The sequence below is a fragment of the Cyrtonyx montezumae genome, unplaced genomic scaffold (genome assembly GCF_038088225.1).
Source record: "Cyrtonyx montezumae isolate F1298 unplaced genomic scaffold, pur_monq_1.0 scaffold_63, whole genome shotgun sequence".
NCBI classification, from domain to species: Eukaryota; Metazoa; Chordata; class Aves; order Galliformes; family Odontophoridae; genus Cyrtonyx; species Cyrtonyx montezumae.
The window spans coordinates 189,014-450,131 of NW_027072071.1; the positions used below are offsets into that span (position 1 = coordinate 189,014).

A 261,118-nucleotide genomic window follows, 5' to 3' on the forward strand; every position below is an offset into this window, starting at 1 on the left:
AATATATTTGCATATAAATGCCAAAGTAAGCCAGGTAGTTGAAAAGCATGCATTTCCTCAAGTGAAAGTTATTGTGTGCTCTGTTCTCTCCATTTTATGTCTCTACAAACAAGCTGAGCTGTTTAGCATCCTCTGCCTCGCTAATTGCATGTAAGCAGTTGCAGCATGCATTATGTGGGCAGCTCGTTTTGCATGCCTCCTTCTCTCCGCCTGTTCTCAGGGCTGTCCGCCCGTCTGTCCGCACTTCCCGTGGTAGCAGCTGACTTGCTGAGGTTTTCCCTGACTCTTCTCATGGTCAGTCACTTCCTGAAGCCTTTGGAGAGCCCTAAGGAGATTTCCCATTGGCATTTCTCCACGGATGCAGAGGCAGTCTTGGCACGAAGACTGCAGCACTCATGTTCAGTGAGAGCTTGGTCCAGCAGCAGGAGAATTTCCAGCTCCAGCCATTGCCATGGCATCTCGACACCGGTAGGATTTTATTTATCAAAAAGATGCAAAGCCTCATCAAAATGCAATTTGCTGAGCCCTGGGTCTGGATTGAGAAACCACTTCTCGAAGCCAAAGGCAATTTTCCACGTAAAAAGAAGGCTAAGGGTGTAACATAGGTGTGTTTTGGGAATTGTGTAAGCTGTGCTACGATTTGGCATGAGCCGCAGTGCTTGCCTGCCATAGGGCTTTGGAGTGAAAGATCAAAATAAAGATAAACGTAAGCAGGGAAACAACCACAATAGAGGAAAGGTGAAAAAAAAAAGACATCTGTCACAGCGGGACTGTTACTGTGCCGCAGAACTACACGGCTTCTTAGTCAGAGTGCTGCCCTTTGGTAGACATGGTTGTATCTTTTTTAATTTTCTTCTGCATTATAGGGTGTGTTTCTGGGTAGGGTCAATGTTTGGCAAATTGAAGATGAAAATCTGTAAACCACGCCAAGCTGATGAAGACAGCAACTGTCTCCTCCTTCACGCCCATGCAAACCCAGCCCACCTCCAGAAACAGATAAAAGAGTGCATCAACTGCCCTCGAGTCAGAGGGACTTCCTTCCCTTCTCCTTGCACGCACCTTCTCGCCGCCCAGCTCCGTTCATCCTCCTCCTCCTCTTGAATTTGTCTCCACTCAGAAGAAGCAGCAATGTCTCGGCAGTCTGTCTGCAGAAGCTTTGGGGGGGGAAGCAGAAGGGGCTACAGCTCTTGCTCCGCCATTGGTGGTGGCTTTGGAGGAGGTGGTAGCAGAAGCAGGAGCAGCTACAGCTCGTTCTCTATGTCCAGGGGATATGGAAGTGGTGGACGTTGTGGAGGCTTTGGCAGCAGGAGCCTCCATAACATGGGGAGCAGCGGAAGGATTGCCATGGGTGGATGCTATAGTGGTGGAGGTTTTGGAGGCAGAATGGGTGGCTTTGGTGGAGGCTACGGAGGACTAGGCAGCTACGGAGGAGGAATGGGTGGAGGAGGAATGGGCGGCTTTGGTGGTGGAATGGGTGGCGGTGGTGGAATGGGAGGCTTTGGTGGAGGCATGGGTGGCTATGGTGGAGGAATGGGTGGTGGAGGAATGGGAGGCTACGGCGGCCCAGGCTTTGGCTTTGGTGGCCCTGGGAGAGGTGGCCCTGGCATCCAGCCCGTGCAGGTAGACCCAACCCTGCTGCAGCCAGTCCATGTTGAGATCGACCCCCAGATCCAGCAAGTGAAAAACCAGGAGAAGGAGCAGATCAAGACTCTTAACAATCAGTTTGCCTCTTTCATTGACAAGGTGAGGGACTGGGACTAATTAAGGGCAAAAATTCAGAGGAGCTGCCAAGCTCTGTAGAAACATCCTTTTTGAGTTAAATATGGGCAGGCTAAGGAGCTCTAGGAGAACCTTTTCTGAAGTACTGTTATGGAAAAGATGAAAATCTCTCTTCCATATGAGATCAAAGCTGTGTCTTCAGGGCTTTAATCTAGCCTGTTGCACCAGGTTCACCTAATAGGTTATTCCTGCGAGGCTAAACGCCTCCAAACTTCTTTAGATTTCACTTCTGCACTCTTCCCTTTCCAAACGCTCTCCTATTTAACTGCTAGCAAATGCAGGGTTGTTTTTCTTATTTTTCCCTCTCTTGGTTTTCAAATATCCAATATTTTTATTTTGTACTACAGATCTAATGTTCCTAGGCTACCTGCTATGGGAATGTATTGGAGTTGATGCTGCACCCTTGACTTGAACATGACTTGGAAATTCCCTCCTTTCCCTCATCTTGCAATTGAGTCAACAACAGATTATTTTTTACTAACAAAACCATGTAACATCACAAAGAGTGGACCACTCTTTGTACACTGTGGAAGAGTTGCCTTCATGACTGGCTGTGCATTCTCCACGTGTTGGCTTTCAGGTGCGCTTCCTGGAGCAGCAGAACAAGGTTCTCTCCACCAAGTGGGAGCTCCTGCAGCAGCAAGGGCCCTCGGGCCCCAGGAAAAACCTGGATGTCATCTTTGAGAGCTACATCCAGGGACTGAGGCGGCAGCTGGACTCCATTCTGGCACAGAGGGGACAGCTGGAATCTGAACTGCAGAACATGCAGCAATACGTTGAGGATTACAAAAACAAGTAAGTGCAGAGACAGTGAAACCGAGAGCAATGCAAGCAGTTGGCAGCAATCGTATTCTGTATCTTGCTGGTTTTTTTCCTTCACATTTGTTCATTTTGTGGTAATTATGGCTGTAGATTTGTCAGTCTAAATATTTTATGCTTTCTCATTTTGCATTTCTTTTTGGTTTAGTGTGGCCTTAGGCAAGAAAATTCAGGAAACTCAGCTTGTATTTTAACTTTCCATAGGTATGAGGAAGAGATCAACAGGCGCACAACAGCTGAGAATGAGTTTGTGGTGCTGAAGAAGGTGAGTCACGGGCACAGTGAAGTGATTGCTTGAATGCTAAGCTTTGTTGGGCTTTGAGGGGATTCATTCTTGGGTTGGAAATTCAACGGAGTCTGTAGGGTCTGTGGGCTGCTCTTGGAAGTTTCTTGTCCTTTCTGATATGGCTGAGTAGCACTACCAGAGCTCTTACCCTCAGCACTGAGCAGGTGCTGTGGTCCTGAAGGATTTTCAAGAGGAAATGTGATCTTTCCTGTAGGACGTGGACACTGCCTACATGACCAAGGTGGAGTTGGAAGCCAGGGTGGGAGCTCTGACTGATGAAATTAACTTCCTGAGGGCCATCTATGAGGAGGTAGGAGCCTTTCCTGGGCTGGGCTGGATCGAGGGCAAGGAGGGGAGCTGTGGCTTAGAATGCTGCAGGTGGATGTGTGCCCACAGGGGTGTGTGTGGAACATCCCTCGGGCTCCTCTGCTGCTGAGCTCAGGCTCATTCCCATATTGGTTGCAGGAGCTGTCTCAGATGCAGACAATCAGTCGGGACTTGTCTGTGGTGGTGTCGATGGACAACAACCGACACCTGGACCTGGACAGCATCATTGAGGAAGTCAGACGCCAGTACGAGCAGATTGCCCAGAACAGCCGGGCTGAAGCTGAGGCTTGGTACCAGAGCCAGGTGAGCTTAGAAGCCCCTGAGGAAGCCTGGGAGGTGGCTGGAGATTGCAGATAAATCAGGCAATGTCTGTAAGCCAACGGTACTGAAGCTCATACAAGGAAGTCTCAGAGAAAGGGTGCTCCATTAAAGGGATCTGACTCACTCTTTAAAATAAGTCCAGAATTTCACTCTGGTGGACTGTGGAAGCCTTTCAATACAGATGACCACCACCATAAGGTAGCTAGGAAATGCCAAGACAAAGTAGCTTTCTAAAATACAAGAATACTTGTTAGTGTAACTAAAATCTACATCAGAGTTCAGATATGAGGGAAACCATAGTAAATGAATCTTAGATACGTCCTCTACATTGCGATGGGCATCAAAGTTGTATTGACTACTGAGATGGGTTCTTTTAGCAGAACATGAATTAGAAAAGGAGAAAAGTCTTGGCGAGGCATCGGGAATGTTTCACTGAAGGTTTGCTTTGTGTCTGTGCCATCAGTATGAACAACTGCAGAGCACAGCTGGGATGCATGGGGACAGCCTGCGCAACACCAAGATCGAGATCCAGGAGCTGACCAGGAATGTCCAACGGCTGCGGGCTGAGATTGAGAGCGTGAAGAAGCAGGTAGGGATGTGTGGAATCTCCCTAGGTACCAGCATCAGGCTCAAATGTAGATTTTAGGTTGTGGGGCAAAAATGTATTCTTCAAGTCTACCACTGTTGACTTTGTAGAGCACTGTCTTCTATCCTTGATCCCTTCAGTTTTGGTTTGAGGACCAGTGGTAGAGGAGAAAACGTGATCTGAGGGAGTATTCTTCTTCCTCAGAATCAGCAGCTGCAGGCAGCTATTGCTGAGGCTGAGGAGCGGGGTGAGATGGCTCTGAAGGATGCCAGGGCAAAATTGGAAGAGCTGGAAAGTTCTCTGAGCAAGGACAAAGAGGAACTGGCTCGCCTGCTGAAGGAGTACCAAGAGATGCTGAACATCAAGATTGCCCTGGATGTGGAGATTGCCATGTACAGGAAGCTGCTGGAGGGAGAGGAGAACAGGTACCTTTCATTCTTTGTTCACTCAACCTTTCTTGACGGATCATATTAAGTGCAGGTCAGGTCTTCTCATTTCCCTCTGGAGATAAACCTCATATTTGATATAATTCTTACAAAGTAACATAAAAGTTTTCCGCTTCTCTTACAATGGCATAAAGTTCATTGTTCCTAATGTTGTTTTTGAATTGTTGGGAAAATCAAAATGAGTAGGAACCTGTATCTAGAGAAAATAGGTAGTAATATTCTCAATAATTTAGATAGCATGTCCCCTAAGATTACCTCTTTCTGTTTCACAGGCTGTGCAACGATGGAATGTCCAATGTCAATGTCTGTAAGTATCTGCAAAGCAGTGGTGGGCTGTGTCTCAACTGAGAAAACCTGCCACTGGCCCACATGTAACCCCTATGTCTCTTTCAGCTGTGGTAGGCAGGACCACCATCACTGGAGGCAGAGGAGGCATGGGAGGAGGATTCGGTGGCAGCGGCATGGGAGGAGGATTTGGAGGCAGCAGCATGGGAGGAGGATTTGGAGGCAGTGGCATGGGAGGAGGATTTGGCTCAGGAGGAGGCTTTGGAGGTGGAAGCTCTGGCGGCAGCTGTGGAATGGGAGGAGGAATGTACAGCGGAGGCTTCTCCTCTGGAAGTGGAAGGGTGTGCGGCTCTGGAGGTGGCAACTTCAGCTCTGGTGGGGGATCCTCCTCCATGCGGAGATGCGTCACAACCACCTCCGTCAAGTCTTCAGGAGTGAGGTTCTGAGCCCTGAAGGCCGACTGAGAAAGAAACAAAGCATCTCCTCCCTTCCCCCAGCAGCAGCCCAGCCTCCTTAAATCCATCTCCTGTACCTCACCATGAAACAAACTCTGTCCCTCGCGGCCAGCGTGAGCCAGCTGGTCTACCTGGCTCGTCCCCAGCATGGGAACCTGGTGGCCGTGACACAGTGCTCAACAGCCTCATACTCAGCAAAGAAATAGCAGTCTGAGCAGGGTCTCACGCGTGGATACCTCGTACGGAGAGCTGATTTCAAGGAGGAACCGCTCTGCCTTCCTTGCTGCGTTGTACATTTCTGGCTGCCTTGTTGGCAAATGTGTATAAAACCACTCTTTTCTTCTGTCCTGATGGCCATATCCCTGGGGTGCTTCTGCATGCAGTACATCCTGCTGCTTCCATTCACTTGTGTCATGGGTCATGGTACATGAGGGGCAAACGGGACTCCTCCCGTGGCTGCAGATGCCCAGAGAATATTTTTTAAAGAGAACTGAGCTTGATCTTCTGTGCTAGGCCCCCAGTGTTATGGAACAAGGTGTACTGTCCTCACTTCCCTCCCTCTTCTGTTTGTGATATGTCCTTGGGATGTTGCCATTCTCAATAAATTGCAGAGAACATTCATGATGTCTTGTCATTGTTTTAAAAATCCCTTCCCAGCAGAATGAGTATTGACATGAGAGATGTGAGTTGGTGGTACCTTTGGCTGTTGCTCAGCTCGTCATGGCATGGTTCTGCCTGTTGTCATGTCACCTGGTGAACCGTGTGAGTTTGTGCACCAGAATGTCTGAATGACATGAAGTTGTCAGAGAGGATCCAAAGGAAGGCCACAGAGATGGGGAAGTGCCTGGTGAGCAAGGGATGTTAGGAGTGACTGAGGTCCTTTGGTTTGGTCAATCCCTCCAATGAAGCAAGGAGTCCTCATGGTCTACAACCCAACATGGTGTTCAACCTCTAATGGCCTACAGCAACTTCATGGCCCCACAAAGATATTTTATCTCTATGATTTGATTCTTCTTGACTTTTATGAGTCATAGCATTCCCTGACAGCATGATCCAGAAAATGGTAGGGGCTGTGGGAGCTCTGGTCTGATAATGAGCTGCCAGTAGGCTCAGGCACTATCTTAACATTCATGGCTCGGCTATGGATACAACCAAGGTGTTTGAAAGACCCTTTGACAACATCCCTGTCAGGTCTACCTGTGGATAGGACAGGTAAACAAAATCAGGGGGGGAGAGTTGTGGTGGCCCTGTGGTCAGTGATGAGAGGCCAGATTGGAGATGTCTGTGAGAATGGAAGTGGACAATGGCCATGCAGTGAGCCGAAGGAACTTGAGGTGGTGGCTGTGAACACCAGTCGTGTTTGAGACCAGCAGTTCCTCCTGACCTCCAATGATCAGAAATGGAAAGATGACGGGCTGGGGAGGGATTGTTTCCCGTGATCCATGAGCATCTTGTCCCAATGGGATGTCTGAAAAGTTGGCTCAGTCTCTCAGTGTATCTGCTTTATAGTGAGAGTGAGTGGGAGAGTTGGGTCTGGCCGGAGGGCATGGGGAGCAGGGTGGGCAGAATGCTGATGTGTTTGATCTGAGCTGAGCTTCAGCGCCTGCACCACAAGCAGAGATCAAAGAGACAGAAACCGCTCTCAGTAGTGGTTTGGGAGTCCCTGAGCAACTCACTGGGAGCTGCTGTGTCCCCATAGAAAGTCAGCAAGGGGCAGCTCTTGGACAAGTCCTACTCCAGGCCAAGGGAAATGGCTGTGGGGTCTCTGGAGAGGGCTTCTCCTCCCTTGGGAACAGCAGAGCAGTGGTGGAGGTGGGAAGGCAGCTCTGTTTGTCCCCAGAAGAAGAGGATGGGAAGGCAACACCTCTGAGCAGCTGGGACTTTGCCAAGAGTGCTTTGGGTTTGGCTTGGGGGAGAGTCAGTGGCTTTGGTGCCTAATTTTAGCTCTGTTTTCTTTCAGCCTTGCGATCAGAACAGAGCAAGTGAGGAATCCTGATGGCATTCCTGCCCGTGCTGCCTCTGGAGCTTTGTGCCAGGACCTCCAGGCTGTGCAGGAACCAAAGCTGCCTCTTGGTGAGGTTTGCAGCCGGGTTCAGCATCAGCTTCTCAGCTGAGTCAAGGCTTTGGCTCGTGTGGACAATTGTGCTGTGCACGGCTCCTTGTGTAAGAGATCTGAAGGGATTGCTGGAGCCCAGGATGCCTATCGAGTTTCACCTGGAGGAGGCTGATGCGACTCCAGCTCTGCTATAATCTTCCTATCTTGTCTGGAGACGTCAGAGTGACTCAATCTGGGCGTCTTATCTGTATGAGCGGAGCGTGGTCAGCACGCAGGTATTTGGCTGACTGAGCACATTTCCCCCAGCTGTGGAGCTGCAGTGTGGGATGTTACAAGCAGTTCATGCTGCCTCCCCAGAAAAGCATCTCCAATGGCATTTGGCAACGTGGACGGAGGCCATGAGCAGATACAACCTGCTTTTCTTTTTTTCCCAACAAAACTTCCTGTTCCCCTTCCTTTCTGGGATTATCCTTGTGTATTCTGGGGACACCAACCAAGCAAGAAGACCATTCTCTTGGAAAGCAGTGTTCGTGTCCCAGTGTAGGGATGTTGCCTGTTCTCCAGGTGCAGCCTGTGGCACTGGGTGAGTTGCAGACACCTTGGCCAACACTGCTGGAGTCCCTTGGGTATGACATTCCCCACTTCCCCATATCCCGCTGAGTGAAGAGATTGGTGCCAAGCATCCTCCCTCCCAGTGACGTTCAGAAGCATTTCTGTTATTCCGTGTGCTGGTTTTCCCAAGGCATTGAAGTATCTGTGTCTGAAGGCTGATACCTGTGATATTTTCAAATAGCATTTCTTTTCACAGCACTTAAGGGAAATTCTGAATGTAAAAGTTCATACTCAGATCACTTGAACAGCGTTAAATTCATGCTCATTGCAGTTTTAAATCTTTGGAAGTTCTGTAATGTATATTTTCTGTCATTTTTTAATTACTTGTGCTGGTTGTATAGCAGGGGCAATTAAATGTTAGTACTAATTTCACACATTAACTGAAATACGTATTCTCCTTCCAATAGCCAGGCAGACAATGCATACAGGACGTGTTTCAAATGCTATTTACAGATCTCTGCCTCCTTCTATCCACTGTCTGTAACCTAGGATCTTTGAAATACTTGTACATTAGTCTCATTTAATATTTTCTACCCTTCATTTGGGACTTCATGAACAATTGCTTCAAACTTCATTTACACGCAAATAAAAAATCAGCTTCTTTATTTCAAAGATGTCCTATAGAATACACTCCTTACCTTCCCCATTGAAAAACTTGAAAATAAGAGTACATACTACATCTTAGGAGTTGAAATACTTCCATTCCTTAACTTTTTTCCTCATTAGTTGTCTCATCTTCAGAAATAACCGAGTAAAGAAGAGATCAGCATCATTCCCCTAAGCAGGAGGAACACCTCGCCATCTTGAATTATTAATCTGCTTTTCCTCTTTTGAAGTGCTCGTCTCTCTGTCCTCAGTCACAATCAGCTGTGTGAAGTGTCCCATCCTTCTCCCAGGATTGTCCTTCCCCATCAGTGCCAGATGAGTGCGGAGAAGGAGCAGGACAAGCCACGCTGTGCTGTCTGCTCCACTCCAGCCTTCTCTAAGCTCCCAGCTCATGTTCTCAGATTCGAGGAGATGCAATTGGAGGGCATTTAACCTGCAGGGTGAAGACACTCCCATCCAAAGCGACATCACGCATGCTCCAAGATGCCATACCTTCCTAGCAGGAGAATATGCTGAGTCCCTTTAAATGCTGGTGTCATGAATTCCCATTGAGGATTTGGAAACTAATACGCCAAAGGCAATTCAACCTATAAAATGGAGATTTAGGGTGTGTGTGAGGAGTTGTGAAAGCTATATTAGAGCTGTTATTTCATCAAAACTTCTCCTTTCCGTGAAGCTTTGATTGGAAAGATCTATATCTGCAATTATTAGGAGCTATTAAAGAAGGCTGGGAGTCCAATGAGGGGCTGCAGAAAAGTGCGTTACCGTGTAACGTGGTTTCCAGCAGGTCATAAAGCTGTGAGAGTCCACTTAGTCACTGGGACCTATTTCAATGTTCTTGTTCTTTTATTCACTTCTATATTGCAGGGTGTGTTTCTAGGCAGGCCCAAATAAGGTAAAGCTACACTGGGAATCTGTCAACAGCACCATGCTGATGAAAATAATAAACTGGTTTCCACCTTCACACCCAAGCAGCTTCAGCCCACCTCCAGGAGCGGATAAAAGGGAATGCCCAAAGCTGAGGAGCCAGAGAAGGCTGTGCACACTTCTCTCCACATCTGTCCTCAGCAGCACAGCTCCGTTGGTCTTCCAACTCTTCCTGACTTTGACTCTGCTTGGAAGAAGTGGCCATGTCTCGGCAGTCTGCCTGTAGAAGCTATGGAGGAGGGAGTAGAAGGGGCTACAGCTCTTGCTCTGCCGTTGGTGGTGGCTTTGGAGGAGGTGGTGGCAGCAGAAGCAGGATCAGCTACAGCTCGTATTCCTCATCGAGGGGAGGTGGAGGTGGTGGACAGTGCGGAGGCTTCAGCAGCAGGAGCCTCCATAACATGGGTGGCAGCAGAGGAATTGTTGCGGGTGGGTGTTACGGGAGTGGAGGCTATGGAGGCAGAATGGGTGGCTATGGAGGAGGAATAGGTGGCTATAGCAGAGGAATGAGTTGCGGAGGAATGGGCGGCTTTGGTGGAGGAATGGGTGGTGGAGGAATGGGTGGCTTTGGTGGAGGAATGGGTGGTGGAGGAATGGGTGGTGGAGGAATGGGTGGTGGAGGAATGGGAGGAGGAGGAATGGGAGGCTTCGGTGGTCCTGGCTTCCCTGGAGGCATCCAACCGGTGCACGTTGACTCGAGCCTCCTGCGGCCGGTCCACGTTGAGATCGATCCTCAGATCCAGCAAGTGAAAAACCAGGAGAAGGAGCAGATCAAGACACTTAACAACCAGTTTGCCTCCTTCATTGACAAGGTGAGAACTTAGGACCATTCTTACGTGGAGATGGACATTCTGAACGAATTCCTGTAGTGTAGAAATGGATATTCTTCTTACACTCAAGTTTAATGTTACTCGATAAAGACCGCAAGACAGATGCCTTTGTAGGAATTTGGTATTCAAGTCTTGTTAAGTAATACTGAACAGTGAAACTGGTTTTCATGCTAATGGAGGATTAAAGACAGAATCATCAGGACATGATGTTGATTCTATTGCCCAATGATTTCTTCAGATTAATTTCTAGTGATTCAGGGTGAAGTCATCATCTTGTATTTAACTGTCCTGAAGAGTTCTCATTACTGTAATTCTATTTGATGTCACCTACATATCAAGGAAACAATCCTATAAATGTCATAGTGTTAAATAGTTTTCCAGTGATCTTGTATAAATTTAATTTCAAATAGAAGCCAAAGAAAGACAGAATGTTTGGAGAAGAATAGATGAACAGTAAATAAGACAGTAATTGCTTTCTTGACTTAACTTCAGCTGAGATTTATAGTAATGTCCAAAATTGACATTGTGGAGTAAAAGGAAGTTCTTTTTCCAATTAGCAAAGAGTTTATGCATAACTGAAAATTCCAGAATAGCCCCCAAAGCAGTAATACTTATGAATCACTAAGCACTTCAGAAGCATGAAAGTTTGACTTAGCCACAGTGGATAATTCCTTCGGCCTCCAGAAAGCGCAGGAGGAGTTTTGAGGAGAGTGATGTCTGCCATGGTGCTAAGGTAAAGGTCTCATACTCTCTCTGTGGGCTTTCAGGTGCGCTTCTTGGAGCAGCAGAACAAGGTTCTCTCCACCAAGTGGGAGCTCCTGCAGCAGCAAGGGCCCTCAGGACCCAGGAAGAATCTGGATGTCATCTTTGAGAATTACATCCAGAACCTGAGGAGGAGGTTGGAGTCTCTCTTGGGCCAGAGGGGAGAGCTGGAATCTGAACTGCAGAACATGCGCCAATATGTTGAGGAGTACAAAACCAAGTAAGTGCAGAGATGGAGTGAGCAGAAATGCAGGAGAGCTGGGGCAGTGCACATGTCTCCGGTGTCTGCCCATTGCTCCAAGAGCTCTCTGGGAGTGCGAGAGGGGTTCTGTAGAGGAAGAGGGGGTTCCACCACTGCCCGATGAGCAGTGCAGGAGACTCATGTGTCCCATCTGCTTCCACAGGTATGAGGAAGAGATCAACAGGCGCACTGCTGCTGAGAATGAGTTTGTGGTGCTGAAGAAGGTGAGTGCAGGACACAGGCTGGTAGGAGGTTGGGAAGAGGCAGCTGAGAGATGAGCAGCTTCTGGCAGGAGATACTGCCTGCTAGATGCTCACAGAGTGGGAAGAAACAGTGGTCTAGAATGTCATGTCTCATATAGGACGTGGACACTGCCTACATGACCAAGGTGGAGTTGGAAGCCAGGGTGGGAGCTCTGACTGATGAAATTAACTTCCTGAGGGCCATCTATGAGGAGGTAGGAGCCTTTCCTGGGCTGGGCTGGATCGAGGGCAAGGAGGGAAGCTGTGAATGGGTGCCCATGGGGATGTGTGTAGAGCATCTCTCAGGCTCCTCTGTTCCTGAGCTCAGGCTCATTCCCACGTTGGTTGCAGGAGCTGTCTCAGATGCAGACAATCAGCCGGGACTTGTCTGTGGTGGTGTCGATGGACAACAACCGACACCTGGACATGGACAGCATCATTGAGGAGGTCAGACGCCAGTACGAGCAGATTGCCCAGAACAGCCGGGCTGAAGCTGAGGCTTGGTACCAGAGCCGGGTGAGCTGAAGAGAGCCAGGGCAATTGTGACAGCCCTTTGCTGCAGATTGTCAATGTTTCATGGGGCAAGGGGAGTTTTTTGTTCTGGTCAGTTGTCTCATGGTGGGTTTGCTATGTCTGTGCCACCAGTATGAGGAGCTGCAGAGCACAGCTGGAAGGCACGGGGACAGCCTGCGTAACACCAAGATCGAGATCCAGGAGCTGACCAGGAATGTCCAGCGGCTGCGGGCTGAGATTGAGAGCGTGAAGAAGCAGGTAGGGATGTGTGGAATCTCCCTAGATACCAGCATCAGGCTGGGTCACAAGTGATGCTATCAGATTCTGGGGTACAAATGTGCTTTTTGACTCCACTACCACTGACTTTGTAGAGTGTAGACTTTTATCCTTGACCCCTTCAATTTGGGTTTGAGGACCAGTGGTAGAGGAGAAAACGTGATCTGAGGGTGAGTCCTCCTTCTTCCTCAGATCCAGCAGCTGCAGGCAGCTATTGCTGAGGCTGAGGAGCGGGGTGAGATGGCTCTGAAGGATGCCAGGGCAAAATTGGAAGAGCTGGAAAGTTCTCTGAGCAAGGACAAAGAGGAACTGGCTCGCCTGCTGAAGGAGTACCAAGAGATGCTGAACATCAAGATTGCCCTGGATGTGGAGATTGCCATGTACAGGAAGCTGCTGGAGGGAGAGGAGAACAGGTACCTTTCATTCTTTGTGTTTACTCAACCTTTCTTGACGGATCATGTTAAGTGCAGGTCAGGTCTTCTCATTTCCCTCTGGAGATAAACCTCATATTTGATATAATTCTTACAAAGTAACATAAAAGTTTTCCGCTTCTCTTACAATGGCATAAAGTTCATTGTTCCTAATGTTGTTTTTGAATTGCTGGGAAAATCAAAATGAATAGGAACCTGTATCTAGAGAAAATAGGTAGTAATATTCTCAATAATTTAGATAGCATGTCCCCTAAGATTACCTCTTTCTGTTTCACAGGCTGTGCAACGATGGAATGTCCAATGTCAACGTCTGTAAGTATCTGCAAAGCAGTGGTGGGCTGTGTCTCAACTGAGAAAACCTGCCACTGGCCCACATGTAACCCCTATGTCTCTTTCAGCTGTGGTAGGCAGGACCACCATCACTGGAGGCAGAGGAGGCATGGGAGGAGGATTCGGTGGCAGCGGCATGGGAGGAGGATTCGGTGGCAGCGGCATGGGAGGAGGATTTGGAGGCAGCGGCATGGGAGGAGGAATGGGAGGAGGTGTATGTGGCTCAGGCTTTGGAGGTGGAAGCTCTGGCGGCAGCTGTGGAATGGGAGGAGGAATGTACAGCGGAGGCTTCTCCTCTGGAAGTGGAAGGGTGTGCGGCTCTGGAGGTGGCAACTTCAGCTCTGGTGGGGGATCCTCCTCCATGCGGAGATGCGTCACAACCACCTCCGTCAAGTCTTCAGGAGTGAGGTTCTGAGCCCTGAAGGCCGACTGAGAAAGAAACAAAGCATCTCCTCCCTTCCCCCAGCAGCAGCCCAGCCTCCTTAAATCCATCTCCTGTACCTCACCATGAAACAAACTCTGTCCCTCGCGGCCAGCGTGAGCCAGCTGGTCTACCTGGCTCGTCCCCAGCATGGGAATCTGGTGGCCGTGACACAGTGCTCAACAGCCTCATACTCAGCAAAGAAATAGCAGTCTGAGCAGGGTCTCACGCGTGGATACCTCGTACAGAGAGCTGATTTCAAGGAGGAACCGCTCTGCCTTCCTTGCTGCGTTGTACATTTCTGGCTGCCTTGTTGGCAAATGTGTATAAAACCACTCTCTTCTTCTGTCCTGATGGCCATATCTCTGGGGTGCTTCTGCATGCAGTACATCCTGCTGCTTCCATTCACTTGTGTCATGGGTCATGGTACATGAGGGGTAAGTGGGACTCCTCCCGTGGCTGCAGGTGCCCAGAGAACATTTTCTAAAGAGAACCGAGCTTGCTCTTCTGTGCTAGGCCCCTGGTGACATGGAACAAGATGTACTGTCCCCACCTTCCTCCCTCTTCTGTTTTTGGTATGTCCTTGGGATGTTGCCATTCTCAATAAATTGCAGAGAACATTCGTGATGTCTTCTTGTCATTGTTTTAAAAGTCATTTCCCAGTACAGTGACTATTGCCATAGTGGAAGCTAAGCTGCCAGAGCTCTCAGATTCTGGGTTTGAGTTTGTGTGGTGGCAGTAGTTTGGGTTTCTTCTAACCTGAGATATTATCATTCTGTGATTCAGTTCCCCTTGACTTTTATGAGTCACAGCAGTGCCTGAAATAGTGAGGCCACATCTACAGTCAGAGGAGCTATGGATGCTCCGTCCTGGGATGAGCAGTAGATGGGTGCAGTCAGAGAGTCCAGAACGGAGGATTTCAGGAGTCTGGGGAAGTGTGGGTAGATCCAGATATAGTCCTACCTTGAGAATCACAATTTCCAGAGCAGATCTCATCACTTATTATGTCTTTAAACTATTCAGAGACAATGGATTTGCCCATGCCATTATTTAGGGCTCAGTCTTTATGCAGAGTAATGCACTCATTACCATTCTTCTCATGTCACAGCTCATCACAGCGTTCTGGTGATGCAGAAACAGAAACTGACCTAAGAAGGGAGTGTATTTGTCTCTTTGCCATCATAATCTTCAAGAAGAAGCTATGTGGATCGTAAGCAGAAATCAAAAACAGAAAGCTGTGCAACTGGTGTACGAACTCTGGCGTTAAGTAGTGGCTAAACCTGCAGGGACACAAACACAGTGATTATGATGGAAAAAATAGAGTCGGTGAGAGTGCAGACATCAGATCATCCTGTTATTGTGGTTGCATCTAAAGGTGCTGCCCCAAAGTGGACTCTGTTCTGTGGTAGTGAAAGGCAGCAGTGGGAGGAGTCCTGTAGACAGCAGGTGGATGTGAGTGTGGATGTGAATGTAGACCACGCAGCAATGCAGTGAGCAAGGTCGTCAACCATGAGCACCAGTAGTGTTTGAGATCAGCAGCTCCTCCTGCCCTCCAATGATCAGAAATGGAAAGATGACGGGCTGGGGAGGGATTGTTTCCCCTGATCCATGAGCATCTTGTCCCAATGGGATGTCTGAAAAGTTGGCTCAGTCTCTCAGTGTATCTGCTTTATAGTGAGAGTGAGTGGGAGAGGTTGGGTCTGGCCGGAGGGCATGGGGAGCAGGGTGGGCAGAATGCTGATGTGTTTGATTTGAGCTGAGCTTCAGCACCTGCACCACAAGCAGAGATCAAAGAGACAGAAACCGCTCTCAGTAGTGGTTTGGGAGTCCCAGAGCAACTCACTGGGAGCTGCTGTGTCCCCATAGAAAGTCAGCAAGGGGCAGCTCTTGGACAAGTCCTACTCCAGGCCAAGGGAAATGGCTGTGGGGTCTCTGGAGAGGGCTTCTCCTCCCTTGGGAACAGCAGAGCAGTGGTGGAGGTGGGAAGGCAGCTCTGTTTGTCCCCAGAAGAAGAGGATGGGAAGGCAACACCTCTGAGCAGCCAAGAGTGCTTTGGGTTTGGCTTGGGGGAGAGTCAGTGGCTTTGGTGCCTAATTTTAGCTCTGTTTTCTTTCAGCCTCGCGAACAGAACAGAGCCAAGTGAGGAATCCTGATGGCATTCCTGCCTGTGCTGCCTCTGGAGCTTTGTGCCAGGACCTCCAGGCTGTGCAGGAACCAAAGCTGCCTCTTGGTGAGGTTTGCAGCCGGGTTCAGCATCAGCTTCTCAGCTGAGTCGAGGCTTTGGCTCGTGTGGACAATTGTGCTGTGCACGGCTCCTTGTGTAAGAGATCTGAAGGGATTGCTGGAGCCCAGGATGCCTATCGAGTTTCACCTGGAGGAGGCTGATGCGACTCCAGCTCTGCTATAATCTTCCCATCTTGTCTGGAGACGTCAGAGTGACTCAATCTGGGCGTCTTATCTGTATGAGCGGAGCGTGGTCAGCACGCAGGTATTTGGCTGACTGAGCACATTTCCCCCAGCTGTGGAGCTGCAGTGTGGGATGTTACAAGCAGTTCATGCTGCCTCCCCAGAAAAGCATCTCCAATGGCATTTGGCAACGTGGACGGAGGCCATGAGCAGATACAACCTGCTTTTCTTTTTTTCCCAACAAAACTTCCTGTTCCCCTTCCTTTCTGGGATTATCCTTGTGTATTCTGGGGACACCAACCAAGCAAGAAGACCGTTCTCTTGGAAAGCAGTGTTCGTGTCCCAGTGTAGGGATGTTGCCTGTTCTCCAGGTGCAGCCTGTGGCACTGGGTGAGTTGCAGACACCTTGGCCAACACTGCTGGAGTCCCTTGGGTATGACATTCCCCACTTCCCCATATCCCGCTGAGTGAAGAGATTGGTGCCAAGCATCCTCCCTCCCAGTGACGTTCAAAGGCATTTATTGCTCTGATTCCTGTAGCTGCTCTGTGGTCTGGTTTTCCCAGGGCTTTGAAGTGCTTGTGGCTTAATGCTGATACTTGTGATATTTTCAAACAGCACTCTGTTGCTCAAGTCTTATGAGAGATCCTGAAATTTCAAACATAAAATGTTTATTCCACATTGGAAGCTTATATTTAGTACATTAGTGGACAATTGAAATGCTCAGATACTGCATAATGTATTATCTTTGACTTTTATTGATTATTTTTGGAGTTATGCATTAGGAATTTCATTTTTCTTGAAGTTTGTACTAATTGTTAAAATGATATCTGAACAGCATCTGAACTACGTTTATCAGATAGATTTCCTATTTCAAAGCCAGATACTTTGAAGCAGATGCTTGTGTCCAAGAAATATATTTCTCTATGTTCATTCTCGTGTTCCTACAAAGATTCACATATTCTTAAGTGTCTTTGCTGTAGCTCTTAAAACATACATCATATATGTTGTGATAGAATAAATCTACTTCTGAAGGCATCAGAGATTCTTCAGCCTTCTACTTGCCCTTTAGGAATGGTCATATTTGACCATCTCAGCCTGATCCTTTGTCTACATATTTAAGTTAAAAATACTACTTTCTCAAGTCATAGTTTTCCCTGCCTGCTTTTTTTTCTGCTGTATTTCCCCCTTGGTCATCATTACCACTCATAGCATTTGAAGGGTCCATCCATTCCTCCACAGGTTCAGCAGTCCTTGTGCCCATCAGAAAAGCAGAAGGAAGGAGCTTGGCCATCCCCACTCTCTTCTTTCTTCTGCTGTGGTTCTTGGACTCTCAGTACTCAGCTACCTCAAGTGCAGGGAGAAATGTTCTACGGGAGTTTTCCCCTGGAGAAGGCACTCCCATCCCCAAGGATGAGGATAAGCCTACTCTCTGGAGTGGAACTTAGCACCTCCTTTTTGGGATAATAAAGAAATGCTGACTGTTGTTAAATGTTAATGTGTGGTATTTATGCTTTACACCACGAAACTGCTTCTCGGAAATCCATCAGCAGTTTTCCACATAAGTAGAAGATTCGGGGTGTGCTTGGGGGAATTGTGAAAGTCTCAGTCTTGCTGATTTCCACCAAAATGCTTGTCTGACACTGAGCCTCAACGCAAGAGATCCGAATCCAGATAAACTGAGAAATTGTTAAGAATGGATGGAAAGGTGGGAGGAGGGAAAAACATGACTACATCGCTGTAAAACATATATTTTCAGATGACACAAAGATATGAGAGTCCACTTACTCACTGAGTCTTGTTCCAATGCTCTTGCTCTTTTATTCTCTTCTGCATCGCAAAGCGTATTTCTGGGTGGAGTCAACAATTTGGCAAAAATCTGTTAACCGCACCAAGCTGATGAAGACAGTAAATTTGTTTCCTCTTCACACCCATGTAGACCCAGCCCACCTCCAGAAACAGATAAAAGGGAATGCCTGGAGCTGTGGAGCCAGAGAAGACTGTGCACGCTTCTCTCGGCATCCATCCCCAACAGCACAGCTCCGTTGGTCTTCCTACTTTGCTCAGCTCCACTCGGAAGAAGCAGCCATGTCTCGGCAGTCCGTCTGCAGAAGCTTTGGAGGTGGCAGCAGAAGGGGCTACAGCTCTTGCTCTGCCATTGGTGGTGGCTTTGGAGGAAGCGGGGGAAGAAGCAGGATCAGCTACAGCTCCTTCTCCACATCCCGAGCAACTGGAGGCGGCGGACGCTGTGGAGGTTTTAGCAGCAGGAGCCTCCATAACATGGGTGGCAGCGGAAGGATTTCCATGGGTGGCTCTTATGGCGGTGGATACGGATGCAGAATTGTTGGCCTTGGTGGAGGCTATGGAGGAGGATTTGGCGGCATTGGAGGAGGTGTAATTGGTGGAGGAGTAGGCAGCTTTGGTGGCCCTGTGAGAGGTGGCCCTGGGTTCCCTGGAGGTATCCAACCGGTGCAGGTTGACCCAACCCTCCTACGGCCAGTCCACGTTGACATTGACCCTCAGATCCAACAAGTGAAGTGCCAGGAGAAGGAGCAGATCAAGACCCTTAACAACCAGTTTGCCTCCTTCATTGACAAGGTGAGTGGCTGAAACCATGCCTCCTTGGGAATGCGGACTCTGGGGAACTCTCCTGGGCTGGGAAGAGGGAAGTATGCTTCTCAGCTGTGTATTGGAAGGTCTGGAAAGCAAGCATTGCTCTTCTCATTGAGTCCTCCTATGGAAATGTGGACATTTTACATCTGCAAGGAGAGCAAAGGTCTTTCTTTAGTTCTGTTTGATCCAAATCCTGTCTTACTTTTCATCTCTATCCTCCTCTGGGGAAAAAGGCCAAAGTGATTGTGGTGTACTCCGTTATCCTGTGCTATCCCAAGTCAGTCCTCTCTCTTCTCAGTGAATGAAATTTCAGTTAATCACTGGCATTTCCTTATTTTGACTCACAAACAGATAAATGTTTATTGGGTTCTCTGCACTGGGAGAATATTGACTGGAAATGCTACATGTATTTTCTAGGATGAATATTCTCCCACATAGAGGAAGTTGAGAGTTCATTCACTAGGGTGCAAAAAATAGAAGATCTAATACTTCAGCAAATTAACCCTTGTCAAAATGCACAGTTGGAAATAGAAGTAGTCTTTTAACTTGGAATCTAAATATTCCTATAGGTATTTAAAAAAGGAGAAAAAATGTACTAGAAAAAAGTCCAAGTAATGTATAATTAAGGAAAAGAGGAGAAAGGAGGGAGGAAACAGTCTCTCAGAAAACAGGCTTTAAAAGTCATTATTCTGTTGGTCATTTGGGAAATGATTCCCTTGGCCCCCAAAAGAATGAGGAGTTTTGAGGGGAGTGATGCCTGCCATGGTGCTAAGGTAAAGGTCTCATACTCAGGTACGCTTCTTGGAGCAGCAGAACAAGGTTCTCTCCACCAAGTGGGAGCTCCTGCAGCAGCAAGGGCCCTCAGGACCCAGGAAGAATCTGGATGTCATCTTTGAGAATTACATCCAGAACCTGAGGAGGAGGTTGGAGTCTCTCTTGGGCCAGAGGGGAGAGCTGGAATCTGAACTGCAGAACATGCGCCAATATGTTGAGGAGTACAAAACCAAGTAAGTGCAGAGATGGAGTGAGCAGAAATGCAGGAGAGCTGGGGCAGTGCACATGTCTCCGGTGTCTGCCCATTGCTCCAAGAGCTCTCTGGGAGTGCGAGAGGGGTTCTGTAGAGGAAGAGGGGGTTCCACCACTGCCTGATGAGCAGGGTAGGAGATTCATCTGGCTTGTCCTCTTCCACAGGTATGAGGAAGAGATCAACAGGCGCACTGCTGCTGAGAATGAGTTTGTGGTGCTGAAGAAGGTGAGTGCAGGACACAGGCTGGCAGGAGGTTGGGCAGTTTCTGGCAGGAAGCATTGCCTGTTGGCTGCTCATAGAGTGGGAAGAAGCTGGGGTCTAGAGTGTGATCTTTCCTGTAGGATGTGGACTGTGCCTACATGACCAAGGTGGAGTTGGAAGCCAAGGTGGGAGCTCTGACTGATGAAATTAACTTCCTGAGGGCCATCTATGAGGAGGTAGGAGCCTTTCCTGGGCTGGGCTGGATCGAGGGCAAGGAGGGGAGCTGTGAATGGGTGCCCATGGGGATGTGTGTAGAGCATCTCTCAGGCTCCTCTGCTCCTGAGCTCAGGCTCATTCCCATGTTGGTTGCAGGAGCTGTCTCAGATGCAGACAATCAGTCGGGACTTGTCTGTGGTGGTGTCAATGGACAACAACCGACACCTGGACATGGACAGCATCATTGAGGAGGTCAGACGCCAGTACGAGCAGATTGCCCAGAACAGCCGGGCTGAAGCTGAGGCTTGGTACCAGAGCCGGGTGAGCTGAAGAGAGCCAGGGCAATTGTGACAGCCCTTTGCTGCAGATTGTCAATGTTTCATGGGACAAGGGGAGTTTTTTGTTCTGGGTCAGTTGTCTCATGGTGGGTTTGCTATGTCTGTGCCACCAGTATGAGGAGCTGCAGAGCACAGCTGGAAGGCACGGGGACAGCCTGCGTAACACCAAGATCGAGATCCAGGAGCTGACCAGGAATGTCCAGCGGCTGCGGGCTGAGATTGAGAGCGTGAAGAAGCAGGTAGGGATTTGTGATGTTTCATTGGATGCCAGCATCAGGCTCAAATGTTAAACCCTTCAGTCTGGGTTTGAGGACTGGTGGTTGGGTATAAAATATAATCTGAGGAAGTGTTCTTCTCTTTCCTCAGAACCAGCAGCTGCAGGCAGCTATTGCTGAGGCTGAAGAACGGGGTGAAATTGCCCTGAAGGATGCTAGGAGGAAACTGGAAGAGCTGGAATGTGCCTTGAGCAAGGACAAGGAGGAGCTGGCTCGCCTGCTGAAGGAATACCAGGAGATGCTGAACATCAAGATTGCCCTGGATGTGGAGATTGCCATGTACAGGAAGCTGCTGGAGGGAGAGGAGAACAGGTGAGGCCTGAAGCTGTCCTAGGCTGGTGAAAGTTGTTCCTCTTCTTGGGGTGAGCTGAGTTTTCTTCATCTCTCTGTCCATAGAATTGCAGTCAGATTTACTCTCATTTTTCCCCAAGTGCTCTGTGTGGCATTGCATTACATCTTGCATTCCTTTCCCTGTATAGGCTCTGTGGAGACAACCCGTCCAACGTCAATGTCTGTAAGTAGCCGTGCGTCCCCTTTGCACAACGATTTATCCCATGCTTTGCTGGAATTCCCAGGCTGCTCCTTGGCACACAGTGATCCTGTCTTTCTCTTGCAGCTGTGGTTGGCAGAACCACCATTGCTGGAGGCAGAGCTGGAGGCTTTGTTGCCGGCACTGGCATGGGAGGAGGAGTGTGCACAGTTGGAGGAGGAAGCATCATCGGGGGCAGCTGTGGAGTGGGAGGAGGAGCGTACAATGGAGGCTTCTCCTCTGGGAGTGGGAGAATGTGTGCCTCTGGAGGTGGCACCTTCATTCCCACAGGAGCATCCTCTGTCCGGAGATGTGTCACCACCACAACGGTGAAATCTTCAGGCGTGAAGTACTGAGCCTCAACCTCAGTACTGCCAAGGAAAGAAGCATCACCCGCCTCCAGCCTGCAGCACATCCCCTTGCACCCAGAACCAGAATCCCACAAAGAAATGAAGCATCCCGCCTCCTCCTTGGAGGCAGACAGCAGCGGAACACCACCCTCTTGGCACAGCTGCTGCTATCCCCACTCCATCAGTCTCCAGGGATGAAACATTTATGGCCCCACTAGGAAATCTCCCTCGGGGTTACCTGTCACCGGAGAGTTCATCCAAGAGCCCTCCCTTTCTTGTGCAGGGCTGGCTGAGCAGAAGATCTGCTCTTTCCTTTCCCCTCTGAGGTCTCTTTTTTTAATGGCCGTGTTCTCCTTGCGCCTCCTGCGCATCCTGCATGTTGCCCACATGCTTGTTCCAGCTGTATTCATGGAAGTAGAAGAAATGTGGCGATGCCCCATAGTCAGGCTTAGGAGTGAGAAGCAGCTCTCCAGAGAATTTGGCAGCTTTCATATTTTATAGATCTGTTTCGCTCTTCTCCTTCACAGCTGACATGTGCATGGCCCTATTGCAATCCTTCTGCTACCAGAATTTTACTGCCTTGCTGCTTTCTACCAACACCCCTTCCCCTGAATTCTTTCATTACCAATAAACTGCAAACAGGTGAAAAGATTTCTCTGTGTTGTGTTGTCATTAAATGTTCCCTGGGGGAGGGACCCTAGGGGACATGGATGTTGCTCCTTGCTTTAGAAATGGCAACACAGGAGTACAGAGCAGGGTCTGTCCTGCAGTACAAATCACATCAAATGGGGACATGGTTGGGATGTGCAACAGGTGGTCTGCATCCAGGAGCACCCAGTGTTCCCCAGGAGCTGCTTGGCTGAAGGGAGGATGAGGATGGGCCTTCCTCTTCCACATGGCACCACCCTGCTCCTCCCCAGTAGGACCCTTGTGTCTACAGGGAAGAAGAGCAAGAAGCATGGTATGGGGGAAGGGACAGGGTCTGAACATGACTGTGGGGATGTGGCAGCTGTAATGTGGCAGTCTGAGTGTGGTAGCTGGGACGTGGCAATTGGATTGGGGTGGGGTGAACATGTCCATTGGGATGAGAGAAGTTTGGGATTTGGAATTTCGAATGCAGTGTCTGGGATGTGGTGGTTGGACTGGGGTTGTTTGAACATGACCTTCAGGATATGGCAGCTGGGCTGGGATGCTTTGAACAGGGACACTGGTATATGGCAGTTGGATTTGGATGTTTTGAATGTGGCCTTTGGAATATGGGAGCTGGGTTGGGATGTCTTGAACTAGGACATGGCAGTTGGGAAGTGGCAGTCTGAATGCAGACTTTGGGTTGTGGCCGTTAGCCAGTGGTGGTTTGAAGATGGTCGTTGGCACATGGCCATTGGAACCATCTCAGGGCACACACACATCCACCCCACAGGCACCACATTGCATCCCTGCTGTGGTGACACCTGGAATTCCAACCACATGAGCTGGAGACCTCAGTAAGGGATGTCTTCCATGAGTGGCTGTCCTCCACTTTCATGGCTGGTTTTCTTCCACTTCCTTAGTTGGTTGTCCTCCACTTTCACAGGTGATTGTCAACTACTTCCATGGTTAGTTACCCTCTACTTCCACAGCTGTTTGCCCCCCATTTTCACAGTTGGTTGTCCTCTACTTTCATTACTGTTTGCCCTCTCCTTCCACAGCTGGTTGTCCTCCACTTCCAGAACTGGATGTCCTTCTTGTCCATGGAAAGATCCTTGGTCTAGATGTGGTGTGAGGGCGAGCAGCACCATCTACCTGATGCACAGAGCTCTTACACAGCCACCAGCACTTCCAGTATGAGTGATAGCAATGCCCAAGATGCTGCGTGGACAGAAATTACTCACAAAGAAATGCAGCGTGAAAGGATGAAACATGGCCTCAAACCTGCTATTATAACTCCAGATCGTCCAGCCACGTTAGTCATTAGCCCTCTGTAAATTGCATCCCATCGCATCTCAATTAATTTGATTAATGCTTGGGAGGAGCGAGAGCTGGATGAGTGAATCAACATTGGCTGCACTGGTGAATGTGCATGATCCTGCTGCAGGCACAGTGTCTGGCAGATGAAAGCATGGAAACAGAATTGGTTTTTACTCCAGAGTCTTTGACATCCAAATCACAGAATCACCAGATCACACAGTGTCCTGAGTTGGAAGGGACCCACACAGCACCACAAAAAACACAAACTCAAGTGTCCAAGGGTGGCATCCAACAGACCCCTGAGGGACTTCTCTGGGGAGCTGTGTCATGCCCACCATCCTCTGGGGAACAGCCTTTCCCTCACCCCACTTCCTGACACAGCTCCATTCTCTCAGGTCAAACAAACAAAGCCAATGAGGAGGAAATAATAGCTCTAATTTGAAGCTGTTTTAATTTCTTTTTTTTCCTCCAAAATATTCTTTCTGTTGACTCACCTGACTGAATTATCCCAGGCCATAAAATACCTTATCCTCTTGTTTGTAGAATCAGTGACAATTTTTATTCCAAAATATGCAGGTTGGGATGGGAAAGCTGAAGCCATCATCACCTATTTCCTTGTCCCAGAAAAGTCCAACAATGGCTACAAACCGAGACAGCGCAAAGCTCTGGAACATTCTTGGGGACATCTTTAAAAGAAAGTGAACTTCTTGGGTGTGTTAAAAGCAGGAAGCTGAAAGTCCTGCGGTGCCTCATGAACGACACCCCTTCCCAGTGCCATCTGACACCACCCAACCCAATAGCTCCGGATTCAGGCTTGGTCCCGTGGTAGCTGCCAGCACCTCCGGGTTCCCTGAGTTCCTCCGGAGAGTGGCCAGGCTGTAACACATATCTGACAGAGTTTACCTTTCCTGTCAGCTGGGGCTGTGTAGAAGTGAGCTGAACTTGTTGCCCAAGCCCAGTGGCTGCGCTCCATGGGGAACGTTGAAAGCTGTGAGCTCCGTTTTAAGTGCAGATTTGTATTTGAAGCAAAAGGAGTGGTTTCGTTTTAAAATCAGTGAACTCATTTGTGAAACTCTCGGTCTCACCAAGCAATGATTACGCTTTAATTGCTAACATTTTTGATAGGGCCAAATTGCTGCAATTGGGGACATAGAGGATGAAAAATATTACAGTTTTTGTTTGTTTGTTTTCACTGTTCGCAAGACCCCTGCTGGTCAGATACCTGGTGGCTCTGGGTCAGACACAAGCGGGTGGGATCTGGAGCTGTTTTCCTTCTGTGCCGTGTGCTCAGCTCCAGATGAGCACTGCTGAGGTGGAGCAGAGTGGAGACCTCACCCTCCGCAATACCAAAAGCAAAGTGGAGGAACTCTGCAGAGCCCCCAGAGAGGAGCTGGGCCATGTGTTGGAGTATTAGGAGTGTTGGGTGGGACGTGGAGATGGCCACGTGCAGGACAATGCCAGAAGCTGAGTGAGAAGGTGGGTGTCCACCATTATAACCCAGATCCGGGTGTGAGTGCTGCAATGCTCTTTACATTGAAGCTCAGAAAGAAATATCACCATTGCCTTATTTTTATGAGCTACAGGGGAATGAATCCAGGTGGCATGATATTGGTTATAATTAAAGCTGTAATGAATTTTTAATTGTTACTAATCAAGTTTATTATGGGAGGGCCTCCGGAGCCACTGAGATTGCTTCCCTTGGGTTGGTCACTGAGCAAATATGGAGAGGACTCACCCTCTTTGCAGCCGTATTGAATAGGGCAGCAAACAGCTGGTGTTCAGGAAACATTTGTCTTTATGAGGGACACTGTTTTGTGGGAAGGACGGGAAGATCATTTCCTGGGAGGTGATCCATGGTGCTGTGTTTACATGGCACAACTCCTGAGCAGCTAAGTCCTCTTAATGGGTGAGATGTACAGGGCAATGGAGCTGAAATACTGGGAGGTAATGTGAGGCTGAAAGCAGAAATCAGCTTCCCTTGGTCCCTTATCTCCTCTTCAAATAGCAATGGCCCCCCCAGCTTGCTTGACTTCAGGTCTACTTGTCCAAGCTCAAAAACAGCTCAGCTGGTCAAGAAAACACTGACATTTGCAAGTTTCTAAACAACCATCAGATATCACAGAAACACAGAACCATAGGATTATTGGATTGGAAAGGACCTTAAATATCATAAAACTATAGGATGGTTGGGTTGGGAGAGTCCTTAAAGGTCACAGAATAAAGATCACAAAACCATAGTATGGTTTGGTTGGAAGGGTCCTGAAAAATCATAGAACCATAGGATGGTTGGCTTAGAAGGGACCCCAAAGACCCCCTGCCCCACTCCCTGCCCTGGGCTAGTCCCACCCCCCATCAACTTCCCTGGTCTCCATCCATGGCCTTGAGCACCTTCAGGGATGGGGTACTCACACTTCTCCAGGCAGCACTGCCAGGGTCTCAGGGCCATCTGAGTAGAAAATTTCTTCTCCGGATCTTACCCAAATCCCTTCAATCTTAAAGCCATTCCCCCTTGTTCTGTCTGGCTCTGGATGGAGGCAGGAGGGAATTCTGCTGCCTGCCAAGGTGGAAGTCCAAACCCTCCATGTCATGGAGCGTCCTGAAGAGGTTGGCAGGAGTCTCCATGCTCTTATCTCAGTTTTTATTCACCTCAATTCCATTGTGAAAATTGTGCCACCAGTCAGGCACAGGCTTTTTCCCTCTTTTTTTTTTGATGTCAGACCTATTCCTCTTTGCCTCCATAAAATGCTTCTCTCACCCAGCCCAGCCTGTGGACATGTTGTGCTTCCTGCTCTTTCCTGGCCCTATTTCATCCCCTCTCAGCTAAAGCTGGGGCGGGTAGAGCAGGATTTGCTGAATTCTGGCAACCACAACACCCGTGCCTAGTGCTGACAGCAACACTTCCAACTCCTCTTCCTCACGCCCACTCTGGCTTGGAATCTGATGCTTCTCCACCCTCCATCCTGCTCCCACGCTCACCTGCTCTAATCCAAGAGCTGGGGGATATACCCTTAGGTTCACACTCAATCACACACAATCCTTGTTTTCTGACCTGCTCTGCTGCTACTTGAAAATCCTGGCATGACACGGTGTGATGACCCACTCTGAGCTACAAGCACAACTGGAAACAGCTGTATCTCCCATGGCCTGGAGACCTGATGTCAAACCTTCAGACATGGTCACCAAATGCCACTAGAGGGCTTGTGCAAGGTACACTACCCTGCTGTCATACGCTTGCTCTTGTCCTTCAGGTTGATGACAAATTGACTTTCCCGTAAATTATGGGATGTGGACTTCAGGTTGTCCAGAAAAACACTACCTAGAGGGAAAACTTGCTTCAAACTCATGGCTGATAGACCGGTGAAATATGAAAAGACAAATGAGGGATTGCATCTGTCAATAGTCCCACTTGCAATAACTCTGTCTGAGCTGTAGGTCTTCTGCTTTAAGGCTCCAGAATCAACTGGAGCCACAAGGTCTCTCCTAAGCCTCCTCTGCTGCAGAATCTCCCATCCCTGTTTCCTCAGCTGCTCTCTGTAGAATCTGTACTCCTTCACACCTTTGTTACCCTTCTCCGGACAATTCTCCAGTGCCTTGATGTCTTTCTGTAGTGGAGGACACCAAGCCATGCAGACATGGAAGGGAAAGGAGAGATCCTTTGCAGCAGGAGCTTTTCCAGTGATGGAAGCATTGCAGTCTGGCAGCTCACAGATGGGAGGGTGCATTGGTTCAGCTGAATGCTGCTCAGGTTGGATGAAAAATCCCTTCGGTGAAGACTGGTTGTTTGCTGGAAAAAGAGCCACTGTTCCCCTCCATCACACTACTCCCCTGCAGTAAGTCCTCATGGCCCCAGACCTCCCAATATCCTTCCCATCCAGGCTTTGATATCAAGGTTCAGGAGGTGCAAACACTGGAGAAGGAGCAAACCAATATCCTCAGCAAAAGCATTGCTCACTTCATTGACAAGGCAGGAGTTGTGGCAGAGGTGTAATTTTTTCCTCCTGCTGCATATGTAAAGACTCATAGCACTCAGGGTTGGTAGATCTGTACAGGTGGAGTTTGTTTGGGGGTTGGATTTGAGGATTGAGGCCACAGAGGTGTGCCAGGACATCCGTACTGAGTGCAGTGGGCTATCTCGGACTCTGGACCCTCTTTGGCTGCACTGAGGACTCAACAGTTCGTACTGAGCTGCACTGCACTCGGTGAACTTCAAAGCTGAGCACCACTAGAGGGCTCAGAGAAGACTTTGTGTGTTTGAAATGTATATAGATGCACGCCTACACCTCAGTGACTCCTTGCTGCATCCCATCCTCTGTCCATAGGAACATAGAATCACTAAGATTGGAAAAGACCTCTAAGAACATCCAGTCCAACTTTTGACCCACCACCACATCACTAAATCATGCACCTTGATGCAACAACTACGTGTTTCCTGAACACCTCCATTTCCCTGCAAGGTGCAGCAGGAGGGAGGTTACTGCTGATTACTGCATTACTGCTGATGAATTCTGGCATAGGAAAAAGCGAATGCAGTGTGGTATGGGGGAGATTGTGACCTGGATGCCAGGGCTGCTTCAGAGACACGTGGTTTCCTCTTGGGATTTCTACAAGCATGGACTGAAACATCCCATCCCTCTTCCACAGCATCAGCAGGACCTGCAGGGTAGGCATGACCAAGCTGGCTGACATGACATTATGGCACTCTTCCACCTAAAGCAAATCACAGCAAGTGTTGCCCCAGGTCCCACAGAGAAAGAAAGAGCAACCTCCATGCCACTGCTGCGACCCACACTTCTGCTGTGCATCCTGCCTCTGGGTATGATGGGATGGATCTCTCAGGCACAGCACCATTTTTGATTCTGGAAGAAGAGCTTCTCTTGAAACAGAGGTCTCTGTGGAGAGGATGAATGCATAGTGATGCTGTGGGAAGATCTGGGCTGGCTGTTGCCACAGCTGACACCACTCAGACAATTGCAGGGGAGACCAGCAGAGAACTCCCCAAATTCCAGTGCTTTTTGTGCTGCTTTACCTTTTCTCCACCTGTTTTGTTGTCCTGTTGATGCTGTTATTGCTCTGTTGAAGCTAATGATAGCAATTGAGGCTCCAATAACTTAAAAGAGCGATTTACTCAATCGATCAAGCACTGACCTTGATTGGGCTAATTATCATCTCTATGCCAATTGGAAGGCCAACCCAGGCGATACGTAGGCATGATTGCCAGGGTGCGGCGATCTTCCCAGTTGTGATGACACTGCTCAATGGAGGCAGCACTGGGACCCACTTCTTTCATAGGCTGCTAATCACGTTGTTTACTGGATTCTAAATATCTGCCAGAATTAATTCTAGCTGCTTCAACTTCCTATTGGGGTGGGAAGGATGTTATTAACGTTGTTCTCTGTCATGAATGGAGTCTGTGGGTGCTGCCTTTACCCTCTTTGCACATCTTCATCCCCATCCAGTGAGGAAGGGAAGATGCGCTGCTCATGAATGGCATTTCTTGGGTTTCCTTGCATCTTGTAGAAGCAGTAAGAATTACAGGGATGTTTAATAACTTTGCCTTCTAAAGAAGAGACCTTGGCTTGAGAATGGGGCCATGGCTCAGCTGCAGGGGTTGAGACCCCTCAGGGGATTTTGCCTTCTTCTTTATTCACACTGAAGTCCTGGATCAGGAATTGCCCCAACCTTTCCCCTTTGTATGTATTGCAGATGCCTTTAGCATCAACTATTTTTGTGCAGAAGGAGCAGCTTCACATAGAAAGAAGCTGTGATTTCACATGATACCTGGCACATTTAAACTGGAGTTCAACCCAGTTTCCTCCCCATGCTTATTTTTCTTTTTTCTTTTTTTTTTTTCCCTATGTCTCAGATCTCTGCTTCTCTTGAAACCCTTTTGAGATTCCATCTCTGCATTGCTCCAGCACCACACGCCCCAGCTGCAGGGCATCAGCTATCCTCATAATGCAGCTGCTTAAAGTAAAGCAAAGAATGCAGCAAAGCTCTGCTTCAGCCATTCACAGCAGTGATTAATGACAGTGATAGAAGAATTACTTCACCATTTTCACACATTATTTTGAATTGGTACTTTCACATTCTTGTAGGGGAAATAAGGGATTAACAGATATTGTAATCATGATTAGTATTTTCTGAACAGATAACTTAATTAACAATATAGGTGGTTAAAAGTAAGTTATAGACTTGTTTACCTTCTTGCTAGCATAGAATAATTAGCCATTAGTCATTTGTTAACGGGATTGCAATGCAAAGCAATACTGTGTTTTCTATCAGAATAATCACTGCTGGTCAGGACCTGGGGATAAAATCAAGCCCTATCCAAAGCATCCCAAATGAATGAGTAAGGGTGGACTTGCCTGGAGCCACATTAGGGAGAACACATTCTGATAAGCTTTGGCTGTCTTATTTAACCTTAGGCCAGCCAGGGGGACTTCGGTCACTCCCCACCAGTTCTGCTTGCTTCTCAGGTTGGATATTTGGAGAAATTTCACCTCTGAAAGAGCGGTGATGCATTGGCTCTGGCTGCCTGGGGAAGTGAGAGAGTCACTCTCGCTGCAGTGCTCAGAAACTGTGGGGATGTGGCACTTAGGGACACGGTCAATGGGCATGGAAGGATGAGCTGGGGCTGGACTGGGTGAGCATAGCTCTATTTTGCAGCCTTAATGATGATATGATTCTTGCTGGTCTTCCACCCCCTTGGTGCTGTATCAGAGCACTCTGTTACAGCCACTTATGGGCTGTTCTGCACTGCTCTTCATGTTTCAACTTCCACCTTCTTCTACTTGCTTTCATTCCACCAAAAACCAATCACTCACCAGCAGAGCTGCTTCTTACCATCCAAAATACTGTGATCTACCACCATACATCCACAATACAGGGCAGCTCCCAAAGGAGAGGCTGATGGCACCTGCTCACCCACCAACACAGCCATTCCCACCCCAGCCTGCACCCTGCTTCTGTGCGATGCAACCAATGTTTTCCCACAGAACCCTCCTCTTTACTAAAGACAAAGAGACATTTGCCCCCCCCAGACTATTCCCAGTCAGCACTCAGTACTAATGTGTATTATCCCTTCCCTTCTGTCTCAGGGAGACAACCCTGGATTGTAGGTTTTTCTACAAAATAATGAGGGAAAATGAAAGTTTGTGGTGTGTGGGCATTTCTCTGTGGGTGTCTGCATGACCTCAGTCCCATTTCCTAGGTGACTGAGGCCCTACTTACGCAGGCATTTGGGCAATTACTGATCAAGATCTAATTCAATTCTCTATGTCCACACCTATCTCTTCCATCTGGGCAGCTCTTATGTTTAAGTACCATATTTATGTCCTGCTGCATTTGTGTCCTACTGTACCACACTGTTGGATGTCCGCTGTGCCGCCCATTTCTTTATCCTCTGTTGGTCTGACATGTAAAAGCCATTGGTTTCTGCCCCAAGGTTAGAAGTAGATCTCACACATCTGACCTATTTTAGTTATGTTTTGGCTTTCAATTACAAATGGCTTAAGACGGTCCTTCCAAAATGTGGAATCCTTGAGATAAGCCTAAGTACCAGTTCTAATTTTTCCCATTTATTACTTAGGTTGACTGGAGGTGGAATGAGAGACGGAGCTGGTGGGTTCCTCCATCAGCTGTTCCCAAGAAAACCAAGGTGTGACTCAGTTTGTGAATTGTATCAATGGCCTGAAAATTCTAATATTTGGTGTAGTCCCTTGGTAACATGGATCTTCTGGAGGAGTGCTTGATTTGCACCACTTTTGCCACCCAAACTCAGGAGCTGATGAGTTCTTCAGGTCCCATTCCAGACCATAGAGGAAAATGAGAAAGGCAAACTCATGTCTCCTGCGTAGGAAACTTCTCTAAGTGGGAGGAATCACACATGGAGGTTATGTGCTCTCTGTAGAAGAAGCCTAGGCAGTGAATTGTGCCTCCATGACTTAGTGAATACTATTTCAATTTGCTTATTAAAAAACATTACCAGTAATGACCCAGACATTTGTGGGCATCTAAAGCCCCTAAAGGACTCCACTCTCTGCTGGAATCCATGCTGGTCCATGGTAAGGATATGTTGAACTGGGAGTCTTGTTGTCTACGCACATTGGGAACTCTTCCAATAGGAAGGATGCAAAGGCACTTGGACACATCTGAGAGCAATGCCATGTCCTTTCAGGGGGCAGGAATTTGTGACATCTTCCACTCCATCCGCAGGATGCGCAGCCAGGATCCAGCTCAACAGGTCCAGGTGTGGCCTGGTCTGCTGTGCCAAGGTTGAGCTGTGCCAGTGATGGTCACAACAGCAGTTGTGATGCTCCAGTTACATGGCACGTGAGGCAGGGTGGCTGCTCCATGTGTAGCTCCTGTGTAGGGGTTACTGGAAGCCTGCTCCAGCAGGAGAGAGATGCTTTGGGAGTTGATGCAGAGCTTCTCTATGTCTGAATGGTTTGCTTCAAGCAGTGAATTGATGTGTTTAGGGCAGTGGTTTATATAGGCACCTGCAGCCTTTGTTCTACATGGAGATGGCTTCTTTGACCCATGGGTGTTTCCTCCCCTGGCTCGTGGCACTTCCTTCCCAACCCATGTGGGTGATCCATCTGCTGTTGTTCATGATATGTGGGGATGAGCCACTCTCATCAGGAAAAGAGCAAGGATGAGGATGAGCAGACCTCAAAGCTCAGCAGATAGGTGGAGGGGCAGCACATCTCTAGTAGCTGCTGTACATGTTGCCAAGAAGTCGAGGAAAATGGATGTTTTAGCTCAAAATCAGTAAGGAAATGATGAGTCATGGCTGAGACTCAGCTCCTCCTGATAGGAAATCTGATATTGTCTTAATCTTCACCTGAGCATAATAATGGATCCAAGGTCACATGGGATCTTCAGGCTCTGCAGTGCTCATGCACAGTATTTCCTAAATAAAATTATCCAGGGTGTAGACACAGCTCAGTGCTTGATAATATGGAAAAAGAGAACTTACATTATGTTCTTTTGAGATGGAACAGCATCTGGAAAGTATTGAGCTGTGAGCCAAAGCAGAAGAGGAAAAGTTTTGTGTAAAATTCAAAGTGTTATTTTGCAAATGCACTGTAATGGATCTCTTTTCTACCTCTCAATTTTAAATCATGATAGTCTCACTTTTTTTTTCTTGTCTGTTTACCATAATTATTCTTCTCATCAGGACACACAATTCCCAACCCAAGTCATGTTTTTATTTAGGTATATTAAAAGAGGGTAAATTCAACCAGAGAATTTGTTAAAATTCTCAGTATAATGTATGTAACTGGTCAAGTTTAATTACAAAAACATAACACAAGTGGATTACTTGGGCTGCTATTGGCCATTCCTGGGGTAAGGCTGTAAAAGACCAAGTTTTGTAGGAAAACAACAGTACTTAGCAGTTAGAGTTATTGTTTTCAGGGTTGGAACTGGATCATCTTTGAGGACCCTTCCAACCCAACCATCCCTTGGTTCTGTGATGTTTAAGGGCTCTTCCAATTCAACCATCCCATGGTTCTATGGTTCTGTGGCTGTCTGGAGAACACTGTGTCTACTTCCAGGAAAAGGCTCTCATTTCGTTACTGAGCACCCAAAAACTTCTATTTGTAGCAACTGATCTAATGTCAGCTCTTAGCTCTCCCCACAAAGCCTTCATTTAGGGGATCAACAAGTCATTTCCCAGGGGAAAATCACAAAGCCCTGATCACATAACAACTGTACAAAGGAAGGGCGTCCAGTGTGACTTCTTCCATCACCTTTGGAAGGAAGAACATCATTCTGGAGACACAAATCAAAGCTGAAGTCTCAGTGACACTCTCAGTGGCAGGACTTGGCTGCCAAATGCTTTTTGACATTTCCATGGCCATTACATCAGCATTAGGATGTACTGGTGCTGGAAAGGTAGAGCCCTGCACAGAGATGGAGAGAAGATGGAGGAGGGGGAGGAGGTCTCAGAGTGATGCTCTGTGGGAGAATATGGGCAGAACATCTTCATTTACTTGATGGGTGTTTACACATCTCTCAGAGCTTCTTTTCTTTTTACAATGCTGCATTCATTTATTTAAAACTAAGATCAAGACATGCTTTTTTTTTCCCTATTTTCAAGACAAAATCTCAGCTTTGTGAACCAATGGCAGATTTTTTTTTCCTATGCTGTTAGCAAGACATGACCTCACCACCCTCCCTGTCCATGCAGCCCTTCAGAAACAATACTTACTTATGGGAATAAGAAAAAAGGGAGACAAGAAAACTAAGGCAGGAAAGTCTTTGCCCTATGCAGTGTGTGCTTGGTACGTGCAAAGCAAGGTGAGCCACCCCCAGACCAAGTCAACAGAAGGACAACATCAAGACCTCATGTCTCATGAAATGAGATGCCAAAGGAGGCTGGGAAATTCAAGAGAGATCTAACCATGGTGAGGTGCACGGATAACTGTGCGAACTGTAATTAATGATGGAGGGGTGAACTAATGAGATAAGGAAATCTCCTCTGAGCAAAGCTGATGAGTCAAGCAGGATTGGGGGAGTTTCACAACTCCTCCTTTGGTGTGTGGTGTTTACTCTATCGACTGCTCAAGTGACCAATAATTGTTACCTAATGAGACAAACCATTAATAACATTAACAGACCATAATTACCACGGAATGGAGATGAACTTCTCTGAACATATAAAGGAGAACTTCTGTCACCCTCAGCAAAGGAGCTGAGGATCCTACACTCTCATTTCTCCTCCCGTTTTACAACGTTCCGTATCTGCTCTCAACACTCTCAAGCGACACGATGAGCCACCACTTCTTCAGATTTGGCGATGGGAATTTCAGTTCCTCTTCTGCTCACTGTGGCACACTGGGGAGTGGAAGAGGCTCCTCTGCCATGAGCCATTGGGATGATGATAGAGGACAAAGATTTGGTGGTTACGGCTATGGGTATGGGTACGGCAGCAGAAGCCTCCACAACCTCAGTGGGTTTAGGAACTTTTCTACTGGTGGAGGCTACGGAGGAGAAGGAGGAGGATATGGCAGGCACTGGGGTTACTATGGTGGGAGATACCTGGACAGGGACATTGGTAGAAGAGGGTATCTTGTGGGGGATTTTCAAGGTGGGGAAGGTAGGATATATGTAAGAAGCTCAGGCAGGGGGACTCTTGGTGGAGGCCTTCGTGAGCAAGGGGCTGGGCAGGGCTTGGGGCACACTGCTGCTGGTGGAGGCATTGAGGAGGTCCATGTCAACACCAACCTGCTGAGTCCAATACAAGTGCAAGTTGACCCCGAGTTCCAGAGAATGCGGTCAGATGAGAAAGAGCAGATTAAGACGCTCAACAACAAATTTGCATCATTCATTGATAAGGTGAGTGCCTGTTCTTTCTTTGCTTATCATAGAGTGGGAAACACCAGGGGTGCTTCTTACAGATCCAACCAACTCATCTGATCCTCCTCTACATCTCATCCTCTGCTCCAAAATCACAGCACTGGCTGGATTCCCTTAATGGCTTGCTATAAATGCCACTGTGTGATTCACTTTTAACCACGGGATAAGAATCACTGCACCATGTCTTATGGCAGGACAGTAAAAAAATATTGGCTTGTCATCGATGTATTAACTCATTTCGCTTTTAAGGAAATGGGTTTGTGCATGGTTAGTAATACTCTCGGGCACGAGAACTGTTAGTGCTAGCAATAGAAACAGGTGGTGGAGTTGGACATATTTGAGGTGAGCTGTTTCTTTTTGCTAAAGGCAAGCAAGATGTTGCATTTCTCCCAACCATAAAAGGTGACTTCTTTGCTTGAAAATCTTCCAGATAGACTCCACATCATTCTTTACCTTTTTCTTTGGTCCATATACAATACTCCTACAGAGAGTTTTGCCTTCTCAGTCATCCCTACAAATAGACATGGGAGAAAAACAGCCTGAGAAACACTTCCACCCACACAGACTTGGCGTGTGCCTTTGTTTGGGTGTTCACATGTGTCTGCATAGGGTGGAAGCTGTTGGAAGCTGCCTCTTGTAATACCATACACAAAAGATGTCAGTTACACCCAGCTGCATTAACCATGCTTAATCCTAAAAAAATGGGGTCACCTTCAAATTTTTCCTCTTTATTTTAAACCTTCTGCATGCCATCTGCTGGTGTACAGCCTTGTTTGTTGTCCCTGCTGGAGAGATGCTACCCTTCTAGCTTTCCAAAAAAGTTAAAGGTCTTTCTGGTTGCTTTCTCTAAGGCAAGATATGTTTATCAAGAGAGTGGTCTCGTGCAATCTGCTGAGGAGGGTTATAGCACACCAAGCAGCATGACATGCTGCTGTCAATGCTTCCTAGTGGCTCAGGTGCTCCTCTGCTTTACCTTTCAGGTTCAATGCCTGGAGCGGCAGAACCAGGCTCTGATGACCAAATGGGAACTGCTGCAGCAGCAAAGCTCTCATCCGGAGGAAAGAAGAAGTATCACTTCCTTCTTTCAGTCCTATATCAATAACCTGCAGAGGCAGCTGGACACACTCCAGAGTCAGAAGGACCAGCTGGATCCAGAAGCCTATGAGATGCTTCAGCTTGTGGAAGATTATAAAAAGAGGTGAATAGTCACTAAAGCAGGATGAGGCATATTGTAGAGCTGGAATTTTCCGAGGCAGTGGTATCATGCTTTGGGATGGCATGGCTTTCTGGTCTTCGCACATGCTGTAGACTTGACAGCACTGCTTTGTGGTAGGCCTGTTAGGGGCCTTTGGAGCTGAAGTTAAAAGAAAGCTCGACAAGTCCGCTGTTCGGATTATTCCCTTTGGTTTCTGATCCACTTGACTGAAGAAGTCAGATAGACAATGAGCTACCTGTTTCTTCTCTTTGCTACAGATTTGAGGATGAAATCAACAAGCGTGCATCTAAAGAAGAGGAATTTGTGGAGCTTAAAAAGGTGAAGTAGCACAAAGCACTGGGCTAAACCAAAGCCTTGGAAATAAAACAGTAACTGGTTGATTGTTGAGGTTTTCAGAAATAGGGTGTTTGATTAACCTAATTTCCTCTGACTGAAACCATCTAAAATCTGAACCGTTTGCTGACATAAGGGAGAGAAATCACTTCTTCCAGAGAATGTCGGTGTTCTGTGTAAGATGTGTATCTGAAAGTCGCTGTCTGACTCCATTCATTTAAGCCTAAACGAAAGATTGTTGTTAGGGTCTGAAGTTGGGGAAAAAAAATCCAGCCCAAAGATCTGTGTGCTAAGAAAATGGTTGTGAATGGAGTCTTCCTTTTGTATGTGGATTTGTGTACTTTCATCCACCTGTATGGGAGTGCCCACAGGATGATGGATTTGGGTCACCAAGACAGGGACATTTCAGTTAACACATTAGAAAAAAAAGAATGACATTTATGTTTTTACGTTTCACATTTTCGCTCAGAACATGTTTCTTGCTACAGCTTTTTCTTATTTCTGATCTGTTTAAAAAGTCCTCCTTTGCACCAATTGCATTTTGAATGAAGGCTGAGGTTGTTGAGCCATTATTTGACTCCAGAAATGAAAGACTGAAATCAAGCCTTGTATGATGCAATTCAGTAGGGAGATAGTCATCAAAGGAGCACAAATATGTGTTGGTTTCTTTTACAGGAGCTGGACAGTGCCTACATGAGAAAAATGGAGTTTGATGTCCGGGTGGAAATACTGAAGCAGGAGCTTGAGTTCCTCAGATGCTTATATGAGGCAGTGAGTACACTTCTTGGGTCAGAAACACACACGCCTTATGGAGGCTGCTGGAAAATTCCCCTGAGCAGGACTTGGTTTGCAGAGTGGTGATATAGATGGGATCATCTCTGAATTTAATAAATATGTGTGGGTTTTTTTTTTGTTTTTTTTTAATCTGTAAGTGAAAAAGAGAGCTGGAAGAGAGACTGGAAATCTTTTTTTCCATGCAGGAGCTATCTCAGCTGCAAACAGTAGTTGACAACACCAATGTCATTCTGTCCATGGACAACGGCAGAGAAGTGAACATGGACGGCATCATTGAAGAAGTTAGGCAGGAGTATGAGAAGATTGCTCAGAGGGGCAAAGATGAAGTCAATGCCATGTATCAAGGCAGGGTAAGTAGAAATGAAGTAGAAATGGTATGAAGTTGAGGGAGGGAAGATTTAGGTTGGATGCCATGGGGAAGTTCTTTATAATGAGAGTGGTGAGGTGCTGGAACGGGCTGCCTGTAGAGGTAGTGGATGCCCTGTCCCTAGAGGTGTTCAAGGCCAGATTGGATGGGGCCCTGGGCAGCCTGGTCTGGTATGAAATGGGAAAGTTGGTGGTCCTGCCTGTGGCAGGGGGGTTGGCGATTCATGATTCTTGAAGTCCCTTCTATCCCAGGCCATTCTGTGATTCTATGATTCTGTGACATATTGACAAGTCTGCCTGGCTTAGGTTTAATTGACCCAGAAACCAATATGTCTGTTCTCTTCTTTCCACTCATCAGTACCAGGACCTTCAGAACACGTGGGTAAATCAGCGAGAGCAACTGAGGAACAGTTACCAGGAAATCCAAGAACTTACCAGGCAGATCCAAAGACTGCAGCCAGAAATTGAAATAGTCAAAAGAGAGGTAAAGCTGATACTTCCCAATGAGACTAAACTATTCCGGCCACTCTTAAATTGGGACAAAGTGGAGAATAATGTACTCTGCACTGTGTAGGCAAAGCTAAAGGTGAAATTTTCTCTTCAAAATGAAGAACATTTGAATGTTGAGTTTCTACTGGGATTTAATTTCAGTTAATTAACCCAGTTTAATGCTGTATCTTTTGAGCTTTGTCATTGAGGTCTTCTAAATTCCAAGAACAACCAGGAGGGCTGGAAAATTCCAGTACCTCTGGAAGGAAAGGGACACATTCTATTTATGCCCCCTGCAGAATGCCAACCACCAAGAGGCCATCAGGAATGCCGAGCAGCGTGGAAGCTCTGCAGTCAAAGATGGACAGAAAAAGCTGCAGGAACTGGAGAACGCTGTGCAGCAGGCTAGAGATGACCTGGCTCGAATTCTGCATGATTACCAGGAGCTTCTGAATGCAAAATTGGCCCTGGATATTGAAATTGCCATGTACAGGTCACTGCTTGAGGAGGAGGAGACCAGGTAGGCACAAACTACTCATCATAAATAGAAGTAGTTGTACAGCACAACCTTTCCCATCCAATGCTCCATCACTTGGATCTTAGATGAGTTCCTATCTGGAAGGGTGGAGATCTTTGTTTGCCTATTGATAGTGCTGAGCATTACTTTCATGTTTGTTGGTTCCACCCTCTCAGTGTCGCTTTTTGTTCACAGGATGCAGGAAGGTGCACCAACCACTGTGTGTAAGTATATCGAGGTTTTGGAGTCCTAGAGAGCAATGTTTCAATTTTCCTTGCAGTATACCACCTACCACTAGAACAAAGCCATGTGCTTCTATATTAGTTTCCTAGGAAAAAGAAGATAGTGGCACTCCTCAATGAGTTGGTGTATGCATGTATATATGCATTTATATGTCAATCTATGTCAATTTTGATCCTCAACATTTTGAATATATTGGTTAAATTCAACCAAATTCAACCAAATTTCACCAAATACAGTGGAAGTGGGAGATAGCTCACTTAATCAGCCCATGTGGTTAATGTAAAAAGTAAAGTATAAAATGAAATAGTCCTAAAACTTCTGCAAGTAGGAAGTCAACTAAAGGAGAGACAGACCAGGGCTCACTCATGTTCTTTTCAGAAGGGCCAGATATATCCACACAACGTAATATCTCTCTTAGATTTACAGAAGATACTGTGTGATGAATAAGTCTGATATACCTTTATTTCTTGCAGGCATTGTTACACACAGTGTGAGCACTGCTGGTGGCTTTGGAAGAGAATATGGAGACTTCAACAGAGAAAAAGAAGAGATGAGCTCTAATGATAAAAGCAGGACAATATGGACAGAGGGAATACCAGAAGGGGGAGGAGAAGGTGGTAGAAGAAGTGATAGAGGATCAAGGGAAGGAAACAGGGGAGGTGAAGCAGAACAATATACTACAGTAAGGAGCACAGTGTCAGGCTCTGGGACACGGTATACATCAGGCAGAATTAACACGGGTGGTTCCTCATCAGGAGAAGGCCGCAGCACTGGTCACTTTGGCTCGACCTTGAGTAGTGGTGGATCCAGTCCTCATGGTGGAGGGCTGAGCTATGGAGGAAGCAGTGGCTCTGGCAGGAGGGAGTCAGGTTATGATAGAGGAGGAAGGTCAGGGCATGGCGGATTGAGCTATGGAAGTGAAAGTAGAGGTACTACCTGTGGAGAAGGAAGCTCTAGTTCTGGCTCAGGTTCTGGAGGACACTTTGGCAGTGGTGGTTCCTCATCTGGAGGAGGTCACAGCTCAGGAGGCTTTGGATCGACATCTGGCAGAGGATATGAGAACAGACGGTCAGATAGTGGTGGAAGTGGGAGCTCTAGTCATGGGGGATCGAGCTATGGCAGTGGAAGTGGAGGCTCTAGCTGTGGAGGAGGGGGCTCTAGTTCTGGCACAAGTTCTGGAGGACACAGTGGCAGTGGTGGTTCCTCATCTGGTGGAGGTCACAGCTCAGGAGGGTATGGCTCAAGCTCTGGCAGTGGCCGATGCAGTCCTCATGGTGGAGGGCTGAGCTCTGGAGGGAGCAGTGGCTCTGGCAGGAGAGGATCCATTTCCGGTGGAGGTGGAAGCTCAGGGCATGGAGGATCGAGCTATGGCAGTGGAAGCGGTGGCTCTATTTGTGGAGAAGGCAGCTCCAGTTCTGGCTCAGGTTCTGGAGGACAGAGTGGCAGTGGTGGTTCCTCATCTGGTGGAGGTCACAGCTCAGGAGGGTATGGCTCAAGCTCGGGTAGTGGACGATGCAGTCCTCATGGTGGAGGGCTGAGCTCTGGAGGGAGCAGTGGCTCTGGCAGGAGAGGATCCATTTCCAGTGGAGGTGGAAGCTCAGGGCATGGAGGATCGAGTTATGGCGGTGGAAGCGGTGGCTCTATTTGTGGAGGAGGAAGCTCTAGTTCTGGCTCAGGTTCGGGAGGACACAGTGGCAGTGGAGGATCCTCATCTGGTGGAGGTCACAGCTCTGGAGGCATTGGTTCAGGCTCTGGTGGAGGATCTGGAAGGAGAGGGTCCATTTCTGGTGGAAGTGGGAGCTCTGGTCATGGGGGATCGAGCTATGGCAGTGGAAGTGGAGGCTCCATCTGTGGAGGAGGGGGCTCTAGTTCTGGCTCAAGTTCTGGAGGATACAGTGGCAGTGGTGGATCCACATCTAGTGGAGGTCACAGCTCAGGAGGGTATGGCTCAAGCTCTGGCAGTGGCCGATGCAGTCCTCATAGTGGAGGGCTGAGCTCTGGAGGGAGCAGTGGCTCTGGCAGGAGAGGATCCATTTCCAGTGGAGGTGGAAGCTCAGGGCATGGAGGATCGAGCTATGGCAGTGGAAGTGGAGGCTCCATTTGTGGAGGAGGGGGCTCTAGTTCTGGCTCAGGTTCTGGAGGACACAGTGGCAGTGGAGGATCCTCAACTGGAGGAGGTCACAGCTCAGGAGGGTATGGCTCAAGCTCGGGCAGTGGCCGATGCAGTCCTCATAGTGGAGGGCTGAGCTCTGGAGGGAGCAGTGGCTCTGGCAGGAGAGGATCCATTTCTGGTGGAGGTGGAAGCTCAGGGCATGGAGGATCGAGCTATGGCAGTGGAAGTGGAGGCTCGATTTGTGGAGGAGGAAGCTCTAGTTCTGGCTCAGGTTCTGGAGGACACAGTGGCAGTTGTGGTTCCTCATGTGGAGGAGGTCACAGCTCTGGAGGCATTGGGTCAGGCTCTGGTGGTGGATCTGGCAGGAGAGGGTCCATTTCTGGTGGAAGTGGGAGCTCTGGTCATGGGGGATCGAGCTATGGCAGTGGAAGTGGAGGCTCGATTTGTGGAGGAGGAAGCTCTAGTTCTGGCTCAGGTTCTGGAGGACACTATGGAGGAGGTGGATCCTCATCTGGAGGAGGTCACAGCTCAGGAGGGTATGGCTCAAGCTCTGGCAGTGGCCGATGCAGTCCTCATGGTGGAGGGCTGAGCTCTGGAGGGAGCAGTGGCTCTGGCAGGAGAGGATCCATTTCCAGTGGAGGTGGAAGCTCAGGGCATGGAGGATCGAGTTATGGCGGTGGAAGCGGTGGCTCTATTTGTGGAGGAGGAAGCTCTAGTTCTGGCTCAGGTTCGGGAGGACATAGTGGCAGTGGAGGATCCTCATCTGGTGGAGGTCACAGCTCTGGAGGCATTGGTTCAGGCTCTGGTGGAGGATCTGGAAGGAGAGGGTCCATTTCTGGTGGAAGTGGGAGCTCTGGTCATGGGGGATCGAGCTATGGCAGTGGAAGTGGAGGCTCCATCTGTGGAGGAGGGGGCTCTAGTTCTGGCTCAAGTTCTGGAGGATACAGTGGCAGTGGTGGATCCACATCTAGTGGAGGTCACAGCTCAGGAGGGTATGGCTCAAGCTCTGGCAGTGGCCGATGCAGTCCTCATAGTGGAGGGCTGAGCTCTGGAGGGAGCAGTGGCTCTGGCAGGAGAGGATCCATTTCCAGTGGAGGTGGAAGCTCAGGGCATGGAGGATCGAGCTATGGCAGTGGAAGTGGAGGCTCCATTTGTGGAGGAGGGGGCTCTAGTTCTGGCTCAGGTTCTGGAGGACACAGTGGCAGTGGAGGATCCTCAACTGGAGGAGGTCACAGCTCAGGAGGGTATGGCTCAAGCTCGGGCAGTGGCCGATGCAGTCCTCATAGTGGAGGGCTGAGCTCTGGAGGGAGCAGTGGCTCTGGCAGGAGAGGATCCATTTCCGGTGGAGGTGGAAGCTCAGGGCATGGAGGATCGAGCTATGGCAGTGGAAGTGGAGGCTCGATTTGTGGAGGAGGAAGCTCTAGTTCTGGCTCAGGTTCTGGAGGACACAGTGGCAGTTGTGGTTCCTCATGTGGAGGAGGTCACAGCTCTGGAGGCATTGGGTCAGGCTCTGGTGGTGGATCTGGCAGGAGAGGGTCCATTTCTGGTGGAAGTGGGAGCTCTAGTCATGGGGGATCGAGCTATGGCAGTGGAAGTGGAGGCTCCATCTGTGGAGGAGGGGTCTCTAGTTCTGGCTCAGGTTCTGGAGGACACTATGGAGGTGGAAGTTCCTCATCTGGAGGAGGTCACAGCTCAGAAGGGTATGGCTCAAGCTCTGGCAGTGGCCGATGCAGTCCTCATGGTGGAGGGCTGAGCTCTGGAGGGAGCAGTGGCTCTGGCAGGAGAGGATCCATTTCCAGTGGAGGTGGAAGCTCAGGGCATGGAGGATCGAGCTATGGCAGTGGAAGTGGAGGCTCCATTTGTGGAGGAGGGGGCTCTAGTTCTGGCTCAGGTTCTGGAGGACACAGTGGCAGTGGAGGATCCTCATCTGGTGGAGGTCACAGCTCTGGAGGAATTGGGTCAGGCTCTGGTGGTGGATCTGGAAGGAGAGGGTCCATTTCTGGTGGAAGTGGGAGCTCTGGTCATGGGGGATCGAGCTATGGCAGTGGAAGTGGAGGCTCCATCTGTGGAGGAGGAAGCTCTAGTTCTGGCTCAAGTTCTGGAGGATACAGTGGCAGTGGAGGATCCTCATCTGGAGGAGGTCACAGCTCAGGAGGGTATGGCTCAAGCTCGGGCAGTGGCCGATGCAGTCCTCATAGTGGAGGGCTGAGCTCTGGAGGGAGCAGTGGCTCTGGCAGGAGAGGATCCATTTCCGGTGGAGGTGGAAGCTCAGGGCATGGAGGATCGAACTATGGCAGTGGAAGCGGTGGCTCTATTTGTGGAGAAGGCAGCTCCAGTTCTGGCTCAGGTTCGGGAGGACACAGTGGCAGAGGAGGATCCTCATGTGGAGGAGGTCACAGCTCTGGAGGAATTGGGTCAGGCTCTGGTGGTGGATCTGGAAGGAGGGGGTCCATTTCTGGTGGAAGTGGGAGCTCTAGTCATTGGGGATCGAGCTATGGCAGTGGAAGTGGAGGCTCGATTTGTGGAGGAGGAAGCTCTAGTTCTGGCTCAGGTTCTGGAGGACGCTATGGAGGTGGAGGTTCCGCATCTGGAGGAGGTCACAGCTCAGGAGGGTATGGCTCAAGCTCTGGCAGTGGCCGATGCAGTCCTCATGGTGGAGGGCTGAGCTCTGGAGGGAGCAGTGGCTCTGGCAGGAGAGGATCCATTTCCGGTGGAGGTGGAAGCTCAGGGCATGGAGGATCGAGCTATGGCAGTGGAAGCGGAGGCTCCATTTGTGGAGGAGGGGGCTCTAGTTCTGGCTCAGGTTCTGGAGGACACAGTGGCAGTGGAGGATCCTCATCTGGTGGAGGTCACAGCTCTGGAGGAATTGGGTCAGGCTCCGGTGGTGGATCTGGAAGGAGAGGGTCCATTTCTGGTGGAAGTGGGAGCTCTGGTCATGGGGGATCGAGCTATGGCAGTGGAAGTGGAGGCTCCATCTGTCGAGGAGGAAGCTCTAGTTCTGGCTCAAGTTCTGGAGGATACAGTGGCAGTGGAGGATCCTCATCTGGAGGAGGTCACAGCTCAGGAGGGTATGGCTCAAGCTCGGGCAGTGGCCGATGCAGTCCTCATAGTGGAGGGCTGAGCTCTGGAGGGAGCAGTGGCTCTGGCAGGAGAGGATCCATTTCCGGTGGAGGTGGAAGCTCAGGGCATGGAGGATCGAGCTATGGCAGTGGAAGCGGTGGCTCTATTTGTGGAGAAGGCAGCTCCAGTTCTGGCTCAGGTTTGGGAGGACACAGTGGCAGAGGAGGATCCTCATGTGGAGGAGGTCACAGCTCTGGAGGAATTGGGTCAGGCTCTGGTGGTGGATCTGGAAGGAGGGGGTCCATTTCTGGTGGAAGTGGGAGCTCTAGTCATGGGGGATCGAGCTATGGCAGTGGAAGTGGAGGCTCGATTTGTGGAGGAGGAAGCTCTAGTTCTGGCTCAGGTTCTGGAGGACACTATGGAGGAGGTGGATCCTCATCTGGCGGAGGTCACAGCTCGGGAGGGTATGGCTCAAGCTCTGGCAGTGGCCGATGCAGTCCTCATGGTGGAGGGCTGAGCTCTGGAGGGAGCAGTGGCTCTGGCAGGAGAGGATCCATTTCCGGTGGAGGTGGAAGCTCAGGGCATGGAGGATCGAGCTATGGCAGTGGAAGCGGTGGCTCTATTTGTGGAGAAGGCAGCTCCAGTTCTGGCTCAGGTTCGGGAGGACACAGTGGCAGAGGAGGATCCTCATCTGGAGGAGGTCACAGCTCTGGAGGAATTGGGTCAGGCTCTGGTGGTGGATCTGGAAGGAGAGGGTCCATTTCTGGTGGAAGTGGGAGCTCTGGTCATGGGGGATCGAGCTATGGCAGTGGAAGTGGAGGCTCGATTTGTGGAGGAGGAAGCTCTAGTTCTGGCTCAGGTTCTGGAGGACACTATGGAGGAGGTGGATCCTCATCTGGAGGAGGTCACAGCTCGGGAGGGTATGGCTCAAGCTCTGGCAGTGGCCGATGCAGTCCTCATGGTGGAGGGCTGAGCTCTGGAGGGAGCAGTGGCTCTGGCAGGAGAGGATCCATTTCCGGTGGAGGTGGAAGCTCAGGGCATGGAGGATCGAGCTATGGCAGTGGAAGCGGAGGCTCCATTTGTGGTGGAGGAAGCTCTAGTTCTGGCTCAGGTTCTGGAGGACACAGTGGCAGTGGAGGATCCTCATCTGGTGGAGGTCACAGCTCTGGAGGAATTGGGTCAGGCTCTGGTGGTGGATCTGGAAGGAGAGGGTCCATTTCTGGTGGAAGTGGGAGCTCTGGTCATGGGGGATCGAGCTATGGCAGTGGAAGTGGAGGCTCCATTTGTGGAGGAGGAAGCTCTAGTTCTTGCTCAGGTTCTGGAGGACGCTATGGAGGTGGAGGTTCCGCATCTGGAGGAGGTCACAGCTCGGGAGGGTATGGCTCAAGCTCTGGCAGTGGCCGATGCAGTCCTCATGGTGGAGGGCTGAGCTCTGGAGGGAGCAGTGGCTCTGGCAGGAGAGGATCCATTTCCAGTGGAGGTGGAAGCTCAGGGCATGGAGGATCGAGCTATGGCAGTGGAAGTGGAGGCTCCATTTGTGGAGGAGGAAGCTCTAGTTCTGGCTCAGGTTCTGGAGGACACAGTGGCAGTTGTGGTTCCTCATCTGGTGGAGGTCACAGCTCTGGAGGAATTGGGTCAGGCTCTGGTGGTGGATCTGGCAGGAGAGGGTCCATTTCTGGTGGAAGTGGGAGCTCTAGTCATGGGGGATCGAGCTATGGCAGTGGAAGTGGAGGCTCCATCTGTGGAGGAGGGGGCTCTAGTTCTGGCTCAGGTTCTGGAGGACACTATGTAGGTGGAAGTTCCTCATCTGGAGGAGGTCACAGCTCAGAAGGGTATGGCTCAAGCTCTGGCAGTGGCCGATGCAGTCCTCATGGTGGAGGGCTGAGCTCTGGAGGGAGCAGTGGCTCTGGCAGGAGAGGATCCATTTCCAGTGGAGGTGGAAGCTCAGGGCATGGAGGATCGAGCTATGGCAGTGGAAGCGGAGGCTCGATTTGTGGAGGAGGAAGCTCTAGTTCTGGCTCAGGTTCGGGAGGACACAGTGGCAGTGGAGGATCCTCATCTGGTGGAGGTCACAGCTCTGGAGGAATTGGGTCAGGCTCCGGTGGTGGATCTGGAAGGAGAGGGTCCATTTCTGGTGGAAGTGGGAGCTCTGGTCATGGGGGATCGAGCTATGGCAGTGGAAGTGGAGGCTCCATCTGTGGAGGAGGAAGCTCTAGTTCTGGCTCAAGTTCTGGAGGATACAGTGGCAGTGGAGGATCCTCAACTGGAGGAGGTCACAGCTCAGGAGGGTACGGCTCATGCTCTGGCAGTGGCCGATGCAGTCCTCATGGTGGAGGGCTGAGCTCTGGAGGGAGCAGTGGCTCTGGCAGGAGAGGATCCATTTCCAGTGGAGGTGGAAGCTCAGGGCATGGAGGATCGAGCTATGGCAGTGGAAGCGGAGGCTCGATTTGTGGAGGAGGAAGCTCTAGTTCTGGCTCAGGTTCGGGAGGACACAGTGGCAGTGGAGGATCCTCATGTGGAGGAGGTCACAGCTCTGGAGGCATTGGGTCAGGCTCTGGTGGTGGATCTGGCAGGAGAGGGTCCATTTCTGGTGGAAGTGGGAGCTCTAGTCATGGGGGATCGAGCTATGGCAGTGGAAGTGGAGGCTCCATCTGTGGAGGAGGGGTCTCTAGTTCTGGCTCAGGTTCTGGAGGACACTATGGAGGTGGTGGATCCTCATCTGGCGGAGGTCACAGTTCGGGAGGGTATGGCTCAAGCTCGGGCAGTGGCCGATGCAGTCCTCATGGTGGAGGGCTGAGCTCTGGAGGGAGCAGTGGCTCTGGCAGGAGAGGATCCATTTCCAGTGGAGGTGGAAGCTCAGGGCATGGAGGATCAAGCTATGGCAGTGGAAGTGGAGGCTCCATTTGTGGAGGAGGGGGCTCTAGTTCTGGCTCAGGTTCTGGAGGACACAGTGGCAGTGGAGGATCCTCATCTGGTGGAGGTCACAGCTCTGGAGGAATTGGGTCAGGCTCTGGTGGTGGATCTGGAAGGAGAGGGTCCATTTCTGGTGGAAGTGGGAGCTCTGGTCATGGGGGATCGAGCTATGGCAGTGGAAGTGGAGGCTCCATTTGTGGAGGAGGAAGCTCTAGTTCTGGCTCAGGTTCTGGAGGACACTTTGGAGGTGGTGGTTCCTCATCTGCAGGAGGTCACAGCTCAGAAGGGTATGGCTCAAGCTCTGGCAGTGGCCGATGCAGTCCTCATGGTGGAGGGCTGAGCTCTGGAGGGAGCAGTGGCTCTGGCAGGAGAGGATCCATTTCCGGTGGAGGTGGAAGCTCAGGGCATGGAGGATCGAGCTATGGCAGTGGAAGTGGAGGCTCGATTTGTGGAGGAGGAAGCTCTAGTTCTGGCTCAGGTTCTGGAGGACAGAGTGGCAGTGGTGGTTCCTCATGTGGAGGAGGTCACAGCTCTGGAGGCATTGGGTCAGGCTCTGGTGTTGGATCTGATAGGAGAGGGTCCATTTCTGGTGGAAGTGGGAGCTCTAGTCATGGGGGATCGAGCTATGGCAGTGGATGTGGAAGCTCCACCTGTGGAGGTGGCATTCCTAGCTCTTACTCTGGCTCTGGTTTCGGCTCTGGCTCAGGTTCTGGAGGTCACTTTGGTCACTCGTTTGGTGGATGTCACAGCTCAGAAGGCTCTTGTAGTGGATATGGAAGGGGAGTGTCCGTTTCTGGTGGAAGTGGGGATTCAGGGCATTGGGGATCAAGCTATGGTAGTGGAAGTGGCGGCTCTTCCTGTGGAGGAGTCAGCTCCAGTCCTGGCTCAGGTTCTGCAGGATACTTTGGCAGTGGTGGATCCTCATCTGGTGGAGGTCCCAGCTCAGGAGGCTATGGCTCAATCTCTGATAGTGGGTGTGGGAGGAGAGGGTCCCTTTCTAGTGGAGGTGGAAGCTCCGTGCATGGGGTATCTAGCTATGGCAGCAGTGAAAGTGGTTGCTCCATTCGTGAAGGAGGAGCTTTTGGTTCAGGTTTTGAAGGAGGCTTTGCTAATAATAGGCCTGTTTCCCATGATGTTGGGACCTTCAGCGAGGGTTCATGTATTTCTCCTGACTGTCATATCTCTGGTGGTTATGGAGCAAGTTCTTTTGGCGAAGGTTATGGATCTGGAGGTTCATGCTCTGGGGATATCTGTAGTTCTGGCAGTGAGGGGTGTGTCTTTGGAAGTGGGCATTTTCCTGGTGGGGATGGATATTACCAGGGTGCTGGTGAGTGTGGTGGTGTTGAATGTTACAGTTCTAGGGATGAAACTGGAGAATGCAGCTCTGAAGTTGTGTCATCTTCTCCAAGATGTGGATACTCATCTGGCTCTGCTTTTGACTCGGAGACTTATGATTTTTCTGGTGATCCTTACCACAAGTAATATTTGCTGTTGTAATTGGAGAAAGGCCTTCCACTTGCTTTCAGTGCAAGGATTGCTTTTCTTTCCATCACTGAGTCACCTGAGATACTGAGCACTTTTCTCCATATACAGCAACGTACTGAATTCTCCAAGCTAGCACTGCCACACCTCTCTTTTTTGATTGCATTTTCATGATTTGTATTGTTTCCTTAGTCTTTTTCTGAAATGGTCTGAGCACTTCAATTCATTCTGTCTGGGGTCTTCTCCTTTGCCAACTAAAAGCTTGAAACTCTGTATGGTATCTGTGTGTCTATTCATGGGTGCAACTCCAACATGTACAGGACTTCTGAATCAACTGTTAGAAACAAAAAACCAGTTTCTGGAGACCTGATCGAAAGACATAGTAGAAAGTGGAAGATGTTTTCAAAAGAGCATCTGTGGTTGGTAGCATGTAAGCTGAACATCAGTTGAGGAGGAGGGTTTCAGGGTACGAGCCCCATTGGCCTAATCCACACATTCAACCAGGACACATGGATCCATCTCAGTTCACAAAGCACTATATGAGGTTGGGGTTGGAAGGCAACCTCTGGGCCCATTTAGTCCAACCTCTCTTCTCAACAGCAGCCACCCTAGTCATGGACCGTGGGTCCAAGACACTGTCTGGGTGGTTTTTCACTATCTCTGAGCAACCTATTCTAGTGTTCAGTCACTTATACTCTTAATTAAATATTTCCTACTATTTAGATGGAATGTTTGCACCTCCTAATGATGGACAGATCAGCTGAGGTTACCAGGAAGGTTTGTTCAAGAAGCATGATGCAACAGCGACATCTTAAACAACACTACACTTAGATAAATGGAATATCATAATCCACACCAGGAATATTTCTTGTCTATTCCCATTCAGAGGGAAAGTAGGGACCTCTAAACTGTTTTCCCAAGAAATCAGATTGTGAATAGTTGTGGGAGCAGCAGTCAGTGGCAACTCTTTGCTGGGGAATGGGGTACTCACTAGGCAGGAAATCCACCGTGGAGACCCATTTACAAATGTCCATAGAGTCATGAAAGCAATTAGAGAAGGTTCATGGAGAGACACAAAGGGTTAAATCAAACCTTAATGATGTGGTCCAGAAGCAGCTTGAAATGCCCTTCAGATGGGGAGGGCTGGGAAAATTCCAGGCAAAAATGAATTATCACTGCTCTCACCCACTGCAGAATGCCCCACACATGTGTGGAACCTACCAGCTGTTGTGGGGCTGTGCTGGAGGTTGTGTTAGCAAACTCTGATAAGATAAGCTCATATTTTCATCCTCACTGGCTCACACCCCACAGGTTCAGCGTGTGGGTGGTGTGAGTGCACCTTGGCTTGCACAATGCCCCACGGAGCTGTGCTCTGTTAGCTGGGACACTTTGCTCACCTTGTTAATGGCTGCTGCAACACCAGGCACTGAAATGACTCAATTCTTCAGGACTGAAGGGATAAGATGCATCACCATAACCCACTTTTATCTAAGAGAGGAGCTAAGACAATGCCTCTCTCCCACAACAAAAACTGAAAGCCCCTTCTATTTTAAATGCACACTACAAAATGTTGCTGGGTTATCATTTCATGCTTATATTATGTAGATAGTATGCCTGGAGCTTTTCATCTCTAATTCGTGCCATCAGAAGGAATAAAGAATTTATATGGACACTGTGGTCACGTCTGTGGGTTTTTGTTTTTATTTTTTTCCTCGTGCATTTTGCAGAGTGAAAGGGAGAAACAGAAGAAGGTGGACTCAATGGAGAGAAACGGGCATTTCTGGAGGCAGTTCAGAAGTCTAATTTGTGCATGTACCTTAGTGCAGGATGAATCACTGCTGGAGATCAGACAAAACCATCTGCTTCCGTTAACTTTGCAGGAGCCTGGGAGACCAGCATAGATGAAAGATTGCTAACCCTGACCTCATATGAAGGCTGGATCAGCATTTCCACTGCGTTGCTTTAAGTACTGTTTACACACTGGTACTATGTAGCCTTGAGTGCTGGGCTAATTTTCTGAAGGAATGGTTTGGAAGGGTACATCAGAACCTGTTCTGCTTGTCAGCTGAGCTGTAATGATATCTCCAGTTTCTGGAGATGAGTGTTCTGGCACCTCTTTCTACGCCAAATTGCCTGTGTACATAGGAGTGAAAAACCTGGCCTAGAATTTAAGATTTCTAATAATATAATATAAAAAAAATTAAAAAATGAGCAGAGAGCAGAGATCAGTTCCTACCCCTCTGCTTTCCTTCAGAGTGAGCTGTAGGCCATGAGGAGTTGTAGGGCCATGAGGGGCTGGAGGGCCATTTCTTCTCTCAAGTGCCACCAGATGGATTGGCTAAGACTGCACTCAGAGACATTTTGAGTTTTGAAGTTCAGAATCTGAGTCAAAATCATGAGAACAAGATCAGAAGTTGAGACCTTCAGATCGATGCTGTTGAAGTCTTGAGGCCAGTAGAGTCAGACAGCTGTGAACACGGCTGACATGTAATGCTGCAGGAAGGACCCATGGACAGCCTGGGCCTTGACATGGTGTGAGCATCTAAGAACTCTGACAGTAGGAGCAAAGTTTTGGGTAGAAGAGGAGGACACCAGGATGGTGAAGATGACAGTTAGTCAGTGGTGGTAACTGCATTTCAGCACTGTGTGTTGTAAAAAAACATCCCCAGGCTCACAGCCATCCTCAGGGTACAAATCCATAGGGAATTTCACCTTGCAAAACCGAGGACCTTGTCCCCATGCTGTCCTGCTTTCCAAATATTGCCCTCTGCAGGTAGGAGTCAGTCCTTGCTAGCTTTATCCTTGCTGAGTGTTGGAGGATATGTGAACAGGATCATGTCACCACCAAGAACCTAACCAGGAACCTGCCTGGGCAGGGGTGCTGAAGATGCAATAGATGCCACCACCTAGTGGGAGAAAGAAGATGTGCCGCAGAGCTGGACTTGGAGCTCTCTCCCAACTTGACTGATAAGAGTTTAGGGCTTGTGCCCTCTTTGCCAGAACAAAAAGTTCCCTCCTGATTTACTTTGTCAGAAAGCCATGAAATGAGTCACGGCTACATGAGAATTGTGGGTCTTCTGTATTTACTGCTGGGCCTCTTTCCAAAATTCCTGGTGATTAGAAGAAAATTAGCGAGCTGTGATCACCTTAACAGCCATTCCCCTTTCTGCATGGTGCTCACAAACACGTACAACTCCTATCTCATACAAGAGAGTTGCAGTTGCCATGATTGCTGTGGCAATGAAATGGACCCCTATCAGCAGGATGTAAGAGGAGAAGACTTGGTGAATGGTAAACCTAGGACGTTTTCATGAGCCAATGACACATACAAATTCTAGCTCCTGCAGAAAATTGGGTGGGACGAGGTGAAGTTGGGAGGGGAGGGCAGAACTGACTGTGTGTCCCATTAAACCACTGCTGAGCAGCAGAAAGCAACCCAAGGGCTCATGAGGCATCATTGCCTTCTGGGGACTCTAAGTCACTGGGGAACACTGGGGCTCAGAGTCAGAGGTGAGGCTGCTCCAGACAGATGAACTTTTTGCTGAGTCTAGGGGAGCAAAAACCCGAGTTCAGGAGTTTTGCTCAACAAGGTGTGTCTAGGGAAAGAAAATTTTTGGAAGCAAGAGCTGTAACATCTATTGGCATTACACCCAGCAAGGGAATAAAAGCTTGGAGCTAACCCTGAGAGGCACAGACACTCCTTGACATGGTAGAGCACCATGAGATCTCTGCTCCTAAGGTGTAGGAGAGCCACCAAGCACCACAACAACCCATCTCTGGACCAGAGGATACAGCGAGGACTTCTGTGGGAGACCAAGGAGAGACAGCCTGGAAGAACAAGATGAGCATGGAGGCAAAGCAGCTCCAGGCCAAGTGTCCTCCTCCTGGGCTCTGATCCTGCTCTTCCAGCTGGGACTGCCATGGACCCTGCCTGTATTTAACCAGGCAAGTGAGACACCCAGGGCTTCAATCATTCCTGCTTTTCTGTGCGTAGGTGTAATTGATAGTGCTGTCAAGAACCTGCAATTAAGCTGGCTGTCTTTCCAGCTACTGCATACCATCAATTATCTCTCTTGCTTGGCTAAGGGCAAACTGTTCCAGTGAAGAACATTTGCAAATAATGAGGTACATGAAAACCTTTGACATCAGCCGCTCCTCAGACAGAGTACCAGCAAGATTTCTGGTACCTGGTTTTGCTTTTCATAAGTCTTCTTGTGAAAGGTGGCATAAAGCCTTCCAATGAAACCAGGAAGTGAAAAAAACCAACCCAAACAAACAAACAAAACCCTTTCAAAAGCCAGGAAAGAAATAAGCAATTGAAATACTATGCCTTCCCTTCCCTTCTTCCCTTCCCTTCCCTTCCCTTCCCTTCCCTTCCCTTCCCTTCCCTTCCCTTCCCTTCCCTTCCCTTCCCTTCCCTTCCCTTCCCTTCCCTTCCCTTCCCTTCCCTTCCCTTCCCTTCCCTTCCCTTCCCTTCCCTTCCCTTCCCTTCCCTTCCCTTCCCTTCCCTTCCCTTCCCTTCCCTTCCCTTCCCTTCCCTTCCCTTCCCTTCCCTTCCCTTCCCTTCCCTTCCCTTCCCTTCCCTTCCCTTCCCTTCCCTTCCTTTCCCTTCTCTTCCCTTTTTCCAAAACAGAAACGTTCGGATGTTTAATTGCCAAAAATACTGATCAAGTTTTAAGCCTATGGAGAAGTTACATGTTAAAATGGCTTTCCAAACCCTCTGAAATGAAACCCTTTGACTTTCTGTTTTGAAAGAGGCTTTGGAAAGATGCCACGGGGACAGAGATGTAATCTTGGCTCCACCTCTGAGGCATTGTGAGGATCTCAGCAAAGGTATTAAAATTATCATCCTTTTCTTCCCCATCTGTCAAGCAACTCTAATAAATCATTTTTATTTGCCTTGAGGTATACTGAGTTTTAATTACAAGCCCAAATATGAAGGATAGTGACAGGGAATAGCCATAGAGCAGCTGTATTAATAAGGTGTGTGTTTTTGCATGATACTGGTTGCTGCTTCATTTGTAGCCTTCCCACCAAGGCCAAGCCTACCACTGCTCCCAATTAAATGCTTAACAACCATCCAGCTAACAGCTTTGTGGCTAAGCCTTCTGCTTTCTGGAGTGTTTATTATCTTCAGGGAAGTCTCTTTTTTTTTTTTTTTTGGGGGGGGTGTATTCTATGCAATCAGAGTTAAAAACTTAATGAGAAGATACAGTTGCACTCATTTGTGCTTCTAAAAGTTGGGCACCTAAGTCTGAGCTCCTCATTTTAGGCATTTTAGTCAATGAAGGAAAGAAAGGCACTCTGGGGAACTATCTTAGCACAGCCTAGCATCAAAAGTTAGAGGAGGTGACTCCTGCCCAACCAGTGATGTTCTTTAACAAGGGATGGTGAATAGAGGGCTATGTAAAAAGTATTCACTCTTCCATGTGAGGAAATCGGTGTGTACAGTCCATCCAATGTTCCAGCTCCCAGGTGATGTGCCTGGTAGACATGTCCTGTCTTTGCTACTCTGTGAGAAGACTCAGAATTACAGAACAGTAGAATTGTTAGGGTTGGAAAGGACCTCTAAGATCACCACGTCCAACCGACAACCCAACCCCACCATGCCCACTCTCAGAATCATTCAAGTTGGAAAAGACGTCCAAGATCATCCAGTCCAATGCTTACCCCAACCCACCATGTCCTCTGAGCAGTCCCCTCAGTGCCACATCTCCATGGTTATTGAACACCTCCAGGAATGGGGACCTCTACCACCTGCCTGGGCAGCTCGTGCCAACGCCTGACCACTCTTTCTGAGGAGAGATTTCCCTAATGACCAGCCTAAGACTCAGAGAATCCTAAGGGAGCAGGCAGAAAAGGAGTAGATAATAAAAAATGCAGTTTTAATTTGCTGTCCAACAGAACATAGCCCTATAAATTTTCCTTCACAGAGTGGGAGATTCTCTCAAGTGTGATTAATGGAAGGAAGGAAGACAAGCTGAAAAAAAAAAAAGAGAATCCTTGCAAAACCCAGCCCACAGTGTCCTCAAGGCTAGGAAGGCAAGCAGAGCAATTTAAAAACAGCAAAATTCCATAGGATTTCACAAATGTTCAGTGTTATGCATTGTTTTGCATATTTAAACTTATGAATTGCTTCCAGGTGAGGCAAACCTTGCAAAAACCCCAAATTATTCATCTGCCTCAAACAAGCCCCACACCTAAGCTGCGTATAAAAGCGGTGATTGGGGGTGGCAGAGCAGAAGGGTCCATTTTAAGCTGCTTGCTCCACTCTCCTCCATCAGCCCAGTGCCCCTTGTCCTCTTTTGGGTCACATTAGCCAGCATGAGCCAGCAACTTGCAGCTGGGAGGGCTCTTTATAGCAGGAAGTTCTCAGCATCTTCTGCTGCTGGTGGTGTGAGCTGCCGGAACAGCACCTTCCCCTCCACTGCTCCGTTTGGAAGAGGTTATGGAACATGGAGCAGCCGAAGCCTCCAAAATGTGGATAGGTATAAACCTATTTCTACTGGTGTTTGCACCAATGGTGATGGTGGGAGGCATGGGAGCAGGTTGGGCTTCCGTGGCCGTGGAAGAGAAGGCATTCATGCAGTGCATGTCAACGAGAACCTGCTGCGGCCACTTGATGTGAAGATCGACCCTGAAATCCAGCACATCCGAAGGCAGGAGAGAGAGCAAATGAGGAGCCTCAATAACCAGTTCGCCTGTTTGATTGACAAGGTGAGAGCTGAGGCAAGATTAAAAGAGTGATGAGGTTTAAATATAGAGGAAAGCTATTTGTGCTTGGGTCTTTCTTTCCTCTTCTCCCATCCCACCCTATCCCTATCCCTTCCCATCCCATCCCATCCCATCCCATCCCATCCCATCCCATCCCATCCCTTCCCATCCCATCCCATCCCATCCTACCCCATCCCATGACTCTTACTCTGTTCTAACATGTATGGCTTCAGTGCCATGAGGAGTTAATGCAGATCTAGTTGATACTGTAATTTTAATCTGATTACTTTTATGTCTCTGTATGTGCCATTAATGGCAGAAGGGAGCTGTTCCTCTAAGGGATCTGCCTGAAATCCTGCACTGCTGCCCTCTCTTCATGCAGTATGCCCTTGTAAAAGCTGCATTGCCTCCTACCCACAAGTGATGGCTTCCTCTATCAGCCCACTGATCTGCTTAAAGAGTCCATGGTTCCTGTAGCAGCCACAAAGGCTGTGGGGCTTCCTTGGAGAATGGCAGAACAGTATGTCCAGCTTACTTTAGGATTCTTGAGTTGCAAAGGCTCCAGTGCTCCCCTTTTGTTCTCTTGTTGCCTTCAAACCATAATTTGTCCCTGGGGCATTAACTCAGAAGAGAATGCATGTTCTTGCACATTCATCTGATCCCTATATGATGCATCTTTGCACACACTTTGCATTCTGAGCTCAGGTGCAACATCTGGAGCAGCAGAACAGGCTGCTGGCCACCAAATGGGCCCTCCTCCAAAAGCACATCCTGCCACCCCAGAAGAACATCAAGCACATCTTCAACACCTTCATCTGCAGCCTGCAGAGGCAGCTGGACTCCCTGTTGCATGAGAGGGGGCAGATGGAGCTGGAGTTGAACAACACCGAGAAGCTCATTGAAGAGCTCAAATGCAAGTGAGTTCCCAGGGCAGAGAGCTCAGATCTCCAGTTGGACTTCTTTTGTTCTGTGTCAACAAACTTCTGTCTGATAGTGGCTGAGATACCAAAGCACCCCTATCCCTCAGTATCCAGACAAGGATCCAGCCTCAGGGTGACACGGTGGCTGGTCCTATCTCTTCCCCAACAGATACGAGCAGGAGGTGAACAGACGCACAGCTGCTGAGAATGAGTTTGTGCTGCTGAAGAAGGTAAGGAACTTGGGTGGACAGAAGGGATGGGTTGAGATATCCAAGGAGTTTCCTCGGATCTGGTGCCTGCAAGACACGGGTCAGGTTTTGAGAATGCTAAAAGTCACCGGTCAAGTGTGGATTCAGAAAAAAATTCCCCATTACAAAATTCCCCTAAACAAAATCTCTTAGGCTAAAAACATAATGAAGTTACCCTCGGTCTTCGTAGCCACTTTTTTGACTTCAAAATGATGGAACTATTTTAGGATGCGGACTGTGTCTACCTCACCAAGGCAGAGCTGGAAGCAAAGCTGGAAACCCTAAAGCAGCAGACAAAGCTGCTGAAGTGTGTGTCTGCTCAGGTATGGATGCTTCTCTCCCATTCTTGCAGCTGCTCCCATCAGCCTCTCCTTATCTACATTGATTTAGGCCTGATTAAACAAACCCAGCAGGCTCCCTCTCAGAGGCAATGGGAACAAGGAAGCCTTTGAGATCTCAAAATAATAATTCCTTCTAGCTGCATGCATGACCAAATCAAATCACAGCTCATGGGCTGCGACTCCAGATGAACTCTCATTAATGGTGTCACTTCCACTGGGATGTGAGATAAGAAATGCCTACAGCTTCTTCATATGGCTTCTAGGGAACTGATGAGCTGGAGAAAAGTCTCAGTGACACCTCTGTGGTGGTGAAAATGGACAACAGCAGAAGTCTGGACACAGAGGGCATCCTCAGGGGCATTGAGCTCTGGTATGAAGACGCAGCTCAGAAAAGCAAGGCTGAGTTGGATGCACTGTACAGAACTAGGGTAAGTTGTAGCTACCTGTAACACATTGTTAGCCCTGTAGGTGTCAAATATAGTAGCTCAGAGGCAATGACTTCTTTTATTCTGCCTTGACTACGGGACTTCCAGACTTAGCTTTCCATTCTGCTAAACATGATGGAATCTCCAAGTCAGGATAACATCCCCAAAAATGCACACAGTGCAATGGGACAGCACTCAGTCACACTGGGAATGGGGAGGTGGTGGGTGAGTGAGTTGGGTGCTTTGAGAGCTACAAGAGGAATGCTCCATTTGCTGTTGTCAGACTCAGGAGCTGCTATGCATGAGAGCTTTCCTCAAGTTTGGAAGCAGAGGCTCCTATGCTGCTAACACCACCAGTGCTCCACTGCCAGCTCTCTCTTTTCTGTCAGTACCAAGAGCTCGAGGAGGCCAAGAGGAAGCAATGCAATGAACTGAAGTCTCAACAGCAAGAGATTGAGGAGCTGAGTTTTGTGATGCACAGATGGCAGTGCGACCTTGAAAATGTGAAGAAGCAGGTACGGTGTGTTTACCCTGAAAATCTATTTAATCCTAGATGTGGGATCCCAAGTCTTGTTTTCTACATCCCTTGAGTTTCTTCTGTCTTTATCAAGGAGCATGGTCTCATTGCTCTAGAGTGCCAAGCAGGGAAGAAGGGTTATCTGTTGGCCTATTTCTCTGTTGGGCTGATTACTGCAGAAGAATAATTGTGCCACTTTGGATGTTTGGAATTGCTGCAGCACTCAGACAATTACTTCAGTGAGAATTCCAGCAGAAGACAATGCTTCTGACATAGGTTCAAAGCATCCAATAGGTTGGGTAGAATTATGAGTCACCCAGAATTCAGCACCCATAGTAACCAGTGCGATTTTTAGACCATCTGATTCATTAAATATTTTATAATGGGAAGTAATGGAAAACCTTAGTTATTAGTTCCAATTCGCACAAAGCGTTAGTATCCTAGAAACAAAGCTTAGCACAGTAAGGATACATGCTCAGCCTTTCTTTAGTATTTCAGAATAGATATTTGATTTTGGAAATGTTTGGTGTTTGGAAAAAAATCAGTATTTCCCAGTTTGGGACTCCTGAAAGAAGAGAGAATTTACAGATAATTATGGAAAATAAGGATTTCTGTGTTGCCCACACAGGTGTCCTCGCTTCGGACATCGGTTAATGACACCGAGAAGCATGGGGACTGCGCCCTGAAGGATGCACGGGAGAAGCACATTGAGTTGCAGGGTGCCCTCCAGAAGGCCAAGGATGAGCTGGCTTGCATGCTGCGAGATTACCAGGAGCTGCTGAACGTCAAGATGGCCCTGGACATCGAGATTGCCACCTATAAGACTTTGTTGGAGGGTGAAGAGAGCAGGTAGGTTCCTCTACTGCAATGTGTGAGCTGTCCTCAGCCCTTGGGGTTCTTAGCAGTGACAAGAAGGCTGGAAAATGCTAGAGATGTTGGTTATGTGATGGATAACTTTCTGATAACATTTGAGGAGGGGCTGAGGAAATGCTCTGCTCAGTCTGGAAAAGAGGAGGTTCAGGGGAGATCTTATCCTTCCCTTCAACTCTCTGATAGGAGGTTATGGTGGGGTGGGGTTTGCTCCCTTCTCCTAGGTAGCAGTGGTAGGATGAGAGATGATGGCCTCAAATTGTGCCAGGGGAAAGTCAGGTTGGATGATAGGAACAATTTTATCCTCTGAAAAAGTGGTGATGCACTGGCAAAGACTGCTCAGGGCTCACTGTCCCTGGGGGGGTTCAAGAACCATGAAGATGTGGCATTGAGGGACATGGTCAGTAGGCATGGTGGGGATGGGCTGTGGGGAGGGACTGGGTGGTCTTAGAGGTCTTTTCCAACCTTAATGATTCTATGAATTTCTTTCCCTTCAGGATACGCACTGGGTGCCCTGTGAAAGTATGTAAGTAAGCTCCAGGTTTTCCATTTTCCTTAAAATGCTACGAGAGCCAGGAATGATTTGTGGGGATGTAAAATGGGATTTGCATCTGCAAATGGAAATAATTTCAAAGAAATTCTAAGTGTGATTCAGCTTATGTTTTCCTGTGACAGTGATCACAACACTGTGCAACACCTCCTCTGGATGCAGCACCAGCCTGGGCCATGGGTCTGGTGCAGCGAGCAGAAGACGTGGATCCTCCTCTGGTGCTGGCAGAGCATCCCAACCTCGGGATGATGGTGTCTACCACAGAGGATTCGCCAGCTCTGCAGGCAAGAAATGTGCCCCCAGTGCTCCCAGCTGTGGCTGCTTCCCAAGGGGCAACCAATGGAGCTGTGGAGGTGGGGGTCATGCATGCCAGAGCTCAACCTCTGAGAGCACTGCTGAGCTCTGCTGCAGGACAGTGGGGAGCTCAGAGAGCTCAGCTCAGCCACCAGCACAGTGCTGGCCAGGAGCGAGGATCTCAGCTGGGACACCGTGCTCCAGGAGCACCACCCGTGTCTGAGCTCCAGATCTGAGAGAATTCAAGATCCAAAGTAGAAAATGAAAGCTCTACTCCACCTCAGCTCCACCTTGCATGAAGGGAATAGACATCAGGAAATCACATCAGAGCAACTCCACCAGAATTACATAGAAAAAGGGATGCTTAGAACATACTGCTTCCCTAAATGCACTTGTATTATCGCTCAATCTCAGCTTCCCATCAACATAATCTTTTTTTTTTTTTTCAATTAAAGCTTTGCTTTCTATGAAACAAGTTATGACATTTAATGCAAAAGCCTTTCCCTAGATTGCTTCAGCAAGCGTTTCCATGGGACCATGGGAGGGACTGGACTCCTTGTGTGATCTTTGTGCACTGTCTTGGAGCATCTTTGTCATTCCCATGCAGACAGGAAAGTCATAAAGGAAATCTCAATTAAAAAAAATCAAAACAAAGAAAGACATTTCACCATCTGTAGTCAGCAAAAACTAATTACACTGCTTGTATTTCTGCTAGCTTCCTTCTGTATGTCCTGACAGGCAGTCTGCGCTTTGACATATATATACACTACTGCACCCTCACCTGTATGCTGATGACTCAAGAGCTTGGCAATTTTTGCTCTTTTTTCCAATAAAGTGCATGGAGAATAAATATTTTGCCACTTTGTTGTGTTTACCAAAGACATAGAAATTCCTGCATTGGAAGAGGCAGATCTGCTGATGAGAAGCCTCAGCAGCTAAGGGGGCTGCAAAGAGTTTGTCACGAAGATTCAAACTTTGCTCATTGTAAACTATTTAAGTCTTTTAAAGTCAGGTGTTTTTTGTTTGTTTGTTTGTTTGTTTTTTATGCCAACTTGCACCAAATTTGACTTCCACCCAACTTCCACCCAATTCTATCAAATGAGAGTTTTAAGATTCATAGAGAAGTCATCTCAGCTGCTCTGCATTTTTATAGCACATCTGCTACCAAGGAGGGACGATCGAGCACATTTTATAGCTGCTCAAATCTTCTGCAATGGGGACATTATTGGAAAAATACCAGGAACATGCTTGGTTGATTTTTGCAGCATCATTTTGGAAATCCAATGATGGCCAATTATAAACTGCTTTTAAAACAGATCAGAGGACGTCATTTTGTTGTACGTGTGAGAAGATTGAAAAAGAAGCCAACAAATCAATGTGTTAAACCAGCTACAAAGGACTGAACTGCTTTGTGATTAAAGCAACCTGGCAGTGCAAAGAAACAAACCATACAGGCACAAGTTGGACAGAGAGGTGTTTTACAAAATCCAGAGGGAGGTCCTTTCCTATCTGAGGCAATTGTTAGGATTCAGAACTGGAAGAACTCTCTGTCCCTCTACCATTCCTCTTTCCCAATTAAATATGAGGAGAAAATCAGGAACACAGAAAAGAACAGTCACAATCATTAATGAATAAAATCATAGGAAAGGTTTGACAAGAAAAGAATAACTGAGCATCATAAATCTACATGAAGAGGGGCTTAAGTATCTCATAAAAGGTTACGGTATTCTCATTGAAAATAGATGATTCTGTCACAAGAGAAGAATAAGCCAGGGAAATGACACAGAATTAATGTTCTCCAAACTCCCTCCCCCAGCCGTGCTTCATGAACCAGCACACATCAGCAATTCAAAAGAAATACACCACAAAGCTCCACAAATCCAACCAAACATGGGCTGGGGCATTGGTGCCTTCAAATAACAGAGGGAAGAACCTATCTCCTGGTTATGTTTCCCAGGAGGATTTGACCCACCTTCCATGGACAATTCCTTCCTTCTCTAGGGCTCATGAAACCTCATCTCCCCATGAAAACATCTTAGGGAGAAGAGCTCTATACTTATAGGGATATTGCTGTTGCCCAGTGAGAGCTGCAATATTTTCTTTTCCTTTTCTGATCCATCAGGCAGCTGGATGTTGTCTCATTCAAGGGGCTGGATTCCCATACACCACACCTTTATTTCAGCTGTGCAAGGGGGAAGGCATCAGTATGAAAAAAGATCAAAACAACCCTTTGCTTTGTTGCAAGCCTCAGATTTACAGGCACCAATCACAGCACAGAGATAGGAGGTAAGCATCCATTGGGAACGGAGCGAATCCAGAGAGCGTGTGATGTTGTGCACTCTCATTAGGACTTCAAAGGCACTGAAGAAATGTGGCACCCAAAGGGTGGGACTCATCTCGCCCAGCTGTGCCCATCCAGCAGCTGGGCGCCGGGGCTCTTGTCTGGTTGTCTAGACTGCCTCTGGTCGTCAGTAAGCAGCGAGGTAAGTGCCTCCAGAGGCTGATTCCTCCCACCTGTCTTCACTGCCTATTTTAGGTCCTGATGAGTCACTGTCTGGAGATGCCTATCTCCCTCCATCAGCCACAGAGGGAGCCTCAAAGAGGAAATTAGAATACATGTCGAGTTTGATGGCTGAAGATGGGAGGGAGGTGAATCCAGGCTCAGTGTTTGATGCGTTTTTTGAGGAACATCCTTTGAAATTCCCAGACTTGATTTCTAACATAGCGCAGATGTAGGGTAAGAGAGGAAAAAACACATTGCCACACTGAATTCTCATGGCTTTAGGATGCATGAAGACAGAGATGCACCAATCTCTCTAAAGCCAATCTAACATTGGAATTAGGATGCATGAAGACAGAGATGCACCAATCAGATTAAGTCTTGAACACCTCATGGATGTCACAAGAGGCTACATAGTCCTTGGACTTGTGTGTGAGTGCAAAAAATACATATTGTGACCCAATCTTATGTCTATCAAATGCTGTTAGCACAGGTAGGTTATTGCCATTGTCTTGTCTGAATGCAATGAGTTCTCTATGGCTGTCTGTAATTACAGAGATGGAACATGGCTCTTTGAGACTATCGCATAAAATATATTTTAAGAGCTAGTTCAGATTCACCTCCAGAGGCAACAAACAAATTAGTGAACTTCACATGTTCTCGTAATGAATTCCATTCACATACAGGAGCACATACAGGAGAACGCTGACAAAGGGAGAGATTGCAAGTCGTTAAAATGATTCATTCAACCCCTCATCAAAATATTTTCCTTCTTTCCTTCCTTTGTCCTTTTTTTCTAAAAGACGAAAGCATGATGGATCCCTCTTTTTTTTTTTTTTCCGGCAAAGAATATCTTTATTTTTGCTTCAAAGTACTCTCCTGTCTCCTGTGTTTGTGCAGAAACAACAAATTGGTGATTCCTGAGACCTGATTTTCCAACAGAAGAAACAATCTGTGTCCTTTGGAAAGACCTAAAAGACATTACGAGAACCTTCCACATAACTGCCTGATCACTGAGATCATGAGCAGGAGGTTGGCCAACAGAAGTGTCATCCAACACTGGACAGCCCATGCCCAGAACCTCTCACCTCTCAAGGAGCTCTGGTGGGATGTTTTGGAAGTGGGGCCGATTCAGAGCAGTTAGTTTGGCAGACGTTTAATTGCAGTCTATGATGTGTTCCAGGCGTCTCCCACACAGCCTGCACGTATAATAGGGTGCAGGAAGGAGCACCCAGCTCTCAATCTGACTTCTGATTTGGGATGCAGTCCTCCTACATAGAAAGCACATTAGCTCTAGCCGAGTGAAAGAGCTGGAACAATTGCCTTTTGTAGTGCTCTTTGGATTCAAATATGCATTTCACTTTTGATAAACCTTTGTTCAGAACTTAAAGGATCTGAGATGTTGCAAGCTTTAGCTTGAAGCCTCTAATATTTGCCAGCGGAATATTTTAACTGATACTGCCAATTGTGCTGGCAACCCAACGTGAACTGTGAGCCCAAAATATTATAAACAAAAAAGTCATGCTATAAATATGTTGAATTATTCCATTCGTATAGGGCAAGAGTATCAGTTTATGCAACTAATTTATACCACCAGCCCCTCAAACTCATGCAAGTTGCAATTACACTTTCAATTAATAGCCTGGTGAATCTCGGTGCTGTAGTCACGTCCTCTGGCTTGCTAAGGTTCAAGGTCTATGTTCCCTTCAGAGAGCTTGATATAAAAAAATTTAATGTTGGATGGAGGTTTAGCCTTCATTTTGTGACTTGCAATGAAAATTCAGGGCTAACATTCTTACTGACAATCTCCAGAGACTGTCGTGGTGTGCAGAGAGCATGAAGACTTCTCTGATCGTAGTTCCCATTTGGAAGGGCTGAGGACAATTGGTTGAGTGCACTGTAACGTGTCTTTCTATCCTGAAATATTTACTCTCAAAGAGCTGAAAAAGCCCTATTGTTTTGACTTTGCAATTGTCATTTAGAAAGGCCCAGGGAGGGTTGGCTCAGCCTCACCTCCTTGGGCTGGTGATTAGGAGAGAGAGATTTGTCTTGCCAACGTGAGTCAAAGCCACCCTGGTGTTCAGTCTAATCTACTCATTAAGACTTCCTCTGTTGACAAAGAAGACCAATGCCTATGGGTGTGAATCACCCCAGCTCCCTGGACACCAACCCAGGGGCTGTTGTCTCTCCCTAATGTATCTTCACTGGGTCAAGGACGTGCCTGGCAAAGTCACCCAACCTTCAGCACTTGCTTCTTGAATGCTCACCAGGCTGGAAGGTGCAGCTCTTCCCTTCTTGTTACCTGTACAGACCACCAGATGATGAAACAAAACGTCTCACATTCAGATGGGTAGAAGCACCAAAACGGCAGCAAACAAAAATTTAACAATGTCAAATGGACCCCAGGTTAAGAATTTGCAGCACTGTTCAAGAGAAAACATCATTGAAATGCCACAAAATGTAAATCTGGTGGGCAAACTGGAAGATGCCTCAATTCCTGGGGGAACCTGCTCTGTTTTGATAGGGTTTCGTGGTGGTAGGAGAAGGTCAGTGAAATGCTGTAAGGGAATGCTTTTGGGGGGCACTTTGAGTCCTTGCATATGAATAATGACCCATAACTCAGTAGATTTACTGGTGGTTCAGGCAGGGAAACAATACATACATCACAACATGACTTCCAGTGTTTTTCCATGGTTGATTTTGGAAACTTTTTCGCACTCAAAACAAACTTGGTGAGAGAAAAAAGGAGAGATTGTGAAATTAACCGCACAAAGTGCAAGCCTGCAAAATACGCCATCATTCACAAAAACCCATGAGACACAAAACCCCAAACGACACACTGCAAACAAATCACAAAGAGTTTCTTCAAAAAAAAAAAAAAAAAAGTTTGCTAAACTATAATTAGCCTAAGTTAGGGGAGCACTTCAAACTGTAATATATTCTAAGCCAACTTGCAAACAGAGCACTTTTAGATTCCTTTTTATTTCCTCAGTAGTTGGTATTTGCCGGGCTGCTTTGCATTTTGAGGAGCATTTATTGCTGCCAGGCAAACCAAACCCTTAAGCGCATTAAATTAATGTCCTGATCCTATCAAGGCCAGCTTCCCAAATGTATATAAGGAGTGGCATCGTGGTGTCACCCCAGCGGGATCTCTGTTCCTCTCCTGCAGAAGAGCTTCCCCTTGACTCCCGTGATCCTCCCAAACCCAGGATGAGCAGACAAGCACCAACGGTGAGGTCCATGCTGGGACGGCGAGGCTTCAGCTCAGCATCAGAGATCTGTGGACGGAGCTATGCTGCTGCCTGCCAGCCTGCTCGGTGTGCGGCCGGAGCCTACAGCAGCCGCAGTGTCTGCAACCTGGGTGGGAGCAGAAGAATTTCCTATGTGAACGGGGTCTGCGGCAATGGATGTTTTGGAGATTTCGGCTTCGGTGGGGTTGTTGGCTACAATAATGCCGGAGGAAGGGTCGGCCTCTGTGGCCCCAGGGGATACAGCATTGTGAGGGGGTACCCTGATCGCAAGGGGGAAGGTATCCAGGGCATCTGCATCGATGAGCGTCTCCTGAAGCCCCTCTGTGTTGGGGTCGACCCGCTGGAACATGAAATACGCTGTCAGGAGAAGGAACAGATCAAGACCCTCAACACACAGTTTGCCTGCTTCATTGACAAGGTGAGTGCAAACTGCTCCCTGCTTGCACCTGTTGGTGAAAAAAGAGAAAGAATAAACCCTCCTCAGGCCTCCAGTGCTGAACTGGGTCCACTCAAGGGTCCATATTCTTCTGAATGAGGTCTTCAATGTAGAAGGATGTCTCAGTGTGGGCGCAGAGGATTTGATGGTGACTGTTCTGGCTGTGGCATCAGCGGACCTTCTTGCTGTTGACTCCTGACTGGATGGCCTCAGTTCAAAGCTGAATTCTTGTTTCAGCCTTGTTCCAGCCCAGCCAGAATCACAGAATCATAAGAACCATAGAATCATAGGATCATGGAATTATAGAATCATAGAGTCATAGAATTATAGAACTGTGAAATCATAGATCATAGAATTATAGAATCATGGAATCACTGAATTGTAGAAACATGGAATTGTGGAATTGTAAAATAATGGAATTATGGAATCACAGAATTATTTAATCATGATATTGTAGAATCATGTAATCATAGAATCACAACATCACAGAATCATGGAGTCAGGGAATTGTGGAACAGCTAGGGTTGGAAGAGATGTTATCAGTCATCAAGGACACAGTTCTCACAGGCTTATCTTTCTGTCCTGTATTAGAGTCCTTCTTCCCTTTGTCTTTAAATGCAGTGACTGCTCCAAAAATATACCTGAAGACAGAGAAAAATGCATCTGATCCAAGAATTTGAATGTTAGGTGTCTAATTGTGAGTTGTCACATTAGGATTCCTTGTAGAGAAAAGAGACAGCAGGTCGCTCCAGTTGGGTGCTCCACTGGAGTCCATTGGAGCTTCTGGAAGAGCTCATTTGCAGTCACTGTGGAGGAGTTAGCTCAGACCTGTGTGTATGTAAGATTTCTAAATGCCAGCAGATAATTTCACATTACTCATGGTAAATCACCTCTTCCTTTCCTAAAATCCTATTCTTACGCCTGCAGGACTCTCACTGTTTTCAAAGTGAGAGCAGACAGTTAAATCAGGTGCCGAGTGACTGCATCCACCTTTCTTTGAAGAATTGCTCCTTTTTGGCCTGCAGGTCCGGTTCCTGGAGCAGCAGAACAAGGTGCTGGAGACCAAGTGGGGCCTCCTGCAGCAGTATGTCCTGCCCAAGAAAGGAAAGAACCTGGAGCTCTACTTTGAGAACTACATCTGTGACCTGAGGAAGCGCCTGGACTGCTTGCTGTGCGAGAAGCAGAAGCTGGGCAACGAGGAGTGTGCCACAAGCCAGATGGTAGAGGAGTTCAAGTGCAAGTAAGGGCCTTTGGGTCTCCTTTGAGTCTTTCCTTTTGTTCATCTCAGACACACAGCATGTCTTCGGGGATGTCCAATTCTTCTGTCTCACTCGCAGACTCTTTGCATTGTTAATTTCGGTGCTGGTGAAGACGCTTGTGATCTTTGGATGATTTAATGCTGGCTTGCACACAGTGCCCTCAGCACCTGATGGCAGTCTGAGCAAGGGGAGGCTGCTCTTTCTTGTGATGGTGCTTGGTGGTATTACTCGGCTCAGCCCTTTTCTTCTTTCTCAACAGATATGAGGAGGAAATCAACAGGCGTACAACTGTAGAGAATGAGTTTGTGGCACTCAAAAAGGTGAGAAGCTCGAAGTAAATGGATTGTTAAACCTTTTTTGGGGGTTTATCTGGTGTGAAACAAGGCTGTAGTGGAGCATGGCTAGCAAACACTCAGCATAAGTATTACAGTGTGCAGAAATAGGCAGCCTGTGAAGCACAGCCAGAAAAAGAGGCAAATGGGAGGAGAAAGTGAAAACAGTCAAAGCCCACATCATCAGCAGTGCAGCAATAGCTTTGTTGACCCAAACACACCCTTGGATTGTGTGTTTCATGTTGCACTCATGGAATGAGGACAGAGTGTGAGGCCACACATAGTGTATGAGACACAGGTTGTTTCCTGACAGACAGACTTTATATTTGCACATCAGAAAAGGAGAAATTGTTTGAGCAATATTAAAAAAAAAAAAGTTGTTTTAAAGTTCTCATTAGTCCATTCTGAGTTTGTAGCTAAGTCCTAATAAATAAACTAATCCCCGTCAGTCACGTTGGAGTGGCTTTGTTTTCCTTGAGGAGACAGTGGGCACCTGACTCATCCCTTTGCACCTCTCTGCTCCTGGATCCCTGTTGGAACATGTCTCTGCTCCACTGGGGCTGCTTCTGCCTTCCCTATGCTTCCCCATTGTGTTCAGAGTACGTCTCCTCTCTTTCAGGATGCAGACTGCATCTTTTTGAACAAGGAAGAGCTGGAGGTGAAGGTGGACCTGCTCAGAAGGCAGCTGGAGTTGCTCAAGTGTGTGTTTGAAGAGGTGAGTTCCTCGACTCCGTCCCAGCACTGGGTGCTGCCTCATCATTGGGTGCTCCAGCCTGAAATCCCTCTTGGACCTGTTTCATCCCAAGCCCTGAACACTTGAAAGCACAGAGCTACAAGGTTGATGGGACAACAGAGTTGATATTAGCATGATTATGTTGGAAATTGGGTGGTTCCCCCTCTCTTGATGCAGCTCTTGGTATGAATTGGCTGAGTCCTAACTCTACCCCTGAGAACAGAGTGCCTGTCTTGTTACTCCAGATTGCAGTTGTCTGATTAGAGCTCCCAGCTTAATCCTGTCATTAACATCAGCAAAGCAGCTGAAGATGACAGGATACCAAGGGTTAAGTCACTTGCATTCCTTGCCCTTGATGTGGACAGAATTGCTGCAGGTCAGCAGCTGGCATACAGCAACTCATCCAGCAGGGAGGATTTTCTGCTGAGCAAACCTGAGGGAGATCTGTCGACTTGCATCCATCAACAGAGCAGAGTGGCTCTTTGTTCCAGCCCTCCCTTTGCTACAAAGCTGGAGAATTCTAAGCAGCTGACAAAACCATTTCCCACTGTGCAGGAGCGGGCACAGGTCGATCGCCAGCTGTGTGACACTTCAGTCATCGTGAAGATGGACAACAACCGGGACCTGGACATGGAGAGCATCATCAAGAACGTTGAGTGCTGGTACCAGGAAATTGCTCAGAAGAGCAAAGAAGAAGTGGATGCCTTCTACCAAACCAGGGTTAGTATGAAGCAACCTGTGCCAGCCTGGCAGCTTATGGGTTGCAGGTCAGATGTGGCAACAGTCTTGTTTCTGCCTTCCAGTTTCAGGAGCTTCAGGATAAAAGGGGCAAGTACTGCGATGATCTGCAGAGCAACAAGTGTGAGATTTCAGAGCTGACCCGGATGATACAGAAGTTGCAGTGTGAACTGGAGAATGTGAAGAAGCAGGTAGGTTGGACCCAGAGGTCATGCGTGTCTGGAGGACAGCTCAAGTGATGTACTGGCCTTTAGTAGATGTATGACCCAAATCCAGCCTGCTGTGGTGACCAGAGGTGAATTTGAACAGTGAGAAATTTGAGATCCAAATATATATTTTTTTATTTTAAAAGTTGTTGCTTTAGTCATGCATGCACAATGTGGTAGAAAAGTGGATAGAGAGAAGAAAATACTCCAGTGAAGCTGGTATCTCCCTGCTTGAAATCAGAAGAGATGAATGCAGAACACCCAAGCACTAGGAAACAAGGCACTGGAAACACCTGCCCTGTTGTCCTCTCCACTGACAGGTCTCCTGCCTGCAAACCTCCATCTGTGATGTTGAACAGCGCGGGGACTGTGCTCTGAAGGATGCACGGGAGAAGCATGTTGAGCTGCAGAATGCCCTCCAGAAGGCCAAGGATGAGCTGGCTTGCATGCTGCGAGATTACCAGGAGCTGCTGAACGTCAAGCTGGCCTTGGACATCGAGATTGCCACCTATAAGACTTTGTTGGAGGGTGAAGAGAGCAGGTGGGTGTCAGAGGGTTTGTCCCTTTCTTCCTGAACATCAGCACTAAGATCAGAATGAGTCCGGCTCTTAAGTTACCTCTGTAGCTCAGGGATCCTCCCTGGCTCATAGAAACTGGGGATGGAGAGATGGCTGAATGCTGTCCCATTCATTTTGTGCCAACAACAGCAGTTACTGCCCTAGGGATAGTCAGCTGTGTTGCAACATAGGATTAAGAGACAAACAGGGTGGATATGTGTCTGGAAATGTTGAGTGACATCAAATTTCTAGATATGCATGCCACTGGTTAACGGGATAACACACATTTCTCTTCTTTCTTCTAACAGGATATGTGTGGGGAATCCGGTGAGCGTATGTAAGTAACCTGAAGATTTACAACCTCGAGGGTTTCTTCTTGTAGTTTAGGGGGCAGCACTGCCTGTCTCAGCCTCCTCTGCTTTTGGCTCCCTGCCTCATTTCAGGCCAGGTTGGCAATGAGAAGCTTTTATCTCAGTAATCCCAAATGGCCCTACATTTCAAGAAAGCCATCAATTGGATGTAGGAGGGAAAGTCATATTCATGCCCTTTTTCTACTTTCTGGGGCGACAGCATTCTGTCCTGGCCACCAGGACATGAACTGTGCATGGGAGCATGGCACCAGCCTGAAGAGTTGCGTGGGAAGTGGGAGGACCTGGAGGGGATGTCTTAGGGCATGGGGAGGAGATGGAAGGAATAGCATTGGACCAACCCACAGGCAATCAGGCTTGGTTGGTTCTACCATTTGTGGAACAACTTGCCTTCAGTAGTCCTCCAGCTCCAAGTAATGCGTCCCATGGGCTGTCTTGCAGCGGTGGTCAGCAGCGGCTACAACATCCCTGATGACTGCGGGATGCTGGCTGCCAACGCGGCGGCGTGTGGCTATGGCTCCCTGGGGAGACGGTCTGGACGCCACAGTTCCCAGAATGGAGGATTCAGCTCTCGCAGTGCTGGGATCCACCCCAAGAGGGTCATCAGCTCAGTGGCCAAGCCATGTGTCCCAGAGGTGTTCTGCCAAGCTGGAGGAGTCAACTGTAAAACCGGGGGATTCAGCTCCCGTAGTGGGGGGTACCCAGCCCGCACTGTCATCAGCACAGCCAGCGGGGGCTTGAATGCCAGGATGGGGGCTTGCCAACCTGGTGGTGTGGTGAGCTTTGGGAACCAGGGCTGCGTCATCCGGCAGCTGGCAGGCCCACCGGTGGTGGTGTCCAACAGCCCTGAGGTCGTGGCATGCAACAATGGCGCGGTGGGGAATTTTGGGGTGGTCAGAGACCCTTGCGTAGTCCCATAAAGACAGCAGCCACAGAGATGGCACAGCCAGGAGCAGCAGAGTGCGACATGCAGACATGCAGTTCCTACCACTGAGATGAGGCAGAAGGGTTTTTCTGCCTTCCAATAGCAACATTTGTCACCCAGCCTGTTCCCAAATTCGTTAACACCACATACATGTCCTTTCAGGTTATGTTTTCAGAGTCCCCCAACCGTACAGTCACATCCAGCAAGCTTTTCCAGCAGGTGCTCCACGTCATCCTACTTCTCTGAGTTCATACTGCTTAGGTGACGGCAGCTTTTAGGTTTTGTTTGTTCTGCCGCCTTCCCCCCCAGCTTTCCCATAACGAGCAGATACATTAGGGGTGTCCTCCCTTATGAGACACCTCTTTTTCTTACAGCACCTCCCAAAGCATTTCAGAAAAGAGCATGATGATTTAACTTTCCCAGGAGGTGCTGCGCAGTGCACGTTCCTCTCCTTATCCAAAGAGAAATCCCGAGCAGCGAATTTGAGCTTAAAATGTAAGCAAGGCAGTTTCAACGTTCAAAGCACCTGCTGCTTGCACTGCAACCATAGGCTTTTTGTGGAATTTGCTTACAGATGAATATGTAGTACTTTTGTTTGCTTGTGCATGTTAGGGGTGGCTGGTTGAAAGCGTGCTGAGTCTTAGAAGTGCTCACCCCTATTCCCACACCGAAACACTGAGGAAGTTTTAAGGCTTCTGACTCTGACATCTTGTGCTCACATAAACAGAGCTTCTTCCACTGACTGCTCAAACTTCCCAGCTTTCCACTGTGCCTTCAATAAACTGCATTGAAAGTATGTGCTTTGTGCCTGAATTTTTCCATAGATGCTGGTTAATGAAATTACAAAACGGGGGAGAAATGCTCTTTTGCTGACTGGAGAAAGGATCTGTTGTCTCTGAAGGCAATGTAGGACATGTTGGGGCTCAGGCACCAGTACAGCCCTGATGTTTATTCTATTTACTTCCTTATGTGACATCAACTTTTAGGTATTCTATAGGCCAAGGTGCCATTTACTTCAGTAACAATTGATATCAAATCTTGCCAGGAATGCCCAAAATACTTCAGAGTGTCATGACACCTCCTCCACAGATAGTGTGCCACCTGTAGCTTCACTCATTGCTGTGATATCCAAACAACACACTTGCATGGTCCTTCCACATTCCAGCAATTGGATGAGTAAAGTGCCAGTGCTGATGTCTGTGGGCTTGGTGGGCTCTGCCAGATTCATACAAACCCTAGATATCAATACCTCTACTTCAGTGGCATTAAGACTGACAAAGGGTGATGTTTCCCTATATGACTTAAAAGGGATGAGTTGGAAGATCTCTTGGCCATAACGGAGTGGAAATGAAATTTGTCTCATTTTGAAATCGCCCACGCAGAGTTCAACGTGAGAGCTGTTCGCTGGGGGCTCGTTTCATGGAAAGAAACCAACATTTCCATGGGATGATTCACCTGACCAAACACAGACGCCTAATTTAGCATGAAGTGCATCAAGCGCAAGACTCTACTGGCTGCATAAATTAGATCCATCTCAGCTCTACAGGCAGCCCGAGGCAGGGGCATTAGTGCAAATGGAGACATCCCCATGCAAGACGCCTGCATACGCTCAGACGAATACACCCTGCCTGTCATCCACAGGGTTTGCAGACACTATTATCACCATGAATTTCTTCCTGTCTCCAGCACATGAAGAATTACAGGTCGCAAGGCGCCACTAATCTCTGTGCTCTCATGGGGTAGAATTCTAATGACAACCTAAAAAAAAAAAGAAGCAAATATTGAAGGATGATGCAAAGAAGATAAGCACCTTGGGGACAGGCAGGAGGTGTCAGTTCAGTGTAAAAGTTGTCTCATCTGAATTTGGTCATCAGAATGTCAGACCCACGTTAAGCAAGATGGGCAGTCCTCCAGCTGAGCTCCACTAGATCGAGGAAATCCAGTTTGGTGGCTAGATAAGCCACCAAAACTAAAAAGTGGACAAGACTGAGCCCACCTAAGCAGCTCATTTTTCATCAGATGTGAGCTGGAAAGGAAGGCAGCGCAGAACCTGGAGCCCTGGTGGGACACGGGCAGCTCCACCAACCACCTGCATGTCATCAACACCATACAATGGTCCATGACATTGGACTTCTGTGGGTCCAAGTTTGGGTTCTCCTTGGGGTATGGAAAGGCATGGACAATCCCTTGCAATCCATAGCCAGAGCAACTCTACTTGACTTTTATCTTCAGAGGCTGAATGGAGTCCACTTTGCTTGGGTCTCAGTGTTGCTAAAGAAGACTGTTGTTTGAAAAAGATTTGGACCTGGGTTATGTCCTGCCACCTGCTGCAAGTTGACTTGTTGGCCAGTCAGTCTGGCCCTTATGTGCAGCCTGGAAGAGCAGGAACTTGCTTTGCATGACACTCCCAGCCTCCAAGGCAGCCTTTCCAGATCTTTCCCCTCTGATCCTTAGAGGCTGTAAGGCCTGCATCCCCCAACAACACCACCAAAGAAGACATCCTCTGGAATGTTGAGGTGTGAATGGTAACACAACCCAACACTGCACACTCCTTCTCCAGACAGGAATCTTCCAGCAAAGTCACTTCTCTCATCCCAGGAAGCAGCAGGCGACTGCCTAATTGCAGTGGGAGAATAACTACCATGTAGTGGCCTGAATAATAGAGAGAAGAAAGGAAGATGATACCACCTCTTTCAAAACATGGGCAGCACCTTTCCTCTTCGTGTTTAAACCAACACCCAAACGTTCTCAGCTATAATTTTATCAAACCAAGGAAGAAAATGAAGCCGGCGCTTACTTTTTCTCTATGGCTACAACTGTAAAGATTTTGTCACAATAACCAAGGGGAAAGGTTCATCTCAGACAGTTTTCAAGCTATTCATTAAGACCTGAATTACAAGCTTTGAGAGGCTGGGAACAGTTCCAGATAAGTGATTACTACTTTTCCTTCCTACTCTTGTTTTGTAGCTGTTTGTTTTAAGTATCGTTTTAAGTATTCCCATTTTGAATGATAGCAAAATATCAAAACCCACATTATTGTATCTGTGAATTCCTGGCAGCCATAGAGTTTCAGCACAAATATTTCAAACGGCAGTTTTAACTTTCTAAAAGAATCCTTCTCTTGCTCTTCTTTTTCATTTCAGTTTTCTTTAACAAGCTCCTGTTTCACACTGACCAGTTGGATATTTCTGTCTCTTCAAATACCCACAGAAATCATTATGATAACTGAGAAAAGATTCCCTCTAGTCCTTTTAGCAAAACTATTCATGATATGAATATCGAAATACTATTCTGGAGAGTTCACTGTTGGAAATGTTTGGGGTTTGATGTCTTGCCTGACTAGTACAAGCACTCTAAAACCTACCACAGCCAAGGAGATGGAAGACTGAATTCATAGGGCAAGAAGGGTGACTCATCATCCCCCATGGCAGTTCTATGTGTTAGACACAGCCAGATGAGAACATGGGGAGAGGAGGAAGAGGGGCAGTAATAGGAACAGAGGGGAAGTTGTCTCTAGGGTGCCCCATGTCCCTGCAGCATGAGGAAGAGGTGGTCCAAGAACAGCATCAGCCCAAAGATCACACTTTACAGCAAATATTTGAGCAGGAGCCTCAAGTGTAATGCTAAAGAAGGAAAAATTCTTTAGGCCATATTTGTCAGTTAAGCTTTTTCTCTTATTCACTATTCTCCACGCTTTTGTGTGATAGCAGCTAGAATGTCCTTTTCACCTCGAATCCAACCATTGGCTGCCATGAGCCAAACCAAATGGCACAGGTTCAAAACCATTAATTTCATGCAACCATGCCCAACGTGAAGGCTATTTTCAAAGTGTGCCGCTAGATGGGCTCCTTCCCTTCCTGCTCTGCACTTTCCCTGTGGGCAAAGTCCTTTTCCATCTCTTCATACCTGGGTCAAGATGAATATGCAGCCCCTGGGACCCAGCACTGGAAAACTGGTCTTTGCTTCTCCTTTTTCTGCTGGCTGGGAGATCATTGGATTGATGATTTAGAAGATGATGGGTTGATGGTGGGACTAGATGATCTTAGTGACCTTTTCCAATAGATTCTATGACTCTGTGGTAAAGAGGTTTCAAATTCATGACCAACAACAAAGAAATGGAGCAGCTCTGCTGAAACAGGGACTCATTTTTGGTCTTTGGAGTTCTACAGAGATTATGATGATGGACAACACGGGCCTGCAGGTGGGGTGGCATGAGATGTGGATTGTCACAGGGCTGGACTGAAGATCCAAGAGTCAGTGGGGACCCCAGTTAGCACAGGAGGTTTGGGTCTTACGGAGGAGCCATAGGGTGAGTCCTGGTGATGGTGATCCTGGAGGTCCCACTCATTCTGCAAACTGTGGAAACACCAATGCATCAGTGCAGGTGGCAGCTACTGGTGATGGTGCATCTTCAGGGCTGAAGGAGAGGAGCATGAAACACATACAGGAACTCAGCAGCAAACCTGTTCGCTGTACTGTTAAGGCAGGAGAAGGAATTCTGCTTTATTCCATGGTGAATATCTTACCCAGCCAAAGCAGGATGTCCCCAGCTGCATCAGAAGAAAATGGTTTGGAATATCCCACTTGAAAAAAAAAAAAAAAGAATTGAAAAAAAATTGTGTAATTTCACCAGAAATGAAAAAAAAAATTTAAAAACCTCAGGATTTCCTGGGGGATCAAAGTTGCATTTTTGTGGTCTGACAAAATGGATGCAAATTTATTGCGCTTTTTACCATTACTCAGGGAATCATTATCAGGGATTGTTTGCATTTCACTTGCTTCAGATACCCAATTTCCAAGCCACACAGCCAGCTCCCAGGAAGCATGAGAGTTTTAATTTCCCTTTTCTGACCCCTGCATTGGATGGGATGGCCTCGGTGTCCTCCTAATGCACTACTTTCTATTCTTTAATGAACACACCACTGCCTATAATTATCACCATATTATTATTATAGCTGGCAGCCAAGTGGGGAACACACATGGGAAATTGGAGGAGGTGCTTCCAGCCCCAAGAAGTGGATTGGTGCTTTGCACAGCAGGTGGGAACAAATGATACCCAGGAAGCCTGCCACAAAGCAGATTGTGGATAAATGCAAGTAAGAAATTAGCCAGTAATTAGTTCCTCCCATGAATGCTCATTCCTTGCAGCCAGACAGCTCCACAATCTGCATTATATCCAGAAGCAAGTTGTTTCTTGTGATGTGGTCAATTGCACCAGGAGGGAGGGGGAGGCTTTAGGCAGAGATCTCACCTGGAAAAGGAAGGACTGGGGCAGGAGATGCTCTGGGATTGTGGTCCAGGCTCAGCTTGAGGCTGGAGGAATCCCCAGCCCCTAGGTATGAGTCTCACAGGGTCGTCCTGGATTTCCTTGCCTCTGCTTAATGAACTGTATTTCCTTATAAGATTATTTTAATGGAAAATTCATCTTTTTCTTTCACATAATTTCAACAGTGCTGGAGCAAAGTGAATTTTGGACCTTTCTGCCTCATGGCTGAGCCAAGCAGCTGGTTACTTTCTGACCTGAGTGCACCCATGCATTTTTTGCTGCCTGGATTTCAGGGCTGAGCTGTGCTTGAGGAGGCAGTGATTCCTCCCATCACAGAATGTTCAGGTTGGATATTAGCAAAAAAATTTATCCTCTGAAAGATTGGATAGGAACTGCCTTGGAACTGCTGCCCAGAAAGATGGTGGAGTCACTGTTCTTGGAGGTATTCAAGAATCGTGGAGATGTGGCACCAGGGGACACGGTCAGTGTGCACGGTGAGGTGAGGTTGGTGATCTTAGAGGTCTTTTCCTAATGTAATGGGTCTACAATCCTACGATCTTTCCTGGAAACAACTTCATCTTTAGCTTCAGGTTTAGTGCAGACATAATTGGGTTCTGGAGCTGGAATTCCTGCTGACTCGAACTACTTGCACATGGAAACCAAGTTGCAAACAGATGTTCTCCATGGTGGGTTGGCATAGCACTCACGTCCACAGTGCAGAACTCTCCATCCCCACCCAGCACCCCTTGGCCATGGACCAGCTCAGCTGGTTGGCTTTCATCCTTTCCTGGATTAAAGGAACTGTTTCTTGGGGATGAATCACCCTGGCCTGATCCTTGCTGCAGGATGAGGACTCACATTATGCAATTAGTTCTGCATTTCCCCAAAAATGATGCAAATGAGGGGGAATCAATGGAAACGGCAGCTTTTTGCAACCTTTGGGCACAAACTTTGCATTACCTCTGTCGGTGGGAATGGACAAATGATGGGCAATGGGCACCGTTGGGAACCCAGCACCGAGCACAGCTCAGTGCAGATGCACAACACACCAACCCCTGAACCCCACTGCACAACTGCAACACCCACACACTGATGTAGGATGGATCCTTAAAAAAAAGACCACTGCCAGATTTCTTGAAATGAGCTATTTTGTACAACAGATGGTAAATTGATGCTGTTATTATTCCTAGGCAGCAGCACCTTGAGGAAAGCGGGGAGGCAGAAGGGTGAAGCATAGAAACATTTCCCATTTGAAAGATACTTCTTTAATTTTGGGGTCAAGAAGAGGGAATTGGGTGTTCCTGAGGAACAGGGTCTGAGCACCCAGCTCCCGTGTTGGTGATGAGGGGTGTGGGTGCTGAAGCAGCAATCATGCCAAGCCCAGGAGCAATCTCATAAGCAACTGCTTCTTTTTATCGCATGCTCTTGGAATAACTTGAAAGAAAGTCATCAGAGAGGGGTGGGACACTTTGGGGACAGTGCACATATGGTGTTTGTCAATCCTTAATGGAAACGAGGACAGGGAAGCCACAGCTGTCACGCTCAGTAATTAAAGGGAAAGTTACACCTTGGACAGACAGGGATTTGTGATGATGAGCAGCACGGTGACCGCCTTTGCAAAACTGCCTGGGGGAAAAAACAGTAGCTACTCTCTGCAGGAAGCTGAGGAGCTGGGAGGGCAGGTGTGCAATTACTGGGATGTCCAGAGCACCAGGCTGGCTTCTGGTCATTGTCATTTCCCCATGCAAGCCATTCCTGGATGGAGAACAAGAGAGCCAGGTGCTGAGCACTGCCTGGTGTCACACAAGTGGTTACCCCATAGGGATTTCACTGAGAATAAGCAACCACATAATAACAAGAACAAAGAGAATAATGAGGCAACACTGATGCGTGGAGCAAGAAGCAACGCTGGAATTCCCCAAACCAGCCTTTGCCAGTCTGCAGCCAGTTCGGCTGTTAAATCAAACCCTGGGTTTCTGAGCCCCTGCTCATCCTTCTGAAAGCAGAAAGTTTCCCTAATAACACGCTTCCCTGTGTCCTCCAACACACGATGGCCAGGGAAACCCGTGCAACCTGTGATTCACAACCAGACCTCCTCTTTTCTGTGTTTCTGTGCCTTTCTCAGATTTTTATTTTTATTTTTTCCTTATTTATTAAGCACTGGGTTTTCTTGCAATGCTGTTCCCAACACAGGGAAATGGGCTGGGAAACGTGCCCAGCTGGATTTCAGGCCTATCATGGATACGTGGAAGAAACAACCTCATAAAGCAGGAGATGGAGGTCAGAAAGCTCAGGAATCCATCGGAGAAACACATTCCAACAAATAAAAGCATGACTTTGCATCTGATCTGGCTCACGGAGGGATGTGGCTGCTGCAGAGGGGAGCTCAGCTCCAGGAGAAAGCAGCTATCATCATCACTGTTGCTTGGCTTTATTTCCCATGTTGTGTGCTTTGCGGGCAACTCAGAGAGTCCATGTCTTGGGGGTGTAGGCTGTGAGTCCATGAGCTGTTCAGAGTGCAGATAGAGGCTGCAGTGCCTCCCAGGGCAGATCTGGGAACCTCTGGGCTGCAAGGAATGGAAGCTGGCTGCAATTTCCTCCAGGACAAATGCTTCTCTTTATCACGCTCAGCCCAGTGAGGCCAACCCTTACATGGAGCTTATGCACTCTGCCACCACCTCTGCCATGACACACAGTCATTTTTTGCATGCTAGTGGCAAAACAAGCCACAAAATATGACTCTAACCATTCATTAAGATAATAGGTACATATTCTACAAGCCTTACCTCCTGTAATCTCCTTAATCTGAGTGTCCATCTGGAAGGCTTTATGAATTGCTGGGTGCTTACTAGCACAGCATTGTTGCTTCTCCCCATTCCCATTTGTCTTTTTTGTTTGGCTTTGACCAAGAGCCCCACCTCTGCTCCTGAATGTGCCTTCGTCACTCCCAATTACTATGCATGAGGCCTGTGCCTGCAGCTTCAGCTCAGTGGTAGAGGAAACCAGCACAAGGAATGTGTTTATTCTCTTGTTATCCTATCTGCCAACCCATTTAGACCAGGCCTTTAATGAGGCTTGCTCTCTAAGTTTTCCCCATGTCCCCCTCCATAGAGTGATGCCTCAGATCCACAAAGAAGCAGAGGTTGCATTGCTGTTAGGAGCTCTGTGTTTTCTGCTCTTCACATGTACCACCTATACTTTTTGTTTTGTTTTTTTTTTTCCTAGGGAAACCTGCCTGTAAATCTGCAAAATTAGGGCTATTACATTAACCACCCACGCTGCACAGCTCCCTTCTATGGCCATTACGGTGCACACACAAACAGATTTCCAGACCCACCGTTGGGAACTGGTTGAAATTCTGGGCTGCATTTTCCTCCTCCTACACCTCTGCTGCTGCGGGGCATCTCCAGAGTCCCAGTGCATGAAGGAACATGCTTTGGTTGGAAGCATTCATATCGCATCAGAGGAGAGGCAGAGGCAGCTGTCCCGTGACACAGCACAGCAATACTTCCAGCCTTAGCACCTGGCTGCTGTTTGCCACCTTTCCCCAGAAAAACACACTGGCTTCAAACCTCACGCTCTGCTCCTGGCATGTGGTTGCACTCCCTTTGCAGAGGCCATTCCCTGAGCTGCTCCGTGTGCTTTCATCATGACCCTGCTGTGCCCATTCCACACCATTACTCAGAGCCCTAGTAACCCATCAGCCATACAGCTGGCCAGGTGATGCAAAAGGGCCTTACACATTCCTATGCAAAAGAACATTTCAAAGGAAGAGGGTGGACACCCGTGGTGTTTGGTACGAAACCTATTTGTCTCTTGCAAAATAAGGTGGTAAATAAGGGCTATGAAGGAGAGTTTCTCTGCTTAGGTCACTGTCAGCACCATCAACATGGAGATTTTTTAAACCCAAATGAGATGCTGTGTGCTGCTGCTGCTGGCTTCAATCAGCATTTCTAGCAATCACCCAGTAGTGCCCGAAGCAGCACCCTGCACCCAGCTTTCCCACCATGAAAATAGTAAGCAAAACAAATACACAAACAAAAAAAGACTAGAATATGGCAAAGTCACCCCAAATGAAACACCTGGATTTGCTTGCAGGGCACCATGATTGGCCAGTGCTTGACAGTAGGAACAGGCCAGTAGGAGTGACACATTGCCCTTGGGAGTAGCTCACTTTTGTTTTCCTTACCATCACAATGCCCAGCATCAGTGCTGGTGATGTGACCGATATCAGTGACCTGATTTTATCACTGAGCAGATCGTCTTTCCAGTAGAAAGGCTGCAAATGAAGGGAAAGGTTTTGTCAAAGTCCTGTGTAGCAGCATGGCAAATAAGTAAGATAGAGCACATGAAATGTGGCCACTAGTGATAACTGATAACTATAGATAGAATCATGGAATCATAGAATCATGCAGGTTGGAAAAGCCTGCTAAGATCACCAAGTCCAACCATCAACCCAACAACACCATGCCCACTCATAGAATCAAAGAATCATTAAGGTTGGAAAAGACCACCCAGACCATCCAGTCCAACCCCAACCCATCCCACCATGCCCACAGATCATCTTCCTCATTGCCACATCTCCACTGTTCTAACCCTAACCCTAATTCCAACCATCCAGGTTGGAATTATCCTGCTCATTTTTTTTTTTCCTAACAGCAGCATGAAAGCCATGTGATGTCCAGTGGAATATAAGGTTGATGGTGGGCAGAGTTGGAGCGTGGTGCCCATGGTGATGGAAGGAGCTCAGATTATTGTCCCAAGAAATCCACCACCTGCTTTGATGTGGGAACAGCATCCAGCTGCAGTTAAGAGCGGGAAGAGCCCTCATGGACCCATGCAACCAGAGGATAAAGTCCCAGGGGCCTGTTAATAAACCCTTTTAATGGTGACTGCAGGGCCCCTTTGCAAGGAGCCACAAAAACTGCCCAAGGAAGGGAGGGAGGGCACTGCCAGTGCTGGGAGCATGGCCAGGCCCTGCTGGCCCGATTTCATCAGGAAAGGGTCTTTAAAAAGTGATTTTCTCATTGGGATAAAGCAATCTTGGGTGGCTGGTCATCACAGCAGGAGGCTGGAAAACCCTTGGGGCTCTCTCTGTTTTCGCAGATGACCCAACAGACCCAACGCAGCAAGGTGCTTAAATAGGACTAATTTGCCTTAATGCTGGGTGCATGTAAATCTCAAGGCCTTGAGTCCCAGGGTAGCCACCAAGGCTTGAGGCATACTTAAGGCCAAGGACCTCAGGGGTTTCCTGGTAAATTTGAGTGTCATCTGGTGCTTTAAAGCCTTGCTCTCATCACCCTGAAAACTGCAATTTCAACTTTTTCCTTGTAAAGCAGCAAATCAGTACATCTCCACAGCTCCTCAGCCACTGCTGGACTTGCACCAGCCAGGACAAAGCTTGGAGAGAAGGGAAGAAGTGTGACTGCAATCCTTCCTTGCAGAAGGTGAAATGGCATCGGTGCGCTTGCTGCTTTGAAGTTTATGTAACCAGGACTAGCTTTGTGACAGCTCAGCAGCTGCAAGCCACAAGCACTGCCCTGAACCCTCTGATGTGCGGAGCTGGGCACCTGCAAGCAGCCACCTCTTAGGGCTGGAGCATAGGCTTGGTGCTCTGAGTGCATGGGGAAACAGCTGGGAGGGGCTGCAGGGGTGGTAGCTATGGGAGGAACATGGGTGATGGTCCCATTTTCCTTGCTTTACAACCCTAAAATTGTGCAAGTATTGCACATGTGGTGCAACCGGGCCATAACTGCTTTGTGCACAGGCAGCACTCCGGGTTGGACTTCAGACAACACACCCCGTTGTCCTGCACCAAAACTTGAACACAATATACATTTATGAAATAATTCCCCCTTTTGCTTACCAGCAAGAGGTTCAGCTGCCTGAGTGACCATAGGCAGGGTGATGTGGAGACTGCAGGGCCCAAAAGCCCATCTGCTTCCTCCAGCTATCACCTCATGCATGAAATTATGTCTCATTGCTAAACTCACACCCTAATTTCTCAGACGAATGCAGCTACTACAACAGAGCTAAGACGCAATTAAAATTGCATGGAATATTTCAGGTCTCATTTCAACCCACTCTGAGATCTGTAAAAAAAGAATAGGAAGGCATTTTAACTGGAGAGACACCACAAATATTATAAATCACCATAATTCCTTTGCATTATTTTCTCATTCGAGACAATCCATTTTAAGTATACAATCCCATTGTCTAGGAATCCTCCCAGAACCAGGAAATTTTGCCCTAGCAAAGATGCAAAATCTTCTTTGGGCACGCTATGCAATGACTTGTGCTTCTGTGATTAGACTCCTTTGTTAAGGCAAAAAAGCACTTTATTTGTTTCCAAGCAAATTCAAAACTCTTTTTAAGAATTTTAATTAAGAAGGTAAGGTGCTTTCTCATTAAGAGATATCGCTCGAATAATTTAACATCAAATAGGCGTGTCGCAGGAATAAGAGGAAAAAATGTTCACTCTGGCTAACATCACTCAACCTGTCTGTAACACTGCGCTTCACTGCTTTGTTGCATCTCCAGGTATTTGCTGGTCCCATCACACCCAGACACCCTTCCCTATGCACATCACTCAGCACAAAATGCACTCTTGCTGTGATGCATTTCCCATCAACACTGCATTTTTTGGTGCTTTCTAAGGGACACACCCTTCCAAGGGGCTCCTCTACTTCTTGCCCATGAGTGCCATCTCCAGAGCATCCCCCCGAACACAACACAAGCACACAACTCTCCGTTGGCTCCACCACCACCCCATGCTCTCCTCTTATCTCATCCAGCTTTAACCTGACATGGCTGAAAACGACCACCTTGGAGAGCTGTGGCTGTGCACTGAGGTGCAGAAATGCATGTGTTGATGGAACTACCTCCTGCTCCATCCTCCATTGCTCAAGAGCCAGCCCTGAGCTGACCAGGGACCCTGGCGGGGCATTCTGCAGGAGGTCCCGGGATGTAATTAAACATCGTGGTGAAACCAAACCGTAAACAAGCCATGAATAAAAACCCCTTGAATTATTTTGCTAAACTATAATTACACAATAAGGAAGCAGATTAATTAAGTAAAATATAAGTCCTGAAACTGAAGCTTGCAAGCAAAGCAGTTTATTTTAATTTCCACATTATTTCATATGAGATGGAAGTGTTTGCTGTGGGTTGGAAATGTTGGAAGCCATTCCTTGCTGCCAGGCAGACCAAACCCAGTGGATAAATTAAATTTTTGCATCTCAGGCACCTCCTGGAACATATATAAGGAGCTGGGCTGTGCCTGGGAGCAGCCACAGGAGATCTCCTCGCGCTCCTCTCTCGCTCCTCCACTTTCTTCCATCACCACCGCTCCCGTCCACGTGTGTTGCAGCATGAGCCGGCAGTGCTACACCTCCAGCTCGCTGCTGGGCCGACGCGGCTTCTCCTCGGCCTCCGCCGTCTGCGGTCTGGGCAGGGCAGGCAGCAGCTCAGCCTCGGTGTGCCAACCGGCAGCACGGCGGTGCGGGTTGGGCGGCTTCAGCAGCCGGAGTGTCTGTGACCTGGGCCGTGGGCAGAGGATTTCCTTCGGAGGAAGCTGCCGTAGTGTGGCATACGGCGCAGGCGGCGCGGGACGATGCGGCGCTGCCTATGGTGGAGGTCGCTTTGGCGTAGGCACGGTGGTGGGGTTCGGTAACTGTGGAGGCTACGGGGGCCTGGGCAGCTACAGAGGCCTTGGGGACGGCGTGGCGATGGGCGGCTATGGAGGAGGCATCAGCATTGGGCTTGGAGGAGGTCGATCGGAAGGGATCCGTGGTGTCAGCATCCACCCGGAGCTCCTCAAGCCCCTCTGCGTGGGGGTGGACCCTGAGGAGTGCCAGGTGCGGACCCATGAGAAGGAGCAGATCAAGAACCTCAACAACCAGTTTGCCTGCTTCATTGACAAGGTGAGCTCTGCGGATAACGTGACAGCAATGGCTGCCGGTGCAGGCACTGCTTGGATCCCAGTCCTTCTGCTGTGCCTTTCGATGGCCGCCAGCCTGCAAAATGGCTCAGTCAGGATCAGCAGTAAGCCAAAGCTTGTGGGAGAAAGAAGGGAGACGCTGAGATGACTTCGGAGGTCTTCTCCAACCTAGATGGTTCTATGCCATGTATGATCAGCAATTGGCCTCCTACCTCTACAGATAGCAAAGGAACACCCTGGAGATGCTCAAGAACACAGATGGGGACTGGGCATCTGATGGAGAGTTGGGACCAGCCCAGGGTAAAAGGGTGGGGCTGGATGTGTTTTGAGGACCCTTCCAACCCAACCATCCTTTGGATCTATTATATTGTTCTCCGATCTTTAAGATCCTTTCCAACCCAAACTATCCTATAGTTCTATGACATCTATATTCTTATAGCTGTTCGTTCACTTCACCCTGCAGAGGGAGAAAGATGCAGGTCTAGCTAAAATTAGATCAATTTTCACTCTGTCGATGAAAGGATTTGGTGTTTTCCTAAACAAACATCGTTTATTATTACTATTATAGCTAAGCCTAAGGGGCTTTCATTGCTGTTTAGAGGTGTGTTATGGAAAATGATTTTTCAAATGACAGAGGAATCTTTGCTCCATCTGAACTCAGATTTCCCTGTGAGATGTTCCACAGCTGAGAAAAACAAACCCACGTAAAGGAGCCACCCTACTTCCTCCAGCTTAAAAATGACTTATTCATGATCCATAAAGGTTCCCAAGTATGAGAGAGCTTTTTAATCTACAAGTGAAAGGCATGATAAGTACCCATGGTTAGAGCTTCAATCAGATGCATTCAAATGAGCTCCTAGATGGAGCTTTCATCACCGGGAGAGCTCGTTCCTGGAATGAGCTCATCAGAGCAGGAAGGGAGCCTTCCTCAGCAGTAGTGTGCTTTGCTCAAACAGATAATTGGGTTCCACTTGGAGCAAGCACATGGGCATTATTCAGCCCTGGTCTGGGAGATGATGCACTTAGCAATCAGACTGCTGAGAAATCGGCCCTTAACCACTTGCCTTTTAGTTTTGCTCTTCTGTCTGCAAGCCTTTGCCCAAGATAAGAGAGGCTGGGTGACTTTCACACCTCTTCCTTCTGCAGGTCCGGCTGCTGGAGCAGCAGAACAAGGTGCTAACCACCAAATGGGAGCTGCTGCAGCAGTATGTTCTCCCAGCGTCCCGGCGCAACCTGGAGCCCGTCTTTGAGAATTTCATCTGCAACCTAAGGAAGCAGCTGGAGTGCGTGCTGGGGGAGCGAGAGAGGCTGGAGAATGAGGAGCGCTGCCTGCGGGACCTGGTGCAGGAGTACAAGTGCAAGTAAGCAGAGTGGAGAGGGGAGGTGGAGGGTGGGGTGCTGGCTGCTTTTCAGAGTGTGAAGCCAATACACCGGTCCATGAGTTCTGTGACCAGAGCTCTGTGCTGGGATCCCACTGGTGCACACCCAACACTTGCAGCATAACCATAGGAGAGGACTGGGGGGTCCTTTCCTCTCCCTGATGCTCCTGCACGCTGTGGTTTGCTGTATCAAACCTCCCACATCATCAAACTCTGTACCCTCAGTGCCATCCCTTCCTGCAGAACCCTCAGCCCACACTTCATCCACATCATCCCCATGGGGTTCACTCTTCCCGGAGGAAATGTGGGAATAGCTTTTTGATCTACAACGTAGACATTCCTTAATTGCTCCCTGCGTGCTATGCTCAACCATAACCAGGACGCTTGGTGGCTGGTTACGCACAGCCAGGATAAAAGTGTCTTCTCCAAAGATCTTACAGCCAAGCTCTCAGAAGTTTTCTCTCAGTCGATGAGGTCAGACTCATCCTGTGAAAGTTCTTCTCAGTCCCAATTACTCGGCCATTACGCACCGGCTCTGCTCTCATTGCAAATGGGAGTTTCATGGCTTGCTCAAGCTCCTGACCTCCCCTGGAGCATTTTGGTCACAGTCTCTCATAAAATCTCAGAGCAGAGTCCTGTATGCTTCCAAAAAAAAAAAAAAACCTCACAGGGCTAGGAGGAGCACACCAAGCCTTCATCTCGGTGCACAGTTTTGAATTTCTTGTGGTTTTGCCTGACTTGCTGCCACATCACACCGGCCACCGATATTGCTGGTATGGGCTATTTAAAAGTGCTGAACGCAGCCAAGCAGGGAAGAAAATATAACAACAAAGCAAAAAACAAATAGAAGATAGAAAGCAAAGAGGGAGAGGCCCTGGCTTTAACCATGCTGGGCTGTGGGGACGGGACACCCAGCACTCAGCAGCCCCCCTCTCTGCTTTCCAACACAGGTATGAAGATGAGATCAACAAGCGCACAGCTGCGGAGAATGAGTTCGTGGTGCTGAAGAAGGTGAGCAAAACCTGGGGGAGAAATGCAAAGCCACAGCACTGCCCGAGCAGGGGAAGCCCAACATAGAGGTGACCCAAGGAATGTGCAGAACCTCATCAGGTTTTAAGCACGGATAATGCAAACTCAGGTAGAGTCAGGGGTTGGCCACAGTGAGAATCCTGCAAAGCTAACAGAAAATGAGCTTGGGCACAGCCCTTGGTTATTTTCCCTCTTTTCACCCAACTCATGGTATCTCTTTAGGATGTGGACTGCCTCTACCTGACCAAGGAAGAGCTGGAGGTGCGGGTGGGCCTCCTGAGGCAGCAGCTGGAATTCCTCAAGTGCATCTATGCTGAGGTAAGAGCTGCCCACCCACTGTCTGGGTTCTGAGAGCAAAACCAACACAGGGAAAGGTGTCTTCACCTAAAATCCTACAACTACAGCCAAAAAAATCCCCATCTATATCTATCTATCTATCTATACTATATATATATATATATACTTGGTAATGACACTGCTAGATGCTTGTGTGTCTGCCACACACCTGGCTGCAAAGGGAGGGACCTTTTGCATGAAAAAAAAACCCTCTCAAATTTGCATTCTAACCATGCCTGGGAGCAACTCAAAAATCTCAATCTTGAAAATCCAGATTATTTTTAGCATTTCACTTTTTTAGCTGCATACGTCAAAATCTTTTGGTGGAAGTAATGCTTTCACCTGAAACATAACAAGTTCCTACCAAAATACACATGGGATGCTTGGTGCTTGCTCTCCACCTTTTCTACCAGATGCTTCCATCAGCCTGCAGGCATTGGTCCCAAAGCACTTTCCCCAAGGGATGCACAGCCCAAAAATCTGCTGGCACAGCTGCAACCAGTGAGTTGCTCCAGCAGGATTGCTCTGTTCCTTCAGGCAATCCCATGTCATGCCATCACACCAAGTCCCAGTGGTTGGGAACCAGTAGGCTACCTGAAGGATTCCATGTCCCAGTTGAGCACCCATAGGACAATTGCTCCTTGCTGTCCCCAAAGCTCCTTCTTCTCTCCTGACCTGAAGTGCAGCTAGCAGGGGGAAGGGAAATGATCTGTGATGGATCTTGCAGGAGAGAGCACAGCTGGACTGCCAGCTGTGTGACACCTCAGTCGTCGTGCAAATGGACAATAGCCGGGACCTGGACATGGAGGGCATCATCAAAAGTGTGGAATGCTGCTATGAGGAGATTGCCCAGAAGAGCAAGGCTGAAGTGGAAGCTTTCTACCAGACCAGAGTGAGTATCGCACAAGTGGCAATGAAACCCTTCACCAAAAAGCCCTGAGGAGAACTTCTGTCCTTCATGACAAGGCTCAAACCCATCCCTTGGTGTTCATGCACTGTAATTTGATAAAGAAAACTGTGCCAAAAAGGAACCCAACCAACAAAGAAATCAAAATCAATCTAACTATCGCATCTGAAGAATTTCCCATAAAAACAGAGCACCATGTTCTCCTCTTGTACACCCATCAGGAGCACTGTCCCCTTCCCAAAGTCCTCAAGGCCCACCTAATGTTCCATCTGGGTGCTACTTTGGAGCATTGCTGCAGCTCCAGAGTGCACTTTCTCTGGAAGGGGTGGTTCCCAGCATAATGTTGTCCCCTTCCCATGCACAGTTGGAGGAGCTCCACAGCAGTCGGGGCAAGTTCTGCGATGACCTACGGAACAACCAGAGCGAGATAGCTGAGCTGAACCGGATGATCCAGAAGCTGCAGTGTGAATCAGATAATGTGAAGAAACAGGTAGGTGAAGAGCTGAGTGCTGCACTGGAGGCAGGGTGCAAAGGATCCCCCAGACCCAGCTCCAGCCTGGATGTGCCATTACGCTTCTCTCTAGGTGGCAAATTTATTTCCATCTAGCAGGATCCAGGTGGTTTGGCTCTAGTAGAAATAATGGTGGCTGCATCTGCATGTTTGCTACAGTGCAGCCAACACATCCCCTGCCTTCATCCTGCAATGCATGGCCACTGCAGGTTCCCAGTCAAAACCTGGGTTTCTCCAGCAGGTTTCTAGCTGAGAAACAAGGAGGGGAACATACAGCCCTATAGCTCTCTGTTGCTATCTCAGCCAGCCATTGCTGTTCACAGATTGCAGCCCTGCAGACAGCCATCTGCGACGCAGAGCAGCGTGGTGACTGCGCCCTCAAGGATGCACGGCAGAAGCTGGTGGACCTGCAAACAGCGCTGCAGCAGGCCAAGGACAAGATGGCATGTCTGCTGAGGGACTACCAGGAGCTGCTGAATGTCAAGCTGGCCCTGGATATTGAAATTGCAACCTACAGGACCCTGCTGGAAGGAGAAGAAAGCAGGTGGGAGCATGTCCAGCTGCAGATTGCAGTAAAACCAACAGGAGAGGAAGTGGGAAATTGTGAGAGGCTGCAGTTCCCCATGAGTGCAAAGAGTACAGCTCCTTCCCATGTCTGTGTTGGTACAAAGAGGGGTGTTGCTCCTTCCCACCTCCCCATGTGTGCAGAGAAGAGCATTGCTCCCATCCCTCTCTCTCCCACCCGATGCAGCTGCGTTGCAGCACTCCAAGTGTGTGTTGTGGGACAGACAGACAGAGATGTGACATTGAGACAGCTGTAGGGTTTTGGGTCCAACCCGCAGAGATTCAGATGCCAATACATACTACATCTGGGCACACAGATGAGCTGAAGTACCTCCAGGATTTCTAAAACTGGGCAGCATCTGTGTATGTGTGTGTGTGTGTGTGTGTGTGTCTGGGGAGCATTCCCCTAAGCACATCTCTGAGACGTTGCCTTTTTTTTACAGGATATGCACTGGTAACCCGGTGAGCGTAGGTAAGCCCACCAAGAACCCCCCCTTTGCTCCTTCATAAGCCTATAACGCCCTTCCCTCCCTTTCCCACCCCACACAACCTACCTGGATGCTGCTCAGCAGTGACCAGACCATTCTTTTCCTGCAGCCGTTGTCAGCGGCGGTGGCACGGTCGGTGAGTGCCGATCCCTATCTGGAATCGGTGGCAAATGCTCTGTGAAGACTGGAGGCAGCTCAGGGCTGGGAGGGGTGGTCTCATCCTTTGGGGTCAACGGAGGTGGATTCAGCGCTCGCAGCGTTGACTGCGTCCCCAGGGTGGGGGGAGGCTTTGGGGCCCGGAGCGCTGCTAGCTGCGTAGGGCGCGAGGTGCTGCCCGGTGCTGAGGGGCTGCAGTGTGCAACCGGTGTGGGCAACCTGGTGTGTGCTGGAGTGGAGCAATGCAGCCCTGGGGCTGTCATCATCCCGGGGGCAGGGGTGTGTGGAGGGGGTAGCCGGTACAGCACGGCCGTGCGCGTGGTCAGAACGAGCCGGTAGGTGGGCAGCGCTGTGTTGTATTGAGAAAGAATCAGCATTTCTGCAGTAAAACAGTATTCCCCTTCCTTCTAACAGCTGAAGCACACAAGCATGCATTGCACACACAGTGAGGTCGGTAGCTCTGCCAAAAAGATGGTGGTGGTTTTTTTTGTTGGGTTTTTTTTTGGATGGCCACTGCCAACCTTCTCTTGCACGGTGCTCTGGGGGTCAGCAGCCCCCCAGGTCTCATCCAGGTGAGATCTGCATTTCAGTCTGCTGCCTTCATGGCTCTTTCTGCTCAGCCCCTTTTCCAAGGGATCCCTCACACAAGCAATTGCAAAAGAACAAAAAACTTGCTCATCAGAAAGAGCAGCCACATCTTACACTGCCCCAGATGAAGCCGCATCTGTTATTTAGCTTCTTTAATGACACCTGAAAATCCTATTTTTCCTGTTTACGAGAGGGTTGGTAATGGTTATGCAAATGGGCCCAAGTTGCTACACCAGGTTTGGTAGAGCAGATTTTAATTACATGCCGATGAGCACCTTATATTTCTGTAGTTAAATGCATGCGTTGTTTTTCCTGTGTGTGCACCAGATAGATGGATTTAATGCTTTTAATGTGTAAGTGAACTGTTGATTACCCTTCGCTTACTCCAGACTTTCAGCTGTACCTTCAATAAACTACATGCATAATTCAAGCTGCGCTCCACAGGTTTTATTTCCCACCCAACATTACCAAAGCAGTGATGCCTTCTCAGACCTGAGCCTCCAAATGGGTGGAGTCTGTAGTTTGCAAAGTTTTAACAAAGTCGTTAGACACTGCTCTCCTTCCCTGTGCACTTTTGCATAGCTCTGTTCCATTAGAGGCGAGCGAATATACAGCATCACCCAGGACACTGGGATCTCACACACTGCAGGCAGAATACCAAGCAGCCAGGCCCTTGTTTAAAGCAATCAGTGAGATCCAGGTCAGGGAGCAGCAAAAAAAAAAAAAAGAAAAAAAGCAATATCCCACACCCCACCCCTGAAACCCTCTCACAAGAGCAGGTTAATTTCTAAATGAAACAGATGTCTGTCTTTGCAAAATACAGCACCAGTGGTGTCCTCAGGCACCACGCCTTGAAAGCACGCAGGCTGCTCCCGAGTCTGCAGGATGCCCTTTTAGGCAGCTGAGATTGAGTGAGGTCAGTTTCCCCATCCATTTGGTCTGTGCAAGGCCTCTGTTTCCAAGGCACTGTACCCCTGGAAGGTCCCCTCAGCACAGCTGTGGTGGTGCTCGGCTCAGCTGGATGCACAGCTGGATGCCAGGAAAGCCCCCATCCCCATGAGTGCAGAGGGAGCATTGCTCCTTCCCTTCTCCCCATTCCCAACGTGTGATGCCCCCTGGAAAGTCTCACAGCACAGCTGAAAGGGTTTGCTGTCGCTCAGCACAGCTGGGTACACATCTGGATGCTGAACAAATCACCATAACTGCCTTCTTCCCACCACTCTCCTGAACACCACCAAACCCCCCCAAGACATCACTTTGAGTTTCCCTTTAGAGAAACTCATCTGAAAGCAGCTCAGGGTGCAGGCGGGTTAATTTACTCCTGAAATGCAAACTACGGAGGAGTGAATATTACAATTTATTTACCACTCTACTTTCTTGGCTTCACTGCTGACTCATGGCTTGTCTGCCCCATCCTTCCTGTGTCTCACTTCACAACTTGGGAAGCAAAACCATCCAGGCTCGGTCTGCCCATAGTTTTCACCATGGGCAACCACCTCTGCTGCCCTCTTGCTGCATTTGGGTTCACTGTGTCTTGCAGGGATTTTCTTCCGGGAAGCAAGGAGGTTTTATGGGATTTCACTCTTTTTTTGTGGGACATCACCCTTGCAGAAAAGACAAAACCCACCCTGCTAAAAAGGAAGTCTTCCCAGATGGTTATCTTTGACTTTTCTGTCTCAGCATTCACAACTTGGACTCCATCTTTTATGTAAAGAATCCAAACAAGCTGACGGTGCCACAGAAGCTCATGATTTATGTTGATCTCTTCCCTGCAAAGAAAAACTGCACTCCAGCAACCAGCCGCTCCCCAGCGTACCAAAGCAGCCTGCCATCTCTTGCATTTCTATGTGAAAACCTTTCATCAGCCCTGCCCTTCTCAACCCCAAATATTGCAAAACCCGTGGCTCTTGCTGCCTGCTTGAAGATGTTCAAGTAAAGCAGGAGAAATAAAGGTCAGGAGTCCAGGCTTGGGATTTGGGGGCTATTCTGGGACTAAATCCTGATGAATGTCAACCTAGATGTGAACCTTTGGTGGAGCTGATCTAAAGAGACAGATGTGAAAAGCCACATCAATAAATGGGGCATTTTCTGCAGCCCTCACATTGCTCGCATGCCTCGCAGACAGAGGGCTGAAGGGGGAAGAGTGTGGGAGCCCCAACTGACAATTCCCTCTTTCTTCTGGCGGCCGCACCCTTAATGCCATTATATTCATTCAGCTCTAACATCTGATCCGAACTCGTTTGTCAGCTTCAGAACAATCTGCCTTCACCAGGGTCAAGCCAGTATGAAGACAATCTCATTTTCCCATCACGCCAAGGCTTTGAATTTTATGCAAATGATGAAGTCAATAAGTGTTGGTGGATTTCAGTAGTATCCCAAGTAGCTTCATCCCAATGAGCAAACCAATGTGCTCCAGCCCAGGAATTTCAAAGGGAAATTCAAGGTGAGCAATCCAGTTCCCTTGGTCTGAGCCCAACCAGCAGCATTTCTCCAGGGATAACTGAGGATGTGGTCTTGTGTACGCAGCAGAACACCAAGCATCTGCTTAATTTTTCTTCCAGTGGGACTTCAGCTCATGTGTAATGGTTCTGTAGCACTGGGGCACATGAGCATAATGCAGAGGGCATGTGGAGTCCTGTCCTGCAAATGCAGAGACAGATGTTTAAGCACCAGTCATGCACACAGCAAGGGCTATCCACCAGAACAACATGCTGAAAACTTAAATATGAAGAATAAAACGCTGTAAACACCGCAGTTCCCTAAAAACTGAAAGGCCATGAAGTGCAACCACACCCTACCGGCTTAGCTTTTTCCCAAGGATTTCAGAAAGTAAAATAACCAGAATTTGTGGGAGGATTTTTCATGCTGGTTAAATCTTTGCTTTTGGCAACATTTTGAATTGAAAGATTCAAAGATCTTTCAAAGAAATTGCAGCCGTAAGAAAGCCAGAAACTCAAGACTGATTGCTCCGAGTGCTAAGCATGCAAATAGCACAGTTACATGAATTTGGGCAAAACATTTCTGCAGAAAATCTGCCTCTTTCGTCGACATGCTTTTAAGTCAAGGTGGAAACACATCACAACAACATCACCTGTTGGCTGGGAGCTGTGCAATGGCCACTGCTGGGTGGATGGAGCTGTGCGATGGATTTGCTTATATCTCCAGCCCAGAGAAGCTGCCACAGACGAACTACCTGACATTAAATGTCCAAAATGTGAGAAGACACTGAAATGCAGCATCTCAAAGGCAAATCATGGGTTGGATCTCTCTGTGCTTGGGTCTGAATCAGCTCAAATTGGGTGTCTGCCTGATGAGTGTGAACAAAGAGCCCTCAGGAGGTGTCAGCCTTCATGAACATCACTGCTGCATTGTGCCTTCATGCAGCAAAGTCCCATGCAATATTTTCATTCTGCTTTACTCGGTTTAGTTTCACTGCCTTTTGCTCAAGTTACTTTGGAGAAATCTCCACTAAGCTCTTGGGTGACCTACTGGACCATACAAATAGGGCAGGGGGATCCGGGTAGATATTTCTCTTTTTCATCCTTTCTTATTTTCTTTCTTCCAGGTAGATATTTCTCTTTCTCATCCTTTTTCGGTTTGTTCCTTTTGCTTTGTGGGAATGAAACAAAATAACCCATCTATGCAAGCATGCTTTGCGCTAAGTCTGAGTGATTCTTGACAGAAATCAGTTAGGTAATGCTTCTAGCTGAGCAGCTTCACACTGGCTCCAAGAGGTGTGTTTGGGTGTAATCAGTTTAACAAGTTTCAATCAGACAGCTGGCTGCCTGGCACGTCAAAACCATGAAGGCTCTGGGTTGATCTCTGGACTTCCATGCAACCAAGCCCAGATCCCCAGGGGGATAAAAAGGGCCTCCCCACTCTCATTCCCCACGCAGAGCTGCCCACTCCCAGCTTGCTGCTCCTTAACGTGACCTCTTGCTGCCATGAGCCGGCAGACGTACAGCACTAGGGCTGGGGGTGGAGGGCGGTCGTACAGCGCTGCTTCGGCCATCATTCCTGGGGGCAGCCGGGCTGGCTTCAGCTCAGTGTCAGTGGCACGGTCTGGAGGAGGTGGTGGCGGCTTTGGAAGGCTCCTTGGAGGAGGAGGAGGAGGAGGAGGTGGCGGTGGTGGAGGAGGTTTTGGCAGCAGGAGCCTCTACAGCCTCGGTGGTTCCAAGAGGATTTCCTTTGGTGTTGGAAGCAGCTTCCGGAGTGCTTTTGGGGGTGGTGGCTCTGGCTTGGGAGGTGGAAGCGGTGGTGGCTTTAGTCTTAGTGGCGGTGGAGGGGGTGGTGGCCTTGGACTTGGTCTTGGTGGTGGCGGAGGTGGCGGTGGCCTTGGGCTTGGTCTTGGTGGTGGTGGAGGTGGTGGTGGTGGCTATGGCTTTGGTGGAGGTTCTGGTGGGCTTGGCTTTGGTGGAGCAGGGGGCATGGGGGGACTTGGAGGGCTGGGTGGTGGCAGGGGTCCCGGGGGGTTTGTTGGATCTCCTGGCATGGGCACCATCCAAGAAGTGACAGTCAACCAGAGCCTGCTGGCACCCCTCAACCTGGAGATCGACCCCAACATTCAGCAGGTGCGCAAGGAGGAGAAGGAGCAGATCAAGACCCTCAACAACAAGTTTGCTTCCTTCATTGACAAGGTGAGGTGTCATCAAGTGGTGTGGAATTGTGAGAGGGAGCAAGACAGATATCTATCTACAAAAATACAGCTTCAGGAAACTTCAGTCTTTTGCATGCTTCCTAAACACACGGCAAATAATAATATACTTCTCAACAGCTACAAGGCAGAAAAGAAGATATTGAAAACTAAAGGATTAGATTCAGGCTTTCCTCCTAGAAAATTAGATATGTTAGTTCAAATATTAGTAAGCCAACTGCTTCACCAACATGTCTCTGGGGTATCATATCAGAGGTGTTGGTTTTTATGTCCAGCTTTATTGCCTGCAAGCTAAAGCCCTTTTTGTATAGACTCAACTTTCTCAGCTTTTCCTTGGATAAATGCATTATATATAGTATAAATGAGCAAGAGGCAAGGCAACTTATTGTCTTTTAACCTGTAGTGCTCAGATCTTAGCCTTAATGAAGATAAATATCAATAGGAAAAAAGGATTTTAAAGAAAGCAAGTGATGAAGGAGCTGAGCCCACATTTTGTGATGGCTGCTCAACAGCTTCCTGAATTAAATTAAATTAAATTAAAAACCATTAGAACTGTCCGCCAATGGAAAATTTACTTAGCTACTGGATAACCTAACGTAGCTCTAGATAGTCTGGGTGATATTCTGAACTGGATGTAATGCTCCCAGTTTGGGACTTACTTGTTCTGTGCTATGTGTGAGTCTTAATTACCAACTCATGGCCATCAGCACATGTCTTCTGCTAACCCTTCTGCTTCTCAATGCCCAGGTTCGCTTCCTGGAGCAGCAGAACAAGGTGCTTGAGACCAAATGGACCCTCCTGCAGGACCAGGGTCAGAAAAATAGCACGGGCAAAAACAACCTGGACCCACTCTTCGAGGCTTACATCAACAGCCTGAAGAGGCAGCTGGCCAGCCTGCTGAGCGAGAGAGGACGCATGGATGGGGAGCTGAAGAACGTGCAAGACCTTGTTGAGGATTTCAAGAACAAGTAAGTGCCTGTTTGGTGGCACATCCCAGCAGCCTGAAGTGAAATGTGATGCAAATTGTTCAGCTTAGCATTAGGTAGTTGGGTTAGTCTCACTTAGAACTATTTTTCTCAAGGATGAACATCTAGCCTGAGATATTCATCAAATTTTCTATGAGAAAGGGGAAAAAAGTGCTTTAGTCCATAATATGGCACCTGATGAACCTCCCTGTAATACACGACTCTCACGCAGTGCCTCATGCCACGGTAGAATAGTGCTCCAGAAACTTGGAGCTGGAATCAGAAAACTTTCGAATCAGAAAATGCAGGTTCAGCCAAGACAGGACAGCCTGTGATGAAATTTGCAAAGGAAAATCATCTAAATATACTTTACGTAAAATGCCACTCTTGACCCAAAACATCTTTCAGTCCCACCTGTGCAACTGCTCTGTTTACCAAGGTGTGACCCAGCACAGCTTTCCCATTACTTTATCCCTGTAGGTATGAAGAGGAAATCAACCGACGTACAGCAGCAGAGAATGATTTTGTGGTGCTAAAGAAGGTGGGTGAGATGAGTTGTATGGATGCTGAGCCATCCCCAGCAAGTGCATGGGATGGGAGATCTCCTTGAAACATATCCTTGTATTTTAAAGTGGTGTTATGGTTTTAGGGGAAAGGACTGAATGGGGTTGAAGGAGGATGGGAGTCAACTGTTGACACCAAACCATGTGCTCATGCTTGCTTGAGCAGAACAGACCATGTAGATATAATGATGCTGGGCAGTGCTGGGAACTGCATGTCTCAAGGTGTAACATGCTGCATGCTGTCCTTATTTTCTAGCAAGGTTACAAACAGCACTCCTCTTGGCCAAGAGATATCCTCTTGGTGGCCTTCCAGGAGCATGTGCCAAGCACAGCTTTTCCAGTCATGCACTGCCTCTGCAGCAGCCCATCCCTGAACAATGACAAGGTCTTGATTGTGCCAAAGAGGTATCATCAGGTGCTGCAGATGCCCCCATGGCTGTTCTTTTCCAGGATGTGGATGCTGCTTACATGAATAAAGTGGAGCTGGAGGCCAAGGTGGATACTCTGACTGATGAGCTCAACTTCCTCCGAGCCCTCTATGAGGCGGTACAGATACCCTCCTCCCCTGACTCTGTCCTCCTGTCGCCCCTGGGCAGTGACTGCCACCACTGATGGCATTTTGAAGGCTAAGTGCAGCTAAGTCCCTGTGTGCTTCCCCACAGGAGCTGGCTCAGCTCAGCGCACAAGTGTCTGACACTGCTGTCATCCTGTCCATGGACAACAACCGGGATCTGGACCTCAGCAGCATCATAGCTGAAGTCAAAGCGCAGTATGAGGACATTGCCAACCGCAGCCGGGCTGAGGCAGAAGCTTGGTACCAAACCAAGGTGAGCAGGATTGTAGATGTATTTCTAGGAAAAATTACTGCTGTCCCTGCATGAGGTTGTCCAAGCCATCTGGACACCTCTGTTTCCTCTTCCTTCTGAACCCCAGTATGAAGAGCTGCAGGCCACTGCTGGGAAGCATGGGGATGACTTGCGCAACACGAAGGGGGAGATCTCTGAGCTCAACCGCCTTATTCAGAGGATTCGAGCAGAGATAGAGAACACGAGAAACCAGGTAGGAGCAGCAAAAGGATCCTATTCTGTGGTTCCTAAGTACTGCAGCTCTGCTCTCTGCCACCATTTGCTGATCAGAGACTTCAGCAGCCACAGAGTGTGATGTACCTGGAAGGGATATGACTATGTCAAGCGTCAAACCAGGCTGGGATTGCAACTCCAGGAGTATCAGATATGGTTGAATGACCTCAGTCAAAGCCATTGTTCATAAAGACCCTGGCTAGGATGGTTTTCTTCCTTCACTGAATCATAGAATCACAGAATGGTTTGGTTTGGATGGGACCTTAAATTCATAGAACCATAGAATGGTTGGGTTGGAAGGGACCTCAAAATGCTCAGTCCCACCCCCAGCTACGGACTGGTGCCACCCCTCTCTCCATCAGGGATCCATCCATAGTCCTAAGCACCTCCAGGGATGGGACACCCAAGGTTTCTCCAGAAATCATGTTGGATAGCTCTTACCCAAAGAGAAAAGCAGCAGTCAGGAGTCCCCATTGTCCCCTTGCAGTGTGCCACTCTGCAAACAGCTATTGGAGACTCTGAGGAGCGCGGGGAGCTGGCTCTCAAGGATGCCAAGGCAAAGATGATGGAGCTGGAGGATGCCCTGCAGAAAGCCAAAGCTGATATGGCTCGGCAGCTGCGTGAGTACCAGGAGCTGATGAATGTCAAGCTGGCCCTGGACATCGAGATTGCGACCTACAGGAAGTTGCTGGAGGGCGAGGAGAGCAGGTGGGAGCAGAATGCCTGCAGAAATAAACAGCAAATATCACTTTTTCCTCTGAGTGTGTTGGTCCCCTGCCTGCATTTGCATTTTGCTCTAACTTCCTCTTTATTTGCCCTCCAACAGGCTGAGTGGAGAAGGACTCAACCCCATCAGTTACTGTAAGTACCACAACAGTACATCTGCCTTGGGCCCATTAAGAATAAAGCTTTGTGAAAAGAGAATTTTTACTCAGCTGTTCCATATAGGACATCCAGAACCTACTGGAACCCTTAGTGGTTTGGCAACAGAAGGTTGATTCGGGCTGTATGGGTCCAAGTCCCAGTGGCAGTGCGTTTAAGAACTGGATGACCACCAGAATAGATGTCTAACATTCTGGCTGGTTTTTTTTTGTCTTGCAGCGGTGATCAGCTCCAGCTCTGGCACAGCTGGTGGAGGAGGAGGATTTGGTGGACTGAGTCTAAGTGGAGGTGGCGGTGGAAGTGGATTTGGTCTTGGAGGAGGTGGTGGAAGCGGATTCGGTCTTGGAGGCGGTGGTGGAAGTGGATTTGGTCTTGGAGGAGGTGGAGGAAGCGGATTCGGTCTTGGAAGTGGTGGTGGAGGCTACAGCTTTGGAAGCGGAGGAGGACTTGGACTTGGAGGTGGGGGTGGTCTTGGAGGTGGGTATGGAGGTGGCAGCGGGCTCGGGCTTGGAGGAGGCAGCAGCGGAAGTGGGCTGAGTACTGCAGGAGGGAATTTCAGCTCTGGAAGCGCAAAGGGCACCAATCCAGGTGTGAAGATCGTCTCCAAAACCTCCTCCAGCAAAAAGAGCATAAAGAGCCAAAGCCTGAAGAATACTGCACAGCCCGAGTAAAGTGATGCCACTGGACCCCTCCTCCAAAGCCATTACTGCCGCATTGCTCCCATACTGCTCCTGCACCAACCACCTCTCTGCTGTAGTTCTTAAGCATTTGGGTCCCACCTCAGGAAAGCAGCAAGCATGAGTTAATTGGATCCCTCAAAGCACCAAAACAGGTTTCAAAGGAAAACACAGCTCTACATGATTTTTGGAATGGGGAATTTTTATTTTTTTGGTTTGTTTTTAACGAGGTTGAGCAGCCTGTTATTGTGGCTAGCTGATGTTCCTCAGCAGCAGAGATCAAATAGCAGCTCAGACACAATAACTGGGTTTTGAGCTCAATTTTGCATTCACCATTCTGGCCTGCAGAAGCCCAGGGACGGGCTGGGAATGTGGCTTCCATCCAGGCTGCTTCTCCTTTGCTCCTGAGATGAACCAAACTCACCCCTTCAAGTCAAATAACTCATCTTCACACTCTCCATACATCTGTGAGGGTTTTTTCTGCTACGTAGAAACATCCTGGAAGGTCCCCTTCCAATGGGAGCACAGAGCCATGAGGAGGCACTTCTGAGTCAATGAGTTCAATGGAAAAAAAATCACTCTTTTCCCCATCTGCAGCTGAACTTTGAAAAACACATCACTTCCAGATGTGCTAAGCAACCACAGAACATCTGGAAATCTCTCTGAGATGCCCACAGAACCCCGAACCACTCTCACCTCTGTCCTTTCTCTTCCCAAACGAATGTTTGCCCTACAGCAGCACCTTGCATGTAACCTTGCAGGTGTGTTTGGTCACCTATGATGGATCCCAAGCAGGCGGGAAAGAGCTTGTTCCCTAAATTACTGGAGTTTTTGAGTTCGTTTTAAAAAATAACCAGGGTGCAGAGGTCTTCAGAAGATCAGAGTTTGAAGTTACATTAGGCTGTTGTCCTGCTTCTTGCTAAGTTTTGTGGAAATGGCTAGAAAACTGCTGAAATCACCCCAACACCCAAACCTCACTGACTTTCCCCATGGTGTCAGCAACAACAATCAAGGTAAAGGGCTGCTGAGATGAAAATTCCCTACAAAAACCCACACAGAAGGCCACGTCCATGCTCCATCAGGGGAACCTCATTTGCTCCATGGGGTATGGGTTTCTGGGCCAAAAGGGAAGCACGTGAATAAAAAGTGCAGTCAGATCTAAGCCCAACACATAGAAAATGTGGTGATTGGGAGCAGGAGCCAAAGGTGCCCCCTTCCTGTATGGGTTCAGTCCCTGTAGTGCTCCACTCTGCCTTTATTTTGGTGAAAATACCATTAACACAGGAATTTGCAGCTTTTTATACTTCAATGGTAGCAAAACAATGCTGTGTTTTCCTTCCTCTCTCTTTTGGGAACATGTCCAATAAAACAACTGTAATTTATTTGTTCCTGCATGCTTTTCTTCCGAAGTGGAGCCAGCAGAATGAGCTTGCAGAAGAATGAATGGGGGGAGGATTTTGTTTCACTTCAGGTTAAAAAGAAGTTTCAAAATCCTGAAAAGGAAAATACAATGAAATGCTTGAAATCAGGTGTGTGCTGTCAGAGAGTGAACCGAGGAATGTGGGAAAAGAGGAGGAGGAGGAATCAAAAAAATCAGCCATTCTTCATTTCTTGGATCATTAAGGTTAACCCAAATGCCTTTCTTGCAGAAAAGAGCGTTTTGGACAGCTCTAAAAGCTTGGCAAAAGTGAAAATGGGAGAAATAGAAATCACACACACTGTTTATTTTTGGCTTTCTTGAAGGACGCAGAGTGCAGGGCGCTTGGGATGTTATCGGGATGATCTGTGCTGAGGATGGTTTTGATGATGGAGTGGAGCAGGTTTGCAGGGCTGCAGGTTTGGTGATTGCAAAAGGGGAAGGAGAAAAAGAAAGAAAAAAGGAAAAATAATCCTCAGACAAACCCTCATGCCTTATTGCATTTCAAAGAGCAAGATGCTTTGCTCTGCCCTCACCATCCCCAGGGCAGGCGCGTGCACGTAAAACCTCTCCGGGATCTGGCAGCACTGAGCATGGAAGCACCACCCAAAAATCAAAGGAGCTGCAGTGAAAGAGAACAAAATCCGGTGGAAAATCTTCTCTCCTCACCCCCTGCAGAGTATAGCATTTGGGGCAAAGAGGCCAAAAATGAACAAAAGTTAAAAATAAATGGTGAGTCATCTCAGGTTGTGCGCCCTGTGCTAAGTTTGACCTGCAGAGCATGGCAGGAGTTAATGAAGCAAAGGACAACCTAACTTCAGCTCACTTTGCATTGGGAACGTCATTTTTGCTAAGAAAAAAAAAAAAGAGAAAAATAAAATAAAAAAAAAGAAGGAAAAACAGGTAGGGCCCAGAAGAGAGGTGGCAATGCCCAAAGGGGGCAAACACAGTGTCCTTTGGCAGTCACAGAGCAGGCAGTGAGTGGGACACTGCAAGAATTGTCCTCGGGTTCTGTGCCTAACCCATCACTTGCTTGCTTTGCTCTCCTGAGCCCTTTGTAATATTCCACTTAATTACCACTGTCTGCAGCAACAGGCTTTCCTAGAAGAGCTGGGAGGTAATGAGTGCCTTGCCATGAAGCCTTTTTCTCTTTGTGTTAATTACAACACTGCACTTGGTTCCCAGGTGTGACTTTGCATAGCTCTGGGAGCCAAAGGCATGCTCCCTGCACTGCTGCCTGGCCCCTGTCCATGGCTCCATCTGCAGTGATGGATCCATCCATGAGGAACAGAACCCCAGCACACGTGCCATTCTCCCATCACCATTTATTTTGTGCCAATAGCTCCAGCAGCATTCCTGGAATTGGTGTTATGATCAGGTTCATTGTGCATCACCATGAAAACAGAGATTCATCAGCTTCAGGAGAGGTGGGTGTGGGTGCAGTTTCCCTGCAAAATTTGGTGTTTTCAGTGCCTCCACTCCTGAGCTGAGAGCACCCCCTCGCTACCACCCAACCCCAGTCCTGCTGCTCACCTGATGCGCTCTGAGCCCGTGACTCACATTGTTGGCAGCACGCAGAGGGTGGCATGGATGAGGGTTGGGAATGCTTTTATGATTGCAATAAGGAAATAATAAAATAAAATAAAATAAAATAAAATAAAATAAAATAAAATAAAATAAAATAAAATAAAATAAAATAAAATAAAACAAAACAAAACAAAACAAAACAAAACAAAACAAAACAGAACAAAACAAAACAAAACAGAACGAATAAATGAATAATCCCTTCTGCTCAGGTTCTTTCAAGTTCCCAGACAGAGCAAACGGCAGCTGGAAGCACATCAACAGAAACAAGCCATGAGATGCCACAGATACCCCCGAGCAACTCATTCTGGATTAAGTTCCATACTTATTGCTCACGTAGCCAGTTTATGAGATTCAGCTTTATCTCTCAGCCATGTGCTGTTGGTTTACTTGGCACACAGATGGTAGCTGGGCTGGGTCTGTGCTGCAGATGGGTTTGGGTGGGTGGGAGATGTACAACCCATCCCTTTGGGGACATGAGAAGAGGTTCCATCCACTGCTTCTGCACCACCCCAAAGCCTCACTGCAGGGCGGGTTCACCTGAGCTCAGAATCAAGGATAAAACCATCCGTGATGATCTCAGCAGAGTGAGGGAGGGGTGGGAGGGAGATGGGGGAGAAGGTGGTGAGTTCCCCCTGATGAACACAGTGATGTGGAAACTGCTGGTTTGAGGGAGAATGTTGGGGGAGCGATAGAAAACAGCTTCCTAGGGAAGTTCTGAGCCCTGAGATGGCAGGAAGGCTCAACAAAAGAGCAACTCCCCAGCAGCTCGGTAGAATCTCCTTTGGAAGGGTCAGGGCATTATTTAATGCAGTTTCACATTATTTTGGAAAGTCAAGTCCCTTGCTGTCTTAAAAAGCAATGATGATTGATTTCTCTGTTCCTCCTGCAATGAAGAGAGAAAATTTTTTGCTAAAACAACCAGTTGACACCTCCCACTCAGACCCGGATCACTCAGAGCCCTTTTCTTAAAGGATCCAAAAGCACTGTGCTGGGAAGGATATCCCCTCCAGTTCTCCGCAGGGCACACAACCCCAAATCAGGCAGTCCTGGGGACAACAGTCCCTATTTTTTCACCATGTAATGCAACACAACCCCAGACTGGGACCTGAGGACACCAGCCTCTATTTTTTATTTTCATTTTTTTTTATCATTCAGTGTGCCCAACTCCAAATTTCCCCTCGCTTCAGCACAGGGAAGCTTGCTCCAACGGGTGAGCTTGGCATAGTGAGCAGGATCTCCTGGGGCTCTGGGAGCTTCGTGCCGCATCCTGCTCGTGCTGATCCCGTCCAGTTCTCCCTTGGTGACTCAGGGCTCTGGGGGCGGGGGGAGCTCCCTTGCTCCGTTACTTTCTTGCCTGCAAACAATGCATTTTTCAGCGCCTCGACGTAGCCTAGGTGTGTTTGACAAGGCAAGTTGCTGCAAGGCACGTCAAGTTCTGAATCCCTGTGCCAAGTTTTCCAAGCAGATAAAAGAGGAGGCTCCCAGGCTCTCCCATCACAGGGGTTTCTGTCTCCGTTGCCCTTTGCTGCTTTCCTCCTGCTCAGCTTCTATCACCAGCTCTTTTCCCGTTCCTGCTCTTTGCATTTCCAACTGCACGAGCCATGAGCCGGATCTCGTACAGATCTTCCACCGGAGGGGGCATGAGGGGCTTTAGCTCAGGCTCTGCTATCGTGGGAGGTAGCAGCGGTGCACGGAGCAGCTTCAGCTCCGTCTCAGTCTCCAGAGTTGGAGGAGGAAGAGCTGGAGGCGGAGGAGGCTTCGGAGCCGGCGGCGGCTTCGGCAGCAGAAGTCTCTATAACCTGGGTGGAAGCAAGAGAATCTCCTACAGCTCGGTCGGCGGAGGGCTGCGGAGTGGAGCCAGTGCCGGATACGGCTTTGGTGGAGGATCTGGCTTTGGTTTGGGTTATGGTGGCGGAGCAGGCGCTGCTTTGGGCTTAGGAGCTGGTGGCGGTGGTGGCTACGGGCTGGGTGGATTTGGGATGGGAGGTCCTGGATTTGGTGGTCGCGGCGGCCCTGGGTTCCCCGTTTGCCCACCCGGTGGCATCCATGAAGTGACCGTCAACCAGAGCCTGCTGGCACCCCTCAAGTTGGACATCGACCCTGAGATCCAGAAGGTGCGGACACAGGAGCGGGAGCAGATCAAGACCCTCAACAACAAATTCGCCTCCTTCATCGACAAGGTGAGAAGTGGGTCTCAGCCCGGGCACATCCTCTGTTGCCTGAGGAAAGAACAGCAGGAAGAGCTTCTTTTGGATTCAGGGCTTGCCTGAACTAATCCATGCTTGATTGAACATTAAGAATTGTCCTACACTCTTTGCAAGGACAAGATTTCCATATCCTCATTTCTCTGACATAGCAAATCCCCCCTTTGCCTAAAAAACTGCCCTGGCTCTGCATGGATACTCCATGGGTTGTAAAGGGGCAAAGCTCCTCCACACAACACCATCAATTGAAACCAGTAAGGAGGGCTGAGCATCCAGTGAAGGGAGAAATACCTAGAATTACAAACACAGGTGCTTGGCAGCTTGATAATCCATGTTCTCCCTAAGCTGCTCATGCTGTTTTGGAGAACTGAATTCCTGCAGGAAGATCTTCATCCCACACTCTCTCTTCTCTTTCTGGTGGGTTTCAGCCATTTTTTGTTTCCCCAGGTGCGGTTCCTGGAGCAGCAGAACAAAGTGCTGGAGACCAAATGGAGCCTCCTGCAAGAGCAGGGCCACACAGTCACCAGGAAATCCCTGGAGCCCTTCTTTGAGAGCTACATCAACAACCTGAGGCGGCAGCTGGACAGCCTGATGGGGGAGAGGGGACGGCTGGACTCAGAGCTGCGGAGCATGCAGGACATGGTGGAGGACTTCAAGAACAAGTAAGAGATTGCGCTCTGTAGGTCAACGTAGACGAAAATCGATTGTGGGGGGAGGCTGGGCTCTGTGGTGCATGCCTTGTGCTTGCACTGGGCTCCCCTTGCAGTCTGCAAAATGAAAAATTTGGTCTTGGTTACCTCTATTCACATTGGGTTTCTCGCACACAGGATCAGCATTTAGCGTGGGACTCACTCATGCATTGTCATAGAGCCATGGTCTGATCCCTTGGGCTTCCCAAAAAATCACCTGAAAATAGCAAAGAGCAAAGCTCATGACCGCAATAGACACGAAAACAGGGATGAAATGTAGCCAGCTCCAAAAATCCCCAATTTTCTGTTGTAGCAAAGGAAATCTCAAGCTTTCCAAAGGGCCCCAGGGAACCCGCAAATGCTCATCCTCACCCAGCTCCGATCACATGGAAAATGATCAACTCTTTTCTTTGCCCATTGCCTCAGCTTCCCTTAAAGTAAGCCTAAGGGGGAAGCCACCAGCCCCATCCTGACACAGGCACTAAGCAGAGGGGGATGACTCATTTTCAGGACATGTTGGTGGGTGCCCACTGTCTCTGAGGACATTTAGGTGCTTTTTTTAGGTGCGGCAGTTTGTTTTCCATTGGTGAGAACAATTTCTCCCTCATGCAACCAGATCTGGCCAACTGTAAATTTGAGTAAAACAGCCTGAAGGACGGAGACATGGTAATATTAGAGAGCTAAGCATGTGAATAGTCAGATTTTGGGTGTGGGGGCTGGCTAGATCTCACAGGAAGGGCTGACACAAACCAGCTCCTGGTATGTTGTCCTTGGGTGCATTTCAGGTCTTGGTATGAGTTAGAGCCTTTTGGAAGCAGCAGCTAATGCAAAAATGGCAAAGGGTATTGTCTGGATCTTGGAGCTACTGCCTGGGCAAGAGAACATGTTTTATTTCAAGTCTGGAGCCGGTTCCCCACCCACTGGCTCATTTCGATCTTGCCTGTTGTCCACCCAAGCTCCAGCTGCAGGGAGATGCTAACCAGCATTAGCTGGAGGACTGGCACAAACCTGCCTTTCAAAGCCAGCTCCTTGCCACAACAGCCCACATGCTTTGTTGGCTTTCTAGCTAAGCCCTGCCCTGATTATCTGATGAGAGGATGTTGCTTAGAGCCATAAAAAGTTCCCCAGAAACGTAATCCGAGGCTTAGTTAACAACCTGCCCTTGCACAACTGCGGTTAAAGAATCAGAGTTTTGCTGTTTTTATTATTATTATTATTATTATTTTTGTGTGTGAATTAAAAGCTGTGGTGGGTTATTCAGAGCCATTACCATGATTATAATATCAAATATCAAATGGTCTCATTGCTGGGTATTGCAGCCCGGCTACACTGAAACCCTTTGCGTAGCTTTGCTTTGGGCAAAGGTCTTCACGAGTGCCTGCTGCCATGCATCTCCCAAGGGAAGAGATTGGATTCTTTTGATTTCAGCCAGGACTTCTCATACATGGAGTCCTTGCAAGTCCAGCCTCAGTAACCATTTGTTCTGTGTCTGCTCTGTAAAGAAATGGGAGCGCAGGATGAATTCACGAGCCACAATGAGTTATGGGGGACCCGTCTCTGCTCCCCATGCTCCGTGGGGCTCCTCACTTCCACCCAAACCCTCTCCTATCTCTGCAGGTATGAGGATGAGATCAACCGGCGCACAGGTGCAGAGAATGAGTTCGTGGTGCTCAAGAAGGTGAGCAAAATGGGAGCAAGGGGAGGTGGAATGCAGTAAGAAGTCTGAGCCCAAGGGGAGTTGCCAGGAGCTGTGGTTCTGCAGCATCACAGCAGGGTCAGGCATTGGAGTACAGAGTTAGCACAACCAGGAGTGGGCAGTGGGCTGAGTACTGCTCCAGATACCCATGGCAAGGGTGCAGTTCTGATCCCACTTACATCCCTGTGAGTCTGAGCTTTGCCCTCTGCCCGAAAAATGTACATCCTTTTGCTGTGGGTTTGCACCAGAAGCTTTGCTTTGTTTTTCTTCAGGATGTGGACGGTGCTTACATGAACAAGGTGGAGCTGCAGGCCAAAGCAGATGGGCTGGCAGATGAGATCAACTTCCTGAGGGCTCTGTATGAAGCGGTAAGAAGTTGGGTCCCTGCACAATGTCCTCTGCAGCTCTGTGTCCCTGATTCCATGCTTGGCACTGCACGGCAGTAGAAGAGGAAGCATCGCTGCCTGTTTGAAATTGCAATGCAGCCATAAGATAGAAAATGACAGATAAGTAGAATCAGAGAAGAATTATAGATCATTAAGGTTGGGAAAGACCACTAAGATCATCCAGTCCAACCCCAACCAACCCCACCATGCCTACTAACAATGCCCCCAAGTGCTACATCTCCTTGTATCTTGAACACCTCAAGTACGATGAACCCTACCAACTCCCTAGTCAACCCTGTGCCAATAGAGATAGAGTGAAATGCAAGAAAATGGCTTGGGAGACAGAGCTCTGAAGCCATCCCATGGTTTCCACCGCAGAAAGCAGACTGTTAACTCAATTTCTTTTCTGTCTTCTGTAGGAATTGTCTCAGATGCAGCAGCAAGTGTCTGATACTTCTGTGGTGCTGTCCATGGACAACAATCGCAGCCTGGACCTCAACAGCATCATTGCAGAGGTGAAGGCGCAGTATGAGGACATTGCCAACCGCAGCCGGGCTGAAGCAGAGGCTTGGTACCAGAACAAGGTGGGTAACTGGGACCTCAGATGCTGCAATCCGTGTGGCATCATGCTAACTGAAAGGAAGCAGGACTTGTGAAGGAAAGATCACAGCGTTGCACAAGAGATTAATCAGTGTTCTGTGCATGTTGCAATGGGCTTTTGCATACAGACTGCCATTGCTTGCTGGTGGACCTCTGTACCAGTCAGCAGAGTTTCCATGCTGTGAAGCCAAGCTTAAACACCTTGATCCTCAGCTCACAGAGCTGCCGGTAGACCTGGCCTTAGATGCAAAGCACTGCTCTTTCCCTTCCAGGTTCCTAAAGCAGGTGACAACACATAGGTGTTCAATGCAAGGCAATAGCTGCCTTCTTGGCATATTTTGCCAACTCTGGGCTAAGCAAGCTGCTCAGAGTTCCCTCTCAACCCGCACCTAGATTTGGTGCCCACCATTCCCAGCCCTGTGATCCTTCACCACCGCTTTCCTCCTTTCTGCCCACCAGTATGAGGAGCTGCAGGTCTCAGCTGGGCGCCATGGGGATGACCTCAGGAACACCAAGATGGAGATCTCAGAGATCAACCGGATGGTGCAGCGGCTGCGCAATGAGATTGAGAGTGTGAAGAAACAGGTAGGGGGGATGCTCCTGGATTCGGGCAGGGATGGAAGGCCATATACTGCATTGGCAGGAATAGCCATCTCTGTCCCCTACTGGAGAGGGTCTCTTGATGTGAGATTGTGCTATGATTACTGCTTTCTTGCTGGGGAAGGAAGCTGTGAGCTATTGCATCATGACAGCAAAGCAAAGAGGTGCAGATGTTGTTTATTTTCATGGGGAACAAGACTGTGGCTCCTCAGTCACCCACCCTGTGACATCCCTCTGATAGCTCCATACATCCCAGTGCTATGCTGGAATGACCCAATAGCACCTACAATACCACAGGACTGCAGATTTGGGTAGCCCAAGTTAAACTGCTATCTACTTCCCTCTGTTTTAGTGTGCCAACCTCCAAGCAGCCATTGCAGAGGCAGAAGAGCGTGGGGAGATGGCACTGAAAGATGCCAAATCCAAACTGGCAGAGCTGGAGGATGCCCTGCAGAAAGCCAAAGCAGACCTGGCCCGGCAGCTGCGTGAGTACCAGGAGCTGATGAATGTCAAGCTGGCCCTGGACATCGAGATTGCGACCTACAGGAAGCTGCTGGAGGGCGAGGAGAGCAGGTGGGTGCAGAATTCCTCCAGAAATATCAGCAAATGTCACATTTCCCTGCATGCTGCGTGTTTCTTTGGGCCCAAAGTCTCAGCTCACCCCAATAACTAAGCACAAAGCACTGTAAGAAAAAGGGAGGAGATGGGTATTTTGAAATGTGAGGCTTCTAGGAAAAAGATGGGTTGTTAGCATCTGATGTACTAAGAAAAATGAGCATTGCCACTTCCACATGTGCTGCTGACATAACCTAGCTGTAGACAGACTCTACTGAAAGCCATGAAAATCTTAATTAGATGGTCCCCCAAACAGAAGGTCCCCCAACTAGATGACTCCCCAGTTGAATGATTCTCCAATAGGATGCTCTTCGAATTAGATGGTCCCCCACTTTGAAGGTCCTTCAATTGGATGGCCTCCCAGTTGGATGGTCCCTCATTTAGATGGTCTCCTCATCAGATAGTTCCCCAATTGGATGCTCTCGCAGTGAGATGCTCCCAAGTACCACTGCATCTTACCTGCATTACCTCCTCCTTTCCCCTTTTCCACCAGGCTCGCCGGAGAGGGTGTTGGAGCCGTGAGTGTCTGTAAGTATCTTTCCCTCTCCCACCTGTGTCCGATGGGGTGATGGGGTTGGTCCCCCAACCCGGGGGACGTGCAGGACCCCGAGGTGGGCTCACTCACCCCTGTTCCCTTGCAGCCGTAGTGAGCAGCTCCAGCGGGATGGGCTACGGCGGCGGCATGGGTGGAGGTCTCGGTATGGGTGGAGGTCTCTGTATGGGCAGTGGTCTCGGCATGGGCAGTGGTCTCAGCATGGGAGGCGGCGGCAGCTACACCATGAGCAGCAGCGGCGGCGGCGGTGGATTCGGGGGCGGGAGTGGAGGCTACAGCTACAGTGGAGGCAGCAACTTCAGCTCCAGCAGCAGCCGAGGGGTCAGCTCCAGCACGGGGGGCAGCGTGCGGATCGTTTCCAAGACCACCACCAGCAAAAAGACCATCAGATAAGGATGGTTCCGGCCAACGGTGTGCTTCCTGCCTTCTGAAAGCGATGTCCTGCCTTACCAATCAGTGCTGTACATAGCTGTGCTGCGCCCTCTCCTCCCTCCGTCCTTCGCCAGCCTCTCTCAGGGTATTTGGGGGGAGACCAGGACCCCACCATGAGAATCTGGAGCACCTCTGGCCAAAGCACGGGCTGTAGCAGGTCATCAGTGGGGCTTTGGGAGCTGGCATGGTACCCAATACCAGCCCTCTTCCAGTCCTCCCCACGAGGTCATGCATTTAAGGCAAAGCATTTAAAGCACTTTGCTGAACGGGGGGGGGTGGTCACGTGCATTCATTTCATTCACCCCACAACATGGGGACAGCCCTGTGAAACCTTAGCCCCAGGTCCTCAGCAAGGACAGGAGCTCCAAGAGGCTCTGCAAGCCCCTGCTTACATCACACGTTACAACCTCCAAACCTTTCAGCTGCCATTTAAAGATTTTTCCAGCCCCTTCTATTCTCTCAGGAACCCAGGGGAAAGGTTACTGCTTTCTGTGTACAAGAATTGCCACAGATCTCCAACTTCTTGCCCTCATGGCTATAGCCTCTTCATTTCCTACCATACTGTATTGTCCAATAAAGAGCATCTGTCATTTTTAAAAACTGCTGCTTTTTGGCTTCATTCTCTGCTGAGAACTGGTCTGGAGATGAGAGGGCTCCGTGGAGGCAGATAGCATTGCAGCCTCACAGTACTTATATGGAGCTTGTGAACAAGAGGAGAGTGACTATGCAATGGTAGACAGTGATAGGACAAGGGGGAATGGCTTTAAATTAAAAGATAGGAGATTTGGGTGAGATGTAGGGAGGAAATTCTTAACTCAGAAGTGGTGAGGCTATGGCACTGCTGCCCAGTGGGTTCCCCATCCCTGGATGTGCTTGTGCCTGTGGATGGGGCCCTGGTGCAGCTGATGGGAGGGTGGGAGCAGCCCCCACAGAGGGAGGGGTTTGGGGTTCCTCCCAACCCATCCATATTATGGTTCTGTGATATTTGAGGATTCTTCCAACCCAGCCATCCTATGCTGCTATGATTCTGTTATCTCTTACGACCCTTTGAACCCACCCATTCTTTGGGTTCCATAAACTTTTAAGTCTCTTCCAAACAAACCATTCTGTGATTCTGTGATCCTATGGCCACTGCCCTGAGCTCAGGACTAGGACTCAGCCTCCAGAACAGCACTGGAGAGAGTGGGCTGGGCAGAGAACCAAGGCACAGGGAAGACAGGCTGCCTCTGGGCAAGCCAAAAGCTGGAGGAGTTGCACCATGGGGCTATCCTTTCTGCTCATCCCTGCAGGAGCAGGAAAACAGAGGAGTTGGGGAAAGGAAGGCAAATGTCAAAAGCTTGGACAGGATCCCTGAGTTAGTATGGGCAAGGCATGGAGCAAACCTTACAGTGGAGGAGCCCAGTGCTGGCATCAGGACCACAGCCAGGACACCAAGAACTGCACTGGGGAGGGGGGATGGGGAGGTGCTCTGCACTGAGCCACCAGGAGGGGAAGGAAGTAATCAAATATCACCTCCTAAGGGAGGAGGGCAGCACCAGCAAAGAGTGGTAGGATGAGGGCAAAGTGTTTGATAACTCACTGAGTGCTTGCATGTGGAGTTTCCCCCTTCCTCTCACTAAATGCTGGACTGCAAAGGGTTGTTCTGGGGACTCAGCTTCATCCTGAGTGAACTTGCAGCATCTGGCAGCCCCATTCCCACACATTTCCCCTGGAGGATTCAGTGAAACCTGGGCGCAGGTTTGGGACTCAATCCCCCCACTCCATGGGCACCAATCTGGGTAGCAGCAGCGATGGGTGCAAAGTGGGAACCCAGCACAAAGCTCTGAGAGCTGCAGGAGGGGAACAGAGAAGGGCCTACAGCCCCTTGGGAAATGCCCTAAGAGAAAGCACCCCACTTCTTCCCAGTAATCCACCAACCAACCCACCCCCACTACCAACTCCTCCCATGGGTACTCCAAAGGAGGGGGAGGAAGCATCCCCATGGCCAAAAAGACAGAGGTGTGTGGGCACCTGACACCCCAGCCCGCTGTCTCCAGCAGGTGGGGGCCCTGAGCAAGGGAAAGGAGCAAGGGAAAGGCACAGATCTGGCTGCCAAGCTTGAAGAGCTGTTCCTACCATGCAGGGTCCCCTCCAGACAAGGAGATGGATGATGGCTTTGGGAAAAAGCCTCTGTGTCTCAGAGGAGGTTTTGTGGCAGGGGGATTGCACTGCACTATTTAACAGCTGGCACCAGTTTTGCAGCTCCCTTAACTTATAAGAGAACAAGGCATCACAACAGGTCTTAAATTACCAAAAAAATATTGGGGGGGGGGAGGGGGGAGGAGCAGGGTGTGAGAAAAAATTAAGCCAATATTAATTTTCAACATATCCTGTGGAAATGATCCCATAATGCTTCCCAAATTAAAAAAAAATGCAACTTTTGGACTCAAAAGCGGATTTTTCACCCAAGAAAATTATTACTTTTTAATTTTCAAATGCACGCAGTCTGGAAATGAAGCAAGACAGAAAATGGCTGCAGGGCAGATGACAAAGGACACAGTAAACCCAGCAGTGGAGCAACACCCCCAGCTGCCATCTGTGATGAGCACTCAACTGGAAAGCAAAATCCGGTTCAGAGACACCTTCGGATGTACTTTCTAGAACATATGAATAATACTTGTTTATTTTACCTGCTTGGATAAATTGAACTTCACACAAGTGCTATGGCTGACTGCAAGGAACCCTGAGCCAGGAGCGGTCCTGGTGCAGGATGGAGCCCAGTGCTATGTGCAGGCATTAAGCTGATGTGAAATCATGAGGTATGCAGCAACTTCACTTCCACTGCAGCTTTATGGGGAGTGAAGAATTCAGCGTAGACCCGTGAGAAAGAAGATTACAGCATCATACAACCGCAATATGGCTGGGTTGGAAAGGTCCTTACAGACTGTAGGACCACAGGATGGTTGGGTTGGAAGGGCCTTTTATGGTCACAGAACCATGGAATCACAGTGTGACTTGGGTTGGAAGGTTCACAGCCCTATTCAGGGCATTAAAGGCGCTCAGAAGATGTTACAGCACAATTTAGGATTGAGTACTGCCATGCAAGCAGCTGTGTTGAATGCAGAGCAGGAGAAGGATACATACTCACCCAAGGTCAGAGGCTCTTTTAGGATGCAACAAGCCATAGGCTGAAACAAGACCTCCCCGATCTGCAACAACAGCAATAATAAAAGCAAAGTTATTCCAAAACCCTGAGCTGCACCAGTGTCTCTGCACTAACACAAAAACCAATTATCTGGAGAAAGCTGGTTACACCTACACTTCAAAGTCCTGCACTACTTCCAGCTGACTGGCCTCCAGATACTGCTGGGAACAGGCTCAAAGGACTGCAACGCCCAGCACGAGGCAACACCTATGGGAAAGCTCCAGAGCAGCTCGTCCCAATTCGTTCCTTGGGGAAATGAGATTCAGGGAGATGAATCCCAGCTCCCTCTTTGCTCCCAAAGGTCCCGTCCATGCCATGCAGCAACTGTGAGGTGCAGCATGGAGAGAGCTCAGGGTGACCACTGGGACTACGCTGGTTTGGAATGATATAGTAAATTATGGCCAAAATGAACATGGTTTGAATTTAGGTTAGCAGCCCGAGTTTAACCCAAAGGCTTTAATTTAAGCAATTAATGTAAATTACAGTCTTGACTTTACTGATAATTAAACTGAGATTAGGTAGTGAACCAACACGAGTCAGTAGGACGTGCTCTTATTTTGTAAGTGTCTATTTTTGCAAAGAAATCACACAAAGCCACTACTAAAGGGTTCTAACCTTGCCTGAGAACAGACATCGACCACAAAATGAAAAGCTCCCATGGTCGAAGCATCCATGGAAGCGTCTCACGATGGATGCTGGAGAGGGGCAGAAGTCGATGGCAAGTTGTTGAAGCTGTCTCCTCTCTCGCTAGAAAACAGCTCAAATTTCCCACTACAGGCACTCAAGTTGTAGTTGCCCTGATGCAGCCAGAATTCACATTTCTACCCTCAAAGGAGTGTATTACCTCCAAGTCAGTGTGATAACAGGTTGCACTCCAGGGATCTCCCACCTATCCCTGGAGGAGGAAAGGAGGGAGGGAGGGGATGGAAAAGGCTCCAGAGCTGCACCACAGGGCTCTCAGCCCCAGCATGGCTCTCTGGTCTGATCAGGAGGAAGAACCACAGCAGCTCGAGCATTACACTCTGCTGGTGGAGAAGCAATATGTATCAGGGCAAGCTATCTGCACTGGAGCAGCAAATTCATCCACATGCCCAGAGCTGCAGGGTAAAGGGGAGACACTCCCCCGGGAGCTACCTGGAAACCCAGTGTTTCATCAACAGGGCAGGGTGGGGGCCCTCTGCCATCACCCATACCCCAGACCTGTAGCTGCAGCTCCTGGTGCTCCCAGTTCTGCCTTTTGTAATTACCTCTCAAATTCCTTCCAGATGAGTGACAACCACATCATCTCCACCCTAGTGCAAATGTGAAATGGAAAGAAATTAATTTCTTTTTATTTTGTTGGAGGAGCTGTATTATTACTATTATTAACAATGGACTCCAACGCGGTTGGCGTATTCTTTGGCTAAAAAAGACAAGTCTCATATGTAAAAGGAGCCTGAGGGGGGAAAAGGAAAGCACTGACTCATCACACTTGTTGGTAACCAAGGGTGGGATTCAGGCTCTGCACAACCTGAGTCAGCCCTATGGTGCTGCCGGGGTGCAAAGGATGGGGAATCCCTTTGGTGCTGATGCCCTCCTGAGCTGCACAGCAAGGGGGAAAAGCTTCAGGTGGAGCTACAGGGGACGGAGGGCACCCCAGGGAGCAATGCCCGAAGTGTCACAGGGCTTTGGGTGTGCAAATGTGCACACAGCCAGATCTGGTGAACAGCCCCACTGGGACTGTTGCAGTGTGGAAGCTGCAGCTTCACAATGAAGGCTCAGTCCTGGAACAGCCACCAAAATAAACCGAGGATTGCTGCTCCAGAAACACGAGCTGAAGCTGTTTGGGGGGATGCTTTTGCAAAGTCACCCTCTTGAGTAAATTAATTACAAATGAGTCATCTTTTCCAGACCTACCTGAAACAGAGAGGGCCAGATACTCTTCCCATCCCTCAAAATTGAGGCTTTTTCACATTTTCTATTTGACTTGTTACTTGAACTGCCTGTGATGTTTATGCAAAGCAAAGGATTGCATTGGTAACTGTGAGTGGAAAGGGCAGGGTCAGGTATCTTTGTGTCCAGATTGCTGAGGATTTGGGCAAGGAGGATCCTGTGGAGCACTTTTCTCAAGGATTCAGGTTGATGGCACCCCACTTTCAGATAGAGCTTTCAGAGAGAGCTGATTTAATCTTTGGGAAATGACATCATGTTTATAGATGGGGAGTTGGGAGCAGCCCTGGAGCACTCTATTTCCATAGAGCCAGAGGATTCAGATCAGCTCCATTCCCACAGTCCTTCATCCTCCTTTTTATTTTTTATTTTATTTTTTTGTTTGTTTTTCTCTTCTCTTTTTTTTTTTTTTGTTTCCATCCTCCTAAAATGTCAAAGTTGAAAGCTTGGAAGCCGGGGGAACAGCACAACAGTGACAGAGCTAAATGGCAACTGTGAATAGCACTGTAGAAGTCCAGGTGTGAACAAAAGACTGCGACAGAATGTTCAGTTTTCATTCCTTCCTCTCTATCTATGTCTCTATAAATATATGAATTATTTTTAAGAGTCACAGAAAAATCTGTCCACTGGAGGAGGAAGACATCAGCTCAAGGAACTAAGCCTTCATAGAGACAAAAGTAGATGTATTTATGTAGATGTATTGCAGAAGAGGACCATGAGGCTTATTTCAAACTAAGAGAGGGGAGATCTGGGTCAGACATGAGAGGGAAATTCTTCACACAGAGGGCGGTGAGGTCCTGGCATTGCTGCCCAGAGAAGTGTAGGTGTACCTTGGGCTGCTGAAGGCCATAGATGGACCCTGGGTAGTTGACTGAGTGATGGGACCAGCCCAAGGGTGAGGGGTGGGCTTTGAGGTCCCTTCTTTCACCAGCCATGCTGTCATTCCATGGTTCTGTGATCTTGAAGGACCTTTCCAAACCAAGCCATCCTATGGTTCTCTGATCTTGAACGACCCTTCCAACCCAAGCCACCCAAGGATTCTGTGACTCCCTGACATACATCACAAAATCCCAGGATAAAGCTATGTGCAATGTTCTACAGAACTGTACACTGCTGCCCTGCTGGCACATTCCTTTCCCTAAAACACAAGAAACTGCAACTTCTTAAAGCCCCATTCACAGAGACCGGCTGAGGAGAGCAATCCCATGGACTGAAGATCCCAGGAGCTGAGTGACAGCTGCACCAAACGGTGTTTCCCTCCCGTGCCCAAGGTGACTCACAGCAGCTCCCGAACACTTTGATATGGTGCGGAGTCCTCCTGTCTACAAAGACAGCAAAAGGCGACAGTTATTCCCAAACAATACCACTGTTGCTCAGAACTTGGCTGTATTATTTCACAAGGGCGTGTGTGCGGAGTGAGTTCTCTCTCCAGAATGCTGTTGGACATGCCAAGCCTAATTAATCAGAAAGATGATCCACCTCATCAAACCCATCCCAGTCTCATAAATGCATAAAAGGGCTCTCCTGAGCCCGTGCGGAGCACAGGTTCATCTTTCTTCTTTCCCTCCCACTTCTTGCTCCAGGCCAGCACCTCCACTGCTTCCCTCGTGCCGCAGCATCCACCCCATCCCAAACCAGCCATGTCTCGCCAGTCCACCGTCAGGATCCAGAGGGGGAGAAGCGGCTTCAGCGCTGCATCAGCCATCGTGCCCGGCACGTGCCGCACCAGCTTCAGCTCACGCTCTGTCACCCGCGTCGGGGGCTGCAATGCCGGCAGCGGCTTTGCAAGGGTTGGAGGTGGCTTTGGGAGCAGAAGCCTCTACAATTTTGGTGGATGCAAGAGGATCTCCGTGGCTGGAAGGGGTGGGGGCTTCTATGGCACTGCAGGGTTTGGTGGAGGTGCTGGGAGCATGCTGGGCTACGGATATGGGGCGTTTGGAGGGGGCATGGGTGGCCCTGGGTTCCCTGCTGGTGGCATCCAGGAGGTCTCCATCAACCAGAGCCTTCTGAAACCCCTCAACCTGGAGATTGACCCCAGCATCCAGAGGATCCGAAAGGAGGAGAAGGAGCAGATCAAAACCCTCAACAACAAATTTGCCTCCTTCATCGATAAGGTGAGCCATGAGCTTCCCTGTCGTCGTGTTTTGATGGGGACTCTTATTGCGTGACAAGCACATGAGCTGAGCAAGAAGGAACGGTGATGAGGAATGGGACTGGAAGACGCCTCTGTCCCTGGAACTCCAGGCAGCGGTACCTGCTGTGCAGTGGTTGCTATGAGTTCATCACCCAGCATCCAAGGTTCTCATTTGCTGCTTGGCATCTCATAGGCAAATGGAGAACGAAAATTTTCAGAGACAATTCCACCTCTCTGCAGGTGTTGGGCTCTCTCCATTGAGCACTGCAGGATAACAGGTGTTAGGTGATTAAAGCAAGATGTGAGCAACCCCTCTGAAATGACCAGAAAAGGAAGAGCACAAACCAGCACTAGGGAGTTGTAAGCTTCTCAGCGCTTGAATTTTCCTCAAAGGCATTTAAAGCTCTGAGTGAAACAGTACCAGCAAGTTGGGACTGTTTGCTCAAAATAGCAAAATATGATCCGACACTGTCTGTCCACTTCATTTCCTCATTAAGTGCACTAGATGCACATGAGCACCTGCTTAATGCCTCTCCTGGTTGAGAAGCACCTCTTGTTTCCAAGCAAAATGCTGCATTATTTTGCATTACTTCAGAGATTTTGCAAAGTGGAGGTGCAATGCTGAGGGGAGGGGGAACTGGTACTTTTCTTAATGAGAGTTCAAATCCTGTTTTGTTCCTCATCTGATTTCCAACATCCTATTTGCTCTCGCTTAATCAAAGGGAAGAAAGGGAAAATAAATTAGCTCTAATGCTTGTTTGACACACTGAGCAGAAAAATGGCAATCAAATTGCAAATCCCTGCTTCTATAAGAGGTAAATTTACCTGTGAAAACCAGGTGGAAATGGTACTGTACCCCTCACTGGTACTGGAACCCCAACATTGCAAAGGAAGTTCACTCCAATCTCTGCCCTTTCCAAACATCTTCAGCATATTTCTTCTTGCAGGTCCGATTCCTCGAGCAACAAAACAAAGTGCTGGAAACCAAGTGGAGCCTGCTGCAGGAGCAGGGGATGAAAACAGTCCGGAACAACCTGGAGCCTCTCTTTGAGGCATACATCAACAACCTGAGGATGCAGCTGAACAGCCTGCTGAGCGACAAGGGGAGGCTGGAGGGAGAGCTCGTCAACACACAGTACCTGGTTGAGGACTTCAAGAAGAAGTAAGTCCAAGGGAGGTGCTCTGTCCACCCGATGGGTGCAGCTTCCCCCATCCTTCAGCCATTTGGAGGTTCAGGTGAGTCCTCCAGCACTGGGATGCAGGAATCCCAACAGTGAAGGAATTCCCGACAGCAGAGGCTGTGCCATTTTCTCAAGATAAACGGTAACAGAGTAACAGATCCAAACGCACAAATATTCAGGGAATAATTTAGAATATGATCAAAGGCTTATTAACTAAATTACCTAGCGCTGAGAAAAAAATTACACGGTAGGTCTGAAAGTTTCGAAGCAGCATGCTTAATTTGCTTTAAGAGAGGCAGAAGGGGTATGAGTAACGGCCAGAAAGAGGAGAAAAAGAACAGCAGAGATGCTTTCACTTTTTATTTTTTGAATGTACTTGTTTTAACTAGTTCAGCCTAAGAACATGCTCGTGGTCTCTTATTCAGATGCACTGTAGGAGAAAAGAACATTGTATGCAAACTGCTATTAAGGAAGTTCATTCCAGCATACTAAAATCACCTCCGTCTGCTACCTGCCTAAACAATGCTCCCTCTGCCTTCTCCATTAGGTATGAAGATGAAATCAACAGGCGCACCATTGCAGAGAATGAATTTGTGACGCTGAAGAAGGTGAGAGCGCACTGCGGCTCACTGGCTTTGCAGAGCTCCATCCCCTGCCCATCCACAAACTCATCCGTACTTCTTGATGCCCTCATGACTTCTTCTCTGTCTTCTTCATGACTTCTTCCCTGCTCTGCAACTGCAATGATACTCACATCCCTGTGAACAAGACTTCACAACTCACTGACCACTTCTTTCATCCTCCAGGACGTGGATGCTTCCTACATGAACAAGGTTGAGCTACAAGCCAAGGCAGATGCACTGACCGAAGAAATCAATTTCCTGAGAGCCCTCTATGAAGCCGTGAGTACAACCACCCACCTCCCTCCAACAGCCCTTAATTCCTTCCCCCGGGAGATGCTGAACTCTTCGCTCTTTAGAATGGTGCGGATAACGATCTGCAGCCTCTCCCAGCTTGGCGTGCTCATCCTTAGCAATGAGGAGGCACCAATGGGTGCAAGCTTACCCCGTTCCCATTGCAGGAGCTGTCCCAGATGCAGACCCAGATTTCTGACACCTCCGTGGTGCTGACCATGGACAACAACCGCAACCTGGACCTGGACAGCATCATTGCGGAGGTGAAGGCGCAGTATGAAGACATCGCCAACCGCAGCCGGGCTGAAGCTGAGTCCTGGTACCAAACTAAGGTGAAGGAGCTGGGGGTTTCCGTGCTGCTGTCTTCATGTCTTGTCTTGATCAGAGAAGGGCTAACTCTTCCAGGAAAACCTTCTCCTATGGGGAAAGGCTGAGGGAGCTGGGGGAGTTCAGCCTGGTGATGGGAAGGCTTCAAAGATACCTCACTGCAATCTTTTAATGCTTAGAGGGAGCTTAGAAACAGGAGGGAGACCTGTGGGTGCCCCATCCCTAGAGGTGCACAGGTCCAGTCTGGATGAGGCCCTGGGCAGTTCATGGAGGAGTGAGACCAGCCCAGGTCAGGGAGTGTGGCTGGAGAAGCTGTAAGGACCTTTCCAATCCAAACATCCTATGATTCTATGATTTTCAAGGTCCCCTCCAACCCAAATATCCTATGGTTTTCTGATCTGAAAGGACCCTTCCAAACCAAGCATCCCATGGTTCCATGATGTGATACTCACACGCTGCTTCACTCTGCAATGCTGGATTCTGCCCTGACCTCTGTTCCTCTCCCTGGCAGTATGAAGAGCTGCAGGCTACTGCAGGCAGGCATGGGGATGATCTCCGCAGCACCAAGCAGGAGATCTCTGAGCTCAACCGGCACGTCCAGCGGCTGCGGGCTGAGATTGACAGCGTGAAGAAACAGGTACAGGGCAGGAAAATCCATGGTTAAATCAATTTACCCTCCAGATTGGAAGAATGGAAGGAAAATACCTGAAGCAACATAGGAGAGTTCTGCTTAGCTGGATCTTTCTTCTGTCAAAAGCAGAAAAGTCACTAAAATTGGTTAAATTGGTGATGCTGGAAGAAGACCTTGTGATTTTAGGTAGAAAAGGAGCGAGCCAAGTGGGGGAACGTGACCAAGGGTTTCTCTCCCCTAGTGTGCAAACCTGAAAGCAGCCATCGCAGATGCTGAGGAGCGTGGGGAGCTGGCCCTGAAGGATGCCAAAGCCAAACTGGCGGAGCTTGAAGATGCCCTGCAGCAGGCAAAGGCAGACCTGGCCCGGCAGCTGCGTGAATACCAGGAGCTGATGAATGTCAAGCTGGCTCTGGACATCGAGATTGCGACCTACAGGAAGCTGCTGGAGGGCGAGGAGTGCAGGTGGGTGCAGAATCCCTGCAGAAATAACAGCATATGTCACTTTTCTCTGTGTGCTGCTTTCTGAACATGGACACATTCCATTGCACCCAAAGACCTGGAGATAAGAAGCGATATAAAATGAGGGAGGAGGTGGGGGATATCTCAAAACGTGGGTGGGATGTTCCCTTCTGAAGTGCACACATTGATAGGGGTACCCAGGGGCAGGGGGAGGCTGGGTGATGGAAGACGTTGTGAGGAACATCCATGGGCTATGCCAAATATTTAAAGTAGTTCTACAAAATAGCCCATGTATTTCCCCCTGCTGTCTTCTGAATTCTTGTCCTCTTATATTGCTGTTCTCTCCCCATATAGGCTGGCTGGAGATGGTGTCCCAGTGAATATCTGTAAGTCTCTAAAATCTATAAAATTACCTCACTTGAGCATTTTTATGCCTCTGCACTGAAAAACCAATGCCCGGAGCCTGATTACTTTTCAATCTCTTTGCAGCCGTGACCAGAACAACCGTGGGATCAGGATATGGAGGAGGAAGCAACCTCAGTATGGGTGGGGGCATGTGCAGCATGGGGAACAACTACAGCTGCAGTGGGCCTGGGGGGAGCAGTGCCATGGGTGGGGGGAGCAGCTCCAGCGTGAAGTTCTTCTCCAGCTCCTCCTCTCGGAGAAGTTACAGAAGCTAAAGCTCTCCTTCCTTCACCAGAAAACACTGCGACAATGGTCCTTCACCAAAGCATAGTTGGGGGGGGGGTGGGGACAGCAGAATGGGGGCCACCTGAACCCGATGTCCAGTGGCACAGGAGCCTCATTGGGAACCTCCTTTCTCACACACGTGCAGAGCTCCGCTGTGGAATGGGAATCCCTCTGTTTTAAATTTGCAGCTCGCTTGTTACTGCTAAGCTTTTTGGTTTTTGTTTTGTTTTGTTTTGTCATGGTTGTCGTTTTCTTTTTTTTTTTTTTTTTTCCAGCCAGATTTTGTATATAAAATGTGTCCCATGACTGTTTGTCTCTCTTCAATTTCTGGTGTTTGTCTAATAAAAATGCATATGTAATTTATTCTATTGCTTGGAGCTTTTAATTAAAGACATGGAACAGCAAATGCAAATGCAGATAACAAGCACTTTTCATGGGGCCCTGCCCAGTTCAAGGTGCAGATTTTTGCTCCCCATTCATGTCTCCTGAATCTCCCCAAGAGCAGCCAAATAAAGGCACAGTGCAGCAGCAAGGTGAAGGTACCATGGGTTGCAATGTGTTTCTTCTCCCTACTAAGCAAGGAAAACCCCGGAAGCAAAACGCGGGGCACGCCAAGGCAAGAGCAAGGCACAGGGGAAAAGGTCTGGGATTCATTTACTGTGCAGCTTACAGCCAGTGCAACAGCTCCCAGGGGGCATAAAGGGCTGTGCCAGGCATGTGATGTACCTGCATGAACTTAGAACAATAGGGAACTAATTAGCAGGGGAGTCAGCACAACCACCTGACCTGTCCAAGACTATAAGCTCATCTCGAAACTCTATTTACTGTGAGCTGTCTCACCTCAGCTCTTAGGTATCAGGAAAAATTTCTCCTCCAGAAGAGTGGTCAGGCACAGGAGCAGGCTGCCCAAGTGCTGGAGTCAACATCCATGGAGAGGTATTCAAGAACGATGGAGATACGGCACTGAGGGATATGTTAGTGGGCATGATGGGATGGGCTGGCGTTGGACTGGATAATCTCAGAGGTCTTGTTCAACCTTATTGAGTGGGCAGAGTAGGGATGGACTGATGGTTGGACTTGATGAACCTAGAGGTCTTTTCCAACCTTACTGACTCTATCATTCTGTAAGTGTAAGTGGAAACATCTGGGAACACTCCCCTTCTGCTCAGAGACGTGCTTGGGGTATTCACTTTCTATAAGACTAAAAGAGGTGGAGAGATCATTCACACACATCCATGTGCTGCACTGAATGAAGCTGTCTCCCATCCAACAGCTATAAAAAAATATCCAAGAACCTGTCAGAAATAAGATCCATTGTTTCTTCACATTCCTAGAATGCACTGGAGGCAAGATGTAGTTTTGAGGAGGTGGAGGAGAACCAAGGGAGGTGCAGCAATTTTAGATGTGGTTCTGTGACTAATCGGGAGAAATTGAGAAGTGAAAGCAGAGCATTATCTGGCTGAAAGTTCCAAAGAAGTGACAGTTGCTGGAAGATGAGCGGGAAAGATATAGAATTTAAAAAGTCCCTGTTGCCTTTGTATTTCTGTAAGGTCCACAAATGGGCACAGCCACACTCTTGGGAAAATACTCAAAGCGATGAGTTCACAGAGGAGAAAGGGCAACTCCTGAGTGGCAGAACATTTTTAGGTCTTCCTTCAAGATCAGCAGTTTCCCACAATTTTCTGGGATGCTCTGAACTCCATCTGCTCCTTTCCACATCCCATAGGAAATCTCCCTCCCAGTGAGCTGCCAGCAGGATTACAGCTCTGTTCTCCTCCTTCTCCACCTCTCTCTGTTGAGGGCTCCTGGGTGCCCCCACCCAGCATCCTGGTCAGTGCTGTGGGCTGTGTCCTTCCCTGCCACCCCCAACCACCAGGACGCAGCAGCACACGTAGCCACGGGCATAGCAGGAGGTGCCATCCGTTGCATCACACCTGGGTCATAGCACTGAGATTACGAAGCTCTTTACCGAGCGTGGGAAAGGCTGAGGTCAGGATTCATTCTCCCAGGGCATTACTTTTGAACAAGATAGCAAGAATGAAGCAAAATTTCTCACACAACAACCCTGCTTTTTCTGCAGAGCAGGGTCTGGTCTCCATGCATAAACACAAATGCAGGACAGCCCTAATTAACACTGGCACAGCCCAAATTGAAACTATTGTCCTAGTGCATGAACAGAACCTGCATTCAGGGATTCAAATGTGCAATATGTGAAGGGAACTGCACCTCCAAACACCGATCACTGAGTGCTGCCTGTGAAGTTCTGCAGAAGGTCAAGACCAGTGGCTTAGGATTGGGTACCAAAGCTCTTCTTTGAGCAATGAGCTGCCTTGAAATCTGCTGTATGCTGATTGGATCACAGGTGACAAAACACTGGCAGGACAGTTATTTTATCTTCCTTGAGGGGTATGTGATGGAAATACTAGGAGAGAAAGGGGAGAAGAGAGAGAATGGAAGTGGACAAATTGGGGGAGAAGGGGAAAAGAGAAGGGGAAAAGGGAGGAAAGAAATAGGAAAAAAAGGAAAGGGGAAGAAAAGGAGGAAAAAGGAGAAAGGAAGGGAGAAAGGAAGGGAAAAGAGGAAGAAGAAGGGGGAAGGGATTAAAAAGAAAGGGGAGATGTAGAAAAAAGAAAGAGAGATGTAGAAAAAGAAAGAGAAATGGGGAAAAATAAGAGAGAAAGGGGGAAGAAGGGGAAAGGGGAGAATAAGAAGGGGAAAAGGGGAAATAAGGGAAAAATAAGGGGAAAATGGAGAAAAAGAAAGGGAAAGGGGGGGAAAGAGGGGGACAAGGGGGAAAAAGAAGGGGAAAAGGGGGGAAAAGAAGGGGAAAAGGGTAAAGTATGTCTGAAAGACAGAGATTATGGGCATCTGCAAATCATCCTTGAAGATCTTCTGGTCAAAATCACTTGGCTTATGTCTGACCCCGGAGGTTGCTGGGCACCCAGAGCAGACACCAGGAGTGACCTTGGAGCACCTCTGGGACAGGTTTCCATGCATGCAGAGCTAGAGTGCAGGGCACAGAGGGCTAGTCAGGACAGTGTAGATCTTTGACAAAGTGCACTACTGGCATTTCCTGGGAACTCTGACAAATTGGAGTGGAGGGAGTTGTCTGAGAACAATGCCACAAGTGCAGATCCCCGGTACTGCATTTCCTTGTGACTAAGAGTTATCGAAAGGGGAAGAGAAGAGAGGTGGGGAGAAGAGCCTGGGAACAGACTGGTTAGGGGCATGGTCACCCGTCAGTTAGGGAACGGCTCAACGTCTGCAAGGTGAAGCCGTGCAGAATTGCCAACTCAGGCTGTGCCGTCACTGCCAGCGAGAGCTCCCTCCCAGCTCATGCCATGATATTTCATCATTTGTTGTCAGTCTGAATCAGGATGATTTGCAGACTCATTTCACAGAAAGAAAAGTTCTAAAGGTATCATTCACTAAGCAGCTTCCATGTCCTTCCCATTCTCCAAATGGTTTTCGATAGCTGATGGTCTGAGACCTCCATCAATGCCCATTGCCACGTTGGCTTTGTCCATCAACTCTTTCTTCCTTTTTCCTATAATCTCAGGTTAAATGCTGCATTTGGGCATAAGAACAAGAGCCCAGAAAGTCCAACATGTTGAGGCCAGAGGTGCTGATGCTGATGGCTTTACTCAGAATCTCAGCAGCAGGAAAACACAGACCCACAATCAGAGATTTCCCAAACCGCAGAGCGCTGTAAAGTGAAAAATTGCACCTTTACGCAAGGAAGGGACTGATTCACCCATTAAAAAGAGATGAGCGAGTGCTTGCCCAGCATGAGCAATGTACTGCAGAAAGGAGTGGAGAAGGGGTGGCTATGAGCAGCTTTTGCTATTTTCACAGATATTTCAACAGTCAGACCGTGACTGTCCCAAAAAATGCAACAGCTGCAAATTTGCGGGTGATTGGCATTGTGGCGAGGCGTGCCGAACCCTCTTAATCAGTCAGCAGCACACCAAACCCATCCCCAGCTTTCATGGGATAAAAAGGCCAACCTCAGCCCGGGGAGCACAACCTCACCTCCCTGCACTCCTTTGCATCTTTACTGCTTTGCTCCTCGAACCACTCACATCAGCTGCAATGTCTCGGCAGTGCACCGTGAGGAATCAGTGCCGGACCGGCTTCAGCGCTGCGTCTGCCTTCATCCCGAGTGCCTGCAGCACTGGGTTTGTCTCACGCTCTATGGCTCAAGGTGGAAGCTGTGGCACTGCCCTGGGGCATGGAGGATTTGGAGGAGGTTTTGGAAGCAGGAGCCTCTACAGTGTTGGTGGATGCAAGAGGATCTCTGTGGCTGGAAGGGGCAGTGGATTCTACGGACCTGCAGGGTTTGGTGCTGGCACTGGGATCTCCTGTGGGTTTGGTGGTGCTTTTGGGTTTGGTGGGGGCATGGGTGGCCCTGGATTCCCTGTTGTCCCCACTGGGGGCATCCAGGAGGTCTCCATCAACCAGAGCCTTCTGAAGCCCCTCAACCTGGCGATTGACCCCAGCATCCAGAGCATCCGTAAGGAGGAGAAGGAGCAGATCCAAACTCTCAACAACAAATTTGCCTCCTTCATTGACAAGGTGAGCCGTGAGATTTCTTGTCTGTGTTGTGCTGATTCTTCAGTGGAGAAGCACAAAGACGAGCAAGCTGTATCTGTATCAGCCATGCTGCTTTTGATGCAGAGCCATTTCTATCGACAGCAGCCAGAGAACAAAACCTGAGGGGTGTTTGGTTTGAGACCATTCATTCATCCCACACAATAAGAGCAGCAGAGGGGAAATGGTGCTATGGGATGTAGGAAAGTACAGCTAGGGAAAACTATCCTGAAGTCACTACTGAAGTAGTTGCTTTCTCCTTCTAGGTCCGGTTCCTTGAGCAAGAAAACAAAGTCCTGGAGACCAAGTGGGCCCTTCTGCAGGAACAGGGGCACAAAACAGTCAGAAACAATATTGAGCCCCTCTTTGAGGCTTACATCAACAACCTGAGGAGGCAGCTGAGCAGCTTGCTGGCGGACAAGGAGAGCCTGGGCGGGGAGCTGAGCAAGGTGCAGAACCTGGCTGAGGATTTCAAGAACAAGTAAGTCTTTGTTTGGGGTCTGTTTGGTGAGCAGGGTGGGCAGTGCTCCATTGCACTGAGCTGTGCAGTCAGACAAGGTAAAAACGGCCTTTTTTTTTTGTTTCATTTTTGGCTGGTATAATGCTCTGAATAATACCCAGGGTTAAGTTTGCATATGCGACACACACAACCCCATGGCTGAAACTCAGAGGCAGAAACCTATAGGGTTAAAGAAACCAAGGTACCAAACTGCTCCTCTATAAATATCGAGCCAGGTCCTACCTACACACCTACAACACTTCTGCATAAGCCCATTGCAACCCTCCATTTCCATCCCACAGATATGAAGAGGAGATCAACAAGCGCACAGCTGTCGAGAACGAATTTGTGATTCTGAAGAAGGTGGGTGCATGCATGTAGCACCTCCTGCTGCTGCACAGCTGCTGCAAGAAACACTGCAGCTTCTCCTCTGGAGGCAGCTTCATTCCTGTGCTGTGCTTCTTCCCCTAGGAGGTGGATTCTACCTATATGACCAAGACAGAGCTGCAAGCCAGGCGGGATGCCCTCCTGGAGGAGATAGACTTCCTCAGAGCCCTCTACGAAGCAGTAAGCACCTTCCCAGGACCTTCATGTCCTTTCCATTTCCCAACATCTTTGCTTCATTTTTCCCACCTCAGAAGTTTGGGATGGATTATTTTCTTCCACGCTTTTTCCATTTCACCTGCTATATTAACCTTTCCTGGAAGACGTGTGGAAAAATCACTTTGCAAACACAGCTGTGCTCTCCACCGGGACCTGGAACAATAGCTGTCCCCCTCACTCCCCGCCGTGACTCATCCAAACCCCACTGCTTTGGCAGGAGCTGTCTCAACTGCAGAGCCAGATCTCTGACACCTCTGTCATCCTGACCATGGACAACAACCGCAGCCTGGACATGGACAGCATCATTGCTGAGGTGAAGGCGCAGTACGAGGACATCGCCAACCGCAGCCGGGAGGAGGCTGAGTCATGGTACCAATCCAGGGTGAGTGCTCAAGAAGGGTTCTGCAAAGGGCAAACCATGCTCCCTTCCCCAGATTCCCAAGGGTAGGTCCTACTAGGATTTTCACAGCAGAGGAAGCCTTTAGATTTAATAAACCCATAGAGTTCTAAGTGCTGGTTTGGGATTGAGAAGATACACACACCTCCAAGCAGAAATACTGCATTGTCTGATAGTGATAGGACAAGGAGAAAAGGGTTTAAAATAAAAGAGGGGAAATTGAGGTGAGATGTGGGGAGGAAATTCTTTACTCAAAAGAGGAAATTCTTTACTGAGACCCTGCTGCCCTGAGAAGTGTGGGAGCCCCATGCCTGGAGGTGCTCAAGGCCATGGACGGGGCCTCAGGCTGATGGAGGGAAGGGAGCATCCCAGGGCACAGTTGGGTCTGGAAGGGTGTAAGGTCCCTTCCAATACAAGCAATGCTATGATTCCACGGTTCTATAAAATCTCTAAGGAGTTTTCCAACCCAACCATCCCATGGTTCTATGATTTTCAAGGTCCTTTCCAAACCAACCATCCTACAATTTGATGAAGGTCCCTTCCAACTCAACCATTCCATGTTTCTATGATATAATACTCACACGCTGCTTCACTCTGCAATGCTGGATTCTGCCCTGACCTCTGTTCCTCTCCCTGGCAGTATGAAGAGCTGCAGGCTACTGCAGGCAGGCATGGGGATGATCTCCGCAGCACCAAGCAGGAGATCTCTGAGCTCAACCGGCACGTCCAGCGGCTGCGGGCTGAGATTGACAGCGTGAAGAAACAGGTAAGCTGCAAATGCAAAGACTCAACCAAGTCCAGCAAATAAATATAAATGCACCGCAATGAGTTCTGCTGGATTGTGAATTAATTAATTCAAAGCCTTCTGCGCATGTGGCCACACATCGTGACTGTAGGGTGCAATGTACTGCTCTATGCTCCAGATGGGGGGGTTCAGCCATTGTTTTTCCTCCCCAGTGTGCCAGCTTGCAGACAGCCATTGCAGACGCTGAGCAGCGTGGAGAGCTGGCCCTGAAGGATGCCAGGGACAAATTGGCTGAGCTGGAGGCAGCCCTGCAGCAGGCAAAGGCAGACCTGGCTCGGCAGCTGCGTGAGTACCAGGAGCTGATGAATGTCAAGCTGGCACTGGACATCGAGATTGCGACCTACAGGAAGCTGCTGGAGGGCGAGGAGTGCAGGTGGGTGAAGCCAAGCTGTGCAGTTGCAAGCTTTGCAGTCTTCCCTCAGCAATATTTTACAGATGTTCTTTTGGCTTTTCAAGCATCTCTTGTTCATTGTCTCCCCTTAAATGCTCACTGTCTTCTTCTGCTCCCTTCCAGGCTCTCTGGAGAAGGTGCTGGTGCAGTGAACATCTGTAAGTACCTTCCAAACACAGTTTTGTGACTTTTCCATCTGTCTGCCAGATGTTCTGTACATCTGCTTGTGAGTGCCTCTGATGAGTGTGTTCTCTCGCAGCTGTGACCAGAACTGGTGTAGGATCAGGATATGGAAGTGGGAGCTGCCAGAGCTTCAGAGGCAGCAGTGGGGCCGGAGCTGGGCTCTGTGCTGGAGGAATGGGCTTCAGTTCTGGGAGTGGACAAGGCATGGCTGGATCATGTATGGTCGGTGGGAGCAGCTCCAGTGTGCAGTACATCAGCAGCTCTTCGACCAAGAGGTGCTACTGAGATCTGACAGCCGTTTGCCAATCTGTCCCTCGCATTGTGTGCAGTCTCCTCACCCTGTTACTTGAAAAAGATTTGGAAGTCCAAGGTGTCTGTCCTTATTTATGTAAATGCATTGCTCCTGTTTGCTCTTATGTGCTCCGAAAGCTCAGTGTTTGACTAATAAAAGGCATGTGAAATTCATTCTGTTGCATTCTGCTTTTAATTTCAATGACTTTACACAGCCAAGGCAGCTCTACTGTCTCTTTAGCAGTAGGGGGACACAAGAGACACACACACAACAGTTGAGACCTCTCCTTCTTCCATGGCCATCGCTTACATCCAACAGGAAAAAGGAGCGGGGATGTCCCTTTCCCATTTGTGCAGCAAGATTTTTTTGGCATCAGCCTCCAAGGAAAAAGGAAAATTCCTACTCTTGTCTCCACACACCAGAGAACATGTCCCTCTATCTTAATTTATGTTGTGGCATCTCAGCAGTGTCATGCCAGCTTGGTCACCCAAAACCCTGTAATTTTTCAAGGTTTTATGTGGTGACTCAAGCAGGGACATAAATCAGTTTTCCCCAAGTTCAGGTCATGTATAGCTGCAGGGGTTAATGAAATGCCATCACTGCTATCACCATAATTAGAAACTGCAAAGACCTATTAAAGCCCCAAACTCACCCTCTTTTGGGAGATCCATGACCAGTGTGACCCAGCTCTATTGGGCGAGGAAAGTGCTCGAGGCAAACGTGACTCACTGACCAACTCCTGGCCTAGAGAAAGAGATTAAAAAACCCCAACTCCTTGTTCTGAGCACAACGATGTGCTGCCACAAGGAAATGGCCCATCCTCTAACACCTGCCCTTCCATCTTTGTCATCTCTGGACCTGATTTCCACTGACACGCTCAGAACAGAATTTGGCTTGCTGGAGGCCATGTAAATGCTATCCAGCAGTAAGCAGGCACCTGACAGCTGCACTTCTAGAGCCAGCATGCTGTAGATAACTCAGCGCCCAGCATTATGGCTGAGCAAAGCACCCAGGCTGCCCCTGTAGCAAGCAGAAGGCAGAAGTGCCTCCCAAACTATCCTCTTCATCACAAAGAGAAGTCATGCTTGCAAAGCAGCGGAGCACATCATAACCTCCAGCTGCCCTTTGCCTCGACCACATGTCGCTCCTGGGAGCAAAGCCAGGTTTCCCTTAGCAAAGCCATCAAATCAGTGTTTTCAGCATCACCACCACTCCCCTTGTGGCAGTTCCATCTGCTTTAAACTAAATGGGAACTGACAGCAAGCTAAAAGCAAACCCAAAGGCAACAATCAGCTATATATGTTTTCTCAGAAGTCATCAGCACCCTGAAAACTACAGGCTGGAAATGTCATTAGTTTTATGAGCCTGCAGGTTGCCAACCTGGTGCACCAGAGAGCTGTGTGATGAACGGGCTGGAAATGTGGCCAGGTGCAGCACTGCAAGTTGATGTGCTTCATGTTGTACTGAGCTACATGGGTTAGTGGGCATAGTGATGATGGTTTGATGGTTGGGCTTCATGATTTTAGTGGTCATTTCCATCATTAGATTTTATGATTCCACCACCCAGCCCTCTGCATAAGCCCAGAACACAGAGGAACTTAAGGCAGAGGTCACTCCTGGACCAAACTTTGAGATTCCTGTTCGTCTGCCATCTCATCTCTCTGCAGCCACACTGAAGTCAGCCAGCCATGGGCCAGGACCACAAAACCTTTCAGGTTTGGTGCTGTTTCCACCACTGTGCCCATTGCACAAAGCACCTTCAGCTTCATCTCCATGTCCCACAACAGCGGGGGAAATGTGGGATGGATCTGCAGAGGGTCTGGCAGCAGGAGCCTTCCCAACCCAAGAGGAAGCAAGAGGAGCATAGGGCACTGCTCTGCCAGGACAGGGTGCAGCCATAGGGTGAGTGATGGAGGGTCTGGGTTTGGAACAAGATGTGGCCCTGGAGGTGTTCAAGGGTCAGCTCAAACCACCTGATCTCTATTAACTTGGAGATCAACCCCGATGCAGTGATGCATTAGGAGAAGAAGGATCAGATCAAAGCCTTCACCAACAGACTCACTCTTTCATTAGGTGAGGCTCATTTCTCCAATCCATCCTGGCATGGTTCTCACTGTCTGTAGAACAGGATCAGGATTGCTCTCCATGATAGAGATTCAATTTTGAACCCTTGATACTGAGTCCAGGAGCTTAGTAAGTAGGGCTGGATAAAGAGCACACTATTTCTCCAGGGTTCTTTGCTGCTGAACTCTGCTCCTTCTCTCCCTCCCAGTGAGACATCACTGATGCTGAAGGCCACATGGGACAGAGCTGACCATGCACAATGCTGTCAGACACATCAAGATCACATAAGCAGCTACAGACTACAGAAGGAAAAAAACCCATCCAGATTTTTTGTTATTTTTCCATTCTGTCCTTTTCTGGAAGAGTTTAAGACCCAAAGCAACCCAGAACTGTGAGCCCTCAGAAAGGACCAACCTGACCTGACTCTCTTCAGCTGTTGTATGAATAGCAGCACCCCATACCTTGCATGGCATCTGCCTTTCTGCCTTTTTTATTATTATTATTTCTACTGCTTTTTTAAACTAGGAGCTCATTGACCACTTCTTACTGATGTGGGTCTCCATGAGAGGAAATCTGCTGAAAAAATGAGGATTAATCCTGAACGTGAGCTTAAGTACTCCTTTCTCTCTCTAAAATAATAGCACCCATTGCTTCTGATGGTTGGGTTCCAGCACTGCTGGAAGACAGGAGGTAATTTCCATCCTATGGAAAGTCTCTGAAGGTTTCAGCTCAGCTCATTAACTCTTTAGGAGGAGCTGCTCCTTCTCATCGACTCTATGCACTTTGGAAAAACTTCTGTCAAGCCTCAGTGTCTGCTACCATACCCTCAGGGGATGCACTGCGTAATGGATTTGAGTAAGTAAGGAGCTTAAATTGTCAGTGTGGAACCAGAAAAACAAGAGAGGAGAGCAAGGAGCAACTGAAAAGAAGGGCACAGCACCCCCTGCTCTGCCTTTCTAGGGAGATCACTGTTTGCCACCACTGCCACCTTCACCTGCAGGATGGTTTAAGACATTTTAAGACAGGATAAGTCTCTTTCTCCATTAACTACATCAGGAAAACCCAAATCCACAATTTCCAGTGAGCTGAACGGGGTCGAATCCTGTAAGCCTCCCCACCAGCCAAACTTAGGAGGCAGTAACACCATCAGTGTGAAAAACACAAGGAAACCATCCTTGGTTCAGTGCCTTTGTTCTTAGCTCCCCCCACCTTTGTGTGGAAGAAGGAGAGAGACAAAGAAGATTTAAAGTTGTATTCTTCTGTTTGCATGTATTAAACAGAGCAATGTTCCTTTTTACAGCCCCAATACCCTGCAAGCATCAAATGATTGGTTCTGCTTCTCTCTTTCATGCTCACTATAAAAAAGGGAGGTTTGCAAATGCAGCTTTTATGGGGCCAAGGATTCCCTCCCATTCAAATTAGAAACGCAGCCCAGAACCCAATGGTAGATGTATGCTTAAGAGCAGCTCAAATTGCTCTTCAGCAAAGGAGACGAGTGGGATGTTACCAAATACCCAAGGCTCATAAATGTGGTTTAGAATGATCATTTGGGGATGGTTGTGCAGCAAAAGCCCATTTTTCTGGGAGAAAAGAGGGTGGAAGCTCTGTTGCTCATTCCAGAGTTTCCAACGAGGCCATCTCATGTGCACTGGCTACTCCTCCCTCCACCTTTGCTCCCCTTGAAGGCAGCCACGACAGCTTGCCAACCCCACCTGAAGCATGAGGAATTTCATTGGGATCCCCAGAAGCATGTGGGGATGGAGACATGGAGACATGTACGGAGACATGGCCGTGGCCCCTCTGGCATGAGACTGGGCTAAAGAGATGCTGGCTTTGGCTATGGGGTCAGTGGTCACCTGGGGGTCTGCACACCCAAGCTGGCAACAGAACTGAGCAATATCATGGAAGACTACAAGAAGAAGGAAGTTTAGGGGAAAAAAAAACATCATTAGAGCTGAAATGAAACTCATTCATTTTAAGCAGCCAGAGCTGCACAGGATGAAATGTTGTCAGCAGTGTCCATCTGTACAACTTGCGTCAGCAGCTGCCTCCACGCTGGGGTTGAGTATTTGAAGGTGGGGCGGAAGGATGAGACCAAATTCTTGCCTAGGCTGAATAAGGAGGGGCAAAATTATGTTTTTTCTTCCCCTTGCATGTACGGAGAGGAAAATAACAGGCAAAGGTGCGCAGTAAAGGAGTTTGTTCTGTTCCAAGAGCTGAGGGCATTTCAGACTGGCTCAAATACTTCTTTGGGGCTTTTAGTAGAAACAGCAGTGAACGTTGTCAGAGAAACAGTGGTGAGATTGCCTCTCGCTCTCCAGAGACTCTAGAGGGACCTACAGGTCAACTTTTGGGAAGATTTAATTAAAGGAGTTGAATCCCACCTTAAGTGAGTTGGTTGTAGCTCAACGTGGCCCTTTGGGACGTTTGTGTACCCTAAATGGTCAAACTCTTCTCTGCTCTGCCCAGCAATGTTCCTCTTGTGCCTAAGAGGATGAGAGAGGAAATCCATTTAATAACACAGCAAAACTCATGTCTTTGAAAGGAGCAGTGCTGGGAGCTGTAATCCCATTGTACGTAGCATTAAGCAGAACACTCTTTCATTGCATAAACCCTTCTGATGTGCTTGGGGACATGGATAGTGTCTCCATGAGCAAAACCAAGCTGGAAGCCAAGGTGGAGTCTCACCCAGAATCAGCCTCCAGGGGAGCCCATATGTGAAATAGCCACTCCTTTTACTTTTCCTCCAACCCATGCCTCTTGGGGCAGCAAACAGAGTTCAGCTCTTTCAGCCCCTCACTTAAGGTCAGGAAGATCTTCGGTGTTCTGTGCATAGATCAGAGCAATCCTCCGCATTTCAAAGGCACTATTGTTGCATTGCATGGGCAACATCCTAAGGAATCTGTTTCTATTTGATAGTAGGGTATTATGGAAATGGACAATTGCCCACAGTGGGTGCCTTCAGGGAATTGTTCAGATCCAGGCACCCACTGTGGGCAAATCTATATGACTTTTCTAATGTACAAAACCAAAGCCTGGAGATGGGTGACAGTACTGCTCTGATCCGAAGTTTTTTGTTGTCCAAAGCTTTCGGACACTGACAAAAGGAGCTGGGTCAACAGAGTCCTGATATTACAACAATGAGGGACACTCACAAAAATATTTATGTCCCACTTCTGCTTCTTCAGATTTCTCAAGCTGGGCTGAAGGTGCCCTTTAAAGGTATGTTTTCTCAACCACGTGCTGTTTCATAGATTCATGGATACATTAGGTTGGAAAGGACCTACAAGATCATCTAGTCCAACCATCCTCCTATCACCATCCCTACTCACTAAACTATTAAATCAAAGTACATCTTCTGCAAACACCTTCACACACAGAGCTGCTATGGTGTAAATGAGTCAGCTGTGACCCCAGTGACAAAGGTTTTGGCCTTATAGCTTGAGAGTGGGGGCTGAGACCCCAGCATCCCACAGCAGTTCTCATTACTGACATCTCTTCACTCTGGTATTTATTTTCATTGCGTTTTCTCTCTCTAGAGTATGAGGAACTGAGAGAAGCTGCTGGCAAACACAGCTTGTGTAACATAAAAAACCAAAATTACCAAGCTGAATTGGGTGATTCAGAGACAACTGGAGAACATAAAGACACCAAAGCCCAAGGAAGGATGACTCAGGGACAATAATGTGCCAATGGTAATTCCCAGGCTGTGGATTTCCAACTCCTCCAGTAGAGAAAGGGAGCAATTAAGTCTGTTTTGATCATAGAAACATTCAAGTTGGAAGGTACCTTTAAAGGCCATCCAGTCCAACTCCCCTGCAATGAACAGGGACACCCACAGGCTGATGAAATACACATCAGCTGCTCGATTCTTGCACTTGCTGATAATCCAAAGTATAGAGCAAAACACCCTGCGGGTGATGGTTCAGCCTGAAGGAGGTTTATGTGGAAGAATCAGCAATGCATCCAAGCCCACCAACTCCTTTTACAGCCATCCCCTGTGTAACTGTAGCCACAGGAGGCACTGAGGACAATGGTATCATCACTCCAGATGCTGATTGTACCACTGCATGGTGCTGTGAGCAGGAGGAGCTCCAATATCAAAGGTGCGTGCTCCACAACCTCCTCCAGGTCAAAATACTCAAAAAAAAAAAAAAGGAAAAAAGAGAAAAAAAAAAGGGGACCACTGCACATCTAACCCCCCCTACACTTATCTCACTTTCACTATGCACCCAAACACCTCACTCCAATCCTCCTCAAACCAATTAGCATTGTTTGGTTTAACTGAGCTAGCTCAAAACATCTTGGTTGGTTTTCTTGGAGACACAACGTCATACTCAGCTGCTTTGCCACACTGAACAGGAGGACCTGAAATTTCATTCAGGGCTTCTCTCTCCTTTTGGAATGGGCATCCTGCATGGCCACCCCCCCCCTCCTCCCTCCCTTTACAACCTTTCGCCTCCAATTTCTGTCCAAAAGTGGTAGAGATGCATTCAGTGTCACTTGCTTCATTAACATGAGGAAGCACCTTGCAAAATGAAGGAAAAAATGTCGTTTAGAGGATATGGAAGGAATAGATGAACTCACAGAGCTGTGAAATGCAGAGCCCAAACTGGAGCAAGGTGTCCTGGCATAGGAGGATGAAGGACACCCTGGAATCACCAGATTTGCTCCATCCTCTCATGCACCATCCCTGGAAAGTCTTTGAGGGCCCTGGAGCCGAGGAGTCCAGCAAGGCTACTAATTTGGGCTTCCAATCAACCACTGAATAAGGAAGGGGAAAAACACAGTAAACAAAACCCAGCCATTAGCTTGGAACTTCCACCCTGCCCCTAGAAAGCATGCTGCCCTCCCACACGGCGACACGGGCCCCAACGCCGTTCCCATCTCTCCAAGCTGTGGACACACACACATGTGAATAGCAAAGGTGGGAGGAATGGAGCCCCGACACTGCATTGAGGGCACTCACCCAGCGTGGGAGGAAAAGGAGTAAGCTCCAACAAAGAAGGGGGCCTTAAAGCTGAGGGACAAGGAGATGTCACTTTTCTGAGGATTTGGCCAATTTGGAGCATCCACAACATGTTCCAAACACAGGTCTCTATTTCAACGAGTACCCTCCAAGTAAGTTACGATGGAAAATACCTGATGGAAGATACTCCCATCAGCAATCTGCAGTAAAACTTCCTTGACAAATACACCTGATCCCAGTGACGTTTGCCAGGCACTGAAAGATGGTGCCTTTTTCATAGGCAAAGCCAACAAAATGCAGTCATCTATCACTAACCCGCACACAAGACTTTGTTTGCTGACTCTCAGTGAATTCAAACTTATTATCGATGTTATTTATTAAACATCTGGTTGTATCATAGACTCATTCAGGTTGGAAAAGACCTCCAAGACCACACAGTCCAACCCCAACCCATCCTACCATGCTCACTGACCACGTCCTCAAAGGCTATATCTCCACAGTTCTTGAACCCCTCTGGGGACGGTGACCCCACCATCTCCCCGGGCAGCTTGTGCCAATGTATCACCACTCTTCTGGAGGAGAAATTATTCCTAATATCCAACCACACCTTCCTTCAGAGCTCTTACTTGCAAGCTGAGGTAGCAAAATGTAAAGCCAGGAAAGTACTTTGATGGAGGATCAGTTGACATCTTTATCCAACTTATAAGAAGGCAAAAGCTTTTACATTCCTGAAAACAAGGAGCACCAGCACCAGCCCTGATTTTCACTGTGATTGCACAAGACTTCAGTATGACCCCATTGGCTCAACAGCACTCTTCATTTGCGTTATGGGGCAAATCTGCTCTCTCTGTTGGTGAGCACAACGTATGCTAAACAGCTCCTACTCTGCATCATAAACATCTTGTGGAAGTTTCATGAAGCCTCGCCCTGTTTCCCACACGAATAAAAGGACGAAGATGCTGCACTGGATACAGAGGGAACTGCACTGGGGCCCAGCACACTGCCTGCACCCATTCCTCCCCACCAGCAGCCATGTCCTGCTCCTATGGCACCAGCGTTGGCAGCATTGGCAATTTCAGCTCATCCTCTGTCACCCTTCCCAGGAATGGGTTTGGCTTTGGTAGAGTCTTGTGTCACCAGCAAGGGTTGGGTTCTTTCAGCACCAGGAGTCTCAGTGGTGTGGCATCCACCAGGCCCAGGATAGCTGTAGCAAGGTGTCCTCCTCCAAGATGTGGATATGGCTTTGGTGCTGCCGGAGCAGGATTTGGCTGCAGGGGAGCTGGCTTCAGCTATAGGGTTGGTGGAACCTCCAGGCCATGCACCATCATACCCATAACCATCAATGAAAAACTGCTACAACCACTCCAACTGGAGCTCGACCCCAATGTGCAGACTGTGAAGTACCAAGAGAAGGAGCAGATCAAGACCCTCAACAACAAATTTGCTTCTTTCATCGACAAGGTGAGCAGAGAAACCCTCCCCAGCTCCAGTCCTAGGAAGGTCTAGCATGGAAAGGGTGCGGAATCCTTGTAATACAGCTCTGTTTTAGACATGAGGACAATTTCAGAATACCAGTTCAGCACGAAGGTGTTCTTTTCTACAAAGTGTTCATTTACACAAAGCTTACCCCCAAAAACCATATGGACAGAAGAATATCGGAGTAGGGAACACTGCATTCAGGTGTTCCAAGAGCCACATTTTAAGGCTGTTGCTTGGATATCACCTCTCACAACCACTTAACTCTCATCTCATTTCCTATTTTGCTTTCTGGGATTCAGGTGCGACTACTGGAGCAGCAGAATGAGGCATTGGAGACCAAGTGGAGCTTTCTGCAGGGTCAGAAACATGGCAGGAACACCATCGTGCCCATGCTGGAGGCTTGTATTGGGAACTTGAAGAAGAAGCTGGAAGCACTTGGGTGTAACAGAGCCCAGTTAGAAACTCACCTGAAAGCAGCCCAAGAGGCTTTGGAAACCAACAAGAAAATGTAAGTGAGAACATTTCGGGATAATAATTGGTCCCTAGAGAACAGGATCATAAAACCATGTCCCAGTTTACAGAGGTAGACCAAACAGAGGACACATCTCTTCTAGATTCTCTCACTCTTCGCTAATGCAATAAATTAACACTTAGAGCAATCCAAGTGCACTTCTGTTCTCTGGTGCAGAAGTCAAATCAGAACAGTTCTGCCACCAATTTGTAAGAACACTGAAACCTCCTTGAAAATGCTTTCCCATGGGTTACGAAACAAGAACAAATATCACTGGGGGAAAAGGAAAAAAAAAAAAAAACAACAGGAGGAGTCCCATTTCTTGAAGTAGGCCAGCAGAATCCCAAACAAAGATGTAATTGCAATGAGCTTGAAGTTTCCTGTTTTCCCACGCAGGTACGAGGATGAACGCAGCCAGCGGAGCTGTACTGAGAAGGAGTTGGTTGCCCTGAAGAAGGTGAGCAAAGGCTGTTTGAACCCCTCCTGTTGGGTGCAGGTCTTTGGGGTGCATGCTCATGGTGATTTGTTTCCCCAAAGCATTGCACAGAACAAGTACCAGCAGGAGTTGGTGCTCAGATGTGCTTGAACTCAGATCAGCAGCAGCTGTGCAACCAGGAGCTGGCTCACAGTCATGCTACCTTCACCCAAAGTCCCCCAGCCCAAGGGCAGCCCCGAGTCAGCTCTCACTAATCAGCTTCCTCCTTCTCTCCCCACCGTGACTCCAGGACGTGGACTGCTTTTTCTTAAACAAAGCAGAGCTGGGGGCCAAGGTGGGAAGGCTGGAAGGAGAGTTCGACTTCCTCAGGGTGCTCTACGAGGAGGTAAGCAGCTCCCTATTGCTCCAGCTCTGCATTTCTCAGGCAGATCTGGAAGGCTTATTCCAAAAGACAGGAGAAGAATGGGTAATGCGGGGCAACGGTCAGCCCTTACGGTGAACAGAGAGACCAACAACCCACCCCCATGAGGGAACCACAGGGTGGGACCAAGTGCACAAGTGGGGCTGGATAGGATCACGGCAGTGCTAGCATCTCACTGTAACCTTCAGGAGAGCCACCAGCTTCAGGTCCACATCTCAGACACAACAGTGGTTGTACAGATGGATAACAGCCGGGATCCTGACCTGGATGGCATCGTTGCCAATGTCAAGGCTCATTACGAGGACACTGCCTGCAGGAGCCGTGCAGAAGTTGAAGCCTGGTGTAAAGGCAAGGTGAGAAAAGTGGTCAGAAGGAGGTTGTGAATGCAGCCTTCCTCTGAAAACCCAGATCTGCTCTAATTTAACTCAAAGCACATTATTCTGGGGACTCACAACCCGTGTCTCTGGGAACGCACAACCCACATCTTTGGGGCTTTTTCAGTTTGAGGAGCTGCGAGTCACTGCCAGCAGAAATGCTGACAGTCTGCAAGAGAAGAAAAAAGAGGCGGCTGAGCTGACACGGGTGGTCAAGAAACTGAGTGGAGAAGTTAGGAGTGTCAAGGAGCAGGTGAGTACCACCAAGTCTGCTGTTCCTTCAGGGTGGAGTGATGCTGAATTGTTGCTCCAAACGCGGCATGTTTAAAAATACCAGAAGACATTTAAGGCTGACCATATCTTTGCAGTGCTGCAAGCTGGAAATGTCTGTGGCTGATGCTGAGCAGTGCAAGGAAATGTCCATCAAGGATGCAAAGAGCAAACTCACTGAGCTGGAGTCAGCTCTGCAGAAGGCAAAGCAAGACCTGGCCCGGCAGCTGTGGGAATTCCAGGAGCTGGTGAATGTCAAGCTGGCACTGGACATCGAGATTGCGACCTACAGGAAGCTGCTGGAGGGCGAGGAGAGCAGGTGGGTGGTAGACACCAACACAAGACCCTTTAGACCCAGGTGCTGAAAAAGGAAAACCAACTAGGCAGTGCTTTTCAGAGCTGCCCTGTGGTAAATCCACCTCATGGACCAGCTCTTCCCTCCAGTTCCACCACAGCTGCAATGGTGCCAACAGAGACCTTTTTGCTGCCTGTAAACATTTGAGGCTCACATGGCTCTGCATGTGAACACACATAACTGTGTGCAACCTTTCCTCTACAGGCTCTGTGAAGAAGGAGGCTTCCCCATCAACATCTGTAAGTCAGAGCATAAAACTTCTTCCAAGCTTGGGCACCTCCTGCCTTTTCTCCCAGCAATTCCCCCTGCTGAAACTCAGCTTTGCCTTTCACAGCTGTCTGCCATTCCCAAGGAGGTCTCGCCTACACTCCAGAACCTGGCTTTGCTCGGTTGGCCAATGGAAGCTCATGCATTAGGAATGGGAGCACCCACGTGAAGGTTGTGTCCATGGGCAAATCGACCGTGTAAAGAGCTGCAGATGAATGGCAAGGCTGGGAACGAAGCATGATGCACACCCTTCTGCCCACACACAGCAAAAAAAGCCTGGCTGGTGCTGGAACACATGCATTCAGCTCCTCTACTTTGCTCACTTATTTTCCATACAAAAGGCAAAGAGGGGTATTCCTGTACTCAAAGAGTTTTGCTGTTTCTGCTAGGGAATTCTAGGAGCAAACCCCAAATCCCCTTAGTGCTCCCATTACACGATTCACACAGGATGCCTTTGGTGTAGTTCCCTGCTCTTTCCATTCCTACAGATTGAAGGATCAGAGTAAGGTGTATGACAGAACAGCTGCCACCCACGAGCATTTAATTAGGGCTTCATTCAGCCCTCTAGTGTTAGCAGCCCCCATATATAACCTATTACCATAACCTAGTTATATCAGCTGTCCTGATTTACAGATACACCCTTTGCATCAGCAGAACTCACCCAATATTGCCTTGTTTCCCTACACTACCCTCCCAAGGGGTGGATTTCAATGGCTGTTGCTGTTTGGAGGCAGTTTGTTTCTATTTGCATCTCCTGTTAGGAAACCAATCCTCAACCTTTCCTTTTTCTTCCGGGTTTGTAATGGTCTGGCTCATCTGATGCCATAAATACCATCTTAACTGAAGGGTCTTGGGGCCTGAGCCCACTGTCAGAAGTGACAGGGGCTGATCCATCAATAAGCCTGGCCCCATGTCAGAAAGTTCCTCTGCAATCATGTTCAAGGGATCCAGACCCAGCCTTAAACACATGGCACTAGCATCAATCACCTTCCCAACTCGTCAGTACCTAGTAAATTGAGCTGCTAGTCTAAGTGCTATCCTATCTGAGGTCTGGGAAGGTGAGAAGATGCAGTGATGTATTTCTAATGACTTCACATTTTGTCAGCAATGCTTGTCATGGCTTTTATCCTAGTTATAGTCTCACATCTCCAATAAATCAACATAGCAATTCAGTTACACAGTGGCTTCTTTCAGGGGAGAAGAAGGGTTGATTTTGTCTTTGTTCCAGGATCTCAAATGTCAACACTTAGAGGGGTCTGGCAGGCAGGTCCAAGCTCCACATCCCCTGACAAAGCCCTCCCATCAGTGGTCTCCCATATCCTTCAATATACCAATATTCTGTGTACAAGGAGCTTACAAATCTCTCTCCAAAGCACATCTCTCCTCTTGCACGCGCAGAGCAGGAGTCAATTCATGGGGTTACACGTCTTCATTAAGGCAGGGTGGAGCTCCAAATAATTTTCCTCCCAGGAAAAAAAGAAACCAAAACAAAACACCATTTAGAGGGCACTGACTAAGCACAGATGCTCTCACAGTTTGCATAAAGCTAACTGAAACTTCTCATTACCACCATCAGCGCCTAAATCCCCTGAAAACATCACTGATTGCCCCAACTTGCCCAGGAACTCTTTGCATCCTGACAGCAGGAGATGCTGAGTGGTTTGGGGCCAATTTGTCCTCCCTTTGCTCTGGTACCAGCTCCAGCCCACACTGCTCCAGTACCAGAGCACAGAGCATCCCCTACCCCCGAGCAGAGTCTGGGAAACCTCTTTAGTCTGGCAACACCCTTAGCTCAGGATTGATGCACGTTTCAGATGCTCATTATCCATCTTAATCACTGCTGCAAAACAGAGAGGCCAAAAAAGTCCTTCCCAGTGCTGCAGAGGGTTCTGTGGCAGGTTGGTGCTGGGTCACACTTGGCTCCTGGAAATGCAAAAGCCTCATTCACTGCAAAGCTGCTTCCGAATTATGGCTCCTAAAAGGAGCAACAAAAGGCTCAGGCCACACTGATTCAGTGAGCAGAGGTTAAATTCCAACTAGCCCCAGACCAGAGCCAAGACTAGACCCAAGGAATGAACAAAAACACGAGCTGCATCCATCACCACGGCCTCACAGAGACACTTTGCACCTGAAGGGTGCAGACCCCCTTCTCCCCAGCAGTAAGCATTGTTCTGCAATGTGGGAGAGCTGCAGCCACACCTTCCACATCCCAGTTCCCAGGTCACCACTGCACACCTGAGGATCCAACAGCAGAGGCAGAGCCTCCATTCCCAATTAAGCATCACAGAGCCATGCAAATGACAGCAAACAGCCACATCCCGTGCCAAAAAAAACATCTGGGCAAGGCCTTTCTTTGAGCTCTTTGTTTCCATTCACTCCAGGGGATTTCTTTTTGTGTTTTGGTCCCTTGGCTGTGACATGAAAGTGGTGCACTGGGTGTGCCGGGCTGATAGCATGGCTTTGCTGGGCACACAGGGAACTCCCCTCCCCTGCATTCATGCCACGTGTGCTGTAAAACCACATACCTGGGCTCAGCACTGCACTCATACAGGGTGCTGGGATGACAGGGTTGGGTTTGCCACAGGCACAGCATCTCCCAGGCTTTAATGGCCTCAGAGCCACTGCCATGCTGCAAGAAACAGCTTCTCTCATTGAGCACGGAATCCTTGCCTGGCCCCATTTCCATCCCATGGGATGACACCCTCAGCACTGGGGGCTCACCCCACATCTGCACTCTGCTCATCCGTGCTGCCCCAGAAAGGAGCAGCAATGAGCTGTCCTTATGCAGCACCGACGAGATTCATTTTGCTGAGCTTTGGCTGCGTGCAAGCAAAGCTCCCAAAGTTTGGCCCCTCTCTGCTCAGCATATGGTGCTCAGAGAGGGGTCAGTCCCAACTGGTTCCCGTTGTGCTGAGGGGCTGGGGCTGAGCCAAGCTGCAGGAACAAAACCAGCCTCGTCACCCTAACACCCAAACCCAATGCAAATCAGGTGAATAAATTCACCCAGGGGTGAGACTGCAGGCAGCAAACCCCAGATCCTGATCCTGACCACGGCGTGGCACTGCTCCAAGGGACACAGCCTGAAGGGATGGCTCTCCGGGCTCCTGAGCAACAACACAGGAGGAACTCCGCTGGGACTGAAGAAGCACACAGCAGGGCAACTTTATTAACGGCCTCATGGCAAACACTCAGACCACAAAGGTATAAAACATCAACCAGAGATATGTTGCTTGGACACGGCAGAGCAGGCAATGCAACAATTCCGTGCAGTTTCTTTGACTCATTTATTTAGAAATTCTTCCTACCGCAGTAACAAACTATTTCCCCGGCGTGTTTACGTTGAAGACTCATTTTGGCAGGAACAAGGAGTTATTGTAATGAAGCATCAACAAAACACGCTTTTTTTCCCCAGTGGTAGGTAGGAGAGACCCCGGATATCACTAGTAATGCTCTGGAATATAGGGTAGTAAACAGTGGCACCCAAGGATGGGGAATGTTGACTCCCATTTCAGTGTGCTGCTTGTATTTTCAAGCAATTTCAATATCCCTTAGGGCTTTCAGCTTCTGTTAAGATAGGATGGGTGTTTGTGAGTTATTTTGTTATACAGAACCTGTGAAGGAGATCTGTCTGCATTGCCTTCAGTAAGAAATTAGCTTCTATCAGACCAGAATTGTCCAATTTCATTTCTGAGCCATTTTCTAAAGAAACCCACCGTTTCCTTCCTGGTATATTTTAAGAAAACAAACCCAGACTGAAATCTCAGTGAGGGCTGGCACTTTCTGAGGAGCCCAAGGGAATGAAGTCTTCCAAATCATATTCAGAGGGAGATAATCTTCTGGTCTCTTTTGTAAAACCACAGCTGAAATGTGGAAAAGCTTGCCACTCAAATGATTGCTTTGCCCTTCAAAGGGTGAAAACCAGCCCTGAGCAGGGGTACCAAGCACAGAAGTAACAAAAGCATTATCCTGCCTGCTTCCCTGGAAGAAATTTCACCCTACAGGCTTGAACCTGCTCTCAGTGGAAAGGCTCCCGCTGAGTTCAACAGTGCAGGATCAAGCTGTAGGCGTGATGTGGCAGGATCAGGTACTCTGGTATATCTTATTCCAATTCATTCATCACTGCAGAAATTTTGCAGCCAATTTGTCCTACGAAAGGCAACCAAACTTCTCTATGTTTTCCCTCCTCCCGTGTCGTGGGTACCGCTGGTTTCCGTTCCTGCCATTACTTCCTGAAGCTCCTGGTGGACGAGGTCGTGGTGACGGTGTAGGATTTGGTGGAGCCCCCGGAGGAGAAACCGAGTGCTCCGCTGCCCATCCCTGCTCCCAGGCTGAGGCCTCCACGGACTCCTCCTCCCAGGAACCCACTGGAGCCACCTCCACCACTGGAGGTGACCATGGCTGCAGCGCAGAGAGAAACAAAACAACCATCAGCATCTGGGAACAGCAAACCTGGCCTGGTGCCCTTCTCGAAAAGGGCATTTCTAAATCTCAGCAAGCAGACGAGACCTCCCTAGGACCTTCTGCTGAACACAACACCCAGGACTCAAATCTCTTGCTTCAGTTTGGCACAGAGCATTTAGCTCTGTGTTCCACTGGATGCATGTGCAGGAGGAGCAGCACAGCCCCCCCATCCATCACTCAGCTCAGGACCTCCTGCAGCATGGGGAACCCAGTACCATAAGCACAGCGTCAGAAACACACTCAGCTCAACTCTTGGTGCACTGGAGAGGCTGTGGGCACGTCCACCAGCCATCAGTAGCAATGATAAGTGGATGAATAGATGAAAAGTAGAGTTGCTGATTAGAAGCAGTGTCTCCAAGACACCTGCTTAAATCCAATATCTAGTTAAGTGCTTCCCAAGATGGAAATACACCCTCTGACGTCACCTTTTAGCTAGTTTCCAATGCAGGCACTTATCTTTCTTTAAACTTTTCCTTTTAGTACACTTTTCTCCGTACAAAAATGGGAGGAAGGAGATAGGGTAGGAGGGAGAGTCAATATTCCCCCAGTCTAACACTCATTCCGATTCACTCTTTCACTTCTCCATTTGTACAAATGAGTTAGAGCTGAAATCTGCCAAGGAGCCAACAGCACTATCAACTCCTGACTTGGGGGGCTCCCATTTAAGAAGAGGTTAATTAAGGCAGGGCACTATGAGGGGCTCCTGAATGCAGACCCAGCTGATCCCATCCGCATTTCCCAGAGATACTGTGAGAGTGACTATTACAAATTATAAAATCAACTCACAGATGTTGACGCTGCCAACTCCATCGCCAGCCAACCTGTTGGAGCAGAAAAACACAAAGGCAAAAGGGAAGAGAACGGGTTAGACTCTGCATTACTCAGTGTTCCCCCAGGGCCTCAGTGCTGGGGATGAAGACAATGGCAGTGAGTTATTACCACTGCTGTAAATAATTCAGACAAGATAAGTGTGCCATCCAGCGCTTTGTTCTGGCCCTACATTTACAAGCTCTGTTAGCAACTGGGGGAGGTGCTGAAAGAGTACAAGGAACTGTGGCCTAATTCTATGGGGATTTAAGCCACTAGGAAATCTTCCATGGCCTCAAACGTACAACAGAAAACAACGGTTATTTCCTTGTATGTTTTCATCAAAACATCCACTCTTCCCCAGAGCTTGCCAGTTTGGCTCCATGGCCGAAGCATATTCAGAACCAAAAATCAGTTTAAAAAGCAATTCCTCTTCCATGTCTCCTTCCTGATATTGGAACTGGGCCCTCGTGACGTTACCACGATATAAAGGGTGAGACACTTGGTCGTGTAAACTCCACGGGCAGCACCCACCTGCTCTCCTCGCCCTCCAGAAGCTTCCTGTAGGTCGCAATCTCAATGTCCAGGGCCAGCTTGACGTTCATCAGCTCCTGGTACTCACGCAGCTGCCGGGCCATGTCCTGCTTTGCCTTTTGCAGAGCTGCCTCCAGCTCCTCCAGCTTTGCCCTGGCATCTTTGACAGCCAACTCACCACGTTCCTCAGCTTCAGCAATGGCAGCTTCCAGCTTGGCACGCTGCAGTGACAAAGCACAGCAGGTCAGAGGGCATCTCATCACCCGTGGACTTCTGGCATCTGCAGGCCAGTCCAACTGTGGTTCTGTAGAGCTCAAATCAGAGCCACTTATGCCTACACATTTTTGGGGTCACCAGAGGGAGATCAGCCTGTGAAGGAAGCTCACTTCATTCCAGGAGACATTATTCTGAAAAGTGATTCACCTGACCCTATTTCTCTTCACCAGTTAGATTTCAGAGGACTTTCAGGTGACCCTCAGTTTCTCAGCCCACCCATACTGCACACAACAGCACAACACGTAGGGTTAATGCAAGCTCAGGTTTTCTCTCTTTATGCCCCAGAGCTCGTTCACAGCCAGCAAGCTTTGATGTGAGGCACGCAAGGACTCGAGCACACCTGCAGTTAAAAAACAATTCACATACCCCAAAAATCATCCCTGTGGGGCTACATCAAGCCTAATGCACTCCCACCAATACCCACTGCACCTCCAGAAAGCTCCGTGTTTGGCAGGAAGGGCTCACAATGAACATATGTTTTATACTCTCATTCATTATTCAGAGAGCTGCACTGGGTCAGCTCTTTGCTTGTAAATGTATGTGGAAACATCCCTGCCCTGAAACCAAATAAACACAAATGGATGAATCACAATGGCTTATCTCCAGCCTGTGCGTTGCTGGTTGTTCACAGCCAGTGTTCAGCCCCAAAATGGTCTGAGCCATACACTGTTCTGGCTTTCACCAGATGCATTGATAAAGCGATAACTGCCACTGGAGAAAGCAAACAGAACTCCCACACAGCTAAAAAATCCTTTTGTGTGCCCAAACACGGCGTTCCCTTATGCAAAAAGGGAGTGGACAAAGATCTCAGCAGCAAAAGGGCACAAAGAATGTGTGTGGCTGAGCAGGCTGCTGCATTCAGCTCTGCCCTTTAGAAAGGGCTCTGCACCACCCCACTTCTGCACTCCCAGGACACTATAGCTCAGCTCCTTTTCAGCACATTGGTTGTACCCAGGTTTTCTTCCCCTCCTGTAGAACTGATGCCTTGTGGGGTGATGGCTACAGCTATCCCAAACTGCTTCTAACAGATGCTGCTTTAAGCCTTGTCTCCTGGTTCAGCTGCTGCTAACCCCACTGCTCTGCAGCAAGAGAACAAGGGCAGCTCCTCACCTGGGCCTTTGCGTTTTCAATTTCACCCTGCAGCCTCTGGATCACACGGTTTATTTCTGTGATTTCATTCTTGGTGTTGCGCAGGTCATCCCCGTGCTTCCCCGCAGTGACCTGCAGCGCTTCAAACTGTGACACAAGGAAAGATGGAGTCAGACCAGCAGCCCACTGCTGGCTGAAACCTCTCCCCACTCATCATGCGTAGGAGAGATGGAACATTAAATGCCCTTCCCTCTCCCATAACTCACCTTGCTCTGGTACCAGGACTCAGCTTCTGCCCGGCTCCTGTTGGCAATATCCTCATACTGTGCTTTGACCTCTGCAATGATGCTGTCCAGGTCCAGGTTTCGGCTGTTATCCATGGACAGCACCACAGAGGTGTCAGAGATCTGGGCCTGCAGCTCACGAAGCTCCTGCCAGGTGCATTAAAAACAATACTATTCATCATTGATAAGGACCTCTCTTTTAGAAGGCAATTACAGAAAGAAGAAAAAGAGAGGCAGATAAAAGTTCATCAAAACCATCACTAATTAAAAGGAAACCAACTGAGTCACATCAGTCGTGCACAACACAGCAGTGGAAAGGGAGCCATTTCTTACCACTCCCAGGTTAAGACCAAGGTTAGCTGGCTCCTGAGATAAGACCTCAGCATGAAGTGCTGGCCTAAGAAGCCTGAGCATCAGCTCCTCAGCAAAGGGCCAAACTCCACCATCTTACACAAGGGTGCAATGTGCGTGTCTGCATTGGTTTCTTATCTTGTAAGTGATGCTGAAGATAAACGAGTCTGGAGCAAGGAGCTTCCCCTTCTCTCTCTCTCAGACAGCACAGAAACACATTCCCACAGCTTCAGCTCTGGGTATACTGGGTTGCTTTTCTTGCTTTCATACTAACTGCAATAAATAACTAAAGCATGCCTTAGCCGTGTTTGCAACAAATCCAACTCACATCCCAGACAGTGAAAAGCTTCTGTAACAGCTCACAGAACTTGTACTTTTATTTGCAACTTATTTTTGCTTATTTGATCTCTCCACTAATGCTCTCATCCTTGGCAACAGCACAGTGATGCTCTCAGGCACCACTCGTGGCACTGCACTGCAGCACTCACAAGAAGCAGAAGGACCTTACCGCTTCGTAGAGTGATCTCAGGAAGTTGATCTCATCTGTCAGTGCATCCACCTTGGCCTCCAGCTCCACTTTGTTCATGTAGGCAGCATCCACATCCTAAAAAAGAGTGACAGTCCAGTAAGGTTGATGGAACTTTGGTGATCAAGTGCACCCAGATATTGCTGGCTTCCAAAGCAGCCACGTGCCCAGCAAGTTCCCCAACATCACCTGGTCTCCATCCCTCAACCCTCCAACTCCCCAGCATGCCCTAAAAGTTATCCACTGGAGCACTGAACTGCTGCTGTGCAGGACCCTGTACGTTCTGCAGGGTTCATAGAATATCCCAAGTAGGAAGGGACTCATAAGGATCATCAGTTTCAACTCAGTGGTCCTAGGACCATGCCTGCACCTGTGTTTGCATGACAAATGACAGTTTGGACAGCCCAGACCATGAAAGCTGGGCCTCATGCTCTCTCTGACTTGTTAGGTTTTAAGAGTCAAGGCGTGAAAAGATACCCTAAAGAAATATACAGCCATAATGTGTGAGATGAACAGGGTCTGCTCCTCCTTCCTTGTTCCTCCAGTGACCCTGGTGCTCACATAGAAGCAGAAATGAGAGCTGCAGTTGGGTATCCAGGCAGAACAGCAGCAAAGGGATTGGAGGAGCAGAAGGTGGAGAAGGGCTGCACCCAGATTTGATCAGACCCAGCTAATATCTGATGCACGCACCTTCTTGAGCACCACAAACTCATTCTCTGCTGTTGTGCGCTTGTTGATTTCATCTTCATATCTGCCAGGAGAGAAGGGAGAAGTTAGAGCTTGGGTAAAAGAAGGCAATGTCTGTGAAAAGTTACCCAATTCTGCCCTCTCTCCCCATTTCTCCCATTCTGAAGCACTTGCCAATCTGTGACTAATCAAGCAAGCCAACCACAGGCAGAGGTTTGCTGCACCACTGAGGAATGTGAGTTTTTTGCACTGAAGGTGCCATGTTTTAAAGGTATGGTTGAGACAAACTGATGCCTGAAAGCTGTTCTGGTCCACACTGCCATCAGCTCTGAGCTGGAAAGCACTTCTCACCCACTTTTTTCCCATTGAACTTAGGGAGTTTTCTGTTTCTTATCCTCAGTCGTGCACAGCCCAGTGCTGGCCTGCAGGGCTGTGGTCTGCATTGGCTTTATGGAAGCCTCACAGATTTCTACCACCTGAAAGCCTGGCTCTTGGAGCCTGCTTTTCAGTGCTGTGTACAGCCAACCTGCAGACCCAAACAGCAAAAACCTGCTGTGAGGATCCTGTAAGTCATCTGAAAAACAGAGCAGGAACCACTATCACCAACTGCCTTGGAGTGGCTGCTGGCAAAGTTAGAGCACTGCTCTGCTTTATTGACACAGCCCTTGCATGGCTAGTGCTGTAATTTGCCTTCCAAAGTGTGAGCTAGTTCAGTTTTAACTCTTCACACAATACCCCATTGCTCTGTGCTGGAAGCTTGCCCATCCACACTGGTATAAGCAGGTGTTGTCCTTCAGGAGGTCAATGAACTGCATCCGTTGCTATTGCAGAGCACTGCACAACACAGATGCTGTGCCTGTGCTGTATACACAGTGCATAAATGAAAGGGAATCAGAGCCTGGCCTCTAGCAGAGGTAATCAGAGAGATGTACAAATAAAATAAAATAAAACCTAGCACCACGTGTTTTTTTCTAGAATGGTTTGTCGAGGTCTGTGTCCAGGGGGAAGCTCTGCCAAGCTGCTCAGTGCAGCGCCAACAAATCATTCAGTGCTCTCCATAACTCCCACAGAAAGCCCAGCACATCCTGCACAGCCCACACTGAGCCACGTGGGCAGCACTACCCAGAGCATTCCTACCCTTGCTTGCTTTGAACCACACCCTGAGTCGAGGCAGTGACCAAATAAGGGACAGAATTGCATCCCCTGGAGCCTTGTGTGTATCAATCTCCTCCCCTACCTGAGATATCGGTGGAGAATGGCTGTGTAAATTGGATATCTGAAAATGAGGCAACAGGCACATAAAGGGCTACTCATGTTTTAGGTATTGGACCCAGGAGATTTCCTTCATACAAACGGGGAGAAACAGGTTCTGAATTTCAGTTATCAAATCCTTGCTTCAGCTACGATGCCAGCATCTCGGGCTCCTAATTCCTGCTTCCCTTCCTATATAGTTTTGCTCCTCAGCACAGACCCCTAAGCAGGAGGAATAAATGTGCACCTGTGCACCTAGTATTCATGTGATGTTCAGCTAAAGTTAGGGCTACAGCTCCTGTGGGTGCAAACTAGCTCCCTTCAGTTACCCTGCAGAGAAACAGCGCAACTGTGGATGAGCACAGAGTAACTGAGCTGGGTTGAGAGAACATCATTCCCATGCACCTCCTTGGGAAGTGCTGGTATTGACTTTCCCTAAACACACCCTGGGGATTATCAGATCTGTTTGCTTTCAGTTCCTGCTTGATCCAGTTTGCCAGCTCCCTCTTTTCTTTCTTTCTTTCCCTGTAATGCTGCATTGGGCACAAAGGCTACTTTCTTGATGGCACTCCTCACAAGCAATGTGATTCGGATGGAAAAATTGCTAAAAAAATAATGCAAGTCACTGGCTCCACTGCTTCCCTATGGAACAAGAAGCAGTTCACCCACTGCCTGCAACTGCAGACTCCTGTGGGACTCCTACCGACCCAGACAGCCCAATCCAGAGTAGGAATCAACCCCCAAGGAGGCTGCAAAGCAAAGCCAAGGGGATGGAGCACGGTGCCAGAAACACCGTGTAACCCAGAAAGCTTCCTTGGATAGACACCTAACTCAAGGCCAAAAAACAAATCACCCTCCCTTGCAGAAAAAGATGGGGAGACCTCTACCAATCTAACTGCTCAGCTATACCGTTAGATGACTGGATTATACATTACTTGGCCTTGAAATCCTCAACAAGATCCTGCATGTTCCTCAGTTCACCCTCCAAACGCCCTTTGTCATTTAACAGCCCATCCAGCTGCCGTCTCAGGTTGGTGATGTACGCCTCAAACATGGGGACGATGTTACTCCGGGTGGTCTTCTGGTCCTGGAGCAGGCTCCATTTGGTCTCCAGCATTTTGTTTTGTTGCTCCAGGAACCGGACCTGTGGAGAAACCAAGGGGTCATTGGTGGAAGAATGGGGAAGGGGGGAGCTGACACTGCAGAGCTTGGATGCTGGGGGATGCGTGGGCTGCGGATGGTATCTGAAGGATTCACTGTGTTGATGGGAAGCACCTAAATGCTAAAGGGTGATAAAGACCAGAGGGAGTGAGGCTGCTCTGGGGTTTGCCTTACAGCATTGAGGCTTTGTTTGAATTAAAGATAAGGAGATTCTGCTTGACTGCTTGTCTGAGAGAAACCATTCGGAGACCACAGTGTCAGCCTGTTAAACCCAACTCCACGGCTGGATTCCTAACATTTTGAGGATGCCAGAGCTGGTTTACAATGCAGAGTACTCAGTCCATTGGTGGGAGATAACAGGGTAGTGCAAACAAACACTGCAAGCCCTGACTTCCATCAAAGGTCTGTTCTACCGGGTCAGCTTTTCTCTGAGAAGCCCCCTCCTCTGATTTGGCATTGCCTGGCTGCAATGCCAGCTAAGTAAAGGGGGTGCAAAGCTGGCCTAAGCAGAGCAAAAGCTTCTGCTGACAGCAGTGCAAGCAGGGATGCAATAACAATTATTAAACAGCAGAAAAATCACATCAGGTTGGTGAAACCTCCACCCCATTCATAAACCCCCATCCCATTAAGTGAGCTTTGGGTCATGCCTGCTTTCAGGCACAGCACAGTCAGCCTCACCTTGTCGATGAAAGAGGCGAAGCGGTTGTTGAGGGTCTTGATCTGCTCCTTCTCCTCTTTGCGCACCCGCTGGATGTTGGGGTCGATCTCCAGGTTGAGGGGGGTCAGGAGGCTCTGGTTGACGGTGACCTCCTGGATGCCCGCTCCGGGGGAGATGGCCCCACCGAGCCCCATGCCGCCATAGCCATATCCAGAGCGAACGCTGTAGGAGCTGCTGCCTCCGAGGGAGATCCGCTTGTTGGCAGAGCCCAGGTTGTAGAGGCTGGAGCTGCCAAAGCCCCCTGCCTTGCTAAAGCCACTGCCTCCACGGACAGAGGAAACGGAGCTGACCCGCATTTGGCTGATCCCTGGGACGGCCACGGAGCGAGAGCTGAAGCTGACAGAGCGGGACATGGCTGCTGCAGGTGCCTGCGGTATCCCCTGTCCTTAAATCTGAGGGAAGCTGTGCTGGAGACCAGGGCAGGGAGCAAGTGAGCTCTCCTGCTTCGCTCCCCCTTTTATCCGTTAGGAGAGCTGGGCTTGGCTCGAGGGCAAAAGAGGGATCGTTTTACTGCCTGAAGAGTTGGGTGTGCCTGGCAGCCCTCCCACCCTCCGTCAACCTGCTGAACCCAAAGGGAAGGGCCGGGGAAGGGGGACAGGACACACCTGGCGCCCGGTGCTGGCACTCAGAGCCGGCTTTGTTCCGCTGCTCCCTGTGTCCCTGCCACCGGGGACATGAAGCACTGGGCTCTTCTGAGCGAACATAGCAGAGACGCAGCGGACCCCATTTCCTCGGGGCTTCTCTGTCACTCCCTGCTTGCATAAAGGGATGCTGAAACGAGAAGAGGGGGAATAGGCATTGATTTTCCACTTGCTGCATAGCAGGCAGCCCCCTGTGCAGTAGCAAAGAGGAGATAAGGGGCCTCAGCTCAGTTTCAGGTACAGTCACGTTTGGTACATACATACAGCCGTACACTGCCCAGCCAGTCTGCTCTGTGAAGAACAAGAGATGCCACAGCTGTCCCTGGACACCACATTTTTGCCCCTTTTAGCTCTGAAATAAAGGTGTTTTCGGTGGGTTGCACCTTGCGGATGGAAATATCCAACATGTTGGTGCAGACTGAAAAGGAACCATAGGATATTTTGGAAAGGACCCTTAAAGGCCATCTAGTCCATCTCCCCTGCGATGAGCAGGGACACCTACAGCTCCATCAGGTTACTCGGAGTCTGCTCCAGCCAGGCTGGAGGAAACAGGACAGATTCCTGCTTAAACTCCAGGACTCCCATGCAGAAGTGGAAGAGACGCAAGAAACAGTTTTACAGGCTTTCTGCATTTTTTAATCGCCTTAAAGGGATACATATCTTTACTACCAGGTCATAAATCCTCCAGTCAGTCCAGAGTGTGTCACCCCTCAGATCTTCCTCCCATCAGGATACTGAGATAGCACTGGCTCCATTTCTGGCCACAGCCTTCTCCAGGTATGTGCTTCCTTCTTTGTTGGGAACACATGAGCTGGCTGCAGAACCCAGCTACCAAAAGGAAATTCTCTTCTGAAAAAGAGAAAGGGGGAGACAGAGCCTGACAGAGACGGATGAGGCAGGATTCCTCCCTGCCGTGAGAAATGCTTCAGCTTTCAGCAGCAAAAAATAAGATCCACTGAGTGGAAAGCAAACTTCCACATTCCACACAGCCAGTTCTGCTTGACCTGATGGCTGATGCAGACGGGATAGGGTTCGTTGCATCTGTATGCAGTTACCTACAAGGGATAAGTCTCCAGCTGTGTTACTTGGCTTAAGGTCCTTCCGAGCACATAGAGAGGCCGCTTTCCTGCAACTCCTCTGGGTTGTCGTAAGAGGAAGGGAATTGGAGCTGAAAGTGCCACTTAAGAGCTCTGTTTTGGCAGGAATAACCTGCAACAGGGCAAGCTCTAACTGTGGATTTTATCAGGTTGCTTTCCAGCCTCAACCGCCCTGCATCAGCAGATGGGATTTTTGCACAACGCGACATGCAAACCAGAAAGCAATCCAGACAGGTAAAATACAACTCTGCCGCCAGATAAACTGTCATAAAGGCAAATCTGTTCCTGGCAACCTCCGAGGAAACAACTGTTTGGCAGTCAGAGAACTGAACTTCAGCGTGCTTTGCTCTACCAAGGGCTGGATCCACAAAAAGCCATGTTTCTAATTGCAGTGACTGCTGCACAACTGATGTTAGGTGAAGATGGGTCTGTTGAGTTTGCCTTCCCAAGTTCCCACACTATTCTGTATCATCAGTGACCCATGCGAATGACCCCCATGGGATTTGGGTTTGGTAACACAGAAGACACTGTGTGGACTGGTTAAAAACCCTTTGGAAAGTGCTTGGACACCGTGACTGTTCTGCTTGGTGCCACAACAAGCCAACCCTACCCACCCCAACCGAGTCACTGCTGTGCACCGACGCTCACAGAGCCAACAAGAGCCCCAGGTGATAAATCCCTCTATAAATCCCACATCGAATACACCAAGTTTTCAATGCCAGCCCTGAAAGCACAGAAGAAACCCCATCCAATATGGCCACATCCTGATGGAAGAAGAAAAAAAAATCTTTGCAGATGAGCAGAACCGTTTTAAGAAAGCGTAGTTATGCCGACCAACGTTGGTCTGCTGTTTCCTCACGCGCAGTCGGTATCCGTGGGCTATCTCTTGCTGTGTGTTTAGACTGCAATGTTTGCTTTGAAAGCTTTCTGGAGCTGGGAGTGCCCTTAGGTTTTGTGTTTGCACAGCACAGTCCCAGTTTGCTATTACTGCTCCAAAGGGCTTCAGGAGTGAGTCATTTATACATGAGCTTGCTAACGACGAGCAGTGTTTTGGTGGTCTGATAACTGGGGGCAATCTTGCAAGAGCACGACACAGCACTTATGGGACCATCAGAGAATGACACTGTCAGGCTGTTACTCATTATATCAATACACAAATGCAATGCCAACGCCGGTGCTCACAGCCATAAAGCTGCCATGCTGGTGGTGATAGCCCCATGCTCCGATCACTGCTCCCTCTCCTCTCAGGATATGACTCCCAGAGGAGCCCCAGCAATAAACATTTGCAGCTCCTCAGCTACTGCTATGAATACTGAGAGACTGCTCCAAAGGAAACCTGTACAGTACCTGTGGTTTGGGGCAGTAAGAGAACATCTACTGTGTGATGTACAAACACACCAACACAAGCCACGTCAAGTGGTTAATTCACATGAAGGATTACTGAGTTGTACTTTTTGTGTCACTGGGGCAATAAAACTCAATGCAATGACACAACTCAGCAGCACAGTATCTCAATGACAGGAAAGCAGCTTTTCCAGGAGGCTGCTGGTTCAAAGGATTCAATGTTCCAGAGGTTGGTACCTTAGTACAGTTTATCACCCTCCTGTTGTAACTCAGGGCCCTACGCCTAACTTGAGGCTGTTTAATTGGAGCCTTTAATCTTCTGCCACTTCTCATTTCTGACTAATTGAAGCGGTTCCCTTGAGTCTGGTACCATCTTCCTGTTCACATTAATTCACACCCTTTTGGTCTTACGTTGATAAACAGAACCCTCACACCTCTCAGGATCCAGAGGCTTTTCTGGAAAACCTCAAATCCCAGCTGTAGCCTCTCTGCTCCAATGCTCATTGTGAGGTGTAGAGGCCACACATGCATGCAATTTGCACTACGAAGTCATGCAGTTTTACACGTGGAAATTTTGCTCACCACTCTTACAGCCAGGGGCTCTAACAGCTTCATGTCTCTACCAGCACTGGAAGCTGCTACAACGAGGCTCACCTCTTCTACACTGCAACTCCCAGCTGCATCTCTCCTTCCTGCAGCAAAGCTGGACAGACTTAGTGTTGAGGGGGGCATCTCAGAACCAGCAGGAACATCTGGAACACCTGGAGGCTGTTTGCCCAAGGTGACAGCCAGCTGCTGCAGAGCACGACTTCCAAAGCTGCTGCCTACACTGCAGCAGCTGCACCTCCCTGTTTCTCCTTTTATCTGAAACACAGTGGTCCAAAGCCAGAGGCCTTTAGATCATAAAATGATAGTATGGTTGCATCTGAAGGGTCCTTCAAGATCATGGAATCATAGGATGGTTGGGTTGGAAGGGTCCTGAAAGATCATAGAGCCATAGGATAGTTGGGTCTGAAGGGTCCATAGGATGATAGAGCCATAAGATGGTTGGGTCTGAAGGGTCCTTAAAGATCACAGAACTGTGGAAACACAGCATGACTGGGGCAAGAAGGATGTCAAAGCCTCCCAGCTCCACCCCCTACCCTGGGCTGGTCCCACCCCTCCATCAGCTACCCAGGGTGCCATTCATGGCCTTGAGTACCCCAAGGGCTGGGTCATCCCCAGCTCTCAACCTGTCCCCGCAGCAGAGGCACTAAAGCCTCTGAGCATCTCCCATGGCCTCCTCTGGCCCTGCTCCAACAGCTCTATGTCTTTCTCATGCAGGATAACAGCACAAACCCACCCACAGCACCTCCAGTAACGCTTCAGGACCACCATAAGCAGCTGCTGCCCCTGCAGGCCCTCCCCCCCCAGATATTTCCCAGCACAGTGATGCAGCTCTCCTGCTGCACGGTGCAGCCCTCCCGCCCCAACTGCACCCAGAGCACTCACTTGCTGAGCTGCAGCTGCTGCTATGGGAGCAGCGTTGCCATGAGCTCCTGGACAAACAAGCAAACCCAGCCCATGGGATCCGTCCTGGGGACACAGTGCAGCATGGCTCCAGCTCCCTGTGCCTGACGCATGATGGAAGCATTTGAGCTATGGACTTTCTCCTCTCTCCAGCCTCCTTAATGTGCACTTAAAGCTGTTTGGGTTTTTTTTTTTTTTTTCCCTCTCCCCCAAATTATGAGATCTTAACGATTACGAGAAATCATGAAGGAATAAGTATAAATATAGCTATAATTATGTATAATCGTAATTACACGGATAATTTTTTACATGAAAGTTGAGAGCCGCTCCTGCAACTAAAGCCTGAAGGAAAACAAACAAACAAACCCACTGCAGTTCTCTGTTCTGGCAGTGCCAGGCTTAGCTTTCCAGGAGATGGCACATCTCAGAAGAGAATGGGAAACACATGCTTTGTCCCCACAAAAATCACACATGAGTTATGAGCCCATCCCGTGGCATCTCTGGGTTTGTTTCTTTTCCCAGTGGCTGAGCTGAGCTCTGTGCATACACTCACAGCACAGAGTAGGACCGGGGCAGATCAGAGTCCAGCTATCTCAGCCAGTAACACACGCTGGGCAGCATTCAAACCCTGGGCAATTACAGCCATCCTTCCAGCCACACTCCTGCAGCCATCAGTGCTTAGCCCTTCCCAAATTGCATCTTGCCCAGCATGCTTATCTGCTGCTTATGACCTCTCTCCCCATTGCTGGTTTGCTCCTTAGGTCAACCCATTCCTGCTGCTGCAGCCTGTGGCAATGACATTGCACATGGTGTGAGAGCTCCCTGTATTCCTCTTTTAATTGACTCAATTGTGAAGTAATGCACACCATTCACAGCAGCTAGCGCAGTGTACTGGTACTGTGTTACTACAGGAGCTGTGGGCCTGATCCATGTCTAGGTTAAAGGATAATGCCATCGTAACCAGAGCCAGGTGAATGGAGTGGGGAAGGAGAGGAGCGATCGTGCACAGTCATCAAGAAGAAATGCCCTTATCAAAATTTTGATTCAGACACAGCTTGGGCAGAGCCAGAGGCACCACATCAGCTGACACCAACTGCTCCTCCACCTCCTGGTTCAGGAGGGATTAAGGACTCCCAAAGCACCCAGCATCCGACATGACAGGCATCCTCATGCACCCTTGTTTGTACAGCCCTTGGCACAACATAATTAAGGACAACGACTGGGTGTCTTAATAGCTGCCACAAGACAAACAACCATCTGCACCCCGGTGGCTGCACGGAACAAAGCCGCTCAGCAGCCTCTGGCCCCAGCCATGAATTCCAAAACCTTTTGCAAAATCAAAGCTGTCCAAACAGACCTGTTGCCTAATGAATGCTCCTGAGGAAGAAAAATAACGAAGAGCAACACAAATCTGCATGCAGTATTTTCGAGATAAGCCATCCTGCAGGCAGGAAGTCCGTGGGAGAGGCAGAGCTGCACCACCTTCCTCCACTCCCTAAGCACATCGCTGTGTCTTATCACATCAACATTTATTTTAATCTTCAGGACATAAGACTGCAAAAACTCCACTGGATCTGGGGCCAACTGTGCTGCTACAAAGGATGGTATGCAGCAGTTGGGTCTCTGGAGGGAGCTGCTCCTGGAGGAGCTCTGGGGACATCTCCCATGTGGAGCTGCTGCAGCACAGCAGGAGCTAGCAGCTCAATTTTGGGGATATCAGAACAGTTTTGTGAAAGGCAGAGAAGCAGAAAGCAGTCGGCACAGGTGGGGAGAGGGGTAGGTTAAAGGGAGGGGTAGGATCTCCCCATGGATGAGTCACAGCTGAAAGACAAAGGTAAATAACGTTCAAATGATTAATTTGTTATGAGTGTTTTATTACGGCTGTAATCACAGAGATGAGACGATAACCTTTGCCTATGGAGGGGCCAGTTCAGCTCTCAAAAGGATCTAAGTGCTTTTTCCTAGTACTTCATGCACAGAAATTCCTAGGATTTGGGCTCAACGCTCCCCACCTGCCTGCTGTCGTGCTGGGCAGATATTTATATATATTTATCCTGCAGTTTTTCCCCCAGCCAGCAAAACCCCTGCAGAACAACACGCTGCTTTTAACCCAAACGCTTCCCAGTGAAAGTCAAAAAGAAGGTGCATCCCCTCTCCCTCCCTTCCTTTTGCAGGCCAGGTCTCAGGCTTTTACAGTAAGAGCAAAGTGCAGAACAGCAGCCTTGGACCCAGCAGAGCCCAGCCCTAGTGCTGATGGCAGCAGAGGGTGGGGCTGGGTGTCGCAAAGCGCTGTAATCAATGCATTCGGCGGTGACAATAGTAATTAGGATCGGAATTACCTCCCCGTGCCCACGCTGTCTCACACGAGGTCCGTAGGAGGGGAGGAAAGATCAGGACCAACAGCACTGTACAGAGCCGGAGCTGCTGCTCAGAATGAGCTCCTCCAGACCCAAACCCACCCAGCCTCCTCCCTACACCCCCTGGCAAACCCCAAACCATCCCCAGCCATAAGCACACGAGGCCAACAAGGGAGGAGAGCAGCTTAGCAGAAATAGGGCAAAAGGAAAAACCACAGTGTGTGTGCTAGGAGTGAGATTGTTCCATGTGGTGCTGAAGATGCTCTGCTCCTGCAGACACCATGGCCCACACGGCCCCTTAGCTGCAGCAAAGGGGTTGAGTAGAATTTTACCTGACATAAAGACACCTTAAGGGCCATCCAAGGCAGGGCCAGGCTCCCAGCTTCCTGAGTTTGTCAGGCATGAATCAGCTGGGTAGAATTTGACCTCAGGAATTGAACTTGGGATGAATCAGATCAGGTACCAGATTTCACTAGGATTACAGGCTTCCTTCTGGGCTTAGCACCAGCCCGATCCTGACAAATGCAAACACGTGCAGACACACAGGGCTGATGCACGTGCATCGTAACTGTCCTCCTGAAGCTGAGACTGTGCTCACTTGGGTCTACGCAGCACGCATGCTACAAACCTGCTGAGCTGTGCTGCGAGCACACTGCTCACTGCCAAATCTGCAGATGTGTTGGGATCGCGAGTGGCTCCTGACTGCATGCTGAAGTGCTAAGAGGAAAGCCCAGAGGGTAACCCAGCACCAAGGCCATGCCTGCAGCGACTGCCCCTTGCAGTAATGCAGTGTTGAGCTGGAGCTGAGCGTGCTGTGCCATGCAGCTCTTGTGCAGTGTAAGGTTGCATCATGCAGGGAGCGTGCAGCAGGACAAAGTGCCTCAAGGAAAGCTGTGTTGAGGCTGAACACCTGCTGAGCACTGCTTCCAGAAAGGTGTTGGTAGCACGAGGTGGGAAGTGAGCGGCTGAGTTTGGTTGGCAAAAAGTAAAATGGGGCCTTTCACCTGGTGGTTTGGGCATGGGGACTCCACCAAAGCACAAAGCAGCTGCAAGTGGGGGACACAGAGGCATTGGGGAGGCAATATAAGCAGTTCCCACCATGATCTTTTAGGGATCTGATGGCTGAGTGATTCCAGTCTGTGCTAACAGCTGTGACACCATCCCCTTCTTGTCCCATGCCCCAGTCTCAGCTTGAGGCTCCCACCTGGCAACGCAAGGAGCAGGAGCCCCAGCCCTTGCAGAGAGACAAGGCGTCCCCAAAGACATTCTGTTTTAGTGCCATTGGGATATTCTGGCTCACTTGAAATTTCTGAGCTCAATTCTGCAACACTGACTTTAAGGGGGAAGCTGTTGCAGGCTGGGATTGCTCTGATCATAGCCATTGATCCCCACTTTGGGGCAAGCAGGTTCCTGCAATTCCCAGCGCAGATGCCCACCTACCTGCTTTCACCCCGATGCCTTAGGTGCCTTCTGTCTCCCAGTAAAGATCCCTGTGTATTTTAGCCTCAGAACCTAAATGTTGCAAAACAGGTACATGGCCTCATAAATATCCACACAACCTCATTACCAGCTGAAGGCTTGCAGTACCCACTGAAACACAATACATCATCATTTATGCTGAAAACCATGTGAGAATGACACACAATGCAAAAACAAAATGCCTAATTAAAAGTGACACAAGAGCACAGAGCCAGATCGTAATCAGAGCGGTGGATACTGGGTGCCGCTTAAAAGGAACCAACTCACTTGCCCAAGTGTGGATTGAGAAACACAAAGCAGTAAATCCTCACACTGTGTCTCCTTTACGTTCTTTATACAAGCAGGGACAAAGAAAGAAGAAATCATTTGCCAAATAACAGGATGGGTTATATAGAGCCAGGCAAGCTTCAGGCTCCCAGCGCAGCTTACAAGTGTGGGCTGGAAGACACTGGGACAAACTGTGGTGCACAAAAAAGGAGACAAGCAGGCTCACAGACTTTACCTGATAGAAAAAGCAGCGGTTTCTAAGATGAAACCAAGTCCCTTTATGCTGCAGATGATAGGATGCAGCTGCTTAGGGGACAGCCCCGGGCACAGACAGTATCACCCAACCACTGTGGGAAGGGAAGAGGCTGCAGCACCGGAACAGAAATGAGTGATGTCACCACCACTTAATTAGTTCTACATTTTTTTTTCCTTCTCTCTCAATACCTGAAATTTCCTGGAAGCTACGTGAGCAGCAGATGGGTTGGAAACCTTCTTGAGCGCGAAGCAGACTGGGCACGTCCCATCCTGCCTTCCAAACCCTTCTGAAAATTCTTTGCAGGTGACGTCTCTTCTGGGGGAAGTGATTTAGATGGCACAGAGGGCTTCTGATCCTGCAATAAATTCAGAAATCAGAGAGGAGGCGAAGGGGGCAGTGAGCTGGAAGGAGGAAGGGGATGTGGACCGTTTTGGGCAGGCACAGTAAGGGGTGAAAGGAGGTGGTGAGAATGGAAATGTAATACTGGATGGGTGGATAGAGGGGAAGGAGTGGAGCTGGGAAAGGCTGGAGAACAGCTGCAGCCATTAGCAAGCCCCACTGTGGGGTGAAATACTCTCCCCAGTCTCAGTGCCCCATCCCAGTGTGGGTGGCACAGCTGCAGCACTTCCTCTCACCTCCATCTCCGGCGGGTGGGGATCAAAACCCCCCACCACAAACCCAGCTCTGCTGCTGACCTGCAGCCCCACATCCACCTCCAGAACCTACTTCCAACCTCCAAGCAGCTCAGAGTAGCAGGATGGGAACCAGCAGCCAAATGTCACACAGGCAATTAAGGGTTTCTCCTCTTTTTTTTTTAATATCTTGGTGGACCAACCCCGGCTCCGGAACCAGGAACTGCAGCTGCTCTGCCCCGTGGCCGCAGTATCAGCCATTCCCCTGCGATGTGTCACTGGGCTGAATGCACACAGCTCCCACTGCAGACGCTCCTCGCGTGGCCCAAACACATCCTGCTGACCCACTCATTACCTCTGCGGCCCCGCGGCCCTGTCTCTGCCTTGCTTAACCCTAATCGTTCTGATTCCTCGAGGCAAGAGCTGATTCGCTGCTTACGCTTCATACGTTAGCCATACTTAATGAACAGCAATTACTTAGGGAGCTTTGATAAATGAATTATTCTACTGTGCCTATACTTATTGAGCCAATAACCCCACAAAGTGCTTTTTTCAAACAGCTGGGATAAACCTCCATGCACTGAGGGAATTCCAGGTTTGTCTGCACAGAGGTTTAAGCATCCCCAAGTGACTCTGCTGTGGTTTAAGTCACCCCATTCCACCCCCAAACCTCAACCTACTAAACAACCACACCGCAAACTCCAAAGAATTCATTGCCTTGCTCCAGATGTCCCCACAATGGGAGATCCTCAAACCACCTGGCATCTTAAGATGGTGACTCCTGCATCCCAATGGATCAGGAGATGAGCAGGACCAGGAACGCCACCATGGGAGCAGGAGGACGCTACAGTTTGGCTGGAAGCGGACAGAACTTTCATCACATTTTTCAGAGCCTTCTCCACCTCACTGACACTCTCTTCTCCTGCCCTTTTTCAGCTTGTTTTGCCATGTAGCCAAGAAGGCTGGCGCGAAATCACAAAGCCAGATTTTGGAGAGTAAGCCTGCTCCAAATTGAACCAAATACCTGTCCAAGGAGGAGCATCAGGAACATCATCAGGAAGAGGAGAAATAGCCTGACTCAGCACTGCCTCTCCCATAGGGCAGGGAGGACAGCAAGGGAGAGAAGCATGCAGCAAGGCTTCATCTGCCATCGTGCAAAGCAGATCTCCATTCTCCATCCTTGGAAGGACTACACAGAGTATTAGGTTTCTACGTTAAGTGCACCCAAAATACCAGCATCTCAGGATCAGGACTGGCTATTGGGCATTGCCTGGGATAGACTGAAATCCCTGGGACCCAGCACTGACTCCCCATCAAGGTCAAGCTTGGCTCCCCATCTCACCCCTGGGACAACAGGAGCTAGGCACCTAGAAAGGAGAGGTTAAAAAACAAACATTTGCTTCAGAGGGTTATGACAAACTCTATCCATCCTTCTGGATGGAAGCAGAGCTTTACTGCTCATCTCAGAATGGAGAGGCCTCGTTGCTGTCACTGGAAAATAGCTTTCCACCGCACCTCTCCCCAGCAGTAAAGTTAGCTTTCATCCTAAACCATCTTCCTTCATCATCCTTCCACAACACAATGACCCTGCCTTTCCCTCCAGCACCTGAGCAACACCTAATAGAGGGGATAAGGGGTATAAGTACACGACCTGAGGCAGAAACCAGGAGCCAAAGGGCACCAAACGATATATTACAACTACATCTGGTCACCATGTTTTGTTTTGGTTTCTAAACCTTCCACTCTGCACTGGGTGAAACCATTTCAGCCAAACTGGATATACTCTCAGGCTGGATCCAGTGTTACAAATGTCATTTCAAGGAAAAGATAATGGGGGAAAGAACTGATACACGGAGGAGAAAGCAGTAGGAACTGATGCTCTGGGAGATGTGGCTGCTGATGCAATGAGCAGCAGTGCTTCCTCTGCAGCAGTCCTTCCTGGGATATTGCAAAATAAAAGTGTGCTAGCATCCAGCCCAGCTCCTAGCCGCTACTAAACGAAACCAGCAATGGAAATACCTCCTTCCCTTGGAGTGAACATTCCTAGGAGCCATCACAACAGCCCTTAGCACCAGATGCAGCAAAGAACTTGCCAGGTGACCCTGTGGCCTGATGCTAATCAGGAACATTGATGTGCCTGCAACCGCAAAGCCACAGACAAGCAGTCCATGATGAGGCAGATATCTCACCTCACCTTGCAAGAGCCACGAGTTCTGTCATCTCCCAGCCGTAAATGTCCTTTTAATCCTTAAAATCATCAGGATTAAGCTGGGAAGTTTTGACAAGAATCCACCAAGTGTGGGACTCAATATTCAAATGGATCACCTGAGGAAACGTCAGATGGATGCGTTGTTGGGAAAGGATGTTGTACTTGGCCAAATATTGAAAATGTGCTTGAAGAAAGGTTAAATCTTACTGCAATGGGCCGGCTTCTTTATAAAGTCCTCTACAAGACCGAAACTACAACCCCATCAGACTCAGTTCTTGTTGGAGCAGGTCTGTGACAGACCCAAGCTTTCTCCCACTTCACTCAGTGGGAAATTCCCAGCTCGCCTTCCAATGCGGGGCAGAACCATACAGTAAAGCAGCAGCTTTCCCACAGAATGGAAATTCCACCTTTTGGCCAGAGAAGACCATCCCCTTTTCTAAAAGCATCACAATGTTAATAAAGCAAAGAAAGCAACAGTAGGTGTTCTATCTTCATTTTTCACACGAGAAACTGAGTTAAAGCAAAAAAAACACTTTCAAGAGAGAAGTGTCAAACACTGGTTTATTCCTAGGTCCAAACAAGTACTTAAGGGCGTGCCACCTTGGCAGGCTAGAATTTATTAAAAGAGAGTGGTTTTTGGTGTCTCCTGAGTTTGTTTTTACAGGGCTTTTGGGACATGCAGGTGTCAAAGAGGGACATGGGCACTGCTGGGATCCAGCCCGATGTCTGGAGATTTTGAAAGTCTGCGTTTTTCTTGGACCAAAAAAACTCAAGGACTCCCACCCCCTCGACATCAAGGGGACCCAAAAAGCACACCCACCATTCCCAAATACTCAGAGCTTCTGAGTGGCCAATGGAAGACCACAAACACCTCTAATCACAACGAGCTCAAGACACGTTCTCCAAACTTCCACCCTTAGCAAACTCAGACTTTTCCTTTATCATTTGACAGCTCCTCCAGTCTATTAAAAAGAAAAAGCCACAATTCCTTCGGCTGGAAACCCAAGAGGGCTGAGCCCAGGCTCCATGACCCAAGTGCATGGTTGCAGCCCTACTCAGCACTGGGCTCCCCGCCTGCTGCAGCCCAGCACCTTTGCTTGCCTTCTTCACCATTTAAGGATGAGGAAAGCAGCTGCTCAGGGCCCAACGAATTACCTGGGAGTGATTTGTTTTTGCCGTGAATGCCTATGCCCTCACCACACAAACAAGCTCCTGAAGAAAGGAGGGTACAGAGAGAGGGAGGAAAGAAAAAAAAAAAAGCCAACAGGTTGATCTGGATTACATCAACGGTTACACCCTCCTCCGTTTAATGAACATAGGAGAACAGGTGCTTGTAATTTATTAGCCAACCCACGAGCTGAGGAGACAGGAATTAGCCGCCCAAGCTGCTCAGCGTGCCACTGCTCTCCTTCCCTTTGAGGCAGCAGCAGTGAGAAAACTTTACTTTTTTTTTTTTTTTTCCCTTTACCTACCTCCTTTCTCCTCCCCTAGAGCTGCAGAGCCACGAGCTGAGCATGACTAACCCCTGCAAAGCCTTCAGCAGTGGCTCCCTCTGCTCCTGGGAGGCATCAGGGAGGATGAGCCAAGGGAGAGCAGCCAGCACGTCCCCGGAGCACCTGGGCAGCTGCAGTCCCAGCAGTGTGAGCAGCCCCAGCTGTGGGGCCCTCCATGGGGATGGTGGGTACCAGAGCTCCTCTTACATCTCCATTGACGGCAGGCTCCTTCCTCCTGTGCACCTCGACATCGACACCGACTTCCAGGCTGTGCGGGAGCAAGAGAAAGAGGACATCAAGCTGCTCAACAACCAGTTTGTGACCCTGATTGAGAAGGTATGGGGAGCTGCTGTGGTGTGGGGATGGGGATGGTGGTGGGGAAGTGGATGCAGGCGCTGTCATGAGGCTCATGAAGGCCTTCAGAGAACCACTGTCAGGCTCTGAATGTGAGGCTAATTACCCAATTAGATATTCCTTCTGTGCTATCTCTTAGCACAAGGGCCACCATCACCTCTAGGTGAAGCTGGGCCGTGGCTGTGGTCAGCAGCACTGGGCAGACCGTGCCTCTCCTTTGCTGTGCTGGTCACCCTGGGTCCCTGGGCAGCCCAGCAGGGACAGGGACCTTCCTGCCTGGGCAGCAGGGCCAGGGCCAGAGGATGGTGCTGGATGGAACAGGCCTCGGTCCTGCAATGGACATATGACCACAGGCAGTAGCGCTGACTACGGTAGCTGCTCAAACTCTACTCTGACTGCAAAAAGACAGCTGGAAATTCACTTCTGTAGCTGCGTGATGGGCAAGGGAGACCCCCCACCCACCTCCCTCCTCTGTGGTTTGCACTACGAGGGGTTGCACGCTCAGCCAAGAAAGTGTCGCTTTCATCTCTTAAGAGCTATGAGAAGGCAGAAGATTTTTCTCAAAGGAAAACAACTCATCCAGCCAAGGCAGGTTTCTGCAAAGCCCTGGTGCTCTGTAAACAGATGGTAATCTCCTAGGATTGCTTCACTGTAGTCTACAATACAGGTACTCAATGCCAAGCTACTACAGCTTGGGGTTTTTTATTTTTTTTAAGTACTATTTTCTTTAAGTCACCCTCTAAGAGGACCTGACCTCACACTGGGGAGGAGGAGAGTGGGGACCCGTCTCCCCCAATATCCATCCCAGTGAAGAGCTGTGCACCCATCACACTTCCACGTGCCAACAGCATACGGCAGTGCCAACGGCTGACCCTGCACTGAGGAGCATAGCAGCCTCTGCAGCTGTGCTTTCCTAAGCGCTGATCTTGGCCTGAATTTGGAGAACAAGTGGTTTGGAAATCACCTGGAGAGTGATGCATTGCATGTGCTGCTGCTCTGGTCCTTCAACCACCCAGAATGCGAAGTTGAGGGGTGGATGTGTACCAAGCCCTGCTCAGAAACCAGACCTCAGGTGAAAGGATGGGGGCAGGGGAGATGGGAGAAGACCACACAGTGACAGAATGTACGTGAGCCTGACCACAGGCACCAGCCTGTTCCATGTAAATGGAGATGGAAGAAGTGACAACCTCTAGATTTCCTGATAAACCCAACCCGGTGACCTGCTGATAAGTGTGCATTACAGGGCCTGATGAACAGAAGATACGAATAACCCTCCTTAGTTAAGTGGCTTTGACTTCAGCCCCTGCAGCTTCTGCAGTTAGCTTTGAAGGCTGCAGCTTCAAGTGGTACATAAGTTAAGTGGGAAATTTCAGCCACCTGCCTCAGGCCTTCATTCCAGAAGAAAGTTAATGATGCTTCCTCGTCGCAGAGAACTTGTCTTTTTAATCAGGAATTCAGATGGTCTGAAGCTCGAGCAGCTAATTCCTCAGATAATTGACAACAATAACTGCGGGACTGTGCTGCTGATGAGTTTCCAGCAGGCTGTTCCAGATCTGCTGGCGCTGACTTTCCATTTGGTCCAGGATACATGCAAGTGGTAGACAGCCAAATCTACCTGGAATCCCTGCCTGAAGCCCTGCTCTGCCTTCAACCTGAGCATCTCAGGTGCAGAGGCCTTCAAGGTCCAAGCTTTGGTCACTTCTGCATTTATCCTTCCGGGAAATGAGGCTCAATCATGAACTACAAGGTTCATGTTCTGTGACTTTGCAAAGGATTTCTGCTGAATTGGGATGCTGTGTAAGAAGGCAGGATGAAAGCAATTCAGCCTGGTGGAGCTGGGCTGGGAGGAGGTGTGATTTGGGAACAGGGTAGAAATTGAAGATTGAGGTAGAGAAAAAAGAGCAACAAACCATCAGGAGCAAGGTCAGGACTTCATTTGAGGGTGAGACTTGAAACAGCAGCCAGTGTTTGCAATCCCAAAGATGCCTCAGATGGAGAGAACAAATGGCCCAATTGGCCACTGGTAGCCCCAGAGGCCACTTCCTCATGCCACTGAAGTGCTTGGCCTCACGCATGCGCACACACACACACAGTGACACTGTTTTGGTGCCAGGACAAAGCAGCCAGCCACCAGACTGCACTACCAACTTGATGTTTACAGCCATGTATTTCATTGTAAGGAAGAAAGAAGTAGGTCTCCAACATCAAGACCTGCAAGACATTAATGCTCACTCCCCTTCTGCTCTCAACTGTGAGCATCCGAGTATTGCTGCTTTGCTTGGCTGCCCTCTGCTCAGAGAAGCTTTTGGGAATGATGTTTCTCCTCCCTTGCTTTTGTGATGTGCTCAGACCTGGGCACTCTGTCTCTTTGATTCCCTGCTCCTCTTGTGGACAAAGCTGAAGTCCAAAGAGGAGATCAAGGCCTGATAGCCCCATACCCCACTTCGCACTATATACTGTATTGGTGAGGCTGCATCTTCCTCATAGCACAGATGAATTTGTATCAGCATTGAATCATCTCCATGACAGAATTAAGACAATCAACAGCTTGAAGCTCACAGCCAAAACGTGACAGAGGGAGTCTGGTTTGGTTCACAGAGCAATGAGACAGAGAGGTGGCAATTAAATAATTAATTAACGTTAGTCAGGAGTTTTGAATGTGAAAACTGATGAATGCTCAGCATTAGTGTTCAGAATGCAGAGTGTTAGGAAAGAAGAGTGCCAGATTTGAATAGTGGGTGGATGAGAATGCAATGTATCCTCTCCTAGCAGATAGGCTCATGGAGACCTCACATGGAGCCTAATTATTTCAGTTATTCCCTAGAGTTCCCATAGTTCTTGTCTACAGTAATACAAACCAAGGCTCTGATTCATTGCTCAGACTTCACCATGGTGCAATCCTACAGATTTGAGGGCAGTGATTTTTTGTTTGTGCCACTCTGAGGCAGTAAATCAGAATTCCATTCACCCCAGACATCTGGGCATGAGCTGGGATGGACTCTCAGTCTTTATTTCAGTACGTTTAAAGGCAAAGGGGACCAGCATTGATTGGCTCTTATTTTTTTCAGTGACTTAATAAAAGATGCTTGTTCATTTTCATGCGAGTGTGACCTGTTAAGAAATTAAGCAGCATGAAATGCTTAAAACCACTGTCGTCCCTTTAACCTTCCTACCTCAGCCCTAGATCTTCAGGGGATTCCTTGCTCTTACCTGGAGATCTCAGCTAAGCCCAGCAGCATCTCATTGCTGCAGAGGTCTCCAGACCAGAGGCAGTGTGCTGCCAGAATGCCTGAGGTCTCTGCAATCTCTTTGTCAGGTCCAGTGCTTGGAGCAACAGAACAAGATCCTAACGACACGGTGGAACTTCCTGAAGGATCAAGACAATTCCCACTCCGAATCGGACATGAAGGCCATCTACGATCAGTACATGAGCAAAATGAATCAAGAGATGCAGGCACTCAACAACGAGCAGGAAAATCTCGAGTCAGAGTTGACAGAGGTCCTGAGCACCATGGATAACTTCCGAAGCAAGTAGGTGTCCAGCACAGCTCGATGTACAAGGGGAGGATGTGGGATAAGGAGTGGCACTGATTGAAAGCAGCCAGGCTGCTATTCCCAGAGAAAAAGAGGATAGCATATTTGAGAAGTTGGCTTCCTACCCTCTTCCTAACTAGAGATGAAAGTAACCCATAGAAAGCAAAATATCAGAGTGTTTGAGATCAGAGCACAGGAAACAATACTACCAGGATTTATAATCAACAAAACAGGATTAATTATTCCCCACGCTGTTATCACAAAACAAAGCTTTCTCCCCAGACTGATCTATGGATCTGGGCCCCTTAGCATTAACAAACTTCTTCTCTTTTCCTTCTTCTCCCCCCAGAAATTAAAGCAAAGTTCAGTTTTCACCAGAAAGTCACGTTCTCATCCAGAAAACCTCTGGATAGAACTTACTGAGGCAGATGACAGTTTGAGAGGACTGGCTGCAGAGGGCTTATTGCTGCTTTTGTCAACAGCTTTGAGATTCTCAGATAACATCTAAGATGCACCACGGCTCATTTAAGAAGACAATGCTTTTCTTATTATTGGTGTTATTTGCATACCACACAGATGAATCCACAATTAGATACTTTCCCTTCCAGTTACACCCATTTGCCTATACAGGATCTCTGGTGTTTCCATGCTGATTTGCAGTGAGGAGGACCCACCTGTGGGCACTGTCAAAACAGAACAACAAAGCTAAGGGCCAACCCCTCTGCTGGCATTGATAGATGTCTGAAAAAACAGCCCACACCTCTTCCTGATGTGTGATGTGATGTGTGAATAATGACAGCACCCTTCTCCAGAGAGCTTAGCCCAAGGATCTTAGTGATCTTTGCACGCTTTGATTAAGCCAGCTTCTCAACACGTCTGCAGATCAGGGGAAGCACTGATACCTCCTTAAAGGTATCCAGAAGGACCTTATGGACAGACAGAACATGGCAGCAGTTAAATTTACTCAAGCTGGTGGCAGAGCAGAACAAGGAACTAGGAGTTTGCTTCCTGACCTTATGCTGAAAACACTTATTCTCTGCCTAATTCTAGAACTGATGCACTGCAAATCCCTAAACTCCTCACGGTGAGTGCCCCTGCTTTGAGATATTGGTTTCGCTTAAAGACTTGAAATCACTGATGCTTGCTTTGCTGACAGATAGCAACTCTGAACTTGGATCAGACGTCACGGGGCTGGTACCATTTACTCCCTAACCTCAATGGAGTAAGACCCCCATGCCCCTCTGTAGCTCTTGGTCTTCCTTGCACATCCCCAGGAAGCAATGGCTCTGTAGTTACAGTAGATAATTCTTGGCTTATTCCATAAGTCAGGAAAATGGGCAGGCTGGTGGAGAGTCATCAGATCAGCCACATGTATCTGCTCTCACAGTTTGTACTCCTATTTGTACTCAAATTAACTTACTAATTGCCTGCGTCTGGCACTTAATTTTGTTATTTCTCAATCTGATTTCTTAAGGGTAGAGGTTCTTATGCAGATAGGCTGTGCATTACTCGCTAAGGTTTGATCTTGGACAGTTTCAATCTAATTGGACAGAGGAGCAGACAAGGCAGAGATGCTACACTGCTAGAAATTCAGGAATCATGACTGCTTTGAGGAACAGGGCCTGTATCCCACCCAACACGCAGGGGATAAGGACACAGCATGCAAACACGCACAGTATTATCAGGCAGCAGAAATCCAGGTGGATTTCTGCCACAGCAACAACTCACTGTGCTCACTTCAGCCACTGGTGAACCATAGGGAGAGCATTGCTGCTTCTGCTGAGCTTCCCAGGGCAGAGCTCCAGCCTCATGCTGAGCCACGCCAGCTCTGCTGAGTCCTGCAAGTCAAGAAGACTGCCTCTGCCCAGTTGTTTTTTCCCTGGACTAAATGGGCTGCTTAATCCATGCAAATTTTGGAGGTTTCTAGCTCCTCTGGAGGCTTATTTTCCCAGGGGAAACATTTTGGGAGAAGCAAAAGGTAGGAACTCCACTACCAATTTTAACTGGGTATCGACTTGTCTCTGCTGCAGCACTCCATAGAGCACTGTGCACATGGTGGCCAGACAAGCAAGCTGCTGCCCAGCAGCTCATGTGTCCTCAGAAAGACTGATTTGTCTTTTTTTCCCCTCTATTCAGGGACAGCTTTGTGAAAAACACACAGGAGACTTAGCTAGCTGGGATGCTTCCGCTTCTTCCAACCTCCTTAGGTTGCCATTGACCAGTGTCACTGTCTGTTGTCACTGTTCCAAAGGCATAGGAGGATGGAGAAGGGACAGAAGAGTGGGTTTAAAGTCTGACAGAGGGTCTCAGACTCTGCTTCTTTAGAAATCATGCCAAAACTGAAACCTGCCCAAGTAGAGGGTGACTGCCCAGAGTTTGCTTCAGTGATTTGCACATGCAAAAAATAATTTGAATGAGAAGGCACAGAATTTTTGCATGTGCTGCACAACTCCGGGGTGGGACTGGAGAAATACTGTAGGAGAATACAGAATTAACAGCCTTCAGAGGGGCCAGTTCTGAAAGTCAGAGTTGGTGATAATCAGTTTCCCCCCTGATCACAGCCAGCACTCCTTTACCTTCAACCTTTACAGCTGGTCTTCAGCTGCTCCCTACCCCATTTTCTTGCTCTGCTGGAGACACACTGATGTAGCTCCATGCTGCTGGGCTCAGATCTAACCCACCACTGTATCTTTACCCTAAGGTAGGCTTGAAGGTACATCCAGAGGGAAACGTAGCCTGCCTGAGATCCAGCTCAACTCTGATTTTGTTTCACTGGCTCCAGAAGGAGCCCAAGGCGACCAGACACCCATCTCAAGTGTGGCTAAAGCGTGATTGGATGGATTTATACCTTTATGCATGATTGCTTGAGGATTACCTTAAAGAAGATAAATGCTGTGATGTGTTTGTAGAAGGCTCCATCTCCATGTGAGTCACCTCCTGGCTGCCAGGTCCCTCTGGAGCCGTGTGGTGAGCACGTCGGGCTGGCTTGGCCTGCTCCCTTTCAGTCAGGAGCGTTGTTTGCTCCACATGGGAGATTATGTCAGCGCCCGACAACGCGTTGAAGCTGCTTCGGCAGGCTGGGACAGACTGGGATTGGGTTGAAATGCAATGAGGATGAAGAAAGAGTGGCAGGCTGTAATTAAGCTCAGTACATAGTTACTGGCAACACAGCTAACATTCCAGCTATAGAGCAGAAAAACCAGACAGGTAAAACTTGTTAGCCACACTGCCTAGCCTTATAAGAACAGGCAAAGAGAGGATGAGTTTAACACCATAGGGTACCTAAGGGGAACCTCAGAAGTGCCCAATTGTAGGACCTGTGACTGTCAGATCCTTCTGTGCCCTCACTGTCCCCTCTGTGGAGGAAGCAAAAGCTCAATGGAAATGTTTTAGACATTCCAGATCAGCTCCTGGACAAGACATATCCCTTTTGCCCTGCAAAGCAATCTCCTGGCAGCATTCCCAATGCTATTTCCTCTTTCTGCCCCTAGGTGTATTCCTTCTTTCTGGCAAGGAAGCAGCAATGGTGACTCGCTTCTAACTGGAGTTATATGCACCTGACTGCCAAAGAACAGAATCAATCATAGAATCACAAAGTGGTTTGGGTTGGAAGGGACCCCAGACGCTCCCCCCCATTCCCAGGAGGGCTGCTCCCACCCTTCCATCAGCTGCCCAGGGACCCATCCATGGCCTTGAGCTCCTCCAGGAATGGGGCACCTCCTCTTCTCCAGGCAGCACAGCAAAGGCCTCACCCTCTTCTGAGTAAAGAATTTCCCCCCACATACATCTCATCTCACCTCACCCTCCCCTCTCTTAGTTTAAAGCTATATTCCCCCTTCTCCCATCCCTCTCAGCCTATGGAATGGCTGCCATTCCTGATTTCATTATCAACTCTCTGTTAGGAGATGCCATTTCACCTAATTCCTAAACATCACAGCCTTCCCCATAGCAATTCGGTGACGTCTATAAGTAGCACTCAAAGATTTAATTCCCAGCCTGGAAATGCTCTGAGCACATCTGGATAAGAAGAGCTGGAGGTGTCATGGAAGAGCAGGGAAGCCAATGCTTCCCTGAGAGAACCATCTCCTCCATTTGCACCAGGACCAGCACCTCTATAGTGAACCCTGCACCCATCACATAATGTTCCTGGCTTCCTGCACAGCAAATCAACCAATCTGCTGGTCACAGACCTGGCCCAAAAGACACCCTGTGTCCCAAAGGACTGGTGTATTCCCTGAACTATATTCCCAGCTCTGTTGCCAACCTTCAGGAAAACTGCTTGCCCCTGGACCAAGTCTTTGCTGTCCTAGTCCTTATCAAACCTGTTCCTACACACCTGCAGGGTTGTTTCCTTTGCTGGATATTAGCACTCCACCCTGTCCCATCCGGTTTTTGTTACCTTCTGCTCTGTGGGTACTGTTTTCTATGAAATGCTTTGTCCCATCCTCTGTTCCTTCATCAACCGTGCTCACATTTAAGATAATGTGATGGCCACAATGCAATCTATTTTTTGTTTGTTTGTTTTTTCCCCTGATTTTACACAATCCAAAGCTTCCTCTTCTGAGGAGACCCTCAGACACTAGAAACCAAATGCTGAGGATACCTGAAAGAGAAGAAAAGAGGAAAGCTGGGGTGAGAATCTGAGAGCCTTTAGGCTTCACAGGGAAAAATAACGCACCAAGAACAATTCCCAACACCTCACTTCCTAATGCCTACTCTCTCTCTCTCTGTTGCAAATGTAAGGTATCCAGAGGTTGCTTAGCCTTCAAATTAAATTAGTGTTAAAGCTACCTGCTCTGTTGTCTGGGATTTTTCATCTGAAGGTGTTAATGGTGTTAGCATGGAGCAGCTGGCACGTGGCTGCTTGTTACCCTCTCTCTTGACAGTACACGAAGGAGGTGGGATGAGACAATAAAAGCAGAAAGCCTAATGCCTTTTTGGGGGCCAACGAGACAGCCTTAAGCATTTGACTGGCTTGTGTGATTTCTCACTGCTTTTTTCTCCCCTCTCCTTAGATACGAGGATGAGATTCGCCTCTGTAGTGGCATGGAATACACCTTCATGGAGCTCAAGAAGGTCAGTGACAAGAGGAGCTTTGCATCTCCATGGTCTGTACACCAGCCCTGCTGTCACCAAACAGCTTAAGAGAGGCAGCGTGGTCCAGGCTCAGTCAGGACAGTCCAGAGCTGCCCAAAAGCATTAGAGTCCTCATACCACAGAGATTTTGTATAGGGTAGTAAGGTCTCAAGGAAGACAGCAGTGTGGTGAACAAGGTCGCAATTTCTACAGGGAGAGTATAAGGGAATCTGGGCCACTTGTGGTTATAGAAAAGCCCCACAGCTCATGGCAGAAGCACAGGGGTCAGAGCCTGAGCCCAACCACACTGCACCCCAGGACCCTCTAAGGCAATGCCTCTCTTCCTCAGCATGTGTTCTCTCTGAACAACAGCACAGGCTGGAAATTGATAAATGTGTTTGCTTTTGTTTCCACAAAACATTGCATGGCCACACCCTGCTCAAACATCCCGTCCCAGAAGGAGCTGCATTTGAATATCAGCTCAAATGGATGGCTTTGTGTACAGCCTTTATATAAAAAAAAAAATAATAATAATCCAAGGTGTAGGAATGCAGGATATTATTAGGCAGAGGAAATGTTCTCCACAAATTATCATTATGGCTAATTGCATGTTTTCCCTGACGCAGTCATCAGCCAGTAGGGGCAGTTCTGGTGACTTCTGTGGACAGCATCAGTTTTCAATAACCCCTGTTTTCTGTGGTGAACAAAAGATGAGTGGGTATGGACCAGCCCTGCCCGTTTCCTTCTCCACCCTTCCATTTGAGACTTCCACCTATGCTCTCACCTAAGGAAAAAGAAAAAGAAAAAAGAAGAAAACAAAGAACCACTGAAAGAAAAAACACAGAGCAGAGCTGAAGTCACACAGGAGCTTCCCTGCTCATAGAGCCTGCGAGCAGTTCCATGAGTGCCAGGCACTACGCAGCAAGCAGAATGCTTGCTAGGGGGGAGCTGCAAGGATTTCTCCAATTATTCATTAACACACTCAAACTGTTCATTAATACACCTCCCCACTCTTGCAGGATTTAGACGCCAGCACCTTGCACAGAACGGAGCTGGAGGTGAAACTCAGCGGGCTCCAAGAGCTGATGGACCTGAAGAAAACCATCTATGAGCAGGTAGAAATGCAGCTCGGAGGGTGGACTTGGCACACAAGCAAGAATGAAAAAAAAAAAAAGGAAAAAAAAAAGGCTTTTTTTACAGATATAGAGAGGGCTTTGTTCCCAATTTGCACCGAAATGAGAGATGATTTCACCAAGGGAAGGAAGGATATGGCACCTGCAGACCTTTGAACAAGCCCAAAGGGTGCAGCGTGCCTGCATCTCCTCAAACACAGGGATGTGATTTCAGCCACTTACTCAGGGCTTGTAAAATGCTACCAAGCAGGCTCAGCAGTATTTGGGGAATACTAATGATTTGTCAGAATTCTCCCAATACAAACAATTAAAATGCTTGGCAGAGGAGTGCTACTGCCCTTTGTGGGGAAATTGAGGCAGGGAAAAGTAGAATGACCTGCACGCTAACAGAGTGCACTAAAGTACATCTAAGCATAATATCATAGAACAGCCTGGGGTGCAAAAGACCTCAAAGATCAACTAGTTTCAAGTCCCCTGCTGTGGGTAGGGTTGCCAACCACCAGACCAGGTTGCCCAGAGCCACATCCAGCCTTCCCTTGAATGCCTCCAAGGATGGGGCATCCACAGCCTCTCTGGACAATCTGTTCCAGTGCATCACCACCCTCTGAGTGAAAAAGCACAAGGCCTTACACTAAGATGATCACTCCTGGTGCAAAGCAGTGCTCCGCTGCAGTGGGATATCAGATCCTACCCAGGATACCAGGGTGCTGCCATCTTCCTCGTGGACTGATTTCTTCTAGGTCCCACATTGCTGTTCTTAGCAGAAGTCTGCACTACTTCTTAACCCATCCTCCTTGCAAAGGAAATACCATCCACCTCTCTCCCCCTTCCCTCTCCTCTCCAAAGCTGGTTTACATATCAGTCATTTTCTCACCTGCACCTGTTGCTTTGTCTGATATCAATGCATGGGTACATATATGCAGCAGAGGGGCAAATAAAGGGTGAACTGTGACAGATTCGCTCACAGCTTGTCAGTATGAAACATAAGAAAACCCCAGCCTTGATCCTCTTTCTCTTTTTTCCCCTTTTCTTTTTAGCAGAGTACTTGCAATACTCATGAACTTTCTCATACAGCTCTTGCCACGCTCAAACATAAACAAGGAAGCATAAGGATTAAATAATAGCGAGGAAAAAATGCACTGATAATCCTGTCCTCTGTAAGATCAGTGGGGCACCTTCTTTTATTCACAAGTCACCACATCAGGGTGCCCTTTGTTTCCCAGTCAGGAGAAGAGAAGGCAAGCAAGGTGTACAGATGTTTCTCTAAGAGATTAGAGGCCGCTGCACAAAAGGGAAGAACAAAAATGCTGAGATTAAAGCGTAGGCATGGAGAGACCTATGCTGTTCCCATCCACATTGGTGTAACTCAGAAGAAATTGCAGAGATACTGATAAGAGTGAACCCTTGCAGGAACAGTCTGAGGCTGGGGGACCTGCCAAGTGAATGTGTACAGCATCTGCTTGGCGTGAGGCATCAGGTCTTGTCTTGACAGGATTCATACTACCCAGCAGAGCAGCTTACAGGCATAGATTAAGGGTCTTTTTTAGGTTCACTGAATTCATCATTGTCTGACTCCTTTTTTCTAGAACTGTGACCGAGTCAGCTATCGAGAGTAAATATTTGGGTCAGTGATAGTGCAGCTTGTGCGTGCCTGTTTCTCACTCCCCAGGGCTGGTTTGAGTTTCTCCAGCATACAGAAGCAGCTCTGCTGATGATGGATGTGTTTAGAGAAGGGTCTTCATTCTCCCTTATCCTCCTAGACACAAAGCAGACTGTAACAACAAAATTATCAGCCCCTGCCTTTGTAGATACTGAAGCAGAGCTGAGTAAAGGCATCTTTCTGGCAGCACCACAATGCCCTATACAGATATGCCCACCATCTGAACACCAACAGATGCTGAAGCATCATCAGTACTTCAATTAATGTGCTTCTGATGCAACGCAAACACACCATTTTGTCAGAGATGTACCCAAAGGCCCCAAACCCATACTGTAGCCTGAGCCTGGATTTAAAGGGAAAAAAAAAATACCAGCTTCAGAAGACATGTTGCCTGGCTCAGATCTGCCAGAGTTCAGCTCTCTCGTGGCAAGCAGCTTTGTTCAACACTTCATTTCTCCATTCTCTCTTTGCTATTCAGGAACTTGAGGAGCTGCTGACAGAAATTAAGGACATTTCTGTTGTACTGGGAATTGACAACACATGCAAGCTTGACCTGAGCAGAATTGTGGAAGAAGTGAGGGCTCAGTATGAAGCCTTGGCTCTTCGGAGCTGGGAGGAGGCTGAAGCACTTACCAGGAGAAAGGTATGTCTCCTTATCTGATTGGTACTTGGGAAAAGAGGGAGAGAAGAGGGAAAGAGAAACTATAGGACTCAGCAAGATGCGGAGAGACAAACTACATCTGGGAATGGAAGGAGGGACAGGATGCTAACCCAGATCGATTCCTTCTAACTCACGTGTGTAAATCAGGAGTTTCACAGCCCCAGGCTCTCCACACCTCCAACTGAGGAAGGAAAGGTCATTGCCTAGTGGTAACTTGGCCCACTTACAATGCAAATGATTTTCCTCTGATATCTCCTCCAAACAGAGCAAGCAAGAACATGGTGAACACCAATGACAGTGTGTCCCATGCCTGGCACAGCTACAGCCAGAAGACAACATAAGAACAAGCCCTAAATCCTTCCAAATACCAACTGTTTCTCTCCATGTTTAGGATTTTCTCCCCAAGAGCAGCAGGAAGCCTCCTAGATTCCTTTGCTACAGCAGAGGCATAAGAGATAACCCATTCTTCCATCCTTCCTGCAGCTGAATGAAGGGAATACCCAGTCAGCCACTTATGGGGGCCACCTCCTTGACAGCCGACGGGAGATTGCAGACCTGAACATCCAAATCCAGAAGCTGAGGTCCTGCATTGTGTCCCAGAAAAGCCAGGTGTGTCCTGGGGTGGGTGACAATGCTCTGACAGGCAGATCTGAAACTACCACACACCTAACACCTCTGCTGCTTTCTCTCCCCTTGTAATATCAGTGCCTGTACTTAGAGGAGAATATCAAAGAAGCAGGAGAGCACGGTGAGACGGCCCTGAAGGATGCCAAAGCCAAACTGGTCAAGCTAGAAGAAGCCCTTCAAAAGAGCAAGGAGGATATGGCTCACCTGGTGAAAGAGTATCAGGAGCTGATGAACATCAAGCTGGCCCTGGACTTGGAGATCCTCACTTACAGGAAGCTGATGGAAGGAGAGGAAAGCAGGTGAGGTGGGCTTCTCTGTGCCTGAGCAGTGGGAAGGATGCACACCAGGGAGAAAACAGACACCCCACACTTCGAGTTTGGTACTGAAGGACTGATCAAAAAACCCCAGAAGTCCCCACATAGCTCAGCCCTGTGTCTTGGTCTGAACTTGTCCTTAAACCCTTCAGACTGAAAAGCACCAGCAATTCTCTAACGATGCTTTGCCCAGGTGCTGTTATCACTCCTAACCCAACTATGCACTCAGCTCTGCCCGAGCAGCCCAGCTCTCACGGGCCAAACTCCAGCCCTCCACACTTGAGTAATATCTGGAACTACAGATATTAGCACACATCTTCACATTCTCTCCTTCTGTTCACAGCATGGAGTCACCAATACCCACAGTCATCAGCACCGTCCACTCCAGACCAAAGCACCGTAAGTGGTTTTATTCACACAATTTGGTGAAATAGTGTAAATAAAACATTTCTAAGCTCATCCCCTCTCATCTCCCCCTGCCCCAGCAGTTTCTGCCAGCACCTTAAGGAACTCCAAGCTGTTTGCCAGAGGAACAGGCAGTGCCAATGGTGAGATGAAGCTGAACGGAGGCAGCACAAAGATTCTGCCCTCCAGAAGCCACAGTGACAACCTGGCAGCACCTGAAACAGATCCCTGGCCTAAGCTCAGCTCTCTGCCCACTGAAGAATGCTCCTAGGAGAAATGGAGCCCCACAGCACAAACCAGACCCACTGGCACCTGTAGGCAAATGAGGCCTGAGCACTTTCTCCTGAACTCAAGCCAATGTCCGAGGGTTGAAGAATGGGAATCCACTCCAGGCTGACCCTTTCATCTTCACAACATCCCAGTTAACATCTCAGTTACAAGCAGAAACCAACCCAGGGTTTTAGAACCTCTCCTGTTCCAATATCCATACTGACATCTTCCTCTCTAGGTCCGTTTCCAGAGAGGATTTGCATGAAATCTATCTATAGCAAACAAGGCAGGAGGAGAAAGTATTTTTACACAAGCTCTTAACACAGTAGCCATCAGCCCAGCCATTTTTCCAGTATTAGAAAACCATTCTTTCCGATCTGTTTCTGTGCTGTGCGTGTCTGAGAGGTGCTCACTGATGTGGCTTTCAAAGGAAGACAGCTCCAAGCCTTCCAAGCAGACCTGGGAGAGATGTGGGCTATCAACCCAAGCCAGGTGAATTTGTGACATCTGGATTTGCATGTCTGCTGATAAACATGCTGGCTCTACTGGGGAATCCTTGCCTACTTGAGAGTATTTAATCAATGTTACTGCCTTTTGGGTGGTCCCTCATTCTTTCCCACGCCACTAAAGCTAAAACTCCTTCAGCTTTTATTTTGGTAAGCCATCTCTTTCTAACAGAGAGCACCTCTGCCTGTTGCACCTACAGGCACTCCAGACTTCACATGCAACGGTGCTAGGTCCTAGAAATGGGATAGTCTCTGGCTGCCATCTAACTAAAACAAGCAGGACTTGTCTTTGTATTTATTGAACTTCTGTAGTGGCTTTTACCTTACCTGGCTGATCCCAGCTCATGCACACCAGCTGTGTTGCACCAAAGCTCCTGGAGCCAATTCTATAGCTGCAGCCCTGGCTTCGGTACAGGCATTGCTGTGTCCCTCTTGCACATACCAACACAAGCAGAGCCCTGCAGTATTTTCAGTCATGAGGCCAGGCTCTGACCTCAGTCACTGCCATGTAGCCGCCCCCCAGCCCCCACCTGGGGGTTCACAGGAGTTTTTAAGTTTCATGGTGCATCACCACTGAGTGCATTGCAGCATTTCCATGTTTCTGTAGGGTAGACAACAACTGCAGCATCTATGTAACCCGAACACCTGCTCTCCAGGGTTATGGCTGTTATAATAAAGTACTGAGTGACACATGGACAGTACTGTATTGCTGGTTTTCTCTGCATTTCTTAACACAGCCTGCCTGAAAATGGCAATTCCTTCCTCAGCTGCCAGGGTTGAGGACTCTGGTTAATCCCTTGCAGCCAAATGAAGCTGAAATTGCTTCCCAGACCATTTGCTTTGTCCAGATTCCCCAGGGAGAAGACCACGAGGCTGGAGGTGCAGATAGGGAGCCATGGCTTTGGGGAGCATCCCACTGGGATGCCACCAGGCTCCCACAGGGGATCCTCCCCTGACCCTGCTCTGAGCTTCCCCTTGCCCAGTCCCCCCTGCACCTCTGCAAAGAGGAACACTTGCATGGCTGGGGCCCAGGTCTACACCAGGGAACCACACATCCAAGCAGCCCCTCGTTTCAGAGGTGCTCTTTCAAGCACAGTGGTTTTCTTGCTGCTCTTTGCTCAAGAACATCGACAGCTGAGGGAGGTGAGGCCCTGGCACTGCTGCTCAGAGAAGCTGTGGATGCCTCATCCCTGGAGGAGCTCAAGGCCACGGATAGGTCCCTGTGCAGCTGGTGGAGGGGTGAGACATGCCAACAGTAAAGGAGTTGGGACTGGATGATTTTTAAGGTCCTTACAACTCAAGCATTCTATGATTCCATGGCTTACACAGGAGATCCACAGCACACAAACCCCCAGAGGTGCGAGAGGACCTGAGATGGGGAAAATCTCTGCTCTACCCTTTGCTGCCTACCAAAAAGAACTGCTGTGCTTTCAGGGTCAGCATAGCAGAGGAAGAAAGGATGCTCCAGGCCAACAGCTAGTGCTCGCAGTTGTTAAACCTGCTGATGGCACAGGAGAGGAATTAATTTCTCAAAGTGGTAGGGGTGGGAAAGGGGGAAGCCATGGGTGAGCTCAGGAGGTGATGGAACTTGAGCACAGAGCTTCCCCTGGAGGCAGGACCCAGCACAGCCCTTCCAGGAGAAGAAACAATGCTGAGTTTGTGCAAGGCCACGCAACACCAAAGGTACACAGAGCCCAGGAGAGGAATGAATGAGGGCTCTGAGCAGCCCAGGGCCCTGGGAAGGCAGGGTGGGGCTGAGGCACAGCGAGCATGGCTGGAAGGAGACAGAGCTGGTGTTGTTCAGTGTGAAACCTGAACAGAAAGGTGCTCGGTGCTCCCAGCACAGGGCAACTAGAGGGTGGGGTGTTTGGGACCATGCTCAGAGCAAGGTTGGGAAGGGCAGGAGCTCAGCAGCAGCTCAGTCCTGTATAAGAAGTATCTGTAGCTGGTTTATCTCCCATTCATGTTTCTGGGTGGTAGGTTGTTATTTTTTTTTTTATTATTTTTTATCTTTTTTGCTCTTTCTGAGCTCTCCACTGCCCAGGAGATTTGGAAAGAACCCTGTGGCATCGGGCTGGAAGCAGAACTACTGGGTACAGCTCACTGCTCTGGGACCCAGAGATAAATGGCAGCTGTAAGAACAAACCTAGCATACCATCTCATCGTCTCACTTCACTTCTGTGTGCCTCAATTTCACTCTGAGAATGGGAAAAGTGATTTCAAGCTATAGAACACTGAGGCAATGAGTTTAGGCAGCAGAATAATTCCTGTACCCCACTGATGGGAGCTGAGCTGTGCCCAAGATGGCTCCATACCTTTGGACACCCCTATCTATGCATCTACCAGTCCTTCTCCTCCACCATACTACCCCTTAAGTGCTGATTTTATCTAAAGGACCAGTCCCTTCCTTAGGGCTAATTCCTGTTACAGCAGAGAAATGGCCCGCACCCCAAAAGCAGCTGTTAAATTACATGGAGGAGTTCTGTAGCTTTTTTCCCAGTGAAGGGCAACACAACCCTTGAGTGCTGCAGGAATACAAGGCAGTACCCATCAACTCAGGATCACATAATTCCCTTTAGGGTGACAGCAGACAGCCCCCAAAGGGGAATAAAGCTGAGCTAGCACAGCAGTCGACGTTGTGGCCACCACATTTAGGTGCTGCTAAAGAAAAACAAATAGGAAGCTCAACCTCATTAGCTGGCCAGCTGTGTGCAAAGCCTCATCCAAGCAAAGCCATATCACTTTCAAGACATCACAGCAAGAGGCTTCCCAAAGATGATCTCAAACTCTGTCTGGAGCCAAAGATCGAAGCATCTACTCCAGCACGGGGAAAGGAGACATCAGATGTCCAGGACATGGCCCAGTTGTGAGACAAAGCCTAGGGGCAAAACCCAAGGATCGATAAAGCCATGTGCTGAAAGCAGGGGCAGAGCCAGTGCTAGTGGTGCAGACTCTGGCAGGGAGGATCAGCAGGCAAATATCTGTGTCTGCACAACAGCAACTGGGACAGAGTCCAAGAGACAAGCCAGAGCAGACAGAGGGAAGCAACAAGGCTCCTCTGCTGTTTTCCAACCAGGCAGTGCCTGAGCCCCAGACCACATCTAAGGGCACCACATGCCTGAGCCACCGCCTCCCAGGCGGGGAAGCACCCAAGTGTGAGCTCCATGCTCCCTCTCCTGGGCAGGTGATAGCACTGCAAGAGCTTCCAAAGGATTCAGAGGCTTCCAAGCACTGCAACAGCCAAACAACCCCTCCAAGCCCAGCCTCCCAGGAGAGGGAAAACAGCTCTCAGGTAGCAAGAAACAGTACATAATGTGGTCAATATCTCTGCTTTGATATTTTGTAAGGGTATCACATTGGTTACGAAGTGGTTATGAGGTCTGCCACGGGGCTAAAGCTTGTCCGTTATCACTAAAATAACTTTTTATAAAGAGTCAAAGCAAGAATTCCATTGGAAGGGCAACCATCAGCCCACCTATTCCACAGGAATAAGGCTCCCACATGCAGCTGGGCAGCTGTCTGGTTCTTCTCACACATCTCCATCCCCTCAAATTCAGCCACGCTCCTTCAGGAGAAGCAGAAAGAGCCTATGAAGCTCCAGTTAAACAGATCACAGACCTGGCCTCAAAGCAGGACACCGAGCATCCAGGCTCAGACGTGCAAGAAAACTTAGATGAGGGAAATCAGTGCAAGTGAAGTTCATGCCATGCACCAGAGGGATGGCAAAGCATTCCACGATGTTAAATGTGGGACTCAAGATGGAAACATGTTCCTGGGGTGGAGAAGAGATAGCCCCACAGCTCCAGAGACTTTCCACTGCACCTTGTCCCCATGTTTCACTGCAGTAAGTTCTCCCACTGCACCTACCCCTAAACTAATCCAAACTCCTGCCCATTTTAATCTGCCCATCCTACTTTACCCATAGCTGCTCCAGCTGGTTCCAGCTCACATCTGGAGCAATTCCAAGAGACAGGTGCAAGATAAGGGGAGAAAGACAGATCCCCCAGGCTCACCTCCCAGCCTGCCATCCTCACAGTCATTGCCAGGGGCCCAAGAACTCAGCCACTGGAAAATGGAGCTCCCTCAATCCTGTGCAAAGAGAAGAGCTGTGATAGATCTTTCTTCCCATGTGATCTTGGACTGTACCTCAGTTTCTCCCATGCATCTTTGTCTGCAACCTAAGACAGGATCAAACCTCTCTGTGATTTCTTTTTGGGGAGGGGGGCAGTACAATAATTTAGTTTTCCTAACCAGATACTCCAGTGTGCACTTAAACAAGCAGGAAAGAGGTTTAATCATCAAAGAGGCAGTGATTTGTAACATCACTACCATCTTCCCAGATACCTGAGCTTGATGAAGTACTCAGCCCTAACCAGAGACACCATTTTATGCCCATCCATCACCCCCTGACTCTTGGGGGCACACAAAGCTAGCAGCACTCACTGGGGGATGCAGCTTCTTTGCAAGCCCCAGGAATCAGCCACGTTTGGCTGCAAAGCAAATGCCATAATTGTCTTCAGGGTATCTGGAAAAGGGAGGGGAGAGCAGGGAAGGGTGGAGGAAAACACGCCTGACCCCATCAGCCCATCCACATCTCTCCACGTGTCTCTTCACAGGGAGGAGGCACCGCGGCACAGGCTTTTTTGACCATATAAGGCCAAGTTCTTCTCCCTGTGGCCAATCCAGGAGGAAGGTGAACACCTGAACCGTGCCCAGTTTGACAAGACCCACCCTCCCCTGCCTCCTCAGGCAAACCAAGCTCCACCTGCAGCAAGGCAAGATGACAGAGCCTGTGTAGCCTTGCTCCAATCTGGCACAAGACAGGGGAATTCTGCCCTGCGTGAATCCATCACTGGGCACAGCAGCTGGTTGGGGCTTCCCTCTCCTGCAGCCCTTCTGTCTCATTGCAAATGAGCTCCATTTGACTGCTTCAAAGGAGGGCTGCCCCAACACAGTCATTGCATCCCACAAATCCCACCTTTCTTCCAACTCTTTTCAACCATTCACCATCCCAGACATGTGAAAAAACCCTTGTTCTGTCTTGCAGCCAGCCTAGTTGCTTTGTTTCCACCTCCAGCTGTGCCTCCCTAGCAAAGGGCAGCCCTAGGGTCTCTACCTCCCAAACAGTGCCAGGGAGACAGCAGTGCCTGTGCAGACCTGCTAAGGGAGCTGCAGTTTTGGGATGCCCTCATCCTACCTTTGGTTCAGGGGAAAAGGAGCAGGAGGGAGCTCCACGCATTTCCCTGTCACTGGTGGGATTCCCAGCACTCCGAGAACTGGTGTGATGGGGCTGACAGCCTGCTAGCCTACTGTCTCCCAGTCCTGGTACAGCACCTTGCCAGCTCAGCCCTGAGAGGAGAAATGAAGAACAAAGTTGGACCACTGCTTACAGATTACTGACAAAATTAAGAAAACTTTAAAACCCCACCCAGACTCAAGCTGCTACCAGCAGGATGCAGGAGCGACCCTGAGCTGCTAGCCCTCAGCCCTTCTCCAGGCTCCACTGCTCTCCTGCAGCCATGCACGTGCCAGCTCTGCCCTGGCTCTGCATGCCAGCACCCTGACCAAACGAGCCCAGGAATTTCAGAGAAACCAGCGTTCTCTTGTTGTGCTGCCAAGATTCGGTACCCACCTGCCAACAATCCTGGTTAGAGCGGGACAGATTCCAGGAGAGTTGTGTCAGCTCACTGCCCTTGGGCTTATGGGGTGGGAGTGCCAATAGGTCCCACGCCTCCACCTCCAGGCATGCCAGGGACTCACAGCAGCTGCTGCTTCAACGCACTCCCCACCCAGTCCAAATACCTGTGTTTCCACAAGGCCATCGTGGATCTGGAGGAAGCCTCACCTGAAAGTGGAAATTGGATTGGCCATTTGGTGTTTGCCCATATGTAATCCTGTGCAGCCCTCCAGGAGGGCAAAGCTCTGACATGGGGGCAGAGAGAGTGGGAGTCAGAGTGTGGAGGGAGGGAACATTTCATCCCCTCGAAGGCACAAATCCAAATAATGGTGCTGCTCATTTCCCAGCACCTCCTGACCTACTCTCCCCACTGCACACACACACAACATTACTGTTACAGAGCAACAACATCACCTGCTGGCAGTGGGAGCCTGTGGGAACCCAGAGCAAGAAGCAGAAAGGCACTGAGAGAAGCAGAAGCTCTGCTCAAAGCTGGGGACACAAACAACACAACCCCAAGCTGGAAGGAGGGGTGTGTGAACCATGGTCTATGGTTTACGGCTGTGCTAACCCCCAGCAGCAGGTCTCAGAAGAGAGGGGGACAATCCTCTTTCCAGCATGGGAGGTTATCTCTGAGGCTTGGAAAGGTGAGCTTGTCCAGAGCAGTCATGATGCCACAGGCAGATGTGTGTGAGCTAGCAGCTGAGCAGACAAGGGAATCATAGAATCACAGAATAGCCTAGGTTGAAAAGGACCTCAGAGATCAACTAGTTTCAAGTCCCCTGCTGTGGGTAGGGTTGTCAACCACCAGACCAGGTTGCCCAGAGCCACATCCAGCCTTGCCTTGAATGCTTCCAGGGATGGGGCATCCACAGCCTCTCTGGGCAAAACAGAAAGAAAGTTGCATCAGTGACTGAAATTGAGACTTCACAGCTCACAGGATCCGTTTGTACCAGGATTCACATGCTCCAAGAACAGATGGTGGCCAGCTCTTTAAGTCAGCTTCCAGTCTAGGAGCCCTGCTGCAAACCTGTGCTAGTGGCTTAGCTGAACAAGCCCACTCTACCAGCAGGAAGACCAGCATCCTTGGGACTTTGCAGATATCAGCAACCAGAGCTTGTGTCTGAGGTTCAGTCTTTTTTCTGCTTACGAGATCATGCAAAGTCTCAGCTACTGCCCCTTCTCTACTAACTTCATGCATTCACACACCTCATACCCCTCAAAGCCCTCATTAGAAACCCTCAAGCGTTCATGGGGGCATTGGAGCAGTGCAAGGAGCCATACATACAGCACACATTCACCCTTGGTCAGTGCTGGCAGCTCGGGCCCCATCTGCTCAACTGTGCACCCTCCCACCCTGACAGATGTCTGCAACACACAGATACACCGGGCAGCCTCCAATCCTGATGCAGCAGATGGAGCTGAGACGCATGGAGGGGTCTGGGTGAGCTGGGGCAGTGCCCAGTGCATAGGGCAGGGTAACAGAAAGTATTTGAGATTGCACGTTGGCAGAGATGAGTCACACAGCAGGATGGGCAGTCCGGAGCTGCCTGCTCAACTCTCCACCCCTACCTGCACGTTACCCTGGGAAGATGCGAACCGTGGGAACTGGGATATCACAGCAGGTCAAGCAAGTACAAAAACATGGCTGTTGCTGAGAAGAGATTAAAACTGTCCGTCTCTGCAAAGCGGTGACTTAGTGAGAGGAGCAAAACCCCAGAGCTCAGCAGGTCTAGGTGCTGCAGATTGGCTGCTGAGGCTGGCACCATCCCCGTGGCAATTGGCCAGGTATTCATAGCATAATGGGAACGGTGCTCACTCATTCCTGCCGGGGCCTGCGCCTGTTTGCGAGATTTCGTAGACACACCCTACAATTCAAGGCTTTGGAAAAAAAAGCTCAGCACCTGGGGAGGAGAAAAGGAAGGGGAAAAAAAGGAGAAGGAACCACTTCAGAGCTGAGGAATCCCAGCTGTGACTCACCCGGGGCTCTGACGCAGGAAGCAAACTGGGCTGGGAACGCTGGGAGGGGGTCGGGATGTGCAGGGCCAAGCAGCCCCTCTGCATGGAGGGTCCCTATGCTGGGCTCATTCAGGATCCAACCTCCTCCTGCGAAGGTGACGCCGGGCTGAAGCTTGGCTCATGAGAATGCATCTGATCATTTTTCACCTTTGGCAAATCTGGCTGCACGCTGCCCAGCTCCCCGTTGCCCACACTCCCAGCTTTCTCCTGCTCTACAGCACTAAAATTGACCCTGAGAGCACCCCAAACTTCCTCATTTCAAATATTCCCATCCTGGCAGTGTCCCAGTGCAATGCCAGGACCCTTCCCAGCCAGCAGCTTCAGCCACCCAACAAACACTGTGCCCCCTTGAGCTGCCCCAGCCAACATGCAGGGAAGGGTTCACACCTCAAGGGAACAGAGAGCACCTGGGTTCTGGTTCCCAGCTCTTTTGGGGTACCTAAACATACCCAACACGGTCTGCCTGCTCCCACGTGCGTGGCAAGTGTAGCAGGGCTGAATGACACCAAAAGCAACACAAAATAGCAGAACAACCTGAGTTGGAAGGGGACAAGGGGATCACTGAATCCAACCCCTGGCCCTACACAGCACCAATCAAGCCCTATAATTGAGAGCGGTGTCCCAGTGCTCCTTGGGCTCAACCTGCTTGGGGCCATACCCAGTGCCCTGGGAAGCCTGCTCCATGCCCACCCAGAGCTTTGGACCTTTCTGTAGACATTACAGGGGTGAGAAACAGAAGACGAGAAACAAGGTAGCACCAGATCAGTCCAGAATCCCTCCGGGTTTATGCCTCCCTTGTGTCATTGGCCTTATAGTATAAACACAGCATTCCCTTAGCACTTTACTGGCTAGAAACCAGCTTAGCTCCACTGAAGCCAGTGTCACCAGTTCGCCTGCCCAGTGTCAGCTCTCCCACCAGGTGAGACTGAGTCCCAGCTTTTGACATCAGGGGAACATGGTGAAACTGTTGCTCTCAAGCTGTCTCAAACTGAAGACACAGCATACCAACTGGAAATGCGAACTGGTAGCGAAGATTTATCAACTAGACAGGGAAGAACAATGCAAATTGTCTTTTTCTACTGGAACTGTGGACTGCAAGGCACTAAAAAGCTCTGAAATTCACTCATTTAGCCTTGGATTTGCTCAGAAATCTGAAACTTCGGGGCAGACAGCACGTTTTTCCCTCTCAACAGCCAGACCAGAGCTGGCATCACACGAGCTGTTCAGCCTTCATGCCAGTGCTTTCTCCATCTAGTTCTGAGCCCACCAGGGTGCTGTGCAGTCCCCTGTCTCTGGTGGAACAGAAGCCTCCATCCGTGCCCCACTGGCAGCTTCCTGGACTGCCAGCTCATATTCATGACAGCAAACACCTATGGGACATGTTCTGACCTGAGCAGTGAATTCAGTTCTCCCCGGAGGATTCGCCCACATTTGTATCTGGAGCGTGCTCTGCAGATTATACAACACGTGTTATCTAGGGCAGCAATGCCAAGAGGAGCTGCAGAAAAGCCCTCCACTTCACAAGGTCCCAAAGGATCCCAGAGGGACCAAGGAAGAGGATTCAGTGGTTGGGAAGACTGAAGTTTCAAAGAGAAACCAGAAACATGAATTTCAAACTTGCTCAGTGCTTCTCAGTTCTCACTTCTTGTTCTGTTTAAGTAACTCAAAACCATGGCTTTGAATGCATAAACCAAGCACTGACTGCAGCAAAGCCTCAGCCCGTAGTTGTGCTGGGAAAAAGCCCAGTTCACAACTGGAACTGCCCCTCGGCTGCATCTCCTGTGCACCACTCTGTTCAGGGAAAGATCAGCATTTCAATCTCCCCTGCCTACAGTGGGATGACCCATTCCAACTCCGTTGCCATCCCAGCCTGGGAAGACACCACTTCCTCACCCATGCAGGGCAGCCAACCCATAGTAGTCTGGCTGCGCCTGTCCATACAGGTTCTCCAGCTGTGCAATGAAATGGCAGCACCAGCATGGGAAGACCCATGATGCTCCTGAGCTTTGCTGGAGTCACAGCTCCATTCTGAAGTCAACCTAGAGCAGGTAAAATAAATGTATATAATATAAATGGACAGCACTAACAGGACAGAGCTTTTGGGACCAGCCTGAAACCTTACTGAAGATGCCTCTGTCGACATGAAGCAGAGCTGGTAGATGAAGTAAAACTTCAGCCTGATTATTCTCATCACCTTGCTCCTGGATTTATGCAAGCTACTAACAGGCACTGGCATCTGCCCCTTCTCTGCCAGCTTAAATCCAAGAGGAACAAGCAAAAATCTCAATGAGCCTTGACTACAACAGGCCCAGCTCCCTGCAGAACTCATGGTAGCTGAAATAGGCCCCTCTGAGAGCTGCTTCTGTGCCAACTTCTCTACCATTCACTGAGAAGCCTGTGCTTTTTGCAAACTATCCCAGCCATGCAAGGAATGGGGTGGGGATGTTTTGACACAGAGCCTTGGATCACTTACAGATCCCACCCAGCTGTGTCTGTGCTCACCTACTGCTCTCACTGTCCTCTTGTTTCTCAGCAACATCTAGCAGACAGCAATTCAGGTAAGTGTAGTGCTGCACAGAAGCTGCTACAGAAACACAGATTTCCACTGCAAAACCTGCTTGTAAGGGAGGGAGGACACAAAGCCCCTAAGGGTCTTCTCTCTTCATCACTTTAGAGTTTAAAAGCTGAATCCCATCACTTGTCTGCACAAGCTGCAGCAATGAGCAACACCAAGACTACATTGGAAGGCTGAGGAGAGATGTGGCCTGGCAGCAAGGGAAAGGAAATGCTTGGGGCAGTCCTGGCTTTTAGATAGGTCAAAGGACAGAAAGGCCCCAACTCAGCCTAGAGCGAATCTCCTTTGGCAGCTTTAAGTGTCCTCCACACTTCCAGCTGCTAAGCTGAAGCGAGTGAAACACTTCCCCTTACCAAAGAGGGAACCTAGCAGATACAAAATGAATGTCATCTAATCAGAGGTATTAATAGATACTCCTTAAGTTAATCCTAACCCTGCGTACAGCTCTACTAAAGCTCATCTTGCTATGGCAGCTCAGATCCAACTCACGTTACTTCCCTCCCTTTCTCTGCTTCGACTTTGCTGCAAGTGCTCAGAACCAGGACTGACAACATCCCTTATTCTTCAGTGAAATCCCTTTCTGTAAGAAAAAAAAGAAAAGCAAGATCCTTACACATTCACAGCAAACAGCTGCTTTCTGCAGAACAGACATGGCTAATGCATATGTACACAACTGCCCCCATTCTCAGTTTATCATCTAAGAAGCCTTGCAGAATCACATTTGTTTAGTCTGGGGTGAGATCCAAATCCAGTTTCAAACGTGGATCTGCATTTCACAACCAGCCTTTATTCCTCTCATGCACGATATCAAGCTGCATCAAGAAACCTGCAACATTCAGTGCAGCCTTACACCCAGAGTTCACCCGCTGACGGCTGGCGAGGTGTCTGCAGCAGCCCTACACAGCAGTGCTTCCTTCAGTTCTCAGACACTGGGGAGAGCTTCCCTGACTCCACAGGACTGTGTCAGTAAGCAGCAGCAGCTAAATACACTATATAATCTCATAAAGCGGGAAAGAAGAAGGCCAGGAGTGACTTTGGCACTCCTAAAACAGTGGTGACAGGCATAGGTAGGGATGCTTGTGAACAAGGAGCCCACCCCCCCCACACACACTTATGTCCCCCATCCATGCAAACACTGCTCTGAAGCCAGGACAGCGATCAAGGCAGGCGGATGCCCCCTGGGCTGGGGAACCTCAGGAGACAAAGCCAGCTCAGGCTTCTCTTTCCACCTGGCTGGGAAAGGACAATCCCAGGTTGGGCCACCCAGCCCTGCAGGGCTCTGTCAGCATTGTTTGCAGCAGGCTGCCCGCCCCACCTGGCGCTCCCCTTTGTGCATTTGCTGAGCTCTGATCCGACGGCGTCCATCGCCCTGGGGAGGGAACTGCTCACAAACAGGGCAGACAGCTCCAACCTACTCTCGCTGGGTTTTGCACAGAAGGCAAATCTCGGAGGCTTCAAAGCTCCCACATCAGCAAATTGTCTGACGAGCATCTTGGCAAAGAAATGCCAGAGGGAGGGAAGTGAGGGGATTCTCTCCTATGGGGCTACCCAGCCTGGGGGCTACATCCAGGAACAGCTCATCTGCTTTATCTTTGCTTTCCCCAAGCCCCCTAGGCACAGTTCAACCCACTCCTGCCATCTCTGCTGCCCCCCATCCCTGTTTTGCCATGGAGCAACACCACAGTGCAGGTGCCTCTGCCCCACGGCAGGTGCACATGCAAAGCAGTTCCCGTGCTGGGAGAAACGAGCTGTTCTCCTGCCTTATCATACAGCCAGTTTGTATTCCTGCTATATGATATCCATGGAGATATTACAGGGAGAAGAGTCAAGACGAGCTTCTCTCTGTGTTCTCTCTCTCTCTCTACGAGACCTGGTGGCCTGAAGTTGAGCATCTCTGCTCTGAAAAGAGGCAAGGTCTGCAAGCCTGACTTTGTATGACATTACACTGAGGCTGCAGGAGCAGCTGCTGGGCTTAGCACTCACCCACCCTGAGCTCTGCAGTCAGAGCAGGGAATGGGAACCAGGCTCTGCACCAACCAGCTGCTCCTTTGGAGACAGCTCTGACTGTCACCAGCCTACTCCTATGGGACATCAGGCCCTCTGTAATCCCCCATGTTCTCTCCTGGTATGCAGCTTCTTCTCTCCTCCCTATCTCTACACACACACACCCACGCATACACAGCATTAACAGCTTTACTCCTGGCTTTACGAGCATTTACACACTCAATAAAGCATTCTTTTTGCCTTGCAGCTGTGCCAGCTCTTTGTACATCCTTAACACTCTTCCTTTTGAAGCTGGAAGAGAACCAGACCACCTCTACCAACACTCTTCACAGCAGCATTTAGTTTGCAACTCCTTAAAAAGGCTTTCCTCCCTTTCCCCAAACCCCTGTCCCTCTGAGTCACGCTCTGCACAATGTCTGAAGTCAGCACTTCACGTGAACCAGCTGAAGCTGGTCTTTGGAAAAACGCAGACACATCCATGCAGAGCACAGGGCAGCTACCAGCCAGGACCTGCAGCCCTGGCAAGGAGCAGAGCAGGTTTGCTGGTGACAGCACCAGCTAGAAATGCAGATCAAGAGAGAACACGGAGGAGCAGAGCAGCTTTCCTCCCCACCTCCCCCCCAAGGCAGAGATCAGTGTTTTGGGACACAGACTGCTCACCTGGGAAACTGGCTGTGGGGAGAGAAAGGCCTGACACAGGCTGCTCCTCCTTTGCATTGTTCTTCAACCCAGAGCTCAGGTAAATGGGTCCTTTGGCCTTACAGAGCCTGGGCTGGGAACCCCCTGCCAAATTCATTTTGCACCAATGTTACTGAAGGGCAAAGCCACCAGCCCTCCTACTTTCAGCACTGACATCACAATGCTCGGGAGAAAAGAGCTCCCCATGCAGAGCCCAGGAGGTATCCCAAGAACCCCCAACCCCATTAACACATCTCTGCATTTTTCCTTTTTTTCCTCCCTCTATTCTTCAAAGCTCTGACACATCTCACCACCTCTGTGAGCTCTCTGCTTCCTTCCACTAAGCCATAGCCCTTCAGACTGCTTCTGATTTCCAAATGCTTTATTATTGCACGTTTCCATGCTCTGCTTTCACGTAGCTTTTCCATGAAGCACCGTGTAGGGTGTCACAGAATCAGCCACACCATTTTGGAAAGCCCCACAGAAAGTCCTGAGAAGCAGGGGTTGCTCAAGGTGAGGTAGGAAAGGGGTTTTCACAGCTCAGTGTGACTGCCCTGATCCAAAGACAAAGTCGGCCAAAGAGGCAATTTGCAGCAGGGTCAGAAGTTATCGAGGGCAAACAAAAAGAAGATCTTTTCTTAGGTATTTGTCCTGTTTAACAATTGCTGGTATTTGAGGAAAAGACTAAACAGCACCTTCTTAAGTAATGGTTAAGAAAAACGTAGAGTTAAAATTCAATCTGAGTCAGTAAGGAATGCACTGCGGGCCCCGCTCTAGGGGCTCGAAGGCAATAAATAATTCAGCATCTGCCCTCCTTGGCCACCCTGGACAAGAGGAGTCAGCACTGGTCAGGTTGGGAATGTCCAGAACATAGCAAATCAGTCCCAGGAGACTGAAGAGCCTTGAATAATAGTAACCATCATGCACATTCCTGAAAAGCTCTGGCTACTTTCAGATAGTGCCCTGCTAATTCACTTGCTTCCACGCACCAGCAACAATTAAACCTGATCCCCGGTGCAATGTAGCAGGAGGGGACTCAGGTTCTCTAAGCAGGGTGGGGGAGGTGATCAACTCCAGACCCCATACAGGGTCCAGCTCTTCTGCACCTCTATATGCACATGTAAGATGATGCATCTATCAGAAGGGTTTATCAAACCCTTCTCTCTCCCATATGCTTTACTCATGGAGGAGGATAAGGGAATTCTCAGCATGCAAACCAAAGATCCCCTCCCTTGCACCATCCGCTTCACAGAAGTGAAGGCACTTCACTTTCCCACCACCATCTCCCATGCCTGAAACAGGGATCTTTGAGGACATAAAGGAGATTAAAGGGACACAGAAAGAGTCGAGCAGTCTTCAAGAGCCAGCCAGGAGCGGAGCCGCCCTGCTTCTTCCTTTTGATCTCTGCGTGAGCACCACAGATCTGCCCTTTGCTTTTGATGTGTCACCCTGCAGATTGTTCTCTCTCGCAGGAGGGCAGGCCTGTTGCAGCATGACTGCTCCTGGATTTCAGCTGCTGGGGTAACAAAGCTGCAGTTCAGCAGCTTCCACACGTTTCAGAGCTGTCAGAGTCTGGGCTGACCCCAGGGGTGGAGGGGAACTGAGAAGGCCAAGGAGGGACACCACCCTCAAATTCAGCTCTAACTAAATCCCTGTCAGTCATACGGAAGACGCAGAAATTGCTACTGCAACACCAAAATAGGATGACTTAATCTGGCATCAAGAAGCACTCAACAGCAGGAAATAGGGCAGAGGACCTTCATGCCCAGTCTTTGGCCCACTGTATGTAACTTAGATCAAGGGAGTTTAATCAATTACACTTTAAATGAAGTGTGTTGCACCACGGAAGCATGAGTAAGACCCCTTCCTTACCTCCTGTTCCAAAGAAATACAGAGAGCTCTTGCTGCTCTGAAAACATCATCCCTCAAAACAAAACCTGCCCAGAGTCATGGTGCCCCATTAAAGGCCCATGGATTTAGTGATTTGGTTGCAAGCAAAAACAAAAATCCAGGCAGCTGATAACACACATTTCCTAACCCTGATCTACAACTGACCCAACTTGGATTCTCTGGTCGACTCAGGTCTGCACATCAGTTTGTATTCACTGAGCTCAAGAGCTCAGCATATCCGGTTATCCCTCCCTGTGACATGAAGAGCACAAGATGAGCAGTCTGAAGAAAGCAGTGGCTTGCCCCAGTCCTGCAGGCAGAGGGGGGCAAGGCTCAGCAAGGAATCCACATTTTCCACCTTAAAACCAAGGTTTTAGACCTGAGAACCTTGCATTCTTGCCAAAGGGTTATAAGCATATCCTGAGTCTAGATGACAACCTCAACTTTCTTCTCCAGACTGGAGACCCCTTTGGACTCCAAGGCTAGAGGGTGACCCAGCTGGAAGGTAATAAGGACACTCCCATACCAACTAAATACAAGAAACTTAAAGGGTCAGCTGATGAGATTTGGTAGCAAGGCTTCTGCCCGTAACACTGCAAGGGATTGCTGTGCAAAGGCCTGTGGGTAACCAAACCTCCTGCCCACGTTAACACAAGTGAATCGAATGAAAAAGCTGAGGTGCCTGGAGTGAAACCCTAAATACTAAAAGAGCAAGTCCAGTGGCAGGCCAAACTTCCCACACACCACTCATCTACCTATATACTACTCCACTGCGTCCAGAGAAACTGCACCTAAGCTTTGGAGACTCCAAGAGTCCATTCTCACCTAGTCATTAAACCTAAGGGTACATGGCTAAGCCACATCCATTTCCATAACCAATAGGATGCAAGAAGTCAGCAGGCAATTGTTTTGTTCCCCTCTGGCCTGCTCTGACATACCAAGTGCTCTCAATTTGCAACTAGGCCAAACAGGACAGCCTTCTGCACAAGCCCAGAGTGAAGACAAGGGAAGCCCCCTCCCCTTAAGCCCCCTTCATCTCTGAGGAAGGGGATCAGGTCCCTCACACCACCAGAACACTGACAACCCAGAACTCTGCAAGGGTTCAGGGCTCACACCTGAGAGAGAACAGGCATCACGTGTTGTGTGTGCTCTCCTCTCATGTTCCCAGTGTGCCAGGAACAGATGCCCATACCTCACAAGAGCTGACACCTCTCACTTTTCTCCTTTAATTCACAGGCTGCAAAGTTCCAAGAAGAACAAGAACAAACATGCCCTCAGCTGAGCAAAGGAAATCCGAAAATCTGCAGCTTCTAACAGGCAAGCTTGTAGTGGCAAGCAGCCTGTTTTCCAGCTAGAGGAAGCTGCTTATGGGAGCAGATGCACTGCTGCCAACTCTCAGTTCCTCAGCTTGATCCCTCCACTCCTGGGCTGTTCATACATTCTGGGGAAAGTTGAATGAGATCATTTTTAAATCCTGCTGCTATTACAAGGGCCAACGCACAGCTTTGCAAGGCTGTCAGTATGTACGTGCACAGGAATGGAAGCAGACAGCAGGGAGACAGGTGTTTACAGCAGATCTGGCAGCTGTTAACGTTTAACTGATAAAGTGGCCACTTTTGCACCACGTCTACACACTACATTCTTCCCCACTCAGTGCATTCCTTGCTCTCATCCACCACAAGACCCTAGGAGACAGAAAACCGCCCCTTAGCATGAGATAAAATTAAAAAATTAATTAAAAAAAAAAAAGACTTCTCATCAACTCAGTCTAATTTAATTTACTTCTTACAAAGGCTGGAAGCCACAGCAGAATCACACAAAAATTGGAACTCAGCTCCAACTTTAATACTGACTTGCTCAGCTTTAGCTATTTGGTCTAGATTCTTCCATCCAAGGAAGGAGGATAATTAAGCACAACTTGCTACACAGCAGTGGCGCGAGACTTAATTAGTCAGAACACTTTGAAGGCACAGCACCTAATTAATATCTGAAGCGGCTGCAGTGATCATTATGTACAATGGCATGGCTCACAGCTGATGATACAGCTCAGCTCATCAGTATTTTTCATTCTCAAAAGTGCTGTGCAAACAGCCAGCCCGTATTCCACATCAGAAATCTCCACAGTGGTGGGTGGATACCAAGCTCGTTACACAAATGGAAAAACTGAGGCAAGGTCTGATGGGGCCCAGCAACAATTACAAACCACAGAGCCTGGGAACTTGACAAGGCTCTCACATGGGAACTCCCAGTTTGCTGCTGGGATGGAATAGGGCATCACCTTGCTCTGGATAAGCAGTGAGTTTTGTAGGCTACTGCAGACAACTGTGGAGATGTGGGGCTGGAGAGAGCAAGCAGGATCTTTTTAGAACTCTTCCAACATGCAGGAGAAAACCATGACACAAAATGAATGGACTGGGATAGCAAAGGGACCTAGAGGTCTGTACAGGCAGCAGAGTAGTAGGGGCATGCTCCCGTTTCTTTTGTTTTAGCTGCAGTCCCATCACAGAGATGAGCACAGAGGCTCATAGGTTCATAAGGTTGGAAAGGACCTACAAGATCATCTAGTCCAACCATCCTCCTATCACAGGCCTCTGCACCAGCTTTGCCATCCCTCATCCCATGCACCCTAGGCTCTACATAGGTAACCTCAAACAAGCAGGGACATCTCTCTGCTTCCCCAGATGCATGAAGAACAATTACCACTAAGCTCTGCACAGTGAGGGGGAGCAAGAGTCTTAACCCTCACCTTTCCTTATGTCCTGCTTCCAGGAGGCCTGTGAATATCTCTTAACCACACTGCAAAATGCAGAGAGCACAGAGTACATAAAAGAAATGTCCTCCGGAGCCTTACATAAGTACAGCAGTTGAAATCCACAGGCTTTCTTCTGTTGCTGTGTCATGGAGCTGGGCTCTCATATGGCACCTTCCCGTAGAGAAAAAGCAGCAAGCTGAAAAGAAAGGAGATTATTATTATTATTTTAACACTGTCTGCTAAAGGACTGACTCCATTCCATTCTACTTAGTATCTCAAGAACCACACAGGGATTTATGTTGACATCAATTTCAGCTGTGTTTGTGTCAATATCCAAAGGAAGAGAAACAAAACATAGTGCTGTGCCAAAGTCGAACAGAGCTAATTTTGGAGCTGAGCCATTTCTGAGACAGTGGGACATATTAATATTAGCAATTTAGAAGTCCAGACTTGAGACAGATAAGAAGTCACTGTACTCTTACAAACACACTAGGTTGCTTTGCAGGTCTGCACACAGCCAGCACATAAAGACTGCAAAAAAAGAAATGAGGAAATAAGAAAACAGAGTCTTTCAACAACAAGCAGACCAAAGGGATCACCCAGGCAGATACTGATCTATCACTCAGTGCAGAAAGAACATAAAACAGACTCTCTTTGAAGAGGAATGTCATTCCAGATGGGCTCAGGGAAGGTCTCCTGTAATTCTTTGGGTTGTTTACCTTCCTAGCAACAATTTATTAAGCTTTTACAGACAGCTGTGCAAATTCCCACGCAGAACTGAAAGGCAGAAAAAACCCTGCTCACCCTTTTACAACCTGAGCACTGAACAGACATAGCCCAGGTCTATTTTCTATATATTTCAGTGAGAACAGCAAGGAATGTTGACACAACCTAACAGCTGTAGGCTGCACGATACTCCAGTGCCATCAGCTGCACAGTGCAGGGAACAGCAGTAGCTGAGCTACCACCCCTGAGCCAGTGCAGCTCACCCATAGACCGCAGCAAACGTCAGGGATGCTTCACTACCAAAGAGATAAATGGGATTTATATATAACCTGAGAGAGAGAAAGAGAGAGAGAGAGAGAGAGAGAGAGAGAGATCAGGCATTTGAGTGAACTGTCAAGAAAACGCAGAACAAACTGATTTTCCCCACCTTCCCACAGGGATAGCAGGAGCAGCCCAGACTTTAAAGCCTTCTGTTAACAAAATTAATAACCACCACTGAGTCTGACACCTTGGTTTGCCACTGAGAAGCTCCTTTCTGTGACCCCACTCAAGTCCTTTCAAACACACGCAGGCACCCCCGTAAGCACTCACTTTTTCTCCCCACAAATCTATTTTTTCTTTTATGAAGTCCAGGGGCAGCCCAGCTGAGCACTCACACCCTTCACTCTTTAATCTAAGCTCACTGCAATGGAAACCAAAGCTTTTTGATTTCCTATCACTGCCAGAGAAAAACAACCAGCAAGTTCCAGACACAACATACACTAAAATGACAGTGCCTTTGCCCCAGAACTGCAAGACAAGAGCACCTCCTGGAGGAGATTCCCTTTGGGCACACACCTGGGACTCCCTCACTTCACAGTAAGGGAGCTGCAGAACTCAGAACATCGAAGGAGTCATCACTTATCTATTCCTGTGTGTCACAGCCTACTCATACAAGCTGTTCACCTGTTTGAATAGCACCGCACAAGCATGACTTCTGCTCACTATAAAAGCTAACAAAGCCACTAAGCAGGTATGAACTAAATCTCCCTGAAGGCTTCAGTAAAACGAAGCTAAACCAAGACATTTTGCTCTTTGTTTTTCCTTTTTTTTTCTTTCCAGATCTTACTGAACAATAAGAAACAACCCAGATATTGTGATATTTTAACCTTACCCAGAGACACCATTCGAGCTTCAGACTTACCAAAGTAGCACTGAGGTGTAAGAATACAATGAAAATATATACTCAGCTACCAGAGATATTTAAGTTTTGAAAACAGTGTGAAAAAAAATAGATTAAAAAAAAAAAAACACAAAAAACCCCAAAGTGTTAAGTGATAAAATTAAATTACTTTTATTTTATTTTAAGAATATTGTTACAAAGAGCTCTCACTTTGTTACACGCTCAAATGAATACATGCTCCATCAGGGAAATCCTTCACTCCAAAGAAAGATCACACCACTGACAGCCTCCAAACCAGGCTCCAGGCAAATCCCATCTGCAGAGGTGCATGGGACACAGCCTGACCAAAATACCAACCAGACACATGCTGCAGTGATCCAGCTTACTTATTCACGGCTGGTAAAGCAGGCTGTGTGTTTTCCTGAAGCCTTCTATCTAGAAAACATGACAAAAAGCAGAACAAACCATCACATGAGTCAGTAGAAATGGATTTGCCTTCCTTGAAAAGCTCTGTGGGCAAAACAAGGCATGTTCTCCCCTCTTTCAGGGAACATTCTTGGTACAAAGAGAAATCACACGTATAGCAGCTTGGATTTCAAGAGCACTTTCTAGGAACAGCAACCTCAGAGCCCACAAGATAGGTCAGAACTGTCACCACATCTTGCAGATGGGGGGAAAAAAAAAACACCAGACCCAACAATGCAGACATTACTTGCCTCAAACTCCCCAGGGAGGTCAAAGTCTGACCCTGATAGGGATGTAGGAATTCCTGTATCTGACTCTACTCTGGAACACACGAGGCCCTTTGACAGTTACTGCTGTTGTTCTGGAAACACCTTGTCTTCATGATTTGAGCCATATGATTTAAAAAGCAAGAGGCTTCTGTCCCAGCTGGTTCTCCCAAAGCAACACACCAGCTCCATGGAGCAGTCCCTTGTTAAGATCTGTGTGATCCTCTCTGCCATATCCCCATTGATGGCAAGAGACTGGAAATGATCAAAGTCATTCCTGCCCAGCTTCCGCAGGCGGCGGGCAGCTGCCCTGTAGCACTTCCAGGGCTGGGGTTCAATCAGCAGGTACGTGCACAGAGAGGACAGGAAGGCCAGGAACTCCACCAGGCCTCTGTCCCCATGGTTCAGGTGGATCCACATGGTCACAGACATGCAAAAGCTGATGTCAAAGGTGGAGCGGCCAAAACGGCTCAGGTAGGAGCTGAGGAATGGCTCTCTGGAGCTGGAGTCCATGATGTCCAGGTTGGCAAAGGATATGGAGTTAGGGAAGGGGCTGCTCTGCTGAGCCCTCTCAATCAGCACAGGATCAATGTCACAGCACAGAAGGTGCAGATCCTTCTCATCTGCAGGCTGCTCCAGGCTGCCATTGCCCTCCTGAAGGCCGAGCAGATGCCGGTACAGAGCCACACTTAGCTCCTGCAGAAAGGAAAACAACAGGAGTTCTCAGGGCCTGCACTGCTTCCTAAGCACATCATCAAGCACACAGGATCCCACTTTCAGCAGTCAAGGTCCAAGCACCACCTCAGAGCTTTCTCTTCATGAAGTTCAGAGCAACAAGCTCACTGACACCCTTCCTTTCTGAACTGAAAAGCATAATTGCAACCCTGACTACTGGAGAGGCAGTCAGAAATATAAATAAACCCATATCACCCCTCGGGTGGGGTTTTGCTGGAAGAAAACATAAGATGAGTGAGTTTTACTAACAAGAATCTTGCTGGAGGTCCCCATCCAACGTCAAGGTGAAGACTTCACTGGCTTCCCCAGGTGAGCCTCAGAGCTTCTCAGCAAGATGTAGGCTACTTACATTTGAAGTAATACATTTCTTCCTCTTCTACTAATGGAAAAGACATTTCCTGACCATCACATCACAGCATAAGAGAGTTAAGGAGAACTTTCCTTCAAATTTCCTTTTGTAGAGTGCGCCACTTGGTGGCAACCAAATTTATTTCTCATTAGAGGAGATCTGCTGAAACTCATGAATGACAAGTGAAGGAAACTGTACCAGCACCGAGCTCACACGAGTAGGCAGGCAGTGTCCTCTAGTGGTGCAAGTCTGCACTTCAGAAGAACCAAACATTTTTACCTGACCTGTTCTACAATTTCATCTGAAATAGGAGCTGGAATCCGCCTTTAGATAGTGTAGATTTTCAAAGCATCTAGCAGGGGGTTGGGGAAAGGAGACACAGAAACAACAGCACTCAACAGTCCTCAGCCAAAAGGACATTTCATCCTGAATAAATAATTATTTTTAAGTTGACACAAAGCTTCCATCTGGAAAAAAATAACAGTTATATTAAACCTTGCACTACTGTGCAACTCAATAACAACACAGCGAAGCTGCATGCCAAGAAAAGCCACAAGAGCAAAAGCAGAACAAGGAACAGAAAGACAAAAATCTCTCAAAAGAAAGGAATTTCTAAGAGATTCACCAGTTTGATCGCAAAACTCTTCAAGGATGTGTAACCAGAATGTTCATTTGAAGTCCTATCTGAGCAATAAATGAGTTGCTACTACCAAACTCATAACAGATCCTGGTTTCCAGTTTCAGGCTTGGCCCGTTCCCTATCTCTTTGGTGGTCAGGTCACCCAGCAACCCAGGGATCTTGCAGGTGCAGCCCTTGGTGGGAAGTAGGACAGACAGAGCACAGCCTCAAAACCACTTCTCAGCCTCAATATAGATATAGGCAGCTCCACCCTTACCTTCACCATTCTCCCATAGGAGATTTGAGAAGGGGATTTTCCGTACTGCAGTGGTCTGTGACCCCCACCCGAGAACTCTCTTCCTCAGTCACAAAGGCTCACACCTGTCCCAGGCTGCTGCCCCACACCAGCCTGTTTCATTCCCACCCATTCCTGGGTTACTGCTCCCACAGCCTTCTCCACTGTCCCCACCTCTTCAAGCCATTGCACTCCTCCGTTTGCTCGGTCTGCCCCATTCCTCCTCAAAATCTCATGGCAGTGCCTCCTCCATTCCTTCCTCCAACACCCCCAGTCACAGACTGCTCCAGCCTCTCCAGTCTGTCCCACTGTCCCCCAGCACCCCTAGTCTTTTCTGTTTGTAGAATACCACGAGTCACTGCTTTCCCAGACCCCCTAACTTTCCCCACTGTCCCCTAGTACCTGAGGCCACTGTCTCCCCCCTAAGTTTTTCCACTGCTCCCAGTGCCCCAGATCACTATCTTCCCCTGTCTTTTCCACTACACCCCAATATCCCAGACAACTGTCTCCCTGATAATTTTTCACTCTGCCACCCTACACCCCAGTCCACTGTCACCCCTTAATCTTTCCCTCTGCCCTCCTATACCCCAGAACTCTACCTTCCTATTAATCTTCCTCACTGCCCCAACACTTCATGCCAATCTCCCCGCAACCCCCCAATACCCCAGACCATTATCCACTCTAATGTTTCTTCTCTGTTCCCCAGACCACTCTCAAACCTTTTACTACTGCACCATAATGACCCAGCTCACTGCCTCCCCCGTCTTTCTTCCCTCTGTATTCTAGACCACTGTCTCCCCAGACCTTTCCCACTGCTCTCCAGTACCCCCAAACCAATTTTCCCCACTGTCCTCTCGTATCCCAGTCCACTCTCCCCCAATCTTTCCCTCTGTTTCTCATATCCCAGACCACTGTCTCCGCCCCAATCTTTCCCACTGCTCCCCACACTCTAGACCACCATCTCCCTGTAAACCTTTCCTGCTGCTCCCTAACACCCCCATACCAATCTCCCCACTGCCCATCCTCTCCCCTCTGTCTCCCCCGCCGCCCCCATGCCCTCCCACCCTTCCCCCCCTCCCTCAGAAGGCCGCACCGGGCCCAGAGGCGCCCTTACTCCGGAGTTGCATCCCACATCGAACCCCAGCAACGGACGGGCAGCCGAGGGGAACAGCCGTCGCAGGAGTCCTCCGGGAAGAAGGCGGAGGCGACCCTCGGGAGGGTGGAAGCGGGAGTAGTTGGGGAAGTTCCCATAAGGAGCGGCACCGGTCTCCAAAGGGGGGTCCTCCCCGCTCGTAAGCGCCGCCATCTTGCTCTGAGGCTGTGCGTTGCCGGGCGGGAACAGAGGGAGCGAGAAGAGTTCCGGGAGAGAAAGGTTCCGGGGGGGGAGGGATGCGCATGCGCGGGGCGGCAGAAACAATAGAATGGGGGAATCATGAAGGTTGGAAAAGACCTTCCAGATCGTCCAGTCGAAGCGCATCCCATCCCGCCATGCCCACTGACCATGTCCCCAAGTGCCACCCCATCACAGCTCCTGAGCACCTCCAGAGTCGGTGACTGAACTTTACCCAGCAAAGAGTACACCTGTCCCAGCCACAGGCTGCAGTTCCTTCAGGACAGTCCTGTGGGAGACAGAGTAAGAAACTTTACTAAGGTCTAGGTAGACAACATCCATATCCTTTCTCTCATCCAACAGGCGGTCACCTGGTCACAGAAGGAAACCAGGTTTTTCAGGGAGGACTTGCCTTTCGTGGGCCTGATCCCCCAGTTGTTCCTACATGTCATCTGATAGCAGTCAAGACAATCTGCTCTGTGACCTTCCTTCTGTAGTCTCTCAGATCCTCTTTCTGACCCTTTTTGTAAATGGGGGTCACATTGGCAAATCTCTGTTTGTATGGGACCTCCCCAGTTCACCAGAACTGCTGATAAATGGTGGATAGCAGCTCAGCAATCACCTCTGCCAGCTCCCTCAATACCCTCAGGTGGATCCCCTCTGATCCCGTGGATGTATGATGCTTCAGGTGGAGCAGCAGACCACCAACTGCTTCTTCCTGAATTGGGGGGAGTTTATTCTGCTCCCCATCCCTGATAGGACCACCAGTAGGGACAAGGGGACAAAGCCATCCTCCTGTGGTTCACCAAGAATAAAACACCCCCCACTACCTCCACACCCACAGCCCTCTTATTACCGCCTTTCTAGATCCATTTGAGTGAAAAGAGGAATTTGTAGAGACCTAAAAGACCCCTCCCATGCCCTGTCACACCAGAGCAGGCTTGTGAAATATGGAAATGTGGCAATTAGGGATGTGGTTTGTTGGGCTTTGGGTGGTGTTGGTTCAGTGGTTGGACTGGATGGCCTTAGTGGTCTTTTCCAACCTTAACAATGATTCTATGAGTAAACACGGTGGAATGGGTTGATGGTTGGACTTGATGGTCTTAGAAGTCTTTTCCAATCTTAAAAATTCTGTGATTCCATAGGCAAGTATCCACTGGGAGGCCTTACAACAGGAAAAATAGAGGCCTAAAATAAAGAAGTTCAGGAAATCCCCATCTGTATCACTGGGAAGGTTTGAGGGGCAAGGTGACAGGGAATACGGGATTTGTTTTAGGCGGTGATGTTGATTTTTATCACAGCACGAAGTACAGAGGGCGCCAGGAGCTCAGAAACCTGGGTGCACATCAGACCCAGGGTTCAGCCCTGGGTGTGTTTGGTGCTGGGAAAAACCTAGCGGGGTTGGCAGAGAGTCCCACTGTCCTTGACACACCTCGAGCATGGGAGGAAGGAAGATGGGAAGGAGAGCAAAAATAAATACTTCACTCTCCTCCTGGGAGAGGAATTCATACATATATTTGAGGTCTCCTCTGACTCTCTCTGTCAGCATTTCGACTCCTCATATTTCTTCTCCATTTGTTACAGGAGTAGGAAACAGCTCGATGCCTTCCTTTTCCCAGCATCCCTGCTGTATCTCACTTCTTCTCTTAGAATCATAGAATCATTAATGTTGGAAAAGACCTCCCAGACCATCCAGTCCAACTCCAACCCATCCCACCATGCCCACTGAGCGTGTCCCCATGCATCACCTCCCTGTGGTTCAGGCTCCCTGGGCAGCCTGTGCCAATGCATCACCACTCTTCTGGGGAAATTGTTCCTAATATCCAACCTGCACCTCCCCAGGCACAAGTCGAGGCCATTCCCTCTGGTCCTATCACTTTTACCCAGGAGAAGAGGCTGATTCCTTCTTCTCCCACATCCACCGTGAGATGGTCCTGCTGTGTTTCAGGCCAAATCACTGTTTGCCCTATTGCTCAGTCCAATGTTGAAATTTGGCTGAATCATTGGTCTTTTATTTCATTTACCTTAATGATGGGAGCAGATAGCGATACCTCATATAAATGCTCACAGCCATCTCACTCTTTCTGTGTCAACGCTTTGCTTCAATTATTTTTCCATAATCACTGCCCCGCAGCAGAGCTTCAGTTACCCGGAACAACCATGTGACATATTTTCTTGCTGCCAAAAAATGTTCCTGTGGGCAGGAAAGCCCATCTGGGCCATATCTCACTGTTTAGCCACATTTCTTAGGAAACAAAATCTCACACCTGTCTTTTGGGCATGGCTCCTTCTAAGTAGCAGAGATCTGTTGCAACAAGATGCTGCGGTTGGCATTGCTCTGCTCCCACAGCCACACTAATCAGCCCTCTGTGGCTGATGGAGAGAGATAGGAGTTTTCACTGCCCACAGTAGGCATTAATTTACATCAGGTGAATTGCTCTCTGGAGGCTTTTATTTTTCCCACTGGCTCCAGAGAAGGCTTCAAGCATCAGATCATTCTCCAGAGGCAGCGGAAGATGCTCTCTGAGCATTTGCTTTCAGCACTCACTTACCTCTATGTTGGTTTGGAATCCTACTTCAGCTGAACCCAAGTCTAAGGGAGTCTGCTAACACCCAGGGGGTCCTCTGGCTCTCAGTTCTCAGATGCTTCATGCGTGATGGCTGCACTAAAGCCATGAGCACGTTATTGCTTCACATAGGATGCATTCTTTAGCCATAAGCAGAGAAAGAACAGTGCAGGTCTGCACTAAAACCTCGAGCTATGCCACATCACATCACAGTGCTGTTTATGTTTTCTATTTCAGCCGTGCAACCAGAGCATCTTTCAATATGACCTCACACCAGAACAAACACTAACAGTTTTGCAACAGTTTATTAGCAACGTTCAGAGAAAATACAAAATCCTATTTATGAAATTATAAGAATGCGTGGACGAAAGGAACGCAGGGATACAGAGCCAGGGGCCAGGCAATGCAGGCCTCAGATAAGGGACATCCACATGGAAAAAGAGAAGCAGCCCCGCACTTCCCCTGTGCAGCAGGTTGAGGAACCTGGGAGGAACCCAATGATGGCTATTCCTCAACCCTAACCCTGTGACACTCAGCCCCATGGGGACTTCTACCTTCAAGTGATATCAGCCTGGCTTGGGTGGGCAGCAAGCTGTGAGGACAGCACCAAGAGGAAGCAGGATACACGCAAGAAGGGAGCCCTGCAGAGGGACATACAAGCCATCTCTGCTCAGGTGGCCCTGAGATGGAGTAGATGCCATGCAAGCTTTTCCCACATGGGAACGGAAAGCCAGGAGAGAGCAGCAGCAGAGTTACTCCACACCAGAAGGAAAAAGATCAAGAGATCCAGAGTGGGCTGTAGGTCTGTGTTCTCCTCCCGAGGTCCAATTGTGAGAAGTCCCAGTGCAGGAAGAGGGCTGCAGAGCTCCTGGATTGTCCTCCTCCAGCAGAATTTTAGGACAATTGTTGAGTCAGAGCTCTTCACGTAATGCTCCTTCTTCAAAAGCCGGAAAGCAGAAATGCCCACAGGCCTTCTGCTGTGAGCAAAGGAAGCTGCACAGCCTGTATGCTAAGGTGTTGCAGAAGTGCCTGTGTGGGTCTGAGTGTGAAAAATCCTCTCTGAACTTCTATTTCATAAACTTTTAGAGCATCTCCCATGCTGAGTTTACTCCCAGTTCAGCCTGCTCAACAGCTCACACCTCTTATTTGGTCACTATGATGCACTACAGAAAACAAGGGCTCATGGGCTTCATGCTATCCTTGTAGCATTCTTTATCCCTATACCGTGGTTGTTTTTTCTTGGAGGGAGAGATGAAAAGCATCTGTTCTGCTCCTGCATTACCAACAAGGTCAATACAGCTGCTGAGGGGTTGAAGCATTATTTTTTATTGACCGTTGTACAGTAACTTTCCTTTTCCTCTGCCCAGCTCAGGGCACAGAACACGTGCAACAGGAGGATGCAACATGTGAAGGGTAACAGCCAGGGCAGCAGCAGAGGAATGTGCAGCACAGAGCATTTTGGCAGAGCCTTTCTCTAAGACGTGGGGATCGCTAGAGGCAGCCCAGTGACGCATTTACACCGGCATTCCAGGGAGATTGAAGATATGGGTTCTATCAGCAGGAAGGATCGCTTTCTAAATAAGAGCAAAAGGCCCCTTATCTCCACCTGGAGCTTTACAGTTAGAAATTAGCCAGCCAATCCCCAATTAGGGGAACGTTAGCAAGGGGAAGATGGAAAGTTACCTGCATGCACTCTGCTATCCCTGTCTGGGAAAGGGGGACACCTCTTTGTAGCCAACACCAGTGTTTCAAGCGATGGTTGTTGACCCTCAGTCTTTGGGTAACAACCACTTAGGACCGTGGATCTCAAGCAACCAAGACACTTTTGAGGAGGCATCAACTCCTTAGGATGGATCGCAGCATTTCATCTAGGAGGGCTCTGACACAGCCTCTATCCCCAGTTCTCTGCCATTCCCTGCTGACAACCCGCCTGTGGGATCCCAAGCTGCCTAGGTGAGGGAAACTGACAAACACAACCCCTGGGTTGGCAGGTGAGCCCACACCAGCGGCCCTGCTGTCTGGGAAGGAAAAAAAATGCAGCCTCAGTTCCACAGCCAGCTGCAAAGGATGCAGAATTGCCCCTGCAGATGCATTTGGGATGTCCTCAAAGAACAACGGGTCCCCTTGTGCATGGAGGGCTGATTCTAAGACATCCAGACTACATGATCCCCTGCTCAGCCTTTCAAAGTTTCTCTGCAGAGGCTGTGGGGGCTCTGAATGAATGCAGGTGACAAGTGGGTGGTTGTGGGGAGGGGGGAGGTCCCCAGCTTTTTTATTTTCCTTTATTCAACTGTTTCTCTTGCTAGCATCCTAGCAAAATTCCCTTCCTCTCCTCCTTCAACATCACTTTCCCTTTGCAAAGCTATTCCCAGCACTTCAGCATCCCACAGCGTCCAGGCAACTCTGACAGCCTCTGGGGAAGAGAAAAACTCAGTCTCATGCCTCCCAGTCTCTGGTCTGGTTTGAGCTCAGTAGGAGTGGAGGGAGCAGGAGAGACATCACACTTAAGCCCTGCTCTGCTGTCTGGGTCACAAAGGCTTAACAGCATATATACAAGCTGCATAAAGGAACCCAGGAGCTTTGCTCAGCTGACAGAATGGAGCCTGCTAGTGGGCCAGAAAAGGGTGGGTTGTTTCGCTGTCATTTTTTAAACCCTCTTTTCCTTTTAAGATTTCTCTTAAACATTTGCATCTAGCTAACAAAGAGAAGATACTGCCCTGCTGCGCTCACTCCTGGCTGGAGCCAAAGAACTGAAGTAAGAAGGAGAAGATGTAGATGATGTCCAGGTAGATATTGAGGGCTCCAAAGATGTATTCCTCTGGGCTCAATGAGTACCGGCGATTCCCCATCAGCATCTGCGTATCAAAGGCCAGGAACTGGGGGAAAAGAGAAAACCCAGTGACAGCCACATGCAGGTTTTGCACAGGGAGCAAAAAGAATTTTGCTAGGAGCTCTTCCAGCAGCATCACCATACCCACAAGAGTGCTGCCACTTTTATGGGCCATAACTGCCCTTTAGAAGCTCAGAACTATGCACTGTGTTGCAACTTTCCCCTTCCTTCATTTCACTCTTGAAAATCAAACCCTGACCCTTACTCCAGGCCTGCTTACATCATGCCTATTCCTAATGCTCTCCTTTGCTTCTCCCACACCAGGAGCGTCCCCAAGTTCAGCTCAGGAGTGCTGCAGAGCCACCAACAGTGCTAAGACATTCCCAAGCTGCAATCTGAACTCAGGGCACGTTGTACCACAGAATCACCAATGCTCCAGAAGCTGGGGTCACAGAATACACTGCAGAGATGCAGCACTCATAGGAAGAAACACAGGCAGTGCATCAGCCTGATGGCCCAGCTGCAGGAAAACCTTCACAGCTCCAAAGCTCATCATTTTCCCTGTCTCCCCTCTACTCTGCTGTTATCCCAGCCTGTGTGGAGCCTTAGCATGGGGTTCTGTGGGGGCATCTTGGCTGCTGTGGGGTTCAGCTGCATTCCTACCCTCCCACCTATCACTGCCACCCCATCTCCCAGGGCATGGGCAGGCCAAGCTGACAAGCCTGGCACAGCTTCTGACTGAAGTTTATGGGGCAATTATAAGATGTTTAGCTTCCTCGTACTTCTTTAATTGTGAATCACAGAAGAAATACCCGAGCTCACTTGAAATGACTTTATTAGCTAATAAATTAAATTGCTCAACTGCTCTTATTCACAGCATGCCCAATGGGCACCGCCTTGAGCCCCAAGGCAGCCCTCTTCCCGACCCCCACCTCAAGGTAGGGCCAAGCCTCTTCCCAGACAATTCCTACATCCAAATTCAAGCAGGGCACTGCCAGGACACGCTCAGGGAGAGAGCTCTCAGGAGGGCAGTGAGGGAGCAGCCCAAGGAACGAATGGAGCCTGTTCATCTTCAGAACTGCCCCATTTCAGGGCTTTTCTTGCCTGCAGTGAAGCTTTCCAATACCCCTTGATCCCAACCAGTGGCCTCTGACTGTTCTGGAGCTCTAGTTATGAGCGAAGGTCATCCATTCCAACCCAAGCAGCACTGCCTGGGCCTTGTGCACTTCTGTAGCCTCATTTCACCCCAGGTTCCCCTTGAGCCCCACAGTGGGGCTCCTTGCTGCCTAAGTCCCTCCTCCCACTCTCAATTGCCTTTTGACCTGTTCCTACAATACTTTCTGCTGTTCACACCTACTACTGTGCTTGCAGCACGGGTTTGCCCATCGCACCATGCCCTGCAACAGCACTGTCACGTACACCATCACCTTCCCAGGTCAAAGCTGAGGTCACCACACTAATTGCTATTTGTGAACCATTTGAGGATGTAAAGCTCTTTACAATCCTTTGATTCACTCTTTTCTCTTTCCTAAGCATCTTTCCAGGCAAAAAAAAAAAACAATTATTCCATGTTTACTTGCTTATTTTTCTTGCCAGCACACTCCCAGCCCTGTGCCCAGCAACATGCTTACCATAGTGAAGATGATGGCACCGAGCAGAGCATAGATTGCATGGAGCCAGGGGACCTGGAGAAGCAAACCCACCAGTCAGTGCCTGTGAGAGAACTGGTTAACTGGGACCTGACATAGATGTGCAAGGTATGAGCTAAGTGCTCTAATAGCCCTGGAACTTGCACTGCTTTCAGAACAAATGCAATACTTGTAGCAAAGAACAAGTCCCTGTGCTTCAGTTTCCTGCCTCAATCTGCTTTCATGTCCATTTGGCTCATGAGTTTCTGAGGACATGTGTTGTGTTTCTGCAGAGATACTTGAACCCAGTGCCTGTGCACATCTCTTAGAATAGCGCTGGTGGAAACCCATCCTGCAGCAGCCCCAGAAGGTGTTTGCTTATCCAGACCAATGGATCCCACAAGGAGAAATCCCAATGGCTTCCCAGAGCCAGATTGATTTTGTCTGTAAATCAAAGTGGAATGATATTCACCTGTTGGATTCACTGCAGGAGATTCACTGGGATGAAGACCCAGTCTCAGCACTGCTTGCTGTATGTGGTAACCCAGTGTGCTGATATTTGAGGATCAGTTGCCCACATGGATGGCTGATTCAACCCAGAGATTGCAGCCTGCCCAAGACAGACAATCTCATTACCTGCTGCCTCTAGCTATGCTTATCTTGACAGACTACAAGATAAAGAGCAGTTGTCTCAACAATGTAATGGCAGCAGATTGGCACTGCAAGCTGCTTTACCCTCCTGTTGCAGAAGAAAGGAGGTTGATCTGAAGCCAACAAAATGCCAAGTTCCTTGTTTAGGAAACAGCAGCCTGCTCGTTTTCCATCAGCAGGTTAAGTCCAGGGCTGGCACTAATGGAGCATCTCCCGACTCTTAAAGGTCTGACTCTTAAAGCATGACCCAGCAAAATGCATAGGGTTTGGAGGGCACTTGGAGGTTGCTGTGAGCAAAGCCAGGTGCTGCTGTCACAGCACCAGGAGGCATTTCTTGTGATTAATGGAGGTAAACAGCCCCATTTGCCTTCCTTCTTTCATCAGAACCTTTCAGAATCTGTCAGGTTCTTGCCTGAGTGACAGTTCACCTAATGAGGCACTCTTGGATGAGGACCAGATGCTCCATGCTGCCACGTCACCTCTCTGTGAGGTGTGGTCCCAGCCAACACCGGGTTCACACCAGGAGCAGGGATGCAGAGAGCTGCACCCATGCAAGAGAGCCTGGCAAGAGGAGCAATGAGGTGGTCACTTATGGTCTGAACTTGTTCTTCAGTTCTGAACCACCCTCCAGAGAGTCTTCTTTCTATAGGAGAAATGTGAGCTTCAGGACTTATTCTGTCCCATGGTGTGTGTCTACAGCCTGGCCTGGTCAGACAGCCTCCCTGTTGCATGCATCCAGTATCTAAGCCCTGCCTAAATTTGGGCCATGATCCCACCTGAGGTGACCCAACACAAACATGCTCACCACCATGTTTTCTGAAGGGGAAACTGAGGCACAAACAGGCGGTGCTGTCTGCCATGGAGTCACTATGCATTCCAGGAACGGAAGGAAACTTCCTCCAGCCCCAGGCCAGTGCTGTCCCACAACATGATATCTGATTGTTCAAGCAGGCAGCAGCTATGTGTTTGGGTTGTTTTTTTTTTGCTTCTGTTGGTTTTCTGTGCATTTTCAGAGAACAGAGTGAGACACCCCTCTGAAATCAAGCCCCAGGACTCAATGCTGAGCAACTCCCAGCCTTGCAGCAGAAACAGGGAAACTGGAAGGAAGAACATGTTTCATTACTCACGTATTTGTAGGGCAGAATCACAGCGAGAATGATGCCACCGAAGAAGAGCACCATGAGCATAACAAAGAGGATGCCCTGGTAGGAGGTGAAGTCAAACTGCAGAGGCAAGGAGCAGCATTACAAGGGCAGATGCTAGAACAAGGGGCAGCAAGGGGATCCAAACCCCATGCCTGCATGGAAGGAAGGCCCCAGCACCAGTCCCATATTGCTGTTGTGGTCAATTGCTTCATCTGCACATCAGGTCCTACAGCCCAGCACCCACCCAACTATGTGGCAGAGCCAAAAGCTCACCGTGTCCCTCTTGTTTCTATGGAGAAGAACCCAGTAGTTATCACATCCCTAATATCCAAAAGCCATTTCTGTATATTTGTGTTAATGCCTTCCTGCATCCCAACCTAACCCTAAAAAACAAATCAAGTCACAACAGACTTACCCCATACCTTAGCATCTTCTCACTCCCTCTGTTCCCCTGAACCATCCCTCACCCCAACTTCTGCCATAATCTTCACTTTGCACCCCAGCATCCCTGAGATTGCTCCTACAAACCTGCCCCTCCACTCCTCACTCAGACAGACTGACCTTGCTCTGGAAGCTGAAGATTGTGACAGACAGACACACCAGGGCTGTGATCCCCAGGCACAGAAGAACCGACTTGGTGTCATAATAACTGCAAAGTTAACAACAAAACCACGTTTTTTTTGGGGGGGGGATTCCACAGGTACAGTTGGAAGGAGAGATGGAGACAGGCAGCAGCCCAGTGGGAGTGCACAGGGAAAGCACTGAGGCACAACATGAATCCCAGGGGCACAGCAAGCTATGCACCAAGCATACCAACACTCCTCAGGGTCAAAAGGAAAGACAGAAAACAATGAATAAAGCCCAGATGGGTTTTCCTCCTGCTTTAAATAGAAGGGGGGTATGCAGGAGGGCATGTCTGTGCCTCCTGGGAGCTCAGGAGTGGTTAACATGGGACTTAGTATAAAAATCTCTCTGTGCATGGACAGATGGAGAAGGGGAGGATTCAAACTGGGAGGTAATAAAAATAGAGAGACAAACGTCACCACAGCTCAGTGAGAAATCAGAAAGCTGCAGCCACTGTTACGTGCTCACAACAAGGGGTTGAGCCTTGGTAATCTGCGGGGTGGGATCTGAACAGCTAGAAAGACTACAGTATATTATGATATATATATATTTGTAATAAAGAATGCTTCTTTTTGTGTCTGATAATGCCTTGTTTCCAGCAGCAGTGCTCCTGCTCTTCCCTTCAGATTGATTACAGAGCACTATCTCTGGTATTTTCCCCTATTTTCTGGTATTTTCCCAGAGCTGCTGAAGCCACCGCTTTCTTTGTTTGCTGCACACATCCATCAACACCCACTGCCTCATCACCAGGGCCCCATGTGAACCAGAGCTGATCTGAGCAGAGTGTATCAGCAAAAACAAGCAAGTGGGAGCACAAAACAAAACAAAACTGCTGGAAAATAAATGCTCCTTGTGTTACTCCAGCTCCATCTGCTCGTTGCAAGGAGTGAGATCAACCTATGGCAGTCCTCTATGGCCCACCTGTGCAGGGATGGGAGCTCTCTGATGCTCTCCTGGTTTAGCACAGCCAGGAATTACCCTGTGCTGCCCCAGCAGTGGAGGAAAAGGAGACAGCACCTCTTCTTGGAGAGGTTCCTTAAGAAAAAAAAGGTATCTTGGTGTTTTCAAAGGGAAAGTTTCTGCTTCAGGTGGCTGCTGGGACAGATGCACAGGGCTCAGGTGGTCTTTATGGTTCAGAAGGGAGGAAAGGCCAGGGCATGGGATCAGGCCATCTCTAGGACTGTGTGCTCAACCCACCTGGAAAGCATCCCGGTTAGATAAGCCATGGAGAGCGTCTGGGAAGAGAGAGAGCAGCATCATTCCTGTGTTCACAACCCAAAGAGACACTCAGCAGATGAAGCATCTGAACAGCAGCAACAGTGATAACTACAAGGGCAGTGCAACCTCAAACTGATGCCCAAGAGAAGCAATTTTTGCACAGTTTCAAACATATTAATGACTGATTAATGTTTGTTTCAAACAGATTAATGTCCATGGGAATGGGTTAAAATGAATGAGAGCAATCCCACCTTCCACCCTCCTGTGCAGGACTGTTCTGCTCCCATGGTGAGCAGCCTCTGCAGGCATTTGGCTTTAAACAGAGGCTCTCTTCCTCCCTTCTTATCATATTCTAGTTCAATTACAGCTCCTTAGTCTGAGTGCAGGGCAACCAGGGGATGGAATTCCTGCAGGAATTCGGAGCAGGGCCTTTTCTCTCCTGCCTGAAGATGTTATGTAGCTTGCAGTGGTCAGAGGGGCAGAGCAGACACTTTCAGATGTACTTACAAAGATGCTTAGCAGGATCAGGTTCCATGGGAAATACCTCCTGCAAGTGAAGAAACGGGCTGGTCAGCGGGGATGCCATCAGATGTGCCACATAATTAATGTAATTAATGGACAATGAGCAAGCAGCACGGTGGTATAGAGGGGGGACACCTAATGGGGGTGGGGGAGTGATCTGAGTGCTCCTGAGCCAAAAGGACATTAATGCTCCCATTGTATCCCAGCAGAGCAGCCAGGGAGGGGCTACAATGGCAAAACCAGATGGTTCTCTGCAGTATTTAACAATGAACATCGGGAGCTCATTTTGGGCTGCAACTCATCTCTCCCTCCAGCAGCAACACGTAACTGTACCAGGCCTGGAAACACAGCCCCATCCCATCTCTGCAATGCTGCTGGTCATGTTTGAAGCAACATAACATTCATCCTTCACTTCATTGCATTGTTTTAAATCCAGAAAGAAAACATTTTACCTGGGCCCAGAGCAACAAGCAAGAATCAGGTAGGTCACAAAGAAAACAGCGCTGCAAAGAGAGAAAGAGCAGATTAAAGGGTGAAATCACAAGCACTGTGTGTTGATGCAAGAGAAGAGTCTCCAGATGACAAGTTCTAATGCTCCACTGCACTGCTCGAATGCAGCACCGTGCCAAAGCTGAGGCTGGGTCTGAAGCAGTTCATTAAGTGCCTTTTACTGAAGCTGTTTCCTGCCCCAAGCTTCCTGCTTTACACCCATCCCTGAGGTGGAACAGTGCATCCACCCTTGGAAAAAACCCTGAAGGATTGTCTAGGGCAGAATCGATGGAGCACCTGAAGGTGTTTGTTTTGGACACCTCCCCACTGCTTGTGGGGCTTGGATGTGCAGCCAGCCTGTGCCTCTCGTTTTCATCACCTGCCCCTCTCAGTGGAACCTGAGCATCACAGGGGCATTGCTGCAGCACTCCCTCCCAGCCCTGAGAATTCTGTTTTAAACAGCTTGCCCAAGGACAGTGGGATGCTCTGGGCTGAAGAAGGGACATGACCTCCACCCTTCAGCAAAGCAGCAATCTCAGAGCAGAGGGATGGTCCCCCATGCCCTGCTGTCACGCAGCAGTGTTTTTCCACCGCACTGATGGGGTCTGGCACAGAGGGAACCTGCTCACCCACTTTCACCCTCATGCCTGGGGGAATGCAGCTTCCAAGCATGCCGATGGCAGCATGATAGCCACTCACCTTCGGTCTAATAAATGAACGTGACGGCAAAGGCCACGGGCCATGATAAATGCTCCAGAGATAAACCTGAGCAGCGCTCTCCCACAGGGAAACCAGGAAAGCGCTCACACTGAGAGCAGGGAGAGAGTTTTGCTGCTGTCCATCTGCTTTGCACCCCCTACACACATCTGCTCCTGCATTATTCCTTCAGCAGTGAGAAAACACCCTGGGGCACCCACTTGTACTGCAGAGGTGCAGGTATACAGATGAGGTCTGTGCATGAAGGAGAGCCAGAGCCAACCAGGGAGCTGCAAGTCATGGAAGGCAGGGGGAAAGTTTGGCTTGATGATGGGGAAAGACCAAAATGAACTCTCTCAACCTGTTCCCAGATGCATTTGCTCCTCCTGAAGTCTAGGAGGCAGATGCCGACTGCTCAGAAGGCCCAAAGGAAAAGCCAAGCTGAAATTCTATTCAGGTCTTGTCTTTCTTCAAGGCAGCACAGCTCTCCAACCTACTCGTGGGTGAGGGATGAGCACACTCTCCTCTAAGGTCAATGCTGGTGTCAGTTTCCTCCTATTATTGCTATTTTGGAGAAGTTTTTTAAGTTATATAAGCAGGCATCTCATCTCCAGGCCTGGATGCATTTCGTGATTTGGGTGTAACTAATTAAAGACAGGTTCACAGAACGTCATTCACGGGGAATGGCATCGCACTCTCTGTCTGCTTAATTAGCAGCACAAACACACACAGCATCCAGAAAATAGCACCGCAGCAAACATTAACACATGGGGTGCAGCCCAGCTCCTTCCTCTCTGACCTTCGGGACCAGGCTTGCCTAATGAATGGAACCCCAAATTCTGAGCACTGAAAGATGCTGTGTGATGGCAACCTCCATCCCCTTGCCCTCCTCCCAGTACACATTCAGGCAGGGCCAGGAGCACCACAGTGTCTCCAAATGCCCAGCCTAACACTGCCTGCATCCTTCTCCATCTGTTGGAGGCATGGGACATAAACCCAAGCATCCTCCTTGCTTTCAATGGGAGGATGCAAAAATTGGTCGGACAGGGTGATCTTAGCCATGATCTTTCCCAACTTTAATGATTGTATGAAAATTAAGCCTCTAAGGTACCCCCACTGCATTCTTTCAACTTCCAACTTTTCAACTTTCAATTCCCCAACTGGATTTCCACAGTGCTCACCTGAGAGCTCCTCAGTTCTACTGGATTTGCTCTGCAGGCAGTGCTCATGAATTTACTTTTATACTGGTTTGTAGGGCAGCAAGCCCTCCATTTGTAAGAATTTGGAGGTATCCGGCCTTTCTGATGACTTAGGCTCATTTAGGTGAGGTTTTCCATTTCTATTTTCACCTACACACGATCTTCCCTCTCTCCCCTTGCACTCACATTAAAGCAATTACGGAATCATAGGGATTGGGAGGGACTTCTGGGGATCAGCAAGTCCTGATATACAAAACACAGGAGTGTTTGCAAAGCATCTCTACACCACCACAGTCACATCCAGAGCTGTTTGGCACATTCATAGCCATAAAGAGGACAGATACTCACTAGGAAGCCCAGTACCAACCAGAGTGCACCTGGACGTACCCCTTGACCGGCTCACTGCAAAACAGAAAGGAATGCTGAGCAGAGAGCATCAAAATGCCAATCACTTCACACCTTGCTGCTGAATTAAACCTGGGAATGCACACGGGGTGACACAGCATGAGCTATACACAAAAACACAACAGGCTCTACCCAGAGCGACCAACCGGAAAGCAATCCGAGCTGCCACAGCAGGAAGACAGCCCTGCTGCTATCAATGACTCCACCAGACTCGTGGCGTCGATGAGATGTGATGGAGGAGCTCAGCTCCTGGGGCTGATCCATTATTCATTCCACAGGCAACGTGAGCTGCAATGCCCACAGTACTCAGTCACCTGAGCTGGAGAGCTGTGGGGTGTCTGCTTCTGCAGTAACATAGGATGGAGTCTGATAGTGTCGATAACTCCAAGGGAGGAGAGATACAGAGATAGAGCTGCAGTGGCTGTTAAGTGTCAGGGCAAGCAGCACCATCTCTACTGGGGGTGGCACCCAAAGGGGCAACACGTCTTTCAAGGAACACCCAGAAGGGACACCCACCTAGCAGAAGGACCTCATGGAGGCTCTCAGCCTTGTTTGTCTATTAGAGTACGTGGAATAAGCATTCAAATATCTACCTAAAAAATAACCCAGAGTAACAGGTAGTACAGGTCTCAGACAGGATAAAACATCACTGCAATATGGAGACCTACCAGAAGGTGAAGAAAGCAACAATGACGAGAGTCACCAGGAGCTGGACCATCAGGATGGCATAAACCTGCAATGAGAAGCACCCATGGGCGACCTACTCCACATTCCTGGGGGGCCACAGCTGCTGCAGCCAGGTCCTAGGGAGCAGAGCTGCGCTCAGGCCCTGCAGGAGGCTTAGCTGGGGTACAGAGCTCCAGCCCTTACCTTCCTGATGAACACTCTGCGCACGTTCCGGTCATCCCAGCTGAAGGATGTGAGCATCTCTGTGTCCCCAGGGTAAGCCCCGCTGCCATAGCTGGGGCTTGTGCCTGCAGGAAAGGCAGAGATCAGTCCCATCAACCAGCTGATGCAGCCTCGGTGACTGATTTCAGCTCTGGAGGCCCAAAGTATGGGCACCATGACTGTGTAAGGTGCATATCCAAGAATGGGAAATGAGAAGACCCTTCTACAAACCGCAGTGTGACGAGGACACCAGGGTTAATCCCTGTCTGTGGGAATAGCACATCTCTAAAGGTAATAAGAGGGCTCATGCTGAATGTTAAAACATTCCCAAGAGGAGCTGTGACTCAGCACCTCCGTCATTCCCATCCAGAGGTCCAGTGCAGGAGGATTCCCTCTCAGCTCTGTAATTGCCTGAGCTCAGGTTGTGGCTGCATCAGTTCTTATGCCAACAGCAGGTTCTCCCCACTGAGAGCAGCTCATTTCAGTCGGCTTTTCCTTCAGCTCTATCCCTACATCCAATTTCCATGCTTGCAGTCAGAACAATTTCGCAGTGAGAGGGAAACAACTGCAGTACAAACTCTGCTGAGCGCCTTCCCCCAAATCCCTGCATCTCTGCTCTGCCAACGGCTCCATGACACACACTTTTGCTGGTGGAGGTTCTTCCACTCAAGAAAAACAAAACAAAAAACCATATAGACCAAACCCACTGCAACCTTCACACATCACCCTTCCTTGCAAAAACCCTCACGTGTGTTACGAACCATCTGTGTTAGTAGACACCCCAGGGTGTCCTATGGGAACAGGGCTGATGCGATGACATGTACTATACATTCCCATCCCCGACTGTTTGGCAGATGCCTCCCCTCCTCCTCAGAGCTTCACAGCTCATTGACACTCAGCTCCTTTGGGCAGGTGAGAGAAGACCCACAAAGACACACTCAGCTGCAGTAAAGCCCAATTCAGAGAGCCCTGGCACTGAATTTCTTCTGTCTTGCTATCCAAAGGCTGCCTGCTCTTACTGCAGAAGCCTCATCTCCAGATGCCCCCTGGCAGTAAATAACTCCCTCGTGCTCTTTTGGTGCTTAATGAACCCCTTGTGCCTTCTGCCCCAGCAGAGACGTGCTTCTCCATGCATCCTCATTTCTGCACGGTCTGTTATCACAGAGCACCTGAGGTCTGTGTCCCCGGGGCACCGCAGTGCTTCCTGCGTCACAGCAATCAAAGCAGCCAGCACCACATCGCAGCTCAATGCCTCAGAGGAATGGAGGGCTTTCCTCCTCCCCAGAAGCATCCCCAGCAGCAGCCACCTCTCACCCATGGCTCTGTTTTAAGGCACGCTGCTTTGCACTGCTCTGCAGTGTCATGTGAGCCATTAGGCAAAGCCCCACTCCTCCCCAAGACTCACAGCACAGGAACAGGGAGAAAACATGAAATCAGAGAGAAACAGCAGCAGGGATGAGTGCAGTGGTGCACAGTGAACAGCTGCAGAGGGAAAACCTTGCCAGGCTTGTCAGGATGGAGCAAGGGATGATACAGCACCTAAATGAGCACTCTGGGAGCCCCAGAATGCTGTCGCCCCAGCTCATCCTAATCAATCCCAACAGCAGGAATACCCAGATGGTGGTTACAGCAAACTGGGAAGTTATTTATCCTCTCTTTCTGACCCCTAAAGGCAGACAAGAACGGGAAAAGTGAAACCATCAGACCACACAGGCACACACATCTCAGCTCAGCATGATCTGCCCCCTAACCCTGCAGCTCTCCACTCCCACAACTGTGACCATCCCTACTGGCTGGAATAGGCCAAAGTAAGGCAGAAGAAGAGGATGGAATGGAGAAAGAAGGCTCAGGACCCCTTAAACATGGTCTCCTTGGTGCTCCCTGCAACCACAGCTGTGGTGATGGAGCAGTTGCCCCCAGCAGCCTCAATTGCCCCCACTCTGCAGCCAGAAGCTACCTCCTGCACCTCCAGTTCACAGACACGCCAGGCATAGGCAGACATTGTCTGCTTGTCACAGCCTCAGCAGAGGGAAGAAAAGCTGATTGTTCACCCAGGGACTCATTGCCCCACAGACCAAATCTGGAGCAGTGCAGCCCTGGAGAGCAAGCTCTGCTGGCTCTGAGCACTTCCCCACAGCATCACTGATGCCACAGTTTTGCACATTCAGCTGCTACTCTGACAGAAGGGGATGGATGGAAGGGGTGGGGTTGGAGGGCGCTGCATCACATCAGGATGACCCCAGCCCTGGGAGGTGGCATTGCTCGATGCAACAAACTGGAATTTCCTCATCCCCGTAACAGGATAGCACTGAACAGCAGAGCACTGTTAGTCTTATATATGGGAGAAAGGCAGCATGTCCTAAGAATTGGGCAAGCCAGATTTTTTTTCCCCAACAATTCAAATATTTGTATGAATTTACTGCATTTCTATATAGTAAATACAGAAATATTTAATATATTTTCCTGCATTCTCTATAGCTAATAGCCATAACTCTACGGGGATCCCTATCAGACCACACCAGCTCCCTCATCCCTGGCTCCTCTCCTCTCTACAAGCCTGGGATCAACCTCAGCACCCCTCTCCCTAAGTGGGTACTCACTGGGGTCGACGTAAGCCCAGCTGGGGTGCAATGGGACGGATGGGGGAGGAGGGTAAGCACCCATCTTCAGCCCCTCTCCTGCTGTTGCCTCTTCATAGGTTGGAGGGGCCGGTGGGGCCGTGGCATTGTCCTTCTTCTCCCCCTGCCCCTCAGGGTTGGGGGGTTTGTTGTTCACTGAGAGCTGTACAGGAAGGGGAAAAAGAAAAATAAAGAGATTAGCACAGAAATTGCCCTTCAATGGGAAATCTGAAGGGCACAAATGAAGGTCTGGGGCTTCTTCATTTGGTCCCAGGTTGCAGAAAAATGTGACCCAGCAGCTCCCGGAGGGGAGCATCCTCTGACTGAGAGAGAAAAGGGGGAACATAACATGATAAAGGGGATGAAAAGCTGCAGATAAAAGGGGGCTGAGGGCACACTGCTGTGCCTCAGCTAAGGCATAACGCTGGAAAGCATCCAAGTCATTTTTTTGCTTTTGAGCCCACTCAGTTCTGAGCTCTCTCCCTCAGAATAAAAGCTTTCAGTTTCTAGACAAGAAAAACCTTCAGCTCTTCTATTTTCACTGGTACCCCCGCTTTGGGCAGCGAAACGCTGTGATTTAGGCCTCCAGCATTACCACTTCCTGCATCAAAGCAGCTCATACCATTCTGCTCACCCAGAAATGCACAATTTGAAGATGCACCAAAAGGGATCTGGGAACACACTTTGCCAGACTAGGAAATCCCAGGAAAGAGACAACCTCAGACCACCTGAAAACATCATCTGTTTAACCTTCCAGTAATATCCTCGTTGCCCCAGGGTGAGCCATGAGCCTGGCATCAGTGTTCCTACTGCCAATGTCAGTGCTAGCTCAGCATCAGGGACCCCATTGGCCACAGGGATATTGGGCTGGAAACCCCCAGAATGAAGCAGAACAATGAACCAACACTGAGACAGACAGCATAGTCCCTGCAGGAAGGTCTTAAATTAAAGGTGCAGCAAACCCTTAGAAATAAAGCTAGATGCCAGACTTGGCTGCACACACAGCTGCTTTGGGATGACCGTGCCACATCCTTTGCTCTGCCCTCTATGGTGGCCAGGACGATGCAGACCACCCCCCCAGATGCCCGAGGAGACACGCAGGGCCAGCACCGCATCCAGGCAGCCTCCAGCATCGTTGCCATGGCAATGGTGCACTGTGCTGGCAGAGGATGCACAGCCCCCCCTACCCCCCAGGATCAGAACATCGGCGAACCCCAAAGCACAGAGCTCCCTGCATCAGGAGGTGAAGGGCCAAGTGCTGGGGGGAGTGATGGGAAAGCACGAGCACCCCAATATGCAGCACTGGGGGAGAGGGGGAGGGGAGGGGGGCAAGAAATGGCCACAGATGTGCTGAGCTCCACATCCAGCACTACCCCCAGCCCCACAGTGACTGCTCCGTCCCCTTCCTCCACCAAAACACCGCTGTCACAGTGGCCACCGTACCCCCAAACCGAGCTCTGCTCAGGCACCCAGCCCCCCTCCCCCCGCAGCAATTTCTTTATCCCTTAAACCCACTCCATCCAACCCATTTTTTCCCCACCCCCACCCACCGAATTACGCACGCATGACGACTCACCAGCCCAGCGCTGACCTCCCACCTACCTTGCCCTGGGTCATGGCACCTCACTAAGGTGCTGCCAGACCCAGAGGGAAGGGATGGAGCCCCGCACTGAGCTCCTTCTGCTCCTTCTCCGTGTGATTCGGGGCTGCCTGCAGCCGCTGCAGCTCACACTGATGCCTTCACCTTCTAGCAATATCCACGGAGCAACGGGAGCTGGAGGGAGGACTGTACCATTCCCAGCCCTCTGCACAGGGGGAAGCTGGGAAAGAAACAGCTCAAAACGAGGGCAAGCAGCCACTGGCAGCAATGAGAAGGATGCACACCAGGGAGGATGCGTGTGGAGGCAGTGGTTGGGTGGGAAGCGGCTGCCCCGGAGATGCTGAGCTCAGAGCAGGGATTGCACAGGAGAGGGAGATGCAAAGGATGCTGTGTTGTTGCAGCATCACTGCTGCATGTCAGAGCCAACTACGAGCTGAGGAGCAGCAGCCACTGGGCCCTGCCGTAATCAGTTAGAGTTGATCTCTGCAAGGTGAGCAGGAGGGAGGAATGCTGCACCCTGGGTTCCTTCCCGGCCCTTCCCAGGATTTTCACGTAGTGGGACAGAGAGAAGCAGCTCGTTTGCACCGCATGCATTGCCCTCTTCAGGAGGCTGGAGGTGTCCTGTGTGTGCATCAGCACCGCTCAGCCCCCACTGCTGAAAAATACCGTTTCTATATCCAGTTCATGAAGGAAGGAGCTGAACGGGGAGTTTGGCTCCCAGCACATCAAAAGCAAAGGGAGCTGAGTGAGAGAGATTTTATTCCCCATGAGGGTACCTGGAGAGGATCTGCAGGGCACACAGGGAGGTGAGGACCCTCTGCTCCCCTCCCCCAGGCACAGGGCAGCAGGAGGGAACAGACCACCCCTTTCCATAGCAAAGTGCTTCACAGGGGTTGGGGCAGTACTGTGGGTAGGCTCAGCCCAGGAGCTGTGTCCCTGTACCCCAGTTCCCCACACCTTCCCCTCATCCTTCCTCAGTCACTTTCTATATCGCTTTCAGCTGAACCGTTCTGTTTTGCTGCTTTTCATGAGCATCACACCAGGAATTCATTGGTGGAATCTATAAGGAAGGCACCAAAATAAATAAATAAACAAACAAAAGCTTATCCGTATACCCTGCCACATTTCAGGCCCCCTAAAAGCAGCCTTAAAAACACAGCAATTAACAAAGTAAATACAATTTCGAAGCATCATCATTTGCAGCCTTTCTTTGGAAGGCATCGATGGAAGGGTTAAAAGAAAAGCATGAGCTGGAAGTGAAGGAATGCAGCCCAGCAATGTACAGCTGGCACCCATACAGACCAGCCTGAGCTATTCAATCAGAAAGGGCTGATTACCACAAAGACTGCAAAAACTTGTCATGATCATTCAGAATCAATTAAGTGCCCGTTAACCACAAGCTCCTCAAGGGCTTTCATTCTGCTCCGGGTTGAGCAGAGGCATAGAATTGGGCAGGTCCAAAGCCAGGGATAGAAATCTGAGCCAGAGGGGTCAGGTTCATGCTGATGCAGCTGAGCATGAGGAAGTGGTGATGCTCAACTTTGTGACATCACCCTCAGTTCCCATTCAAGATTTGGGGAGAGAACCTCCCGGTGACATATGGTAAGAAAGCAGATTCCTGTTTTCTTAGTGGATCCCAGAAGGGCTCATCCTAACCTCCAGCCCAGACAGACTCCTCTGTGGGATGTGGGGCCCCACACAATCCTTCCCAACCTGAGAATGCGTCAAAGAGCCACAGTGCCGAGGCTGGAAGAAGAAAAATTCTCAGCAAAGAAAACCAGATGGCATTGCCCACCACAGCAGCCTTCCTCTAAATAAAAAGCAGCAGGGAAGGGAACAACCCCCTCCGTAGCCCATTGTCTAACAGGGCCATTCCCACCCCAAAGCTTGGTTTTCCCTCATTGCACAGCCCCTAAACGAATCTGACACCAGCAGGGACTGTTGGCTCAGAGCTCTGAAATCTGTCATGCCTTTTTCCAGCCACAAAATGAGCTGGGTGAGCTTTCAGGTTGCAAGGCTTCAAACGAGCCCATTCCTGCCATGGAATAACAGAGAATTCTTCCCAGAGGGAAACCAAACCCCTTCAACTCTCACAGGGAGCATCCTCCTCCACCAAAAGGAGCTGCTCCCAATGTGATTCCTTGCTTTCCAAGCTGGAAGAGCTTAAATACAGCAGAGCCCCACCATGAAGGTTATTTGCTCTAGATTATTGCAATTTCCCGATCTAACAGATTTATCAGGAGGATATGTATGATGAACATCTACAGGTGCTCAAGCACAGCATCCCTACAATCGCTCAGCATCCCGCTACAGCTCCCCACCAAGTGCTGGTCCAGCAGTGAGCCACACGAGGCAGCTGTTTTCCTGCACACATGCAGCTTTCAGACTCTATAATAATACCAGAAAAATATCTCTGTCAAGGTCACACCCCGCCCAAATCCACAAGGGATTCTGCAGGGATTAGAATAACTTCGCAGAACGCTCAACCGCATCAAAAACAGTGCAGAGAAAACCAGATGGGATAATTACGGGATCTGCTGCATCAACACACGCAATGGCACACCCAGGAGCAAGTGTGTTTTCTCCTACTCCCGGGAGGGAAAAGGCCCCACTGGCAACACTCTTAACACAGGCTTCAAAAAGAGCCAGAAAAGCAGGAATTTACTTGAGGCTTTCAGGCTGCTGAATTATCCACGGGTTATTAATGCTAAATCCTGCCACCAGGCTTGGTCCCTGGGTGGAAGACTAGCATGCATGGAAAGCAATCTGAAAGGGTAATAGAAAAAAATTCATGTGTGCTTGAGGTTCTTTGCCCCATCATGTCAGTATTCAGGAGAGTTCTCTGCTGATCACTGGCCTCACATGAGCCATCGCAGAGCTTCATCTCTGCAAAAAGTGGGAAATGGGTCCTAAGAGTCGACATCAGCTTCTCCTTGTCCAGCTCAGACCTTCATTGCTTCTACAGAGCCCTTCAGGTGAAATAGCCCTCCTCCTTCCCCAAGCTCAAAGAGCAGAGAAAGCTTCCCCTTACTACACCACTGAACAAACCAAAGCTTTTGGGGATAGGATGCTCTCCTCTCTGGTTTCTACAGCCCAAACTTTGACACCCAACAGTTCTCCATCATCCCCTTTACACAGTCGGTTTTTTGTAGCTTAGAGTGAAATCCCTACAAACCAAACCCAGCTGATCACAGCAGCTAGTTGAGAATTAAGCCCTCCTTTTAATTAGGGCATGCTCACAATGTGTTGCTGGGCAGCACCTGGGCGTCATCGTCTGATTGAGCCCCTCTGCTGTTTGCAATTGTTTGCCCATGCCACATGTCTGAGACAACACTGGGATTTGTGTGCTTGTACAAACCTTGCCCAGTTGTTTTTTTTTTAACGCTGTGATTTCTGCATTCGCTGAATTACAGAAAACAGAACGGGGTTAAAAAATAAACGGAAATGAGATCTGTGATACCCATGAAGCACGTCAGCGAGAGTAATGACAACACACGTGCATACACCAGCCAACGAAATAGATAAACACGAGGACGGGGCACTCCCTGGGATGACATTGTTCAGCCGTTCAGGAGTGCATTTCACTCATCGCTCCCAGAAGAACGTGTTCTTACCACCAACATGTGCATCAAATACTTCTAAATGAAAGCAATTGCACAAGTACGCCTGTGCTGGGAGTGGGGGAAGAGAACAGGTTTTGGGTGATGTATGGAGTGACACCTTCACGCACTACGCAGTGTGCTCTTTAGAAGATGAGGAATGCACTATATATAACATAATCCGGGGATGTGCACACAGATTTCTATAATTCTTCAGAGCCCTTGCAACAAATGGTCCGTGGCATTGATGTGACGCAGCAGCCTGACACTCAGGATGCGAACAATTAGTGGGGAGAAGAGATGAAGAGAAGAGAGGTTTGGGCAATTTTGCTGCATCCCAGAGCACTGGAACTGGCTACAAAGCCAGGTTTGTTGGTGCCATCCTGGGAGGATTCTTTGCACTGGGAGCTCAGCCTTGTGTTGGAAGTCAAAGGGTTCCCCATCTTGAATTACAACAGGAATAGTTCAGAAAACATCCACACTCCAGGCCCACAGCATCAGCCTCTTTGCTTACATCCTGAGCAAGCATCTTTACATTTCTTCCTTCCCACAGCTGCAGAGATCCCAGGGAGCCACTTCCTCTTTCTCCCTAAAGCACATCTTTCCCATCACATCCCTGCACATGTTGTGCTGTGCTGGGAGATGAGTCTCTGCCTTGCTTCTCCTCAAACTAGCCCCTCTCTCTGCAGATTTATATTATAACATGTACATTCACTATTGTCCTGTAGATTGTACTCAGTGCTCCTATGCTCTGCAGTGCCTAAAGGAGATTTACAGTCCTGGTGTGCACTCTCTGCATGGGATTTTCACCATTGCTGCTGTATGACAATGACCCCCCAGCGAGCCCCCACTCCTGGTTTTGCATTGCAGTCAATTTAGAAGCTCCTTTGGACCAACAAAAAGGAGCACATCTCCTCAGGCAGCTCCATCCCACCCAGAGAGCAATGCTCCCCCCATGCTGGGTTTCTTCATCACAGTCCCGGAGGAGCTGCCAATGCTCCTCTCCAATTTGCACGCTTCGTGGATCTGCAAGGTTTCTGCACTCCAGATCCCATCCGTGTGGGTGTAAGTGCAGAAGGAAGTCCCTTCAATTGCCCACCTATTTAAAACAAAAGGAAGAACAGTAGTAATGAAACCTCCTCCAAGTTCTTTCTGCCAGAGGGTTGTAATTCATGCTGCTGACAGCCCAATCTTTGTGCCGCGCCCAAAAACCCACAGAGGAATCAAGTAAGTAACCACAAATAAAAATATCCCAAGATGAGCCTTTATTCTCAGAAGTGGAAGAGAGCCAGAGGCCTTATGAAACCAGCTCTGTGGTTCCCTTCTTATTGCCTTTTTGGCATGGATGTTGGTATCTGGGTAGCACAGGGAGACAAAGAGTCACATGGGGGAAAAGAGTCCGAAGGACAATGGGAAGACAGGCAGATAAAGAGGGATGGGGGAGGGAAGAATTATGGCACATTTCTTTGCAAAATTAAATGCAATTTTTTGCAACTTTTCCAGTCAGTGTGCTTTTTGTAAAATTACAAGATCTAGGAGCAGATTGGGGTCTGCCCGAGGAGTGATGTTCACAAACAGGAGTGTACATTGCCATGCTTCCAGAGAAGAAATTGTTCCTAATATCCAACCTGCACCTCCCCTGCCACAACTTGAGGCCATTCCCTCTCATCCTAATGTCTGGGAAGGATTTGATGCAATCTGACATCACATCTGTATTTATCTCCCTAGCTACTGCACTGGAACCTGAAAGGGATACTTCATTTCAACAATGGACCATGAAGTTTCTTGCAGTATTCCCCTTATCGGGCTGTACGAGGCCCACAGCACAGACCTTTGTCTCAGATGACGGATACTGTTTTCACAAGCCAAGCACCTTTTTCTTTCTCCATCAATCCCATCAGACTGTAAGAGAGATGTTTGCGATAACCTCCTTCCGTCTCCTCCATGACACACATCAGCAAAGCGGTCCCCCAGGAAAGATACTGAGATTGCAGCCTGTTCCCAGAGGTTGTGTTGGCAGACACCGGCTTCCCTTCCCAGCAAAGAGGCTGCAGGCAAAATGTCCTGAAGGACAGGCAAGAAATCAGTACCCAAACTGGTACCTGTAACACTGGTGGTGAGATAACACTGGTGCTGCAACAGCCCTACCTCTACATTACCTTACAGCAACTCACATCCATGGGGCTGCAGAAAACAGTACAGGAGAGGATGGGAGACATCACTTCCAGAGCCACTAGGACAATCCCTGGCAGTATCTAGCCTAGCTCTTAAAATGATAATAATCCAGGAGAACCATCTAAACACATCTGAATTCAAGGCTTTTGGCACTCTCTTCTGCAACATCCTTGTGATGAAGTTTAGGAAGTGTGCAATAGATGAGTGTACAGTGAGAGCCGGTGGCTGGCAGAGCTCAGAGGGCTGTGATCAGAGGCAGTCTGGTTTTAGGCTTCACCTAGTGCTGTTCCTCAGTGATGAGTGCTGTGTCTGGTCTTTTTCAACACCTTCATCAGTGACCTGGATGAAGGGATGGAGTCCACCCTCAGCATGTTCAGTGATGGCACAAGGCTGGGAGGAGTGGCTGAGCCAGCAGAAGGCCGTGCTGCCATTCAGCGAGAGGTGGACAGGTGGAGAGTTGGGTGAAGAGGAACCTGATGAGGCTCAATATGGGCAAATGTAGGGTCCTAAACCTGGGGAGGAAGAACCGCACACGTCAGTGCAGGTTGGGAGCTGAGCTGCTGGAAAGGGGCTCTACAGAAAAGGACCTGAGGGTCCTGGTGGCCACAGGGTCACCACAAGACAGCAGTGAGCTCTGGTGGCCAAGAAGGCCAATGGTTCCCTGGGGGGAAATGCTTTCGTGTGTGACCTGCTGTAGGGAACCTTCTTTAGCAGTGGGGTTGGACTCGATGACCTCCAGAGCACCCTCCCAACAGTTACAATTCTGTGATTCTGTTCATCAAGCTCATTCACTTCTCCTCCATGGACTTTTGATTTATATCCAAGTGAGGAAAACTGTTCAAGTCAGATATTGGATGTTCAATGACTGATGTCAAATCTATGTCCCCTAATTACACCCTCTGGGAGTTTGGATTACAGATGTGGTTTGTTTTGCAAACTTGACACAGGGTATGCAGTGAAGGGTGACGCTGAGTTCTCCTGCTCACTTCTGTCACCTGGGGATGATGTTGCAATCTGATTGATTTTAACTGATGTAATATTCATGCCTGAGTAGATAACACTGAGCACAAATTACTCACACAATCTGGTAAGACCGAGGGGTCTATCTCAGATCAAAATCTGATGGCTACATGGATATCCTGGTCTACAGCTTTGTTTTATTGATTCAAGGGAAAAAGCAGTAAGTATTTTCTTACAAATGTTTGTGCAAAGTATGCCACGCGTTGGCCTTCACCACTCAGACTGGAGAAAAATGTCCTCCTTCCTTCACTCCTTAAGTAGTGATTGAAGGGAGCTCATCCCCAGGCTCATCCCTCTCTCTGATCATTCAGTGTGTTGGGGTTGGCCACATTTTCTCCATACAGATCATTTGCAGAGGAGAAACCATGTTTTCTCCCTCTCCCTGTTTCTGTCCACTATGGGCATCATTGTCATGCTGACAGCAAAAGAAAAATGACTTTTCCTTGCAATTTGGCCAGCAGAGGAGTGCAGTGTCTTGCCACGATCCATACCCCAGCTCCACCAACATCAGTCTTGCTGTATACCTTGAACAAAGCCCTGGGCAAACATTCAGGACTGAACTTGCAAGTCTTTAAAATGGGGTAAAAAAAATAAAGCAAAGCCCCAGCCCTGTTCCTGGTCTGTGCTCAAGAGCAATTCATTGAAGTCAGTGAAGGAAATCAGAGCTGCATTAATCCCTCTACTTCAGTTAAAATGAGAACAATAAACACTACAAGAGCCAGCAGAAGTTTTTGCATGAATAGGGATTTAGGCTTTAGCCTGAAATGCTGGAAAAGGTGTTGATTTTCTTCCATTTTACCCTGTGTATGAGAGTCCTTTTGAGGCAACGTGGCAATGGGAGAAAATAATTATTCCTCTCCTTGGGAGACAGACATTATCTTCCAGCCACGAGTGGGAAAGAGGTGAGACCTCCCCAGTACAATTGCTAAATGAAATTAAAGCACATCTTGGTCTACATTTCTGTGCTGCCATATCCTATCATGAGACAGTCCAGAACTGAAGGGGCCTCAGCTCGCTTCATGGCAGCTGTGCAGCCCCTGCAAGCAAGCAGCTCTGCACAGAGCTCACATCCTCACCCTTTTTGGCTTCAATCCCCACGTGTCCTGGCAGCCCCCAGCTGCTGTTCCTGTACTGGGGTACATGGACAAGGCCAAACACATCAGCACCTCCATTTACCCATGCAGCAGGCAGAAATCCTTAATGAGGAAACAAGATTACTCACACTACAAGAATTAAGATGTTCCATTAAGATGTTCCCTCTCTTTTTTCTTCTGCTTTGGCTTCTCTTACAAGCTGATGGTTGGACTAGATGTTCTTGTAGGTCCTTTCCAACCTTATGAACCTATGAACCTATGAAGCTTCATCCAGCGAAATCTTAGCGATTGCATTTTCAGCCCTACACCCCCATCCTTGGAAAAAAAAAAGCCCACCAAACATCACAAACAGTAGAACCCATCCGATCTGGGTTGCTTGAATGTTTTCTCAAGATTTAGCCCTGCCGTGGGCTCTCCAGGGTCTAATATATGGGAAGTACTTGGATTCCTCAGTGTCTAATAAAATAGAGCATTTGGATTCTTCAGTGTCTAATATTTCCTGCACAGATGAGAATTCATCTGCTGGGGAGAAAGGGAAGAGGTCTGCAGCCTCTCTCCATATGCAGAAAAGAGCCAAAAAATGGAGCTTCAAGGTCTGGGCAGCACCTTCACCTCCTGCAACAGATCACATCCAAGCAAGAAAACCCACACAGCTCCTTATGCAATAAATCTTTTATTCTCTGTGGCTCAGAGGTATTTCAGATGGAATGGAGATACCTGAAAGATGTTTATACTTTCCTGAAAGCCAGGGGAGCAGAGATATCTGAGCCATCTAAGTCACTCGAGAAGTACGCTGTTGTGCAAGCGTGGCTCCCTCGCCTGCAAAATGTTCTTCAAAGACGTGTTCCTGGGCCATGCTCTGCCATCAGGAGGAGGCACAGTGCATTCCCACCCCCAGGGGAGGTCTGATAGTGCTGCAGTTCTCCATGGGATGTTGACTGAAAGGCAAAACACTGATGTGCCCATCTCCTTCACTTTCACTGCAGAGCACTTTGCTGCTGCCCCTCACCAGGCTCTTTAGCTTTCCCCATCTCCCATTCTCTGTTCTGCAGTATGGCAGTGGCACTGAGCTGCCAGGCAGGAAACACAGCTCTGCCCAGCTCTGGCAGCAGCAAAGCTGGCTCTGTTCCGTGTTCCCTCTCTGCAATCCAGAAGGACAATATCCTCTGCAATGCTGGAGCTCTCAGGGTGAAAGCTGGAATGCGCTGCTGCTCTTGCTGGAATGCATCCCACAGTGATCTCTTGCTCAGCCCCACAGCAAAGACTGCAGGGACAGAGTTTCCTTTTCAGCCTGTGCAATGCAGCTCGTGATGCAACTTCAGTTTCTTCATATGTGGCAGGAACTCACTGTTCACAGAACACAGGAAGCCCAAAGCAGCAGGTAGACAACAGCTGCAACCAGCCTTCATATTGCCAGCTGGAAGCGAGGAGCACGAGGCTGTGTCAGGGTTTTAAGTTGCTCAGAGCTAATCCTGCCTGCTTCTCTTGCTTTTTAATTAGTCTTCATTAAGCAGAGACACATCACGCCTTGCTTGCCATGAATAACTATTAATCAAACAGGGTATCAGCTCCAGTTAATTGCCATATTAGTTATCTGACATTCCCTACGCCACTGGCAGCCTGCACCTGTAATCAGGCCCTGACGTAACACATTTTTGAGCAATGCTAAGTTTGCAGATCCATCCCTGCTGCAGAGAGCAGCAGGAGTCTGCAGCTGGGATCTGACCATGTTTCTGTGCCTTCTCAGCACCCCAAACGTAGGCAGTCTCACAATCTGCTGTAAGAGATCTGCTTCACTGCAGGAAAACCAGAGCCTGGAGCCAAAGTTACCTCTTGGCAATGCCAAAGTCACTGATGAAGTCAGACAGAGGAGTTTTCAGAGGAAGGGGCTGAACCCACATCTTCCATCCTATCCCTGGACTTGTTTTCCCCACAATTTCCCCTTTGTTAAGATCAATATCCTCATCAGCATCTTTATATTTAAAGAGAGGAACGAGTATTGTTACCCACCTTCTGCAGAGGAAGGAGCAATGCAATTTGAACGATATGGAATATTTTACGTCAACTTTTCACATCCATTCAGTGGCACTCATACAGTTCCTCTGGGGGGGGGAAATGTTTTGTCGTGCATCGGAAGCCTTTGTTGGAGCCAAATAGAAGATGAAACGATCCTCTCATCTCCATCTCTGCCCTGGGGGAGCGCTCCTCACAGGATGACTTTAGAGTTTGTTAATGAGAGGAAGAAAAAAAGGGGAAAAAAGACCATTTTTGCAGCAAACCAACCACTCCTTATGGCACAGGGAGCAAAAGGCTTTAGAGACATGGCCAGTGTATTGTAAGTCCTAAGCAATGGAAGAGAAAGAAAATGGGTTTTCTGGGAAATTGCTGGATGGTTTGGTGAGTAGAGACCATACTTTGGAGAAGAAAATGTCAATGGGGAACAACACCAGAAAGTAAAAAGACATTTCTGAGCACTGAGTTGGCCAAACACCCCAGTTGGTACTCCTGCTGTGAGTGTCATTCTTTTCACACTAGAATTTATTTCCTGGCAGTCATTTCTTGAGGCTGGTTCCCATTTTCCTGGGTAGGAAATCTCTGCCTAAACCATAAAATTGTGATTCTCTTAGCTGTTGTAAGTCACGTGGAGACTGGTGCCTCTGAGCATCCAGTTTTGCCTGGTTGTTCAATCATGGCCCACATCCCCCTTCTCACCACAACCACAATCCATACTCATCAGCAAGACTCATGGAGACTATCGCTTTAAGTTTTAAAAAAGCTTAATTAGAAAAGCACAGTCTTGAGTTGAAAGCATAAAATTTAGTTATTCTTAAATGGATACAGATGTGGAAACTAAAAGGAGGAGAAAGGAAAAATATATATATATATGAAACAGGATATGAGTTGGCCAACACTGAAACAAGATGTCTGCTAAGGTTGGATGGGTGATGCAGGGCTCCAGATCTCCTCCAACTTAGTCCTACAGCTTCCTCATTCACTTTCTCTTCTCCCCATGCTACAGGTGATAGAGGGACAGAGGAGGAATGAACACTCCCAAAGCCCTGGTAAGAAAGCACTGGGAAGAGGAAGCAGCATTTCCTGGCATTGCTCAAGGCTGATTTATGCCCTCCCAAGGATGGTGAGGGCTGCATTCCCCAGCTTTAATAGCAGGGGCAGGCACTGAAGTTCCCTCATCTGGAACACAAATGAAGGAAAGAATCAGGTTTCCTAGGACCACAACCCCACCTCCTTCATCCCATACCCTTATATATAGGGCTTGTACCCTCATCACCCTCTCCGGACCCAGCAGTGTGACAGCAATTGCCTGAAGTCCATGCAGACAGGTCCAGTCCTTGCAGCCTCCATGATGTGGGAGCTTCGCTCTGTAGCCTTCACCCGGGCTGTCCTCGCAGAATTTCTGGCAACCTTGGTCTTCGTCCTCTTCGGCCTGGGATCTGCTCTGAATTGGCCCTCAGCTTCCGCCCCGAGCATCCTTCAAATTGCTTTGGCTTTTGGCTTGGCCATTGCCACACTGGTCCAAGCCTTGGGGCACATCAGTGGGGCCCACATCAACCCAGCAGTGACGGTGGCTTGCCTCATTGGCTCCCACGTGTCCTTCCTGCGAGCTGTCTTCTATGTGGTGGCCCAGCTCCTGGGGGCCATGGTGGGGGCTGCCATCCTGCATGAGATCACCCCAGCCGACTCACGGGAAGGCTTGGCTATCAACAAGGTGAGGCTGTAGCCCGTGAGTGGGCATGAGAAGGAGCTGAGAGGTTTAGGATGGGGTTTGGGGAAGGCCGAGGGATGTGTAGAAGGGGTTTGGGGTCAGCAAGGACCTTTATTAAACACTGAATTGGCAATGTAAGATGTAGCATGGGTTCTTCCAGCAGAAGGGATGAAGACAGGGTTCCAGTCTGGCTCCTCTGTTTTAAGGGGCTGAAAACAGAGGTGATCCAGCTGTCCAGATATACTCCTACATAGGAGACAAACCCTCATCTCACTTTTATCTCAGGCTATATTGAGGAGGAGCAGAGATGCAAGTTAGGGAAGCACATGGGTTGGGTTGGGTTGGATTAGGGTAGAAGTGGATGATCCTTAATTTCCTCTCCAGCCTAAGCCATTCTATGATTCTGTGACATTGTCTCTCAGTTCCCCTTGCCCCAAGCCCATCCCTTCTACCACTCTTGGTGTGGGCAGGGGCAGACTTTTCTCCCCTCTGCATTACACTGTGCCACCATCTACAGGGTACAGCTGCACTACAAGATTCCCCAGCACTGGGGATCATGGGTCTGGATTTTTTTGTCTAAAGTCCCAGTTTCTCATCAGATAACGCTGCTCATTTTGGTACATCCCACTGTGGACAGATGGACACCCCTGTTCCATCTGGTTCATCCCAGCGCCCAAAACACAGAAGTACCACCACATGAAGACACAGCATTGTGCAACCCACAGCACAGGGATCTCCCTTTACAGCTGTGGGAGGAATAAAGAAAATGTGGGAACACCGGGAAGCCATGAAAACTCCCCAGTAGTATCCCAAATCCCCTTCTCAAACCATGCACATAATACAGAGACTGAAAGAGAAAATCAGCTCCTTTCTCCATGGGTAGAGGCACCTGTACTTCTTCAGAGATGCCCTTGCCAACAGCAGCATCACCCAAAACTGGTGAAGGGGAGGAAGGAAACCTGTTTTAGGAGGCAGCACAGGGAAATCCCTTCTCTTGCAGCAGTCAGCTGGCACTGCCAGACTCAGCTTCACTGCCAAAGAGATTAAAAGGGTTGAAAAGGAACTGGGGATTAGTCTGAACAAGACTATTTATATTGATAATAGCTGAGGTTTAATAAACCCAACAAAGCAATAAGAGTTTTAAGAGACTTTCAAAACGCTCAGCTCTGCTGTTTTAGAACATAAAGCACATTAAACGAGATTTTGATTTCTGATTTTCTTTTCTCCTGTGGGCTGATCATCACGCAGCTGCCTGCACAAATTATCCTTCAAAAATTAAGGGAGTATCAGGGAAAGAAGAGCAAGATCCAACTCTGGGTTTGGGTTTGGGCAGGAGGACTGCTGCTGTGCTGGGTCACTGAGCAAAGTGTTTGTGAAGGAAGGACACCCAAAGCAGGGGTGACACAGGGCAAGAAGAGGCAGAGATGTGCCAGGATGGGCTGAGGGAAGAGATGGCAAGCTGCAGATCTGGCTGCCACAGCTTCCAGATCCATCCAGATCCAGATTAAAAACCCTCAAGGAACAATACAGTGTCAGAAAGCAGAGTTGGAGGAGAGGATGAGCAACAGGCACAGCTTTGGATCAAGTAGGAATATGTTTGTAGTCAGGAGTGGGAAGCAAGAAGGGATTTTATTTTTCTGTACCAAAATATCTCTTTTTGACATTTTTGAAAAGCAATTTATTTTATTTTATTTTATTTTATTTTATTTTATTTTATTTTATTTTATTTTATTTTATTTTATTTTATTTTATTTTATTTTATTTTATTTTATTTTATTTTATTTTATTTTATTTTATTTTATTTTTATTTTTCAAAAAACATTTTACATTTTAAGCATGAGGCAAAGAGAAAAAAAATACTTTGGGAGGAAGGGAGAGTGGAAAAATAATGCCCCAAAAAGTGTTTCCTTCCTCATCCACAGACATTACCCACTGAGACACTTTCCATTTTTCCTGTAAAAATTCTCCCTCTCTTCCTATTAATGCCAAAAATTACACCCATTTCCTCTGCCCTTCTGAGTTTCCCCCCTAAATCTCCAGTCCAGGCACTGAATTTGCCCATCCCTGAAATGTCTTCTCCCCTTCCAGCTGCACAATGAGACGACGACAGGGCAGGCAGTGACTGTTGAGCTCTTCCTCACCTTCCAGCTCGTCCTCTGCATCTTTGCTTCTACTGATGAACGCCGAGAGGACAATGTGGGGTCTCCTGCACTGTCCATTGGCCTTTCTGTTGCTGTTGGACATCTCCTTGGGGTGAGTAGAATGGGTTAAATTACATTGCTTTGTGGGGTGTCTTTGTGTTTCTGACAAAAGATTTGAAATTCATCGGGTATTTGTAACCAATGCAGTGCTCACGGTTTTGCAGTGCTTACAGCAGAAAGATCCCTCCAAAGCCATAGCACAGCCATAGCCTGAGCTGAGCTGGTTTTGGTTACGAAAAAATCCATAACCTGTTGGATCTGCTGCCCTCAAGTCCCATAGAGAGCTTCCAAGGATCCATGGTCTTTTGTCCTGCAGTGGGCATGTTAGGAACCACGACTCTCAAGACCACGATAAACTGGGAATTACATGAGATGGACAGCCAGAGAAATCCCTCCCAGCTAAGTTTTGCAGGGGAAAAAAACACATTATCCCCCAACACTCCCAAGCTCTCAGGATTAGAACAGCAATGTTTGCATCACATCTACCATCCTTAATAATCTACAAGCTTGTGTTGCTTGCTGTGGGATTACTTTCCTTCAATCCTCTGTGGCAAGGAGTAGCAAGGAGTGCTCCAGGAACAGGCATGGCAGAAATGTGTCCCAACCACAGTGCACGTCACCCGGCTTGCAGTCGAGTTGCACCATGCAGACACATCTGCTTGCACCAGAGATGCACATATAGGACTCAGGTGTGTTGACTCAGGTGCTTGAAGCTGGTAGCATTTCTTTTCCTGGAATGGGGTATGCTGGGATATGAAGTGTTGGCTTGGTGGATGAATCATGCTAATAACACACTGGGATATATTAAAATGTGGTAAAAGGGCTTTATGTTAACACTAAGCATGGTGTTTCTCTGCAGATCCGTTACACTGGTTGCTCCATGAACCCAGCCAGATCCTTTGCCCCAGCTGTAATTGTTGGAGATTTCAGTGACCATTGGGTAAGAACTGTCTTGGGGTTGAGTCAGTGGGATAGGCCCCTCAGGTTACCAGCACTCTTAGAAAACCAAAAAGCCAGCCATGTCCAGCATCAGCTCCTGTTTGAAGATGTGGAGGTTTGCAGAAAGAGGTGGGGCTGCTGGGTGCTTAATTAACTTATCTAAGCAGGGTGAGTTGCAACAGGAAAAGGGTGTGTGGTTTGTTGACCATGACTTAACATAAGAGGTAAAACCAATGGAGAAGGTTCCAGCTGGATATAGGTATACATTTTCCATTGGTTCTTTAAGGAACACTCCCAGGCATTGCCTGCTCAGTGTTGGAGCTGTGGCCGTGCTCAGAGGTGTCCAAGCTGGGAGCTTCTTCCTCCATAGGAATGTGTAAATGGGTAGGATGACATCTCCAGAGGAACCCAAATCAGTAGTGTGATCACAACAGTGCTGTCATTAGTGGAGATCATACAGTGCTGAGTCTCAGAGGAGGAAGAGACAGGAGAGGATGGTCAGGTACATTCAGGCATAACAGCAAGGGAACAAGAGATGGCCAAGACATTACAGAGGGACAGGGCAGGGCTGCCTTTTGCATTTTGTTCTCAATAGTGAAATGGTGAACAGACCCGCAAGGCCCCTGTATAATGCTCTCAGAGACCCTGGCTCCTCTTCATCCTCCAAGCACAGACAGGCTTCTGCTTACCACATTCTTCTCTTTCTCTTTTCCTTAGGTCTTCTGGGTGGGCCCCCTGGTTGGGGCAGTGGCTGCATCCATCATCTACAATTACATCCTCTTCCCACAATCCAAAACCTTCTCCGAGAGGCTTGCCATCTTCAAGGGCATGGAGCCAGAGGAGGACTGGGCAGAGCGTGAGGCACGCCGGAGGCAGTCAGTGGAGCTGCACTCCCCACAGACCCTGCCAAGGGGGATGTCTGAGAAGGTATAGCCGAGCCAGCTCTGGGACTGGAGAGGAGCTGGGGGAACCCTGATGTTCCAAAGAGTGCTTCACCTCTCTCCTCTCTCCGTTTATTTTTTGCTGGGGGCTCATGTTGCCTCATCATGGGGAGATGCGCTGTGATGGCCCAGCTTAGCCACCCAGCTCTATGTCTGCAGGTTTTCTAACTTCAGAGGAAAGCACCGTTAAAGCAAAGCCACCGGTGTAGGAGCAGGGACAAGCACACACCAAAGTCCCACCTTCAAGACCCCCTCGCAGGAGGCAGCGTGCGGTGGAGCTCATTGTCCTTCTCGAGGCTGCACAGAGGTGTTATTACAAGCGTTTGCTGGGTGTGGAGGTTGCCACCCGATGCCTCATTGCTTTTGAACTCTGCTCACCCTTCTCCTACTTCTTCTCGGCGCCCCGCTGTTTGCACACACACACGGGAGCACTGCTCCTTGCCACAACCTCTGAGTTTTGCTGCTGCAAGGAACCCAAGCACATTTTCAACCCATAGTGGATTGCAGATGCCCTTTGCTTTTGCAGACTGGAAGAGTGTCCTCTGGTCCCCTCTGGCCCCATTGGGGAGCTCTTGTAACTGCTCTTTCCTGTGATGATGAGAAACCTCCTAATTTTCAACCCCAATTAATCCACAGCTTGGCTGTTCTCATACCACTGCTACCCCTCAGCATCACTGCTTCTTCTTTCTGCCTGGATTTTGCTTTCCTTCCTCCATTCCTATCCCACCCTGATTTCAGATGAGTAATACAAAGTATTTCAGATATGAGATTCTCTGGCTCTTGCTTTCAGATGCACCACACCAATGGCTCTTGACAATCGCATCCTTTTTTCAGAACCTCGTTACAGCCACTAGAGTAGTCAAAGAATCTGGGTTTGTCTTTGGGACATGCCTTAGCTCTTTTGAGCATTAAATTTAATTTCATTTCTATTACTCAGCCTCAAAGTTATGCATTTCCCGCATTATATCCTCATGCTTCTTTCTGTTGATGATGTCTCCATCACATCACACGGTCACAGAACATCACCAACTCATTCAGGATTTTTTTGCTAAGTTTGCTAATGGAAGTATTCAGTAAGATGGACCCCAGTTCCAAATCCTAGGGAACACTTGTGATCATTTTCCTCCTCCCACTGTTGCTTTTCCTCTGTCCAGTGTTCTCCCCCTGGACCCATTTCCTCCTCCTCTTGTCCCAGTGATTCTAGTCCTCCATGTTGGTTGTTTGGTGAGGAAGGAACACTTGAATACTATTTCAAAAATTGTTTGGCTTTTTAAATAAAATCTATATCTGTTCTTAGACTGAGCAATGGGGGAAAAAATCATGGAATCATAGCATACTTTGAGATGGATGGGGCCTCTAAAGGCCATACAGTCCAACCAACTCCCCTGCAGTGGAAGCTGTGATCCTGCAGATCCGTCAGGTTGCCCAGAGCCTGATCCAGCCCTGCCTTGAAAACCAATATGGATGGGGCATTCACCACATCTCTGTCGACCTGTGCCAGTGCCCCACCACCCTCACTTGAAAAGATTTCTTCCTTCAATCTATCCTAAATCTACCCTCCCTGAGCTTAAAGTCATTTCCCTCTGTTCTATCACCACAGCCCCAGTTAAAATGTCTGTCTCCCTTCTTCCTGTAGCTCCCCTTTAGATACTGAAAAGCCACTCTCAGGTCATCTTGCAGCCTCCTCTTCTCCACATCTGAATCCAGTGCTCCAAGTGAGGCCACAACAGCACAAAGTAGAGGGGCAGGATCATCTCCCTTGCCCTGCTGGCCACACTCCTTTTGATACAGCCCAGGATGTGCTTGGCTCTGTGGGTTGTAAGGGCACAGTGCTGAGTGATGTCCAGCATCCCATCCACCAGTACCCCCAGCTCTTTTATGGCAGGGCTGTGCTCAACCCTTTCATCCCCCAGCTTGTATTGTTAGTGGGGGTTGCCTTGACCCAGGTGCAAGACCTTGTGCTTGGATTTGCTGAACCTCATTAGGTTCAGCTGGTCCCACTGCTCAGCATTTCTAGGTCCCTTGGAATGGCATCCTGTCCCTCTGATGTGTCACTGCACCCCACCGCTCGCTGTCATCAGGAAACTTCCTGAGGGTGCACTCAGTTTATGTCCTTGATGAAGATATTCAAGAGTATCAGTCCCAGCACTGCGGGTCACCACTTGTCACCGATCTCCATCCAAACATGGAGCCATTGACCATCACTCTCTGGACTCAATCTTGAAACCAGTTCTTTGTCCATTGAACAGTCTACCCATCAAATCCATCTCTTTTCAGTCTGGAGAGAAAGATGTTGTGGGGTACTGTGACCTTACTGAAGTCCAGATAGGCTGCATCTGTGGCTTTTCCCTTGTCCATTGATGCAGTGAGACTATCATAAAAGGCCACCACTACCTGGTGTCAAGCAGGATTTGTCCTTTGTGAAGCCATGCTGGTTCTCCCCTATCACCTCCCTGTCTTCCATGTACTTTAGCATAGCTTTCAGGAGAATCTACTCCATGATGCAGATTTTGCTCCATGAAGATCCTGGACGTTTCTGGTTTGAGATATCTATAGAAGCCTTTCTTCTTCTTGACATCCCTTGCCAAGTTCAGTTCAAGCTGTGCCTTGGCCTTCCTGACCCCTACAGAATCTAGCAGCTTCCTTGTACTCTTCTCACACTACCTGTGCATTTTCTTCTTGCTCTCCAGTTTGACCAGCAGGTCCCAGTTCAACCACACTGCTCTCTTGCCTTCCTTTCCTGACTTGCTGTATCTGGGGATGGAGAGCTCTTGCACACTGAGGAAAATCTCCTTAAAGATCTGCCACATTCCCATTCAACGAAATTTCCATTCAAGCAGAGTGTAAAGTCATATATAAATCACCAAATATTAATTTCTAAAATAAGTTTGTATTTTGCTGCAGTTCAAAGGCAGAACAATCTATGTGTTCCCGGAAAACCCAAACAATTTACCTAGAATTTATCCTGCCAATTAGCTGCTATAGAGAACACCACACAGCTCATTCATGTGTTTTTGTTTTTTTTGTTTTTTTTGTTTTGTTTTGTTTTGTTTTTTGCAGTGTTAATTACATGCCTCTTCTTTAGATCCAAGCATTTAATTTATTATGTACCATGACAATGTTTAAGACACATAAACTGCAAAGAGGCCTACAAATGAGTTTTAGTGCCTAATAACTTACCGTGCTCTCTCAAATAAAGTGCTTTAAATTCATTTCTACCCATTAAATTGATACGTGTCATTATTTGTGTGGTTATATAATATCTATGTGGTCATATATATACCGTGCAGCCCAGCTTCAAGCCAACAGCCTACTGATCTGCAAAAATAACCATATATAATAGCCTCTACCTTCCAACTACCAACCCCACCAAATAAGGATCATTCCTCCTTGAGCACCTTATGCTGCTCCCATTCCTGGCCTGGCTCAATTTGACTCTTGGCATGCAGAGTTAATGTGAAGCAATCCCACTGAACCAGCTTTTCAGATGGCTAAAGCAGGCTGAGTCCTCTCTAGACAATCAGGTAAGCGAATTTTCCCTCTCTATGGAGCTCCCATTGTCTTCAATGACACTTCCAAAACTTGCACCGTCAGGAAACCAAGCCAGTTGATCCAGATTTACACCAGTGCAACTCAAATTAGAGATCTCACCCTCATAGAGATCAGAGCAGCCACAGACCAACCAAAACCCTCACTAAGTTGATAACACTTCGTGTATTAGACCTCAATAGGAATGTTTTGGCCCAGGATTCAAAACAACCTGTGCATTCCCACCCATGAATTCATGACTTTTCACGATGAATATCTGCAATATTTATCACACCGTACATTAACTCCTATTTGCGTCATCATGGACTTGTGATAAATAATATGACGACAAAATCCAAATCACTTTACAAAGTGTCTCAGATCTCACTGCTTCCTATGCCCTGCCATCCCTTGTGATCATGAGCCTTTTCTTTCTCTCCTGCTCTGTTGTTCCATCTATACATCATCATCTCGATCAGGTTTGGGGCCGCCATCCTGCAAAGTCCTGTAGGATCCGTGAGTTGCTGTGGGAATTCAAGAGCATTTTGAACATGCCCCAGTCCCTTTTCTTGATATCACTGCTTGGTTAGCATATATTCAGCTCAAGCCATTTAATTAAGACACCAGTGAAATATCAAAATACAGAAGGCAGGAAAGTGTGATTTCATGTAGATACTGTTTGGACCACCATCCAGGGGCATGGTGACACATTGCCCCATGATGATTTTAGGATGAGAGGGAATGGCCTTAAGTTGAGCTAGGCTAGGTGCAGGTTGGATATTAGGAACAATTTCTTCTCCAAAGGAGTGGTGATGCATTGGCACAGGATGCCCTCAGAGGTGGTAACGTCACCATCCCTGGAGGTGTTCAAGAACCGTGGAGATGTGGCACTTGGGAACATGGTCAGTGGTCATGGTGGGATGGGTTAGGGTTGGACTGGATGGCCTGGGAGGTCTTTTCCAACTTTTGTGGTTCTATGATTCTATTAAACCTCTGGCCCAAAAATGTGGCTGGTAATAGTGGTGGTCCATAGTGAAATCCCCAGCTAATTCCTATAGCTCCAAGGCTTGCGGTGAGGCCTGTTTCCCAAGACTTTCCCAATGGATCTGGGGGTGAGACTAGAGGCTCTGCTTCAATTTTCAGCATGGTTTTCCAGGAACATGAGGAACATGAAAATAATCAGACATTTATCCCAAAATCGCTCAGTGCAAGTCTTTAGCTCCAAGAGCAGATGTCCACAACTCTCTTTAAATCCCAATCAGTGTAAACTATCCGAAACTGAGAAATTTCTCAGTGCATTTCATCTGGGCCTTGGAGGTAGAATGGGGTGAAAAATATTTTCTTGTTCGTCAGCTAACAGCATATTGTCACCAACATTTTACTTCACAAAGTCCTAAGCTCTTGGAGCCAGGATCCAATAATTTCGGCTTTTAAGAGATTGCATACGATTCTTCATTAAGTTATCTTCTGCATTCATACTTGCTTTGGAGACTGGTCTTGTTTTCCAGGTCCTTTCTGCCCTGATGCAGCCCAGGCTCCTTGCAACCAACCCTACAAGGAGACTATGTGGGCAAAGAAGAGACTTCCATGGTATACGCATTTCAAAGGGAAACCATCTCACAAATGCAGGTCTGTCTGAAGCTCAATGAGAGCCTACGGGCCTAAGAATGCAAAGTATTTACCTAGATGAGCAGAAATTCAGCCTCCCAATGTCACTGATGCAGGTGGCTTCACTGAAAAGGGCTAGACCTGAAAATCAGGACACCAGGGTTTCAGACCCAGCTTTCATTCTGGGTGATCTGGAGAGATCTCTTTTCTAACCAAGCTTTGCTTTCCATAATACACGATTATCCCCATGTGTCAATTTAATGATTATTATGATGCAAATTAATTATTAAGGATGCTGGCATTTCCATTGCAGACCAGCCCCAAAGTGTTTGCATCCACTTACTTGGATGCGTTAGAGACTGCCATGTAATTTCTAAGCAAAGAGCAGACCAATGCTGTTATTAAGCATTAACACAATTCAGCATTTTGATGGCATCAGCCCTACTTAAAGACAAGGTCTGGGTTACAAGGTCTGTGACCAGCAAGGGTTGGATGGCAACTCTGAGACCATTTTTGCGAGCCAAAGTGTAATCTGCTGCATGGTGGAATGGCAGCAAGAGACATGGGGACATCACAAGGGCAAACCTGGCCCACAAGCTGCCATATTCCACCCCCTCTGCCTGTCCCAAAATCAAGTATAAAAGTCCCAGAACTGAGTGCAGCTCAACCAATTTCAAAGCTGTCAACTTGGACATATCCACAGCAAAGTCTCCCACAGCTAATTTTGGGTGTTGGTTGATGGAGCTCGAGGGCTTTTTGCTCCAAATCACCAGATCGGGTTGCTGGGGGAAGCCAAAGCCTCCAGGGCAGGGGAAGGTGGAAATGTTGCTCGCCTCAGGACAGCAGAATAATCCCTCATCTTTAAAGCAAGCACAGGCAGATCGTGGGGTAGATTAGAGAAATCCTTGAAAGCCCCATCTGAAACTGTCTGCACAGAGACTCCACAGTTGTGTCTTACAATGTGTCTTTGCCCCGACCCCACCACAGGGAGCAGCAGCCTCAGGAATAGGATGAAAAGCAAAAAGTTTGCTTGCTCTGCTTTGAATTCCCCACCTGGTCTATTTTATACTTTGCTGCAAGATCCCAGAGCTGAGCCAGCAAGAAACAGCCTTTCTTTAAAAACAAACCAAAGCAAACTTTCTCTTCCAGCCATCTAATCCCAACTAATCACAGATTCCAGCAGAAGGAGTTGGCTGCTGTTGCTGTTGTTATCCTTGCTTGTATTCCTGTGCCAGCTGGAAGGTCCTTGATCAAGGTACAGAGCCAGGTGAGAGGGCAAGCCCAAAAACTGGGCTAGTGTGGGCCTCAGCAGCACTTATAACCCAAACTTATCCCCCTTCAAGTTGATCTGCCGGGCTTTGAGACCTGACACAGAGATGAACCCATCAGAAACTGGAACTGCTGTGGAAAAGACAAATTAACAAAAGTGAGGCACAGGCTCAGAGATGCAACCAGCAACCCAGGGACAACAGGGACCGTATCCAGTTAATGACACACACACCTCCGTGGGTGAGGCAGAGCCTCAGGGCACAGGGCAAGGATGAGGCATGGCTGCCTTCCTCCCATTCAGGCAATACAAGCAGAGGGTTCAGGTCCCTGTCTGCCTCCTGCACGCTGCCCCTAAGGTGCCAGCAAGCCACATGACCCTGCAACAGAGTGGGAGAATTGGTAAGGTTTTGGCTGCACTTTGTTTGCTTGCAGGTGCCAAGGAGGAGAAGAGTGGTTGAAGCCATTCTCCTCATGATGGCAAAGCCTTCACATCTCCTTTTCTCCTAAAGCCATTGGGAGAAGTGAGGTATGCACAGCCCTGGCACGTGGGTGTCCATCTGTCAGCAGGGCCCTGCACAACGCCTTCTTGCCCAATTCAATTACCTTTGACGCATCCAAGACACTTCCAGCTTGTACAAGTTCTTTGGAGGGCATGCAGATGGGAAGAGGAAGGAAGCCTTCCCAACATCTCATGGTCAGACATCAGAGAAACTGAGCAGGAACACCACAGAGAGGAAAGTCTTCAAACAACCACAGGACAACCCATTTTGCAGGGTCTGTAATAGAAACATCCTGCATCTCTCTCTGGAAGATTTTCCCCACCATTTTCAGCATTATTTCATTACATCCCCCAGTCCGGAGGGAGGACTTTACTTCCTTTGGAGGTTCTTATCCACATCCCAGGAGAATGGGTTCAGACTCAGTGCTGCTGATGTTGAGCTGAAGTTGAAATCACCACCCTATATCAATACACACGGCAAAACTCGGCCACCGCACATGGAGAGCCGCGTTATGAAAGGGGTGGGAGGATGAGAGCGAGCCACATCCAATCCAGGAGGAATCACAGGAGGATGGAAGGGAAGTGGTGAGCAATTACTCCAACTGGAATCTGGCCAGGGTATCTTGAAAAACCAGCTTGCAAAACTTTCACCAAAACACGCCAGCGGACCAAGTGCTTCTAGGATAACAGAGCTGGTTTTTCACCCGGCCAGCTCCCCAGGACCAGCAGAAATGGGAGAAAATGATGAGGAGGAATCGTACTGTAAGGAGTGCCCAGTCTCTTGAGTCTCACTGGACCTGTGTGCCAAGCTCAGGACTCCGGGTCCAGCTGGAGGAAAAGGGCTCCTTTATTTTTGGCTCTGAAGAACAGAATCCCTCCTGGCTTTGACCCCAAACAGCACTGGCTACGTGCAAGTCTGACTGCACCCAGCAGAAGGCAGCAGTGAATGCAATCTTTCTGCACTTTTTAAAATCAAAGAGGGATTTGATATGCTTTTTACCAAAAATGCACATGGAGCTTTGCTTGCTGTGGGGTGAAAAGTGACAACTTCTGCAGAAGTGTATGGCAGCCACTGATATCCCCTGCATGGAGAGATCAGTTTGCCTGAGAAAAGCAAGACGCAATCAGCCAAGCAGGAGAACAGCAAGGAGAGCAGAGCTGGCACCCAAAACCTTTTGAAACAGAAGTAAATCCTGGCACACAACTGCAAATGGATCAAGAAGTCATTGTGAAGTGTCATCAGAGCCATTTTCTGCCCCCAAACCTCAGCCCTCAGCAACTCTCTGCCAACCAAGGACTTCCAGCCAGATGGATTTGGGATGGAGACCATGTGTACATGAAAAGAGACATGTAAACGTGGCCTGTGTCCAGGCAATGCCTGTGGCTTTGTGCTAGCTATTCCAGGGAGCATAATAATTGACCACGTTGAGCAAGAGCTTGGAAAGCAAAAAGAAAAGAAAGGACCTGAGATGACGGGGTAGGATGCACCCTCCCTGGTACTGGCACAGAGCATCACCAACCGCCAACGCTGGTGAAACCCACGCCCGATGCTTATCTGGAAGGAGCAGTAGAGCAGAAAGGTAGAAAAGGGGCTCAGAGACTGAGATCAGCCCTCTGCTCTTGGGCCATATCTTCCCCTCCAGCCCCCGTGTGGGCACCTTGCAGAAGCTCCTGTTTGGCAAAGTGTCCCCCAAGCCCTGCCCTTGGGGTGATCACAAGGCACTTGCTTTCTGACTCTGAGCTATCTTGACAGCCCAGGAGCAGCTCCAGGTGCTTGACTTTGCTTAACATTTCGTTTCTTATCTAAATTCAGTGCACTTGGCCAAGCATGGGAGCACTGCCCCGGGATAGCTCCTCCAGCCCAACAACGGCAACGGGAGTCTTCATGCAAAGCTGCGGTGTCCTTTGCTCCACGAGTGCACAGAGGAAGGGAATAACAACTACACCTCTGCTAACAAAACACTCGGCACCTGACAAGAGGTAGTAAAAGGGAAAAGCAGAGGAGGGAGTGCAGCATCGTTATGCAACTGCGTTATCTAACGACCACGGAGACACCCTATAGGGGCTCTTTGTTTGCAGAGGGAAGAAGAAAGAAATACCACCAATATCTGAGTCACTGGTTCACCAAGAGGCTCCGAAGTTATTTTCAGATGGAAACTTTTCCAGTTTCACATGATAATTTGGGAGGACTGGCTAACTCCTCGGCTCCACCCACCGCCTTGTAACACAGCTCCCTGCTGCTGTTGCATATATAGATAGGTATGGCCCTACAACTCCGTGCAGACAGAAGAGCCTGGAGACAGAGGAAACCTAAACTTTCTTCCTTTCCAGCCGCCCTCCACCCACTCCCACCATGAAGAGGGAAATATTAACTTTGGCCTTTGCTCGAGCTGTCTTCGTTGAATTCATCTCCACGCTCATCTTTGTCTTCATCGGCCTTGGCTCAGCTCTGAAGTGGCCATCCGCGCTCCCCAGCATCCTGCAGATCTCACTGGCCTTTGGCCTGGCCATTGGCACACTGGTGCAGGCGTTCGGCCACATCAGCGGAGCTCACATCAACCCCGCAGTGACCATTGCCTTCTTCGTTGGGAATCAGATCTCCTTCCTCCGGACACTCTTCTATGTGATTGCACAGCTGGTTGGGGCCATCGCAGGGGCAGGCATCCTCTACGGTGTGACACCAGCCAATACCCGTGGCAACCTGGCCATCAATTCGGTAAGTCTCCAACCTGGAGATGATCCACCTGGATGCTCAGCTTACATGCAGGCTTTGCTGCTCTGGCACCGGTGCCGACCTGTAGAGCCAAATCTATAAGGATGGTTAGTCTTGGCATGCTGTCCCGTTTGCAGAGGGGATAGGAATGAGATTGGAGAAATGTATCCAGAGAGTATTGACATGACAGATTTATTGTGTGGTATGATGAATGGTGTGGGTTTTTCTCCCTTAATAAGCTCTTCCTTTAACCTAAGGGCCACAGTGAGTCACCAGCACCACTGAGATGTTCTTGAGTTCAGCCTCTCCACCTGGAGATTAGTGTCAGGAGAGGAGCTGTGCCAGGAGACAGAGGGGGGCAGGGAGCAGAGCCCAGTCAAACCAGTATGGGTAATGGGAGCTCAGTGGGATCATGGGGAGCTTGGAATGAGAGCGGATGGAGAGGGTCTGTGGGGTGATGAGTGTGCAACGAGGAGCAATGCATGGGAGAGCACAGAAAGGCTGTGGGGGCAGGGGCTGCTCCTGGTGGAGGACGTAGGGGGACCCTGCAAGAGCAGCAAAACCAGAGAGTGTGTCCCAAGCTCTGGGGGCAGTGCTGGGAAACAGCTGAAATGGGAGCAGTGGGGTTACTTCTCTGCCTAATCCGGATCTGGACCTCTCAGAGTAGCACAGACACTCTGTGGAGGGTTGGATCGCTGGGATGAGGTGTCACAGTGCACCCTACTGCCATGGAATACTTGTCCCATACTGCTTACTTAGAGATAAAAGAGAGAAAAAGAAAAAGAAAAAGAAAAAAAAAGCAAAGAAAATAAAACAAGCTCAGATCACCTAGTCCTTTCCATGCCTGATAAGGCTGAGTCCACCTCACAGCAAAATGTCCCTTATGTCTTACCCTTGTGACATGCCCTGTTCCCCTGGCTGCAGGAGACCTTCATTCAGCCCAAACTTTTCCTCCTGTGCCCCTCTGCAGTGGCTGCACCCCCACCTCTTGAGGAGTTCCTCCACAAAGTGAATATGGGAAGAATTAGGTTAACGTGGCTTGCGTTGAACAAGCCAGAGAGAGAAATACACAGAAAAAAAAGGATTAAGTGTGCAGGTGGGAAAGCATCAAGTGCTGAGGGAGAAGACTCAAATCCACCATAAAAGGACCCTAGAGCTCTCCTAGTCTTGCAGATGGTTAATTATTTTCATTCTCAATGAATCACAGCTCAACAACAACACAACCCCAGGCCAGGCAGTCGTGGTGGAGATGATTCTCACCTTTCAGCTGGCTGCCTGCATCTTTGCATCCACGGACAACAGGAGGAATGGCAACGTGGGCTCCCCAGCACTGTCCATCGGTCTCTCCGTCGCTGTGGGCCATTTGGTGGGGGTGAGTGTCCAGGCAGGATGATGGGGCAGGTATTTCTCTAAAATGAGACTTCCCAAAATAGTCTAGTGCAGTTAGTCCCAGAGGGAACTGCATTAAATAGACCACACAGGCTCCTTCTCCACACCATGGGGATCCCCACATCTCTGCAACAGAAATAGCATCGAGGGCTGTTTCGGAATGGCTTGGGTTGGAAGGGTCCTTAAAGATCACAGAACCATAGAACTATGGAGTGATTTGGTTGAAAGGGTCCATAAGATGATAGAATCATAGGATGGTTGGGTTGGAAGAGTCCTTAAATATCATTGAACTGTTGTATGGTTGGGTTGGAAGGGATCTTAAAGCTCATCTAGTTCCAAGCCCCTGCTGCAGGTAGGGAAAGTTGTTCATATTTGTTAAGTGACACCATGTCCCTGACCCCCTATCTCCCTTTCCTCACCACCAGATCTACTTCACTGGCTGCTCCATGAACCCAGCACGGTCCTTTGGGCCTGCAGTCATCGTGAGGAAGTTCAGCTCCACACACTGGGTGAGCATCAGATACTTACTGGGGTGGGCAGGGTATGGATCCACTGGACTCAGGTGTGACTGACAAAGGAACTGGGCACTAATTCCTTTGTGAATATGGGACCAGAAGTTTCAAGTCTATAGCTGAAAGGATATACACAGAGATAAACACAGGATAAACAGAGGGAGGTTGATCAACCTCCCCATGCACCGAGTGGAGGGAGCAAACCAATCCCTGGGACAGAGCAGGGATACAAGGATAAGCCTTGGTGCAACGGAGAATACTGAGCTAGGACATCACACAAGGTCAGTGCAGCACACAGAAAAGCCCCACTCAGGCTTCTCGTTCACCCAGCATTGCCTGCAGGCTCATCTTCATCCTTCCAGAACATCACATCGCTGCACTCGAGGAGTTTGATATCTTCCCCAAGCAATAGCTGAAAGGACTTCAACAAAAGAAGCCCACTGGAAGGGGTATTTGCACCTCTCCATGGGACAGCAGATGTGGAGTAGTAGTGGATGCTGTGTGATGACTGGACCTGGTGTGCTAGCCTCCAAGACTCACTCTCACCCTTTCCAATATTGCTTTCTAGGTGTTCTGGGTTGGGCCCATCCTTGGGGCTTGCTTGGCTGCTCTGCTGTACTTCTACATTCTCGTCCCCTACTGCATGAACATGTCAGACAGGGTGGCCATCATCAAGGGCACCTACGAGTCAGAGGAGGAGTGGGAAGAACAGAGAGAGGAGAGGAAGAAATCCATGGAGTTGACCCCACCATAGAAGCTAATGGGAAAACCAAGCAGAATTGGAGGAAGAAACTCCACACATGGGCTCATGTGTGCATGTGAACACATCCAGCTACAGTAGACTCTTAAGCAAAAGCCTTCTAACTCAGAGGCCATCCGTGACTAAGAAGGAACGGAGCATTGCAGTGTGTGTATATAATCCTTCTACATGAGCGTGAGCACTAGAAGCTCTCCCAGCTTTACTGCAGCCAGCTGAGCCCGGCAAAAGAGGTCGCCCGGAGCGGCCCTCTGTGATGGTCCCACACCCAGCAGCTGCATCCCTGTCCTTCAAGCTGTGAGATCTACACAATTCAGGGACGCCTGAGACCACACAATTGGCACACGCAGGATCTCACCCTGTGTTTGTTGGCTCAGGGGATGGAAACACAGTGGTGACACCAGCAAAGAGGAACGACCACTTCGGGCAGGTGGGCACAGCAAGTCCCCCTCTCTCTCCCCACCTATGCTGCTCATAGATGCTCTTTCACATGTTATCTGGTGCTGGTGCATCCTGTTTATTCGTGGCTGCTGAAAGAACGCAATTATTATTATTATTATTTGATTTTGTGTGAGTTCTTTGTAATGTCGTGTATTATTTATTGTGAATAAAGGAAATTAAAATCAAACCATGGGTGCAAGCCCACTCAGATATCAAATTTTAGGAGCTAAAGTGGACTAAACCAGATGCAAACCATCTCAATGAGTGGCACGTGATCCCAAACCCTGAGGCACCCAATGACTGAAGCCACATTGGCTATAGAGGAAGCAGAGCACCAAGGGCTGCCTAACCCTGAGGGCATCTCCCAAGGATTGAAGCTGAAGCAGAGGTTGTCTGGAGAGGTAACGTCTTCAAATTAGGACCTGCTGAAAGAAAGCCAGCCCTGGGCAGGACCCAGAGGGGGATTTGGCAATGCAGATATCTTAGACACATGAAGCAGAAAGTCCATCCCAAGGTCTGGTTTGATCATATTCATAGAATCATAGAATTGTTAAGGTTAGAAAAGACCTCAAAGATCAGCTTATCCAGCTATCCACCTACCACCAATACTGCCCACTAAACCATACTCCTTAGCACCACATCTCCACGCTCATCTGGCTGAGGGCAAAGGAGAGTGATGAGCAGGGGATAAAGGCACTAATCCTGAAAATGGAGTACCAGGCACCAGTGAGGGGTGAGAGCTGGCTGTGCCCAGCTCTGGGCATCCTGAAGCCCATCTGGAGGAGGGTGCACCTGGGAGGAGCCCTGAGCAATGCTCCTTCCCTGCTTTGACTCAGACATGGCATTCTGCCGTTCCAGTTCTCCCACACGGATCCACAGGTGCCCTCAAAAACTGCCCCGCACCACTCCCCAGCCCCCTTGCCTCTGCCAAACACACCTCTTCACCCTGACCTTCACCAGGGCCCTGCTCTTCCAGTTCTGCCACAACCCTCTGCCAAAGCATCTCACCCCATCTGACCCAGGCTGCAACACAGCATGCCGTGTTGGCACTGCCCACTCCCTGTGTCCACCCCGTGCAGAACTCCACCACCACAGCCCCTCCATGCGCTGCAGGGATGATGGAGGGTGATGCTTGCCTGCCTGTACACCATTACCATTTGTAGCTCGATTGCCATCAGGCAGGTTACCCCCAGCTGTATTTTAGCTGGATTTGTACACATGAAATTGTGTGCAAGCCAAGCGATGGCACTGCATGAGCCTGGGTAGCAGCACATTCCTGTCCCTTATTTTTCTTTGACACTTCCACATTCTCTGCAGGAGGGGAAATGCCAAGCAGGAGGAGGAAGGGAAGGGGAAGAGCCTTCAGATTGGTGGCAAAGCTAGGAAGCAAAACCTCAGTGACCAAGTGAAAGATGGGGTTGGGGAAGCACCCAGTGCTCATGGAAGCAGGTTGGCACCACCAGAGCAGAAGCCCACAGCCTCTGGACCCTGAGGATGCTTTTCATCTCTCCTTGCTTTGCTGCTCCAGATTCCATTCACCTTTATGCTAAAAAAGGACACAGCATTACTCTGGCAGACCACAAACCCCTTCCCACGGTGGGGAAAGGTGAGGCGGGGGGGATTCTACCCACTAAGGAGCCCACCCCATAGCAAGATGGCCATGTGATCCTAAAAGGGAGAAGAAGCCCAGCCTGGGTGTGAGCCCTCCGTGGGATGAATCAGAGGATTCTGAAGGAGCAGCTCTGTGTCAGCAGAAAAATCACCCAGGGCACAGCTAGGATACACGAGGGCTGAGGGCAGGGGGAAGGGGGGCACTGGGGGCGGAGACCCTTCCCCATTTTGTAAGAGGGAGAGGGCTTGGCTAAGACCAGGGGAATACAGGACATAGGTAATGCCAACAGAATCCTCTTGCAGGACAACATCTCGCATCCTTCCCAATGGTCTGTGCTGCAATAAATTTGGGTGGAGGTTGCATTGAATGCATCCAGCAGACATCAGGGTGGGCACAGGGCTTATCCCAAGTCCCAGACAGAAACCCTGAGGTCCCCCCACCCCCTCTCACCCACCCATGGAAGGGAACAATGCTTTAAAACATATGAAAGATGCACTCTTGTTTGTCTTGTTTTCAGCTGCTCCCCCTCCAGCATTCACAATTTTTAATGGGATTGTTACAGTGAAACACCTCCCAGGATTTTCTGCACCCCTTTGCAAAAATCACCATTTCACAGAAAACAACCATTTCAGCAGTTGCATGAGGGCTGGTATAATCCCTGCACGTTTGGAACCAGATTTACCTGTAGTGCCTATTACGGGCTGCGTTACGCACACGATAACACAATCACGGCTGTGCCACACTCGTTCCCCAGCTTCTGCCAGAAACAGGAATGTCAATGTCGGGAACAATAACTCCACTCCTACAGTGACTGCATTTTACAGCCATGCAGACCCAGCACAGAGCTTATCAGTGAGCCACGGTGGTGGTTTCCATTATCAGTTGTTTGGGTTTTAAAAATACAGAGATACATATTCAGGCAAAACTCATACATGCACCCGACACTCCATTCTCGTCTCCATGTGCCATAATTAAAGGGTGGGAATGGATGCAGTTATTTCCTAAATGTACCTACAAGCAATTTTTTCACACTAAGGAGATTATGCAGGTTGTTTCTCATCCTTGAGCATCTTCTCCATTGGTCGGTAGTTACCGTAAAGCTTTCAGAATTTCGTGTTTTTCTGGCAGGGAGGAAATACCCAGCTATTTTCACATGTTGTGACAGCTCAAACCTTACGTGTTTATACGCACCAGCAGCCTTTAGTCTGTGCAAAGATGGTCTCCAGCAGATGTTTGTGAATCACTTTGTGTCCATCAGCGTGCCAGGCCATTGAAAGGGCAGAGATGAACCAAGTGCTTGAGAAACGGTGAGGTCCAGTGGTAATAAAGTGATGCCATAACAAGTAACCAAAGGTTTTCAGTGTGTTGTGAGGGGTTGGAGCACAGAGCAGACTGCAGTGGGCAGTGAGCTCTCTCCAACAGCACCCAAGTGAAAAGTGCTGCCCTATGGGAGTGTGCCCCTCTGAGAGTGGGCTGTTTCACAGCCCTCAATGCTTTGCTTAAAACCATGGTTTCCAGCTTCACTGGAAAGGCACGAGGCTTTTTTCCACATGGAAAACAAAGCAGAGTAGTGCCCAGTGCTGCTGTTTGGAAAGAGGATGACAGATGAAAAAAAATTCGAGTGCTGCAGAGATACTGCAACACTGAGAGCAGCACAGGACAGCAGAGTCCCCTCCAGGAGTGCCACTGCTCTGCTGCAGACCACAGAGCTTCCAGTGACCAACGTGGGATCTCCTCAAACCACCAAAAAGCCAACGCAGATGCATCCTCTCTCTGCACTAGGAGATCCCCAAGGCTTGCAAATAAATAAAAAACTTCCAGTGCGTCTTGCAAGGGTTGTGCAGAAACCCTGCTCAGAGGCATGGCACAAGCTGGCATGGGTGTTGGTATGAGTCATGGCACTACCCCTGCCAGCACCCATCTCCTGCTGGGCACAGAATCCAACCTCCCCTCCCACTCAGCCCCTGCCCAGTCCATGGATGCTGCAGTGCTGCTTCGATCCAAGCCAGCAGACAGCTCACAGCCACCCTTCCTGTTGTCAACAGGCAGCACCCCAGCTCTGCGGCCTCTGCTGACATTTGTGTTTGGGTTGCTGGGCACGTATCAGGGCTTGTTTGGGGTTCGACAGAGCTGAGAGAGCACCTTAAGTCAGGTTTTAGTGGGCGTGGGGCACTGGGCCCTGCTTGGTCCTCACTGCTTCCAGCAGTGTGCCAAGTCCCTGTGATTGCATGGGTGGAACGAGAAGGTGCAGTACTAGATCTGGAAATATGGGAAGACATGAGTACTGCACCCTAAAACAAATACAATTATGGATAAGATTGGAAGGAGTTTTCCAGAGACCAGGTAGGACCAAAGTAGATCTTCACAGTGTCTCAGATCCCACCTTGACGCCCTCCTATGGCCTCAAAGTGCCTCTTCTTGGCAGAGCTCAAAATTATCAGTACCCTGGAGTGTGAGACTGGAGAGGATGGGCTCAGCACACTCTGACACCCAGAGCAGCACCCATGGGTGCCCAGGGCACCTCCTGCTGCCCTCTGCTGGGACACACCATGGAAATGGGAAGCAGCACCTAAAAACCCTCACCTGAACCCGTGGAAAATCCTACTACTCCCACTTCAAAGCACAGGCAGAGACCTCACGTGAGAGCAAGGCTTTCTTGCCCAGCACGTGGGAGAGCTGCCTGGATCAGGGCTGCTTTCCCTCTGCCAGCATTCCTCTTACTCACACCTTCAGCCTCAGCTCCCCAGGATATCACCCACTGCTGTTCCTAATCTCCTTTTTGCCACCAAGCAAAGTCCGGTGGCAGTTGATATAATGGGTCCTTGTGTTGCTGGGTGGTGGTGACACCAATAAAATAAAGAGTGATAAAGGAAAGAAGGGAAAATAAAAAGCATACCTCAGCCCTGAGGTCCTCCTGACAAAGGGGCTTTGTTGGGAAAGGTCAGCTCATAGCCAGGAGGGTTTCCCATAGTAATGAGGATGCAAAGACTTAGCAAACAAGGAGAGGATTAAATGCATCTTTGTTACATCGCAGCCCCTGGGAACCACCAAGCTTCCATCCAAGGGGTGGTGTATGCTCAGGATTTAGGTTTGCTGTGAAGAAAAAGGTTCCCCAGCTCAGTGCCTGCCCTCAGCCTCCAGCAGCACAACATTTTGGGATGGTGCAGAAACAAAGAACAAATGCAGAGCTACACACAGGGGCTGGGAAACTAGCTCTGAACCCACCCCAAGAAGCAACTATCAAAGCAAACTAAAGCCCCTGGCATGCGTCCTCCAGGATACAGCCCTCCTCTGCTGGCACAACACTAATCCTACTTGGCACACCAGTAAGAGCTCTGTGCCCACGAGCAAGGTGCAGCTGCAGTTTTGTATAATGCCCTCTTGTGCAGCCTGAAAAAAAAAAATAAAAAACCTGGATGAGAACGAGCTCAAAGCATCCCGCACAAATCGCTCTTTAATACAAGGCCACAAATAACTCGATTCCCCTTCCCCGGTGCTTCGTTCAGCTTTTGGCAGCTGTGATTTTCCGCCTGTCCCAGGGCGGCATTTCCTTGGAGGCAGAGCAACGTCAGCTGCAGACAATGAGTCCTCGCTCTGCTCTTTCAGAAGTTATTACTTTTTAATCTGGTTATCAAAACGGCCAATTGCTTTCCCACACCGAGAGCCGTTGCCCACCCCTCCCCTTCAAACTCAGAGTTCATATGAATTATGGACTCTTTAATCAGCACTAATTGCCATCGGAGAGGAAAGGGATATAAACGCTATCAGCTTGCTTTGTTCCAAGGGCACAAAAAAAAACATTTGTCAGGTGTTTCACAAAGAAATCCCATAAGAGCAGTTAATCAGCAGTTAAAGCCTCCCATTTAAGTGGAGTGTGTAAATATGCACCTATTACCACTGCTGACATCAGCAGGCTTGTTTTCCATATGGCTTTGTCCTTGCTTTTGCCACGTTGACCATCTCATGATTTTGCTTTGCATTTTGAGCGAAAAGCCACTGCTGAACGTCAGCCCTCCGCAGGCAGCATCCGTGTGCTCCAGTTTACTCATCCCTTCTGTATCATCCAGCCTCAAAATACTCCTTTGTGCAAAGCACCTGAAGAATACATCTCTGCACTGGCAACCGCCGCATCTCGGCAATGTGAACTTCCCAGTGGTTCAGCAGAGCAACACGTTCCGCATTAATAAGGCTCTTCCTCACCACAGAGCACGTCCACCCACATCAAAGTGCATTGCAGGACTGTCTGTAAATGAGACTTCCTTTGGCACTAGCATCACCAGGAGTTGATTAGCTGCTGGGCTTCAGCTTGTGTTATTTTCCATTTAGCACCAGCCCTGGTGTCTCAAACACAGACCAAAGCTGCCAAAATGTGTGTTCATGGCTGCCAGGAGGGCACGGGAGCTGCAGGTCTGGAGGCAACTATTGCTTCCTTCAGAGGGCTCAAATCCTTCTGCACAAGGCTTGAACATGTGAGAAAGGAGGAAAGTATAGCAGAAAATCAGAGGGTCTTCAGAGGGCTGGAGGTGGCTGGGAGTGGATTCTGAGTGACACCCAGTTCAGCTCAGAGGGAGATCATAGGGATTGGAGGGGACCTCTGGAGATTGTTGGGTCCAACTCTCCTGCTAAAAGCAGGTTTCCTCCAGAAGGTAACACAGAAAAGCACTTCAGACAGGTCTTGACTACTTGCAGAGAAGTCATCTCTGCAGAGCTCGTTCCAGAGCTCTATCATCCTCACAGGAAAGAAGGTCTTCCAAATGTATGGAACTTTCTGTGTTCCAGTTTCTGCCCATTGCCCCTCATCCTGTCATTGCACACCACTCACAGGAGCCTGGCCCCATCCACTTGTATCTCACGCTTTAGATATTGATCAGCACTGATCAGATCTCCCTTCAGCCTGTCCTTAAATAGGAGATTCTCCAGGCCCCTAACCATCTTTGTGACCCTCCACAACTGTTGTGTGTGGTTCTTCCTCCCCTGGTTTAGGACCCTACATGTGTCCACGTTGAACCACATCAGGTTCCTCTCCACCCAACTCTCCACCTGTCCACCTCCTGCTGAATGGCAGCACGGCCTTCTGCTGGCTCAGCCACTCCTCCCAGCTTTGTGCCATCACCAAACATGCTGAGGGTGGACTCCATCCCTTCATCCAGGTCATCCACACTGATGAAGGTGTTGAAAAAAACTGAACCCAGCACGCATCTCTGGGGAACAGCGCTAGTTAACAGCCTCCAAACAGGCTGCACCCTCTGAACTCTGCCAGCCCCCAGCTCTCAGCCCACCTCACTGTCCGCTCATCTACTGCACAGTTCCTAAGCTTCATCATGAGGATGCTGTGGGGGACAGTGCCAAAAGCTTTAGTGCAGTTAACTATCATGGTTACAAATTTGCAAATAGCACTGTGCCCGATTGGCCTAATCACGTTCCAGTGGGCTCCCACCATCACCTTTAAGGAGTTTGGCATGCCCAATGAGAACTCTCTCAGCTTGATTAGAAAATAATGTCTTTTATTAAAGCAGCAGAAAGCATGTTCTTTTTATTGTCAGCAAAGCATGTGAAGATAACCAAGAACATGAGTAACGTGGCTGACTACAATCAATTTAAATCATGGAATAACTCTACAGAGATTTTTAGGTTCTCTAGGGGAAGCACTCAACACAACTGAGTGTGCAAATCTCACCTAAAAGCCTTCCCTACAAGGGAGAAGAGAGGCTCAGCCCATTGACAGGTCCTGGAAGTCAGCAGCATCCTCCCAGCTTGTCTGCAAATGTATCTTCCCCCAGCATCCCTCTCTTAAGCCATTTTATACTATTTCTTACTTTCAGGTGGAGCTTGAGTGACTCCATTCAAACATACCTTTGTCTTGTAAATTTTACTTGAGAACTTGTTTTTGTGGAGGGAGAAAAGTGCTGGCTCAGGGCAGGCTCAGAACAACAAGATAGTTTATCAGTTCCAATGGTACCATCACGTCCCCATCCCTGCAGGACCTCCACCCGACCCACACTTCGTGTTGGTTTTATCTTGTAGTCTGCACACCAAGCTCACAGGTGCTTGCTAACAACAAGGTCACAGGCCACGTTGCTTAGGGAACTATCACAGAACTGATTATCCACTGCATTCCACCATGGAAGTTTACCTTCTGTTAAGAGGAGGACGTATGGATAAGTCACCTCCAGTAAATATTCCACAAAGCAGCAGGAGTAAACCTCATTGAATCATTAAGGCTGGAAAAGACCATTAAGATCATCCAGTCCAGCCATTCTGGTTATCTGAAGCAGCGCTGACGCTTGGTGCAGGAAAACCTTGTGCTGACACTCTTGCAAGCAGACAAACCTCCAGTCTACAGGGCGAGGAGCTGAAGCTCTGAGATCTGCAGCTGAAGCACACTGCTGCTCCCTGAGTTTATCACTCTGCATCCCCTGGGGTGGATTGAAAGCCACAGCCAAACATCCCCGGCTGAGCAAACACAGCTTCCCTATCTGAACAAGCAAGTGAATCTCGAGGCGTAATTTGTCATCTAATTGCACCAACACGCCTAGGATTAATTGTTACATTTGAATGCGAAGAAGTTTTGATTTATGGCAAGATCAGGTTTAATCAGCTGGTTAGCAGAGGCGGCTGCCAAGCTGGAAGCCGTACTGCAAACAGCAAGAGGAAGACTTCAGGAGGTATATTTTTGCAAAGCTGAAGGGTTATTGAATCACACACAGCCTGTGAGGGGCACATAGAGACCAAAGGGGTGAAATTAAAGCCACTAATGCATTTGTTACAGACTCCACTGTGGACTTTTCAACCTGTGCACAAAGGTAAACTTCTCTCGTTAGCTTATATAAGATTTTGATAACATTATGAACAGAAATAGAAAGCAGGTAAGAGAAGGCTGCCAAAGTTTTCCACATATCAAAGCCATTAACCACCACCTCTCTGCCTCAGATAACAAAGTGGAATTAAACAAGAACCTGCAGCCGTAAATTGGGATTTTGGCTGCAGGCACATAGCTGAGGCAGCAAGCCAAACCCCAGAGCCAAACAACCCCAGGAGTACCTGGCTTCATAGGCAGCTCCCCACGTGCTATGCACCTCCAAATGCAAAAGGGAAGCACCCACCTTTCAGTGCACTGAAGGGCATCGTGCTGGGTGCTCACCCAAAGAAGAAGAGCTGCCACGCTCGCAGGCTGAAAGCCTTAGAGCACTGAGCATCAGGATCTGCAGGCAGCTCAGCCAGGTGTCCTGCATTTCACTTTTCCTGCTGGAGCTGATTGCTGCATTTTCAACAACAAAAAAGCATGGATTAACCCAATAGTGAGGACAGAGCCTCTGGTGTGGGCTTCGTATGACCCCCGGTGTCCATCATTTCTCACTGATGAGAAGGAGTATTGTGTCTGATGGCCCTGATGTGTTTTGCAGACAGTTCCCCTTTAGCTCACCCGTCCCTACCCTGGTCTTGGGTACAAGCCACTTTCTCCTCCCTCTACCAGCTACCAAAAGCCATTCCACTTCTCCAGGCTTGCATTCCCGTATGGAACTCATGCCCTTGGCCATGATAACCAACAACTTTCATTTCCGTGTGTGTCTTGTGAGCTTCTGGTGCTTGTGGAGGGTGCTGAGGGACAGGAGAGCAATGGGAGCTGTGGGGCAGAGAGATCTCACTCAGTTTCTTTCAGCTCTGTTGGCTCTGAAGAGAGAAAAGTGACAGAATCATCCGAAATGAGGATCCACCATGGGGATGGATGCAGCTTTTGAGAAGGGCTACAGAGCAACGATCCCCATTCCTAATTGTTTATGGTCCCCACCCAGGTCATCAGAGCCTGCCCCACATCTCAGCCCCATCTCTGCCCCCCAAAAAGAAAAGAGGCAGCAGAACAAGCCAGGATCCTCAGGAGTTGCCAACATACCTTGCTGGGAACAGTAAGTATCTTTTTTTAATGGCTTTCCTTTTGCTTTTAAAGAACACCTGTGAAGGAAAACAGGGGAAAATGTCCAAACAATGCTGAAACTGAAACCGTGCACTCAGGGTCACCCTGAAGGAGATGTTTCAGGTGAAAGCACTGACCCAAGGAGGTCTTTCTGTGCTCAGTTATGCCTTGGCAGCATCAAGCTTTGACAGGTGGGTATAAAATTGCCTCTAATTGTGGCTGGGGAGGGAGAGGCCACCAGCACCTTCAGCCACGGGGACAGGGAGAGCACAGAGCTGATTCACGGGGCTCCGTGCCACGGGAGGGAGGGTTGCACAGGTGTGAGCTTCCCATTCCCTGCTCCCTTCAGCTGGGTTGGACCCAAAATGAACCCCACAGAGCTATGGGGAATGGCAGAGGATCCAAGAAGGTAAAGTCTCAGCTTTTATTCCTTCTTAATCACAGAAAATCCCTCCAAAACTAACCACGACTCGGTTTGGCTGTGCCTGCAGCTACAGAACGGGAGTACCAGAGTGGTTTGTTGTTTTTAAGGTTCTTTCAAGATTTTGAAAGGGATGCCAGCCTCATCCTGTCACTCCAGGAAAGGAATCCAAGCCCCAAAGCTATGCTGCATTTTAAGCCTAAACTCACTTGGTTTCTGGCTTGATTTTGGACAACCCTACTGTTCCCATTGGATCTGCCTGGCTACTCCTGCTTCTCCCAAAAGGTACCAGAGCTGCTGGTGGTGGGTAGATGGAAGACATGCTCAGTCCCAGGGGAACCTAATGGGAAAATGCCCTTCTTCAGAGGATGGATGTGTTTATCCAAGCACTGATGAGCCTAAGGTGCGCAGTATGGTCCAGGAGTTTTCCCATCCCTTTTTTTTTTCTTGCAGGGAGGATGCAGCAAGCAGGAGAAGTCTGTTCTTCGGGATTCTTGGAGCCATGGTGGCAGCGAGGCTGAGGAAGGGCAGATAAG

The 261,118-nt window shown here is 48.8% G+C and overlaps 17 protein-coding genes and 2 long non-coding RNA genes across 20 annotated transcripts; 15 read left to right on the forward strand and 4 right to left on the reverse strand.

Moving 5' to 3' along the window:
* Positions 1–1,039: 1,039 nt before the first annotated feature.
* LOC136057389 (keratin, type II cytoskeletal 3-like) lies at positions 1,040–20,997 on the forward strand. The gene is made up of 17 exons (XM_065750103.1): positions 1,040–1,743; positions 2,360–2,574; positions 2,803–2,863; positions 3,099–3,194; positions 3,350–3,514; positions 3,996–4,121; positions 4,323–4,543; positions 4,837–4,871; positions 4,958–5,293; positions 15,665–15,778; positions 17,796–18,550; positions 19,358–19,572; positions 19,757–19,817; positions 19,934–20,029; positions 20,166–20,330; positions 20,461–20,586; positions 20,714–20,997. The coding sequence occupies exons 1-17, from the start codon at positions 1,129–1,131 to the stop codon at positions 20,936–20,938; spliced, it is 3,627 nt and encodes a 1,208-aa protein (XP_065606175.1). The 5' UTR covers positions 1,040–1,128; the 3' UTR covers positions 20,939–20,997.
* LOC136057353 (keratin, type II cytoskeletal 6C-like) lies at positions 9,628–14,171 on the forward strand. Its single transcript, XM_065750051.1, has 9 exons — positions 9,628–10,314; positions 11,100–11,314; positions 11,499–11,559; positions 11,697–11,792; positions 11,929–12,093; positions 12,223–12,348; positions 12,559–12,779; positions 13,075–13,109; positions 13,196–14,171. Exons 1-9 carry the CDS (start codon positions 9,709–9,711, stop codon positions 13,540–13,542), a joined length of 1,872 nt encoding a protein of 623 aa, XP_065606123.1. The 5' UTR covers positions 9,628–9,708; the 3' UTR covers positions 13,543–14,171.
* A 13,155-nt stretch (positions 20,998–34,152) lies between the features above and the next one.
* Positions 34,153–38,532, forward strand: LOC136057363 (keratin, type II cytoskeletal 1-like). The gene is made up of 7 exons (XM_065750071.1): positions 34,153–34,788; positions 35,790–36,007; positions 36,283–36,343; positions 37,034–37,129; positions 37,339–37,503; positions 37,878–38,003; positions 38,308–38,532. Exons 1-7 carry the CDS (start codon positions 34,222–34,224, stop codon positions 38,530–38,532), a joined length of 1,458 nt encoding a protein of 485 aa, XP_065606143.1. The 5' UTR covers positions 34,153–34,221.
* A 4,019-nt stretch (positions 38,533–42,551) lies between these two features.
* Positions 42,552–45,005, forward strand: LOC136057373 (uncharacterized). Its single transcript, XR_010623021.1, has 3 exons — positions 42,552–42,565; positions 42,818–42,991; positions 44,621–45,005. It is a non-coding gene; the product is annotated as an uncharacterized LOC136057373 (long non-coding RNA).
* A 2,270-nt stretch (positions 45,006–47,275) lies between these two features.
* Positions 47,276–59,438, forward strand: LOC136057390 (keratin, type II cytoskeletal 7-like). Its single transcript, XM_065750104.1, has 10 exons — positions 47,276–48,181; positions 54,574–55,053; positions 55,756–55,967; positions 56,140–56,200; positions 56,446–56,541; positions 56,823–56,987; positions 57,374–57,499; positions 58,130–58,350; positions 58,869–58,897; positions 59,047–59,438. Exons 1-10 carry the CDS (start codon positions 47,276–47,278, stop codon positions 59,436–59,438), a joined length of 2,688 nt encoding a protein of 895 aa, XP_065606176.1.
* A 5,452-nt stretch (positions 59,439–64,890) lies between these two features.
* On the forward strand, positions 64,891–71,316 carry LOC136057356 (keratin, type II cytoskeletal 4-like). The gene is made up of 9 exons (XM_065750056.1): positions 64,891–65,384; positions 66,428–66,642; positions 66,921–66,981; positions 67,613–67,708; positions 68,282–68,446; positions 68,530–68,655; positions 68,991–69,211; positions 69,536–69,564; positions 70,037–71,316. Exons 1-9 carry the CDS (start codon positions 64,926–64,928, stop codon positions 70,513–70,515), a joined length of 1,851 nt encoding a protein of 616 aa, XP_065606128.1. The 5' UTR covers positions 64,891–64,925; the 3' UTR covers positions 70,516–71,316.
* An 11,773-nt stretch (positions 71,317–83,089) lies between these two features.
* Positions 83,090–90,113, forward strand: LOC136057355 (keratin, type II cytoskeletal 6B-like). The gene is made up of 9 exons (XM_065750055.1): positions 83,090–83,708; positions 84,872–85,086; positions 86,055–86,115; positions 86,356–86,451; positions 87,197–87,361; positions 87,741–87,866; positions 88,211–88,431; positions 88,895–88,923; positions 89,049–90,113. The coding sequence occupies exons 1-9, from the start codon at positions 83,157–83,159 to the stop codon at positions 89,432–89,434; spliced, it is 1,851 nt and encodes a 616-aa protein (XP_065606127.1). The 5' UTR covers positions 83,090–83,156; the 3' UTR covers positions 89,435–90,113.
* A 3,475-nt stretch (positions 90,114–93,588) lies between these two features.
* Positions 93,589–99,885, forward strand: LOC136057352 (keratin, type II cytoskeletal 5-like). The gene is made up of 9 exons (XM_065750049.1): positions 93,589–94,320; positions 95,085–95,305; positions 95,783–95,843; positions 96,316–96,411; positions 96,528–96,692; positions 96,799–96,924; positions 97,432–97,652; positions 97,771–97,805; positions 98,046–99,885. Exons 1-9 carry the CDS (start codon positions 93,628–93,630, stop codon positions 98,495–98,497), a joined length of 2,070 nt encoding a protein of 689 aa, XP_065606121.1. The 5' UTR covers positions 93,589–93,627; the 3' UTR covers positions 98,498–99,885.
* Positions 99,886–102,996: 3,111 nt separating this feature from the next.
* Positions 102,997–109,882, forward strand: LOC136057365 (keratin, type II cytoskeletal 6A-like). The gene is made up of 9 exons (XM_065750075.1): positions 102,997–103,687; positions 104,159–104,373; positions 106,018–106,078; positions 106,369–106,464; positions 106,902–107,066; positions 107,542–107,667; positions 108,035–108,255; positions 108,791–108,825; positions 108,939–109,882. Exons 1-9 carry the CDS (start codon positions 103,109–103,111, stop codon positions 109,241–109,243), a joined length of 1,803 nt encoding a protein of 600 aa, XP_065606147.1. The 5' UTR covers positions 102,997–103,108; the 3' UTR covers positions 109,244–109,882.
* A 6,070-nt stretch (positions 109,883–115,952) lies between these two features.
* LOC136057359 (keratin, type II cytoskeletal 6A-like) lies at positions 115,953–121,094 on the forward strand. Its single transcript, XM_065750064.1, has 9 exons — positions 115,953–116,509; positions 117,477–117,691; positions 118,258–118,318; positions 118,517–118,612; positions 118,792–118,956; positions 119,463–119,588; positions 119,824–120,044; positions 120,396–120,427; positions 120,531–121,094. The coding sequence occupies exons 1-9, from the start codon at positions 116,036–116,038 to the stop codon at positions 120,719–120,721; spliced, it is 1,581 nt and encodes a 526-aa protein (XP_065606136.1). The 5' UTR covers positions 115,953–116,035; the 3' UTR covers positions 120,722–121,094.
* A 3,697-nt stretch (positions 121,095–124,791) lies between these two features.
* LOC136057372 (keratin, type II cytoskeletal 5-like) lies at positions 124,792–128,652 on the forward strand. The gene is made up of 9 exons (XM_065750081.1): positions 124,792–125,306; positions 125,588–125,802; positions 126,123–126,183; positions 126,292–126,387; positions 126,641–126,805; positions 127,461–127,586; positions 127,778–127,998; positions 128,140–128,174; positions 128,276–128,652. The coding sequence occupies exons 1-9, from the start codon at positions 124,824–124,826 to the stop codon at positions 128,482–128,484; spliced, it is 1,611 nt and encodes a 536-aa protein (XP_065606153.1). The 5' UTR covers positions 124,792–124,823; the 3' UTR covers positions 128,485–128,652.
* Positions 128,653–136,556: 7,904 nt separating this feature from the next.
* LOC136057391 (keratin, type II cuticular Hb4-like) lies at positions 136,557–139,838 on the forward strand. Its single transcript, XM_065750105.1, has 9 exons — positions 136,557–136,985; positions 137,303–137,511; positions 137,911–137,971; positions 138,240–138,335; positions 138,560–138,724; positions 138,873–138,998; positions 139,114–139,334; positions 139,575–139,609; positions 139,690–139,838. The coding sequence occupies exons 1-9, from the start codon at positions 136,557–136,559 to the stop codon at positions 139,836–139,838; spliced, it is 1,491 nt and encodes a 496-aa protein (XP_065606177.1).
* A 2,937-nt stretch (positions 139,839–142,775) lies between these two features.
* LOC136057362 (keratin, type II cytoskeletal cochleal) lies at positions 142,776–152,422 on the reverse strand. The gene is made up of 9 exons (XM_065750070.1): positions 151,743–152,422; positions 150,839–151,047; positions 148,656–148,716; positions 147,948–148,043; positions 147,071–147,235; positions 146,826–146,951; positions 145,440–145,660; positions 144,885–144,919; positions 142,776–144,035 (listed from the first exon to the last, which is right to left on the reverse strand). Exons 1-9 carry the CDS (start codon positions 152,133–152,135, stop codon positions 143,860–143,862), a joined length of 1,482 nt encoding a protein of 493 aa, XP_065606142.1. The 5' UTR covers positions 152,136–152,422; the 3' UTR covers positions 142,776–143,859.
* A 77-nt stretch (positions 152,423–152,499) lies between these two features.
* On the reverse strand, positions 152,500–173,430 carry LOC136057374 (uncharacterized). The gene is made up of 4 exons (XR_010623022.1): positions 173,354–173,430; positions 171,830–172,041; positions 160,921–161,087; positions 152,500–152,553 (listed from the first exon to the last, which is right to left on the reverse strand). It is a non-coding gene; the product is annotated as an uncharacterized LOC136057374 (long non-coding RNA).
* Positions 164,846–179,249, forward strand: LOC136057364 (keratin, type II cytoskeletal 80-like). Of its 2 annotated transcripts, none has more exons than XM_065750073.1 (9): positions 164,846–165,402; positions 168,737–168,951; positions 173,970–174,030; positions 175,050–175,145; positions 177,302–177,466; positions 177,968–178,093; positions 178,190–178,410; positions 178,769–178,824; positions 178,911–179,249. In XM_065750073.1, the coding sequence occupies exons 1-9, from the start codon at positions 165,088–165,090 to the stop codon at positions 179,099–179,101; spliced, it is 1,446 nt and encodes a 481-aa protein (XP_065606145.1). In that variant the 5' UTR covers positions 164,846–165,087; the 3' UTR covers positions 179,102–179,249. The 2 variants fall into 2 exon arrangements, with proteins under 2 accessions (XP_065606145.1, XP_065606146.1); XM_065750074.1 differs by having other exon boundaries at positions 178,914–179,249.
* A 20,629-nt stretch (positions 179,250–199,878) lies between these two features.
* On the reverse strand, positions 199,879–203,129 carry BCDIN3D (BCDIN3 domain containing RNA methyltransferase). The gene is made up of 2 exons (XM_065750078.1): positions 202,933–203,129; positions 199,879–200,516 (listed from the first exon to the last, which is right to left on the reverse strand). Exons 1-2 carry the CDS (start codon positions 203,122–203,124, stop codon positions 199,902–199,904), a joined length of 807 nt encoding a protein of 268 aa, XP_065606150.1. The 5' UTR covers positions 203,125–203,129; the 3' UTR covers positions 199,879–199,901.
* A 2,872-nt stretch (positions 203,130–206,001) lies between these two features.
* FAIM2 (Fas apoptotic inhibitory molecule 2) lies at positions 206,002–222,361 on the reverse strand. Its single transcript, XM_065750077.1, has 12 exons — positions 222,231–222,361; positions 220,611–220,791; positions 217,993–218,096; positions 217,791–217,855; positions 217,066–217,119; positions 214,786–214,836; positions 214,319–214,358; positions 213,791–213,828; positions 212,531–212,618; positions 211,952–212,047; positions 210,177–210,230; positions 206,002–208,591 (listed from the first exon to the last, which is right to left on the reverse strand). Exons 1-12 carry the CDS (start codon positions 222,243–222,245, stop codon positions 208,442–208,444), a joined length of 936 nt encoding a protein of 311 aa, XP_065606149.1. The 5' UTR covers positions 222,246–222,361; the 3' UTR covers positions 206,002–208,441.
* An 11,116-nt stretch (positions 222,362–233,477) lies between these two features.
* On the forward strand, positions 233,478–239,163 carry AQP2 (aquaporin 2). The gene is made up of 5 exons (XM_065750126.1): positions 233,478–233,843; positions 235,929–236,093; positions 236,901–236,981; positions 237,698–237,907; positions 238,081–239,163. Exons 1-5 carry the CDS (start codon positions 233,478–233,480, stop codon positions 238,087–238,089), a joined length of 831 nt encoding a protein of 276 aa, XP_065606198.1. The 3' UTR covers positions 238,090–239,163.
* Positions 239,164–247,061: 7,898 nt separating this feature from the next.
* AQP5 (aquaporin 5) lies at positions 247,062–250,824 on the forward strand. The gene is made up of 4 exons (XM_065750079.1): positions 247,062–247,541; positions 248,746–248,910; positions 249,353–249,436; positions 250,008–250,824. Exons 1-4 carry the CDS (start codon positions 247,179–247,181, stop codon positions 250,191–250,193), a joined length of 798 nt encoding a protein of 265 aa, XP_065606151.1. The 5' UTR covers positions 247,062–247,178; the 3' UTR covers positions 250,194–250,824.
* Positions 250,825–261,118: the final 10,294 nt, after the last annotated feature.

Bases quoted from the DNA above. Each gene is read 5' to 3' on its own strand.
- LOC136057356 (XM_065750056.1), top strand. From the start codon at position 64,926: ATGAGCAGACAAGCACCAACGGTGAGGTCCATGCTGGGACGGCGAGGC. The intron at 66,982-67,612 runs GTGAGAAGCTCG...CCTCTCTTTCAG, and splicing joins AGTTTGTGGCACTCAAAAAG to GATGCAGACTGCATCTTTTT. The intron at 68,447-68,529 runs GTTAGTATGAAG...TCTGCCTTCCAG, and splicing joins ATGCCTTCTACCAAACCAGG to TTTCAGGAGCTTCAGGATAA.
- LOC136057359 (XM_065750064.1), top strand. From the start codon at position 116,036: ATGTCTCGCCAGTCCACCGTCAGGATCCAGAGGGGGAGAAGCGGCTTC. The intron at 117,692-118,257 runs GTAAGTCCAAGG...CTTCTCCATTAG, and splicing joins GTTGAGGACTTCAAGAAGAA to GTATGAAGATGAAATCAACA. The intron at 118,957-119,462 runs GTGAAGGAGCTG...TCTCCCTGGCAG, and splicing joins AGTCCTGGTACCAAACTAAG to TATGAAGAGCTGCAGGCTAC.
- AQP5 (XM_065750079.1), top strand. From the start codon at position 247,179: ATGAAGAGGGAAATATTAACTTTGGCCTTTGCTCGAGCTGTCTTCGTT. The intron at 248,911-249,352 runs GTGAGTGTCCAG...CCTCACCACCAG, and splicing joins CTGTGGGCCATTTGGTGGGG to ATCTACTTCACTGGCTGCTC. The intron at 249,437-250,007 runs GTGAGCATCAGA...ATTGCTTTCTAG, and splicing joins AGTTCAGCTCCACACACTGG to GTGTTCTGGGTTGGGCCCAT.
- LOC136057365 (XM_065750075.1), top strand. From the start codon at position 103,109: ATGAGCCGGATCTCGTACAGATCTTCCACCGGAGGGGGCATGAGGGGC. The intron at 107,668-108,034 runs GTAGGGGGGATG...CCTCTGTTTTAG, and splicing joins TTGAGAGTGTGAAGAAACAG to TGTGCCAACCTCCAAGCAGC. The intron at 108,256-108,790 runs GTGGGTGCAGAA...CTTTTCCACCAG, and splicing joins CTGGAGGGCGAGGAGAGCAG to GCTCGCCGGAGAGGGTGTTG.
- LOC136057352 (XM_065750049.1), top strand. From the start codon at position 93,628: ATGAGCCGGCAGACGTACAGCACTAGGGCTGGGGGTGGAGGGCGGTCG. The intron at 94,321-95,084 runs GTGAGGTGTCAT...CTCAATGCCCAG, and splicing joins TTGCTTCCTTCATTGACAAG to GTTCGCTTCCTGGAGCAGCA. The intron at 95,844-96,315 runs GTGGGTGAGATG...GTTCTTTTCCAG, and splicing joins ATTTTGTGGTGCTAAAGAAG to GATGTGGATGCTGCTTACAT.
- LOC136057363 (XM_065750071.1), top strand. From the start codon at position 34,222: ATGAGCCACCACTTCTTCAGATTTGGCGATGGGAATTTCAGTTCCTCT. The intron at 37,130-37,338 runs GTGAGTACACTT...TTTTCCATGCAG, and splicing joins TCAGATGCTTATATGAGGCA to GAGCTATCTCAGCTGCAAAC. The intron at 38,004-38,307 runs GTAAAGCTGATA...TGCCCCCTGCAG, and splicing joins TTGAAATAGTCAAAAGAGAG to AATGCCAACCACCAAGAGGC.
- LOC136057389 (XM_065750103.1), top strand. From the start codon at position 1,129: ATGTCTCGGCAGTCTGTCTGCAGAAGCTTTGGGGGGGGAAGCAGAAGG. The intron at 1,744-2,359 runs GTGAGGGACTGG...GTTGGCTTTCAG, and splicing joins TTGCCTCTTTCATTGACAAG to GTGCGCTTCCTGGAGCAGCA. The intron at 5,294-15,664 runs GAGCCCTGAAGG...GTTTTCTTTCAG, and splicing joins GTCTTCAGGAGTGAGGTTCT to CCTCGCGAACAGAACAGAGC.
- LOC136057391 (XM_065750105.1), top strand. From the start codon at position 136,557: ATGTCCTGCTCCTATGGCACCAGCGTTGGCAGCATTGGCAATTTCAGC. The intron at 137,972-138,239 runs GTGAGCAAAGGC...CCGTGACTCCAG, and splicing joins AGTTGGTTGCCCTGAAGAAG to GACGTGGACTGCTTTTTCTT. The intron at 138,725-138,872 runs GTGAGAAAAGTG...GGGCTTTTTCAG, and splicing joins AAGCCTGGTGTAAAGGCAAG to TTTGAGGAGCTGCGAGTCAC.
- BCDIN3D (XM_065750078.1), bottom strand. From the start codon at position 203,124: ATGGCGGCGCTTACGAGCGGGGAGGACCCCCCTTTGGAGACCGGTGCC. The intron at 200,517-202,932 runs GTAAGGGCGCCT...TCCTTTCTGCAG, and splicing joins ATGTGGGATGCAACTCCGGA to GAGCTAAGTGTGGCTCTGTA.
- LOC136057355 (XM_065750055.1), top strand. From the start codon at position 83,157: ATGAGCCGGCAGTGCTACACCTCCAGCTCGCTGCTGGGCCGACGCGGC. The intron at 83,709-84,871 runs GTGAGCTCTGCG...TTCCTTCTGCAG, and splicing joins TTGCCTGCTTCATTGACAAG to GTCCGGCTGCTGGAGCAGCA. The intron at 85,087-86,054 runs GTAAGCAGAGTG...TTTCCAACACAG, and splicing joins GTGCAGGAGTACAAGTGCAA to GTATGAAGATGAGATCAACA.
- AQP2 (XM_065750126.1), top strand. From the start codon at position 233,478: ATGATGTGGGAGCTTCGCTCTGTAGCCTTCACCCGGGCTGTCCTCGCA. The intron at 233,844-235,928 runs GTGAGGCTGTAG...CTCCCCTTCCAG, and splicing joins AAGGCTTGGCTATCAACAAG to CTGCACAATGAGACGACGAC. The intron at 236,094-236,900 runs GTGAGTAGAATG...GTTTCTCTGCAG, and splicing joins CTGTTGGACATCTCCTTGGG to ATCCGTTACACTGGTTGCTC.
- LOC136057372 (XM_065750081.1), top strand. From the start codon at position 124,824: ATGTCTCGGCAGTGCACCGTGAGGAATCAGTGCCGGACCGGCTTCAGC. The intron at 126,184-126,291 runs GTGGGTGCATGC...TTCTTCCCCTAG, and splicing joins AATTTGTGATTCTGAAGAAG to GAGGTGGATTCTACCTATAT. The intron at 126,806-127,460 runs GTGAGTGCTCAA...TCTCCCTGGCAG, and splicing joins AGTCATGGTACCAATCCAGG to TATGAAGAGCTGCAGGCTAC.
- LOC136057362 (XM_065750070.1), bottom strand. From the start codon at position 152,135: ATGTCCCGCTCTGTCAGCTTCAGCTCTCGCTCCGTGGCCGTCCCAGGG. The intron at 151,048-151,742 runs GTGAGGCTGACT...GTTTCTCCACAG, and splicing joins TCGCCTCTTTCATCGACAAG to GTCCGGTTCCTGGAGCAACA. The intron at 146,952-147,070 runs GTGAGTTATGGG...CTTGTGTCACAG, and splicing joins AGTCCTGGTACCAGAGCAAG to TTTGAAGCGCTGCAGGTCAC.
- LOC136057364 (XM_065750073.1), top strand. From the start codon at position 165,088: ATGACTAACCCCTGCAAAGCCTTCAGCAGTGGCTCCCTCTGCTCCTGG. The intron at 174,031-175,049 runs GTCAGTGACAAG...CCACTCTTGCAG, and splicing joins CCTTCATGGAGCTCAAGAAG to GATTTAGACGCCAGCACCTT. The intron at 178,825-178,910 runs GTAAGTGGTTTT...CCCCTGCCCCAG, and splicing joins CCACTCCAGACCAAAGCACC to CAGTTTCTGCCAGCACCTTA.
- FAIM2 (XM_065750077.1), bottom strand. The intron at 217,856-217,992 runs GTAAGGGCTGGA...TTCTCATTGCAG, and splicing joins GCAGAGTGTTCATCAGGAAG to GTTTATGCCATCCTGATGGT. The intron at 210,231-211,951 runs GTGAGTAATGAA...TTGCTTCTCCAG, and splicing joins TGATTCTGCCCTACAAATAC to GTCCCCTGGCTCCATGCAAT.
- LOC136057353 (XM_065750051.1), top strand. From the start codon at position 9,709: ATGTCTCGGCAGTCTGCCTGTAGAAGCTATGGAGGAGGGAGTAGAAGG. The intron at 11,560-11,696 runs GTGAGTGCAGGA...TGTCTCATATAG, and splicing joins AGTTTGTGGTGCTGAAGAAG to GACGTGGACACTGCCTACAT. The intron at 12,349-12,558 runs GTAGGGATGTGT...CTTCTTCCTCAG, and splicing joins TTGAGAGCGTGAAGAAGCAG to ATCCAGCAGCTGCAGGCAGC.
- LOC136057390 (XM_065750104.1), top strand. From the start codon at position 47,276: ATGGCAGTGGAAGTGGAGGCTCGATTTGTGGAGGAGGAAGCTCTAGTT. The intron at 55,054-55,755 runs GTGAGAGCTGAG...TTCTGAGCTCAG, and splicing joins TCGCCTGTTTGATTGACAAG to GTGCAACATCTGGAGCAGCA. The intron at 56,201-56,445 runs GTAAGGAACTTG...GAACTATTTTAG, and splicing joins AGTTTGTGCTGCTGAAGAAG to GATGCGGACTGTGTCTACCT.